General features: G+C 35.2%; 6 protein-coding genes and 1 long non-coding RNA gene across 20 annotated transcripts in view; 4 read left to right on the top strand and 3 right to left on the bottom strand.

Annotated features, from left to right (window-relative positions):
- Window positions 1-4,855, top strand: part of LOC126755003 (homeobox protein unplugged) — a 13,912-nt gene extending 9,057 nt beyond the window's left edge. The window contains exons 2-3 of the mRNA XM_050467258.1: window positions 3,787-4,025; window positions 4,260-4,855. Of these exons, the coding sequence (XP_050323215.1) occupies window positions 3,787-4,025; window positions 4,260-4,658 (638 nt within the window). The 3' untranslated portion in view covers window positions 4,659-4,855. The remainder of the gene's footprint in view (window positions 1-3,786; window positions 4,026-4,259) is intronic.
- A 27,741-nt stretch (window positions 4,856-32,596) lies between these two features.
- On the top strand, window positions 32,597-40,903 carry LOC126755000 (polypeptide N-acetylgalactosaminyltransferase 1). Its single transcript, XM_050467253.1, has 4 exons — window positions 32,597-34,291; window positions 36,149-36,548; window positions 36,717-36,838; window positions 39,303-40,903. Exons 1-4 carry the CDS (start codon window positions 33,579-33,581, stop codon window positions 39,934-39,936), a joined length of 1,869 nt encoding a protein of 622 aa, XP_050323210.1. The 5' UTR covers window positions 32,597-33,578; the 3' UTR covers window positions 39,937-40,903.
- Window positions 40,904-45,451: 4,548 nt separating this feature from the next.
- Window positions 45,452-53,287, bottom strand: LOC126755016 (uncharacterized). Its single transcript, XR_007666443.1, has 2 exons — window positions 53,204-53,287; window positions 45,452-52,955 (listed from the first exon to the last, which is right to left on the bottom strand). It is a non-coding gene; the product is annotated as an uncharacterized LOC126755016 (long non-coding RNA).
- Window positions 53,288-62,824: 9,537 nt separating this feature from the next.
- LOC126754992 (kinesin-like protein KIF13B) lies at window positions 62,825-133,841 on the bottom strand. 9 transcript variants are annotated; one of them, XM_050467234.1, is made up of 23 exons: window positions 133,667-133,841; window positions 131,008-131,829; window positions 94,079-94,166; window positions 91,645-91,808; window positions 91,032-91,548; window positions 90,320-90,911; window positions 88,997-89,419; window positions 88,783-88,929; window positions 88,497-88,664; window positions 86,674-86,820; window positions 86,434-86,475; window positions 84,629-86,291; window positions 84,422-84,567; window positions 83,738-83,764; window positions 79,948-80,047; window positions 79,768-79,863; window positions 76,228-76,242; window positions 68,822-68,881; window positions 68,327-68,667; window positions 68,178-68,250; window positions 65,118-65,987; window positions 63,622-63,912; window positions 62,825-63,542 (listed from the first exon to the last, which is right to left on the bottom strand). In XM_050467234.1, exons 2-23 carry the CDS (start codon window positions 131,060-131,062, stop codon window positions 63,463-63,465), a joined length of 6,105 nt encoding a protein of 2,034 aa, XP_050323191.1. In that variant the 5' UTR covers window positions 131,063-131,829; window positions 133,667-133,841; the 3' UTR covers window positions 62,825-63,462. The 9 variants fall into 9 exon arrangements, with proteins under 9 accessions (XP_050323191.1, XP_050323189.1, XP_050323192.1 ...); XM_050467232.1 differs by having other exon boundaries at window positions 133,686-133,841; XM_050467235.1 differs by lacking the exon at window positions 133,667-133,841 and adding an exon at window positions 131,900-132,218.
- Window positions 133,842-141,858: 8,017 nt separating this feature from the next.
- LOC126754998 (nose resistant to fluoxetine protein 6-like) lies at window positions 141,859-190,583 on the top strand. The gene is made up of 7 exons (XM_050467250.1): window positions 141,859-143,092; window positions 182,639-183,122; window positions 184,286-185,186; window positions 185,249-185,368; window positions 187,248-187,493; window positions 187,561-188,104; window positions 189,759-190,583. Exons 2-7 carry the CDS (start codon window positions 182,675-182,677, stop codon window positions 189,891-189,893), a joined length of 2,394 nt encoding a protein of 797 aa, XP_050323207.1. The 5' UTR covers window positions 141,859-143,092; window positions 182,639-182,674; the 3' UTR covers window positions 189,894-190,583.
- A 368-nt stretch (window positions 190,584-190,951) lies between these two features.
- On the top strand, window positions 190,952-191,380 carry LOC126754741 (protein GVQW3-like). Its single transcript, XM_050466819.1, has one exon. The coding sequence runs from the start codon at window positions 190,952-190,954 to the stop codon at window positions 191,378-191,380; it is 429 nt and encodes a 142-aa protein (XP_050322776.1).
- Window positions 191,381-196,148: 4,768 nt separating this feature from the next.
- LOC126755009 (aquaporin AQPAn.G-like) lies at window positions 196,149-265,555 on the bottom strand. Of its 6 annotated transcripts, none has more exons than XM_050467266.1 (3): window positions 265,494-265,555; window positions 196,843-197,398; window positions 196,149-196,784 (listed from the first exon to the last, which is right to left on the bottom strand). In XM_050467266.1, the coding sequence occupies exons 1-3, from the start codon at window positions 265,538-265,540 to the stop codon at window positions 196,572-196,574; spliced, it is 816 nt and encodes a 271-aa protein (XP_050323223.1). In that variant the 5' UTR covers window positions 265,541-265,555; the 3' UTR covers window positions 196,149-196,571. The 6 variants fall into 6 exon arrangements, with proteins under 6 accessions (XP_050323223.1, XP_050323224.1, XP_050323225.1 ...); XM_050467267.1 differs by lacking the exon at window positions 265,494-265,555 and adding an exon at window positions 260,599-260,651; XM_050467268.1 differs by lacking the exon at window positions 265,494-265,555 and adding an exon at window positions 249,074-249,779.
- Window positions 265,556-270,286: the final 4,731 nt, after the last annotated feature.

Raw genomic sequence — 270,286 nt, 5'->3', positions numbered from 1 at the left:
AAACTTTGAATTAATTAAGTAAAGTTAATAATTGAGTTATTCTAAGGTTTTTAAAATTATTTCGGGTTTAAATATCAGAAAAATAGTAAGTTTACTGAAGCTTTTAAGCTTTCTCGGTAAAGATAACCTCAAAACAGATATATGTACATATACTTCTACTTACTTATGTGCATATACAGATGCCAATCTCTTAACAAATTGTGTACACAATTATTGAGCGGTTGAGCTCAAATATTGCACAGTTATTTTGCTTTCTTGAACTTTGTTGCTTTGACTTTGTGGTCCCCGAACCACAGCTCGCTCGCTTCATAAATCAAAGTGCTGAGCAATTGTCTGCAGATACGCCGTCGCCACTCAAGCATACAAGTGTTAAGAAATATGATAAACTCGTGTTTGGAACGATTCAGTTGGAGAGCAGAGAATCACTACAATAACAAAAACAATAACTGCGCACTCGTGTCAGCCGATTATGACTTCATTTGCGGTGATTCTTAACGTTCAATTTGTTAAACTCATTTAAGCCTTGAAAAAATACAACAACAACAAGCGATTTGTTGACAATTTCGTAGAAGCAAATATTTTGCGCATTGTTTGCTGGGATTTCACGCTTAAGTGCCAGTGATTGTCGCCGAGCGTTTGCCTTTGGGGAGGTGCAGGGTGTGGGGGCTGACTGTAGTTGTTGTGTTGTTGGTTGTCGGCAAGTGGGTGTCATATTTCAAACAGTCGCAGCGAATTCAACCGAAATTGATGCGGCGATCGCCACAAAGCAGTCACACACACATACGCATGCATACAAATGAGTACAGCTGCTGGCATTCGCGTTGATGTTGTCTTTATTGCTGTCATAACGCTTGCCACAAGCTTTGACACACCCCATTAACCTCTCGCAAGCAAGATGTTGCCTTTGCCGTTATGTTATGCGGGTGTTTGTGTGACTTTGTCCATAATTTTATTTAACAGGATATTATGGGCGGTGCAATCGTCCGGCTGTTTGTGCGCACACATACATATATCCATATATATGTACATATGTATGTAAATATATGTGCGTAAGTGTCTTCGTGTGCGCTCTCGACAAGCTTCAATTGCAATTCTCTGTAGTAAAAGTCATTCATTTCTTTGTGACAGCACAGATTACTTAACTGCGCTTAATTTAATTCATATAAATATTTTCGAAATTATTTCGAGCTTGTAGAGTGGGTACTTAAGAGCATTTCTAAGTTCATAGCAAGTTGTGGGGTGGAGGGTTTTGAAGTATTTCCGTTTTGAAAATTTGCATATTTACGCTTGCGGTTGACAATATGTGCTGTGCAGAGATAATTGAGAGACTCAATGGAAGATAATAAGAAAGTTTGGAAGACGGCTTGTTATTATTAGAATATACATACATACATATGTATGTGGGAGGGCGGTCCGATACATTTTACCCAGCGATAGTGCAACTTATTTAAACCATTCAAAAAATCATGCTCTGGCGGTCTGAAAATGGATCTCATGCTCTGGATCAATGTACCTCCGCTTAGCAGGCGCTGCTCGAGGACTAGCACCTTTGCTACTGCGAGACTAGAATAGAATGCAAGAGATCTACTGCACAACATAGCCTTAGCAAAGTTCATCATCGCAATTTTACTGGACTCCATTAAATATCCCTGTGGTAAGGCTAAAAATCTTGTCGGATGCTAGTTGTCAGAGTTTAATGGCGGAGGGTGAGGAGGAAACATTCAGGTACTTTCTTTTGCATCGTTCAGCCTTGCAAAACTGAGGCTGAAACTTCTCAGTAACCTTATCTCTTATCTTCGGCGAATCAGAAGACATAGCTGAAACTGACTTTAGCTGTCTCAACAAATTTGTGATAGGCTCAAAGCGCTTTGCCGATTTGTGAGGGTCTTAAGATCTATTTTAACATATAGGAGGTTTAGGTACACCAACGGACCGTGGTTCTGTCCATACTGTCCAAGTGAGATCCCTGTTAGGATTGACAACTTTACCTAACCTAGTTCCAGGCGAACCTTTAAGCTGCTGGAAAACTGCAGTATCTTCCAGGCAGAAGGCCAAGCAAAGCTGCTGAAATAGGCAATTACATGAGAAACAACATAAAGAACCACAATATGTATATATGGATAGTGGCTGCATATATATACTGTGTTCCAGGCCACAGGGGCGTTCCGTAAAAGGTAATAGTTAGATGAGACACATGTAGAAACTGCAGATGTGCTGCTCCTATTCAGCCTTCTAGGTGAAGTATTCGAATTAGATATAAAATATCTATTAAACTGCGCTAAAAGATCGAACACATGTTGTAAACTTCAGCTCATATTAAAATAAACCTGCATATGAGATTACATCCTATAGGTCTATGTATGGCATTACAGCCAGTAAAGATAACCTAACCTAGCCTTATTACCATTAACCCATTTGGTCGTAGACGGAGGCGTGAAATGATAAATGATTCAATCGTGGAGGAATACTTCTTCACCCAATGCAATGAATTTTGCAATTCGACGTCATAATTCGGAACGGTAGAGCCCTGTGACGTTTTGCCTTTCTCCAATTAGTTGGTTTGGGTATACCAGAAAATGTTGGTCATCAGCTTTCTGGTCAGGACAATCTTCTTTATCAACGGAGCAGGTCCGTCAAGTGAAGTCCTTTAATCACGAAGCGATGCAGATACGCAGATCCGGAAGCGCTTAAATCGCTTAACCTACAGAGTTGTCGTGGTGTTCGTAGTAAGCGCGGTCAAGTTTCTCATATCCAATATTTCATACAGTAAATTAAACCCTGCTGGCGTACGCCGATGATATTGATATCATTGGCTCAACGTCCGCGCCGTTAGTTCTGCTTTTCTCCATACTGGATAAGGAAGCGAAGCAAATGGGTTTGGTATTGAACGAGGGCAAGATGAAATATCTCCTGTCTTCAACCAAACAGTCATGGCACTCGCGACTTGGCTCCCACGTCAGTGTTGATAGTCATAACTTTGAAGTCGTAGATAATTTCATCTATCATGGAACCAGCATTAACACCAACACCAACGTAAACCTCGAAATCCGACGCAGAATAACTCTTGCCAACAGGTGCTACTTCGGCCTGAGGAGGCAATTGAGAAGTAGTCCTCTCTCTCGCTCACTCATTATTCTCGTCCTTCTATGTGGTGCAGAGGCATGGGCGATGACAACATCTGATGAGTCGGCGTTACGGATTTTCGGGAGAAAGGTTTTGCGGAAGATTTATGGTCCTTTGCGCATTGACAACGGCGAATATCGCATTCGATGGAACGATGAGCTGTAAGAGTTCTATGACGCCACTGACATAGTTCAGCGAATTAAGAGGCAGCGGCTATGCTGGCTAGGTCATGTCGTTCGAAAGGATAAAAATACTCAAGCTTTGCAGAGGAAGAGTAAGATCTCCAGAAGCAAATTCTGAGATTTCAGCTGTTTCAGCATTTCTCTGCCAATACGAGATCGTGGACATATCCTAAAAACTGATACTTGGTTGAAGCTGCGTAACCTTATTTTTGACCTTGTTGGATTGCCGATCAATGTTGTCGAATTTCCATTATTTTAAAATCCGTGGACACGTCCACTGAAACGTGTCACCTTCTATAGATAATTAATAGGGGAAAAATGGGGGATTCCGATCATTATTTTTATAGTCTCGGACGAAACTTAAGTTTTCAGTTTCCCTAATTGTAATTAATCTTTCAGTTGCTAATTTCCACAGAATTTTATTTAAATCTCCCTTTTACTGACAGGGATTTCGAATTATACGATTTTTTTTTAATTTCAGGCTATACACACTCTGATAGTGAAGACTGTTCTGATGATGAAGCGACGAGCGGACCAAATGACTCAAATAAGGATTCCTCCAGTAATTGCGGAGGAAGTAGCTCGAAATCGCGGCGTAGACGTACAGCTTTCACCTCCGAGCAACTATTGGAACTGGAGAGAGAGTTTCATGCGAAGAAATATCTCAGTTTAACGGAGCGGAGCCAAATAGCGACGACCCTTAAACTCAGTGAAGTGCAGGTGAGAACTTTTTTGTTAAAAAAAAATGTGATATTAGAAATATAATCGAAAAACAGTAAATTTAAAATAGCAATAAAAAAAATTATAAATATAGGTTAGGTTATATATTATATTTCTTTATATTTTCAACTCCTTCATATATTATTAAATAAAATATATAACATCCATCTTTAGTTAAAGCTTTTATAATAAACTATTTATCCCCTCTCTTCCTCTCTCCCCCCACATTGGCAGGTGAAAATCTGGTTTCAAAATCGTCGCGCCAAATGGAAGCGCGTCAAAGCCGGTCTCACATCGCATGGCCTCGGTCGCGGTGCTGGCGGCGGCACCAAAATAGTCGTGCCCATACCGGTGCATGTGAATCGCTTTGCGGTGCGTTCGCAACACCAACAACTGGAGAAAATGTGCCTGAGTGGTCCAAAACCTGATCTGCGCAAGAAAATGCCCACCGAACTGAGCGGCTTCGAGAAATTCAATGCCGCCAATGGCGTGGTCGCGGGCCTGAGCAATGGCAGCGCTGCCGGTGTGCTCAGCGCGGCGGCGACGCCGGCAGCATTAATGGCGGCAGCGAATATGGCGGCGGCGACGAACACGGTGACGGGCACTTTGGCCTTGGCGAGGAGTATTTATTGATTGGTCGCCGTATTTATTCGCTCGTCATTTAAGACTTAAGTTTCATGTTTGTTTTGAGATTATAATCGAATTAAGTGACTAATTTAATATTAATTTATTTGTTTTTTATTTTTCAATTAAAGTCAGTTTTACTTGAAATTTTAATTTCTTTTGAAAAGTAAGTGAATGTAAATGAAAATTTAAATAATAAGATAAGTTTAAAAAATTTAAAATATTTTTTTTATTCATTTCGGTTTGTATACTTGTCAAAAAGGAGGGCGACGTTGGCTATGAACTAAGGGTTAGAATTTTTACATGGCTTCTTTTGTATAGTATTGAAAATATTATATAATTAGAATAAACTTCTTAGATAAACCACCAGTAAGGAATCGTTAGTTCGGTGTTGAAGTTTTCAGTGGCACGACCAATTAATCCGTAAACCCAAGTAAATCTAGACAGTGGTCTGGATAAGATTTATTTTATATCGAACAATTCCTGGAAATACAGTATATATTTTAAGTTTATGTAAATTCTTCAGGGTGATCCTGCTTACCCTTACTTTAAAATCGTTCAAATATCTACAAAAATCAAACATCCTCACAGTTCTTTCTTCTACTAACATCTGCAAGTAAATTCGTGTGGTGGATGCCTCCAGCTTATTTTTAGAATACTAGTGAATCCTATTGGTGTTGTAATCTCAGGGCAGGCCCGAGACAATTTACCGCTCTAGGTCAAGTTCTCCACCCTTTCAAAAGCTATTTGCCAAACAGCCTGTTCAGGGTATTAATACAATGTGTACAGAAAATTAGGCAAAATGTTGCCATGAAAGTCTTGCGCCCTCGTGATTCGCTCTTCTCTACATAACGGAAGCGCTAAGAAGCACTGCAATGGCTGCACTAGAAAGGTTACTCAACCGAACACCAATAGACATTGTAGTGGAAAGCTCTGCAGCAAAATCAGTTGTAAGATTGGCCGCGTTAGGTGAATTCTTCACGAGGACCTTCGGGCATAGCTCAATAAGTGGATATAATAGACCACATAACCTCGCACTTTATTTGGTAGAGAAGGTTTCAAGTCACACTAAAAGAGAACGGATGGCACAGAAGCATGCGGATCGTCAACGGAACTTACAACATCTATACAGACGGATCAAAAATGGTTAATGGATGGATACCGGATTATATTCCTCGATCTCAGGCGGCTTTCAGGCAGGCGGAAACAACTTTGTGGTTACAGCGGGCGGAAATTAATAATCTCACATCGCATTACGTCAAAGAATGCCCCAGGAGGGTAGTAGGTATAGAGGTTGTCGAAAAACGACTGCATAAATACTGGGTTCCAGGTTTTTTAGATATTCCGGGAAATGAAATAGCTGATGAGATTGCCTTAAGCGCCATCCAACTGGCTACCGAAGAAGTATGGAAAATACGAAAGTCTCTAAAAACAATATAGAATGAAGTTTCTGAAAGGACTGTCAGACGGATCAGAGCGAGATGGAATGCCTTAAGGACATCTAGGATCCCCAAGATATACCGAAAGAAAACTCTCATGCTTTTTACTCAGCAGGTCTCGAAAGCACTGCAGAATGGTTTGGACGTTTTTTTTCCAAGCCATAGATCACAACCCCTTCTGGCATTACATGCGAGCTGGATGGGTTTAAGTAACGACGATACATGTAGAAAGTGCAGAAAAGCGGGTATGAGAGACGCTGGGACATTGAGCGAAACGCGGTGAGTCGGCGGAATCGGTGGCTAAGCTAATATTGAAGGTCCAGAAGAGTTTGCTATTTACTACGAACTGCTCCTCTACAGCTAAACTCTAAATTTGGATAGTAACATTCTATTGAACCGTTATTCGAAGTAAATATTCTTCCAGAAGTGACTACCTTTAGCTAATAAGAGAGGAATTATGTTCCATCAAGATAACGCTAGACCACACACATCTATAGAGACTCGGCAGAAGCTTCGAGAGTTGGGTTAGGATGTGCGTATATACCCCCCTTATAGACCGAACTTGGCACCAAGTGATAACTACATGTTCCTGTCTTTTGATGAATAATTTTGCTAATAAAGAATTTGCCTGGAGAGAAGCTTGTGAATATCGACTGTTCCAGGGACAAGGGCTCCTATCAGAAAACGCATTATGAAATTACCTTCAAAATGGTAACAAGTAATCAAACAAAATGGCGTAAATTTGGTTATCATTGTACTAGACCTTATATAAAAACTTTTTGATATTCTCCGGAAGCAAGGTTCAATTCCATGAGCTGTATCTAGAACGAAAATGAGGCCACGGCTGTAGGTGCTCGTTAGATAGGGTTTAAGGACCTCGATATACAATATTATAGTGAATTAGGGCAAGACGAAATATCTCTTTTCATCAAACAAACAGTCGTCGCACTCGCGACTTGGCTCCCACGTCACTGTTAATAGTCATAATTTCGAAGTCATAGATAATTTCGTCTATCATGGAACCAGTATTAATACCAACAACAACGTCAGCATCGAAATCCAACGCAGAATAACTCTTGCCAACAGGTGCTACTTCGGACTGAGTTAGTATTTGACAAGTAAAGTCCTCTCTCGACGAACAAAGACCAAACTCTACAAGTCACTCATCGTCCCCGTTCTGCTATATGGTGCAATGGCATGTACTATGACAATAGCTGATGAGTCGATGGACGAGCTGAACGAGATATACGACGACATTGACATACAAGTTGCAGCGAATTAAGAGACGGCGCGGATGGAAACACTTCAACTCTGAAAGTGTTCGACGCAGTACCCGCTGAGCGAAGCAGAGGAAGAGGAAGACCTCCACTCCGTTGGAGAGATCAGGTGGAGAAGAACCTGGCTGCAATTGGTATCTCGAATTGATGCCAAATAGCGACAAGAAGAAGCGACTGGCGCGTTGTTGTTAACTCGGCTATAACCCCGTAAACGGTGTCTACAATAGTAAAAAAGACGAGGATTAAACAATGTTTTATTCCATACATTATTGATATAACCGACGGTGTCGCTAAGTGACGATGAAGAAGCTCCGTATTGGCAGCTTTTTTATGAAAATGATGCTCTAAAGGTGACATTTTCTAAGTCATTTCTATAATTGACCCAAACGCTAACATCAATTAATAAGCCACTTTATCAAATTTATCACGCATAACAATTCAGCCCAACTGGCTGATAATCGGTGATTTCAAGTGTTAGAACAACATAACCTAAAACCGAATCCGGCAGTTGGTGCGTGTGAATAACTGAACGTCGAAAGGAAAGGTGGAAAGTGAGAGCAGAAAAGTCAACTGTCAATTTCACACATCGCAAGTCCATGACGAATAATGCAATTTAACGCACCAAATTGTAACAATTCACGATTTCAAGAGCCTGAAGAGCCGAGAAACAACAAAAACGCAACGCTGCTAATGGACGAGAGGCAGCCGAAGTGCTTGGCAAGTATGGATGTGTGCGCATATGAGGATAACGCTGGCACGCAGCAAAGTTTGACTTAATCGAAGGCAATTTGTGTGATATTTTGTGTTTATATACATACATATATACACACACACACAGTTATGTCGTATGTGGCATATGATTTAGGCGCTCATTTACAGCATCAGCGTGAGCAGCGGCAAACAATCACTCCAGGTGTCTCACGTGTCACGCCCCAAAACGGCACTAACTGCCAGGCGGCGGCGCAGCCAGTTGCCAGCCGATTAATAGGGTGCGCTGCAGCATTGACGACGAAAAGGGGGCGATTTCCTGTACACGCACACACACATATGTACATACATGCACTTAGAGTGATTTGTAAGGAACAACTACAGCAGCTAACGGTGGCTTATAAGCGATTGAGGTTGACTTATTAGCTGCGTAATGAATTGTGTTTTGAGCGAGTTGGGCACACACGCACACAAACATACACAAATCTACACACATACACATACTTCCATATGATGTCACACACACACATTTGCTTTGAAACATTCTATTGTACTGCATACCATGTGATTAAAGGACTATGCGTTGGCTGCTCTGCCGACTGCGCTGCCGCTATCGCTGCGCTTTGTTGTTGTTTCGAAAATTATAAGTAAAGTGTCGTTTAAATGCGTCAAATTGCCATTGTTAGGCGAGATTTTTTTTCTGGCTTTCAAACCGCTTTTCATTTAAGCATACAATTTTGTAATTGTTTTTTTTTTTTTTGTTGTTGTCGCTGACTGCAAAGTGAACAGCATTTTTGCCATGTCGTTTGTGTTGGTCTGCCGACAAATTTGGCGTCAATCGTCAAACAACCCCCGACAGCTATTGCTACTGCTATTTGTAGCTGCAGTGTTGTTGTTGTTCGCTGCGTGTCACGCACTGCGCGTTTTATGTTGTGACACGCCTCCGAAAGCGCGCACATTTGCACTACATTTAAACATATTCGTACACACACATACAAAGCAAATTGTATAGAATTGCATAAATTGCTTTGCTGTGTTGTTGTTGCTGCATATTTGCCTGTTTATGCGGCAATCCAGTTGCTCTTTGCCAGCAGCAGCTTAATGCAACACTTTGTCAATTTGTTTCATTTAATGATTTTCTTTATGTTTTTCGGATTTTTTACTATTTGTGGCTTTAAATGTTGCACAGTGTGCGAAAAAATGTATTTCAGTGCACAAATTTGTTAGAACAGTTTATTCTGTAGCTTTGTGCAACATGTTGCAAATATATTGTGACTGCGGGTAATTTTGTTAGTAACATAAGAGCTCGGCTTCAGTGCGCCAAACACAATCGGATATTATTATTTTTCTATAAATTTATCGAATTTGACCTTCATATATCCTTGGGAGCATCCAACGTGCTTCGTTTTAGCCTTTACCCGAAGAACTACTAGAAGATAGTATGATAGATAGTATTTCATATTCCACGAAAAGACATGAAAGTGAAAATCAACTGATGGAACTTCGTGCTAACCCGTAAAATATATAAATAATAATAAAATGTCCAGCTTGGGCTGTTAAACCAACTTCAAAAGAACTTTTAACATTTTTTGGTCCTCTCTTAACCAGATCAAATTTGAGTCGGACTGGTTCATTTAACCTGCGCGCGCAAGCCGTATCGATAATGAAAATTTCCTAGATAAGTACAACCATTAGATATTATCATTTTCATGTTCGCCTGAAGTTTGATCTCCGTATGTCCATTAGTGTCTATTGTAAGCAAAGAACTGGGCTTACGACGGGAATAATTCAACGATTTTTACCACAGAAAAAAATTTAACAACGCATTTGCTTGAAGTATTGTGTTTCATATGGAATCACGGCTACGGATACGGAAACACTAAAAGTTTTGTAAAAGTGTTTTGGGGAGTCTAATTCACACAAAATATTCAGTGAGTCGTCATCGAAAATTTTCCTCTTTCTAGTCGTCCATCCATGACATCGCAAAAGTTAAGGAAACCCTGCATGAAGAGTGATAGCAGAAGATCTCAACATCTCTTGTGGATCGACTGAACACCTTTTGGTTAATGTTGTGGGTATGAATCGTTTTCAAAATAATGTCGAGTAGAGATCCGAAAATGGGATGAAAATTTTAAATAATAAAATGCGCTGAAAACACTTAAAGTCAAACCAGCTGCGGCTTCTTATAAGAATAATATGAAAAATTGGATTAGCATTAGATTAAGTTTTGTATTAAAATATGTGAAAATGTCAGTCCGGGTCAAATTTGATCAAATGGTATAAGACATGCTCAGGAGCCAGTTTTGAGGGCAATTGTAAGGATTTGAATTAAAATACGTGAAAATGTAGTTTTTTGTCAGTCCGGGTCAAATTTGATCAAATGGTATTACACAAGTAGTCTATAAAGCTAGTAATTTCACTTCTGGTCTTAAAAAACGTTTATCTTTGATTTCAGTGTTACCAAAATTATTAAAAAATACAAAAAAAACATCAATCTCGGTTGCAGCGAAGTTATAACACCCTTCACAAATAAAACCGCCTTACAATAACTTGATTTTGATCGCTCAGTTTGTATGACAGCTATATGGATCCGATCAGAACAACTTCTTCGGAGATTCCAATATTGCCTTTGACAATAACCCATGCCAAATTTTGTGAATGCATCTTGTCAAATATAAAAGTTTCTACACAAGCACTTGATTCCGATTGTTTAGTTTGTATCGCAACTATATGCTATAGCAGTCGGATATCGGTGGTTCCGACAAAAAAGCAGTTTCTTCTGAAGAAAAGGACGTGAGCGAAATTTTAAATCGATATCTCAAAAACTGAAGGATTAGTTCGCATATATACAGACAGACCGACAGACGTACGGGACAAAAACGACTCAGTTCCTCATGCTGGGTCTCCGCAGTTGTTTCAAGCTTCGTGGGAAACTTAATATAGGGGTATAAAAATTGCATATCTGATCTATTGGATTTTCAAAAATCCGTTTCCAGCTGAGAAAGACAGTCAAGACTATGGCTTAAGCATTAACGACTTCTACTTCTATAAAAGAGGGAGCTGCAGTAACATTGTAAAGCCCATCATTGGGCACTCATTCGTGAGATCTCACATCTAATACTAGGTAAGAAATAGAGTAATCTTATAGATCAGCAGTTTTCTCTGTGGAATCAAACGCAATATTTCATTATTCATCAATATTTTTCAGTCCTACGATTCTACGAGTCTTCGAATCACTTTTTATAAGAACTTTTTGGGATGACCTTCAGCTCCTTCAGAGAAACTTGTTTTATCTCTTCGATCGATTAAAACTGGGTTGCACGGAACGGCAATTTCAGTTTGGGGAACAAAAAAATCACACGAAGCCAAATCTGGTGAATACGATGGTTGATCGATGGTATTCATTGCGTTTCGTTTTTGACTTTAAATTCGGTCACAATGGTGGCTCGACGCCATGTTACATTATAAAATCCATGAATTGTTCTTCCACCATTACGGCCAATTTCGACGGATGTTCTCACGCAAACGCCACAATACGGCCAAATCGGACTCCTTATTGACCGCCTGTCCCTCCGGAACAAATTCATTATGCCTTCAAAGCACGAATATCGAAAAAACCAACGAGCAATACCCTGAATTTTGAACGGCTTTGGCGTGGTCTTTTTAATTTCGGCTCGTTTTTTCCTCCATACCGATGATTGTTGACTTTTTTCTATTCAAACTCATAAGCCCATGTCTCATCGGCAGTTATAATGTTCTCCATGAATGTGGTATCGGAATTCGCACGATCAAGCATGTCCAAAGAGACATGTTTACGGTACTCTTTTTGAAAAAAGTTCAGCTTTATCGGAACGAATCGAGTAAGAACGCGTTTCATACCCAAAATATCATTCGAACGGAGACGCGAGAGATGCCGATCTGTCTGACGATTTTCAAATACCATATTCTTCACTTTTTTTTATATATATAAAATACCTTTTTTTGAAATATCATTTATCCGGGGAATTTAATTTCAATTTGAGGGTGCTTTCTTGTTACAATTTATATGAAAATCATTCATAGTTTCAGGAATTATGAGCACAAATAAATCCAAAATTGATATTATATGCAGGGCAACAAAACCACTGTAGAGCAGTGTAATCAGCCTTTTGAGTTTTATAGGGCCTCATATTTTTACGATGAGTGACATAATTTAACAAAGAAGTTCCAATAAATTTTATGAACGGAATCAAATTTCGGATGCCGAAACATTCAAAATGTTGGAAAAGGCCTGCGGTTATAATTGTTTGTCGCGAGAAAGTACTTTTGATTAGTACAAATTATTCAAATAGGGTCGAGAACACATTGACGACGAACCAAGTCCACGACGGCCATCAACATTGACTGAGGATCAACATGTCAATAAAATAAAGGAATTGGTGCTTGAGAATATCGGAAGAATGAGTGAAGCCCATTTTGAAAGATTCTTTGAGCTTAAAAAAGTTGACAGCACTATTGGTTCCGATATCTCTAAATTTTTTCGAAAAACAGAGTTGCGTTAACGGCTGTGAAACAACGCTTTTCAACTACCGGAATGTCATGAAACGTATTATTAATTGCGGTGAGTCTTGGATCTATGCTTACGACCTGGAAACAGAAATCAATCGGGCGAATATCGTGCAAAGATAAGCCGAAGCCGAAAAAAACACCTGAAAGCAGGTAAAAAATCAAGGTTATGTTAACAGTTTTCTCGATTACCGAGGTGTGGTGCACTCCGAATTACATCCGACCGGCCAAACTGTCTACAAGAAATACTGCTTGCGTGTTATGCGTCCTTAGCGCGAAGCTATTCGTAAATTCATCGGGTTGCTATTCGGGTTTTTCACCACGATAATGTATCGTCGCATACTGCATTGATTCTTCGTGAGTTTTTCGCCAAATTTTCAAACAATATCGTGCCGCAATCACCGTATTCACCTGATTTAGCTCCGTGTAACTACTGGTTATTCAGCAAACTCAAATGATCACTCCGGGAAACCGTTTTGAGCCTATTGAAGACATTAAACATGAATCGCTACGCGATTTGAAGGCTATTCCGGAAATTGACTTTTACAACTGTTTCGAAGGCAATTGTAGGCAATTGAGGAGTAAAATCCTCTCTCCAGGAACAAAGATCAAACTCTACAAGTCAATCATCATCCCTGTCCTGCTATGTATGTATGGTGCAGAGGCGTGCTACACTTGGAATCTCCAATTGGCGCCAAACAACGAAAAGGATGAACGACTGACGCATAAGCGATGTCTACGGCAATAAAGAAGAAGAAGACAAGTGTATTTTGGCCAATGGGGATTACTTTGAGGGGGACGACATACATAGATGTTTAAGGATAAGTTAATAATTTTAAAATTATTAACAAAGTCTTACTATTTGTTACTCACAGAGGACAAGACAATTTAGCCAAGTTTCTCCTACACCTGCGATTAAATTTTCTTTCGGCTATCTCAAAAACTGACAAAAAATGTTAATGATCCTAAAATACTTCGCCATAACAATTGCTATCTCGACACCGGATTTAACTTACAGTCTCCTAGGCAAAGTTGTTCAGAATAAACCGTAGAACATTTCCCGCATATTTATTATTCATATCATTTTTTATAGGAGATTGGACCTTATGAAGTTAGGTGGTTTTTTGGCAAACACCTCATCCACTAAACCGAATTTTATTCAAGAACAATGAAAGTATTTATTCGTTAGGAAATTTCAATAAAATTACTATGAATATTTGTCGTGATAATTGACCAAATGATGCCACTGTGCAGTAGATTTATGAACAGCTTTATTGCAGATTTGCTACTCCCCTTAAACTATTAGCATTTGTCTGTGATTCCTGCTAATGTATCACCTTGCTGCTGGTGGTAGGTATAACTCTACATATATGTGTGCGTGTGTGTGTGCGTGGATCAATGTAAAAGTGAATTATTTGAAGAATTATTTGTTCTTGTGGGAAATTAAAATGCGTTTATTCTTTAAAATGCAAATATGGCACATTTTCAATTGTTCAACTTATTGCCCTCGTTAACCGCCACCGTCGTGTGTACTCGTAAGTTTATCGTTTTACATTATTTTGCCATTAATTATGGCAACGTACGAGGCGATGTGGCAGCACTACTACCTACGGCGTGAGGAGTGCTCGTTAATGCCACATTATGTTGCACTTTTAATTTTGTGCGACACATTAACACTACGCCAACAACAACAACACACAAGAAAGTTTCGAAGGGAAGGCGGAAGGCTGATCAAATACATATGTGAATATGGAAGCGGTTAAAAAGCGTCACAGCGACGATTAACACGCTCCAGTCGACGGCGTCGGCACTCAACCGCGCTTCGGAGGCACTCACTCGCCCATTTTGGCTCGTTAAAAAACAGTTTCCGAATGAACTAGCACACACCGGAGGTGCCATATGTGTGTGTGCTGCTGTGCGCGTCACTGGCCATATGCCCAAAATGTTGCAGCAAAGCAACGCCTCTCATCGCTCCTCTCTCTTTCCTGTGTCAGTTGCGCGTTTTTAAAGATTTTATTTTGATTTCAATTTTATTTTAATTTTTTTTTCATTCACTTTGCAGCTTTTCCTATCGTGCCGCACCACCCAAAGCAATCGCTGCCAGCGACAATAACAACAAAATTAACAGCAACAACAACAACAACAAGCAATTTAGCAACAACAGCATTAGTACCCGCAGCAGTGGCAATGGCAACAAAGTCAAGTCAAATCGGTCGTCAGTGTTGACAGCGACCGCAGCATCGACGCATCGCAACGGTGGCATCGGCAACGTAATAAATCACAACAAATGCGTGCTGTCATAATTTGTCATTGAGGCGTGGTAACGCCTTCCTTTTTGCTGCTGTTCCGTTCACTATATTCTCTACTTTACTGTTTTCAAAAAGACGAAACATCGATTACTCGTGCGAGCAACTTGACGCAGAAGGGTGTGCGGCAGGCAAATGTTGCAAGATTTGTGCTTATGTTGCAAATAACAGAATACTTCCATATGCGAATGATTGAATGCGTAAAGGGGTTTAGGTAAGAGCAGGGCCGCAGAGAGAAAATCAGGGCTCGAGGAAGATTGTAGTCACTTCTTTGAGAAACAAATCTACTTACTAAACATTGCTGCAGAACACCGGTTCCCCCCTGAGAACTCTATTCTCGGAAGAATCAAAATTGTCCCTGGTCTCCTCGTTCTTCTGATCGATGATCGCACGTAGACTGGTATATGTAGTCCTTTGTGAAGCCATAGAAAATAAGAACTTCTGTGTTCAAACTTATAGACTTATAGAAAACACTTAGAAGCAATACAAATTTTCATAGGTGCTTAATTTCAACTTCCGCCAGTTCGGTGGGATGTCTGAAGGTATACGCTCCCAAGTGTTTAAGTCTTGACTTCGCAAACGAGAGACAGTCAAGAAGGAAGGGTTGAGTTGTTTCCACCTCATCTTTTTCCAAACAGCGGCTGGTAAGATTCCCAACCTTACTGCATGGACTCCAATAAGGCGATGGCATATTGAAACTCCCACAACTAGGAGAGGCAAGAACTGAGGGCAAAGAGATCACTAGATCTTCTGCGATCAATCTTATGCTAAAAGGCATTTGTGACAGCGCTAGTACCGATGGTGGGCCAGCGTTGACCAAGCTTCGAAGTTCAGCTATCTAGTAGTAGAACACAAGAGGATTACTAGCTAGTCAATACAAATTTTCATAGGTACTAGCCTTTCCTTACCAGCTGATCAGCTTTCCAATTTCCAAGTCTACATAAGCACACAAATAAGTGAGGATCCAAGTGATTGAATATCTATACAGCTAGAGCTACACTCGAGTAGCTCTATGATCGACTACGCCATCTTCGAAAGTTAAAGAAAAAGACTGATATCAATTTTATTTGGAGGAACTTTAAATAGATTTTGTAAAACTAAAAATTTCGACAGATTCCTTGTAAAATATCTCAAAGGAAGCGAAATATACAAGTTTCTGAAAAACTAACGTCGGTCTGGAATTCCGCGATCAACACCAGCATCCGCTCCGTTTTATGTTTGGCTTTACCGAAAATCTGATTGACGTGGTCGAAGAAGGTGGATTTCATCCAGAAATAGCGAAAAACTGGAACTTTAAAGTAACACAACATGTCAAGGGTAATTTTTTTCTGTAACCTAGTTATCGGTCGGATGAGCAGTTGGAGTTAGCCATTTCGTTAGTTATTTGAAAAAGTTATAGGAGGGATTCTTCCGAGGAGAATGGACCCTTATAATTAAATATATTTACTTCGTATTGTAAATAGATTCCTACGATAATCCTATCTTAAAAGAATCGTCGAAGTAAAGATAGGTTGGGCTCTTGAGCTCAAAGATAGTCAATGAGTGTCTATCCTCACTAGAAGCAGCATCAAGCTACTTCATCTACAGTCACGTTTGGGTGCCTGGTCACAGCGGAATCGCTGGCAACTGCAAAGCCCTGCTCATATCGGAATGGGACCGAGTTGGATCTCAATCACTGACCAACGGAAGACCAACGAACCTCGAGTGCGCTTAGCGGTCGCTGGCTTCTGTGCAACTACGAGAAACTTTTGGTCTAGCAGAACGCAGGATATCTACTAGTTCTGGACACTGTCCAATACGTATTCATGCGGTATGGCTAAAAATCTTGTCGGACGCTAGTTGTCAAAGTTGTCTGGAGGAGCGTAAAGTGCCAAGATCTAGGCACTTCTCTTCCATTGTCCAGCCTTTACACGACTGAGGCTAAAAAAACTCGGCAGTCTTACCTTCGGCGAACCAGAAGTCAAAGACGCAACTGACGTAAGCCGTCTCATTACCGGTGTTCTAAGCTGTCTAAGTTAGATTTTTGTTAGGATCGTCCTCTTAACATAACCTAACCTAAGGACGGTTATGTTATATTTCTAAATATTTCTAAAAATATCCTGTGAAATTGGCAAGGTAGTATAATGAATAGTTTTTGAATGGCAGCGTTCTAAAGAGCGACCGCTTTTCTGCGGAAGATTTATGGTCCTTTGAGAATATGAATACAGCAGTCGATGGAACGATGAGCTGTACGAGATATACGACGACATTGTCATACTTGTAGTTAAGCGAATTTAAGAGACAGCGGCTACGCTGGCGAGATCATGCCGTCCGAATGTGTAAAAACACAACAGCTCTGAGAGTATTGGACTCAGTATTCCCCGTGGGAAGCAGAAGAAGAGAAAGACCTCCACTCCGTTGAAAAAACCAGGTGGAGAAGGACCTGGCTACACTTGGAATCTCCAATTGGTGCCAAACAGCGAAAAGGAAGAATGACTGGTGCGTTGTTATAAACTCAGCTATATGAACTAATACATTTTCTATGGCAAACCAGTCCCTATAAATATCCGAACTCGAAGATCCGGTGCCACAATCTCAGCTGCTAACGCACCGATGATATGAAATAACTATAATCGCTGCAATGGAAGAATTTTGTGTTACTTATTAGATCTTTGAATGGAATATATTATTAGAACGAACAATAAGCTTGCTGTTCGTGTCAATGGTAATATTTATATTTAAGAAAAAACGAAGAACGACAGCTTGGATCCAAAAGATTATCAGTCCAACAACTCTTTGGTTTTTTGTTCAACAACCACGGTAGTTATTTTATGGATATCCGTCCTCAACATTAATTCTCTGTGTAATGACTTCATTACAAGCCACCGCATCATAATTGAGGAAACACCTGCTGGCTGAGCATCGGATGCACTTGTCATCATTAAAACGTAAATAATAAAAATAATGACAACGACAAATTTCTCAAGTATATCACCGATTCCACCTAGCTTCAAAAGTTATACCGACCTATTTGCATTTCGTAGGGAAAACTTTGTTTGTCGGCGTCGTCAAGGAAAATCATTTCACTTTTCTTCCAATGCACCGCAAACATGCATACAAAACCTCTTATGTATACTTATACACGATCTTGCGTCGTGTCCATACATTTCACATTCAACAATGGAACGGTTCGCCAGACATCCGGACACCCGCTTTTAATTCCTGCAAACACATGACTCGCAGCTAGGTGAGCATTGTTTTCCAAATAATTAATAAAAATTATAACCATTACATTTAATTGGCTTTCATAAACTAATGTGACGTATTTTGACAAATGGCTTCCGCGTCAAAATGGCAGACGAGAGTTGAAGAACCGACTATTGGCACTTCAATTTACTCGTGCAGAGGGTAAAATCAAATCAAATATTCACCGGCCATGCTTCGGCGATGGTGCCGATTCTGAGTAAGAAAATTTACGTGAAAATAGAAAATATATAATTCGCTTGCATACATACATATGTATATATGTATATGTACACATATTAAAATGCAATAAAATATACAGGAGCAATAATACGAGGGCAGTTCGATAAGTCTGTGTTACAGCTGCTACCTTTTTTCAGAAATGGTGACGAGAACTATAAAGGTCCTCTTGGCTTGATAGAACATTGTACCAAGAAAGAGGGAGATAAAAACAGGGTTGCACTGCCAGTAGCTCCAGAGCTCTTTTTAGCTCTCAATAGGATATATTGGCTCAGTATCACTGAATATGTTGCCTCACTTACATTCGCGAAAAGTCTTATAAAGAAAAGTATCTTAAGGCTCCTTAAATTGTGATTACCTGTTGGTCGATAGGCTTTGTGAGTTAGATTTTATAGAGATCCTTTCCGCTGAAGAACCTTTCATCTATCTATATCGTAGTTCTAAGTCATGGATATAAGTGAAGACAGTTCTCTAATGAAAAAGTGAGTTTAATTATTAGCTAGTTCCTAATTACTAATGAATTGACTAGCACTACAGGATTTGTAAAATGGTCCTCATAACAGAATCAAGACTTAGCTTCAAAAGATCATTTCAACAGCTTTAAAATAGGAATAGATGACGGAAGATCTCCTGAATATCTTGAAGACACTCAGTCTTAAACCTCTCAAAACCTCAAATCTTTCTAACAGAGACTTTATTGATCTAAATATGCCATTGTTTTTAGTGATCATGAAAGTTCCCAGCCTTGAACCGCTTAAAAAAACTCAACTCTTTCCTTTGGTTTCTCTCAGAGATTTAATTGATCTGAATAAGCCATTGTTTTCAGTTTCCTTAAAAATTCCAGTTTCGAATCTATTAAAAAACCCAACTCCTTCGCTTCGTTTCTCCCGTAGATTTTATTGATCTACATAAATATGCCATTGTTTTTAGTGATCCTGAAGATTACCAATTTTAAACCTCTCAAAAAAAACTTAACCCTTTGGTTTCTTCCGTAGATTTTGTTGATATGAATATGTTATTGTTGTTAGTGAATTCACACGGTTCATCTTCTATCAAGAAACTCGTAGATACTTGGACAATAATACAAAGTATCCAAACACACTGCTATAATGAGGGTGAAAATTCATGAGGCATATTGTTCTGAGGACACTGACACAATTCCCAAGATAGCGGGTTCAACCTTACCTGAATTGACCGGATTTTATCCGACCAATGGCTGTTATTTCGTCGATCTAACTCTGTTTGAATTCCGTCCGTCTCCGTCCAGTCCGATGGAAAGACCAGGTGGAGTAGGACGTGGCTACATTTGGAATCTCCAATTGGGGTCAACCAACCATTAAAGGAAGAACGACTGGTACGTTGTTGTAAACTCGGCTATAACCGCATAATAAAGAGGAAGAAAAACACTGTTTAGATCGGTGAGTTTTGTTTAAGATCAGAGGACGTTCTCAGTTTCTTCCAAAGATGTCAATTTCTATTCCTCTTAGTCCTTCCAACAAAACGTTTCACTAAGTACATTTTAAGAATGATACTTAGATTGTATTCTTTGGTAGGCTATAAATCAGCTTAATTTTCCCTTACGTAAACCTAACTGCCTTGAGGAGGTACAATAATGGTGTCGTCTGATAAATTCATTGTGGACAATTCTAGAACTTTTCGAACCGCCCTCGTCAGTTACGACATTGCGTTGCAGCTCGCTGACCACAACGGCCACACGTTGTTGTAAATGGCAGCCGAACGGTCGGCCGTTGTTAGAAGCCGACGAAAGGAACGTCGATCGACACAGCGCTGATGACGGTGATCACGTGGAATTATTATAAAGCAATAATTGAACGTTTCGGCAGTTCTAAAAGAATACTATTTGTCATAAAGCAAATCACATAGATGACAACAAATACGAGCAAGCCTACGACGAGTACGCTGCACGAACGTTAGACCGCAAACGGGTAGGCAGCAATCAACGTAGGAAATCAATGAGAACGACTTGAAGACGCTGAATTGAGACATTAAGTCGCTCATTGGGGCATGCAAGCCATTATAAGTATGAAAACAGCTAATATATAATATTATTGTATATGAAAAATGCATAACGGCAGGCGTGCGCATGCGTTCCTACCACGAGGGGACATACGAACGTATGTACGTGTCTATAAGCCATGGGAATGAGTGTCGCTTACAAGCAAGCTGAGCTCGGCGGAGCATTGTGATCAGCGTGCAAGTGGAGAAGCGGCAAGATTTTCGACAACAAAGGCATGCACGCACACACATACGCTCGTTGGAGGCAGGCGCGTCGCCGGCTGTAAGGAATTCGGCTTATGAACTGTAGCACAGCGCCGAAATTATGAATCGCTTGGGTTCCCATACTCATTTCGACTAATAAAACAATATAATGCCAGCAATAAAATTGTAATTAATTAATTCACAAAGTTATTTTGTGCGGCTCGTCGCCAGCCGACTGCCGATCAATGCAACAAGCGGCGCAGACAAAAACACAGGAGACACTGGCTAATTAGGGATTCAGGTGGGTGAGTGCATTTTTCGGATTTCAACAGAATACCCGAGCGGCGGGTGCATACGGCAGCACGTCTCGTAGGTGGGGGGAGGACGGTTGTGGCAGCGCGGCGACTATTCAAGCATGCACGCATCGATCGTTGATCGGAGATCGTTGATCGCGCTTTGGGCAATATTGTGCGCGCGAGCGTTTTTGGCGGCGTATCGCAGTGGCAGTGACAGCCGTCAGGCGCTGCTACTGTTCCCACCCCGCCGCTGACTCTTACGGATCCACTTGTCTCATTTGTGTGTGCGTGTGTGTTTGTGTTTGCAGTCAGATCAATCGGCCGATCGGCAATCAATGAACTGCAGCGTCGTGGGAGCACCACAGCGTCGTCGATCGCGCTTGTCATGTGCAATGTTTGGGCTCATCATTCAGCGCAGCTGTCAGTGGTTGCGCAGCGTTGCATTCGGGCTGCTTTCTTTACGCTGCGCTTATCGCCAAACATAATCGCAAACAGCTCGCAATACAAATTTATATATTTTTAGTATATAAAGACACAGTTACGTACTTATATATGTAATGGAGTATGTATTGAATATTTGTGAATATTCGCAAATTTGCATATGGCAATCGCCCAACCGCCCAACCGCCGTCTGACATTTCAACATTAATGAGTTGTAATAATGTCTTCATGCGGCTCGCGGCTCTCGGCTTTCAAGTCGTAAATGTTCGTTCTGTGTAAATGATAATCGATAGTTTATTGCTGTTTTAAATGCGCGACGAGTGCAATGACGACTCTTGGGAATGATGTCGCGAATTCTCTCAATCAATAAATGGCAATTAATGTAGCAATTTGTATTTTTTAATTGATTTGGTTAACTGGTAGTGAGCTTGTATGCGTGTATGTGCCTTGCAACAACAATTTCATTTGGTAGACGGTGCTTTATTGACTTGTTTTGCTGTCAAATTTGTGCGACAACTTTTTACTCAATTTCTTCACAATACCAACAATAAATTAAACATGTAAGGAAGGGCTAGGTTCGGGTATAACTGAACATTTCATACTCTTGTATCTAACCAGGATCAAAGCCAGCGAAATACCTTCAGGTGCAAAGGTTTGTAGGTTCTGGTATGAGGTCTAGGGCAAGTAAGGAAAATTTTGATACCGTTCATCCGCTCAGGCATACTGACGGGGAATTCAAGTAGTGGTACTTTTTTCAATAACCTTTTTTTTGAGTTATCACGTGTGTGTCTTGTCAAGCTGTCATGTTAATTTTGTTCAGTATTGTTTGGCATTTTATCAAAGAAAGAGACTTACGCCTGAACAACGTTTACAAATCGTTCAACTTCATTACGAAAATTCACGTTCTGTAAAGAATGAGTTTCGCGCGCTTCGCTCAACTTACGGTCAACATAATCGGCCTACTGAGCGTACTATTTGCAACACCATCAGCCACCTTGAGACCCAGCATTCATTATTGCATAATATTCGACTGAATAGACCACGTCCAGTATGCAGTGAAGAAAATATAGCAGGCGTAGCTGAGAGTGTACACGAAGACCTTGGAAAGCCGATGCGGCGCCGTTCGTAGCAACTCGGACTGACATATGGAACGAGAACATAAATTGAAAGCGTACAAAATACAGCTTGTGCAAGCCGCTCTACTTTCCCCTCCGCTCTATGGACTCTTGAAAAGTTTCAAGAAGAGCCGACATTTTTGAGCAAAAGTTTGTTTAGCGATGAGGCCCATTTCTAGCTCAATGGGTATGTAAGCAAGCAAAATTGCCGCATTTGAGACAAAGAACAACCTGAAGAGATTCATAAGCTGCCATTTCATCCAGAAAAAGAAAGGTTTGGTGTGGTTTGTGGGCCGGTGGAATCATCAATCCATATCTCTTCGAAAATGATACCGTTAAGAACATAACCGTCAATGGCGACCGTTATCGCGCCATGACAACCGACTATTTGATGTCTGAAATTGAACCTCGCGATCTCGGCGACATTTTGTTTTAACAAGACGATTGACCGTAAGACTTTTTCCTGTGGGGATATTTAAAGTCTAAAGTCTGTGCGGACAATCCCGCTTCGATTCAGGCCTTCGAGTAAAACATCAAGCGTGTCATTCGCCAGTTACTACTTGAAATGCTCGAACGAGTCATCGAAAATTGGACTCAACGGGTGGACCATCTGAGACGTAGCCGCGGGAAACATTTGAAAGAGATAATCTTCAAAAAATAAATACCAAGGAATGTTCTTTCGAATGATAATAAACATTTCCTATTAAATTTGAAGTTTTTTTTTTAAAGTAGGGAACCTCGAAATGGATCACCCTTTAAATGAACCTTATAAGGATCCACCATTAAAGATATTCCGGAATCATCTCACTTCGATTACGTCGCTGATAACTTTGACCACCACACGGCGGAGCCTACTCCTAGCGGCATCTTTTCTGTGCACATACCTGTGAGAGATATATCTCTCTGTCGATGAGGCGGATTAGCTGGAGAGGAGGCGCAGTGAGTTTTTTCATGAATGAATCGAAGCTCAAGCAGAAGGTTGGTGGGGAGTCTCTTGTTTCAGACAGCCAGACCATTGTTGTGTCTTTCAAGCAGGAGTAGCAGCCAACAAAGGAGCAGCAGATGGACTTGAACGAAGTGCAGCTTCTTTTTGGAAAGCAGAGCTGGTATACAGGCCTTGAGCTTATTGATAGTGAGCTCAAAGCTAATCAAGCAGTGCATAATTTCACTAGCAGTTGCCACATCGGAACCGTCAGAAATTTTAAAACCGAAAAACCCATACCTAAATTCCATCAGAATGGGAAATCGTAGGGGTTTCCCTTCATTCGAGCATTCGGTCACTGGAATCACAGGTCTCGCGCGTGCTCAGCAAGCTTTAGTCAACAACCAGTACTTATGAGGTTGCGAAAGCCTTCTGGCTGCTATAACTTAGCAAGGCTCTTAACACCGAAGTGATAGGCATCCTAACTGGGCACTGTCCCATTGGCACTCAGGTGTAAAGATTTTGAAGGATGCAACTTGTCAAAGTTGCATTGAGGAAGTTGAGGTGGAAACATTCTCCACTGTCCAGCTTTCGTCAGACTAAGGTTAAAGCATATCGGTTGCCATACTTTTTACGAGCTCGGCTGGAGATATTTGCCACCTCAATAAAGGCTCTAGGCGTTCTGTCAATATGTGACCGTCTTTTTAATCCATACTTAGGAGTTCTGTGCTTGATAACGGACAAGCATTTTTGGGATAATCGATTCTATGCGAGAAATCAGCGATTTAACGTCATCTAACTTAATCTAGAGAGTTTGTGTTTCCAGTAAATCAATCAAGTTTCCTGACCCAATCAAAGGGTTAGCGGTTATCTAGACCTTTTTTTTGGTGAGGTATTTCGATTGGGACGGGTCATTGGGAAAATAGTGTTAAGTAGATGAGTTGGTTTCATAAGTGGTTAAAGTCATAGTGTGTAGTATGTAGGACGTAGATTAGATGGACGGTAGTAGTTTAATCTTCTACAGTATCCAAACGAAGTTACATAAGCGCCAGTCTAGATTCGCGAGACAACACGATCTCTTCTTCAGCTATGGACGGTCATTTGACTCCAAGGACGTCGTTACGTGAGAGATAGTCAGTGAAGGTTATCTTAAAAAGAGCGAAACGATCAAAAGCGAGTCTCATTTCGGGGTATTGGACTTTTATCACATTAGTTGAATCAAGAATATTGTACTTGGCCGCGATCCAATGATAGGTCCTAGTGATCTATGAGTAGAATTTGGAAAAGATGCCGCCTTTCTGTCATAACATCGTATATTTGGTCGGAATTTCTCGTGTTGAACATGACCCCGGCTGTTTTCTTCTTTTCGTTAGGAGTGGGTAAGGATGTTCGCCTTCTCATTTTAGCTCGCCTTGTTTTTTGGCTACCCAGAGGATACTTGGTTTAAGAACGGAAATCGGAGGCTGCGTGCGCTATATGAAAAATAATCGTATCTTCCAAGTAAATGGCGCTCAGAGAACTTTCCTTACTTGTGTGAACTTCTACACATGGCTCCATCCACGACGCATTACCCTCCGGGGAAGCAGTCATTGGAAAGACTAGGTGGAAAAGGACTTGGCTACACTTGGATTCTCCAATTGGCGCCAAACAGCGAAAAGGAAGAACGACTGGCGCGCTGTTATGAATTCGGCTATAACCGCGTAAGCGGTGTCTGCGCCAATAAAGAAGAAGAAACACTTTAAAACTCATTTATTTAATCCAATTTAACCATTTCGTTAAGCTCGGTAACGTGTTTCCGATATGGCATTGCTCGAATTTGCTCGCAGCAAAAGTGAAAATTAAGGCATCAAACATATTTATGTTCGTAAGTGAGCTCCCCCTCGGCTGGCTGCGCTTTTTTATCCACACCCTCATCTCATTATGTTTTATTCATGGATTATTGTTGTTGATTTAGTTGTAGCTTACAAATTGTGCTCACAGCGAAGTGGGCGGTGCCAACAGCTTGGACGCCACACGAGCGTCATCACTTTTCCCGCTCCGCTTTTTTCCTTTTTTTTGGTTTTGTAGAGCAATATGGACTATGAGTGCTTTTGTTGGAATGGTGGAAGTGGCGTAGTATTGTTGTTGTAAGCGTGGCATTTGCTATGAGACTTAAGGTTAGCACTAGTGGGTGTCGCATTACCGCTAAAGATGAGTGGAAACACATTTATGAGTGTTGGTTTCTTCGTTTTTTCTCGTGTTGGCTTGGAGTGTGAAAATTAGACAAGTAAATAAAGTGTGGTTATGTTAATGTCTTTATTTTTAGATGGGTGAGGAATGGAAGCCATAGTAGATATTTTAGTTGGACAGTAAGCTTCCAGCTAAGTAACAGCAATGTTGTGAAACTGGCGATTCGTTTCATCATTTTTCGATACGGCCGATTGATCGTCTGTTTCCGGGTGGTAAACATAGATTCTAAAATTCTTCGCCAGTAACAACACGTTTCGTGACATCCTGGTAGTCGGGAAGCATTGTTTCACAGACGTTACCGCGACACTGATTTTCGAAAAAATTGGTGATTTTGGAACCAATCGTGCTTTCACTTTTCTTAGGCCCAAATGATCTTTCAAAATGGTTCTGCCTTCCAATATTCCAATGATTTCAGGAAGATCTCTGACGCGTTATTGAATAGTTTCACTTATCGTAAAAATCGCCAAATGCACTATACATATGTACTTCAGAAAGACGCCAACACACCAAACACCAACGATAATTTCATGTGACATTTGGCACAGATGTCAACCGCAACCATGCTTGGCACTCCTCAAGCGGATCGCATTCGCGCGACAACCAAGAGCTACCATCTCCTAATCCAGGGTGTTACACGACTTCCGTGCCCATTGGATGATTTGCAGTCAGGAGGTTTTTTCGGCGGAGCTTTTCGAAATCCGGGCCACATTGAGAAGTAACGGTGGTCTTTCCTCATCATTGAGCTGTAGCGCGGCAGCGTTCCTCTTTATAAATATTGACCCGACAACTAATCGTAATAATCCAGATGGACCACACTACAACAACAACAAAGCAACAACGACAATCAATCAATAGACAATAAGAACTTCCGTGCGGCTAACAGCGACCCAAGAACTAAACGAAACGAGCTTCCTCGATGTCTTTTCGCCAGAACATGCGTTGTTGAGGAACATTTGAGAACCGACGACGATCAGTGTGGGTACTTGAAGCGCATTCAGGAGGGAAGAATTCCCGAGGAAGCTCGCTCGAAACAGAGTTAGAGGCAGCTGTTTTTCCCCTGCCTCTGGAAGACAGAAATGTGGTGTGTCCGTTGCTAATCAAAGTAGCAGGACTATGAGGTGACATCCGGTTAAGGCAACCCTAACCGAAAGGCGGGGAAGAGAGGACTGCTATCCGGGCAAAGGAAATCGATCCAAATTTGAAAGGCTAGAGCAAAAGGGGGTATTGAATTTCGGTCTATACATAGTAAGATTAGACAAGCGAGTCCGCTTGCGGGAACTCGTTAGGAGCCCAAGGGCATTAATATCTGGGTCAGGTGGATTATTGACAGCAGCGTCGAGTTTGCCAGATGGAAACTCAACATCCGTAAGGCGGGGTTTAAGGGCACAATATACCTTAGGTCGGGATGCAAGCTTCAAAATAATTTCTAAGGAGGGTTCGCGCCTGAACTATGAAGTCCTTTACGTCTGATAATGGAAGTTGATGCAAATCATGGAGCTAGTGTTCTTATGATGACAGCATAAGCCACAAAGATTTTTGATTATCATAGGGAGTGCTAATATAGTAATTGGAATGAATCGTGCAGGCTTTTAGTTGACCATACCATTTATAGTCCTGCTTGCAGCCTGAGGCAGTCTTCCCAACCTCACTAAACTTAGTCAGCGGCACTAAGTGTGTTCTTATTATCGTTATTTATACCACTTTTCTCCCTCCACATTTCGATTTCTTCCATAACCCCGGGTAAAAAATAATCACATTACATAAATTCTATGCAAAATGGAGATGCAGCAAACCGCAAGTATATCGACAGACAGCAGCAAAATCACCGAGCGGAAATCCGTGGGTGTAACTGGAGCAAACAGCGGTCGCAAGTGGCAGCCGCAGCAATCAACACATCTGCAGCGACAGCACGGCGCATGGCAAGCTGTTAACGGTCTCCGTCGTTGCCGTCTGTCTAGTAGGAGGTTTTCCTTTTTGAAAGATAAAAAAACACCAGAACATCCACAACAACAATATGTGAGCACAGCAGCCGTTGGCCACATACATAACAACAAGAAGTTGGGTATTTTTTAAGTGCCACGGCTAACGGTACACTTTTTGGTGTCATACATTTTTGCGCAGTCACCAAATTGCGTGCAATAATGTCCAATCCAAACGAAAAAGTGAAAAAAATAAATAAATTTTGCTTGGTCGGGAAGTGTGCGTTGGTGGCATTTAATGCTGTTGTAATTGTGGGTGGACACCCACTGTGGCATAAATTGCGTCCGGTGCGCGCACAACACGCCACATCATCACTCTTGTTGTTGTTGTTTTTTGTCGCATAGCCGTTTTTTAGCCACAAACGAAGCACATGCACATACATGTCTGTATATACAGTTATGGACAAAACCATAGGGTCACCCAATTTGTACTTTGCACAGCTCTATAATAACAAAAAAAAAAACAATTATTAAAAGGAATTAATTCAAATATTATACGTGCGGGTCTTCTTTTTGCGTTTTCTGAGAAAATTTACTATTGCCACTAGAGAGAAGAGATTTCAGCAATCATAAGGTCTTCTTCTTTATTGGCGTAGACATCGCTTACGCGGTTATGACCGGGTTTACAACTGCACCCCAGTCGTTCTTCCTTTTTGCTTTTTGGCACAAATTGGAGATTTCAAGTGTAGCCAGGTCCTCCTCCACCTGGTCTTTCTAACGGAGAGGAGGTCTTCTTCTTCCTTTGCTTTCCCCGGCGAGTATTTCATCAAATACTCTCAGAGCTGGAGTATTTTAATTCATTTGGACGTTATGACCTAGCCAGCGTAGCGTCAATGTCGTCGTATATCTCGTACAGCTCATTGTTCCATCGACTGCAGTATTCGCCGTTGCCAATGCGCAAAGGACCATAAATCTTCCGCAAAACTTTTCTCTCGAAAACTCGTAACGCCGACTCATCAGATGTTGTCATCGTCCATGCCTCTGCACCATATAGCAGGGCGAGGATGATGACTGACTTGTAGAATTTCGTCTTTGTTCGTCGAGAGAGGACTTTACTTCTCAATTGTCTACCCAGTCCGAAGTAGCACCTGTTGGCAAGAGTTATTCTGCGTCGGATTTCGAGGCTGACGTTGTTGTTGGTGTTAATACTGGTTCCAAGATAGACGAAATTATCTACAGCTTCGAAGTTATGACTGTCAACGGTGACCTGGGAGCAAAATCGCGAATGCAACGACGGTTTTTTTTTTATGGCAGGAACTATTTCGGCTTGCCCTAGTTCAGTATCAGACTTATTTGCTTCGCTTCCAAACTGGAGAAGCATAACTAACGGCCCGGTTGGTATGGCTAAGGATATCGATGTCCTTATCAGTTCTTCGCCGCTGTATTTAAATATCTCGGCCGGCAATCCATCGGCCCCGTCTCTAGGTTTTGCTTCAGATGGATAATTGCTATTCGATTATCTTCATGGTCGGGCAATGGTACGTCTGATCCCGTCATAAAATAAAGAAAAATTTCCGGAAGTTTCTTAGTAATTGGAATAGAAATAATTTGATACATCCCCCGCGACCTAAGTGTCTAGGGTGCCCTCTTCTCTGTCACAACGAATCACATAGGCCCAACATGACTATAAATTACAGTATACTGCTGGGTCCTAGAGCTTTTATATAGCGTCTATAGACTGCTGTGCATGTTGTAGAACCTACAGTTTACGCAAGAAGCTTTACGCATGCTAAATAGGTGGTTTAAGAACCTACAGTGCCTAGAGTAAAACGTCAAAAGTAGCTGGCATTTGTGACTCAAGAGGTTGATTACAATTTAAACTTACTGAGGTTGTAACCATCCATGAGCAACGCTGCCTGGCGCATACCTGTGAATTTTTGCCATTATTTTTTCCTGCCCACTCTCTTCTCCTTACGGAACAACTCCTTCATGGCATGATGACTAACCGCAACTAAAACTAATAAATAATTGAACTAAATCTACATTTCCAAAAAGTGTCCCTATTATTTTGACCATAACTGTATGTGTTTATTTGTGCATTTTTGGTGACTATTCACTTTGTTGTTGCATTTGGCAATCGCAAATTGCGTATCATAAGCGCCGCGGGTGGCATCTTCGGCAAATTCTTGTCGCTCTAATAGTTTCCGTCTGCAACGCCTACGACATACTCGAACGGTAAATTGCTAGGATCGCTGTATTTGGCAATACTAAACCCATGAATGTGTCTGTGTGTGTGTTTACATTTCTCCCCCGCATATCGACTCTTCTCATCAATACTCATCTACTTGTAGTGACTTTTTTATTTCTTACAAGACTAAAAAAAATAAAATAAAAATAAATTTCATTGCGCAATGAATTCTTAATATGCTGCCCTTCTCCGTTTCTCCGAAACTCATTCCCCTTCGTGCCATTGTATCACCTGAACCTACTCTGGGTAATTTGTGTGTTGTAGCGGGTGGCTACCTTCATCATCGGGCAGCTCAGCGCTGTTCGTCATCGTCCTTGTATCGGCTAATCAGTGACGCGACCGTTCAACGGTGATTTATTCGTGGCATTTTTGACACTTTCCCTTTGTGGTCGAGAGATTAACTCGATGATACCTATTTACCTGCACCCCCGCGTGGCTGTGACCTCGTAAAGCAAAATACTACCACCACATGGTATAGCTCGTTTTGTACACGAATTGTCGGCGATATGTCATGCATGCCGCACACACCGTTTTTCGTACGTGCGATTCTAATCATTACAGTATTTAAAGTGCATTACTAAAAGGCAATTAATTTGTGACCAAAGTGTGTGAGCACTCAAAAGGATACAATACACAGGAGAGCTTGGAAGAACAGAAAAAGAGAGATACAAAAAAAAAATGTACTTTGATTGCAACAGGGTGGCGATGATGTTTTTTTATTGTATCGGCAGGGGAAAATCTCACGAATACTTCCGTTAATTCATCCTTCGCCGGATATAAATCCGGTCGCTTCGGTAACAGAAAGCCGTCTGTCTTGGGAGTGAGTAACACCTGCTGACTGGATTAATGCAAAATAAACTGAACAACTGTTGATTAATCACCAGTATGGGATGTAGGCCTACCTAGCATAGTCAAACATCTTAGCTTTAAAGTTTCATTGATTGCCAGGTAACCTTATAATACTTGAGTGGAAGTTTTTTTTAATCCAACAGAAGTATACGGTACGTACATAGAGATTGAAGCCCACTGGTCGTTGAAAAAATTCATAAAATATTATATTAAGATCGAAAACTCAAGGAAATGTCGGGCGTTGTTCACACTTCTACAATATTTGGTTCTGCGTAGCGGGAAGGGACCTATTTTTTCCGGTATTAACCAAGTTTCTGGCGGTGTTCCACTTTGGTCGCTTTAAGATTAAAACTAGGTAGATAAAGAAGAAGTTATTATATTCATCATATTAAGACGGATGGAACAAGTTTATAAAGGTTTGTGGTAAAAACAGGCCTAAAATGTCTTCTATAAGGACCAATGTAATATACTTTTAAAATCAACCAGTGAAACCGAGATCCATGTATTCGGTTCATGGAGGTTATAATTGAATGCACTGTTTTCCGTAATTTTAAAAGAGTTTTGCCATAAATATATCTACTTATGTATATAGTATAATATACAACATATTCGTGTTTGGAATCGCAATTTTTGTAATTAACAATTTAACATACTTACATAGGTAGTAGACAGAATAACATATGTATATACTTATGTAAGTATGTATGTAAGTTTACTTGACTTACCCTTATCCATGAGTTCGGAAAGTTCGTGTATGAATGTACGTGCGTACATATACTTCCAATACGCAGCATGCAATAGTAGGTAAATTCCAACCTTCTTTCATTATCCACTCGACGTTTTCTCTAACATTATGGTAAAACAGCTTTGACCCTAGGCACACACCTGATCAAGGATATATTTTTCAAGTATAAAGCCAACATTTAAGGCCAGTGCTAGCTGCTAGCCAACATTTAGTATGTCCTGCATTCTATTCTAATTTTCCGCAGACAATTTGTCATCTCAGTGTATGTATATCTCTTATGGTACTTCTCATAAAAATCCGTAGAAGATCGAATACGGCTTAAATGCTTGTATCATATTAAGATGCATACCATAGAAGAAGCTTGCATAAGTAAGTAACAATGGTCAAGCGTTGATCACTATTCACTTTAAAAATAACTATTTCCGGATTGAGAACATTCAAAATAATTTTCACTTTATTTCCTTCCGTCGCATACGTTTTAAGCTTTTAAAATTCAATTTTTGACATTTTATGTCTATTCACTTGTGTCATATAGCAGCTGAGAGTTATTGCGCAATAATACTGAACAATACATTTCCTTGAACTTGAGTTAAATTCAACGAAAATCGAATATTTTGTAGCCCACTATATAAAATAGATAGACTGTTGTTAAAACTATTAATTTTATTATTAAAAACTATAGCAATAATATTAAAATATAATTATTTTTTAAATTACATATTTGGTATCACTAAATGTATGTATTTAACTTGGCAGTACTGAAAATTTTAGAGAAAGAAGCAACATTGGAAAGGGCGCAAAAATATTGGAAACTGCGAACAAAACAAAATAACAAAACAAAACAAATTCTGAAGAGAGAGATTTCTTTCCTTCTTGACGCCGCATTCCGAATGGCAATAATTATTGCGAACTTTGTGTAAGTTTTATTGCCAGATAGAACTTAGTAGTTAGATATAAAAATAATTGGAAAGAAAAAAGGTTTATGAATTGGCCGCGCACGTTTTGGAATACAAGTTTTGAAAATTTGTTCAAAACGTGGACTGGCAGTTGGGAGATTTTAATAAATTTAACGAAATGCCAGTGATAAAATAAGAAGAAGATAAAATGAGAAATCTTTTATTGCCTATGGAGGCAGCAAGTAATAGAGTCCACTGAAGTACAGAATGCTTCCTCTGAGGAAACGTCAAACAGCTGCACAAAGCAACAGGAAACAATAACAACACAAATAACAACACGTTCAACAATTGTGGGTGCAGCTGCGGTTTCGGCCATAATATATTTTATATACACCTTCTTACCAATTAACGAAGAAACATATTTGTTTGCAATTTCTTATTAGTGTAAAAAGCCGAAAATCTGAATAAAATAATTTAATTTTGTAACTAGTATTAAGAAAAAGTGCTTAAAGAAAGAACAAGTTTGTAACATATTGAGTGTCGGAAGAACTTATTGAGTACGTCGAGAATTATGGTATAAGAAACAAGAGCTTAAGAAAAAAAGAGTATTAACAACAAAATATGAATACCTAGAGCGAAAGCATCAAAAGCTAGCGACTAGCGAGGCAGTGCTAGTGGTAGAAGCGTCTTCAACAGTAGGTTGGCAAAAAGACAAAAATAATACAAACCGTTAACGTTGTTGTGCTACGAAATGAGATGGTGACGGTGACGGTGACGGTGAATCGTCAGCTAGAAGTCATAATCTGTGAGTCTCAAACACTTGCGTTAGTACGTTTTGGCCACATCACGCAGACGGTCGGTTAACGACGGTTCAGCACGATCAATGCAAATACGCTAGGTAGTAGCGGTAAAACTGGATTTGGATTTCTACAAAATTGTGCCATAGCGAAAGAAGTACAAACTAAACGACGATTAAGCGCACTAGCCAAAAGCTAATGAATTAACATTAGCATAAAATTCCATTTTCGATTGGTGTAGAATCAAAGGCGAAAGTTGTAAGTTACGAGTGGAAGTGTTGCGCCGCAATATACTACATATAAGCAACATAAATGAGAGCAGTTTATTTACTATCGGATTAATTTGTGCCGTGGTTGTAGCCTACGGTAATGCGTATACCGTTGACTTCGGTCTTACATCCCTGCTCCTTTAAGTTTGAATACGGCAACAAAAGACCACCCACTCACCGTCATAATTGCACACTCAACCTCCCATCTACTGCACCTAGCTAGCCCTTAGCACGACACGATTAAACATGTTGCGTTCCTTGCGTCCCCTACGTTCCTGTTACGGCAAAACTATTATTTTCGCATTGGTTACGCTCTGCTTTATACTTTACATTAAAGTGCTGCAAGTTGAGGACACCATACGAGAAGCTCAAAGTCAAAATGCAAAACTAAAAAGCTTACAGGAGCAAAACGATGTACTACCTAAAGAAGAAACATACAAACACAGAGCGCGCATCAATCCACGACATCGTGCGATTGAACGTCCGCATAATGAATTGGAGCCTTCAACAGAATCAATATATGAGCTAAGCATACGTATGGATTTGCAGAAGCAAGATCCAGCACTAGGAGCACTTGGAACGTCTGCACATTTGAGTGGTGAAGCAGCACGGCGTGGCGAGGAAATTTACAAAAAGATTTCACTAAATCAAGAAATCAGCGAAAGATTATCTTATAATCGAACTTTAGTTGATTCGCGCCACCCAGCATGCTTGCAACAGACTTTTGATTTAAAAACGCTGCCCAGCACTAGTGTCATCGTAATTTTCTACAATGAACCCTACTCAGTGCTGGTCCGTACAGTGCATAGTACTTTGAATACGTGCAATGAAAAGGTGTTGAAGGAGATCATTTTGGTCGACGATGGTAGCACAAATGATGAGTTGCACGGTAAATTGGATTACTATATCAGTACTAGAATACCAAATGGAAAGGTGAAAGTGTTGCGTCTTAAAAATCGGTAAGTTTAAACATTTAAGTATTGTTGTTGCAAGCATTGTAGCTATACAGCCTAAATATTCTTGCTTATATACAAATGTTGTTTTTCTGTGCTTAGTGTAAATTTGTGTGTGTTTATGTGTTTTAGCGCAAATACTACACCATTGAATGTTTGCCAAATACACAATAATATTTCATAAGACGCTAAATTGTTGTGAAGATGTGTTGCTCTCAGCTAACGAAGCATGACCACAATCTGTTGACCGATTGGACTTAGCTTGCGCAGTCAATGACGAAAGCGAAGCATGCCGCTTAGAATGCGCAGCTAACGACTAGCTTGCTTAGAGCTGAACAGAAGCACAAATGATTACAAAATTGACTTACCACATAAAAAGATAATTAATTGTAATTGCAAACGGAAGTGATGCTGAAGAGATTTATAAAACAAACAAAAAATCAGATAAAATTATGTGAAAGTCGTTAGTCTGCTGACATTCAAATGTTCCTTTAATATATTTATACATAAATTTTCAGTAGTTTTTCAGAAAATTTTTATAATTAGTGGAAACATGGGCCATTTTTCAATTTCTGCTTAGCATCCATCTGTCAGTGAAGTTCTAGTTAAAACAATATGGTTCTTTATTGAAAGGAATTTTGGTTAAATAATTATTAATTAATTTTATTTAATTGCAAAGGTAATTTATATGTTTGTTGGAGTGATTTAACTGGAAAATCTTTGGTGAGCACATTAAGTCCGCAATAAAAAGTATATAAAACACAGAACTAAACACATACCACATTTAACCATATTTCTCAGTTGATTTTAAACACACAACAGTGTCAAGAATTCATAAAAGCCGTTATGTTAATCGTTTTCAACAATCATATAAGCAAGTTACATCTCATAGTTGCTGGCACAACATCTTATTGCATCTTCCAAGACTTCATGCCACATACATTTTTTGTTAGCTATGAAATAACGAAAAGTCATCTTGTTAAAGGTCAAAAAGCTGTTACCAGTCGTTCGTTTGGCCTAAATGCCACTTGTCAACTTTTGTGGTGTTTAAAATGTGTCCATACAAAGTTGAACGCTTTATGACCGAAACTGTCTCTGCTCGTAAACATACATTTTAATAGAGATTTTAGTTGTGTCTTCAGCCGAACTTAACCACTCATGAAATAGTAATCATTTTCACAATTCAAACTTCGATTGAGGTGCGCGGCATTCGTCTACACCGAGTTCGATAACACCAAAAGTCAAGCTTACTAGTTTTCTAAGCAGCTTTTCTATTAGCATCAACACAAACTACTTACATATATATGTATGTATATACAATATTTTTGTAACTTAGCATGGTTTCGTGGCTAACTTGTTGCTGAGGTGTTTTGCTTAAAACTTTTCTTTTTTTATTTTGTTTGTGCGCTTGCTTTAATTTAAATATTTGATGCTGCGGAGGCTGAAACAGAGTTGATGTTGTATCATTTGTTTTGCTTTCTAAACGTCAGTGCACGCAACAGTGACCGCTTTACGCACACTCACACTCATACACACAAACAGCGTAAAAGAACAGGAGATATTGTTAGCACAGCTGTTCGTTTTATTTTTAATTTTTCTAACATACATACATACATATGTAAATGTGTATCATATTCATGTACTGTGCATTTTTGCTAATGCTTTTAGGTTTAATAATGAAATATAATGCTTATAATATAATAAAGCAAAATATGATACTCTTGCTGGTAATAAGCTGTAGCCTGCCAGCTGCCCACTATCCACTGCTCATTTGCGTAGATTTTGTTATCTGATATTCTATTTTTTATAACTAACTAACTAAAAATAGCGCTCTCAACTATTTTTCTCTCATCCACTTTCTAGTCTCGGTTTGATACGAGCGCGCTTGGCCGGCGCCCGCATAGCCACCGGCGACGTGCTCATCTTTTTGGATGCACATTGTGAAGCGAATATTGGCTGGTGTGAGCCACTGCTGCAGCGCATCAAAGAGTCGCGTACCAGCGTGTTGGTGCCGATAATCGATGTGATCGATTCGAAAGATTTTCAATACAGCACAAATGGCTATAAGTCGTTCCAGGTTGGCGGTTTCGAGTGGTCGGGCCATTTCGATTGGATTGAGCTATCGGATCGTGAGAAGAAACGTCAATTGCGTGAATGCGATCAACCGCGTGAAATATGCCCAGCCTATAGTCCGACCATGGCGGGTGGTTTGTTTGCGATCGATCGACGCTACTTCTGGGATAGTGGTAGTTATGATGAGCAGGTAAGTGGGATTACAAGATTTTTGTAAACTTTTGGAAGTTTTTAATGTTTTTTTTTTCGAGGGCAGAAATCTGTTATTTTTAAGTGTATTCATGTTGGGAAATAATAGCTAATGTAAACAATAATTTTATGATAAACATATCATATTATTTTTTTTTTTTTGTTTCAGATGGATGGCTGGGGTGGTGAAAATCTTGAGATGTCCTTTAGAATTTGGCAATGCGGTGGCACAATTGAAACGATCCCATGTTCGCGCGTGGGGCACGTGTTTCGCGATTTCCATCCATACGAGTAAGTAAAAAAAATTACATTTGAACCGCAAATATGAAAATTTATATGAGTATACATATGTAGGCATATTTGAACGCCTTTGAAAACATTATAGTTATAGTAAAAAGTTAGTGTAGCTTTACACTTGTATAAACAGTGACTTCAAATGCTTACTCGTCTCATAAAATTAGGCCAACTTATATAACATCGTTTTTATTGTCAAGTGTGGCATCTAGTTTTAAGTCCAAATACGCATGAAAAATATAATACATAGTTCGAGAAATATTTGGAAACATTTTTGCCGATGTCACAAACGCTCATCCGTACATCTATTATTTTTGTATATTTCAATGTATTTTACATAATAGACCGTTGGGCTCATTATCGCCTGCTAAAAAGCTCACGTAGTCCCTTTTTGTAGACTTTTTTAGTTTTTTTTTTGAGTAGGAAAGGTTTTTAAGGTTAACAACACAGTAGCTATTAACGACTGTGCAAAGAAAATATTAATTTACAGTTAATTTTAACATATTTATTGTTTAATTTATTTTCATAGCTGTACTTGGTTGAAGAGACTTAAAGAAATTGTAAATATTTAAACAATTGTGCATTATTTTTGTGTGATGGGTTGTGTGTTCTGAAATGTTATTATTTCCTAAAGCAAATACAATAAGCTTAACAATAACAGTAAATGTGTATTTTTAATAAATAATAAAAAAAAAAACATTTTGGATAAGGCAATAAAAGATGACAGCTAAATGTTTGTCCAGCGGTTATGTTACATATATGTACATACATATTATATTTATAACACAATCTCATAGAATCTACATAGCCTACAGCTTTATAACCTAAATATTTTTTATTGCTTTTTAAGAAGTATATATTTAATTACAGTAACGTAAGTATATAGTTGAATAAGATAAAATTAACCTCTTACACTTGTTCTTTAATTCTTTATGTACTGTTATATACTTGATTTAACCATTTATTTACCAAGAAGTAATCAGTTTATACACTTAATTGTAATTAATAACGGCATAATTAGAAAAAATATTAACACCTCATGTCTCTATTGGTTTTATTATTGACAGAAAGAAAATATTTTTACATTCTTTATTTAAAAAAATATGTTTAGTTTTAAATTTATATTAGTAATCGATAGTCAAACTACATAATAACAAACTTTACAGCTACCAAACTACCAGGGTTGCAATTATTGCCTTAAATAACTAATTAAATATACATTGGATTTTGTTCTGTAGTTCCGAAATATTATTTTATATTTTTTTTTATATTATTTTTTATTTTATAACTTCTAATTCCAAAAATCGGATTAAAAATTTAATATTTAATAAAATATAATAAAATAAAATTTAATAAAAAAAATATAAAAAACGTTAATCTCAATTTTATAGTTTTTAAAAATTAAAAAAAAGTATTAAATTCCAATTTTGGAATTAAAAATGAAATTTACATTACCCAAAATTGAAATTAAAAATTGAGAATTAAATTTTATAAATCTTATTTATAAATTGTTTTAAAATTTCTATCGGATACAAATTTTTATTTTTATTTATTCAATATTTTATCTGAAATACCAGATTAAAAAAATACATAAAATATATTCTTATTTTGCTATTACCCCAAAGTAAAATTTTCATTACCCAAAATTGGAATTAAAAATTCAGAATTGAATTTTTTTCTCAACATTGGAATTAAAAATATTTTAATAAAAAAATTGCAACCCTGACAACTATATAAATAGTTCAATAATACCAAACTATTAGAAAATATTTAATTATTTACTATTGTATCTAATTTTTTAATTTTTTTTTTAATTTTTTTAAACTTTTATTTTAACCTCTTTTCCATAAACGTCAGATTCCTGACCCACAACCATATATGTACATACATATGTATGTAGCTAAAATTATTAAATATTAAAGTTTTTAAAAATATTTTTTAAATTTGTTTTGAAATAAGTTTTATTATTATTTTATTTAAATAATTTTTGAATTTTCTTTCTTACTTTTTTCTTTTTCATTTATTTTTTTCTTTAATTATTTATTTATTTTTTCATAATTTATTTACATATTTGAAGTTTTTTACATTTATTTTAATTAAAACCTTTTTAAAAATTAGTAAAAGCTCCGATATTATTATTTATTATTATTATGTTTGTATGTATGTATCTATGTATATTGAATTTCAAAATGTTTTATATAAGATTTTTTTAATTTATTTTATTTAAAATTTTTTAATTATTATTTATTTTTTTTAAGTTACTGTTATTTTTATTTTTTAATTTTTTATTAATTAATTTTTTTTTATTTTATTTTTTAATTAATTTCTTTTAAGTGAATATTCTTCATAAACACTAGACAAAACTCGATATTATTACTCAAAAAAATTACATAAATAATTCTTAATATTTATTTTTAATTATTTTTTTAACATAAATTTTTAACAATTTCCTGCCTTCCAGATTCCCCAACGATCGCGATACGCATGGCATCAACACCGCGCGCATGGCACTCGTCTGGATGGACAACTATGTAAATATCTTCTTCCTCCATCGTCCCGATCTGAAAAACCACCCGGACATCGGCGATTTGACACACCGCAAGCTGCTGCGTAAGAAGTTGCGTTGCAAGAGTTTCAATTGGTATTTGGAGAATATCTATCCGGAAAAATTCGTACCGACCAAGAACGTGTTGGCCTACGGACAAATACGTGCGCTCAGTAAAGAGCTATGCGCCGACGATTTGTCGCAAAACAATGAGAAACCCTACAATTTGGGTATATTTTGGTGTGCCAAAAAACTGACCAAATCACAATTCTTCACGCTGACCGACACGCAAGTGCTGCGCAACGAGCTCAGCTGCGCCACCGTGCCACACGGGCGCGGCGATGTGCGCATCGTCAAGATGGTGTCCTGCATGGACAACGACGACTACAACGAGCAGTGGAGCTACGAGAACGAACATCTGATACATCTGAATACGGGTCTGTGTTTGGATCATATGGGATTGCGCAGTTCCGATGAGTTACAAGTGACGCGCTGTGATAATGACAGTGAGACGCAACGCTGGACCATACAGCACGAGAAGTTGCTGTGAGGGCGTGTGGCGGCCAGGTAGAGTCGACAGGTCAACTAGTTAGTTCTAAGTCGAAAGTCAAAGCCATTGTGTAAATATTGAGTATAGCTCATATACATATTTATGTATACACATGTATGTATAGTGTGCACAAGTATACATATGTCTGTGTAGCGCACATATTTTTTTTATTTTTTGATATTTATTTTTGACAACTTGACACTTTGTAAAGCAGTTATTGTTAGCTAATAATTTTTTGGCACTTAAGTTTTTTTCTGTTTGGTAAAGTGCACATTTTAAGCACCTACACCGTTAGTTGCTGCTGAGGAAGCAGTTCTTGGTGTCGTGAAAATCTGTAATCATAATGTAAAAATAGCATTCCTAGCGGCACCGCTGATGTTGCAGCTCATCTAGCGGTGCTTATTCTGCATACACACTCGAATGTATGTATGTATGTGTACTCAGCGCATTGTAGTTAGCGAAAATATATTTTTATGTAATTTAAAGTAGTTAAAAATACCACAAAAATTACAAAAACTACAAAAACAATATTTTTTTTGTTTCGAAAATTCAACCACTACGCGAATTTTATAGTTACTATAACTCGATTTATTACATGACAATAAAACACTAATTTTTATGACAATTGAAATTCAAGCATATGTATGTAAGTAAGCACTATTATTGTGAATATGTCGTAAAAATTGTTTTTTTTTTTTTAATTTTTCATTTACCACTACCTTTACATACTAAGTAGAATGTTTATAAATATTTAGTTTTAATTATACAAAACTATAGCATAGAGTGTTTACTGTAAATTTAGCTATATATACACTGTAAGTATGTATACTGCGCTGTGCCCGTCCTCGAATATATTTTAGACCTTATTTTCACAATTTCAATGCAAATAAATATATTATTGTTTTATAATTAGTTTATATAGAAATTAATTTTTGATTTTTAATATAAGATAAATTAATTGTGAACTATAAAAATTATTTCTTTTGTGTTAACATTTTTTTTTATTAATTTATTTAACAAAAAAATTTGAATGTAAAGTATGAAAAATTCTATTTTTTTATTATATTTTCGGAAGTTTAAAAAAGTTATTTGATTAATTTATAAAACAAACATTAAATTTAAAGTATAAAAAATTGTTTTTGTGCGTTAAAATGTTTTTTTTTATTAATTTATAACAAAAAAATTTAATGTAAAGTATAAAAAATCTTTTTGGAAGTGTAAAAAATTCAGTTTTGTATTTATATAAAAGAAAAATTCAATGTAAAAATAAAAAAATATTTTCATGCTTCAAAATGTTTTTTTATCAATTTATACAACAAAAAAATGAAATGTAAAGTATAAAAAATATTTTCGGAAATGTGAACTATAAATAATAATGTTGAAATTTTTATGCGACACATAATTTAATATATTTTTTTAAGCAATCATTATTATTATTTTTTTTTAATATATATATTTTTTTTAATTTTTATAAAAGGTTAAAAAATAAATTTTGAATATATGTATGTATGTATATAAAATAAAAAATTAAATGTGAACTGTAAAAACTTATATTCGAAAGTGGAAAAACTTTATTAAACTATTTACATATATAACAGAAATACATGAAAACTATATAAAAATAATTTTTAAATTTTTAACCAATGCATAATTTAATATTATTATTTTTTTTGAGCAAAAAGTATACTTTTTTCTTATAAAGTGTTAAAAATTTTGTTATCGATTTATATAACAGAAAAATAATTGTTTAAATTTAATTTTTTATAAAAAGTGTTTTTATTTATACTATATTTTTTTAAGTTTGAAAATATTTTCATTAATTTATGTAACAGAAAAGCAATATTTCACACTTAATTTTTTTTTTAATATTTTCAGAAATTTTATGCAACACACATTTTTTTTTTATTTAATATTTTTAGATTTTTGTTATTTTAAGGGATATAATATTAAATAATATGGCACATGTATGATATACATTAACCCAGTGTTTGTTTTTAAGATTAATTTTGCTTCAAAACTTTAAAATTTTAGTTGTTTTACAAAAAAAAAAATATTAATTGTATTATTATTGTTTATTTGTCAAGAAAAAAATGTTTTATTTTTTATTTTTTAACATTATAAAGGAGATAATATTAAAAAATGTGACACATAAATGCTAAAACTGAATTCAGTGTTTGTTTTTAAGAAGAATATTTTTTCAACACTTTAAATTAATAACAAAAACTTGTTCGCATACATACATATATTTTTCATAAAAATATTTTTTTTTTTAAATCTAAAGTTCTATGTAACGCAAAATTTATTATTATAATTGTTATAATGTTAAAAAACTAAAAAATAATAAAAATTTTATATCAAAAAATAAGAATTTTTGTTTTTAACATTGTAAACTAAATAATATTAAATAACATGACGCATAAATGATAAAATTTAACCCAGTGTTTGTTTTTTAAGCATAATTTTGTTACGAAACTTAAAATTTCAATATTTTTTTGCGCATAACCTCAATTTTATTATAGACCTAAAGTAAAATTTTGTTATAGCAAATACTTTTTGTTTACTTTTTTATAAAAATACCATAAAAACATTTGTACACACGATTTCTTTATAAATACTCTTAAAGTGATTATATAACCTAAAAAAAAATAAACACATAAATGTATATGATAATATAATTAACAAATCATAAATATGGAAAAGTAAGTTATCTACGCGAAAAAACACTTAAGGCACTAAAAACTAAATAATTGCAACATTTATACAGGCAAACAAAATCTATAGCAAAAAGTAGAAGCAAAAATAAATATATTTTTTTATATACAAGTGCATAATAAGCTAGCTAGATATTAAAATAAAATAATAAAAAAATCAAATAAATAAATAAAAAAATATTTATAGAACTGTTTGGCACTGAAAAAAATTTATAAGAATTTATTTGTAAAATATGCTATAGAAATTAATAATCATTTTCCTCACAACAACAACAACTAAAGTATTTACTGAATACACACATAAAATATATATGTAGAATGTACATGCATATTTACTGTTGTAATATATACTAATACTGCTCTAAGTTCCTTTTGATACAATTCGCTATAATAAAAATTATAAACATTCGTAATTGTAAACATTAAAAAGAAATTAAAATATGCAATTGTGACAAAATTTAATGACAGTGACAGCTATAAATAAACCTAAATATATACACACATACAATATATGTATATATAAATATAGCCAAAATACTGACTTTTTTATATAAAATGAAATATAGAAAATTAAATTTTACTCACTCAAGCGTGTCCTATAAATATATCTATACATTGTACTTACGTATAAATGCAACACTGTGGTAAATTTTGTAAACTTGTCGAGCAAAACACTAAAAAAGTCAATTCATATGGCAAGGGGTCAGCGGTAGTAAATAAGCACGAATTATGATATATTAATAAAATATAAAATAAATATACATATATTTAAAAAAATTAAATCTGACAAAAATTAAAAATTTCGGTATTTAAAATATAAAAATTAGCAATAAATAAACAAATAATATAATATAATAATAATAAAAAAAAACTTAAATTAAAATAAAAAAACTAAAAATTAAAATAAAAAAATTCAAAATTAAAATTAAAAAATTAAAAAATTTTAAAATTAAAATTAAAATAATAAAAAAAATAAACGCTAAAATTAAAATAAATTAAAAATTAAAATTAAAAAAATTAAAAATTAATATTAAAAAAATTTAAAATTAAAATAAAAAAATTAGTATTTTTTTTGCGGGTAATTAAAAAAAAAATTGAAATTAAAATACAAAAATTGTAAATTAAAATAAAAAAATTTTTAAATTAAAATAATAAAAAAATTAAAAAAAAATTTTAAATTTAAATACAAAAAATTTTAAATTAAAATAATAAAAAAATTAAAAAAAAAAAATTAAAATAAAAAAAATTAAAATAAAAAAAAATTAAAATAAAAAAAAAAAAAATTAAAATAAAAAAAATTTAAAATTAAAATAAAAAAAATTAAAATTAAAATAAAAAAAAAAAAATAAAAAATTAAAGTAAAAAAATTAGGAATTTTTTTTGCGAGTGAAGGGGTGGAATATGACTTCCGCATCATCAGAACGTTGTTTGCATTACTTCAGGGTAGCGTTACATTTTTCTCATTGAGAGATTTACACCTGCTTTTTTCGCTGCGTATTTCTGGATAATTCCCCATTTTTTCGCTGATTAAATTGTCCACATTTTAAAGAATTCGCTTTCTTTCCTGTGGCGCGCTGAATTTATACCCAGAAGGTTATTCTGGGATTCAGTCTTACGCCTAGGTAATTCAGAGCTTTTTGTGCCCTTAAAATATCCATAGTCGTTGGTGTGCTTATTACGAGAGGTATGTGCTTGTTTGTCAGCAGCGGTATCTCTGTTTCTTCTGTAGCGAGCTGGAGATTATGTGAGTCATGCCATGCTTGCGTCCGATTTAGCTTTCTTTGGGATTCCTCTGTGCCTCTTAACTTCTATTTGTCATGATACCTTTCTAGTTTGGTACACCAGTTTTCAGGCCAGGAGTATATTGAAGAAGTCGCCTTGTCTGAAACCTTGTTTGTTATCGAACGGCTCGGAGATGTCCTTCCCGATTTTGATGAAGCTTTTGTATTGTTCAACGTCAGTTTACACAGCTTTATTAGCTTTGCGATGATAGCAAGTTTGGACATAACGGCATAGAGGCAGTTCCTTTTCGTGCTGTCGAAGGCGGCTTTAAAATTGATGAAAAGGTGGTGGTGGTGGATCCTTCTTTTAGGGGTCTTTTCCAAATTTGACGCATTGTGCAAATATGGTCGATTGTAGATTTTCCAGGTCTAAAGCCACACTGATAAGCTCCAATCAGTTTGTTGACGGTGGGCTTTAATCTTTCACACACTAATTTTAATAAAAAAAAAAATAAATAAAAATAAAAGCCTTTAATTACAATAATAAGACTTAAATCAGTGCAGCACAAAAAAATGATGCCAAAAGTGCCAAGATTTTTAGAAAAGCATACTATGAAACTAAAATTGAAAAAAAAGTTAAAATAAATAGTTAAATAAAAAAATAATTAAATAAAAATAATTAAATTAAAAATAGTTAAATGACATAAAAAAATAATTAAATTACCAAAAATATTTACATAAAAAAAACAATTTTTAGTATACCATATAAGCATAAATTTTAAAATTGAAAAAAAAAACATAATAAAAAAAATTTTAAAAAACAACAAATTTAATTTAAAAAAAAAAAAAATTGCAAAAATAAAAATAAAAAATATATATCACCAGCTGACCTCCGTGCCACTACTATTGTATGTATACGCACATAAATATGTATGTTAATTTATACTTGAAGAATATTTGCTGAAATGTCTACAAAAAGCACTTACTGTGTACTCACTCACCTAAAGAAATATTGAAATCGTAAGAAAGAAGAATATTTTCAATAAAATTCCATTTTTAGCAAGAAAAAAAAACGCGCGTGTGTTTTCATTTTTAATCACTGTATAATTTACTCTTTATTCTTCATATTTCATATTTTTTATGTTGTTTTTTTTTGTTTTTGGTTTTAATATATTTTTGTATTTATTTGTATGTATAATATTTGAGTTTGTTTTGCAATAGACTTTATTTTAAATATTAATATTTGACATTTTGTTTTTTTTTTGTGTTTTTTTGGGAGTTTTTTTTTTTGTTTTTGCTTTTGCTTCTCTTTAAGACATCAAAATTGGAGTTCAATATTTATTTAAATGTATAATTTATGTATAAGTTTTTTTTTTTTTATTTTTTGTTTAAATTTAATTTAATTATTTTGTTAACATGTTTTCAGATATTTTATTTGGGTTTGTATGTGTGTGTGTGTATTTATATGCTTTCAAATGCCAAATGTGCTGTCTTCATGTTTAGAATGATTGTGTGTGTGGTTTATATGCATGTATGTGTGTGTGTCTGTGCTCGCACTTTGCGCTGTTTTCTTTGTCTGTGCCTGCCTTTGCTTTTGTTGTTGTTTTTTGTCATATTTTTGTCATATTTTGCATAATAAATAAATAAAGTGTTGCTCATCGTTGAGTTTATCTGTATGTGTGTATAACAACGGTAGTCAGTATTTCATATTTTATAAATAAATATTTTTTACATTGTATTTTTTTAATAATCTTTTTTTAATAATTTTTATTTATTTTTTTTTGTTTTTTTCTGTACATATTTGCTTGGCTGTAGTTGCTGTTTGTTGTTGCTTTAGCTTTTTTCTTTATTTTTCTTTGCTTTGCCGCTGCGTTTTAACGCCTATTTATCATATGTTTGTATGTAATATATTGTTGTAGTAAAATATTTTTGTTTGTATGTGTGTATATCAGTTTTTTGCTGCGTTCTTCGTTATACTTTCGTAGTTCTTTGCTATAATTCCAATCATGAAATGCAGTTGTATTCAGTTTTTAAATTTCAAACAACTATTTTTAAATAAATTTTTATTTAATTAATTTTTGAAATTTTATTTTAATGTTTTTTTTTGCATATTTTTTATTTTAAATGTTTTTTGTATTTTAATTTTTAAAGTTATTTTAATTATTTTTTTATTTATTTTAATAAACAATTTATTTATTTTTTATTTTATTTATTTATTTTAGTTTTTATAATTTTATTTATTTATATATATATTTTACATTTATTTATTTATATATTTAAGCTGTAAATTAATGTTTTTATATTATGTTTTATTATATAATATATTTATTATATTTTTTGTTTTCACATTAATTAATTTTTTTATTTTGTTGTTTTTAGGATTTAATATTTATTTTTTATTTGCTTAATAAAATTAAATTTTTTCTGTTTTTTTTTAGGATTTTACATTAATATATACATACATATATATTCTTTTTAAGACTTAACGCAGTATTTTTATTATTTTCATTAATTTAATAAATATATTTTTTTTGTTTTTTTATATGTTTAATCTTTTAAATTTTTTATGAGTTAAAAAAATTATAAAAAAATAAAAGTTCAAAAATTAATAAAAAACATAATTAATTTGAATGTTTATTTTTAATTTTTTTATTATAAATTAATTTTAATATTTTAATACTTGAATTATTATAATTTTTCTTGTTATACCCTGAACAGGGTATATTAAGTTTGTCACGAAGTTTGTAACACCCAGAAGGAAGCGTCGGAGACCCTATAAAGTATATATAATATATAAATGATCAGTATGTTGAGCTGAGTCGATTTAGCCATGTCCGTCTGTCTGTCCGTCTGTCTGTATATATACGAACTAGTCCCTCAGTTTTTAAGATATCGTTTTCAAAATTTTGCAAACGTCATTTTCTCTTCAAGAAGCTGCTCATTTGTCGGAACTGCCAATATCGAACAACTATAACATATAGCTGCCATACAATCTGAACGATCGGAATCAAGTTCTTGTATAAAAAACTTTCACATTTCACAAGATATATTCACGAAATTTGGTATAGACTATTTTTTAAGGCTACAATGTAATTTCCGAAGAAATCGTTCAGTTCGGTTAACTATAGCATGTAGCTACCATACAAACCGAACGATCGGAATCAAATGCTTGCATGGGAAACTTCCTCATTTGACGATATATCTTCACGAAATTTGGTATGAGTTATTGTTCATAGAAATAATGTAATATAGGAAGAAATTGTTCAGATCGGCTCACTATAGCATATAGCTGTCATACAAACCGACCCTTAAAAGCAAGTTCTTGTATGAAAAACTTTCGCATTTGACGTGGTATCTTCACGAAATTTGACATGGATTACTGCTTAAGGTAACAATATAATCTCCAAAAAAATGGTTCAGATCGGCTAACTATAGCATATAGCTGCCATACAAACTGAACACATAGTTACTAAAAGAAATGCACCTGTGAAGGGTATATTAGCTTCGGTGCAGCCGAAGTTAACGTTTTTTCTTGTTTTTTTTTATAGTTTTAATTTTATCTTATTTTTTAATTGTTTGTTATACGTTTGTACCTTTTAATTTTTTTATAAGTTTTTAAGAAAATTATTATTTTTTATTTATTATAAAGTATTTTTATTAATTACAAAAAAATATAAGTTAAAAAATTAATAACAAAAACAGAGGTTATTTTTCATTAATTTTTTAACTTTTAATTTTGTCTTTTATAAATTTTTAATATTTAAAACACATTTTATTTTTTTCTATAATTTTTTGTTTGCATATTTGTTAGTATTAATAACATTTTAATTTATTATTATTTTTTGTTTTACTGCCATTTTTAGCTTTTACTTTTTTATAATTCTTTATTATTACAAATATATTTTATTTTAGTTTTTTATTTTTAATATTAATAATATTTTAATTTATTTATGTTTTATTTAATTTTTTTTTGTATTAATATAATTTTTTTTGTATACGTTTATACGTTCAGCTTTTATTAATTTTTTTCGTATATATTTTTTTATAATTTTTATAGTGTTTTAAACATATTTTTTTTTAATTGTTAGTCTTCATATTTTTAAATTTTAATATTTTAATTTATTTTTATTTTTTTTTTGGGTTTTTTTGTATTAATATTTTTTTAAGTTTATAATTTAAATAAAGTTTTTTTTATTAAATTGTTTTATCTTAATTTTAATTTTTTATTATACAATAATTTTTAATTATATATTATGTTAAAATTATTTTTTTTTGTGTCGCTAAAATAAATATTTATTTCACTCGTGACGCATTGTGTTCTCTGCTTTTCTCATTTCTGTCGTCACGTGAATATTTAATTATTTTTCTCTGCCATCTTGTTATTTTTATTTTTGTATTTTTCTTCTATTGCGTGCTGCATACTTTCGTATATCATATATTTATACTCATATATCATTATATTATATTTCGCAAGCTGGTTTACTCCAAGCCAAACAAACGAAAGACTTAAGCGACGAACTTGCTTTGCTCCTACAGCTTGGAAAGAAATTATTTACATTTAGCGCTTTTAGCCACTACATTTACACAACATAACGGTTAAATAAATTTGAATATTTGTATTTCTTTGTTCTTTTTTGCGCAAGCTTCCACTAAAAGCTCCAAGAAAAATGTATTTCTTATTTTTTAATTTGAAATTTACATAGAATTTGCTTTTCAACTCGCATTAATATTTATATTTGTTTGTATGTATGTGAATTTTGCTTTTTTCCAACTATATTTAATTTACTTATAATAAATTGCCAAATGCTTAAGCTTAAGTGCCAGTCTAATAAGGAGGAGAACGTTTCATGTGTGAGCGTTTGTGTGTGTGTGTGTGTCTACGTGCTTGTGCCAAGCTGCTGTCTATATAGAGACAATAATCTACATATATTTATTTATACATATATATTATGTGTGTCTGATTTCTAACCTTAGCTCGTGCAGAATTTGTTGTTGTTGTTTATTTTGTTTTTGGTTACTTTGTTAATTTCTTTATCTAAAATAGTTTTAAGCAATACATATATTTAGTTCTTTTGGTAATTTTTTTTCTTCTTCTTCTTTTTTTCTTTTTCATTTTCTTTTCTTTTTTGTTATATAAATGTATATATGTATGTATATATTTAGTTTGTATTTTGCACTAAAACATTTCCGTCATTTCTCATGCCCGCTAAAAGCTCGCAAAAACGCTTGCGTCCAACATTCACTGCTTGTTTGTGTAAACTTTTGTTGTTTTGCTTGTCTCCTATTCTGCTTCTTCTAACGCACTTTTAATCATTACTAGTTGCACACTGCTGCTAATCTATGCTAAATTCTAAGAAGAAGTTTACTATATAAGTTTGTTTGTTGTTGTGTTTTAGATTTATTATAGCAACTTTATTATTTCATGGTTTCCAACGTGTGAACTTCTTTTATTCTAATTTTTACTTTACGCTTGTTTGCTGTCCGCATTTAAGATAAGGTTGATGGCTTGTGTATGTGTGTATGTATGTATCTGTGAATGTATTTTCGTCTAATATCTGATTATTTGCTTTGTTGGTGCTTTATATGCTAGACTAATTTGCTTTAGTGGAAGAGACTAGAGCGCCTAAAAACCATTAATATTTTTTGTTGTTGTTGTAAAATAAACATAATAAAAATGTCTCTTGTCGCTTGGTTTTTGAGTTAGTAGAGCTTATACATAAAAAAGTGCAATACAAATTTATGAAATAAAAAAAAAATCCAGAAAGCTCATTCCTATTAGGTTCACATTCGTTTAGTTGGAGCATTAAGTTTTATATTAGAATTATTAAGAAGTTATTGTGCTTAGAACTCGCAATAAAATTATCAAATCGCAACACTATGAGCTTTGGAAAAACTTTCCATTAAGATAATGGAAACAAAAGCTTTGAAAACTGGAATGCTCATGATCCAGAAAAGTTTTTCTGAACTCACTGAAGTTTAAAGTTAGCTATGGACATATTATAATACGTTGTCGGCTCGTTTCAGAGTCGCATGTTGCAGAAAACTTTATCATTAAGAGAATGGAAGCAAAAGCTTTAAAATCGGAAAAGCTCGTAGTTCTGAAAAGCTCTTCTGATTTCACTGAAGTTAAAAGTTAGCTAAGGACACAGGTTGTAGGCTCGTTTAAGAGTCGTATGGTGCAGAAAAACTTTCCATTAAGGGAATGAAAGCAAAAGCTTTGAAATCTAAAAAGCTCGTGGTTCAGAATCAAAAATAATATATATGTATATATAGTATATATTTTAGAATATTTTAAATCACTCAGGAAGTAATGGAAAATTGATAATTCTAGAATGTTATATACATACAAATATTTAAAATTTAAACTTTGCTTTTTGTTCAAGAGTTTTAATATTATTTTTTGTTGTTTGAAGTAAATAATTCTGCTTTGTTTATTTATTGTTCGCTTACTGTTGGTTTTTGCTTGTTTTTTTGGATTCTTCAAGTGTTCATGTAAGTGTGTATAAAAAAATATCCATAAGTATATTATATACATACATATATATATACAATATATATGTACATATGTATATTTCTTCAGTAATTGTTACTTCACATTTTGTCGTCTTTGTTTTAGTTTTTACATTTGCTTTCGTAAATTTGGACGTTTTGTTTGCAGTTGTTTATGAGATTTGTAGTTTTAAGGTATATTTTTTGTTTTTATTTTTTACAATATTTGTAAATATTTTCATGACCTTTGGCGTAATAAATATTCTAATTATATTTTAGAAATAATTTTTGGCTTATTTTCATTTTTTACGTATTTAAATTTGTTAAATGATTTTTGAAAAACTGAAATTATTATTTTTTAATTAATTTGTATACAAATACCGTTATTATATTTTCTTTGTAGTGCGCTTTTCCATTAAAATATTTGCTTTTGTTTTGAGAATTTTTCCTGTATTTTTATTGTGAGCATTTTAATGAGATGAGATTTTAATATTTTTCAAAAATAATTAAACTTAAAAAATTCAAAATATTTTTGGCTTAAACATAAATATTTAATATAATAAGTAAACTAAATTAAAACGAGTTAATTTTCTAGTGAGACTGTGAAAACTTTAATACAATTTTATAAAAAGTTGTTTTAATTCAAATTTTGAAAAAGCTTTCAAGCTTTTAAGAAGAATTAAAGCTTTTAACACTTCCACATTTCAATACAAATGTTAGGTTTTATCAATGCACAAATTCTAAAAGAGCTGTCATCAAAAATAATTCTACCTTCAAAATAGACTAAAAAATATTTACAAAGTCTAAATAAATAAATAATTATAGATACCAAAAAAGTTTTCCATGAGTTAAAATTATTCATTTAAAATTACTAAAATGAAGGCAGAGAAATTACTTCATGTTCAGAGGCAATTGTAAAGCTGTTAAGCATTCATAATATGGGAGTACTAATATGTAAATATAAAAGCTTTCAAACTTTTTAAACGAAATAAATTCAAAGCAAAATTTTCTGGAAAGGCTCTTAAAAAGCTTTTCCGAAAAAAATAGCTAATCGCTATTTTTAAATGCATGTTTTAGAAATATGAAAGCTTTCGGAGCTTTCAAACGCATAAAAGTTCTAAGCTTTTTAGTACTATTAAGAATAAATGTTCCGAAAAACGGAATAGGTATTATTAGAAATATTTTTAAAATACATTTTTTGGAAATATGAAAGCTTTCGAAGCTTATAAATGCATAAAAGCTCAAAGAAAAATTGCCGTGAAAGCTTTTTAAAAAGCTTTTCAATACTATTAAGCAGAATTATTCCGAAAAGCGAAATAGGTTTTATTATAAATATTTTGAAAACATAATTTTGGGAAATATAAAAGCTTTGAAAATTTTTTAAAGCTAATATTCCAGTGATTGTCTCTAAACAAAAGCTTCTTAAAACAACAATGATTGGTTAAGGGTAATCAGAATTTTCAAAAAATTAGTATGTCTCAAAGTATATTTTCTAATTCGGCAAATACTTTCAATTTGTTCGATTCGAGTTAACAAAGGGTCTCTGGAACGCTCGTGTAAAACTTCAAAAATTCGTTTAAACTTTCTTAGTGGTAACATTGTCACTAAAAATTTTGCAACTATTTTGGTCTATACTCAGTTTCTGTTTAAAGCTCATGTAATTTATGAAGAAATACGAATCTTTATATTGCCAAGAATTTCGCTCAGCAAGCTTTCACTTCATTTACTGAAGCTTTCACTTGACTTTTTTAATTGAATATTTTGCTGAGAGCAAACCAATTAAATTACAAAAGAGGTTATATGAAACTTTTTCTTCGTCTAATGAAGTTTTCACCTTACCTAATGAAGCTTTCACTTGACTTAGTGAAGCGTTCATGCGCTTTAAATACTGAATATTTTATTTAAAGCAAACAAAACAATAAAAAAATCCTTAAAGCGATGAGAACAAAATACAAAAAGGTTTATTTAAAATTTTTACTTCACTTACTGAAGCTTGCACTAGGCTTAATGAAGCTTCATGCGCTTTTTAATATTTTATATATTTAATATTTCATCTAAAAATAATTGCATAGAAGCTTATTTCAAGCTTTCACTTTACCTAATGAAGCTTTTACTTGCCTTAATGAAGCTTTCAAGTGCTTTTTAAATTAAATATTTCGCTTAGAGCAAACAAAAAACAAGGGCGATCAAAACAAAAAACAAAGAGGTTTATTAAAAATTTTTACTTCACTTACTGAAGCTTTTACTTCGGCTAATGAAGCTTTCATGCGCTTTCTAAATTGAATATTTTATTTAGAGCGAACAAAAAATAATTGCAAAGAAGCTTATTTCAAGCTTTCACTTTACCTAATAAAGCTTTTACTTGGCTTAATGAAGCTAGGTAGAGCAAAAGAACAAAGAGGTTTATTTCAAACTACCACCTTACTTAATGAAGCTTTCACTTCGGCTAATGAAGCTTTCACTTGTCTTAGTGAAGCTTTCATACGTTTTTCAAATTGAATATTTTTTGCAGAGAAAAAAAGGAAATTCAAAGAAAATTATTTCAAATTTTCACTACGCCTAATAAAATTTTTCAAAATTATAAATTAATATTAATAGCGTTTTGTTTTTGTTTTTTTTTTTTGCATCTGCTTTCTTCAGTAGGAAAAATGTTCTTTCAACGCAACTTTCTTGGAGTATTACATTTGTATAGACTAGTTTAACAACCTTTAACATTTTTTACTTAACTTTCAGAATGTGCTTTTCATTTAATCGATTTACTATGAAGAGAGTAAAAGTAAGTTTTGAATTTTTGAATATTCTTTTATTTTTAAATTTTATTATTTACATGTATTTGAGTGTCTGTGAGCCTTTGAATACTAGTCAGTTGTGTTGAGTGTGTATTGAGTGGCATAATATTTATTTATTATTTTAAGTAAGTTACATGTCTTGTAAAGTTTTGACAACTATATGGTGTCGTTAAGATGGACAGCAAATGTATGTATCTATGTATAAAATATGTTAAATATTGGAAAAACTTTTCCACTGTTGACCTTTTGCAGCATAAGCATATGTATATACATATGTATGCAAATATACATACATATATATTTTAGTGTGTGTGTGTATGTGTCTTGCAAGTAGTTTAAGCCAAAAGAAGTACATATGTACATTCATATATGTATGTACATATGTTTATTCAACAATTAAATATTGTCTGTCGGTTGGTCATTTGTCAAAGGACTGGCAAGGATACAATATTCTTTGTGATATTTAATAAAATACTCACACATATATTTGTTGTAATTTATTGACATTTTGTTATTTTGTACGCGAACGTGTTACAACTGAGCTTTTGAGCTTTTTTTGTATACATATGTATATGTTTGTTCGATTTGTTCTTAAAAACATACTTCTTTTTTCGAAAGATCATAACTTTTTTATTCTCTTTTCTAGCAGGAAATGCTACATATTGTATGTGTGTGTAGGCATGCTTGTGACAATCGCTAATTCCAGGTCTATATTTCTAATTTTTATTCTGTAATCGTCTGATTTTCTAATTTTACTCGCTCTAGTTAGTCCGTTCGCTCAAATATTTTTTTTTTGTATTTTGTTAGATTTTCATGAGCTTTTATATTACTGCTACACATATCTGGAGTGATTTTTTAACTGTTTTGAAATATATATTCAAGCAAGCAGATACTTTCTAACCTGCGCTATTTTTTACACTAATCTTTCTAAGCACACTCTTCAAACTTTTAATGGTCTACGCATTATTTATAGCTATAGAGCTTTTGAAAAAAGTTCACTCAAGCTACCGCCTGAAGTATGTTTTCACACTAATCTCTCTAAGCCCGCTTTTCAAACTTCTGCTAGTCTACATAATATTTATTGCCATTGAGCTTTTGAAAAAGCTCTCCCAAGTCACTGCTTGAGATATGTTTTCACATCAATCTTTGTAAGCCCGCCTTTCAAACTTTTACTAGCCTACGTAATATTTATTGCCATTGAGCTTTTCAAAAAAAACTCTCTCAAGCCACTACTTGAGGTATGCTTTGACATGAATATTTCTAAGCCCGCCTTTCAAACTCTTACTTATTTGCGTAATATTTATTGCCATAGAGCTTTTTAAAAAGGTGTCTCAAGCCACTGCTTGATGTATATTTTTACACCAAACTTTTTAAGCTCGCCTTTTAAACTTTTACTAGTCTACATAATATTTCTCCCCGTTGAGCTTTTGAAAAAAAGCTCTCTCAAGCCACTTCTTACGGCACGTTTTCACACCAATCTTTCCGCCTTTTAAACTTTTACTAATCTACGTAATATTTATTACCATTGAGCTTTTGGAAAGACTCTCTCAAGCCACTGCCCGAGGTAATCAAATGACCCGTTAATTCTAAGTATGACATACAAGATTTCGAAATGATTTTAAATAATTTGTGGCAAAAGTCATTTAAAGCTTTTAAGCTCTATTGGAGCTTTGGCCAAACTTTGCCTAATTTTTCCATAGTTTTTAAACTTTCAATTAATTTGTGGGTAAAGCTCAATTACAACTTTTTATTTAATATTTACTGGAGGTTATCTGAAACTTTTAATTTTTACTGGAGCTTTAGCTAAAATTTGCCTAATTTTTCTGCAGTTTTTAAAAGGCTTCCTTACACTTTTGAGCTTTTCCGACTCTTTCATGCTTTTTGGTTGATTTTATCTTATTTCGTATTATTCTTTGTTCTTTAACCAAAGCAGTTTTTGTTATTCCACAGTCATTTCTGGACATCAAAATTTCTATTTGTTTCAAGTAGCTATATTTCAATGACTAGAAGTTAGTTTAAGCTTACATTTTTGGCTTTAAATATATTTACATTTACAAATGTATATGTACATATAATACATACAAAGCATAAATGCCAATGTATGTGTACATATGTACCTATAATACATACAAAGCATAAATGCCAAAGTCGAGTTAAGCTGTTTTAGGCTACTACCGTTACACATACATATGTACATATATTCCAAATTGGACATTTGTTTCAGTGTTGCTCTAATAGCTGAATTTTTAAGAGGGTTTCATCATTTCAAATCATAAAATTTGGCTACAGCCAACAAATGACAAGCTTTTAAGCGGTTTATTCAGTAGTTCTCTTAAAGAGGTTTCAGTGTTAATATTCATATGTGTATATAATGGACTTTCTTTTTTCATTTCAACGCTCATCTTACTTCTTACTTTTCTCTTAACTATTTTAGCTCATATTGCACAGTTTTATTTCCATTTATTTATTGCACGATAGTTTAATTAATATTAAATTAAAATAATATTTTAAACAAAATGACGCTTCTTAAAAAATAGGAAGAAAAAAATTCAGCCTAAAACTATGCTATGCTTTACTCAACCAATGAGCAACTTGCTTTGAAAAAATTATGAATTGCTTTGAATTCTATAGTGCAATGCTGAAATTAAATTAATTCAAAATAATTATTTAAATACATAGAAAATTTTTTGATGTGCCTAAAAGTATGCAACATTTCCGATATTTGTATATCAAGATAAATATATTATATATATACACATATATAAATTTTCCAGTAGCTTGCAGCATTTTCAGCTTCAAAAATTCAGCATCAGACAATATAATAATTTTAAATTGCGCCTAAAAATATGCACATTAATTTTCAAAAACTGCAAAACATCTTCTAAATGCTGTTCAAAAAATTTTATAAATTAAAAAAAATCTAAATTATAAAAAAATTTTTGAAAGAAAAAATTGTTTAACTATCGAAGACGCTTTGCGCTTCAGTAACACCCTTTAAAATTTGTTACGCTCAAAAATTCTCAGTAATACAAAACTTTACTCCGAGTACACACACTTTCAGCATAGAGTACAAAATCAACCTCAAATTTGGACGGATAAATTTATTTAAATTAATAAATTCTTCATTTAGTCGGTGTTTTGCGTTTCGTTAATGCCACAAAGTTGGCACTATGGACTTACAATTAGCGCTTGAGGCCACAAGTTGAGCAAAACTTGTACATTATTCTCTATTATTTTCAATTGCAGATATGTATGTTTGTGTGTGTGAGTGTGGAAGTGAAGATTCTTTTAGAAAATACATATAATATATAATATTATGATTTGAAATTTTTTTGTTTTTTCTTTATAAAATTTTTGAAAATTTTGGACGGGAATGCGAGAAAATAGATAAGTTGATACAAAATTTAAATACTGGAGTTTTCATATTTTATTTTTTGAGAAAATAATAACATTTAAAAATTATTTTTGAGACAAAAATATTCTGAATATATTTTTTTTAATTTAATTTAAAAAAATTACAATTTAATTAAGAAAATGTGCAATTTAATTGTTTTCATTGAATTTTAGGATAATGCAATTTTTTTTTAATATAATTATTTTTTTTTATTTAATATTGTTTTTTTTTTGTTTTTATATTGTGGTTGAACTACTTTAGTATGTACATATAAAAAAATTAGTAGTAAATTGAAGATTTTGTTCAGTAAAATATATAAAAAAACTAAATATGCTAAAACAAATGATATTTAAAGTTGATGGTAAAAAAGTGATTAAAAATAAAAATAAAAATTAAAAAAATAAAACAAACTTGAAAAAATAGCAAAAAATCAATAAAATATTTTTTTTTTTAATAAATAAAAAATTTATGAAAATTGTTAAATTTTTAACTTTTTCACTAAAAAATAAAAATAATATGATAAATTTTTTTCTTTAAGCTTAAAAAATATATTGTCACTATATAATATAAAAAATAAATAAATAAAACAAACAATCCAGAAAATTTGTTTTTATTTTGAGGTTATGTAAACATTTTCGTATCATATAAGACAAATTAATTTTTATCTGGTTACAATAACAAAAAATTTGATTTGTTACTTGTTTTTGCGTTCAGAATTGGCATTTAGCAATAAAACTAAATAAAATTCAAGTTTTTTTAAGCTTTTAAAATTGAGGTTATGAAAAAATTTCCATTGAAGAATAGACAAAACTTCAGACATTTATATTTTTTGAGTTTAAAATATATTTTCATTGAAAAATAAATATATACATATGTATATTTGCCACTTTTTAGTTACGTTTTGAGGTTATGTAAAAATTTTAGTAACATATAAAAAATTTTATTTTTTTTGGGATTTTCAGGTTATGAAAAATATATCAAATATATCACTAAAAATCAAAAGGAGGATTAAGATTTTTCCTTTTTCGAGTTTATGAAACGTATTTTCAGTGACAAATAATTTTAGGTTATTATTTCTATAATTTTTATTAAACAATTTTTATAAAAAAAAAACAAAACAAATTAAAAATACAAATTGTAAAAAAATTTAGATACAAAAATTAAGAAAATTTTTAATTATTTTCCATTTAGATTATAAAAGTAACAGCGCTGAAAAATTAATAATTTTCATTTTTTAATAAACAAATTTAATTTTTTTGAAGTTATAAAAATTGTTATTTAAATTAATTTAAAAATGAAAAAAATTTCAAGATTTTTGCTAAAAAATATAAATGAGAAAATTAATGTTTATGGTAAAAAACACTAAAATTTATTTGCATTGTCAAATAATTTCTAGTCTTTGTTTTGAGGTTATAATAATATAACGGAAATTTCCGGTGGAAAAATAACAAATTTTAAGTTTATAAAATATATTTTCACTGAAAAATAAATATATTTCTGGTTTTATAGTTTTTTTTTGAGGTTATGTCAACATTTTCGTATCATGTACTACATATGTATATAATCATTTGATTTTTATCGGGTTAATTATTATTGTTTTAATTTATGCAAAGTATTGAGCACTGAAAAAAATAAAGTTCAGATTTTTTTATAATTTAAATTTGAGGTTTAGAGGTAATGAAAAAATTTTACCAAAAAATAAAATAAAAGGAATTTTTATAAAGAGATCTTAGAGTTTATAAACGAAATAAATATCCATTTATAAAATATATTTAAAATATTTTTCCACTCACGAATAATTTGAGGTTATGAAAAATTTGAAATTACTTTTAAACATTTTAAAAAACATTTTTGTATATGTAAATAGGCTAAAAAACATTTTGAAATTTTCGGTAAATAATATTATTTTTTAGTTTTTGTTTTGAGGTTATGTACAAAATTTTTAAATAAAAAATAAAATAAATAAAATTAAATAAATACAATTTTTTTTTTAATAAAAAAATTAAGATTTTTAGAAAAATATTTTTATGGAAAAATATTAATTTTTTTTTGGTAAAAATCTTAAATGTTTTTCATTGTCAAATGATTTTTAGTTTCTGCTTTGAGGTTATGTAAAAAATCATTTGGTAAAAGATATAAATAAAAAATTAAGATTTTTAGTAAAATATTAATTTTTGGTAAAAATATTATTTTTTTTTCTTTGTCCAATAATTTTTAGTTTTTGTTTTCAGGTTATGTAAAAGTTTATAAAAATTATATGCAAATTGTATGCATTTTCACTAATTATTATTACATTAAAATTAATAAAACTAAAAAAAATATCAGTTCAATATTGAAAATAATACAATTGATTTATGAAATAAAAAACAACAAATGGAATTTTTTTTCAATTACTGTTTGTTTATTTTGCAAAAAAGGGCAAATTAAGAAATACATCACATTAAATTAGTTTGCTTTAAGTTTGATTATCGTCGGTTTTACGCTATATGCTTAAACATTTTGATTGTTGTTGTTCATAATTCTTTCTGCTAACATATTTAGGCTACACAACTTAGGCAAATTAAATATATATATGCTAAAAATTGATTTATTTTTAACAAAACTACATAAAATATTACACAGAGTTCAATGTACAGCGTATAACGGTATTAAATTTAATAATTACAATTAATTTAAGCTAGTAAAATAAGAATTACTGTAAAGTAGAACAAGCGCTAAACGTAAAAATCGTAAAATAGTTGGTAAATGTACAATTAAATTAAGTTAAATTTTAATTTATTTAAAATTAATGGAAAAATTTATTTACTTTAATTAAGCATAAGCACTTTCGATCTGTTTAAAACATAATGCTAGTGGAACTTGTTGTAATTTAAAGCGCTTGCACGGCGCTTGGCTAACTTTGTGGCATTACAAATACGGGAAATAAGTGCAAGAAGGCGCAAAATTGCAACAAGAAATTTACAATAAAAAGAAAACAATAAGAATTTGTATATATAAATAGGCTACATCAAAATATTTTTAATAAAAAATTATATATTTTGAAATATTTTTATTTCTGTTTTAATTTCAATTGCTGCAAAGAGAACTGCTCTCTCTCTCTCTCACACATTCTCTTTTGGGACAAATGTCTACAAATACTTGAGGGTACGACTGCAGCAAAAACAATTAGTTAGCTGTTGCTTGGTCATGTGTTGGCAGCGTTGCCATCGACAGCAACAACAATTGTGTAAATATACACAAGACATGTGACAGCAGAGCATAGCATAATATTGCATTAAATAAATCACACACTTAATTATTATTAATTTACTTAAATATGCGGCAACTAAACTAAGAAACATTTACAATACAATTATATAATGAAGTATATATGCATGTACATATATATGTATATAAAATAAACTTAATGTAAAAGAATTTAAATTTTTAAATTATTTTAATTATTCTTCTTTTATACAGTTTATAGGAATATTATAGTAACCTGAAAGCAACACTAAATACAGCGCACAGCAACAACTACAACTACACTGCCGGTTTAAATAAACTGTTATACATGTAAATATGTATAAATATCGTTTCAATACATACATAGCAACGTTACGCACTAAGCCAAGTTATGTAATAACTGTTTTGCACTACTTGCACACACACTTTTGATAGTTACAGTTATTATAATTTTACACTTAAACACTTTTTGCGGGGCGTAGGCGGTTGGTGGACACAAAATTTACATTAAATGGAATTAGAATTGAAATTTGTATTGCTTTTGCAAATATTGTTCGCCGGATATGTGTTTCGTATTGGACGTATTTTTGTTGTATATTCTTTTCAGTACAATGATTTTCAAAATTTGAGCAGTTTTACGTACACATACATATACGCACAAGTATATGTATGTATATGTATGTAAATATATATTATATCAGTATATCAAGCGCAGCGAGAAGAGCGATGTTTTTAAGGCGAGAGGGAAAAATATTGTAAATGAAAATAAAAAAAATTAAAATGAACAATTAAAAAAAAAAATTAAAAAAATATTAATTAATTAAAAAAAAACAAATATAAATTAAAATATATATAAATAAATATAAATTAAAAATAAAAATAGAATAAATAAAAAAATAAATAAAAATAAATACAATAAATTAATTAAAAATATATGTAGAAAATAATTGAAGAAAATAATAAAGGGGAAAAAATAAAAACATATCCAAATTAAAAATAATAAATTAAAAAATATTGTATAACTAAAAAAATTTAATTAAAAAAATAAATAAAAAAATTAAAAAAAAAAATAAATAAAAATTAAAAAAGGAAAAAAAAGTTAAAAAATAGCAGCAAATACAAAAAAAATTCGGATAAAATAATAACCCAAATTAATATTACTGAATGATTAAAATTAAAAAATAACAATAAAGTAAAGGTAATATAAGCAACATAATAATGAAAGATATAGTAAGAAAAAAATAAAAATAAATAATTTAAAAATTATTAAAATAAATAATAAAAATAATATTACATAATAACACGAAATATATATGTATATACAACTAAAAATAATTTAAAAAATGTAAAATATAAAAAAAAATAAATGAAAAAAGAACATAACCAATTTACGTAGAAATATGAAAAAAGATAATAAAGAATTTAAAAAATATTTTGTATTGCTTAATTTATTCAAATTACAGTTGTATTCTAGCTTTTTGACAGCTTTTGAGAAAAACTGCTGGGCAGTGAAGGAGAGACGGGCTGAGATCCGGGTGCCCAGTGCTCGGCAACAATTTTTTAAAGATTTTGCTCCAACAATCTACTACTATTACTTCAATCCACCCCAGTCCCAGGTTTTCTCTGTTGTTGTTGCTGTAGCGACAGAATTCTGCCGCCCGGTTTTCTCTCTACAGAAGTGCAGTGCAGGGATAAGAATTCGAGTTACATAGCACAGAATGCTGTGAGAAAGCAATAAGAAAAGCTCCGGTTCCCACGACAAACGATTTCCTCATAAAAACTAGAACAATTACTATTTAAATTAACTAATTTGTAGGTCTGTCATAGAGCTGTCGGATTTATAGCACTTGGCTGAATATAAATCCTGGCCGTTCCGGAATTTTACATCCTGCATAAGGTATATTAAGCTTGCCAAGATATTCGTTGTACGGAATCCTTTATGTTTGTGAAGAGTATTATATTTTCTTGTTTTATTATTTATTGTTCGGCCGGTCAAAGGATTGTCGTAAAGACATTAAATATAAAAAAACATAATTCTCGCTGAGGACAACTCAATAAGCAATACATCGGTCAATATTAAAAAAAAAAAAACAAAAATATTATATTTTCCCTCCGCGCCTCATAACTTCGCATACTTTTTTATCATTTTATCATTTACTTATGCACAAACGCACACACACACTATAAAAATTAAAAAGTAAGAAAAACAAATAGGAAAGAAATGCGCGTACTAGAAAGCGCAAAATCAATTTTACTTGTTCAAACTACAAAACGCACAAATGTTATTAAATTACGGTACTTTTCATAATTATTTGTTTTTGTTGTTTTTTTTTTTTTGACTGCCCAGGACAGCACTACTACGACGGCAAACACGTTCTAACGAAATGGGCGAATTTTGTTTGTAGTTGTTTTTGTTTTTTTGGATGGAATGGGGTTGGGCGGAGTTTGGGAATGTGTGTGGAACGTGTGTTAACTACAATAAATTACAATCAAGGGGTCACAACGTGGCTGTACAATGTGATTATTTTTAATTTATATGTAAGTATGTATGTATATGTATGTATGTATGTCATATTATATAATATAATACGTAATTATGTAATATGTATGCAATTGCAATTCGTTTGTTCGTTCTATGAAGCATACGTGTTTTTGTTGTTTTATCTTTTCGCACATAACTGTATATGCGTGCTGCATGACTTGACTGTTTGTGATTTCTATGCTTCTCTCTCTAGTTTTTTAACCTCAAAATGTTTACTCCGTTCGAGTGTTTGTGGCGCACGCTACGCGCGGCATTTTAGCAACGCAGCTGACATACAAACATACGCCTCGGTTGGTTGCTGCTGCTGCTGCTGCTGCGTTGCCACTTAAAATGCTGTTGAGCGTCGCTTGAAACGTCTCGTGTTCGCATCGACGGCGGTGACGTGTGCCGTGGCCGTGGCCGTCACCGTCGCGACATTTGCTGCGGCTGCTGTGCTGGTTGCACGCAATTTGGTGCATGTGCGCGTTGGTGCAGCAGCTCCTCTGCCGCCATGTGCTGCATTTGTTGGTGTCTTTGCTGCTGCTGCTGCGGCACCAGCTGTTGTTGTTGCGTTTGCAGTTGTTGTTGTTGCTTTGGCAGCAGTGGCTGCTGTCACCAATGTGGATTGCTTGCAATTAGCCCAGCGGTGCATTTGATGCGAACATTTTGGATATAATCATTTGCGTGACGACGCGGCGCCACCGACGCTGGCCAAGGATTCGCCGCGACTCTTTGAGCGTGTCATCATGCTTGTGTCTAGGGAGATTCAAGAGAAATATTGTGTGTAATAACTGTATTTTAGTTAGCGTGTGTGCGGTGGCGGTCCGCTGGTTACCTTTGCTGTTGCTTTTCTCCGCTTTGTAGGCGCGCATGGCCTTGCCACGTTTATCCAATATCAACTTGTCGTAGCGCACAAAGATGCCATGCTTCGGTTTGCATTGGAAATATTGTATGCCCTGCACGGTGCCGTCATTCTTGCCCGTCGGCGTGTCCAGCTCAACGCCGATCCAAGTGCCAGCTTGGAAGTGTGTGTTGCCGATGTAGCTGATGACGCCGCTCGTGTTGTAGGGACGTATTAGCACCGACTCGCCAACTAGCACCCAGTCGGGTAGAGATGCATCGGTTTCTGCGAGGAAACAAGAAAAAAATGTTTGGTTAGATAAATAAAAGTTTTCCATACGAGGACTTGAGTTCGATAGGCCAGTTTGTATGGGAGCCAAATGCTGTATTGGTTCCTTATCGGAACTCATTCCCATACCAACTAATGAACAGTTTTGTGAGAAAATGAGGGGTAGAAAATGTTTGATCCACATCTCAAAAACGGATAGAGTAGTTCGTGTATATACAGACAGAAGGAGCGACGGACGAAGGGACATGGCTAAATCAACTCAGTTTGAATCATTTATGTATGTATATATGTATACTTTAGGGTCCCTGACGTTCCCTTTTGGAGATTCATGAGATCTCGTGATCTCTGTTTGCTGAACCAAGGACAAATCGACTACTTCTCGACCGACGGTGACGTTCGCGATTACCAGTCGCCTGAAAAGTTACTCAGCCTTACAAAATATGGCGATCTTATCGAGATTCCAAGCATTCCACAACTAATTTGATTGACCAATCTATGGAGACCTGGAAACTGGTTAAGTTGGCATTTATACCGAAGACCGGAAAGAGCTCTCATATCGGTGCCAAGACTTTCAGACGTATTAACCGAACCTCGTTTCTGTTGAAAACTTTGGAGAGACTCATGGGTCTGTAGATTAGAAGCAGAAAGCTGAGGGGTTAACTGTTAAGGGCTCAACATGCTTACATCAAAGAGAGGTCGGTCGGTACTGTTTTGCACCAATTAGTATTATGGCTGCAAGTTTAAGTTGAAAGAACCTCAAGCACCCATCTATAGTGTTCGCTGTGACAGAATGGTCCTGGCGGAGTGGCGTAGTAGTACCGATAGGTCAAGAGGGGCAATCCGCAAAAGCAGGTACTCACAGCTTTGGCTCTGCGTGGTTAACTTTAAAGAACTCGAGAAACGAGGCTGTCCGGTGACAACCTACGCTGACGACGTTGTTCTTCCTGCCTTTCCCCTCATTCGGAGGCTCACACCTTCTACCTAAATATTGAGGCGGAAGTAAGGAAGGGATTGTTTGCTTTATACTGCCGAAGAGGAGCTATAGGAACTAAGGACTGTAGACAATGGAGCTATGTACCTATGACTCTCATCTTCTGAGGTGCAAATAGGCGAGAGCTTTCCTAATCGCACTAACTTCGGTAAATTAAACCAAAAAATATTAAAAAAAAAAAATAGGAAAACAAAAGCTCTCCACTTCATACCTGCATCGAGTTCCATGCTGCCGGTCATCGACACATTCAACCGATCATTGGACGCCGTCAATATGCCCTCCATTTGTGCCACGGAAGCACGTTGCAACTGCGCACGCGACGCACCGCCATTATTGTTGGTGCTTATGACGCTGCTGGACATGACGTTGCCACCACCTTGTGGTGGTGTCTTCTTGCGACGCACCACTTTGCCGGCTGGCAGTTGGCCGCGTACAATGCCATTACCTTCTAACGGTTGTTGTTGCTGCTGCTGTTGTTCAGCTTCGTTTGTTGTTGCTGTTGTTGTGTGATTTATCGTCTCATTGCCATTTTGATTGTCGGTAGCGATGTTGTTGCTAATTAATGTTGCTGTTGTATTTGTTGTATTCTTATTATTCTCACTATTGTTGTGATTGTTAATTAACTTGGCCGCTGTTGTTGTTGTTGTTTCGCAATTGTTGTTATTCTTTAGTTCAACAATATCATCATCGTTTATGGTGTTTGCCACATAATCACCGTTATCCGCCACAGCATCCATCTCCATATCCATCTGGGTATTGGCAGCGCTGTATTGTGCTTTTGTTGTTATGTTTGGCAGCTTTGCATTTGTGTTGTTGGCCTCATTGTCGTTGAGTGTGTTGAGTGTTGTTCTGATTTCGTTAGTCGTCTCGGCGTTTGTTGCGCTTTCCGGTGCTGATTTCTGTTGTATTTGTGTTGGATCGCTTTGGTCGTCGTTCATCGTCGTATGTGCTGTCGTTGTTTGCGCTGGCTGTTGTTGTTGCTGTTGATTCTGCTGTTTGTTATTGCCATTTGCCTTTGGCATGTCTTTTAGGAATGGATTGAAGCGTGTTTGCCGGTTGGGTGGTGAATTCGAATGATAGTCTGCAGGGAGAAAACATGATAAATATGGAATTTAGAGAAGTAACGGTATTCTTTAATCAACTCTTTTTATACATTACGGATAACTTATGAGTTATTAAGAACAAGTTATAATATCGAACAAAGAGGTTATGTTTTCAAGAGAAAAGTGAGGTTAGGAACAGGCCTTATTAAAAAAATTGTTGTTGTTGTTGTAGCGGCAAAAATCTGCCGAGTTGACAGTCTTTGGGTGGATAAAAGTCCGGATCCGTTCCGGTTATGTAGACCTGACTGTCGTGGGAAAAATTGTATACTATTTTTATGTTCTTGCAACATGTTGCTATAGAGTATAATAGTTTTGTTCACCGAACGGTTGTACGTAACACCTAAAGCTAATCGAGATAGATATAGGGTTATATATAAATTTCTAAATGATCAGGACGACGAGACGAGTTGAAATCCGGTCCGTGCAAGCTAAGTAACTTGAGCAAAAATGGAGATATCTTGATGAAACTTGGTAAGCAGGTTCCTTAGTACAAATTACGAGTTCGTAGATGGACGTAATCGGACCACTGTCACGACCACAAAAGATCATTAACCGAAAACCTATAAAGTGCCATAACTACGCACTAAAGTAAGATATAAAACCCTAATTTGGAGGATATCGCAGTAGCAAGGAGCACCTGTGGGCAAAAAATATTGAAAAAGTGGGCGTGGCCCAGCCCAAAATAAAGTTTGGTGTTATCTATAAAAGGAATCAATTTTTTTATTGAAGTCCTTTTTTTAACTACAAGTCGATGTAATAACTTATGATCATATACACGAAGTAAAAATTTTTCAGAAGAAATACTTCCTAAATTAATAATTTTTATACAGATACTTCTCGAATTGATGAACTTCATCAAGACGACAGGATGGTTCAGAGTTGACAGAGTTCACACTATCAAGGGATTTTAGTGACGGTGGGTTCACAATGGGTCTACTTAAAGCCTATGTACGTGCTCAGACATCGCCATGTTGTTCTTGTTATTTAAGTCATTGAAGTGGTAGGTTATCTAACGGTAGGTTCAGTAAATGGACTAATTCGAAAAGGTTTAAACTGCAATCTCTCGATATTCCGTTTTCGTAACCGGAAAGGATTCGGATTTTAAACTAGTCAGAAATTGTCGATTCGGCAGCGTAATCCAAGGTCTTGAAATTTTCTTTCAGAATCAAACTTGAATATATAGCCGTCGAGTCTCTATTGAACTCAACTCAATATACAACCACATCGAGAAGAAGAAACCATTAATGGACATGGTGTTTTTATTGTTGTAGCAGAATTAAGCAATTATCAGACAATTTCGGAGAATGTTATTATAAGAGCCAACGATTTAGTGTGTTTAGTGGGCCGGTGAAATCATCGGTTCATAGTTCTTCAAAAATGATGGGAAAGTAAAAATGATGAGAAAGAAAGAAAATGGTGAGAAAGTAACCGTCAATGATAACCGAATATGTGATGCCTGAAATTGAAGCTCATGATCTCGGCATTTGATTTGAACAAGACGGCGCCACTTCCCACACATTGCATCAATCAATGGATTTATTAAGAGAACACTTCGGTGAGCAGATAATTTCAAATTTTGGGCCGATCGATTATCCACCAAGAACGTGTGATATCACACCGTTAGACTTGTTCCTGTGGGATATGTAAAGTCTAAAGTCTATGCGGACAATCACGCTTCGCTTCAGGCCTTGGACCAAAACAGTTACCAGTCGAAATGCTCGAGCGAATCAACGAAAATTGGACTTAACGGATGGACCATCTGAGACGTAGCCGCTGTCAAAATTTGAAAGAGATCTTCAAAAAATAAATGCCAAAGAATGCTCTTTCGAATGCTAATTTCTTTTTAGAAAAGAAGGGAACCTCAAAATGGATCACCCTTTCGAATCAGAGATACACACATTTAAAAGTTTTTCATTGAAGAACTTGATTTAAAAAAATGCGAAAAGAGCAGCTTCTTGGGGAGAAAAAGACGTGTGTAATGGTTCAGCTCAATATTACAACAACTGAAGACTAGATCGCGTATATTCCTACAGACAGACGAAAATATAAACATAGGTAAGCACACGTTGTGTGTTACAAACTTCGTGACAAAGTTAATATAGCCTATTTAGGGTATAAAAACGGCGAGAGAGCGTTTTCATATTAACACAACCCCGCTGACGACTCACCTGGTGTCTCATCAATGCTCATTGAACGCATAGAAGCGATATCATCATTCGTCAAATTGCTGCACGAAACCGCCTAAAATAAAAAAAGTAGTTAGTAATTACCAGCTGGGCAGAATATAAAATAATATTTGGTGAAAAATTCAACTAACCTGCGAACCATAGCCGCTCGATGTGGACGAACTCATGCTGGGCGTGGCCAGTCCGGTTAAATGCTTCATATTCGCATTAGCGCTGGACGTATAACTTAAGTAGCTGTGATTGGAATGATTGCTGACATCCATGAATGAGTCCATGGTCTTCGAGGCGGTCAGGCGTGAACGTGTATGATAATTATTCTGTTGATTCTTCTCCTGCTCGTACTCGTTATTGGTGTATTCCGAGTCGCTGTAGCTGTCTTCGGGCTCCTCGGCGAGTGCACGATGCACGCCGAGCGGCTCTTCGTGTAGTGTGGTCATGCGCATGCCCAATAGCTTGCTGGTAGCCGGTGAAGCTGTGGGTTGAATGGGTGTAAATTAGCGGTATTTATTAACGGGTGTGTGATAATTTGGTGCAAAGTGGCAAGTGTGAAAATTTAATACGCTTTTTGACTTAAAAGTAAATATTTATTTAAAGTGATTTTTTTTTTGTTTTAGTTTGACACCTACGCTTGGTCGGCGGATTGCGTTGATTGAAATTCAAGTTCAAATTCAAGAAAGTTGGACGCGCTGCATTCCGAAATGAAAAATTGCATTTGTTATTAGTATTTGCTTAATATATGCATGCATACATATGTACATACATATCACATATGTATATACATATATACCACATATATATGTATTGTTGTTGGGGTTATGGCGATTATTCTTCATATGTGTGGCAGAAACACAAAAAACTAAACTAAAATCACTTTGCTTTTGTTGCGGTGAACTGCAGTGGCATCGACAACAACAACAATAACAAGAACAGTAACAAACTAAAGATAACACACAACAACAATTCAAGGCGAAATTGGTGCGTGCTGCAAACAAACGCTAGAAAATGTTGAATGTTACAAAGTGTTCAAATAAATTTCCACTAGAACTCAATGACGATAAATTAAAACTGAAAAATCTAGATTTTAATGCTGAGTAATAACTAGAAATGCTAGAAACGAAATGCTACAACAATTAAAAAATGTATGCGCATACTCAAAATGGTTAGGTCTTTGCTGAAAGACTAAAAAAAACTTGCTGAAATTGAATTACAACACTGAGGTGAATTCTAAATTTACACCGAGGTGACTTCTAAAATTGTGGTGAAATGATGCTCGATATGTTGTTTTGGAACAAGAAAATTTTTTTAATTCAAATCATAGTTTTGTTTATACACAAAATATAGTGCCAAAGAGTATTTGGCTGCTGACCTTGAGTCTTGACCTTTTTCCCAAAATAACGTTTAAAGAATTTTTCGAAATGTTATGCAAAATAACACAACTGAGTAAGATAAGATAAATATATGAGGATTGCACCGCGACCCTAGATCTATTGTGCCCTCTCCTAAGTCACAACGACCCACCTAGCCCCAGCATATTGATAAATTCCAATATACTGCCAGGTGCTAGTGAGGTGATGTGATCTCTATTTGGAAACATGGATCCAAAGGGCTTTATCCAGCGTCTGCAGACTGTGCTGTGCAATCAATTAGCAGGTACACTGTAGGTTCAGGCTCCCTGTCACATGTTATATAAGAGCTTCTTGAGCTAACAGTGGCCAGTGTAGAATGCGACAAGTAGCCCGAGTTTGTTCCTAGGGAGTTTGATTACATATTACGTGCTGCGGTCTTTCAGATCTATACAGATCTTTTCATGTTTCTCAAGCAGATTTTGGTCAAAAATATTATAAAAATTTTCGAAATCATTTTGGTTCACTCCCGAGATAATCATTTATTGCCCAGTTACTATTATATAGCTATATTGTAGTTCGGAGTTTCGAAGGCACAGTGATGTATTTTTACACCAATTTCTTCTAAAATTTGTTACTCAATACTCTTGCTTATTACGAGCGAAGACCATAAATAATTTAGATCTGCAAGTGATGGAAAAGAAATTATGGTGGACATATGTAAAACTAGTAGGAGCGATATTAACCCGTCCTTAGGTTAAGAGGTCGATCCCAACAGAAATCTAACTTTGACAGCTTCGAACGCCGGAGACCGCGTCTATGGCTTCTGGTTTGGCTGCTGAGATGTTTTAGCATCAGTCGTGGAAAGGATGAACAATGGAGGAAAAAGTGCCTAGATCTTGCCACTATACGCTCTTCCATACAACTTTGACAACTAGCGTCCGCCTATCGTACAGTGTCTAGTAAGAACCCAACGATTGCGGCAAAATAAACTTTGCTAAAGGTTTAGGTTTAGTATAGATATTTTGCCAAAAGGTTATCGCAGGTGCATAAGAGCCAGCGAATTTCCATATGAGCAAGGCTTTGCAGTTGCCAGTTATTCCGCTGTGACCAGACATTCAAACAAGTCTGTAGGTGAAGTAACTTGATGCTATTTCTAGGGAGAATAGACTCCTTGACTAGCTTTGAGCGCGCAGTTAGCAAGCTCAGCGTCAGTATTGATAGCCGTGTGCGGAAGGATGGAGCCATGTGTTGTAGTTCATGTAAGTGAGGAAGGTTTATAGACCGCCATTCACTTGAGAGTGAGTGAGGAGGGTGCCGCTGTCACCCCCGCCCAAGAGATGCGATGGACGGGATAAGGACTGAGGCGAGTAGGTTCTTATGACATTTACTGCAGTGGCCATATAAAGGAGCGCAAATTCAGTGTGAGATTTGTGCTGGATTAACGTTCAGCCACAATCCGCATCAAAGCGAAGTTTTTCAACTTATCTCTGATTTGTATCCACGCCTCGACGGAAGAGAAGGACGAAGTGACCATGATGAGCGCTTGGAGCGCACCTATGAGAGCTTTCCCCGCCACGATTTTAAAATCGTGTTTGGCGACTTTAACGCCAGGGTGGGCAAAGAAAGTACCTTTGACACAACAGTCAGTAAATTCAAAATTGGGTTGAGGCTGATCGACTTCGCCGAGGCCCGAAATATTGAAAAAGCCACCAACCATATCGATCATGTTGTGATAGACGGAAGACACGTCTCCAGTGTTTTAGACGTGCGTACGCTCCGAGCTCCTAGCATTGACTCGGGCCACTATCTTGGTGCAGCGAAGATACGTACCCGTCCCTGTGCAGCAAAAAACGCACGTCAACGAACGCAGGGAAGGTTCGACGTCTTGAAGCTGCAATCACAACCGACAGCTAAACGGTTTTCTACTTGCTTATAAGCGAACTGTGGGACGGCATTTCAAGCTTCTTACGTACTGCTGCAAACGAAACCATTGGTGCGTGAGTACGAAAAGCTTAACAAGCTGTCCGACAAGGATAATGCTCGAAAAAAGATGAGGTAACAGAAGGTTTCAAGACCGGAACATACCCTTGTATGTAATGATAACCCAGAGTTGATCTAGTGACTGATGTCCAGGGCATACTGAAATTATGGTTTGATCGAAACTATGAAATGACATAGCAAGATTATAAAGGTTCAACGATATTGAATCAAATCGCACATTAGAGCTAATTGAGGCCAAATCTAAATTACCTAACAAATTATAAACCTTGCCTGGGGACGTGAAATATTTTGACAAAATTATGCAGGTTTAAATGTTTTTTAAAAACCCGTCAAAATGAAATTTAAAATTTCAACCGTTTCAAATTTCCCGTTAAACCCCCAGGTTGATGATAAGGCCTCACAACACTGCCTACAAGTGTCATTTACAATGTCGACCTAACATTTATCGTCACATAAATCATAATCAATCAACATATGTAATAAATTAGAGATATGAGTAATTTAATACACATAACGGTATGTACTAATAGATGTAGTTCTCGCTTATTTACACCGATGTGTGATTTGACACTAATGGTGTAATGGTGAATGGAGCTAACAGCAAACTAAATTACCGCAAATCAATAACGTTAGAAGTCGGTAAATACGAAAAGAAGAGGAAAATAAATTTATTTGCATAAATATGTAAGTAAATTCGTTACAAAAAAATGTTTCTATTTTTAATGGTAATTTCTATGATTTATGAATATTACGAATTGAGCGGCAAAAACAAGTCGAACACGACGACTTTTGACTGCAATTTCATTAATAACGGTATTTGCAATGTTGATTGCTGAATGGACGCTGCAATGCAAGTTTTGTTATTGTTTTGTGTATAATGGTAGACTGAGCTGGCCTAAGTATCACCGAATCGATATTTGTTGTATGCTCAACGGCACAGGTAGACTGACAGGTATGGCTGTCGCTCGGGTATGTTTATAAGTTCGGAATTATTTATCAATTTGCAGGCAAGTAATTGTTCGTTTATGACACTGACAGTGACACCGCAACCCATTAACCGTTATAAAAATGGTTTTTCATTAATTAAAAGGCAATTAACGCCAGCTATAATTAATTTTATAGCAAAAGCGTACACATATGTTATTCCTTATGCGCTCGTTTTCGCCGTTACACACACATATGTATTACAAACAAACTTATATGGTGCTAAAGGATTTTGGGTTGCTCGTAAAAATTGTATAGCAATTGCTGAATGGAGCGGAGGGGGGTTTGGGGTTCTTGTAATTAATTGCTGACCCATAAGCGCACACACATTTACATTTAACAGGTGCGTGTGTGTGTATGTATGTGCATGTTTGTTTACAGTTATGACGGATTACAGTTTGCGCAACTTGATTGGCTGGATTGTCGTGTTGATTTACCTTTGTCCAGGTAAATAAAACTCCCTTGCACTCATTTCACAATGATTAATTGGCGCAAAGAACACAGAAGAATGTAAGGGCATAGTAATAATGGGGGTTCATATGCAAGTTTATATGTATTCGTGTATATAAAAGATGTCCTTCAGCTAATATAAACGTTGACCTTTAAAGAAATGCAGCGAATTCAAGTTGAATATGGTTATATTGGTTCTATAACTATATTTGTGCGATTTGCGAAGCCCGAACGCATTATATTGCCATTGCTCTAATATTCCAAAATTGCACTGAAGAACTACTTCCCTTCTATGTCTTTATCATTTTATTATCTCATATTCTTGTAGAACCCCCAGAGGTGATCTAGTGACTGTTGCCCAGAGCATATTAAATTGAATGAATGGAACTTCTGCAGCATGCCGAAGGGCAGTGAAAACATGACGCCAGGAGATGGTGAACCCGATTACCATGAAGAAGTTCGAAAAGCAATCATCCGTGTGAGGAACAACAAATCGGAGAGGGCCGATGGTTTGTCGACAAAGCTATTCAAATACAGCAGAGAGCTGATAAGGAGCATCCATCAGCTTCTTTGTAGAGTATGATCTCTGCTCAGTCCACAAAATGAGACATTCCATAAGCCGCGTCAATTACCGTGGAATAAGTCTTCTCCACATTGCATATAAGGTTCTATCGAGCATAGTATGTGAAAGACTGAAGCCCACAGTAAATGAACTAATTGAACTTTATCAGTGTGGCTTTGGGCCAGGAAAATCAACAATTGACCAGATATTCACAATGCGTCAAATCTTGAAAAAGACCTGTGAAAAGAGAATCGACACACACCACCTCTTCGTCTATTTCAAATCTGCTTTTGACAGCACGAAAAGGAGCTGCCTTTATGCCGCGGTGTCTGAATTTGGTATCCCCGCAAAACTAATACGTCTGTGCAAACTAACGTTGAGCAATACCAAAAGCTCCGTCAGAATCGTGAAGGACCTCTCCCAGCCGTTTGATACCAAACGAGGTTTCAGACAAGGCGACTTCCTATCGTGCGACTTCTTGAATCTAGGGCAGGGGAAAATAATTCGAACTGCAGAACTTAATCGGGCAGGTACAATCTTTTATAAGAGTGTATAGCTACTGACGTATGCCGATGATATTGATATCATTGGCCTCATCTACCAAGCCGTTAGTTCTGCTTTTTCCAGATTGGATAAGGAAGCGAAGCAAATGGGTCTGTACAAGGCGTCACTGTTGACAGTCATAACTTCGAAGTCGTAGATAGTTTCGTCTATCTTGGAACCAGTATTAGCACCAACAACAACGTCAGCCTTGTAATCCAACGCAGAATAACTCTTGCCAAAAGGTGCTATTTCGGACTGACTGGACCATTAGAAGTAAAGTCCTCTCTCGATGAATAAAGACCAAACTCTACAAGTCACTTATCATCATCGTCCTGCTAAATGGAGCAGGGGCAAGGACGATGACAACAGCTGATGAGTCGACGTTGCGAGTTTTCGAAAGAAAGAATTTGCGGAAGATCTATGGTCCTTTGCGCATTGGCAACGACGAATACCGCAGTCGATGGTACGATGAGCTATACGAGTTGTAAGACGCCATTGACATAGTTCAGCGAATTAAGAGACAGCGGCTACGCTGGCTAGGTAATGTCGTCCGAATGGATGAAAACACCGTACCCACGACAGTTGGGTCTCGGGTAACCGGAACGGATCCGTATTTTTATCTGGCCAAGGACTGTCAACCAGGCAGAATTCTGCCGCTACAACAACAACAACAACAACAATGAACGAAAACACTCCAGCTCTTAGAGTATTCGAAGTAGTATCCGCCACGATAAGCAGAGGAAGAGGAAGATCTCCACTCAGTTGGAAAGATCAGTTCGAGAAGGACCTAGCTACATACATACATACACTTGGAATCAGCGAAAAGGAAGAACGACTGGAGCGCTGTTGTAAACTCGGTTATAACCGTGTAAGCGTTATCTACGCCAATAAAGTAGAAGAAAGCGAATTTCTTCGGCATACAGAATTATTTTGATGCAAATTGACAATAAACTCCCATGGTAAATAAATAATTTTGATGTTAAAAATATATGTATGTATAAACGATTTTAAAAAATAAATTTTCAAGCAAAAAAAATTCAAAAACAAAAAAAAATATTTACAAAAAAAATATATAAAAAAAAAAAAATATTAAAAAAACAAAAATGAAGTAAACAAAAAACATTAGACTTTATTTAGTTAAAATGCAGCTATAAAACAGAGTTGCCAACTACAGTGTGCTACAATCAACTAACACTAATTCGGCTAAGTGCTCAAATAATCAATGCAACGACATTCATGAGATGAGATGATGGAGGCGAATAATGCATAGACACCAATGGGTGATGAAATGACTCGAATGCGGGTACGAACGAAAGGCGTACGAAATGAGCGGGAATTAGAGAACTCGTATGCTGGTTATGTAGACACTAGCTTGCAACTGCGATAACCTGCGCTTCTTGAGGTTAGTTTCAATTTAGATATTTATAGAATTTTTGTTTTTTTTTTGTAATTTTTACACTGACAGTACATACAAACGCTATGTAGACAAGTGAGCGCTAAAAGGTAAGTGTGAATGTATTAATTTTTTTTTTTTTAAATATGTTTTTACGAGTATGTCTGTGTGTACGAGCACGATGACGCGCACAACTCGGGAGGATAACTAGTTATGTACTAAGTATATAGCAACTGGAGTTATACACATACATATGTACATATTTATTATGTTCGTGGTGTGTATTTATATAAGTTTAAAGTTGTTTGTAAGAAAATAACGGTGCATTAGTAAGAAAGAAGAAAGAGATGGCACATCATACGAGTGTGTTTTTTGACAGTTACGACGCGTTTGATTTGAGTTGAGTTTGTTTTGTTGTTGTTGTTTTTCGTGTAATTGCTTACTAGTAAACAGTTAGTATGGCTTGTAATGTTTCAATTTGTTTTTGTTGCTTTTAATAATTTTCGTTTTCTTACGCAAAAGTTGAATATTTTGAAAAAGTAATGTATAAAAAATTAATAACTGTAAACCAACGTTACAACAAATTCAAATCAATTCAAATTAGTTAATACTGTAATTTTTGCATTGTGAACGAACGAACGAACGAGCGAGCGAACGAATGAACGTACGAACGATTGACGATTGTTGTTTTCGTAACTAATTGTTTGTTGCTTTTTTGCTAGCTGCACGCTAATAATTGCTTTTGTTGTTTACCTGACAGAATAGAGCCTGATGTTTTGGGTGAATTTATGCGTTTGATTAGTTGGTCGATTGGTTGGTCGGTTGTTTTGGTTGATTGGAAACAGAAACAACGTTGTATTAGAAGGAGGTTTCAGGTTTCGAATGAATTAAACGTACAAAAACAACCAAAAGTGCGTTAGAATAGCGAGTTGTAGTTACATAGTTGTTGTAGCAGTTGTTTTTTGATTATTTTAATTTTTTTGTTTTAAAAGTTGGAGCGGAGGAGCAGAAGTAGTAAGTACAATTGCAGAACGCGTTTAAAGAGAGCGATGTTAAGCGGTAACAAAGAGATAGAAAGTAATAATGATAAAAAATAAGTGTTAAAAAATTTCAAATTAATTATTTGAGCATTGAAATTTGCTTAGATTTTAAAATTAATGCAAAGAAAAGCGAGTTAATGGAAAAAAAGTTAAATGACATATAATTCTAGTTTAAGTTTGCTAGGTTTTACAATTTTTGAACAAAATTTTTTTAAACTAAATATTCTATGTACTTATAATGTTTCTGATTATAAAAAAAATATTTTTTAACTTTTTTTTATAAAATTTTATAATATAATGTCCTAATTATAAAAAAAAAAAATTTTTTTACCCTTTTTATAATTAGACTTATGACTATTTCTTATAAATAAAATAAAGCGCGAAACTAAAGCTACTAACTGATGTTTGGAATATGTGTTGAGAAAAAAGATTAACAATTAGATGGGAAAGTTTTTAAAGGGACTTCAAAAAAAATATAAAACAAGAAATGTTAGTTTCGACAGCAGCTAAGCAACTTAGAGCAAATATTTATAACTATGGATATTATACCGATAATCTCTGCCAAATTTTGCGTGGATATATTGTCAATTGAAAAAGTTTTCCTTGCAAGGACACTATTTTCATTATTAGATTTGTATGGCAGCTATATGCTATAGTAGTCCGATCCGAACAATTTATACGGAGATTATAACTTTAATCAAAATAATAATCTGTGCCAAATTTCGTGAAGAAATTGTGTCAAATAAAAAAGTTTTCCCTGCAAGGACATGACTATTTTTTATTACGCCGCCTAAATGTAGGCAACAAATTCTTGTAATTTTGCATTTTTATCAGTAAGATGCGACAAATAGATAAGGATTGCCACGCGATTATCAGACTATGAATTATTATTTTTTGCGTGGCTAATAAATTTTTTTGAACTATAAATAAAGCTTTATGGCTACATTCTGATTTATGTAGCTCCTAAATGTAGGCAACGACTTATTTTGGAAGTGTTCAAACATTTATTTAGAGCAATAATGTAGATTATATGGCCTTTTAAAACGAGAAAAATATATAAAAAAATTTGCTTTTAAAATAAAAAAGCGGTGGTCTCACATATTTATTGCGAAAAATTTTAAAATATTATTTCAGAAAAAATAATAACCTGCAAATAACTCGGTTATATATATTTTAGTCTATAAACCTTAGAAGACTTAAGAAGAGGCTTATTCATTACTTCTTACTTACGCCTAGATGTAGGCAGTACAATATAAAATAAAGCGAAATAGTAAATTACGGTTTCGTGTAATTTAAAAATTATTTGAAAAACTGTACTTTTATATAAAATAATTAAAACATTAACATTAAAAAATATATATATTGAATAACTAGCATTTTTTTTAACTAAAAAATCTTTTCTACAATATCTTATAAATATTTTGAAAGTAACTCGTTTCTTGAATACCCTTAAGCATTTAACATAAACTTTTTTTTTATAAAATTTCAAATATTTTATATACTTTAATTTTTTTTTAATTTTCAACTGCATCGTTATAAATGTTTTTGGAAATCTATATTTTTGCTAATTTTTCGATGAATGAAGTAAATGTTTTGAGATGTACGATTTTGATGGACTTGATACGTTAAAATAATTACTTTTAATTATAATTATTTATTTTAGTTTTTTTTTTGTTTTTATTTGCAGAACAAGAAAGCAATTCATCAAATGCTTTAGCGAAATTTGGAAAAGCTGCATAAAAAACGGGGAAGCGTGTACATAAAAAGTAATGATTTGCAAAAGCACGTTAGCTATATATGTATGCATATATTATAACGGTTATACGTATAAAATATGAAAAGTGAAAACGTACAACTCAATTACAGAGTGTTCTTACGGCAATCTTAAAAAGTGATTTTTTTTCAATACAAAATTTTTTACTTTGAAAACTGCTGTGGCAGGAAAAATGATGGGGGATAAGGTAATTGGTTGATAGAACTGTGTGTAGATTGGCTGGTAAACCGTTAGCAACTACAAATTGCATTTAAAATGTAGGATATATACAGAAATAGCGCAAGTAATGGATACTACAGAAGTTGGGTTGGGTTGGGTTGTTAATGAGCGCATATTACTAGTGTTGATAATCGAAAAGTGGGATTAGACATTATTTTGGCAGAGATTTCGACTTAATCTTGGGTTTATTAGAAGATCGAACTATGTTGTTGGGAGCAGGCAACACAGAAAAAGGCAATCTTTTTAAAAATTCAAACTACTGCAGCGACTCAAACTGCCATGAAAGTGTTGCCAGGTTAAATAACTCTACAATAAGAAAAGTACGAGCTGGTACGAGAAGCCAAAATCACACTAAGTAATTGAATTAAGAGTTATTTTTGGAATTTGTGACATATAATCAACTAACTTTCGAATAAGGAAACGATTTTTTCTCAACTTTAAGCATAATCCACGAAAAAAAAATATTTTGTAGAGTTACATTTACAAAAAAATTAATGGTAGTACTTAAAAGGGTGGTTTTGTGCTACTTTTCAAAGCTTTTTAATTTTTTCGAAGTGACAATAATTACTTCTCTACCATTGCCACTGACATTAATTCAACTTTATACAAAAAGTAGACTTTGAAAGTTAAACTCTCCAATATTGAACGGCCGTTACATATAAAAAATCTAAATGACGTTATAACCTGGTTGAAACCGACTAGAACACGCTAAGTTTTAATGAATACTAACATGATAAAAAGCAGTTTTACATAAAAAAAAAAATACTATGATTACTAGGTTGGGACCTAATATTTAAAAAGAGAAAATCTAAATTAAGAAATTGCCAGCAATTTTTTTTTTTTTTTTTGTCGAAAAATGCAGTTTAAATTTTGCGCACAAGCAAAATTTGTAGCTACAATTCTTACATGATAAAAGTGAAACCAGAAACTAATACGTTAAACTAAAAATTACGCAAGTGGCAAATTTTTGTAGAGTTGCTTGTCAAATTATGGGTGAAAAAATACAAATTATGCACGAATTTGCGTGTGAGCAAAAGGTGTAAGAAATTACAAAAGAAAATTTAAAAAAAATTAATAAATTAACAAAAAAAAAAATTTATAAAAAAATAATAATAAAAAAAAATTCTAAAATTATAAAAAATATTAAAATTTGATCAGCGCTTGCGTAAAGAAAAAAAAAACATAAATAACTCGACTACAGTTAAAATATTATAAATTGAAAATAGCGCTGTGCTTGAGCGCACATAAAGCCATTCTTACCAATGCCAAATGGTTTGCAAGGCGGCTCGTCATTGCTGCCCTTGCCGCCAAAGCTGTGGCGATTGCGTGTGCCAAAGTCGCGTATGGCTGGATGTGCTGAATGACAAAAAGTAAAAAAAAAAATAAATATAAAAAATATGTATAAATATATTCCAAAGCATTTCTATAGTTTTTAAGTACCTGGAAACTTGGAGTTCAATGTTTGATTGTTGAGATCGGCGAAGGACTCGGAGCGTCCCACATTCAGCAGCGACTCCATGGACGCATCAAAACGCATAAGCTGCACAAGAGATTTTCAAATGGAAACAATATTTAATTACATATTATTTATTATGTAATTTCCTTCAATAAAGTACGCTATTTATATGTGACTACATAATATAAATTGACTACTTGCTATAAATAATATTATCATATTGATAATGATAATAAAAAAAAAACTAGATACAACTAAAAAAGGAAACGGGTTTCTAAAAAGTTTGTGTACCAAAGTAATTAGTAATTAAATATAGTTAAAAAGAATGAAACAAACACATACATACATATAAAACACACACATTTAAAAGTGGCACATGAAAAGTGGATTCGAAAGTGCACCTTTTGGTAACACTGAAATTTTCGAAGTGTCGAATATCAGTATGCTGTTGTTTTTCACATTTTTTCCTTTTTTTTAATTGGTGATTAATGTGTCATTTGCATTTGTGCTGCTGTGGTGAACGCTTACGAGTAAAATTTGCAACTTATGCCGAGAGTAATTCAGTAAACTAAGTAATTAAGTAGATAAAGTAAATACTTACGGTTTTTAATAATTTTTAAAGCTATTTTTTCCAAATTATTATGTATATATCTTCTTCTTTATTGGCTTACGCGTTATAGCCGGTATATATCGATTAAGTAAACAAAAAAGAATTTAGCGAAGATTTTTTTTTTTTCAAAATAAGAAAGTAGTTTTTGGCTACCAAAAATTATAAAAAAAAATTGTTGTCTTCGGTAGCACCAAAGCTATAGTACCCTACAGAAATACAAAAGATTTCTTATAAGATCTTGATTCAGTTTGTACTGCAGCTATATGCTATAGTTATCCGATATGATAGTCCGATAGTCTGTGTCAAATTTTGTGAAGATATCTTGTCAAATAAAAAAGTTTAAAGACAGCTATATGTTATAGAAGTCCGATTTGAACGATTTGAATTTTTTGGGAGGTTGAACCGTTACCTCGGACAAAAATCCGTGCCAAATTTCGTGAAGATATCTTGTCAAATAAAAAAGTACTTTATTCTGATCATTCAGTTTCTATGGCAGCTATATGCTATAGCAGTCCGATATTAGTGGTTTCGACAAATGAGTAGCTTCTTGGAGAGAAAAGAACTTGAACACAATTTCAGATCGATAACTCAAAAACTGAGGGACAAATTCGCATATATACAGACAGACGGACATAGCTAAATCGGCTCAGCTGCTGATGCAATCAAGCTGGTCATTTACATATATATATGTACATATATACTTCTTGGCAAACTTAATATACCCTGTTGAGGGTAGACAAGTTATGTCGACTGACAATTTGCAAAACCGCAAAATCGCAAATTGTTGTTAACAGTCCATGGTCAGTTGAAACTCAGTGTCTGTTGGAGATTACTTTAACCTGAGTGTAGGGTAAGCGGTAGTTTAACTAAGCATGTACTAAGTCACCTGGTAATTTGTATATATTTTCGGCAAAATAATGTATAATAAATTTTTAATAATTTTTGTAAAAAAAATTGAAGAAATCTAAAAAAAATTAAAGCAATTTAAAAAAAAATATTAAAAGTCTTAAAAAAGAAAATTATAAAGAAATTTTATTAAAACAAAAATTATTTATAGAAAACAAAAACACTGTAAATAAAAAAATAATAGCAAATGCATATAAATTATTTTTAATAATTCATTATTAAAAAAAAATTATTCAATTCATTTAATAAAACAATATTTATAATAAAAAGTTGGTGATTACCTTGACCCAAATGTCACAATAACTTTATATTTTCAACTGTAAAAATTTTAGTTATAATTAAATTAAAAAAAAAAAAAACACAAATATTAAAAAAAAAATATTTAAAAAAAATTTAAAGAAATTTTATAAAAATAAATATAAAAATTATTACAAATATAAAATTTTTTAAGAAAAATAACAATAGATGTACAAAATTATTTATAAAAATTATTCAATTTATTTATAATAATAAAAAAAATATTTATAATAAAATAATAAAAATTTGATAAAAAAAATAATAATTAAAAATTTTATATTTTTTTAAATAAATATTAAAAAAATAGTTTATAAAAATATAATATTGTGAAAAATTGACTGAATTCATTTAATAAAAACAAAATTTATTCAATTTATTTAATAAAAAAAAATATTTGTAATAAAAATTATAAAAAAAATAACAGTTAAAAAAAGTATCGAGAAATTTTATAAAAATAGATAATAAAATTATTTAGAAAAAAAATAATAATAGATAAATAAAAATATTTATAAAAATTATTCAATTCATTCAATAAAAAAATATTTATAATAAAATTTAGAAAAAAAATTAAAAAATATAAAGAGATTTTTTAAAAATGAATGCAAAAATAGTTAATAAAAAATTGTATCAAACATTATTAAAAACTTTATACAAACTATTTAAAAAAATAATATTAAGAAATATTTATTCAATTTATTTAATAAAAAAATATTTATAATGAAATGAGTGTAAGTAATCGAAAAAATTATTTTTGAGTAGAAAAATTAAAAATTACAAATATAATTTTACTAAATTTAATATATAAATACTTTGGCAAGATTTTAAATTAATTTTTATTTAAATATTATAAGATCTCGGCACTTTTCAAACCTTTAAAAAATTATTAAAAAATAAAAAAATATTTTTGTTTAAGTAGCAGCGTCTTTATATTCTCAATAAAAAAAAATTGGCAAAATTTATTTTTAAGAAATTTTATAAAAGCAATAAAAAAATTAAAAATGTTTTAAAAATCAGAAGGAAATTTTATAAATATCTTAAAAAAAAAGTTATCAAGAAATTTTACAAATATAAATATAAAAAGTATAAAGAAAAACAATAAATATACAAAAATTTGTAATAAATATTTTTGAATTTATTTAATTAAAAAATATTTACAATAAACATTAAAAAATTTTGTAAAAAATATTGAAGACTTTTTTTAAATACATAAATCCAAAAATAGTTTGTAACAAAAATTACTAAAAAAAAATTTTAAGAAAAAATAATATTAGATGTACAAAATTATGTATAAAAATTATTCAATTCTTTTAATAAAAATAATATATTTTTAATAAAAATTATAAAAAGTTTTATAAAGAAATAATAATTAAAAATTTTATAATTTTTTTTTAATAAAATAGTTTATAACAAAAATTATTAATAAAAGTAAACAAATTATTTATAAAAAATATAATATCAAGAAAAATTTCTTCAATTTATTAAAAATAAATATTTATAAATAAAATAATAAAAAATATTTACAAAAAAAGGAGTGTAAGTATCGAGCATCTATAGATTATTGTCGTGTAGAAAAACTAAAAATTCCAGTTTACTAATTTTAATACAATTTGCAAGATTTTATATAAATTTTTATTCAATTTCTTTTTTTAATTTGGCAGTATTTAAGTCTCTCAAACCCTTAAGAATTCATTTAAAAATAAAAATGAATATATTTATGCTGCCGGTTTTGGGTTACAAAATCATGCGCCAAAAATTATATTTATTTTTAAAATTATTTTTATTTATTTTTTTCTTGGCATTAGAACACCACAGCGGCGCATAAAATGCCATGACAACACAGAAAAGCAAAAACAAAATATTACAAATTCTTATTGCTGCCTTCAAATCCACTTTTAATGCTTGACTTTGTTGTTTTTGTCAAAAATGTTTTCAATTTCGTTTTGCACACTTCGCATACTTACACTTGCAGTTGTTGTTTCTTTAACCGTCTGTTGGACAGACGGAGAGTTACAAATTAACGGTACATGTACGTTCAACGTATATCGAATGTGTTTATGTGCAGACGGCGGTTATTTCATAATTTTTACGCACCAATTAACATTGCAACAATAAATATTGTTTGTTTCAATAATTTTTTTGTTTTTTTTTTCAATTTTGTTGTTGGTGGTTAATAAGTTTGTTAATAATTGTAGTACATAGGTGAGGTGGTAGAATTCAAATTTTGTTCGACATTTGGTGAGGACAATACACACATATTGACATATTGAATCAAATTTGTTTGGTTAAGTTTTGGTTATTTGTTTTTGTAAATATTTTATTTTTTTTTGAGGTGAAAGCGCAAAAAAGTGAGAAAAAAGAAGAATTTTGTTTTAGAGCTTGGTAATATAGTTCAAAGTTACGAATTCAAATTAGTAATCGGTTAAATAATTCATATACACACGCATACACACATATATACAGTGTAGTACATACATATGTATGCGTAGGTAGTATAGTAGAAGCAGCTAAAATTGTGATACGAGAATTTGGCGGAAAATAATAAAGCTTTTGTGTCGAAAAACACAACTAACTACGATGTGTCTGGTAGTGACTGGTGGCGTAGCTACGAATAATTGTGAGCCGAAAGCTTGAGTGGCATACAGTACCTGTGAGAAATTGGGCACGCTGACCGTCTTGCGCATCGATAGCGGCTGACCATGCGCAGTCTCCAATTCTTTGACGGCGACGCTTTGGCGTAAGCGATCGAGCGTCAGTATGCTCTCCACGGCGGAAACGCCGCGCGTGTATTTTTCTAAGCATACAAAATTAAATTTAATTAATATATAACATAACAACAACAAACGACCACTCACCGATGTAGGTTTCGCCATCGCTTGCGGAGCAGTCATCGCCGCTGGCGGCCAGTTGAGCCAAGGATTCGCGATCCTCCAGCTCTTCGGATGCTTTTGGTATGTTGGAGACCACTTCGTAGGTGACGCCCGTCTGCAGTATGGCATTCTCGCCGCGCACCAAACGAAACTTTTTCAAGCGATCGGTAATGCTTGGACCTTTCTTTATGTTTATGCTAATGCGTTTGCGCAACACCAAATCCATGGGTGCTGGATGTGAGAGTCGCACAGTGGTGCGCAGGATCAGGTAGACGCGCTCGTTCGCTTCGGTGACACGATTCAAAGCCTGACTGTCGTGCATGGACGAGTCCCAACTGGCAATCGAGCAGACATCCTTTTCGAGGTGTTGTAGTATTTGTAGCGTGTAGAATTTGTGTCCATGCTCTTTGGAGAGTATCGAATTTTGACCGGCAACAGAGAATTCGTCATTGGTATTTTGCGCCGACATATCGTCGGCATTTAGATCGAGAAACAAGACGGGCACGTGCGGTTCCATGCCGGCTGGTGGTTCCCAAGAGGCTGGCGCGCCCGGTATGCCAGAACCGGGTGCGGGCACCAAAACGGCATTGCGTTCCTCGGTCAAGGAGACCCACTGGTGCACCAAGCTCAACTCACGTTCACGTTCCTCCTCGGTCTTTTCCTCCTTCTTGATTAGTTTCTGTATCTGTTGATCGAGGTAGGAGCGTCGGCGGCCGAGCGCTTCACTCCAACGCTCACGCAGCACGGTGAGATCTTCTTCTTGATACGAGTCGAGTGGTCGCTGTAGACGTGAACGCACACTTATGCTACCGATTGCAATATTTACTATGGACTGACAGATGATCGGTAAGGTGCCGGAATTTTGTACCGGCTTGACGCGCACATTTACGCGCCGCTGTTGGCCCTGACGCAACTGATAGATGCCACCGGTGAGCACTTCGGTGCGATTTGTCACCTCCACCGGCGAGTATTCACCGTTGTCATTCAGCTCATGTATTTCCACCCACAATTCGATCTTACGCGACAATTCCGCCCAGCGGTCGACTAGCGAACGCGCCTTAGCCTGCTGTTGCTCCACTTCCCAGCCTTTGGTCTTGGAGAAACCGGCGCTGCGGTGACCCCAAACCTCAACCGATAGCGCACCCTCAATACAGTGTTCTAGGAATTCCTCATTTATGGCGACGGTGAAGTCCTTGGTGTGCTCAAATTTAAATACTTTATTCTGATCGTGTGAGGGCGCTTCGGCATTGATTACTGGCACCACCGTCTCTTGGTGGCCCCAGAAGGTGTACTGGCAGAAAACGAAGTTGGATAGCGAGAGCGGCAAGCCGGTGGCGCTCTTGATTGAGACACGGCAAGTGATTTGATTGGACATTGGATCGACGGGATCATCGTATTCGTCGCGTGAATCGGTCGAAGACTCGGAAATCGATTCGCACATGCGATCCTGTGGCATTTGACCGGCAATGCGTTGTACCTCGACCTGAAGTCGACCAGCAACTTCACCTTGTTGACTTATAATGGGCGTATGATAGTCCAGCTTAACATCGTGGAAGAGTACCTCAAGGAATATGTTGGCGACACCGATCAGATTGTGATTCTCCTGCGACTCGTAGAACGGATCCAACGATTTGGAGTTTTCACTCTCCTGTAAATGCAGCAGAAGTTAGTAAAAGGCTTCAATAAATTTGTAGTTGTGTGTGTTGAAAGAAGTGGGGTATGCAAAGGAGAGAGAGAGAGTATTTGGTAGGCATATTCATGTGGAAGAGTATGTTGTAAGTAACAATTACCTCATCGCTATCTTCATCGTCGGAGTATGTTTCAACGACAGGCTTTATTATTTATTTAGTTAGTTTTTTCGAGCAGTGTGTTTTGAGCGAATGGCAATGGGTTAGTTAAAATGGAGAAATGCAGAAATGTTGAAATGGAATAGCATTGTTAGCATACATACATACAAACTGGCTTATTTATTTATACAAGCTTTGAGAGCGTATTGATGAAGAGAAATGCGTGGAGTGTGGCGAACTTACCAAGCCATTCAAAAGGCGCTCCTTGTGCTCCTGATACATTTCGCGCATGTCAATTAGCTTGTTCTCCAACTTCTCCATGGTCCAAATTTGACTGCCGGAATTCGTGCGTTTCACCAAAATGGCTGGTTCGCTGACGAAAGCGCCGCGCTGTAAAGCAAAAATAAATGAAAAGGAAACATTTAAATAGTTGTTGGAGAGAATTAAAGGAATATACATACAATATATATATATAAACTAATAATAAAACAACGTTAATATCCTTCCCAAATAAAAAAGTTTGCATACAAGAACTTTATCAGAACAATATGTTCGGAGATTGTAGACTTTCCTTGGACAATATACCATGTCAAATTTCGTGTAGACATCTCGTCAAATAAAAAACTTTTCCATATGAGAACTGGATTTTCATTCTTCTGTGTAAGCAGTTACAGTCGTAGGGCTATACTCAATTCCTACTCTGGAATTCCTACTGGAAACGTGAGTAACTCTTGTGTAAGATGCGGTAGCCAACCCATGTGGAACCTGGGGTCACGGCTAAAGGATATGACGTTTCAGAGGAGCCACTTCAACATATTCGGTTTAAGGGTTCGCTGAAATCTAATTGCAGCGTCTATTCACCAGAGGTGCATCTGCGAGCTGGCGTCGGTCTTAAAACAAGCGGCTAGCTATATAAACGTGTACAAAACTCTATACTACTCGCCGTCGAGGTTGTTCGCTGGCTTTGGGACCCGTCACGTAGAAACCACCCTAACTGAAAAGCAAACAACAGCTTCGGATGAGAGACTCCACTTTTGATAACGAGCACAGCAAACGTAATGTAGACTATGATTTAAGGGCATGCGCCTAGAATGACAGGTCTCTAAATTGGGAAGGTGCTGATGCCCAGCTGTTTGATGTCCTCATAAAAGAAAAGGCTGACATCACCGCCGTCAAAGAAATGCGTTGGACGGGACAAGGACGGAGACGAGTAGGTCCTTGTGACATTTACTACAACGGCCATATATAGGAGCAAAAATTCGGTGTGGGAGAAAGACTCATTCGTCGAATCCCAACAGTCAACTCCGGCGGATTAACGTCTAGCCACAATCCGTATCAGTGCTCAAACTAGTAATCGGGAAGGACCTCTCCGAGCCGTTTGATACCAAGCGAGGTTTCTGACAAGGGGACTCCCTATCGTAGAATCACTCTTGCCAACATGTGCTACTTTTGACTGAGTCGACCTTAAGAGTGTTAACTTCGAAGTCGTAGATAATTTCGTCTATCTTGGAACTAGCATTAACACAAACAAACCTTGAAATCCTACGCAGAATAACTCTTGCTAACAGGTGCTACTTCGGACTGAGTAGGCAATCGAGAAGTAAAGTGCTCCCTCGACGAACAAAGACCAAACTCTACAAGTTACTCTTCTTCCCGTCCTGCTTTATGGTGCAGAGGTACAGACGATGACAACATGTGATGAGTCGCCGTTACGAGTTTTCGAGAGATAGGTTCTACGGAAGATTTATGGTCCTTTGCGCATTGGCAACGGCGAGTACCGCTGTCGATGGAACGATGAGCTCCGCCAAATAGCAAAAAGAAGAAACGACTGACGAGCAGGGACCCTTGGAAAAATCTATGGGTACTTATAGATCCTACCTTACGATACCAAACAGGATATGTTCGGGAAATAATAATATACATATAGTATGTATACGAAAGCTCCTTGATACATTAAATATTTTTCGGCATATAATGTTTAATGGTGAAACAAATTTTTGTAAAAGCCCCTAACCTAATTAAATTTATGCATGTATTAAAATTTCAGCTAAAAGTTCTACACTTACCCGCCGATTTGGACTTAAGTTGGCTGGCGGTATTTGTAAAGTAACTGAGAATTTTGTCTTCTTCTCCATCTCCTCGGCGAGGAAGTTGGCCTCCTGCACCAAAGCATTGGCGCGCATAATGTCGTTTTTCAATTGGCCCAGCGAACGCCTGAACATCTCATCACGCTCCTAAAAATACAAATTAACATGTAAATATTTATGTATGTCTATACTTTTTGAAATTAATGTGTAATAAGCTAATAGCTGTTAATGAATCCAAAATAAATAACGGCATAACGGTACATACCTGTGCCCACTTCTCAACGCGCATTTGCGATGTGGGTGTGTTCGGTGTAATCTTACCCAAACGCAAGGGATCGTATGGTGTGTACGGGGCGTAGGGTGTGCTGGGCGATAGGGTGTTACGCAACTGCTGGAACTGGCGCTCATACTCCTACGAATGGGTGGTAAAAAAAATTAATAATAATAACGGCGCACACAAGTTTGTTGTTGGCTCTCACCTGTCGCTGCTTCTCCAGTGCCACTTGCTTGTCTTCCTCGTGTTGGCGCTCGAGTCGCGCGATGGCCGTTTGTATGGGATCATTGCTCAGTTCGTTTTGCATTATCTCATCGCGCGCAAAATTATAATCGATCAGCTGGGCCGGGGTTTGTGGTTCCGAGATCATGTTGGCATTGGCGCTCTTCGGACAATTAACACGGAAGAAATGATGATTACCCCAGAGTATGCGATCGCCATTGTGCAGTGGGATCTTCTCCAGCACTGCCGAACCATTGACGAAGCAACGGGCACCCTGTATGGGTTCCATAAAGAGGCCACCGTCTTCGATGACAATGACACAATGTTCAGGTTGTATACCAAGGCCGGATAGTTGTATGTCTGGTTGTTGGCCGGAAATGCTATGACCACCGATTAGGGTGCGTTCCTGGAAACAAAAGGAATAAGTTCAAAATTTGTAAAACTGGTAGAGACTATATCAAATATCCAAATATTTAAGTCGAGAATGTTGTTGGCAGCAATAACAACAGCACAACAAAAGTTAGAAGGTAAAATTATGAACAACGGTGTTTCTTTGGGCAGCGATCTCAAAGAATTGGAGGAATGTTGTTGTTGCAGCAGAAGAAAGCATAATTTTTCAAAAAAAAAAAAAAGATTCTCAATGAACTTGAAAAAAAAACCGGAATCTTTTAAAAATTTTTTGTGTTACTAATACAACAACAACGTTCGTAGTAATACATAGATGGAAAGAATAGCGGAGCAGTCGGTTCTAAGTAACCGGAACGGACCCGGTTTGTTATCCGACATATCAACTCGGCACCATTTTTCGAATTTCTACAGCTACAACAACAACAGGATTATTACACCGTCGTTCCCACAGTCAGGTCTAAGTAACCGGAACGGACCCGGATTTTTATCTGTCCAAGAATTGCCAACTCGACACCATTCCTCGAAATTTCTTTAGGAATGTTTTCAGCCGCTATAACAACATTAACAACCAACTGTACACTACATAAAAAAATGACTTGAACAATATAGAACCAAGATCTAATTGGATGACAGGTATCTCTGTTGTTGTTGTGGTTGTAGTTGCACAGTTAGAAAACATTCTCCGAATGTGTCTCGAGAATGCTGCGTAGATGGAAATCTACGAACGTAAGGAGCTCTGGGTACGTTTCGGTTATGCGAACCCGATTATCGCAAAAAAAAAAAGACATGAAGAATCCAAAAATAACTGTTCCGAATTATAATGCTCATATAACGTCATATCGCCGCAAACCCAAACTCGAACCCAAAAAAAAGCTACACCAACACCGCAAACACTCACCTTTAAATAGTAAACCAACAACTCATTCAGGGACGGATCAGCATTCAAATTGACTAAATAATATTTGTTCTTCTCCACTTTAATACCGCTCGCCTGCACGCTAATGCCCATCTTTTCGAGCGCCTGCTGACGTTCGTTTTGTATGCGTTCGGTTTTCACGAGCTTCTCCTCCCACGTTTGTGAGATTTGCTTCATCAGATTCTCACTTTCCGCGAGCTTGTCGTGAATATCGACGCGTTGTACATCGCCCACTGGCGAACCGGTTGCATGTTTGAGCATATTACGTAACGCCTCCACTTCCAGACGCAATTCGCGTATGATGCGTGCATTTGGATCCTCATTGACGACAGCATGATTGACAATACGCTTGGCACGATCGGCATAACGCAGCGTCGAGAGCGTTTCTTCGTAATTATCGGCCGATGGTGATATTGTGGCAACCATAACGGTTTTTGAATTACCACCCAAATTGTCCTTCAACAGCCATGTGAGCACGGAGTCGCGATAGGGTACGAATTTGTCGTTGCCACTCTTTTTGCCATTCGATTGATCGGCCAGCTTCGAAATGACCAAACCCAGGGTGGTGAGTGATCTGGAAAAATGTAAATAAAGTTGTGAAAAATGTAGAATATATACGCTTTTTAATAACTAAAATAAGCTTTCCAATACATAATGCCCCCCTACCCCAAAAAACCCAGAGACACAAACTCACTTATTAATGTTGGAGCCCTCCTTGAGTCGATCGCCAACAGCACCAGTCTTCACAGCGCGTTCGGAACCAGCCAAGTCCACCAACGACATACGTGACACCTTCTCACCGCTCACACCGGTCGCCTGATCGGTCAGTATTTGTGTGAGCACCACCGAGAAAACAGCATGCGAACGTGACGATTCCGCATTCATATTTGTTGCGGCGACAGTACGCGATTTATTGCCCTCGGTCATGAGATTGTCAATATCCTTGTATGAGGAGACCGCCAGCTGCGACAGACCATCCACATATGGACCCAACACATTGTGTTCACGCACCTTGAGTGATTGTTTATTTGGTTTCGGATCGAGCAGATCATGTACTTTTTCATTATAGATTTCCATGTAGGACACCTCCACCTTATACATGAGATCTTGTGTCGTTTTATTGGCTATGGCTGAGAAGAGCTCATCGCAGAGGCGTGGTATGATGCCTTTGGACTCAAGCGAACCCATCATTGTGTATGATTTGCCGGAGCCTATGATGAAGGGATGAAAAATAAAACAACAAATAAATAAAATGTTCCAACATTTTTGTAAGAAATAAGTATGTGTGTGTGTGTGTGTGTACTCACCTGTTTGGCCATAGGCGAATATGCAGGCATTGTAGCCTTGGAATGCATTATAGAGTATATCACGTCCCACACAATCGAAGACGGACTCCTGTGAGGCGAATTTCTGGTCTTCGGGATTTAACGAGTAGAAGCAGTGATCGAATGCAAATGTCTTGGGTGGTTTTCTGCAACAATAAAAAAATATATAAATATAATTTATCCGAAAAATGAAAGCGTGTACAAGCGCATAGCAAGCAGCGACAATTTTCGCAATAATTATGGTCAAATAGGCTTAGTTATGCAAGGGAGCACGTGCGCGAGCATTAAATCAGAAACAGACATTACAATTATGTGCTGCAAATGGTGTATGCCCTGCAGGAAAATTGTAAGCAGTTTCGAATATGATGCGTAAGTTTCTTGATATAGTAGCTCGGTCGAAATCATATGCAAATCGTGCTTGGAATTATAAAGATTACGAAACAAATTGATTCATCCGTATCTAACTGTCTTTGGAGACATGGCTTCTCTGAAAGGCGCAAACTAATTGTCATCGAAATCATCTAACCCAGGAAATGTGCTGTTTCGACAGGTTCGGACAACAACCAGTAAGTTTAATGCGGATACCTGCTAACGACAGCTTTACCCCAGGCGCACAAAAGACCTTTAAAATGCCAGGCATTTTTCAGTACCAATTAGTAGTGTGTAATGGACTCAATAACCACCTTGGTAGGGTTCGAGACCATCTAAAACCTCTGCCGGCACCGGGTTGCAATGCATTTGGATATTAATGGAAAACACTGCGATACTTCCCGAAGGGCTGTGCCGCATAAGCAGGTTGAAGCGAACTCCACAGACTTCCCGTGCTAGCAGAATTAAGTCTTCTGTCAGAACTCGCAGCCGGAACTACTACCAGTTGAGCTTCCATCCTGGTCTGGACTGGTGACCAGAAGCTTACAATCATTCTCAGTTAGAAGGTGTTAAAAGGTGAAAAAGGTGTCGTCTAAAAAATTACGCGCAAACATACCAAACGACCTTAACTGTTCGGCATTCCAACTAGTGGAGATCACACCGCTAACATCTAATAGTCCGTCAGTTCAGCTAATCTGCACACTCTGAAATTCCTAATGTCCGAGTACATCGGTTACTCCGCAATCACATTCACCCAATCCTCAACACGCGCCGAGGCATAACTCCGACCTATCACTATATATGTGCATCTAATGCAAAAATGCATTCAGAGGGCCATGCGCGGTAAGAAGGAAACCCAACCTAAGAAAGAATCTGAAGTCCGGGTTATCCTCAACAAACGAAATGTCCCGGAGGTACTCTTAATTTATCCGACCGTTAAGGTTATTGTCCAAATGGTCTTGCGACCTATTTCTAAACCTATCATCTAGAAGCCTCTTGCTCCCTAGATATGCCTCTCTCTCCACATCATCATTGGATCCAGCTGCTTTACATTAATTTTTGTTTTCTCCATGGATAAAATGGTGTAATGAACTAACAAAAACGGAACTTCGAATTTGATTTTTTGCAAGTTTCTCCAACGACGCCGTTAAGAACTCTAAAATTACAAAACCTCCCATAGAATCTCATACAAACATATAGCCGTTCCGACACCATTGTCAAGTCCTTTATGTGGTGGAGTGCTCAAAATGATACCACACTTGCAAAGAAACTCGAGAGCGTTCAACGGGCGGCGCTCATCAGCAAGTGATGAGAGTTAATAGTGCATTCACGGTTCGTCAAGGACTGCATAACCTCACTATCAATAGCATCGGATGTCTTTGTCATAAGCCTGGGTGCGAGGCACCCTAGAACTGCTATCAGTAGAATGGGAGCGTGTCGGTGCTCCCGTATATTTTTGTGTTCAACTACTAGATAGCTGGGCTTCGCGGGGGCATGGTTAGCGCTTTTCCACCATCGGTACATGTGATTTCGACCCCAGATCAATCGAAAGAGATCTAGTAAACGCTTTGCCCTCAGTAAGACTAGTCACTCCCTAGTTATGGGGCTTTGATCCAGATGCCATTTGCAGAAGCTGTTTGGAAAATATAAGGTGGAAACAACTCAACACTTCCTTCTGACTGTCCCACGTTTGGGAGGTCAAGACTTCAACTTGGACTTGAAAGCGCAGACCTTCAGACATCCCACCGAACTGGCGGGAAAGGAAATTAAATGCCTGTGTAAATTTGTATTGGCTACTAGGCGTTATGCTAATTTATAGGATCGAACTCAGGAGTTCTTCCTTTTTTACGGCTGCAAAGGACTACGTATAGCACGTCCACGTGCGATTTCTCTAGATCAGCCATAACCTAACCTAGTCTGTACAAAATCTACATATTTTCCTACGAGGTAGCTACTCAAATTTTCTACTAGTTATATACTACTAGACATTATATATATACAGATAGACATAAGAATATGCATATTACTGCAAAAAAGCCTCGCTTACCTCTCCAATTTGTCCAGCGATGGCGGATTTTGCAGAATTGTCTGCTGTTTTTCCATCTCCACGATGCATTTTGTGCCCAACTCGATTTCTGCAAATAAAAGAAGACAACATGAATTTCAATCATTATGCAGAATATTGAATATTATATGACATTTAGTGGACGCTTTAATGGTTGGCTCTTGGTTGGTGCGGAAATGAGAATGATTCATCGATAAGTATATAAAAATAAGTTATTTATGTTATCCTAGTCATCACCTAGTGCATGCGCCCGCATTATATATATACATATGTATGTATATAAAATAAAATATTGATCATAAACGGGCACTTGTGATAAAGAAGATTATGTAATAATAATAAGGAAAGGAAAATTGCTTAAATGAGCTCATTAATAATAAAAATTATGTAGCTGTAATTTAACTATTAAGTGAAATCGACGAATACCATATACCATGAGAGCACATTTTTAGTCGTTAAGCATAAGCATACATATATGTCTTTTATTGCATTAACTTGATGAGAATTTCAAGTGTCGCACGGGTCTGTAATTAAATAACTTTTTTACAAATGAATACGGTCGGAGCGAGAAAAAGAGTATCAAAGCATGAATTGCAATTTTTATTCGATAAAGTTTCGAAAGTTTATATGGTGCGAAGTGACAGCCATCTCGCTCCTGAATTTGAGTCACTTACTCTGTAAGGGAGCAATATTGTACCACACTATCAGTTTAAAATAAATTTCGATACCTTTGAGACCTTGCAAGGGCTGAACACAGATTCCTTAAATCTCTTACAGTATCCAAAGTCAATCATTGTCACTTCGAGTAATGGACGATAGTTCAACAGCAAAGCTTCTGAGGTATTTAAGTTAGGTTGTGATCCACGCTTAGACCAATTTTGATCTTTAGTAATGCCATCTGCAGGCATATGCCGCTACACCAGACTGTGAACAGTGTGTATTCAAATCATGTTCCTACAATTTCTTCTATCAATATTGAACCGGAACTTTGTGTATTTTTGATCTACCGCTTTGCATCCGACTTTTGCAGTTTTGTATACTGATAGGTCATTCCATCGGATTTTAACCTTTCTTGTCTCATGCTGCAGTCCAAATCGTCGTAAAGACGATGGGTTTACAAATATCAGTCTCGTTATCGAATGACAGACCACCACTCTTGGCAATCTCGTTTACTATCTCATTGCCATCGATGCTTTTGTGACCTGGCATCCAGTAGTTTGTTTCTAGCGACAATGTCATTGCTGTCCTGCATCTCAAGGGATTTCTGCCCGATATGCGTAATGAGTTTACCTTCTTGATCGCTGCTTGGCTGACTGAAGGTGCCTGGTGGTGCATTAGAGGCTACTTCCGCAGTTTTCCCCAATAGCAAAAACCTCTGCGTGAAATATACTGCAGTGGTCTGGAAGCAAAAACGCCTGACTTCTTCTTAACGCTGGACAGTATATCCATGCATTCTCCCGAGCCATTCTTTGTCTATGTTTTCTTCTTTTAGTAATTGAAAAGCTGGATGTTCAAAACCTTCCCAATGCTTATAGTGAAATTACGTAACGGCTATACCCGTAGGTTCTATATATAAATTCTCATGCAGCCAGTAGTCACCCCGCCGTTTTTAAGGAAGAGGTCTATTGGTGTCGGTTTAGCACTAGTTCAAGAGCCATCATTAGAGTGATCCATGGCGCTCCCGTTATACACAGCGCAGCGAACTTTTGAATCCTTTCCCTTGGCTTGGTGTAGATTTCCGTACGCATGTCTACCATATTACTGCACTGTAGAGAAGAATTGGTCTAACAATAGCTGTGTAGCACTAGTGAATGAGACATAGATAAAGTCCGTTCCCACGATAGTCGGTTCTACGTAACCGGAACGGACCCGGATTTTTTATCTTGTCAAGGACTGTCAACTCGGCAGAATTCTGTCGCTACAACAACAGAGGAAGAGAGTCTCCAGGTTGTGCCAATTATTTGTCTACATATTTATGGCGCATTGCTGGCCTTTCTTACTCTTTCTTCCACAGCAGTTACACCAAGGTACTTGATGCGGTCCATGAGCGAGAGTTGTGACTCATCTCCATCAGAGGTATTTACTATATATAGAAATTCTCTTCCGAAGAGCTTAATAAACATTTCTCTGGAAGAAATTATACCTCTAAAGCCTTTGCAGATGTGTTTTTTTATAAAATTAAAAACATTATATATTTAATTTTAGATTTTGTAAATTTAGCGCTAGAAAAGTTATCAATTGAACAACCTCCAACATTCGTCCTCTTAAATGTGTCAACATAAATAAAGCGAAAGCGTGACAAAGTTCCTAAAAGCTTTCCATTTCACCAGGCTAACGGAATGTGGTGCGCTCCTTTTGTGTCCACGCAAAAAAGTTTAGAACATTGAATAATAAATCCTACATAAATTATTCTGCAAAAGAAGCACAATCTTCTTATCACACGAACACACTGCGCTGCTGCATGTATGCTCGTTCCACGTCTCGTGCATACGAAATTCAGCATTCGCCTTCGCTCAATCTGCAGCAGAATGGTGACCCGTTAAAGTGGAGCAGCAGAATATTGATAAAGCAAAATGCATTTGAATTGCATAAGTGGCATCTTTTGCTGCGATTTCGAGAAATTTAATTGATAATTAGAAATCTAGCTTAGTTCAAGCAGAAAAACGTGCGATAAGCAGAAAGCGAATAATAGAAATTTTAATTGGAATTATGTGCATAGATAGTAAAATTGCATTAATTGATATGAATTGATTTCATATGGAATAGCTTTGTGAGCTGAAAATTCATACGGGAAGAAAGTAAGAGCCATTTAATTTAATTGATAATATTTGTGCGGGATTACTAGAATTTATAATATACAAATCGTGCCACTTTGAGCAATAATAGTAAGACTGTTCATAATTTCAAAATTCTTAATTTATTTTTCAACAACATACAAGGTGCGTTCCAAAGTAAACAGGACTTTTTGAATCTAACGCCCGCCGGTGGCGCCATCTATATGTCGACTGGTGCGTTAGAATCTGCAATCTTTATCGATTGTCCAGTGAGAATTTCATGACATTTCATTTATTGGAAGTGAAGTTATTGCGTTTTAAGTGTCACTATGTTTGTGTTATCGGTGCGAAACTGAGCTTCGAACAAAGAGCCAACAATAAATTTTGTTTTGAAAATGGTAAAACTTTTACCGAAACGTTTCAATTGATGAAACATTTATGGCGATGATTGCCTATCCCGTAGCAGAGTGCACGAGTGGTTTCAACGTTTTCAAAGTGATCGTGAGGACATAAATGACGATGAACATGTAGGCCAATCAAAATCCGTGATCACCGGAAATTCCATCGAAACTGTGCGTGAATTCATCAAAAATCAGCCGAAATCATCATTGAAACTCATGGAAATGGAATTGAACATCTCCAAAACATCGATTTATCGCATTTTGACCGAACATTTGGGCTTACGAAAGGTGTGTGCACGGTTTGTTCCGCACAAATTCACTGACGACCAAAAATTGCTCAGAATCCAACATTCGAAGGACGATTATTTGACCAAAAATCACATTTTAACCATTAACCTCTCCCCGTATTCACCTGATATGGCACCGTGCGACTTCTTCCTTTTCGGAAAAATGCATTTGTCCATGAAAGGAAAGCGTTATGCAGACGTAGAGGTCATTCAAAAAGCTTGCACCGGCATACTGGCGGCCATACCGGCCAACGAGCAAAACCCCCGTTTGACATGCTTTTGGACCGTGCCAAAACCGTGCGTATTGAAGCAGAAGGAGCCTGTTTTGAATGAAATAAATTGATTTTGCCGAAAATACCATTTACGTTTAATATCTTCAATTGACTGAAAAAAAGCTTTCCCCGAGCAATCGTTTGAGTTTGCTGTATGGTCAGAAATCACACGGAGCTAAATTAGACGAATACGGTGGTTGCGGCACGACAATGGTTTATTTGGCGAAAGGCTCACGAATAATCAATGCAGTATGCGACGGCGTATTATGGTGGTGCAAAAACCAAGAGTTCACGGCCCATAATTTCGGCCTCTTATTGCGAATAGCTTCGCACAAAAGACGCATAACGCGCAAGTAGTATTCCTTGACGACAGTTTGTCGGAAGGAATTCGGAGTGCAACACACTTTGGTAATCGAAGGAAACTGTCAACATAACCTTGTTTTTTGACTGTTTCCGGGTCGTAAGCATAGATCCAAAACTCATTGGCAGCAATAATACGTTTCAAGACATCCTGATAGTCGGAAAGTATTATTTCACAGACGTTAACGCGACGCTGTTTTTCCAAAAAACTGAGTGAGTTTGGAACCAATCACGCTTTCACTTTTCTTAGGCCCAAATTATCTTTCAAAACGGTTTTCACTGACTTCTTTATTTTATTGACGCGTTGATTATCAGTTGATGTTGATGGCCATCCTGGATGCGGTTCGTTATCAACGCGATCTCGAACCTCTTTGAATAATTTGTATCAATCGAAAACACAAAAACTCGCGCTTATTTTGACATACGAACGCTATTTGTGTTGGCCACAGTAACTTAAAATATTCATATCAGCAAAAAATGGAATAAAATCGCGAACATTTTCGCGCGATTTTTTTTACAACTTTCGACGTGAAATAATTCAGTAACACAGCATATGAGCTTAATTAAATTTTTACGATGAGGCTCCTTCCATAACTATTGTTTATGGAATTCGTGAAGGTCGTCCAAAATCTGTTAATTTTCCAGAAACTATTAGATGCTGTGCGCAAACTGATATTGCAAGATCGTCATGTGAACTATCAATAGATTGAAACATCTATAGGGATTAGTGGGACAAGCATACGTTCAACCTTTGATTTAAAAAAAAATGTTCGATTGGTCGAGTGAAATGTAAAAAAAAAAAAATACGAGAGCAATGTTTCGAAACACTTTTAAGGCATCGAAACAGGGGAGGAATCTTAGATTTACCATACCATCAGAACAACGCAGAACCCAGAGATTTACATAATCATTTGCAAGTTGTCTTTCAATAAATCAGGAAAACCAACCGCCGAAGGAGGATCACTTTTCACCACGACAATGCGACAAAACATCGATTTGATGAGTCATCGTATAGTCTTCACTTGGCACCGAATGACTTCTTTTTATTCTCCCTCATAAAAAATTAACAACAGGTCAACGTTTTTCGACACCTGAAGAGACTGAGTAAAAAGAGAGTAGTGGCACCGACTACTCTAAAAGTACAATACTACTGGATACGTAGATGATATCGCAGCCTTTTCCAGTCCAAAAAAGAAGCGAAAGAGGTTGGTCTTGTGATGAACGAAGGCAAGACAAATTTCTTGGAGAACACACACAAATTTCCTGTCTTGGGAACTATGCCAGTATAAATTTGAAAAGGTTACTCTCTCGGAACTAGCAAAATACCTCCACCAATCTAAGTTTGGTGATCAAGCGCAAAATATCTTTTGACAACAGGTGGTACTTTGGGATCAGTAGGCAATTGAGAAGCAGATTCCTCTTTCGATGAACTAAAATTGTGCTCAAAAAGTCTCTTATTATTTCAGTCCTATTATACGGCGCGAATCATGGACGAGACAAACCGAGATAAGAAAGCACTTGGACCATTCGAGAGAACTGTTCTCTGCAAAGGGTTTGGAGTCGTCGAGGGAATCACGAATTGTGTGAGCTCCACCGCGACATAGATATAGTTAATAGTCATGCCGTATGCATAGAAGATGACGCTTCAGCACAAACCGAAGTAAGGGCGCCCACGCATCCAATGGAAGAACCAAGTAGTGCATAGGGACCTGTCTATGTAATAAATCGCCGATCTCACAGTACGACTTAGAGAAGTGTGTTTGCAGTTTTTGTGAGTAATAATCTCCTTTGGTCGAATTATAGCTCACATTATTGTTGTCTTAGTACCAGCTTTGTTTTTTTAAGGAGCTAGGGACAGCTGGGATTTTGTTGAAAGGTCCAATGACCACTGCGATTTAGCTCCGAGTATTTTAATTATCTTCAAAACAAGAGACAGTAAAGCCGTATGTCACAATTTTGAACTCCATTACAGCCTCTGCATATAGCTTTAATTAATCATACGTTTTTTCCCAATATTAAGCTATTGCAGCGCGAGTTTTGAAACCTTCTAATTCGAATAATTAGTGTAAATGAAACTTGCCAAGGTTATGTATGCAACAACAACAAGCCAAGGAATGTGTTAATTAACTAGACTTCGTTCGAAAAAAAATTAAATATATAAATCTTATTTATTATTATTACGTACTTCCTTTTCGACGTATATACGTAAATATTTATGAAGGGCGAAAATTAACAAACGCTGAAAAATTCGATTTCTCTGGCGTTCAGTGTTGATTAATTTCGCATTACACGCTCGTTTAATCGCGTTTTATGCGAATTCGCATACAGTTCGGTAAATACAAACAATGCTTGAGATAATACATTATATTCGCATTAAATATATCAAAATATTTCAATACTAAAAGTAGAACAAAAGGAAGGAAAAAGCAACTGAAGTTCAATGTGCAGGCAAGATTGGGCCGAACTTAAATTTAGCCATGTGCTATCGCCGAAATGTAAATATGTATGTCTAAATGAGCTTATTTGGAACAAAATATGTGTGCTTTCGGACTAGGCCATGGCTTGCACTCACGAATTTATAATTTTTAATGTCACAAAATTTGTTGAAAATAGTAAGACTTTGTTCATAATTTTAAAATTCTTCATTTATTCTTCAAAATCTTTCAAATGCTCGAAATAGTTGTTAAGCTTGATTTCCGGCGAACCATCCCTACTCAGGGTTGTGCGCTGGGTTTGGGACCCGCCAAGTAAAAAACGCTTCCAATGAAAACTAAACAACAGCCTCGGACGAGAGACCCCCCTTTTGATGACGACCATGGCGAACGCATTAAGTATTACTATTTGAAAGCATGCACTTGGAATGTTCGGTCCCTTAATTGGGTAGGTGCCGCTGTCCAGCTGGTTGATGTCCTAGTTAGAGTAAAGGCTGACATCACCGCCGTCCAAGAAGGGCGATGGACGGGACAAGGACTGAGACGAGTAGGTACTTATGACATTTACTGCAGTGGCCATATAAAGAAGCGTAAATTCGGTGTGGGATTCGTGGTGGGAGAGAGACTCCGTCGCCCGAGCACTGGAATTCACCGCGGAGGATGAACGTCTAGCCACAACCCGCATTAAAACGAAGTTCCTCAACATATCGCTACGCCCACGCCCCAAAGGAAGAGAAGGACGATGTGACCAAAGATGCCTTTTATGTGCACTTGAAGCGCACTTATGAGAGCTGTCCCCGCCACGATGTCAAAATTGTGCTTAACGACTTTGGGTGCGCAAAGAAGGTATCTTTAGCACAACGGCCGGGAAATTCAGCCTCCATTATGAAACATCCCCAAATGGGTTGAGGCTGATCGACTTCGCCGGACCCCGAAATATGGTTATCTTTAGTACTAGATTGCAGCATAAGAAGATTCAATCAAGCTACTCGGCTGTCTCCGGATCGAAAAGCCACCAACCAGATTGATCATGTTGTGATAGACGGAAGACTCGTCTCCAATGTTTTAGACGTGCGTACGCTTCGAGGACCTAACACTAACTCGGACCACTATCTTGTCACACAAGAAAGATTTGACGTCGAGAAGCTGATATCACAAGACAGATAGCCGAACTATTTTCTACTCGACTTGCACGAGCTATTCAAATATGGCTGCGAAGAGCTGATAAGAAGCATGCATTCCGACGATTGGAATTTCGGTGTGCTCTGCGCAATTCAAAAAACGAGAGACCCCATAATCAGCGCCAACTACCCTGGGATAAGCCTCCTCAACATCGTATATAAGGTTCTATTGAGCGTATTGTGTGAAAGATAACCTTTATTTTTGACCTGCTTTGACGTGGTCTTTACGGCTTCGGCTCGCCTTGCCACGATATTTGGCCAATTGCTCGTCTGTTTGCGGGTAATAATACGTTTCATGACATCCTGGTAGTGGGAAAGCGTTGTTTCACAGACGTTAACGCTAAACGTTAAACAAATTTAGTGATTTTGGAATCAATCGTGCTTTCACTTTCCTTAAGCCCAAATAATCTTTTAAAATAGTTTTCACTGATCCTTCCGATATTCTAACGATACCAGTAAGGTAGCCAAAAAACCTTAAAAATCGCGTATACGTGAAATGTGGAACATTCTGAACAAGTTTTCACAAGAGACTATGGCTCAAAAACTGGTTTCGAGCTAACCATTTTTAAGGTGAAGGTTTTAAGGGATTATAAAAATGTGTTTTTGCCAGTTTTTGAGATATTGCAATGAAAGTTAATACGTATGTGCATTTTGATATTATATTGATCATCGTCGGAATCGGCAAGATCGGCCCACTATATCACATATCTCCCATAAAACCGACCATATCGGCGGTTCTGGCAAATGTGCAGCTTCTTCACCAAGAAAAGGTGAGTAAAAGTAAATAAAATATTCGTCAATTTAAAAAGATACATTTTATTTAAATTTACTTAAAAAATTGGTAAACAGTTGAATTATTGAATCCGTTAATTGTACTAAAGAAAATTGCTTTTTATTGCTCGCGTCATAAAATGCGAAAAATATTGGAATGCAGGCTAAACCACACATACATACATATGTAGATATAAAATTAACAATGCGTGTGTGTGTGTGTGTGTTGTGCGGCAATAAAGTTTATCAATAGTCAGTTTTTATGTCTGTCTACACACACTGTGAGTTCATCGCAATAGCTTTGTTGTGCTCGTTGTTGTTGCTGTTGTCAAGTTGAGCTGTTGCAATTGTTTCGTTTCATTTCGTTCGTTTAATATCCAAATATCATGCAGCGCACGCGGCATAAATTGACATTTGACCTTCTCTCAGTGTGTTGCTGCAACAATCAACCAAGCAACCAACCAGCCAAGCAACGCAAATAGCCAAACAACAACGTAATAAATAAGTACAATAAATCACCGTTATTTTTTCTTCAATATTTAGTTTACTGCAATCGAATTTCAGCACTAAGTTGCCGCAGTTTTTTACATTTACACTGCTGTCATATGCAATACATACACATACATATGTATGTATGTTTAGCATTATTATATTATTTCGAAAAAGTTGGGTCGTAATTGCCTACTGGGTATATTGAATATTGCGTAATTATTTTAAATACGATTCTTGGCTATAGAATAGTTGGAAATTGCACGGAGAATCGAGATGAGTTCCAAAGGCAGCACTCTCAAATTCATCGGATCAAAATTGACCGAGACTGGTTCATCTTAACTGACCGCGCCAACCAAATCGATAAACTGTCCAACAATCTAAGCGCATGATGCTCCAAAAATAAGGCAAAACCAAAATTCGCTGATGGCACTGGAGGCCATTCCTGGCTAGGCTTATAAGAAGTGTATGGAAAATTAGATGAAGCGTTGGCAGTATTGGCTCACGGCCTATTTTGAACTACTTTGAAGGCGATAGCCAAGATTTGTCTTGAAATTTAGTTTTTCTTTTGTCAGTCTAAGTTAAATTTGATAACATATGGTGGGAGCAGAGATGATTCCACTTGAGAAATAAGAACAAATTATAAGAAGCATAAAAGATAGGCAAAAAACAGTTCATTGCTCCAAGATCGCTAGATGAACATAGATATTAGATATTTCTTACTGAGGTATTGCACTGCGACCTAGGGTCTATTGTGCCCTCTCCTATATCACATATGTATGTTCACCAAGGTCCAGCAACCTTAATAATTTCAGGAGCCTGCTGGGCGCTACTGAGGTGATGTGATCCCTGTCTAGGTAGATGGAACCCAGATCCTTAAGCCTTCTTCTGCAAATTGCTGGACAATCCAGAATTAGGTGTGCTGGTGTTTCCTGGTCCAAGACGCAGAACCTGCAGTTTGCGCAAGAGACTATGCCCATGTTGGACATGTGCTTCCTGAGCCTGCAGTGCCCTGTGTAGAGCGCGACGAGGAGGCGGAATTTGTCGTGGGGGAGGTTAATTAGTTCCCTGGAACCTAGAGAGGTTGTACCCTCCTAGTAGCATGACGCACTTCTGCTGCCTGCTGCCAGTGCTGATCTCTCCCCACTCTCTCCTCCGTGCGGAACAGCTTCTTAAGAGTGTGGGATCATCTTGGACGCTGCCACAGAGCGCGCTAGTTCGTCGGCTAGCTCATTTCCTGCTACCCCTTTATGCCCCGGCACCCAGATTAGGTGTACCGGGTTGCACAAAGATAGGCGGTTCAGCCTTCCTATGCATTCCTCTACTAAAAGCGATTTAGTCTCATATGCTGAGATTGCTTTTAGTGCCGCTTTACTGTCGCTAAGAATGGCTAGTTGCGGTGGAGGTTGATTTCAACGCACTGACTTTTAGCAAAAACTTCTGCCTGAAAGATACATGGAAAGCGTCCCATTGGAATGTATAGCTTGGTATGCGGTCTTGCAATGCCTGCTCCAATGGCTTCCGGTGTTTTTGAGCCGTCAGTGCACCACTGGATAGTACTGTCTCTCAGCAGTATGTCAAGCGTGGAGTCATTCCACTCTGGCTTATTGTCTAGAGTAACTCTAAAGTTCTTTGTGAAATTAATCCACTTTGTAAAGACACTTTTCTCCTTGGGAGAAGGGCCAGTGGTGTGCTTTCCCCTAGTGCCTTCATTTGTTGAGACGACATTAGCTTCCCCTTGTCGAAACCCTCTGCTGACATTAGCAGCATGGTATGTTTCGCTACCTGTTTAGTCATCAGATTCAATGGTGTGAGCTCCAGTATGACTTCAAGCGCCGCAGTGTGCGCATTGCCCCTGAAGCACAGCTTCAAAAAACTTTTAAAGGAGTTGAATGGTCTGATGCAGCTTAGGGAAATTGTGTCTCCAGCTGTTCCTGAACGGGCTAGCTCAACTGTCTTTTAATTCCTTTTATTAATTAATTATCCCCACAAAAAGTCTAGTTATTGCCTGCTCGCCTAATCTAACGCATTGAGACTCAGTATTAGCGCTACGGATAGCCCCATTTATTAATAGAATCTGATTTAGTGGGCGTGGCTATTTCTGTTGTTTCAAACGTAAACTATTTTGTGAAGTATCGTCTCATTAACGGATGAAAATTTGGAGGGGTATCTACACGGATAGAGAGAGATCGCTTATTTAACCGCTTTTTAGATGAAATTATGTTTATATGACTTTCTCTCTCTCTCTCTCGCGCCGTTATACCAATAAAAACAACTTTTAGTGTCTTAAAGCTACAATCCCCATATATCAGCTATTGCGGTGGCTTATAGAAATACAATAAAATATTATCAGCTGTTGGTGTAATTGCCTTTTACAGTAAGCTCGTCGCTAAAAAGCTGTTGGGGGATGGCTACGATAGCGGAATATGTGCTACACGAGCATATCGTACAGCTACTTAATGCAGCCGACTGATTAGCGCTTTGTCTCTCAATGCATTTGTCTAACTGTCTGTCTGTTTCACTGCAGCACTAATGATCCGATCCGCCGGCTTGTCTATCAGCGTGGAAGTGCAAGCGCATGTCAACTCACGAAGTCAACTAGGCGTTCTAACTGTGTGCTTGGCGTTTGCTTTCGCACTCTATTTACGATGATATTTTTCACATGCACTTTTCACTATCTATCTATGTGTTTGTGTGTGTGTGAATATGCAGGAATATATGGCATATTGTCGCTGACACAATGGGGGAACCTTGAATTTGAAATATGAACATATGAAACAAAAACAAAACAAAGCAAAGCGAATACAAATGCATAAATATTACAAATACACATACATATCTATAAATATATGTATATATGTGTGTGTATATATAAATGCATAGAGGATAAGTAGAGTCAAAATGATGCATTGAAGGTTGGCATGGCAAAGCTGTGAATTTTAGAGCACGGACTACCGCATGGATGTATGTATGTATGTATCTAGTATATGTGCGTACGTGTGTGGGTGGGCCTGTGTGCTCGTGTTTTGATGAACGCTAGCGCTTAATCAAATAACAATGTCGCGATGCGACACTTGGCTCTGGAATGCTGATATTGATTTCAGCCGCCGATGCCGGAAGGCGGGGCGGTGTGTGTGGGCTCCCTTGCGAGTGTGATAATTGCCATATTAGCGGTCGCATAGTGTACATATATATGTATTATCAACAAATTTAAACATACACATACTTAGGTATGTATGTGTGTGTCGCCTCCATGGTGGCAAGTGCGAACGACTCCGCGCCGTACCGCGACTCCATGATAAAATCTACCAAAATTGCTGACACGCGCAAATAATAACGGAAAACCCGTAGAATTCTAGCACTAACTGTGAATTAGTATTTACAACAACTTTTCACTTTTTTGTTATGTAATCAAATATTTAATGTTGTTAACTCCGTTGCGGCAAACGGTATAAACAATGGTTTAGCTTAATACCATGCTGGGTTACTGCTTTCAAGACTATGTTGACCTAGTTATGAGTTTCTAGAAAATTTATGGTATGTGCCTGAACAGTTAGTTTAAATCTCACCGAGCGAGTGTCAGAAGATCGCCTACCAGAAGATATTTCCTAGCAGAAAGTGAGTGCCTGCTTGGCGGCATATTGCAAATCAAGAATCGCCACAAGAAACGAAGTGACCCTTGCGCAGTTTCGTTCTTGATAATGTAGCAGGTTAAACTCATACTAATCCAGAATACACTCTGACTTATTAGACATACTTATGTCCAGTGTGAAATGAGTCCAAGCGTGACACTAGCCACCTCTTTGCATGCCCTGCTAACCCTACACATCTGGCACCCTTCTCCCTGTGGTCCAAACCCATCGAAACAGCGCATTTCCTGGGCCTACCATTGGATGACGTCGATGGCAACTTATCTAACCATAATAATCCTAACGGCGATTAGATACCCGTTATAACAACAACAACTTTGTTAAAAACTTTAGTCCGTCCCGTTCGAAACAGTACGTCTCGAAACATCCGTTAGCTAATTTCGACGACATCACCTTAAGATCACTGAGAGTTTAACGAGCCGCCACAATAATACCGAATATCCTATGTCTCGTGGCAGGAAACTCGCTTCTTCTTCTTCTTCTTCTTTGGCACTACAACCGTGGGTCGAGGACACAAAGTTGCCAGTTGAATCTATTCTTTTCGAAGTCACGCCAGTTGTACATCTCAAGTGCAGACAGATCGCTATGCGCTTGGTCTTTCCATTCGATGGGTGGTCGCCCTTGTTTGCGTTGTCCACCCATGTTTCTCGAATCGAAGAAGCTAATCTAACGAACTAACCAGCGCATTCGTTGAATTTTTATGCGTTTAACCATATCCATGTCGCCGTAGCGCTAATCCAGCTCGTGGTTCCATCTTTTTTCATATTCATCGCTCATAAAGACGGCTTTTTCAATGTTACAAGTGCTTTCTCATCTCTGTTCGTCAGCATCCTTGCTTCTAATACGGCGGGACAACGAGAGACTTATAGAGCATAATTTTTTTCGTCGAGAGATGGGTATAGTTTTTAATTGCCTACCGATCCCAAAGTAGCCTTGTTGTCAAGTGTTATTCTTCGCTTAATTCCAAGCTTAGATTATTGGCGGAATTTATGCTGGTTGCGTGATATACATAGGTAGGTTGGCTTTTATATTTCTGGATTTGACAACACTAGTGTTGCAATCTGGCAACTAACAACTTTTTTGTAAAATTTGACATTTTTGAAGTCATATATTCTCATAACGTTTTGACATACGAGCACTGTTGTGTTGTTCTCTCGACCAAAAACTGGAATTAAATCGAGAACATTTTCGCCCGATTATTTTTTACAATTTTCGACGTGGATTAAAACATCAAGAGTCCATAGATGAATTTAATTAAATTTTTGACGATGAAACTCACTCAAGGACCCGTGGTTTATTGATGGTATGGTGAGTTCAATCGAGGCCGTAGAACACTCCAAGACGAATTTCGGGAAGATCGTCGTTGTTGTTCCGGAAACTATTGAATCGCAAATTGATATTGTAAGGTCGTCATGTGGCCTATCCTCAGTTGGGTTACCCACGTGGTTAATTTTTTGTCATGAAGGTCAACTATTAAAATCTGCTTCAGTAATTAACCGAATATCTTTATCCTTACAATCCAAAAGATCCCCATTTTTGATTAAATAAGCAACAGGATAAACATTTTGTATTACTTTCGAGTTCTGTAAAAGAAATTGTATCAGAGAATAGCTATTTTTCAAATGTGCAGCCTCGAAAACATTCAATTACTGTTCTTAGATTCAGGAGTTTGTGAAGCTCCCCTTACTTACTCTATGTGTCACTCAAATGAATCGAATTAAAAAGGAAAATAGGGACTTAGCTACGTCAATATAAGCTCATAAAATCTCAAAGACAAAGCAATGCCTAAAAAATCTTAACAAATCTAATTCTTGCTGGACTATTAGGGGTTTTTAGCTTCCTTAGGGTCGAAGTTTGTGGTTAAGAAAGTTCTAATCTAAATCTACATGACCTAAAGGTATCGAAATTCTGCGGACCTAGAGGGCTTCCATTAACATATCAACGTCCAGTACATAAAAAACAATTTCCGACAAAATTTCAATTATTTCCTTTGCCTTAAGACCGAAGAGACTAAGTAGACTTAGAAGAAGAATACATACCGAATAAAATTCCTAGAACTGTTTCAATACATATGCAGACGAGTGCTAGATTAGTAATTGAAAGCAAAGTCACGACACATGCAAACCCCATTGCGGATCCTCGCAACACGACATTGAGGACGAGCACAATCACGTTACAATAGCAAAATGATGACAAAAGCAAACACGTCAATGTGATTTGTGTCAACATGACTCGGCCCATGCCATATGCCTCTGTATGTATGCCATGTGTGCACATGCGTGTACTGAGCGAGCGCATTCAAGCGAGTTCCAACGAATTCAAATGGATCTAAAGGATAACTCACACCAACAAGGACAAATAATAAAAACTAAAACTGTAGCTAGGCACGTTCCAAATGTCGGCGTGGCATCGAGTCTATACGGGCATTGAAAATAAAATGGATTTGAGCACACACATACGAATATATACAAGGGATATCCTAAAATTTGGAACTAGTTTTAGTTACAGTTTTTAGGATATCCATTTGACATTTTGCACACGACTTTTTCCGCCCGAAAACCGAAACTCATTGTCGGAACCGGAAGCGATTTCTGGTTAATAGGTTCATCCAGAAAAAACTAAAATTAGACTCAACGAACGGAGGTCACAACTACAACTTGCCCAGTTTTGAGAGAACCAATTTTGGACACTAAAATACTGAGCTCTCTCTTTCGAAAAAAAATCTCTCGTAAACAAAACGTATTCATATTTGTATATCATCCAACCAACGACGGTTACTCAGTAAAAGTTACCGATTCAAGGATACTGTCCGAGACTTCGGACGCAACTAAATTCAGACATGCACTGACCGCCATTCACAGTGTCGTTTATGGCTAAACATCTTTACCGACTCCGACGACCGAATGGCGTACTTGCAGTCAAACTACCACACATTGCAGACGAGGAGCTGGAGTTGCCGCGAAAATCGATAGTGACGACATATCAAACATTTGCCAAATATAGCGTGCAACGAGTACCCGCATGACACTAACCACCTCTTTGCATGACCAGCTAACCCTACACATCTGACACCTCTCTCCTTATGGACCGACTCCGTCGAAACAGTCGAAACAACACGTTTTCTGGGCCTACCGTTGGACGACCTCGATGACAACTTATCTGAATCTTACCATCCTAACTGTGACTAGATAACCGTTACAACAACCCTTGTAAAAATACCCGGAATTTAGAAGACGATGACAGCTCAACCGTAGATGAACGATCAACAAAGAAACCGATCCCACGACAGTCGGCTTAACGTAACCGGAACGGATCCAGATTTTTTATCCGGTCAAGGACTGTAAACTACAACAGCAATAACAACAACAACGACAAAGAAAAAGCTGACAAACATTGTATACAGCCAGCAGGGATCACTTACACCAAACGGTCATCCCTATAAGTACCGTTTAGAGTTATGCTCAATATATTTTGAAGATTCTAGGGCTTGATAGTGAGAGTGCCGAGGGACATCCAAATTTAAAAAACATGATTTCAATAATATTCTTAAAATTCTAAGGAACCTTTACTTAACCTAACTATCCATTCTAGCTCAATCACTATAATTTTGTGGTTTTCTAAAGCAAGCAATTGCTTCGTTTGCCTCCTACACATTTTCCAACAAAATAAAAAAAGTTTTAGATATTTTGAAAAAACCCTAATTAATTTTGAAAATCAAAAGAAAATAAGAAAAAAATTAAAAAAAAAGTGGCACACCCCTTATATACGACACTACACCACCTCAACCAAACAGCCTTAAGCCAAAAGGGAGTTGGCCATGTGAAAAATGCATAAAAGTTATAAATAAGTCAAAACAAAAAAGCAGACCAAATGCAAAGTCAAAAGAAAAGCGTAGCGACATTGAAATGTTAGTCAATACGCACAAAAACAACAAAACACACATGTGTACATAACCACAAAAAACATTTAAGCTATGCAAGAATACATGTGTGTGTGAGTGTGTGTATTTGTCATACAAATGCTTGTGTCACCAGCCTAACGGGAAAATGCTACTAAAGCACGCTAGTAATTAATTGACCCCAACTTCAAGACATGACTAGGGGTCAGCGTTATGATACATAATATAAATGAGCTAGGCTAGTCGACTACAACAACAGCAACAACACATCAGCTGACCAGTTGGCCATCAGCGCAGCAGAAACTTTAGTCGCTGGCACGCTGAAGACGAACGCTTCCACTTGCTCGCGCATTAGCATATAAATTATATTACTGAAAATGTTGCAATGAGACGCCCCTCGCGCCCCCACCTCTGCCACGAAATTGTTGCGTGTGTCACAGTGCCTAATATATTTATAAGTACACTCATATTTTTTTGTATGTATGTATGTATGTAGCGGTGCATAAGTAAATAAGTGGATATAAAGTAGGCTTAACCAACAAGTTGGTGCGCCAACGCGTCGGTGAGTCAGAGTGCCAGTGCGTCGTTGAGCCACAAATGAATGTATTACACCTTGGAGCTCATTCATTACTCATACCAGGGATGTTTTTGAGTATATACTATGTATGTGTGTTTGTGCGCTTGTTACACAGGTAAGGCACATTTAACAAATTATGCTTTTATTCCTGTTCGATTTTTTACAGTTACTTTTGTGCGCCTCTGAAGGAATCATTCTCAGCCTATTCCTTAGTGGGCCGCACGAAATTCGCTCAACGTCGTGTGGTAGGGGAAAGTTCGTGCAAAGCAGCTATCTAGCGATAAACATACATACCTGCTTACATACATAATATATGTATATACATACGTATACAATTCTATATACCAGTGCGGTTTGATAAGCGCGAGACTTACCAAGAGGTAGAACAGATGTAGCATTCCCAAAACTTAGGTAAGAAAAGAGAACCATAAACGGCCAGGGTAAAGATTTTGTTGTTGCTTTTTGTAACGGTTATATGCGATCCTAATTGCGGACCTGTAACCCTAATTGTGGCCCCCTTAACAAGCAGATCGACACTCATTACAACTTTGTCGGTTCCAAAGCCGCTTTCGACAGCACTGGGAGGAGATGTCTATTCGACGTCTAAATTTGGTACCCCTGCGAAACTCATACGATTAGTAAAGCACAACCATTTGCTCCGTCAAAATCGGGAAAGACCTCTCCGAGCAGTCCGATACCAAACGAGGTTTTCCGCAAAACTAAACGGCTGTGTAAACTGACGTTGCACAATGCTAAAAACTCCGTCAGGATCGGAAAGGACCTCTCCAATCCATTCGATACCACCGAGCCGTTAGTTCTGCTTTCTCCAGGATGGACAAAGAAGCGAAGCAAATGGATCTGGTAGTGAGCTGGGGCAAGACGTCACTGTTGGCAGTCATAACTTCGACGTCGTAGACTATGTCGTCTATCTTGGAAGCAGCACTAACTCAACGCAGAATAATTCTCGCCAACAGGTGCTACTCCGAACAAAGACCAAATACTACACGTCACTCTTCATCCCTGTCCTGCTATATGGTGCAGAGTCGGCGTTACGAGTTTTCCAGAGAAAGGTTCTGCGGAAGATTTATGGTCGATGGAGCGATGAGCTGTACGAGTGGCTACGCAGGCTAGGTCGTGTCATCTGAATGGACGAGTTCTGAGTATTCTGAGTATCCGGCCTTAAAAGCAGGGCGCAGCGAACAAAAAAATAACCGAAAGAGGTTGGTTTGGTGTTGAACGAGGGCAAGACAAAGTACATGTAGACCACATACAAAGAAATTTGAAAAAGTGATTATATACATGGAACCAGCATAAATTCCAACAATAATCAAAACTGCATATTAAGCGCAGAGTAACTCACGCATCCAATGGAAGGACCAAGGGCATAGCAACCTGTCTAGACTTGGGATTTACAACTGGTGTGACCTCGTCAAGGAACAAGCAACTGACAAAGTTATTTGTCCTTGGCCCAGGCCGACACACGGTTGTATTGCCTAAGAAGAATTGTAAGCAAAGGTAAGTGTGTTGTCATCGCAGTCATCTAACGGTAGCTATAGAAAACTAACTGTCTCTACGGGGTGGTAAATGGAGGAAGAAGTTTAATGTGGACAGATTTCACTGATTACACATAGTGCTATTTTGTGGTGCCACGATTCATAACTCCACGACTGGTTCTACATTAATGGAACTGACCCTGATTTTAATCGGCTGAGAGGTTTCCATAACACTATTGGCATTTCTGCAATTTTGTATAGCGTTACAACAACAATACATCCAGTCAATATATGTTTTTCTCAAAGACCACTAAGTAATATCATCCGAATCTCTTACTAACGAGAGATTTCCACAGATTTGGTAACTAGATATAGTCGCTGGATGGTTCATATGTAAATATGCTGTCTCAAGGAACATGAAATTTATTCACTTTCGCCGTTAATTTTTGCTTTAAATTTATCCCGTTGAAATTAAACTATTCGATTACTATCTTATCATGGCAATAATTGTTCTTTCGAACCCCGAGAAATTTCTGTCATTTTTTTGGAGGATGGAGTCATGTGTAGAAGTTCACGCAAGTAAGGAAAGTTCTCTGAGCGCCATTCACTTGAGAGTGGCCAGAACAATTATTTAAAATATGGCTGAAGCAGCTCACGATTTCCGGTCTTAGATCATGTATTCTCTGGGTAGCCAAAGAACATACGTTTGAAGGTGAAGTGAGAAGGTGAACCATCTCTCCTCAGAGTTGTACGCTGGGTTTCGGACCCGGCAAGTAAAAAACGCCCCCAATGAAAAGAAAACAACAGCCTTCGCTGTTGTAAGCTCGGCTATAATCGCATAAGCGTAATAGCATTAATAAAATCGATTTCGTAGATTCTTACAGCGTTTTTTAAGCCTCAGCTTAATAAAAAATTTTCAAGACTGCATCTTTCTAATACCTAACAAGCTTAACCCAAATAATTCAGTTTACTAAAAATTTGACATCACTCGATTAACTGTTATATTTTTGACAGTAACAGAGTTGCATGCAAATTTATCGTGTAAGCAATGGAAAAAAGTCACTGTCCTCTCAAACTGCTTTCGTACTTTTATTCGTAAATCGTACAATTTGGTGTGGGAATATCATGACTAATTACAATATACATTTTCGTTGAGACTGTAATAAAAAGCGCAAATAACCTTTATGTATATTCATTGTTAGCGAGAAAAGAGGTTAAATTGCTTTGGCACACAAGCAGCGATGAAGAAGAGGATAATAAAGCACAGACTGGCACGATAGAAAGACGAGGAGGCGAAGGGAGTATGCCGGTTGTAGGCTTAGGGGATCTGAATTTTGATACGCATGCATACATATGTATATATATAGTCGTATGTATCGCATAAGAGCGCCGTAAACACCAAGGAATATAAGTTGTATTAAAAATAAACTTTCTCGAACCTGTTTCGCCGCACCGAAAGATCTTACGCTTTATAAGTTTTGATCGTTTTTTTTTTGCTTTTATTGTGATTTTTATAATTCGGCTTCTTTGTATGTCGTAATAGGTTTGGCCGAAGAAGGTAATTTCACATTATGTATAAGTCTTTCTGTAAAAAATTGTGTTGAATGAGTTCATCCGCTTTTCTATCCGAATCGCGAAAGAGCAATTGCGTCATGGCATAAATCGGCTTCAGCAATTTGATAAATGTAGCATAAATATACTCAAACACTGTTTGAGCACGATAATTGAACTGCGACCGATTTTAGAAATCACATCCGAAGTGACTATGCACGAAAAGACCCTTTATCGCATTCGCAGAGCTGATAATCAACAAGCCGTTGTTGAGACGCCTTTACATTGCCAAGAGGTTACTGTTTAGCAGGATTTATGGGGAGAGGGAATCAATGGTACGTATTTCTTGAAAAATTAACCCGGCCATAATGCCACAGTCCGTGAAGAACGCTATAGAGCCATGACTAATGAGATGCCTGAATTGAAGGATGTTGATGTGGACGACATTTGGTTCCAACAAGACGACGAAACAATCAATTTAATGAAGGAAACTTTTGATAAGATCGTACTATTTAACACCGCTGAACTATTTTGGTGGGGTTATGTGAAGTGGCCTGTCTAAGCAGATAAGCCCGACGCCTTGGAAAAGCACGTTATTCCCTGTACGACCCTAAATGTTGTCCTCTCGACTGGAATTAATTCGAAACAGCTATGGAGGTCACTCGCACGATGTAATCAGAATGGATCCGGATTTTTGTCCGGTCACAGATTGTCATCCCCGCAGCATCCCCACAAACTACCTCAGAGATTTTTTCATCTGCTACAACAACAACGATAAGTGATAATAATTGTGATCGTAAAATGGAATGGAAAAGGAAGTACTTTTTGTCATAACGGGTGATCCAAGTAGAGGTAAGACTGAGGATTCATTGTTGGATAATATTCGACTGAATAGATCACGAAATCTTAAATTGAAAGCGTACAAAATACATATTGTGCACGAACTGAAATCACTCGATCTTCGAAGCGACAACGCTTCGCTCTATGGGCTCTTGGAAAGTTCCAAGAAGATCCGACGTTTTCGAGTCAAATTTTGTTTTGCGATGAGGCCCATTTTCGGCTCATTTGGGACGAAGAGCAACCTGAAGATATTGAAGAGCTGCCATTTCATCCAGAAAAAACAACGTTTTTGGGCCGGTGGAATCATTGGTGCACATTTCTTCAAAAATGATGCCGTCATCGCGCTATGATAACCGACTATTTGATGCCTGAAATTGAAGTCCGTGATCTCGGCGACATTTGGTTTCAACAAGACGGCGCCACTTCCCATGCATCGCATTAATCAATGGATTTATTAAAATATCACTTCGTTGAGCAGATAATTTCACGTTTCGTCTAAAGTCTATACGGACAATCCAGCTTCGATTCAGGTCTTGGAGCAAAACATCGCGCGTGTTATTCGCCAGTTACTAGTCGTAATACTCGAATGAGTCATCGAAAATTGGATTCAACGGATTGACCGCCTGAGACGTAGCCACAGACATCATTTGAAAGAGATAATTTTCAGAAAAATAAATGACAAAGGATGTTCTTTCGAATGATATTAAACATTTCCTATTAAATTTGAAGTCTCTGGAATTTTTCTTTAAAAAAGTAGGAAACCTCGAAATGGATCAGCCTTTACTTATTCTTCATACATTCAGTACAGCTTATAGTGAATTAAGTATATAATGTATAGCTGGTAGGAACTTTAATTTTCTTCTATAGAGGTCATCTACTCTTCCTGGTATCACTCATTTACGCATAGGGTTTGGGTTGATTAACTAACTTTATTATAATTCTCTAGACAGTCGGTTCGGTAAGTTTTTATACAACTGTACTACAAAAGTTAAACATTTTGCCCTTGTTTAATTTTAAATAACTGTAATATTAAATATATTTATAAGGAATCCAAAATTCTTGTAACCTGTGTATATAATTTAATAATTTCCTGCTGAATCGCGCAATTGTTTCGCCAGTAATTTTCGTATAAGCCCTACAACATCTTATCACTGTTGACACTGATATGGGTTATCAGCGTAAAAAATGTCTGTTATTACTTGCTATATGTATATGATTAAGTAATAATACAGACTAACTGCATGCGTGGTTAGTCAAAGGTAACTGTTTATATTATATGCCCTGGTACACTCACTTCTCGCTACAATTGCCGACAACAAATTGGCTAAATTATTTTTCCCTGAAGCAAATATGCAGCATAATAGTAAAAATAAACAATACGTAGTAGTCATTAAGCGAACAGTTCCGCTCCAATACAGGCGCATATGTGTAATCAGCTGATGTGTCAACGATCGCATTAAATTATCTACCTATCTACTGACTTATGGCGAGGTATGTTTGCTTTTCGCGGTGACTGTGACTGTGAGTCGTCGCTAATTCTCTCTCTCTATCTTTACGCTCTCCTCCTCCCGCCCGCTCTTTGTGAACTCGACGCTACGGTCAATATTTTCTCGCCTTACCGGTTTTGTTTGGTGTGGAAAAAATGACATAAGATCCATTTTGAGCAAACGAAAATAAAAGCTAGCAAAAACGCCAAATTGGCTAAATGACGGTAGTGAAAACATATGATCGGCCATACCAAACGAATACGAACACGAACAAAACAAACAGCCGAAGCAACGAATGCGGCGGCGACGCTCACTCGTTAGTTACGTTGCTTCGTTTGTTTGCTGGCATATTGTTGGTGTTGTGCGTTAGAAGGTTAAGCAAATTGTATAAAATATGCGAGGTGATGATGAGAGGGGCGCGAGCGGTTGCAGCGAGGAAAAATACCAAATATAGCTGAAAAATAGATAAATGTGCCGCCGAGTGTGCAGGTTGGTGATTGAGAAACCACGAGGGGGCGGTAGAGTTGAAGCCAGTGGCGCGCACATACTGACTTACTTACCTACATATGTATATGTATGTAAGTATATACATACATATATAAATGCATGTCTGTCTGTTTGTCAGCGCTTATATTTGTGTGGCAACTGCAGTGCAGTCGGTGCTGAGTGGTGCGAGCCGATGGCAGCCAGTGACATTTAGCGAATTTGTAATCAATGACTCATAATAACTTTGCGACGAATAACCGTTAAGTGCTCTTTTCGCTGGCTTTTATAATCGTATACTGTATATACAGATATATGCAAGTGAAATCATGCCATTATGTATGAATAGTGGCAAGTCTCCCCCAAATTTGGCAGACTGGTTGACATATCGAATGTTTTTCGGTTCGCTTTTGCTGCAATAAATAATAATAAAAGAAATCGCTGCTTATTATGGCGTGATATTGAAAAGTGACAATAACGGTCTTAACCGCAAATGCAACTCTGCTGTTTTGCTTTTGTACGCTGGTGGTTGTAATTTATGCTCGACTATGACGACATTGGCTTTGGATCATGAAAAGGCGACCTTTATTTTTGCTACGGTTGAGATAATTATATTTTCACGTACAGTATGGTAAAAAAGTTAAGCAGCATTCGGCATAAAACTGTTAGCTTCGGATGCACCCAATAAAATGGCAGCTATACGCTATTGTGGTCCGATCTGAATAATTTACACGGAGATTTTAGCGATGCCTGAGAATAAGAATCAAGGCCAAATTTCATGAAGATATCTTGTCAAAATAAAAAGTTTATTTGGAAGAATAGGACGTGTGCAAAATTTCACAGCGATATCTCATAGAATAAGGGACCAGTTCGTATATATACAGACGAACAGCCGGACGGATAGAAAAATATTTCGACCGCCTGTGTTCCTTCACTCTTCACACGATCGCGATTATTGATTATTGATTACAGAGTTGCAAGAAAATTCTCAAGTCGCTGGCCGGCAGTGTATGGGGAAAAGACAAAGAAACGTTGTTGGCAACATGTCCAGTATGATACTAACCGACTCTTTGCATGCCCTGCTAACCCTACATATCTGACACCCTTCGCCCTATGGTTCAAGCTAGTCGAAACAGCTGGTTTCCTGGACCTACCGTTGGATGACGTCGATGACATCTTATCTAATCCTTACCATCCTAACGGGGATTAGGTCTAAAATACCTAAGTCGATTATTGTGTGTTTGCAAGCTATTTGTTTACGAAGGTAGAAGTTTTTCTGACGATTTGAAAATGGAAAAATAATTGAACAGGGAGTTGGCTTGAAATTTTGTATTTCCAATGGAATCACGGTCACGACATCGTTGAAAATGTTGTAGAAGTGTTTAAAGGAGTCTACTTTTTTGCGAACACAAGTACTTGAACGACAACTTGTCCCATTCGTGTTGTCCATAACGATAATATCAAAAAAGATAAAAAGCAGTGCCTGAAAATCGTCATGTTAGCATCAGAGAGATAACAGAGGAGCTCAACACCTCTTATGGAACGAGTTAACACACTTCGGTTAATGTTTTGGGTATTTAGCATGTCAATGCTAGACTCGTGCCAAAACAGGTGAATTTTTTGCGAAGGCGACGTTGTGTAAAGGTAGTAAAAGAGATGATTGACAACGTAGCTGCGGTATCCAGATTCATCAAACGTATAATTAGTAATTGTGAGGTAGAATTGCGCTACAAAAATGAGATGATATCGAAAAAATCAAAATTCATTGAAGGTACTGACGGTCAACCATGGCGAGAATGAAAAATTGTATGTCAACGTTGGCAGTATTGGCGCCGTGACCTATTCTGAAGGCGAAAATAAAGATTTTATTAAAATACACAAAAAGGCTGGATCAAATTTAATCAAATAATATTTTTGCCAACTTCAACAATCCAAGATAGTCTAGTAAAACTTTTTTATATAGGGAAAAGTTATGATATTTTTTCTTTCGTAGTCCCTTGAACAATGGATGAGATCTTTAAAAGAACTCGAACTTTATGTTTGATTCTTCCGATACATTAAAGGCCACCGTAAGTCTCTTAACTCCAAATTAAATTGTGTTCAACCTCTAAACGGTAGTGTTTCTTTTGCAGGCTGAGCTCTGAGAAGCTTTTACGAAGCTTTCGATATTATTTGGAACAAAAATTGTTCGAAATGCCACAGCTGCTTTAGCCCGCCATTCTAACTAATTAATATTACTAGTGTCTGATAATTTCTTTGCTGATTTGAGTTTGACGGGTCATTCACAATATTCTTGCTAGCCCAAAGATCCGTTTTAGCGACAACTTTGTCTAGATGATCTCACATTAATGATGAAAGAACAAAACCCGTACCCCTCACGATTCAACCCTGAATTTTCTCGCTTTGGCACAAACTGATCTTACTCGAGAAAGAATCAAATATAAATAAAACTGTTGTGATGATAGTCTTTAGAGGAATATATGTATATAAAAAGGTTCATTATAGTTCCTCAGAACTTACGAATGGAACGGCACTGGAAAGAGTGAAGTGCCATACAATTCGGAAAGATTAAATTAAGAAGTACTTGACTTCACCGCTTTTTCAGGAGGCTACTAACTGATGAAACTGGTTATTGGGACATTAAACTACAAGTATTTTATTGAGATTCATTTGGCATGAACCTTCGGTGGATCAGTGGTTTTAAAAACTAGTCGCGTCAATATTGGAAGCTATAAAAAAAAGTAGTTCACAGATGGACTCTTTTTGACTGAGAGTTTGCGAGCTTGTTTATACCCTGAACGGGGTATATTAAGTTTCAAGCAATGTTTGAAACACACCGAAGGAGCCTATAAAATCCATGAATTAAGAGCGTGACGAGCTCAGTCGATGTTCTTTTCACCCCAAGAAGCTGCTTATTTGACGAGATATCTTTAGAGTAGTTTTTTAGGTACGGATTATTGAATAAGGTAATGGTGAAATCTTCGAAGAATTGTTCAGATCGGATCACTAAAACATATAGCTTTCATTTAGACTGGACACTTGGAACCAATTACTTGTAGGGAACACTCTTTTATTTGACGAGATTTCTTCATGAAATTCGGCAAGGAGTATTGTAGAATGCAAGGCATAATCTCCGAAGAAATTGTTCAGATCGGAGCAGCATAGCATATACCATATACATATGTCAGAGCATTATAACAAAAATAATTATGTTTTCACTTTTTTCTTCTAAAAGAAACTGAAAATTATTAGTGTGAATGAGCTTAACTTTTGAGCAACACTGTAGCTATGCAAGAAGGCAACGAAGGCAAAATATGTAATTAAAATAAAGTGCACAGAAAGCTAAAAACAAAGAAACAATATACATTTAATAGTAAAGAGGTGCCACAAAATGTGTTGCAAGACGCTTAAGACGCTTGTGAAACTGCTTTGTTGTAAGACAGCGACGCCAACCGCCGCAACAAAGCATTTGAATAAAGCAGAGTAAGGAAAAGCGAAAAATGAAAAACAGAAAAATAAAAGTAAGCATAATTTAATATTTCATATAAACCGCTATGGATGGTAAGTAATAAAGGCAGGCAGGCAATAGACAAAGGTTGCAAGCAGCATTTTGATACTGTTATAGTTGAATATATACACACACATACATATATAGACGTAAATATATAGTACAAGCATATAGTCATAGGCTAAATAAGTGCGCGCTTTGGCCTATTGTCTTTGAGTAAGTAGACTATACTGTGCTATCATGCGCCTCGCATGCCCGCCCCCTGGCCCACCAATTATCCACTAGCGAGCCCTGCGAGGTCATCACCACATTCACACTCCATTTACGGGTAAGTCGTTTATTGTTTTCGACATTTTGCTGCAATATGAAGGTAAATTAAAATATTGCCGCCAGCAAGAAAAGTGATAAACAAAATAGAGAAGATGGAAAATAAAATATGATGGCCATGGCAAAGCCAGGCGGCACTTACGATGGGGCGCAACGCTTCAGCGGGCGAATTTTCGAAGCGTTGAAAGATGTCTTGGTAACCCTAGCAACAAAATTGATGGTCGTAACTTTCGTAGCAAATTTGTTATGACAGAGTTTTTGCTTAAATTAGTTATGGGAACCGAAAAACAACCGAATTATTTTGTAAATTTGTAAATTTCCTCGGAATAAGATGAGTTTTCGGTCTTAGCAATGAATGAAGATCGACGTTAGCTTTAGCGTTTGTAATTCAAAGGAAGAATATTATCGAAAAAATAGGTCAAATTTTGCTGAGTTTCGGTGTAGTCGAATTTAACGTGGAAAAAATTCGGCCGCACCGAAACTATATAAGGGATATAAAATATCATTATTTTGAGTTTGCTCGGTCAGCTTGGAACTTTTCACTTGTTATAGTGGTCCGATCTGAACAATTTCTTTGGAGATTACATTATTGTCTTAGATAATAGTCCATGCCAAATATCTTGAAGACATCTCGTCAAATGACTAAGCTTTCCACACAAGCACTTGATTCCGATTGTTCAGGTTATAGGGCAGCTATATGCTATTGGCGGTTTTGAGACGCTATTGGTTTCTGAAAAAATATTTGTGCAAAATTTTTGATCGTTATGTCCAAAACTAGCTTCGCATATATGTATATAGACCGACGAACAGGCGGACATTGCAAAATCGACTCAGTTCTTCACGATGATGAATCTTATACATACTTTGTATGGTCTCCGATGTTTCCTTTTGAGCGTTACAAACTTCGTGGTAAACTTACATAATACAAACAAAATTTTTTTGGGCCGTCATATAGCGCCTTTATGGATCTTCATCCATGCTAAGTTAGGTTAAGTTATGTTAATCTAGTAGGCCAATAAGTCACGCATAGAGCAGTTTTGGTGCTTTGCGATACCAGGTGGAGTTTTTTTCTGAAGTCCATGAGAAGTAATCATCCTTTAGGATGCCCGCACTTGACGCGAATTTCAACAGACTCTATAGTCTCACTAACCTCTTTCATTGTCTCATACCTTAGGAAACTCAAATGCTTAAAGCCAAAATGCATACGCGGGATAAGTGCACAAGAGATGCGCCCTTGTTACCCTCGTGCCTTGTTCTTGACATTTTTGGCAGTTTTCTCGATCTTTCAGCCCCATTCTGTAGGCGAGTGCCACCACCAGACACTAACCAGTTAGTATTCCAATCATATTCCTACAGTCTTTGATCCATTGCTATTAGAAACTTCATATAAGTATTTCCGAGCTACACATAACATGTACAGTCTTGAACTCAGATAGAACGTTCCATCGCGTCTTCATCCATGATAATATGGTTCAATGTAATCCCTTCCATTTTTGAAACAGAAGTGCGAATGTGTTTCCATAGAAGTCACTGAGAGATTGATTTGAAATCTATTGGGTATAGGTATACAACGACACAGGGATTCGAAAAAATCAATGAATACCTTTTTCAACATCTTTAGCATAACTACGAATGCTCGAAAATTTAAATATAAACTATAGACATAATTTTTATTAGTTGGATCGTTATAGGAAATCTGATATAATTTTCGAAACGACCATTAAATAACTTCCACATAAAACTTGAGAGCAATTAATTTCATATTTATACTACAAAAAAAAATTGTGAATAACTGAAGTGATATATACATATATAAGTATATATCTTATGGAATCGGAAGCCATTTCACAGATGGTATAAGCACATGACACAAAACTTGAAAAAGGTCCATCGGATTTCCGATTTTGAGAGGCGTAGTTGAGTTGCGAATCCGTGGTCTATAAATAAGTATATACTAAAAATGGTAACGTGCCAGTCTCGTCGACTAGACTTTCAAAGAGACGTGCTATTTATGGTAATTAGTGTGACTATCTATCGTAACATTGGCTTTAACAGGTTATATGGGTTTCACGCTTTCAAAACATCAATTTTTGATTGTCTTATTTAATTTTATAACATCTCCAAAATATTGCCCTAAATGCTTGAGTTGATTGGAGTAATAGTGAGGAGGTACACACTTGAAAAGTTACGCTTAACTTAGAACTTTAAACGAGTTTTTCTACAAACTATGTTTTCAAAGTCGGTTGTCACGATTACCCGCAATTTATGGCGGACCAAACAACCGATGTTAATAATCTTCGTTCAATATCTAGTTTATGGTCAGAGCGGATACACCTTTTGACCGAGGCAATGCCGGAAATGACGTCGTAATGGCCGAGTTTTGAATATTTTCCTTTGCAAATTCCATTAATTCTTTGTAAAATATGTGTCTTTGGAAAAACTTAACCTAAACTTTTTAAATAAAATATTTAATTTTTCATATCATTGATAAGAAGTTATTGAAAATACGTCGTTTTTTGCTCGAGAAAATCCACATAACGCCTTAGGAAAATGTTCGGCTGGAATAGCATTTCTTCTAGAAGCACGTCGTCAGTTTAAATTATGGTATACGGTGAGTTCTTCAGCGAATTTAATACACTTTTACATTCATCGGCGCTAAGAAGTTGGTTGGCGTATTGTTTAAACGATTTTCGCAGTGCTGCAAAATTTTGAGCAGAAGTCCACACAATTTTAAAGAGTAGATTCTTCCTTCATGCTTTATTTGGAAACTCCTTCAATGCAAATTACAATTTCCTTTGTCTGATTCACCTCAGAAATTGTTTCAGTAATTTGGATTTTGGAACGACCTCTCCTAGTCGTTTCGACAGCCAACGAGGTTTCGAACAAGGAGACTCCCTATCATGCGAATTCTTCAATCTACTCCTGGAGCAAATAATTCGAGCTGCAGAGCTGGATAGAGAAGGTACAATCTTCTAAAAGAGTGCACAGCTGCTGGCGTACGCCGATGATATTGGCTGCGCCGTTAGTTCTACTTTCTCCATGCTGGATAGCGAAGCAAATGGATTTGGTAGTGAACGAGGGTAAGACGAAATGTCTCCCGGCATCAAACAAACAGTGGTCGCACTCGCGTTTTGGCTCCCACGTCACTGTCGACAGTTATAACTACAAAGTCCGAACCGAAGACGCACTTTAATCAAGTACCACTCAATTCGATACACTTTTATCAATACTATTGTCTTTACACACACAAGGAAAAAGACAAAAAAAAGCAAACAATAAAGAAGACAAAAAGAAAATAAAAAAATTTGCAAGCTTTCATTTGTGGGAAATTATGGAAATTCAATGTAAACACTCTTGTAGATACTCACTTAAGAAGCCAACAAGAATGTAAATACAAAAGAGAAAATGTTGCTGAGAAGAAATAAATAAATTGAATAAATGAAAATAAAAATGAATATTCACAGAGGTGCAGCGTTTGTGCCTCCACAGCCAAGCCACCCAGCAGCAGAACCTGAAGAAAGAACGCTGAATTGACTGCTTGCCGACAAACGCTTTAGTTGTTGTTGGTGGGATACATTGTCGCTGTTTAGCATCTTATAGGATTTGTCGTTTAAATTCCCCCCTCGCTTCACTCATTGCTTCTCACTTCACTTATAATAAACTTTGTTTTCATTTGGGGTTCGCTTTGTTTGGCGAACGGGAACTTGAGTGGCGCATTCAAATAACAAAGTGTGTATGTATGTGTTACTGGAGGGGAGACGAGCGGTGCTGAAAGCTCAGGCTCCAGCCGCCACAGCTGCGATCTGCTTCTAAAGTCATTGTTGCGCTTATAGAGCGGCAAGGCAGTCAGTCAGTTCGTCGTCGACACAATAGCAGCTAGTTTACTAGGGATTACAATGCCAGCAGCTAGCACAACAGCAACAACATTTACAATGACAATAAGGCTAAAATACATACAAATAAAGTTAGAAAGCAATAGAGGTCACGATGCAATAGACAAGGCGCTTTGCATACCAGTCTACACTGTTGTGTGAAAATGTGGCACAATAATTCGAATCAGAGGTGTAATTCTGCATTCACAATAGTGTTACTTAAAAATTTATTTTTTGAATATTATTTGTAAGCAAAATTTATTTTAAAAAATTAATGAAAAATAATCCACAGTGAGATTTTTCCAATTTTACATGCCTGACTAGTCCCTCAGTTTTGGAGATATCAATCTGAAATTTTGTACACGTCCTTTTTTCCCCAAAAAGTAGCTCTTTACAGAAAACTCCTCTTCAATCTTCTCTCCTAGCTTCGACTCATCCATGAAAAAGCTGTCTGCGCCGTTTCTCTAGTGACTTCTCCCCATCCACAGAGCAGAGTAAAAGCCGCCACGAGTAGCCTCTGTGGCGCAGTGAACCAAGTTTTCAGGAATGCAGTTGAAGGAGAGAATTTCGGCGTGTCCTTGTTGTTGTTTTAACTGTTATCTAATCTCCGTTAGGGTGGTCAGGTTCAGATAAGCTGTCATCGAGGTAATTCAGACCCATAAAACGTGCTGTTTCGACGAGATCGGACCATAGGCAGACGGGTGTCAGATGTGTGGGTATGCAAAGAGGTGGTTATGATGGTCATGCGGGCGCTCGTTGTAAGCTGGACATATGTTTGATATGTCGGGATCGATTCTGGATAAGTAAGAGTTTAACCTGCTACAGTATCCAAAACGAAGATGCACAAGGGTCACTTTTGATTCGTGCCGCAACTCAAGCTCTTCGTCTGCAATGGTGGTGATTTGACTCCAAGTACGCTATTCACAAAGGGAGATTCGGTGAAGTTACATATTTATGCGGCCGAATTCTATTTGGCGTATTGTCTTATGTCGTCGATGTAGTTGAGGAAAGACCTCTTGATGCCCCTAGGAGGCGATTCCGCTTCAAGCAGATGATTGCAGGGATAATTTCTACGAAAACACCCCAGTAGCAACTGCTTGTAGAAGAGTTCATTATGCTCCTTAACTGTGAATGTGCGGGATTCACTGTGCAAATGGTCGATAGGAGACATCAAGTGACATACCGTAATAGTTTGGAGTGCAGTGTTCTGAAATGTCTGTAGCTTCCTCGTCTGCGTTTCACTGCATCCAGGCGACCAAATTGATTCGGCGTAGTTAAGGACCTGCCGTCCAATTCCCTTGTACGTTGCCAACAACGTTTATTTGTCTTTTTATCATGTGTTGCCGGCATTCGGACACCTTCATATGGTATGCCTAGCTTCGCACTTCGCAGTAATACACCTGCGGGCCACACGGGTGCTATGTGTAAAATAAAGGTAAGTATCATTGTTCATGTAGTTCGCCCTATACCAAAGATGTCAATGGAAACCGCTCTTTGGACACGTTCAAACTTCTTAGCAAATGTAGCCTTTTCGAGCACCAAGCAATCACCACAGGATGGTTTCGTAACGGCAAAACACCACCTTTGTTGAGAGTCTTCACCTTTTCCCTATAGCTGCTCTACAGCAATATAAAGCAACCGATGACTTCCTTACCCTCTCCGCAGTATTTGGTCTCCATGAAAGTTTTTTATCAATTTTTTTTTTCAATTCTAAGCGTCTTCTCTGCGTAAAAATTTTGCTCACAAGTGCAGTTTAATGTGCTGAAAGCAGATGCGCATAGATACCACCCGTGTACAGAGAATAGGAAATAGAAAACTAGAAAGTTGAAGAAAGGTGCGTACAAATAATGGAAGGGGATTGTAAATGGTGCCGCAGCTAAGGGGTGCCTGTGGGCACACGAAGGTAAGAAACTAATCAAAAACGGAACTATGATTATTTGTTGCTTTTGCTGGTATTTTTGATGTTGTTGGGGCGCTAGAGTTGATAGCCACAAAACCGGTGGAAAATGGAATCGTGTACGCGATTGTTGAGCCGGATTGATTAAATTTGCCAAAGACACGAGCGAGCCGAGAAATCCAAAGACACGAACACGCGCAACTAAATGCAGAAACATTTGCACATATACACGAATATTCATGAAAATATATAAAGGCCTTGACAGACTGACTGACAGCTGAACAGTCGCCGTTAAATACATATGTATGTATGTATGTATGTGGCAGCATTTAATTTGTTGACATTTAAAGCAGCGAATTTACACCTTCCATTTTCAGGCACGCTAATAAATACAAGTAAATATCACTCTTGCTGCCGTTGTTGTTGTTGCATTGTTGGCAAGTTTACATAGATAACTTTACTCGCATTAAATTTGCGTTTCTATTTTCTTTGCTGTGTCCAAATTTAATGGCAGACACAATAAAAGATAAAAAAAACGCACACAGCACGTAACTGCAGATAAGTATGTATGTGTGTGTGTGTACTGTTGCAGCGAAAACTCGCGCAAATGGCTGAGCGAAATGTCAAAATTTGAAACGTGAAATTTACAACTTGAAATTAAGCAAATTTTTGACGTGTGCATGCATACACACAACAACAAAAATAACAACAAACTGGAAGTAGTGCAATAAAACGGAATGAAATTCGGTCAAACCGCAAATGAGCGCTTGGGGGAAGAAGCCACAAAGCTTCTGCGAAATAACAAAGAAATGCAAAACATGTGAGAACACCAAAAGTGTGGAGTGCAAGTAAAGAACTTGAGCTACAAGAAAAAAACACAAAAAACAAATTGGCAAAATAACACGCGATGTGGGTAAATCGGAGGTGCTTCAGTCTATACATACATACATACGTATGTATATAAACGAGGGCCTTATAAAAAAAAATCAGTGGCTTTGCACGGAGGTGACTTTTTCGTATATAAAAAGCCGTCTAACATCACCATTCGGAATACACTGTAATAAATTAACCTAAACTTCGGTATTCGGCCCGAATCTTTTACCGAGCCGCTTTCTCAACTTTGTAGATATGAAAGTGTTGTAAGGAATTATTCAGAGTGATTTCCACGACACTCGCCTTCATGCAACAAGAAAAAATATTTAAGGAATATTTTCTACCGCAACCACAACAACAACAACGATGTTGGTTCAGCAATAGCGGTAGAATGGTTTTTTCTTCACCAAAGGGGATAACTTTGCTTGAAATCAATAGCTGACGAGTAATATAGAATATTATAGTAGTTGTTGTAGTGTTATATGATTTTTTTTAAATTTGAGTTTAAGCTGTAGATTTTCATTTCGTGCTAATTGAGAATGGAGCCATGTGTACAAGTTCACGCAAGTGAGGAGAGTTCTCTGAGCGCCATTCAATTGGGAGTGGGCAGAAATGATTATTTTACATATGGCTCAAGCAGCTAACGACTTCCAGCCTTAGACCAAGTATACGTTTAAAGGCGAAGAAGACATGGAGGCATTAGAAAATTTCCTAAAAGCAAGAGCACTGAGATAAGAGAAGACTATCTTGAGAAAAAAAATAGTTTAATCAATTTTTATTGCTTTTTTTTCAAAGCTCAGATTCCTCTGCAAGCTTATGTATGTATATAAAATCCACCTCTGTATATGGATAGAAATTTCAATAGTTCAAAGACGCCTTTAGCTACAAAACTATATATATTTTGCCGTAGTTTTATATATACAAAGAAAGAAAGAAGAACTGCTATTTGCCCCAGTATTTGTGTCGTCTTTTTAAATCGTACACCTACCTGCACTAGGAAAGCAAACAATATTTGTATTTATAAGCTTCTAATGTAAACCAGCAAAGGAAAAAGTTTCGAAAAAAATCGAAGCACTACTTTAGAGTGCGCCGAATTGACAGCTGAAAAAGTAAAGCAAATCTCAAGACACAAGTTGTTTGTGAAAGCTAAAAAGTAACAAAAATTCTGCGCCAACAAACTGCCGGAAATAAATGTCCGCTTTTCCCCCGACTGTCCGCTCACGCGTTGGCTCATTGGCTCCTTTGTATTTACCCTTTGGTAGTGCAAAATGAAGTGGGCATTGAACTCTCAAGTGTAATATATTACTTCGATGCCAATCGTGACACGTACAAAAAGTACATGTGTACCATTCAGGCAGCTTGCAGACAAACTCGTATGCGATGGGCGAGTTATCTAGCATTTCATATTTGGAGCAAAGCGCCACGATAAGCATAGAGAGTTGCCAAAAAGCTGGAGCAAGAAAAATAGACTTCTTTCTACTGCGTCATGGTACACACATGTGTTTTTTGGGGGAAAAGGAAGTGGAGAAAAATTGTGTTTGGTTTTCGGCTCATTGAGCAATTGGTGTGCATGAATAGAAGAAATCTGGAAGCAGCAGGACCATGGTAAACTACAGTGTTGTGAAGTATAGTTGCAGAGGTGGGAGGTGAAGTTTTTAAAATATAGGACTTGTAAACGTTAGCTTACGTATTTGAAATAGAATAAAATTAAGAAAAAAATAAATAATAGATATAAAAAAATTAAGAAGAAAAATAGAAAAAAACAGTAAACAATAAACAATAAGATAAAAAAATAAAAAAAAAATAAAAAAAAAATTAAAAAAAAATTATAAAAAAGAAATAAGAAATAAAAAAATTACGATAAAAAAATAAAAATTTAAAAAAAATATTTATTTTATTTAAATAAAAAAAATTGAAATAAATAGGAAATTGGTTACTTTTCTGTGCAATATTTTGTAAGAGAAAATAAAATAAAATAAATGAATAAACAACAATGAAAATATAAAAACAAATAAAAATTATGAAAAATGAAAAAAAAGTGAAAATCTATTAAAAAAAAGGCTTGTAAACGAGGGTTTACGCATTTGGAATGAAAAAATAATAAAAAAGATTAAGTTAAAACTAAAAAAAATAAAGTTAAATAATTAAAATATAACAAATAATTAAAAAAAAATAAAATATGAAGAAAATAAAGAAAAAAATTAAGAGATAGAAATAAAAATTAAGAGAAAAAATATTTAAAAATATAATAAAAAAATGTTCAACTAAACAATTTGTTTACTTTTCGATGGAACATTTCACAGTGTTGCCAGACGTCGCCTGATAAGAACATTTTTTAACAGAATTATAATTAGTAAATTATAAGTTTGTGATAATAAAAATTCAGCTATAATGAAGAAAGAAAACAAATCGAAATAGAAATAACGTTTCTTTTCGTTTTTACTTCCATTAATTCACTTGAATACTTAAAAAATTATTATAATTTCAGCGAATACTTAAATTTTTCACAAAACTGTAAACGGAAAAACACCAAGACAGTGCTTTGGCAAGACATGCATATTGGTTTATTGTTCAATTATAGTGTAATAAGAAATGTTGCCAAAAATTTATTGTCGTAACTGTAAAATAAACTGAAAAAATTGATATTATGTAGGAAGCACAACAGAAGAAATCACAAACGATTTTGAATGGATTATAGAGTCCGGTCGACCGTACACGCATTTTTGGATCGTTTGGATTTGTTTGAAGTTTCATGAAGATATCTCATCAAAAGAAAAAATTTTCCATACAAGGACTTAAGTTTAATCGGTCAGTTCTTATAGCAACCATATCCTATAGTGGTTCCATAAAGACGGCTATGACAAATTATTACCATATTGGGGACAAAATTCAAAATTTCAAATCGATATCTCAAAAACTGGAATACTATTTACAAAGGCACATACACATAAATTCTTTAAAAAGCAGCCTAACTTACAAAATTTCAGTATTTTATTACGCAAAATAACACACCACTCCCTTATCGATTGATTTTATGAGTTTACCGCTTTTTAATGACAATTTCAGCACTCATTATAATTATGTACACTTTTGGGATCCTCTGACCTTTATTTTTTATGACTTAATTATCTATGAACAGGTAAACATTTTTGTCCTCCCAACAAATTACAAGTGACATACGCAAATCAGCTTTAACTATGAATTCTAATTAAGCGTGACAAGGCTTTAACTTATTCATGGTGTAAATATTGCACAAACGAACAATAGACAATCGCCTGCAAGCCAGCACAAAAACATATTTACTCCCGTCTGCCTTTGGGGCATACATATATAAAGTATGTAAATACAATTTGTTAATGAATTCCTGTATGTAGTTGTGGGCATTATAATGCAATATATGTATATTGTACCTACATTATACAAATACAAAGCCCTATACATATGCCCACATAATGGATAATCTTTATGGTTTAGTAGTTTGGACTTACCGCGACGATTGAAGGGTCGCACCCTCACAGCAACTTTGATCTTATCAGTTGACATGGTGTATACTGGCGATTGTAAATATATTTCTTTATGTATATATTTCTCTTAGTACGTATGGCTATTTACAAGCGCTATCCCGATGTGTGGTTATCGTTGCTCGTCACTTACTATATGGGTATAAACGCACACCGTACCGAATTTGGGAACGAGGATCAAGTATGCGCGAAACGAATTTTTAAGTTTGTGAGTCGCGTTGCTTACTGGTGTCGCGTAAAACCACCTCGTCGTTCGACGAAGTATGCCTGTTTTAACGACGTTACACTGTGGGAGTGCGTTATCCTTTGGCCAAAGTTACACTTAAGCGAGTTTCAAAGTAGTGTGCCTTTTTCCAATGTGTCGTGTGTTGTCGACTTTGACGAGAACGGAAACAGCGACGTTGACGTTATGAATGACGGTCGCGATAAAAGTGTACATACACAACAGTTCGCACAACGTTGGTAACAAACAAAACAACAGTCACAATGACGGTGTTGGAGCCTTGTGACGCGTTCACAACTAGCAAGCGAATTTTTATTAACTTCTCCTTCGTGTGCGCCACAAAGCGCTCTCTAAGCACTACGCCGCACCTTCAGCCCTTTCCTATTTCGCACAACTCAAGTAGAACTTGAATGGCATACACTTTGTGTGGCTGGCTTTATTCACTCTTCACTCTATTTATTTTGTTTTGTTTCTTTTAGATTACTCTTTTTTATACGTGTGTGCTTTATTTGCTTATTTTTTATATTATACACATACACATTCACATGATTTACTTTGCTACCACTCTGTAAATTTGTAAGCAGTAAAATCTATTTAGAATTTTGTATAATGAATATTATATTAATAATTCCTAACAGTGTGTACCACAAGCCAAAGCAAGCGAGGATTGATTCATTGGCATTCAAGAGCATAGCACATCAGCGCTGCACAAACGAAAGCACACGAATATCAGGTGTATTAGCGCCTACTGTTGAATGGTGGGAACTGATGGTGATGGTTTGCGCGTAAAGCCGACCCAAATTGGATATCGTATATCGCGCTCTTTTATGATCTTAATGATGATGGACAAGCAAATAATCTGACAAATTTTGTTTTATAATATTTACATTGTTTGTTTTTACTTTATGAGTCAGCAGGACGGCTTTTCAATTAAATTAAAAGCGTTATTTCATCGAGTTAAGTGGTGCCAAACAGGGAGACAAAACATACTAAAATTGTGCGAATACTTAAATTATGCTAAATATAACTATATATAAAACTGTATAGAAGAGCAATAAAATTTCACATAAAATAATGTGAATTCAAATTCAACCAAATTTCAAAAAGTCTCCCCATTAATAATGAATGACTTGATTTACTAGTATAACGAGCACTGTTCTGCGGAGTTCAGTGGTCGACTGCAAATAAATATAATTGCCAAAAAAAAATTGCATCAATATTTTAACATGAAGGATTCTTTTTCATTAGAAAAAATGAATACGAAATTTAAACTTTGTTGGCGCAGCGCGTATTGAGTTTTTCACTAAGACCCTCGTTCTCGCAGCAAGGTGCGCAGTTTGCGTGTCAACACTAGCACCCAATTCGTTTTGTCTGCATATTTCCTTGATTTATTATAAATAGTTGCCGTAGTTCGTGCTAATATTTACTTGAAATTAGAGTGTTTTCCCATTCATTACCATGGCGCTAAAATATTTACAAGGTAAATTCTTTTAAGCAGGTTGATTGGAAGTAGACATTCGTCATACATGTATGATACTTTTCCTTGAGGTTATATGTATTATACATATGTATATGCATGTGCGATTCTCTACACATACATATTTACATATGTGGTTAAGAATAATGCGGTTTTCTGACTTAACAAAAATGTCAATATTTATAAATCCGCGAGTTTTTCATTCATTAATTATACTTTTTACTTTGTTTCAATTTAACTTATTTTTAATGCACACTTTTGCATATCTTTATAATTGCTCCATTAGTATCTAGAAATATCACAGAGTAGCTCAATCTTGGTGACAAATAAAATATGCATATCACGACTGCAGTGCCATCACCACCATCATCCATCCACTAAATAGTTGCAATATAAAATATTAGCGAATATAAGATTTTAAGCCTTAAAATATGGATGAGCGGGTGGAAGGAAAAGGCATAAACGGCAAAACAGCGCACAGAAATCGCAGTGGTCACTCGTGCAAATACACAATATGTACATATGTGCATACACATATACACAAAATCATTTTACTTTCTCCCCCTCTCTTTGCACGTTCTTTTATTATTGCTATATACTTTGCTTCTTTGTTGCTATCATTGATGTGTACTGCAGCTTGTTGCCCCTCACCTTTCGCATAAAATTAAACCAAACAACGATTCAAAAAAAATAATGAAAACCACATCCCCCAACACGTCCCATCAGTTCCAAACCAACAACTATCACTTTTCTGCTGTTTTGTGCGAACTTTTGCTCTTGCTTCTTCTTCTTTCACACAATTTTCTCATATTCCTCCATTGGCTTTATGAATCGATTTTATCGCTGCATTGGCAATTTTTTTCTTATTTGTTTCAACACCTATAATTTTTTAATTTTCACATTAATTTCACACATCAACACTTTACGCATAATCTCACAAAGTACCCGCTTATTTCGGCCGCGTTTTAAGTAGATTTTCACAAATTATTTTGTATATTGTATTGGACTTTTCACAAATTTTTAGCAGGTAAAATAGCGATGTATAAAAGAAAAACACTTGACACGAGCGCCATATTTGATGGACAAACTCATTCTGCTTTGGCTTACTGGCTGGAATTGCAGACGGAATTTAATGTAAAGTGTTGAGCGCGGCATCTGCTGGCGACACTTAAGGCACGAATTTGACGTAAAGAAGAATGACGAAGTGTGTTCAGTGATTATTGTAAATATTAACCGCAAGGTGTCGCTTTAGTCACAATTGCTTTCCAGTAGGGCATTCACTAATCAGCAAAATTTTTAAGAATATATACTTTTTATTATATTTGTAACCTAACTAGATATTAATAGATATCATAACCGTTATAAGTTTTAATAAGAAAATAATAAAAATTTATTATAATTAATTAAGGTAATCATTTCGAAAAGTTTTAATGTGCAGCTTCTGAGACATCGTCAAGAAACCTCCGTTCGATAGTTATGATTCTTCAAGTCGCTAGCTGGCAGCTCATGGGGAAACGGCAAAGAAACGGTGCTGGCAACATATAAGGAAATCGGCAGGCCGGTGCTTAACAACGACGCAACAATATGGTCGCCTGGATGCAGTGAAACGCAGACGATGAAGCTACAGACATGTCAGAACCTCTATACCATGGTCAGAACACTGCATTTCCGAGATGCACTGACCGCCATTCACAGTAGAGCCATAAACACCTTCACCGACTCTTTCTCAGTGAATGGCATACTTGCAGTCAAACCACCAACCATTGCAGACGACGAGTTCGAGTTGCCGAGATTAAACTCCTAATTATCCAAAATCGACCCCGACATTCAAATATATCAAATATATACTATATATGTATGTCCAGCGTGCAACGAGTCCCCGCTTGACACTAACCACCTCGTTGCATACCCATCTGACACCACTCTATGTATGGTCCGACCCCGTCGAAACAGCACATTTTCTGAGCCTACCGTTGGATGACCTTGACGACAGCTTCTTATGTCATTCTTCTTGGATTTCAATAGTCACTGTGTGCAGCCTGTTGCCTATTCCTTTTATGCCACGTTTGTGTGCTTGTTGAAAAAGTCAGGGACTGTTTCCAACGAAGCTTAGCTACACATATATCTTTATCTATAACATATTTGTCCATTAATTATCTAAAAGTAGTCGGGGTCTCGTTGTAAGGTGGTTCTATATTTAACTAAAAGGTTTATTTTCTTTCCGATTTTGGGAAGCTACTAGACTCATTAAAACTCGCGGCGAATGAGCATTTTAGAATGGTCTTCAATGACTTTTGCTTCCAATAGTACTAGAACTGAACTTCCGATTTTGGGAAGCTACTGGACTCATTAAAGCTCGCGGCGAATGAGCATTTTAGAATGGACTTCAATGACTTTCGCTTCCAATAGAACTAGAACTGAACTTCCGATTTTGGGAAGCTACTAGACTCATTGAAGCTCGCGGCGAATGAGCATTTTAGAATGGACTTCAATGACTTTCGCTTCCAATAGAACTAGAACTGAACTTCCGATCAAAGAAGGTGACAGAGTTAATGATCAGTTCAACTTCCTTTCGACTACGAACTGCTCCCGGTGTTCGAATTGGTATTAACCATGCAGCTAAACACATTCAAAGTCAGTAAATCTCTTATCCAAATATGGTACGAAGATACCAAATGCCGACTATTAGATATCATACCACTAATATGTATCAATTCTTATAATTACGAAGGTCCAAATACTCTAGTACATACATCGGAAGCTATCGGCGAATGTCCACACCTGTCCCACATACACATCCTGGCGCGTTCAAGTGGTGTCTCTAAGACTTAAGTGCAAGAATGCCTTGAGAAAAAATGCCGATAAGTAACATTTAACCCCAGAAGGATTCTCACAGATCACATTAAAATAGTAACTCCAATTAAAACTCTGCTGTCTGAATATATCCTTAAATACCTGTATATATCCGTAGCAATTAGTTTTTAGATGATTACATACGGACATATGAACATACAGAAACATATATTTTCGACCTGCCAATATGACATTGCGCCAGGGTCAATATGTCAATGCTCGCTGAATATGACAATGCCAATCGGTCTGCTAGCCTTCTGCCGACAGGCTTCGAGGCAATAATTTACTTTTATATAAATATTGACCATACTCGTACATACAGACAACTTTTCGTCTGAGAACAGAGCGAAGTCTTTAAAGCGCTTGTTGGAAAACTACCAGCGTACAACAAAAACAAAATGCAAGACGAGACAGCAAATTATGAAGACTTCATGCAAGGACTTGTGCGACCACAACACATTAATTGACCTACTGTTTATATTCATAAAAAAATATGTACATGTGTATGTGTGTGTGTGCACTTGTTGCTGTTACATAAATTATTGTAAGATGCAATCGTCCGGCTTGCGTAATTATTTCCGGATTTTAGTTGTTGTCTGACAATGATGCTAAAAATAAGGTGAGTGTATATGTATATGTATGTATATGCAACGCTCTTACTGTGTCGCACCGAAATTTGGTCCTTTAGATGCAATACTGGTTTTCACTACTGAATTATGGCCATCCACAAAGCATCTGTGGAATGAGCTTAAGGCTTGTCCACAGCTAAAAGAAGAAGTGTCCCTTTCTTCTCATTCTAAAAACATATTGTTTACTATATGCTTGGAGGGTGCTATATATTACCTCAATCCATCTTCTTACTTTTCAGAAGCTTTCACCCAACTTTTCAGAGAAACTGTACCTAAAAGCTCATGTGTACCATAACTTGGCGTCAACTGAAAAGGCTTAGTAATAATCAGACCATAGAATTGACCTCTGATAAGATTTGAGTAGAGCACAGCTTTCGGCTAGAAGACTTTCGAATCTATAAATAGGTAGAATAAAACATTTGGAATGTGAGACTCCGTCACCTCCATCAAAAGTAAGAAATTGACGATGGGTCACGCTATAATTAGATATAAGTTGAGCCGTTGAACGTGTTTGATGTAAGTAGTCTCTTAACCGTGGGATCAGAAATGCCCTCCATGGCTACAGTTGGATTGTTAAATATTCGGAAACGGTGATAATCTTCAAGAAACTGATTTTATTCATTAGGAATGCAAGTCCATACTAGGAGTTTTAGCTGCACCGACTATTGGCGCTTTATTAAGCTTTCTTACTATTAAACTCTAAAAGCTTAGTATGGACTTTACCTGTTTGGAATGGCATTGTGGTATTCGATGGATGGGAAATTGGTAAGGAACTTCTAGGAGAGACAGAAACAGACCCCTACATATGCTATTGTCAAACAAAAAGTAATTATACCGGACGACTTTGACCCAGAATTGACAGCATTCATCATCAAGCGCCGATAGTTTCTTAGATCTTATTTTTGGCAAAACTCTGCGATATGTAAATAAACGATATTTCTCAAGGACTACGTAGTTTAGAACCTTACGATGGAATACTGCTATTTTTTATACCTCCAGCCGAGTTTAGATCTCCTTAACTACGTTTCACTAATTGGTTGCCTGGATGATAATGAAACGCAAACGAGAAAGCTACAGACATGTCAGAACACTGCACTCCGGACTACAACGGGATGCCTCTTAATGTCTTCCATCGAACATCTGCATTTAAGTAACATAATTGCAGACGACGAGCTCGAGTTGCCGCGAGAAGCGGTAGTGATCCTGGCGCAGCTTCATTCTGGATACTGCCGAAGGTTAAACTTCTACTTATCCTGAGTCGACCTCGAAACATCAGATTAATAAGATATCCAGCGTGCAACGTGTCCCCGCATGGCACTAACCACCTCTTTGCATGCCCAGCTAACCCTACACATCTGATACCCCTCCTAACGAGACTAGATAACCGTTACAACAACAACCCTCCAGCAAAGACTTTGAGCATCAACAATGGAGTCCTTTTGAAGGAAAGCGGGTGCGACTAAATACTTCATGCAGCATCCCTATTCGAGACAATACAGATTTACTGAACCCACTAACTCTGAAAAAGTGGACCGACAGTGACACAACTGTGATAGAAAGAGAAGTGTTCGTCCGCGCGTGATTCGAACCAACTCAGCCATACAAATTTATTGCGAACGCATTGGCAGGAATTCCCTTAGCAAAACAGAAATTGATGTCAAGGGAAATGAATATATCAACCATATCAATGTCAAGACTTATTCGTAATTATCTCCAGATGAAAGCCTATCTTGAAAGCTGAAAAGGGTTGCAAACGGCTTTTTAAGTGATTTACGGTCAACGGCTAAGCAATTTTAACAAGCAAAACAACAAAATCTACGGAACTTGGTCACCATCCAGCTGTTGTAATGGTTTGATGTTGAGTCTTTAGTAAACAACAACTTTTGACTTCTATGAAAAGGGACAGCACAAGGGTTCATTTTAGACCTAGACCTGTGAAACATTAATTATGGCGACATACTAAAACGTAAAAAGCCAGACGAATCATATTTAATGGGCTACGCGGACGAGATATCAGCAGTTATTAAAGCCCAGGACACTGACTATGTATATTCTAATGACACAAAAAGCTGTGAATTCCCAGATTAACCTTCTGGGTACAAAGAGTCGCAAATTTTGAGCAGTCGACCTCTACACGACACTGTTGCTATCCGGACACTATCTTTCACAAAGTATCTTCATGGAATGGATAAAGTCGAAGAGATGTCGTGCCCATATAAGGACGCGACAGAAGACGACGCAGAACACACAATCTTTAACGGGAACGTACCTCCTGGTTTGCCCAATAAATATGGACAATTTCATTTTATTGCTGGGTGTTTTAGAAGGTGTGATAAAACCGTTAAACAGTACTGTATTCGATGGAGAGCATTGGATCTTCCAACAAGATTCTGCTTTAGCACACATGCATAAGACCACCCAGTCCCAATCCAGTGGCTTAGAAGCAATAAACCTGGTTTCATAGCGGAACCAGAGGGACAATCATCCTCTGGAAATCCAAATTTAAACCAATTGGACTACAGTTTGTGATCATAGTTGGAGAACACGGCCTGCATAATAGCCTACAGAAATTTGAAGAGTCTCAAAAAATCTTTGGTTCGAGCAGCGTCGTCGATATCAATGGAAACTCTGCGTACCGCTATTGATGTTTGAGCGAATCGTTTCAGGGAAAGGGGGTGAAAGCAAAAGGTTGCGAATATAATTTTGCTCATCGCTCATTTAATATATGCATTATTAAATAAAATAAATTTTATTAAAAAATGCACTATAGTTTAATTTTTCTAACGACTGAACTTGTAACAGAACTTATGGCAAGACTAAGCATTTAACTCATAAAGTCACAAACTTATCAAACTACTCTCGTATAATTGAGCTTAAAATTTATTTTAATTACAAATATGATTAATGAACAACTTACTGGCCTATAAATACTTGTACTTAATAAATTAAAGCTAAAACGATTAAATTTTAAAAATTTTCTGTTGTAAGAGCTGTAATAAAATCATATTAGAAATAATAACTGGTTCAAGAAAGTTACATTGATTACAATTATCACAGCGCTAAATGCTGCTATAAAAATTGAACGTGAAAAAATGAATAAATATTCATGGGTGTGTGCATTGAAATACAACAAGTCTAAGGCTAAGTCATTTAATACGACTACCAGATATCCTTCGCACGAGGCTTATTCGTATTTGTAGCATATTCAATGGTGACTAGTGAACTTAATCATAGCATTAAGTTTGCAACTCACTCAATGCAATCCGTATTTTATGCAATTTGTCAGTGATAAGCGGGTTTAGCGCTCAATTATAGTCAATAAAATCAAATAATAATCTTTAAGCGGCACTCTGGAACAGGATTTCCAAGACTTACATTTTATGGTGGATAATGTTCGTTTGTTGTCACAACAAATAATTGCTTACTGGTGAGTGAATGCCAATGAATCAAACTTCTTCGATACGTTTTAGTGATAAATGAGGTACTAAAGGGTGATCCCTTTCGAGGTTCCCTAGTTTTTTAAAGAAAAAAACACAGAAGCTTTAAGTGTAGTAGGGAAAGTTTATTGTCATTCGTAAGAACATCCTTTTCCAAGAACTCGTTCGAGCATTTCGATTGGTAACTGGCGAATGACACGCGAGATGTTTTGCTCTAAGACCTGAATCGAAGCGGAATTATCCGCATAGACTTTAGACTTTACATATTCCCACAGGAAAAAGTCTAACGGTGTGATGTCACACGATCTTGGTGTCCAATCGACCGGCCCAAAACGTGAAATTATCTGCTCACCGCAGTGTTTTCTCTATAAATCCATTGATTGCTGAAACCAAATGTCACCGAGATCACGAGCTTTAATTTCAGGCATCAAATAGTCGGATAACGGTCGCCATAGACGGTTAAGTTCTCTCCGGCATCATTTTTGAAGCAATATAGGCTGATGAATTCACCGGCCCACAAACCACAACACACCGTTGTTTTTTCTGAATGAAATGGTAGCTCTTGAATCTCTTCAGGTTGCTCTTCGTCCCAAATGTGAAAATTTTGCTTGTTTACATACCCATTGAGCCAGAAGTGGGCATCATCGATGAACAAAATTTGGCTTGTAAAAGTCGGATCTTCTTGGAACTTTTCAAGAACACATAGAGCAAAGCGATGTCGCTTGGGAAGGTCGAAGGGCTTCCATTCTTGCACAAGCTGTATTTTTTACACTTTCAATTTTAGATCTCGACGTGAAATGCGCCAAGTCGTTCCATACGTCAAGCCGAGTTGCTGTGAACGGCGCCGAATCGACTCTCCATGGTCTTTGTATACACTCTCAGTTACGGCTGCTATATTTCCTTAAGTGCCTGCTGGACATGGTCTATTAGGTCGAATATTATCTAATACCGAATCCTGGATCTCAAGATGGATGATGTATTCAACTGATCAGTGATCATGGACTAATCAACATAAACCACAGAACTGATAAACCTCCCCAACAAAAAAAGTTTAATTCCTTGACCTGTGTGACCATTCATTTATTTATAAAGAAAAGTTTATTTCAATAAAATGATAGTTTCACGATCTGGTCGCAGGCCAAGGATGTTTGCTTTTTCAAGCTTGCTGCAATTTTAAGCTGTGGACATAAAAACCGAAGTTCATAACTCTGTTTTCAGAATGTGGGGATTTGCGAGACGAAGAAATAGATGGCGCATTTAAAATTCCGGATGCTAGTGCGTCTACACTATTATCAGAATATATCCATAAAGCGTGTACCAAAAGATGGTAATCAATGCTCAGCGTCTTCGCCTACAGCTGCGTTAGCAACTCTGAGGCTTAGGGCGATCAATCGTTACCAGAAATAAATCACCCAAATGCGATGGAAACGCATGCGACGTAACTCTTCACTGACGCATGTTTAACACATATACATACATACATACATACTACCTATACGAGCAATTGTAATTATGCTGCCGACTGATGGTGCTGCTGCAGCTTGCTGCTCTTCTCCTGCTTAATGCCATTCCACGCTCGTGGGTAAACAAAAGGCCGAACGCGCTGCCGAAAATCAAGCGTTCGAAAACTACTAAATCGCTGCACACAAATCGGTGTTACACAAACAAAACAAACAAAACGAAAAACGCAAACGCCGTCCAGTTGAGAGCTCGAAATACGATGGAGCCCAGCTCCGGGTCAGCTGTGAGCAGCTACAATTGAAATGTGGTCAATCGGCGTATGATTGAATGCAGATCGAAATTTTCAGCTTTTTCAACGCATGAGCATGAGCTGTGTGATAGCTGCGACGACAAGTGCCCTACGATGGGTCAAAGCCGAGCAGAAGCTGTGCTGTGTGGAGCGGAGCGAAGCGAACAAACGAGCGCGCGAGCAAGCGAGGACGGTACCAGCGAGTCGGCAAGTGCTCCACACACATGTGTTTTGAGCGTGTTGTAGTATGTATTGATGCCAAAGTCTCGACACATGCAAAGTCGGAGTTGCGGATCTTGACGCGGAGACCTTTTTTAATTGCGCACGCAACGCCCTGCTTATTACTCCCTACGCGGCGACGCAGCGACACGGCGCCGATGGAAGACCGAAACTTTATAAAAGTTTGAGCGCAACGACAGTGCGCAGCATTTGCACGGAATAACTCACGGTACGCGGTACGCGCTCGAAATACCAGTCAATGAAGAAATAATAAAATCAAAAAGTGAAAAAAATTACAAAAAAAGTCGTTGGCTTTTTGTACGTGCGAAAAGAAAATAAAAGTGCTCGGAATTCAGTGTGGTTGTTGTAGAAAAGGTACAAAAAAAAATATTTCGGTATATTTTTGGGTAGTGAAAGAAGTCAAAATATGCAATGCATTAGTATGTCCAACGTTTGAAGGCCAAAGACAACAACTAAAAAGTTATACCTATGTAATAATTACAAAAACAACAAATAGCAATAACAAAAACAACAATAAGCCGACTCTGCTTAGTGACCAACTATTTCGTATGCGTTAATTTGTGGCAAAGTAAATGGTAATTGTCATAATAGTAACAACAACAACAACAACAACAACAGCGATAGTGACAATAACAGCAACTGTCAAAACGGCTTTAACGCAACACAAGCAAGCACATCAGCAATGATAAGTGAATAAATATTTATTTAAATGAGCGCACAATGAAATGCTGAAGCGCTGCATTGCTTAATCGATAACTACGGGGAAAAAAGTAGAAAAAAGTGCAAATAAATAAAAACTAAATAAATAAATTACGAACAGTGCAGGCGGACAGAGTGCCGCGGCGACGTATGTTTGGGAAAGACCAAAAAGACACCGGAATGTCTCATCAATTGCGCTAATATTCGGGAGTATTAAACACTTGTACGTATGCACAAGTATATAAGTGATATAAACGCAAGTATATAAGAGGTATATACCCTATATACATGCTATATATATATTTATGTGGTATATATAACAAAATGTACCGCTATTGACGAAGAACTTTTCGGCCAAACAGTCTTTCAGTGCGCAAAGCGAACGCCTGCTGCCTAGTTCTTGCCAAACGTTAAGCGGCAAACAGTTTGAGCGCCACTGTGCGAAGAAAGCGAAGGAAATTGAAATCCTTTTAACTACAGCGTGTTGTAAGAAAGTGATTTAGCAGCTATTTGTCATAATTTGAAACTTGATTGAAAATTTTCAAAACAAATTGAAAATTCTTAAATTACTTAAAAAATTTAAATTAATTAAAAAAATCCAAAAAAAATTGAAAATTAATTTATCAAGTGCTGGCACAGTTTTGTTTTAATTTAAATAGTTTTTGAAAAACAACTGCTGCCGAATTTGCTGCTTGGATGCATTTTAGCTAGCAGCAGTGGACGGACAACGTTTGTAAATATAAAGTAAGTTTCAAAATTTAAAACAAAAATATTATTTTAGTTTTATAATTAATATTTAAGAAATGTATAAAATACTGCTAATGATTGTTGCTAAATGTTTAATAATACTCGAGAAGTGTAAATTGAAGGACAAAATGAATTTAATCAAAATAGTAAATATTAAAAAATATGAATTTTAATAAAAATAATAAAAATTAATAAAATGTAAATATTAATACAAGTAATAAATATTAAACAATTTTTAAGTTTTAATAAATAATAAAATTTAATAGCTAAACAAAAAAATAGCAAATACAAATTAAACAATATTCATAAAAATTTATAAAAAAATATTTTTTAATTTTGGTTAAAAGAAAATTAATTTCCTAATGATTGTTGCTAAATTTATAATAATACTCGAGAAATATAAATTCAAGCACAGTGCAACTGAAGAAAAACAATTTTAATAAAATATAAATATTAATAAAGTATAAATTTTAATTAATAACGATCTTTTTTTATAAGTAATTATTTTTAATAAAGGAAAAAGAAACATATTAATAAAAAGGCTTCACAAAAAAATAAAAATGAAACAATTTTTATAAAAAAAAACATATTTTTTCATTTTTCATAAAATATAAATATTAATGAAATATACATTTTATTATATAATAAATTTTTATACATAATAAGTTTTAATAAAGAGATAAAATAAATATTTTATTAATACAAAATACAAATTAAAGAAATTTAAAAAAAAAAATTTATTTATTTAAAAAAAAATGTGTTTTATTTTTCAATACATTGAATTTTATATTATTTTATTTTTGCAACTTAATAAAATATTTTATATTTCATTGGACAATATTTATTATACTCACCAAATTGTTGAAAAATTTGTATTATAATTTTAAAATCTAATAAATTATTTACAATAAAACATTATAATGTATATATAATAAAATATTGAGCAACTGAAATAAAAAGTTAATGTGAAGAAAACTAAAGAGCAATAAAACTTATGAATAATACGCGACAATAAAAAAATATTTATAAATAATTTTTGATTATTCATAAAAATATTTGTTTTTTATTTTTTTTTTTATTGTAATATATGTATATTTTTAATTTGTATAAGCAGCAATAAAAAATGTATAATAATTATTTATAAATATTAAAAAAAATATTATGAATATTAAAAAAATACTTTTATAATAATAAATAAGATTAAAATATTCATAAAAGTATTTTTTAATAATAAATATTTTTTAAAATATTTATAAAAATATTTAATTTTAATATTTATAATCATAAATAATTTTGTTTTAACATTTGTAAATAATTATTCCTTTTTTTATTGTTGTTTTTAGATTATTATTAAGGAAATATTTAATAAAAATATATATTTAAAAATTACAAATATTGTATATGTATTTTTGCATATATTTATAATAATTCTAAAATAATAAAAGCGTTCGAAGAAAAACTAAATGTTTGGGAAAATATTAAGCAATAAAAGTAAAAAAAAAATTTACATATTTTTCAATATTTAAAAAAGTATTTTTTTAAATTTATTTTAATAATGAGTAATAAAAGTATTATACAAATATTTACCCAAAATTTCAATATTTTTAAAAATATTTTTATATTTTTTCTTTATTATTATTATATTTTATTTGGGAAAATAATAAGCAATAAAAGTTAAAACAAAAATATTTAAATAAAATTTCAATATTTAAATATATTTTCCTTAAATATTTTATTTAAAGTTAAAAAAAGTATTAAAATTTAGAAAATATTTTTTTCATTATAATTTAAAATTTTTTTTTTTGGTTGGGAAAATAATAAGCAGTATACTAAGAGAATATTTACATAAAATTTCAATATTTAACAGCATATGCATATAAATATATTTTTTTTTCATTTTATTATACTCTTGCAACATGTTGCTACAGAGTATAATAGTCTTATTGACCTAATGGTTGTTTGTATCACCTAAAACGAATCGAGGTAGATATAGGGTTATTTACTATCATATATTTAAATGAACAGGTTTACGAGACGAGTTTAAATCCGGATGTCTGTTCGTCCGTCTGTCCATATGTGCAAGCGGTAACTTGAGTAAAAATGAACATACAAGAAAACTTTATAAGAACCGGGGTCAAAATAGTACGATGATTCGGTCAAAACCTATAACTCAGTACATATTCAATCGATATCGACCATATTTGGTAGAAAGTGTTACCGCAAACCACAAAAAAATGCAAACAAAATGTAATCTTAAACTGACTTTGAACTGAGAATTTAGCAATAAACATTACATTGTATCTACTTTTTATATAATTTGGTCTAGCAGCGAAAATGCAAACAAATAATAAATATTAGCGAAACTAAATTAAAAACCAGTAAGAAAGGGCTAAGTTCGGGTGCAAGTGAATATTTTATACTCTTTCAACTTGCAGGAATCAAAACCAGGGAAATAGCTTTAAGATGTACCAGAGGATCGGAATCCAAGCAATTTTAGATATACATACTATATACTCTATAAAACTCATACACTGAGCGACATATTCGAAAAAGTTCGAAAATCTTTGTATTAGGCATATGGGAACTCAAGGCAGTATTGACCCGATTATGTCTGAATTTCAATTATATAACTCACACACTGACCGATATTTTCGGTCAAAAGTCAACTATGGATCCGGGGTCCATATATTTGGTAGCTACCGGGGCTTGAACAGCAATTTTTGAACATAGGATGGCATACAACAAACAATAATTCGTGCGAAATATTATCATGTTATATTAATTGCTACTTGATTGTGCTATTTGGGGAGGTAGGCGTGGTTGTAGTCCGATTTTCCTCATTTTTGCACTGTGACATAGGAGTATGAGAAGAATGCCACGTACTAAATTTAGTCGAATTCGGTCTGACAAGTCCCGCATTCGATTTCACCAAAACCTGGGCGGTGCCACGCCCATCGTCCAATTTTCATACCGGTTATCTTCTGATTACATCCATCGGACGGACATTCACTCAGATTTGAACTCGTCTTATCATTCTGATTATTTGTTTGTACATATGTATATGTACAGGTATAAGCCTCTATCTATCTCGATTAGTTTTAGGTGATTCGTACAATCGTTAGGTGAACAAAACAATAATATTCTGTAGCAACATGTTGCAAGGGTATAAAAATAAAATAAGAGAAAATAAAATTGCATTTAATTTCTGATTTTTGCTGACTACGTTCAATTAATGCAATAAAAAATATTAAATGATTAAATTCTAATTTGTTTTTATAAATCACCATTGATAACGGCCGCACGCGCTTCGTGTCACGATTGACGCAAATAAAATGGAAAATCTAAAGCAAAAAAAAAATACAAAGAAAATGTAATCTAAAATTGACTTTGAACTGAGAATATAGCAATAAACTTTACATTGTATCTACTTTTTATATAATTTGGTCTAGCAGCAAAAATACATTTCAATATTTTTTTTTATTTTGCAATCTCGAAAATCTTACTTAAAACAACTTACGAGTTTGAAATTTCACAAGCAGAAAAAGTTTATTTTTCAATATTAAGAAAAATAATTAATAGTATATTGAATAAATTTTAGTAACATTTTTTTAAACAATTAAAAAAATTTATATAAAATTTGCAACTAATTAAAAAAAAAAAATAATCAAAAAAATTTTATATAAAATTTAAAACGAAATTTTAAAAAAATTTATACAAATTTTTTCTTAGTTTTTTGAAAATATTTAATTTTGAAAATTTTTTTAAATATTTTATTGAAATTAAAAAAAAATTTTAATAAAATATTTAAAAAAAAATTAAAAAAAGATAATTAAATATTTCGAAATCAAATATTTTTAAAAAATTAAGAAAATTTTAATATAAATTTTTTAATCATTTCCTTTTTGAATTTTATGTAAAATTTTTATTTTATTTAAAAAATTTTTTAATAAAAATTAAAAAAAAAATTTTTAAAAAATGTTAATAAATTATTTGAAAATTAAATATTTTTGAAAAATTAAGAAAAATTTTATATACATTTTCTATAGTTTCTTTTTTAAATTTTAGAAAATTAAAATTTTTTTAATAAAATATTAAAAAAAAGTAAAAAAAAATGTTAATAAAATATGTAAAAAATTTTCAAAATTAAATATTTTTAAAAAATTAAGAAAATTTTAATATAAATTTTTTAATTATTTCCTTTTTGAATTTTATATAAAATTTTTATTTAATTTAAAAAAAAAATTTTAATAAAATATTAAAAAAAATTTTTTTTTAAATGTTAATAAAATATTTGAAAATTAAATATTTTTGAAAAATCAAGAAAAATTTTATATACATTTTCTATAATTTCCTTTTTAAATTTTATAAAATTAAAAATTTTTTAATAAAACATTAAAAAAAATTAAAAAAAAATGTTAATAAAATATTTTAAAAAATTTTCAAAATTAAATATTTTTAAAAAATTAAAAAAAATTATATAATTTTTTTAATTATTTCTTTTTTTAATTTTATATTTATACAAATTTTTTCTTAATTTTTTGAAAATATTTAATTTTGAAAATTTTTAAAAATATTTTACTAAAGTTTAAAAAAAATGTTAATAAAATATTCAAAAATTAAAAAAAAATGTTAATAAAATATTTAAAAAAAATTTCAAAGTGAAATATTTTTAAAAATTAAGAAAAAGTTTATATAAATTTCTTAACTATTTCTTTTTTGAAGTTTCTTTTTTTGAGTTTTATATAAAATTTTTTAATTATTATTATTTTTTAATTGTTTTCAATTTTATATAACATTATTTTATAATTTTATTTAATTTTAAATTAAATTTTTTTACCAATTTTTTTGTTTTGACCTTAATACTTTTCATTTTTTTTTTAATTTTATATACAACTTTTTAATTATTTTTTTTTTTAATTTTTAAAAAATATTTAATTTTGAAATATTTTTTAAACTTTCGGCTAAAATGTATATGCCGAAACCATTTTTAAAACATAATGGCAAACCCTTATCTTTATAATAAAGCTAAATTATTGGCCATAACATTAAGTTAAATGCCCTTTTCTTCTTGAAAACTGCATGTCTAAAAAACACTCTTTAGTATACATATGTACTTAAACTAATATGTATTCCCAAGCTTTAGCGCCGACTAATCGTTTCTAATTCACTTTTCCTGCGCTTCTTTAAACATTACCTAATTGCATTCCTTAAAGAAATGTGTAGGAAACACTTATTGGGTTTGCAATTAGTGAAAATAAATTTTTAATGTGTTTAACACTTATGCGCCCTTGGTGGTTACATTAGGGCGAGACTCTAATTAACAGTTTACAATAAGAAGGAAATCAAAGAATTTTTAGGCAAAAAAAATTTTTAAATTCACTAAAGTAAATATTTGATTGAAAATGAAGAGATACGAGTACAAGTGATAACATCGCATTTTATGATCATTTGTGCTTTAATATAAATTTTGAAAGATCTGTATACACACGTACATAGAAAATATTATATCGTCAACAATGTATCAGCGAAAAAATCGAAATTGGTTTTTATTGCTTACGATCTTAATATCGTAAAATTTCAAGCTTTCGCTCTCCGATATAACCAATATATAACCTTTTTATAATTAAAACCCAATTTTTTTTTCAATATGAGTGGTTTCTATTATATCGTTTTTCCTTCGCCTGTAAACTTATGAAGATTGATGTTACGTTATTTTGCATTTTAAAAGACGATATGTAATTTTTTCATGTTTTTCAAGGTCAAACTCAAAGTCTACTAACAATAACAACATACATTTGTGTAGATACCATCATAGCAAACATTTTTTTTGTATTTTTTTTTAATTTCTCATTTATTTTTATTTATTTAATATTTATCTATGCAAGTGGACCCTTCCTAATGCCTACGCCGTACTTTGCTATGCTTATCGGCGACAAATAGAAACCAATTTTTATTCCTTTATATTTAAAGCCACTTAGTATACTCAATATTTAACTTCTCAAACGGTATATGTACTCGTACATAATTGAAGTAAACAGTTCATTCTGAGTTCAACAGTCAGACGGTAATAACCGGAGTACTCAAAACCAGATTTGTGCATGCCCAGCGCGAACGATGTAGAGTGCTTAAGTAGCTGGTTAGAACTTCAATTTAATTGTAATAAAATAATTAACCTCAAATCTGGAATATGAAACTTAAAATTGAAAATTATAGACAATAACTTTATCTCCAAATGGGTTTAGAAGAATATATGAAACGATTTCAACCGATTTTGGTACGAAGTCATATTATCATAATGGAAGTATTTCCATCGAATTTCGTTGAGGTATATGGCTGTCTGATCCATATCTGTGTACATTTTAAAGCCAATCAGATGGAGCGCCGATATCTATAATATAAGGCATAAAGGCCTAGAGAAATATTTGAACCGATTTCTTCTATACCTGATATCGTAACAGATTATTCTTAGCAAACTTTTTGAGATATCTTCTATACTGCCACTATACTTCTATACTGAATTATAATAATGTAAAGTTATATGAAAAGAAATTATTTCATTTGGAGTACCGGTCCCTAAACGACCGACCATCAATTCGTTATATCATATTCCCGTTATTATTTTTAAACTTATCTACTAGAATATCTCGATGATCTTAATTATCTAAATTGGGCTCCGATAAAACCAATCCATATATGGGGTAGTCGAAAAAGTATTTTCGTAGTTTGTGAATCGATGTCTTTGCAGTCGTATATCTCCAGTGCTACCAATCACATTGTATCTTACCATATAGTGTTTGAAAGGTGAGATCTTAAGCTTTATTTAACTAAAAGAAAATTTAGGGGAATTTAAAAAAATTAGGGGAAGTTGAATAAAGTTACAGCTATTCAAAAATGAGTGAAAATAATGAAGAAATTCGCTATATTTTGAAATTGTTGTATAAAAAAGGAAGAATGCCACACAAGCCACCAATGAATTTTTTGAATTTTGCGGAGACGATGTTGTATCAGTTCGATGTGAAAGATGCAGCTCGCTCCGGTCGATCTATCGTTGAAAAAGTCGATTATATTATGGAAAACATTGACCAGGACCATCACATAAGCAGCCATGACATCGCTAAGTAATTTAATATTAATAATCAAACGGTTTTGAACAATTTAAAAAAGGCTGGCTACAAAAAGAAGCTCTATGTTTGGGTACCACATGAATTGTCTGTGAAAAATTTAATGGACCGAATTAACATCTGCGATTCTTTGCTGAAACGAAATGAAATCGAACCATTTCTGAAGCGAATGGTAACAGGAGACGAAAAGTGGATCAAATACGATAATAATGTGCGAAAAAGATCATGGTCCAAGCGTGGTGAAGCTCAACAAATGGTTGTAAAGCAAGATTGACACCTCGAAAGCTTATGCTGAGTGTTTGGTGGGATTGGAAAGGAATCATCCACTATAAGTTGCTCCAGCCTGATTGAACGATTGATTATGTATTTTATTGTCAACAACTGATAAGATTCAAGCAAGCAATCGAAAAAAACGGCCAGAACTAATTAACAGAAAGGGCTTCGTCCTCCATCAAGACAACGCTAGACCACACACATCTTTGGTGACTCGACAAAAACTGGGAGAGCTTGGCTGGGAAGTTTTGATGCATACACCATATAGCCCTGACCTTGCACCATCGGACTAACATTTGTTTCGGTCAATGCACATTTCCCTTAATGGAGTAAAGTTGGCTTTAAGTGAAGCTTGTGAAAATTGCTTGTCGCAGTTTTTCGCCGAGAAACCAGAAAAGTTTTACACAGATAACTGCTATATATGTCTTTTAAGTCATCCTTAACATTAAATTTCACTTTTCCTGTTTTTTCTATATAGAGTATGATATTCCCGGCCACAGAGTTCAAACATCATTTATATTTTCGAAGAATTAGTACGATGCGGACCATTTGAAATATAAACCAAAAGAATAAGGCGTTAGCAAAGTATCATATCGTCAAAGCTAAGTCTTACGACTATCATGTTCCGCTTTTTCGAAACTTATCTCGCTTAAAATGTGCCGACTATTGATTTCGAACTAAGCAGATGTAACTAGTTCATCCATAGATTTGACGTACTTGAACTACTGGTCATAATATTGTCAAATGCGCGTACTTACTTTGACAGTTGGTTTGACAGATGTCCTTCTAGGCAATTCCATACCTTCGAAATTCCACCTTACATAAGTCTATATGGTTTTATCAAGATATATCAATTTTAACTTACATTGTTGAGAATTTTGACATTTGACCAATACAACTGAGTCTTATTACTATCTTTTTCCACTTTTTCGCGTTGACGACCTTATGGTTTACGTCTAGTTATTGATACTTCTCACAAGGATTTGATGTACTCCCCTAAAAAGGTTGTGTTAAGAAGCGCTATGAGGTGGCAATTGACAGGCAAATTGCACATACGAGTAACTGTCAAATGTATGTGCCTACTTTGACAGCTGGTTTGACAGCTGTCCCTTTAACAAATTCCATACCTTTGAAAACCACCTTAGATAAGACATATGACTCCAAATCAATCTCTCACGGTTTATGCTTCTAGAAACTACCGCTAGCTGTACAATTCCATTATACTCTTGTATCTCAGCTTGTAGGGTATAGAAATTAGAGTGAATCTAATCTATATCCGTGATTTTTATACTATTTCAAATCAAAAATTCAAAGTGTCAACGGAGAGTTGTTTGACTTATTTGCTTTTTGGCGTATTGGATAGACAGTGTTCAGACATTCTTATGACGAAACCCGAGTAGACGTCACAGGTGCTTATAAGTGCTCGTATATCCATACATAGTTATCTAAATATACTATACATATTTCTACGTGCCCTGAAAGTATACTCGTATGTCGCGACGTAAGTGTGTTTGTGTGTCTTCTCACAATATGCTTTACATTTTAATTACTTCTTTTTTGGTCAGTCAGCGATTTTCGTAGACACTCTACATATTTTGTTTTTATTTTTGTATGGTTATGGAGACCAATGCACCTAAATTATGGATTTCGAAGTTTTCTTCCTATACCCTTTTGGGGCTTGTAAGTACAAAAATATAAATATCGAATTGGATGCTTTAAAAATTTTCACGAAGGCAAATATAAATATAAATAAATATATACATATGTACATAGGTGTGTGTGTATCTCACAGCACCTGCAAAACCACGTGTTAATTGAACGACCACGTTTTGGCCTGACTTGGTACAATGTAATCAAAAACGAAAACTTTACTGCTAATTGCTGTAATATTTTGTTGCAATACCGTTCTTCTTCTGTTCATTTGGTTATGTCATTGCAGCGAGTAAACACATGTTAAGTTGACTGAAAACTTTGGGCGTACTTTAGGGTGTCCCGCGCAAAGTACTTCTTCACTTTGACTTTCGAAAGCAAAGAAGATTGACAGAAAATGTTCTCCAAATAACTTTGAGGTATACTGCCGAGTGCACCATCTTTGGCCGTTTAAAAATCCAGATTCATTCTGGTTACATAGACCCGACTTTTGTGGGAATCAACGAATAGACAACCTGTACCTTCAGTGTCAAAAATCGTTCCAAGACTTGTACAAAACATTAATTCATCCTCAATCTAGTACCCTAATAGAAAGTTTAGTTTAGGTTAAGGGTTAACAAGGATCTGACTTCCACAGCTTGGAACGTCGATCCGTTGTAAGTTCGAAAATTTCTGTACATTTGCTCACAAGCCCTCACAAATTAACAAAGCGCCTTGAGCCTATCGCAAACTTGTTAAGACACCTCAGTTTTTGCTATTTATTCTGGTTCGCCGAAGGAAAGACTGTCGAGATGTTTCAACCTCGCTCTTGAAAAGACTGGACAATGAAGTAAAAAGTGTCTGGATGCCTCCATCTCATCCTCCTCTATACAACTTTGATAACTGACGTCCGACAAGATTTTTAGCCGTACCGCATGAATGACTATTGGACCGTGTTCAGTGAGAACTCATACGATTGCGGCAAAATTAACTTGTTACTCCTGTGTTTTACTCTGGGACTCTGATTGTCTGTGTGTGACTGCGAGACACAGACAATCAGAGTCTTTCTTTTATATAAATCTAGTCTTACAAAAAAGAGAACTAAATAAATTGCAGACTTCGGTGTTACATTTTCCCAATCGGCAGACGGTTCTACTCCAAAATTCCAAGTGTGTTTTCAATTTTATCCGATATGGAGATTCAGGTCACCCCTAGTACACAGATTTTTTGTTATTATTACCCAACTTCCTCTTCTTCTTTATTGGCGTAGACTCCGCTTGCGCGGTTTTAGCCGAATTTTCAACAGCACGTTCTTCCTATTCGCTGTTTGGTGCCAATTGAAGATTCCAAGTTTAGCCAGGTTCTTTTTCATCTGGTCTTTCCAACGCAGTGCAGGTCTTCCGCTGCTTCCCCCGGCGACTACTGCGTCTCGGATCTTGAGTGTTTTCATCCATTCGGTCGACAAGACCTAGCCAGGGTAGCCGATGTCTCTTAATTCACTGAACTATATCAAAGTCGTCGTATATTTCGTACAGATCATCGCTCCATCGACGACGGTATTCACTGTTGCCAATGCGCAAAGAACTATAAATCTTCCGCTGAGCTGTTTGATGAAATCATGTCTACAAGTTCAAGCAAATGTGGAAAGTTCTCTGATTGCCATTCACTTGGGAGTGGCCAGAAACGATTCTTTTACATACGTATCGCTCAAAGGGCTTACGACTTCCGATCTTAGACCAAGTATCCTCTGGGCAGCCAAAAAACATCCGTTTGAAGGGGAGCTAAAGTGAGAAGGCGAAACAGCCCTCCTCAGGGTTGTGCGCTGGGTTTGGGACCCGCCACGTATTTATTCCTGTCTCTCAACTTCTTGGACACCAGACAAGATCGCTTTTAGATGTGATCCACATCGTCCCGGTATTTGATTGCGGTAAAGTGGAAATTAAGCTCCGAAGAGCAATTCACTTTTAAAGAGTGCACTTGGAAGTAAAATTCTCATGTGTAATTATTCGAATGATCTTTTCTTTATAACTAAAATGGTTTTCTTTTGTTTTTCTTCCTGCATTTACTTAGGCTCTTATAGGCAATTAAGTTCTAAAGTATACTTTTACAATTTTTTCAAAAGCACTTCGTGTGCAAAGTGCTTGTAATTTTGTTGCTAAATGTTGTTCCGTTAATTAGCTGATCACGTGCGCTTGAGTCTATGTTGACACGCGGTTGAGTTTATGTTATTCCCTTTTTTGAAACGCTTTAGAAATTTCAAAAGTGAAAATAAGAACAGTGAGAAATGTTCAAATGGGAATTGAGCTCCCAGTGACGGCATTGATAGAAGTCGCCCGCCCAATGCAAGGGATTACAATATAGATATCGTCACTGAGACTTTGGGTACTGTTTCCGGAAATTCCAACTCACGTCTAAAGATAATTATAAGCAACTGGATTAAAATTGTAGACTTTCTATTTGGCACGAAAAAAGTTCCTGTCTCGGTTTGTGATTCTATTATTATATATTTTTTATGTATGTATGGCGTACGGATGATGGTTTCGAAGAGTTTCAATGGACTATTGACTTCATTGAGCCAAAATAAACATCAAGTGGTAATTGCGTTTAAAACTTCACCATAAACATATACTTTTCTATCAAAAAACGTTTCCAATACTTCAATGTACAGTGAGCGAGAAAACGGAGCTCAACTTTACAGGTCGTACCTCAAAGATGACGCGTGAGAAGTATCTTGATATACTTTTTTAAGACTCAAAGACCCACTGACGCGAGAAAACGGAGCTCAACTTTACAGGTCGTACCTCAAAGATGACGCGTGAGAAGTATCTTGATATACTTTTTTAAGACGTAGAGAGCGTCATCCTGCGTGTGTAGTGTACCCACTAAAACTCTTCTCCCTATATCATCGATTTTTATCTTACCACGGAACCGCTTTCGCATTACTATGGGGCAGGTCAGTTTCTAATCTCCCTGCGTCCAGGAAGGTCTATGATTTTGTAGCCAGCATTAAGCCATTTGGCCCAACTTCGATTGACTCGAATTCTCAGTGGTCGGAGATTTGTTTTGTTTAGTGCGTACTACATATTCCACATTCGCCAGAATTTTCCACCCGTTTTCATCCACTGTTTCAACCAGAATTTCCATATTGAGTTTTTAAACCTAGTTTTGTAATATTCTCTATGCTTCTTTCCATCGACAGCACTGAAAAAGGTATAGTTTGCGCCGTCTGGTAGTTCATCTCCATCCATACCTAGAGGGCTTTCGGTTTTCTCTATGTTGCACTGTTATTTTCGGAAATCTCCATTACCGAAGAGCATCTGCGTACTACTTCACCTTGCCGTGTTTTCTACTGTGCCACATCTCTATATACAGATGTCTTTGATTAGTTTGGCGGTCCATGTTTTTGTGCTCCATTGTCCACCAATCCTGCCAGAGTTCAAGTGTTTGCTGCTTCGCTGTTGTTTTTTGAACAAGTGTATTTCCATTCCTTTCTGCTTCTATAGCTAGAACTTTCTTCTCTCTTTTGGGAGTGGATCTTTTGCGGGTTTGGAAATATTGCGGTATGCCTAGACGACCCTCAGTGCTGCTCTTCTCTACCCCTTAACAACTACTTTCCGTCTATGCTTCACGTTTAATATATCGGCTCACATATCGCTTCCTAGACTGACTGTGTTGTGCCCGTGAGCAGGTTCCTTCGAGTACTTGCAAGCGAACCTCCGGTATCGTCATAAGTCTTGATGGCGACATGACTTTTTAGTAAAATGCTGAATTTGACCCCAGTACATCAGTCAGTTATTCATTCTTTTACCGAGATATTTTAGGGCTTTCGTCATTTCTATAGTTTCTTAATAAACTTGCTCGTTCACCTCCACCAAGATGTGTTTCCCAGCACGCAGGATGAGCTCAGTTTGTTCCTCGGCTATTCTAAAGCCTAACAGATCAATTGCAAAGTCCACGGCCTACCATAGTAAAACATATTTTTTGGCAAATTTCGTTTTTTTTATTCATCATAGTTCCTTTCAAGGGTGTTATGGTGACCCTTTAACTTTTCGATACTATTTTTTGTTATGCGATTTGTCCTTTGCTTCAAAATAGACCTCAGTTTCGGAGATCACCTCTTCATTCGACGAGAATTTCTTTCCAACCAGCATTCGTTTTGAGATTTGAGAACAGGAAATAGTCACTGGAGAGCAGATGTGGAAAATGCGGTAGATGCGGAAGCAATTCGAGGACCAATTCACGGATTTCTTCAATGATTTTTGACACGGTGCATTGTCTTGGTGAAACAGCAGTTTCTTTTTCTTCAATTTTGGTCGTTTTTGGCGATTTCATTCTACAAACAGTCCAATAACGCTTTGAAATAGAACGTTGCAATTGGATGGATGAATAAAAATATCGAATAAAGAATTTTTTTTTCAAATTTTGTATTTCTAACCAAATGTCGTGTGCGGAATCGTTGCGAATATTGGAAAAGGCTTACGGTGATTTAGTTTTATCAAAAACATAAGAGTGCTACAAAGCCTTCAATGACGGTCGAGAGACCTGCCTCGTTCTGGACGGCCTTCGACCTCTTCAACAGATGAAAATATTAAAAAAGTGAAGAATATGGTGCAGGAAAATCGTTAGAGAGATGGCGAGCGAGCTCGGATCTTTTGGACACGCTTCGCTTAACCATGCGCATTCCGATTCCACATACATGAAGAGTATTATAACTGCCAATGAGACATGGGTTCATGAGTTTGTCATGCAAAAAAGTCAGCAATCATCCTGATTGAGGCGAAAAAACCAGCCGAAACCAAAAAAACCACGTCAAAGCCATACAAAAATCAAGGTGATGCTCATTGGTTTTTTCGTTGTTTGTGATTTGGTGCATCATGAATTCGTTCGGAGGGACAGACGGTCAATAAGGAGTTCTATTTGGCCGTATTGAGGCGTTTACGTGAGAACATTCGTCGGAAAAGGTCGGTAATGTGGAAGAGAAATTCGTGGATTTTGCACAATGATAATGAACCATTGCATCGAGCCACGATTGCGACCGAATTCAAAGCCAAAAACGAAATGAATAGTATCGATCAACCATCGTATTCACCAGATTTGGATCCGTGTGATTTTTTCTTCTTAGTTTTCAGTCGTTCGAAGAGATAAAACAAAATTCGCTGTAGGAGCTGATGAATAATTAAATATTTTTTATTTACAATTTCCGGTTACTTTTTCGTCACAATGTATATACATATATGTCCCGACAAAGAAAATAGTTTAAATTACAAAAACAACAGTTAAAAGATGTTAAAATACTTAAAACTGCTCTACCTTGTTGCTGTAGAGAAAAAAACTCTGCCATAAAGTTGTGGATGCCACGACGTATACGTGATTTAATGTTTTTCTAAACAAGCCTCATCTACCACATTTCATCGTCAAATATTTAAGTATCTTTTTTGGACACAAATAAGAACTTTGTTTGAGTTATTAAATAAATGAAAAAAAAATTGAATGAATGGAAAAATAATTATGTTCAATCATCGAGCATCGAACTAAAGCGCGTCTGGAATTTTTTCGAATAAACTTGAGGAAATTTTTATGTAAAAATATTTATAGAAAATAAAATCTTTTATGATTTCGACATCATAAATAGCTTCATGCATTCATGTTGGCTAGCAAATGTTGAAGTTCAAACCATATTATGTAAGCCAAACAAGGTGATATAGAAAAACCAATCGGAATATTGATTTAAAAAATTAACCGTATTTGCATGAACCAATATGTTTGTATGTACATACATCCATATGTAAATATCCACATGTATTTGTACATATGCATGTTTATGTACAGATGTATGTATGTATATATGTTCATACATGCTTGCGTATTTGTGACCACCTAACATGCATGTTTTATGCTCACAATCACTCAGCCTCTCTTTCTTGACTCATCTCATATTTAGTTTTCTCAGCCAATGCTGAAAATGTATTGCCTTTGTTGTTGTTGTGCGAAATTGTACGCAAAAGAACTATTTTACTTTAATATTTAACACATTTCAGGTTAGTGAGGACAGAAATGGGGCGGTGTAAGTTACTTGATAATTAAGGTGAGAATTACAATTGCAGTGAATTTCGATTTGAAAAACGCTGTTCGGTGTTTATGACGGAACCGGTGATTGAACTCAAATCTTGAGCGCATATCATCAAAAAATTAAGTTGTTTTACACCCCGAACAAGCATATTAAATTTGACTTCCGAGACCCTATAAAATACATACATACATATGTATATCTCTAATTGCTTAGCGTGACGAGCTGAGTTGGTTGAGACATGCTCGTCTGTACTTTAGTTTCGATATATCGATCTGAAATTTTGCATACATAATTTTCTTCACAAGAAGCTGCTTATTTGTCAGAATCGCCGATATCGGACACTATAGCATATAGCGGCCTTACAAACTGTACAATAGGAATCAAGTGCTTGTATGGAAAACATTTTCTTTTGATGAGATATCTCTACGAAATTTGGTACAGATGATTTTCTAAGACAATGTCATAATATCTGAAGAAATTGTGCAGATCGGACCACTATAGCATATAGCGGCCATACTAAGTTACATATCAATATTAAGTTAAAGATCTTTTTATACTTTTTCATGCTTTAAGACCCTGTAAAGAACACCTTTGAAGGATATTATGACTTCGGTGCAGCCAAAGTTAACGTTTTTATATTTCATAATACCCTAAAAAAACTTAAAATTAGAGAAGTTTTTTTTGTTATTTTGGTATAATATATCTTCTTCTCTATTGTCGAAGACGCCGTTTTCGAGGATATAGCCGAGTTTACAACAGCGCGCCAGTCATTCTTCCTTTTCGCTGTTTGGCGCCAATTGGAGTTTTCAAATGTAGCCAGGTTCTTCTCCATCTGGTCTTTCCACTGGAGTGGAGGTCTTCCTCTTTCTCTGCTTCCCCCGGCGGATACTGCGTCGAATACTTTCAGAGCTGAAGTGTTTTCATCCATTCGAACGACATGACCTAGCCAGCGTAGCCGCTGTCTTTTAATTCGCTGAACTATGTCAATGTCGTCGTATATCTCATACAGCTCATCGTAACATCGACTGCAGTATTCACCGTTGCCACTGCGCGAAGGACAAAACCGCAGAACCTTTCTCTCGAAAACTCGTAAATTCCAATCAAGCGCACGCTTTCGTCCGACCATGTTGTATAAAGAACCCGATCCATGCTCCTTATCAGTTCTTCACCGCCGTATTTTAATAACTCAGCCGGCAATTCATCCACTTCTTTGATTTTCAGACGGGTAACTGGTATTCGAACTTCTTCATGGTCAGGCAATGGAACGTCTGTTCCTTCGTCATGGATTGGAGAATCGGTTTGACCATCTCCATATGTTATGTTTTCACTGCCATTCAGCAGGCTGGTGAAATGTTCCCTGCATAATTTTAGTATGTTCTGAGTATCAGTCACTAGATCACCTCTGGGGTTCTACAAGAGTATGTTCCGGTCTTGAAACCTTCTGTTAGTCGTCGCATCTTTTCGTAGAATTTTCGAGCATTACCCTTGTCGTCCAGCTTGTCAAGCTCTTCATACTCACGCGTTTCGGCCTCTCCAGCTCATTAAAGCAATTTATTTTACAAAAAAAAAAAATTTTTTAAATATAGATAAAAATAATTAAAAAAATAAAATAAAATAAAATAAAAATAATTAAAAAAATAACAAAAACAACTTATTTTACAAAAATAATAAAAAAATATGTTTCTTTAATTAAAGCACTCAAAATGCACATGCTTACTCTTAATGTTTATATGTATGTTTGTATGTACATGTAAACTTTTAAACTACCATTTGTGGCCAATTCAGTCATTAACATACACATACTCGTATACACACCGCTACTAACGAAAGCAAGTGCTAGTATGTGTTACAACATCAGCGCTTACATCTGGCTTTATGCAAATTTGTTTTAGGTATGGCATCGTTTAGACGACTCAAAGTTATGCGCAAACTAAGCAATAATTAATAAAATGTGCGTAGCCGGTTAGTTGAGAGAGTTTAACATCGAACATGCGATTGATATAGACTTTAACTGCCGACCTACTTTATGCTTAATATTTGCGCTATATTACACTTGCTAGTTTAAATGGTCTTTGGGGGGTGTTAAAAACATTAGGAGTATTGCATAGCTCCTTCAACTTAGTGTGCGTGCAAGAGAGCGTAATACGATATCACTATGCAACAGACCTCAAACCATATAGTGCAGTTCTTTGCCAAGATTTTTCCTGTGACTTATTCTATTCTATTATTCTGTGATTAGCTCGGAGGAAATTGTGTACGCTCTGTTTAGAAGAAATTTTAGCACGATTTGCTAAAGGTAGCAATTCAGTCCAGGCTACACTTGTTTCTTACACATTCGTCGACTATACGGTTTTGATTTGTAAGCAGCTACTTGTATCAGTTCCTATAACAGCATAAATCAGTGAAAACCAAATTTTCACGTATTTTAATGCAAATCTGTATTATCGCCTTCGGAATAGGATCGTGACCCAAAACTTCTTCTTTAATGGGGTAGAGACGTAGAGTGCTCAAGAGTGCAGGTCAAGTAAATACTTGTTCGGCTGTGTGTTATGACTGCAGCTTCCTGGCTTCGAACCTTCCTTGTGTTTATTAACGTGCGTATCTTGGCCGCAACAAGATAGTGGTCCGAGTCAATGCTACGACCTCGACCTAAAATAAGGGAGACGTGTCTTTCGTCTTTCACAACATGATCGATATGAGACGTGACTTTTCGATCCGGACACTATTTGGCTGTCTTAATGAATTTTCCTATGCTAGGATCTGGTACTACAGATAACCATATTTCGGGCTACGGACATTTGGGGATGTTTCCTCGTGGAGGCTGAATTTACTGACCGTTGTCCCACAGATGCCAACTTTGCTCACCCTGCGTTAAATTCGCCAAGTACGATTTTTATATCGCGGCGGCGGCAGCTCTCATAGGTGTGCTCCAAGCTCTCATATAATACAGTAGAGGCCCGCTAATCCGGATCAATTAAAACCGGCCCCTATCCGGAATATAAGGAAATCCGGATTACCAAAGACATATCAGAACTATGTATTATGAAAAAATATTTATAAATTTCTGTTTGTTTATTATAACAAATAATAAACATGATCCAAAAAAACAAAACAAAATTAAACCAATAAAGCATAAAAGTGAATGTAGTGAATAATAAACATGTGATCCGGATTAGAGAATACGGATAGAGAATGTCGGTCCGGATTACAAGGGACATAATAGAAATTTTGAGTTTTTTAACCCTGTCCGGATTACAGTGGAATCCGGATTAGGCCATGTCCGGATTAGCGGGCCTCTACTGTACATCTTTGGTCACATCGTTCTCTTCTGTCGGGGCGTGGCGATATGTTGAGGAACTTCACTTTGAAGTGGATTGCGGCTAGACGTTTAGCCACCGGGGTGAATGCCAGGACTCGGCGACGGAGAGTCTCTCCCATCACGAAACCCACACCGAATTTGAGCTCCTTTTATGGCCACCGTAGTAAATGTCACAAGGACCTACTCGTCTTAGTTCTTGTCCCGTCCATTGCACTCTTTGGACGGCGGTGATATCAGTGACACCTTCCAAATTAAGGAACGGAACATTCTAGGTACCTGTCTTTAGATCGTAGTCTCTCATCCGAGGCTGTTTTCTTCTTTGCATCAGGGATGTTTCTTACGTGGCGGGTGCCAAACCCAAAGCACAAACCTAGGGAGGGATGGTTGGCCTTCTCACTTTAGCTCGCCTTCAAACGGAGGTTTTTTAGCTACCCAGAGGATAATTGGTCTAAGATCGGAAGTCGTGAGCTGCTTGAGTTACACATATGTATGTAAAAGAATCGTTTCTGGCCCCTCCTAAGGGGATCAGAGAACTTTTCTTACTTGCGTGATCTACTAAAAATGGCTCCATCCTTTTTCATTCTCTTGAGCCAATACTACCATCGTTTAATATAATTTTACATTCGCCTTCAGCGAATTTTGGTATTTTTTCGGTATCGGCACATTTTGGAGCCCATTCGCTTGGAATGTATCAATGTCATATTCATGAATCTACGTCTCGTCACCAGTAATAATGCTTTCCTTAACTTTGCGATGTTATCGTCGTTAACAATGTTGAACGGACGCCTGTTAGGAGGTAAGTTTTCGATGACTTCACGATCTTCGCTGAATGCTTTGTGCTCGTGATAAAGTAGAGGTCCCAAAACACTTCAGCAACTTTATCAATGATTCCGTAGTCGTGACTTTATAAAGATTTAACCAATCTCGTGGTCTATTTTAGAACATGGTTACTCAAAGTAGGGTAATATAAATTGAAGATCGTCTGGCTGGACTTTACCATTATTTCAATCGAATACTGTAGTCGAATCAAATAAGCGAAAACCAATCGGTGAGCCATACTGCATTAAGATCTAAGAAAGAGTGTCATGAAAAGTTGGATATCTGGCATTTCCAACGAGATAAATAGATCTTCACCCTAGTCACGCCTACTTGGTGAGTCTTTAACTGATGCAGTGGTTTCTCCAAGAGGCCCGGACAACGTGGGAGCAACCACTTGATTGTGATAAATAGGCATTTAAGATTACATACATTTGATTGTGGACTTATTCTAGAAAAATTGAATGGCTTATCAACTCAGCTTGTACCAGTATCCAACAGCTGTCTAGTGGAATCCCGTTCCAAGATCTTTTTTTGTCGATTTAGACAGCAAGAAGAGATATTCAAAATATTCCCTGTATGCATTTCCAACAATAAAACAAGTCGAGCAGACACGCATTGTGAACTTACAAACAACCGTTATGTATGTATGTAAGTATATGAAACTGGATTACCCTTGTGCAGTTATGTTGGCGCATCGGAGAAAGCCTCTCATAAGCATCTTACATTCATATATTATGAAATCTTTATTTTTAACTCATCTTATACTTATGTATGTATATTGTTGTCGTTGTTGTTGGTTGCATGCTTGCATGCCCGAAAGTCATTGCGTGGCGTTGCTGTCCAAAAAAAGAACAATAAAGCAGAAAAAGGTGAAATGAAAGAGAAAAAATTGTGTGGTGCACTCATAACGACATGCATACATACATACATACATACATACAAACAAGAGTTGTCAAGTGACACGTTTTTGTTGTTTCAGGCGCAGCTTCTGTCAACTACCGTCAGCAGCTTTGACACTGTCTCAAAAAATAACGGTTAATAGTTGCATGCGTTTTTTTTTTTTGCTTTAAGCTGCTCATATTCAACACGGTTGCAGGCGTCTCGTGGCTTACTTGTCGTTGTTGTTGTTGTTGTTAAACTATTGTTTGGTTTTTATTGCAGTTTATTATTTGTTTGGATTTCTTGCTTTTTCAATACAGTTACATTCGATCACGCGATTTTGATGAGTTTGTCATGGCTCTCTTGCATGGCCACCCTACTGCCTTGCTCTCTTATTTTCACCTTACTGTAACTGTTTATTATTCCTGCTTCCTCTTTACAAAATTCTCTAAAATTATGCAAAAATTTTCCAAAAATTAAATAAATATTTTTTTTACTTTTTTAAGTAACCTTTTTTTACGTTTTTATGCATATTTTTAATTCATTTTTATTTCTTTTAACTATATTTAACTGTTTTAATTATTATTAAATTATTTTTTTTAATAATTTTAAAAATTTCTTTATTAAATTTATTAAATATTTTTTAAATATTTTTGTAATTTTTTAATTAACTTTTAACCTTCTTAAGCTTTTTTTAATGTATATTTTGTATTTTTTTTAATTTCGTGTTATATTTTTAATTATGTTTCAATCTTTTTCAACTATTTTTTTTAATTTTTTCTTTTAATATAATTTTTATTTTAATAATTGTTCTTCTAATCATTATTTTCTCTAATTTTTAATAAATATTTTCTTTTATCTTTTTCTTAAATACTTTTTTTAATTTTGTGTAAATTTTTAATTAATTTGTAAGTTTTTTAAACAATTTTTTTAATATAGTATTTTGGAGTTTTTTTCTTAATTTTTTAATATTTTTACAAAGTTTCCTATAATTTTTAGATTAATTTTGTATAATTTTTTAAAATTAATTTTATACTTTTTAAACTATTTTTTTAATATTTTCCTTCTAATGTAATTATTATTTTAATTATTTTTTTTTTTTTTTTTACTTTTTTTACTTTTTTTTAGTTTTTTTATATATAATTATTTTAAATTTTTCTTTTTCTTTTTCTAATATTTTTTGTGCAATTTTTTAAATTAATTTTTAACTTTTAAAATAGTTTTTTCTTTGAATGCAATTTTTAATATACATATGTATGTAATATGTTTTTAATATTTTTTTTCTATTGTTTGTTTTGTTTTCGTTTTTAATTTTTGTTTTCAATATATTGTTTCAGCACTGTGAAATTTTTTAAACAAATTTTTTAACGAAGTATGTTGTAATTTTTGTTAAATTGCTTAAATATTTTTTTTTTTTTTAAATTTTCCAACAGATTTAATTTTGTGTAATTTTTTTAATTAAATTAAACCTTTTTTAAATTAATTTTTAATTAATTTTCATTGAAATTAATTTTTTTTTCAATTTCTGTGTTTTGTTTTCTGATACTATATTTCTATAAATTTTTAATTAATTTTTAACTTTTTAAAAAAAATTTGTAAGTAGTATTTTGTGTATTTTCTTATTTTTTTAAATATTCTTTTTAATCATTTCCAATTCTTTATTATTTTGGGTTTAATTTTTTTTAATTCAATTTGAACATTTTGAAATGATTGCTTGAACTTATAGTTAATTTAAGTTTCATTGTAATTAATTTTTTTAATTATTTCTTTTAAAAATTAATTGTAATTAATTTTTTTTTAATTTCATTAATTAATTTCTTTTAAAAAGGCTTCTGATTTTTTATTTAATTTTGTGTAATTTTTTAATTTAAATGTTAACCATTTTAAATTATTGCTCAAATTTTTAAGTTAATTTATTTTTTGTTTTAATTACTTCTTTTTAATTTTTCTAATTAATTTTTTTTACAAAACTTGTAATTTTTTTATTTAGTTTGTGTATTTTTTTTAATTAATTTTTAACTTTTTAATTTTTTTCTTTAATTTCATTTTTGATTTTAATTAATTTTTTTTGTGTTTTTTTTTGATTTCTTTGTTTATAAAAAAATTATTAAAAAAACTATTTAAAATTAGAAAGATAAAATGCTTCATATGTTTCTTTTAATTATTTTTTTATTTTAATTTTTTTTCAAAAACATACCAACAACTACAACATGTTGCTTCAACTACCGTCATCTGTCTTGAATTTGCACAGTCATCGGCTTTATGGCGTCACTCAAATTAGGTTAAACACCAACACAATGCCACAATAAAAAGTGAATCTGATTTTCATTGCTCTCGAATGTGAAAAAAGTTATACGCACGTACACACACACATACGTATTACAGATTTTGATATATTAACGTGCAACTGCAATGCATTTTCTCTCGTCAACCTTTTTTATATTTTGTTTTTCTTCTTTCCTCGCCTTTTCACTCATTCACGCTCTTTCTCACTGTCGTTTTTCCACTTTTTGGCGGCTGGCGGTTAATGACGACAATGAAAACCGGCTTTGCCCCATGACAGCGCATCGATTGTCTGTGGTTATGGCCATTGGCCGCCAGCGCCCCCGACGCTCCCCCTCGGCTCCAACACACGTAAACTTTGGCGTTAATAGCGCTTGATTGCCTGCACAGCATTTAAGCTACATAAATATAAAAATATGTATAAATTCAAGTGCATTTCTGTGCGTGTGAGTGTGTGAGTGAGCGCCTGTGATTATTTTGTAATACTTACCTTTGACGTGTATGACGATGTTGTTGTTTTTGTTATTGCTGTTGTTATTGTTTTTATTGTTACTGCTGTTGTTATTATTGTTTTTGTTGTTGTTGCTTCGGTTTTTATTGTTGTTGTGTTTGTTGTTGCTGTTGTTGTTCAGTGAGTCAGTAGGCCAGGTTTGTTTATATCGTTCAAATGGCAGCCACTCGTGATGTGGATAGAGGGCGCTATATAGCAACGCATATGTGCATACATGTGTGTGTGTGTGTATGTATGCACGACCATTTATGTTACACCTATTGCAACGCATCCGATTGTTATTAATTTATTTTTGGCGTGTCAACTAGTTATTTACTTCTTGTTACGCGAACTGTTTGATAAGTCAGTGACTTTCCGATAAATAAGAAATGTGTATTTGAACTTAATTTTTTGACTCCCTGAAGTTTTCACTCAGTTTGTGTCACTCACTCAGCATTGTGTTTAATTTTCAGTTACATGAGCAGTTTTTCCACTGTTCGTTAAGATTTCAAATTAAATACAATGTCGATATTTTACCAGAATTTCAGTCAATATTATCCTTGTTGTTTTCTTGGAATTCTTAGAAGGAATCCCGGATGGTTTCCGCGTTCTTCACTATTCCTTAGTATTCCATGTATCTTGAAGGAAGGTCATAATAATAGTAAAACAATCCAAATTCCGACTGTCTTAGAAAAAAGAAGGTTAGGTTAGGCTAAACTGTCTGTCTTCTAGTCATACATAATCCTACAAGCCCATTGTAACGCCAAAGGGAGATTTATCATTAATATGACCTCAAATTTACGTTGTGCAGAACGTCAATCCTTTTTGTGAATTTAGTAGAGATTTGATATCTAATTCTGACACTTCCTCCAGTGCCTTAAACTGTGAAGCTCATAGACATCTAGCCGTGTTTTGGATAAGGCCGGATATAAGCAGAGGTGGTGTTCTCTGCTCTCATGCCTACTTCCCTGCATTTTCTACTTGTGTCATCGTTAAGAATGCACATACGGCTCGCATGTGCTGCAAGTAAGTTTTGAACTGTGACTGGGCCAACAACCGCCCGGCAGTCTCTTCGAGAAAACTTTCGTGTTTTCCTTCCGCTCCATTGCATATGATCTTGGCGATCCTGCATGTCTCTAAGCATACCATCTCACCCTGATCCGTCTATTAGTCCTTTTGGGAATTTTATTGTGCATCGTTTTTAACAGCTACTTCGTTTCTCGGAACGCCTATGTGGTCTTGAACGCAGTACATACGCAGCCGCTTTCCGGCAGTCAGAAAAAAGAAAAGTCGTCTTTAGTTTCCAAATATTTGCATGTATACACATAAATAAAGGGTGTTTTTTAGACAAGTTATTTTCAAGAATAAATAAAACAAAAATAATTTTATGTAATGAGCAAGAATTTAGCTGTATTACCCTACAAAAAGTAGTTCATCGATGTTAAATCACACAATTTTCAAAACCAAGTCACAGGCCCACAACGCGAGATAATACAATCAGCAACAGTTCGCTTCAATAAATTAATTGTTTCATTGGCTGTATGGCATGTAGCGCCGTCTTTTCGAAACCAAAGATCGTCCATATCAACATCCTTCAATTTAAGCAGGAAAAAGTCATTAATATATTGTGTACACAGTATATAGCTTTATAGCGGAATTGTAGATATTTTTTCCTGGTTCGTCGATATTTTTACTTTAGTGGCACTTATCGGTCTTTTGAGACGCCTGGTGCCTCAGAAACTTAGGGGAACTTCGTTCCACATCTTATTGGTGAAGTATTAATCCACTGAGGTACCAAATGATCCACTCAGTATTCCAAAAAACCACAAGAACAACTACAAAACATGTTTTATATTTAGTCCATAATTACATTATGAGCGGTTTTTGTTTTTAGAAATTTGAACGTTTATTTAGAAGAAACATATTGAATTATTCAAAGTATTGCCCATCCATTCCTATCTTTTTTCGCTATTTGTGAATACCATTACAAAAAAACTGAGCCGGTTTGGTGGCCAACAATGAACCAAGCCAATACCGTGTAGTCTTGTGAAACAAATTCCAGTGAGCGCGTTCTTCATCGACCGCAAAAAATGTTAGTCCACAGGGGCGTCATAAGGACTTTACGGCTGGTGAGGCAAAACTTTGCAGCCGGCTTTAGAAGCTCATGATAGAGCGCTCTCTTCTTTTCCCACCAAATACAGAGCATTACCTTACCGCCATGGATATTCCGCTTTGCCTTTGGTTTAGATAGTTGTCTAGATTTTACATCTGATATCTATGACTTTTTACAGTTAGGCTTGTCGTAATGGATTGAATTTTCGTCACCTGTCATATTCCGATATAAAAACGGTCTCTCTAAGTGACGTTCAAGCAGCATTTCTGCTATGCCAAAAACAACGTCTTTCAACGTCTCTTGGCTTCGATTCAAATGGCAACCGATTTCTTTGCCATTGAATGTACCCGTCTTCTTCTAAACGTTTTGAAATGACTGTTTCTGTAACTTCCCAATGATTCTGCGAGCTTCTTTTGTGTATAACAACAAACTTCATTGAATAATACTTCCAGTTCTTCAGCTTCAAACTCTTTTGGTCGCCCAACACGTTCTTCAACTGGCAGATGAACCCAGTCATTTTGTAAAATTATTGCTCTTAGCACACTCTTCCGTATATTCCGCCAAATTGATCGCCTGTCCTATAGAGTTCTATGCTTGGTCTAACAGAACTTGTACAAACCACAGCCGACAGTTCAGTCTTCGATGTTTTCTCTGATATCAGTTATGTATTGAAGAGTATAAAACTGTGTGGTGCACGAAAATTTCAAAATGCAACATTATTTAGATAATTAGAAATGATCTCAACTCAAACGGATCTGATAAATGTAATACCTACGACATCTACTCAAAATGACATTTGAAAGTAATGGCCAACTAAATTAAATTGCGAAAATGGAGATGGATCGCTCACATGAATATGATAAGACGCAAGTTCACAACCCTCAAACAAGTGCTAAGAGGGGCCACGCTAATATCAGGTGGAGGAAAACCTTAAAGAAAGAACAGAGCTAAATTGCTAGCAAACACGACCTGATTGAAATGCTTTATTGAGGTCCTAAACTCCAGTGGAAGATATAGAAAATGATGATGATTATGACAATGCTAAATGGACTGATTTGAATCTACTTTTCCAATTTTGCAAAGATTAGATCTTAAAGATAGGAACCCTGTAATGACCCATACAATGTTGCTAGTCTCCCTTTTGCCTGCAAGTAGGATCTGTTTACCATCAACACTACCCCAAAATAACTTTGTGATATGCCCTGTGTTGGATACAAGCAATACAGGTTCATTCCTTAAATCAACCATTGAAGGAGCTGAATGGTCCCGGGCAGCTTAGGAGAGTTGTAGTCATTAAGTTTGAAGCTATCTTTGGCGTTAGGGTTAATACATATTTTATATAGATATCCTGTTACTCTTTCACTTTTAGACTTCCCGCAGTGACTATGTATATATAGATTTCGGCGTTGGAGCTTTTGATCACGGAACCATTGTTCCATTCTTCTCTATTGAATCAGCTAATTATTACAATACTTTTATCATGCAGTCTGTTTGTTAAAGGATTGGAATATTTTGCAAATTTGGTCTGTTTGAACTTGAAAAAGTAGTTAATTCTTCAAATCTACGAAATTTCACTCAAACCAAGTCAAATCTTGGTATCAACAGTAAAATGTTAAAAAATACAGAAATGTTAAAAAATATAGAAAGTAAATACTGCATATTCTTACGGGGAACACACTCCGCTACAAATGTGAATGTATGAGAGCATAGAAAAAAAACGCTCTGTAGATCACCTCACTCACAGATTGACTGACGAAAAAATGCTCAAAATTTGCGAACTTATTGTTGTTTGTCAAATCAATTAGCGGTAAATGGGTTTTCTTCTATTTTGTTGTTATTAATGTTTTCAACGGCATTGGCAACAGCCGAATAACACACAGAAACCGCAGTTGACAGATCAATGTTGGGGATTTTAACCGAAAGCTTTCGGTTAAAATGCGAAAATAAATAAAAACATTCAACAATACAATAAGCACATATAGTACATACATAAATGCGTTTGGTGGCAACGCTTATGTCGAAAAACGTAACAAAACCAATAATGCATTACAATACCTTTTTTGTGTGTATGTTTGCATTTGGTAAAAAGCCGCTAGCTTAGAAGTGTCTGTAAAGAATACAGGGCTCTTCAATAGCAATGTGCCATGAGACTATGGCGGGCATTTTGTTTTGGCGACTTCAGTATGCAGAATACAAGAAAGTATTGAACATTCTTGAGAAATTAAAAGTAGAACCTCATAGATTTAATAGTTGACAAGCGCTGAAGAACGCTTCAATGTTGACTTCTTTCTTGGAATATCACATATGTAAAATTATCAGCTCTAACTCCCTGATATGTATAAGACACAGTGTGCAGAATCCCTCAACGCTGTTCTTCACGTTCTTCGCATGCGTAATTTATTGGACTATGCGTTAATTCAAATATACTATTAGTCTGGAGGCGTGATACTCGTATACAGGGTCTAAAGAAACATTCAAATCCGAGCTCTCCATATCTTGCGGGCAATTACTCCCAACTCAAATTATAATAACTCATTAGTTGTTGTTGTTGTAATAGCGACATTCCCCAAATAATTTTGAGAATGCGTCGGGTTGACAATTCTTCACCTTCTTCTTTACTGGTGTACACACCGCTTATGCGGTTTTAGCCGAGTTAACAACAACGCGTGGCTCTCTTTGCGGTATTTGGCGCCAATTCAAGATACCAAGTGCAGCCAGGTCCTTTTCCACTTCAACTCTCCTATGGAGTGGATGTCTTCCTCTTTCTCTCTTCCACAGCGGGTACTGAATTGCAAAACCTTCAAAGCTGGAGTGTTCTCTGCCACGCCTTTAAAATCGACGAAGAGGTGGTGTATGTCGGTTTTCCTTTACGGGTATTTTATAAGATATGGCGCATAGTGAATATCTGGTCGATAATAAAATTTAGAAAGCCATACTGAATCCAATCAGCTTGTTGACGGTAGACTTCAGCGAATCCTTAAACCGAATATGTCGTAGTGGATCCGCTGAAGCTTCCTCTCTTTTAGCCGTCACCCCAGTCTTCACACGAATTGGCTACCGCATCTTACAAAAGGGTTGGGAATTTGGCAAAGTCCTACAAATGTAACTGTTTACCCCAATACACCCCTTGACAATCCTCAGCCGGATGAAAACTCGGGTACTTTCCGGTTATGAAATGTCTCGTCCGCAACCGGAATGTCTCGTTGCAAAATATCTTTGCGGAAGAACTCGTCATGAACAGGCAGTGAGTATAGGCATATAGTTTCTAACTAGTTTTAAGGCCTATAGCCGTAGAAAAAAACATTTGGGTCGCGTTTAGACCTGTTTGAAACTGTACGTAAGGACTATAGTTCTGGCGTAGAACTTTATTTACTTGGAAGATATTTTGAATTGGTGGCTACATCAGTCATAATATCGGTACAAGAAGGAACGGCAGCTTGTAAGAGACTTTCAAAGCAGATTTCCTGCTGCTAAAAGATAATGTTTGACGTGAAGTTTGTTTCGAAGGCAACAAAATCTTAATTTTCGACGAAATATATTGATTAGGTCATGAATGGAAACTGAAAAGGGGTCAGGTTTTCGAAGATAACTAAACCTTTCGTTTGGACATTTTATGACAGTTGAATCATTTGGGCTTTAATTGTGTGTTACGAAATAAGCGAACGCATGGCAAAAGTCATACTAGCCACTTTTTTATCTGCTCAGAAAACTTTTTTATTGACTTAAAAGAAACCAGAGAAAGCAGAAGTCTCAGAATGTTTGTTACTCTTTCTAAATATAGACTTTTTCGCCATAAAACGGCATTCCACAAAGATCGAAGACCGAAACCCATAATCAAGTTGGAGTCAGAATTTTAAAGGTTCATAAAACTTTTTGTATTGTCAAACTATCCTCTTGTAACACCCTTTGCAGTCGACCGGCTGCCACGTGAATAATATGTCGGGTGATTTTTTAGATTTATGATACCAAAACCTACAAGCAAGCTGAAGGCAAAGCTCATGTTGAGCCACTTACATGTGTACACATTTCGGCGAGAAGACGTTTGAGCATTTAAGACATACTTCAACGCCTTTGCGGTGACCTTAGCCAAAAAGTAAATACAAAAACATGTGCATTGTAGGTCTGTGTCTTGTTTTTGCGGTCGTTTGACTAGTTTTCTTATTATTGGTGCAGGTCTTGTTGTTGCTGTTGTCTCGAATTAGATCGCTCCAACTCTGCGCATGCACCCAAGTAACAAGCGACAAGGTCGAGGTGCCGCTTGCCAGCGGCAAAGTGCGCGCTCAAAGACAACGGAAAATTAATGCCATAAAAAATATTAAAAAAATAATAATAAAATCTTTGAACAATGGATATGTATGCAAAGCTGGAATGAAGCAAATCTTCCTTTCGCCACTGATGCGTCACACCCACACGTTCGTATGTACATACGTGCATGTACATATGTATGTATGAGTGTTCGTGTTTGGTATATTATGTAATTGGTCAATCGCGCCGTTCGCGGCTTTCATTCATACAAAAGCTTTCTTTCCAAAAGCAAATACAACCGAATGTTGGCTCCAAATTCGACTTTTGAGATGATACTTGCGTAGAGATTAGCCTCTATGGCGCTCTTTTCCATTTTTAAGCATACAGGGTCTAATTGATCGCCATAGAAAGACAATTACAGTTGTTTGTGTTTTACAGATTGTGGCTGAGATTGCTGAGCAATATGTTGTTCGAGTTTCTCGGACAACTGATGGCTTTGGTTTATAAAAGAGCACTCGAGATCGTAAGGCCAGAAACTTCAAATTGAATGGGGAACGTTTATTATCATCCGAAAGAACTTTCGTTGGCATTTATTTCTTGAAGGTTATTTCTTTTAACTATTGGGCGCAGCTAAGTCTCAGATAGTCCATCCGCTGAGTCCAATTTTCGATGATTCATTCGAGCATCTCCATTGGTAACTGGCGAATAACACGCGTGATGTTTTGCTGCAAGGTCTGATTCGAAAAAGGATTGTCCGCATAAACTTTAGACTTTACATATCCCCACAGGAAAAAGTCTAACGGTGTGATATCACACGATCTTTGTGGACAATCGACCGGTACAAAACCTGAAATTATCTGCTCACCGAAGTGTTCTCTCAATAAATACATTGACTGATGCGTTGTGTGGGAAGTGGTGCCGTCTTGTTGAAACCAAATGTCGCCGAGATCGCGAGCTTCAATCATTGTCATGGCGCGATGACGGTCGCCATTGACGATTACGTTTCGACCGGCATCAATTTTGTAGAAATATGGATCGATGATTCCCTGCCTACAAACCATACCAAACCGTTGTTTTTTCTGAATGAAATTGCAGCTCTTGAATAGTTTCAAGTTGCACTTCAACCCAAATGAGGCAAATTTGTTTATTTACATGCCGATGGAGCCAGAAAGGGCTTCATAGCTGAACAAAATTTGGTTCGAAAAGGTCGGATCTTCTTGGAACTTTTCATAAGCCCATAGAGCGAAGTGATGTTTTTTGGGAAGATCTGGCGGCTTCAGTTCTTGCACAAACTATATTTTGTACGCTTTCAATTTAAGATCTCGAAGTAAAATGCTCCAAGTCGTTCCATACGTCATTCCAAGTTTGCGCCGAACCGACTCTCCACGGTTTTCGTGTACACTCTCTGCGACGGCTGCTATATTTTATTCATATTCGGTCGAATATTATCCAATAATGACCGCTGTGTCTCAAGATGGGTGATGTTGTTGCGAATAGTACGCTCAGTGGGACGATTATCTTGACCAAAAGTTGAGCGAAGCGCGCGTGAATTTTACGAAATTTCGAAACAAACTTGAACGATTTGTAAATTATGTTCAGACATACATAAGTCTGAAATGATGAAATACTGAACAATACTGAACAAAAATAACATGACAGCTTGACACGACTCTCGCGTGGTCTGTCGAAAAAAGGCTATTGAAAAAAGTACCTTTACTTGGATTACTCGTCACTATGCCCGTATGTCGAATATGGGTAGAATCGGATTAGCACTCGCTTTAGCCTGTCTTAGTGTTAATATTAAGTTTTGTCAACGAGTGAAAGTTTGTCCCCGGCTTTCAGCCTTGCAAGTGGCAAGCGTATAAAATATTCGGCTACACCCGAACTTAGCCCTTCCTTACTTGCTTCATTTCATTACGCTGCATTGGGGTTCATTGAGCCAATTTAAATATTTTGTCTTTTCGCTTTTAACGCGTTTTCAAATAAAATTTCCCATTAACACTTTTTTCGTTTTACATTTTCGCATATTAATTTGCATTTTGCAATTCATTGTCTGCGCATAGAAATTTGCTTACAAAAAAATATTACACATTTTTGAATAGAAAAAATGTAAAACAAGAAAAAAAGCTTCAACATTTCGCAAATTTAGTATCAAGGTCAATGAGGTTGGACCATTTGTTTGCTTGTTGGCCAACTTACTGGACTTAATTTTAGAGTCGCACACCAGACTTACTTATAGCGGTATGTATATATATATACATATTATATACATATATATACATTTGTGCATACATATTTAAGTATATACATATATGTATGTATAGACATACATTCATTCATATATACATATAGTACACATCTACATATCGCTCGAGCGTTCCAATCTTGCCTTATGGCCAATGCTATAGGGCTGGTCTCTTCCATCGAGCAGCAAATGACCAAATCAACTCAATCTGCATATTTTACAAGCCAATAACGCTTGCTAGTTTGTTCGAGCAAACATTTATGAATTTATTTTTTTTTTCTCTAAGTTTTTTTCGAACGCCTCGCCAGCATCGCTTGACATCATTAGCTTCACTGCACTCTTTCCAATTTTCAAGGGCAATCTGCGCTTTTGGTTGACTTTGGTTGGGCAAAAGGTGCAAACAGTGGTCTAAAAAAGTATATACACACCAAGGCTCAACTAGATAAACACGTTATACTCCATAATCGCGTGGTATTAGAGTTTTCAGTGATTTCCTTAGTCATTTGCAGTGCGCTGAATTTGGGCAGCTCTTCATGCAGCCAACAAAAACTAGAAATATATGCACAAACAAGCATAATTATTTACATATTTACATGGGTCTTCAATGTCGTGATTTACAAGATGCGCTTTTGTAGTATTTTATATCAACTTTATTGTTGTTGTTGAATATTAAATTAAATATTAATCAATTACGCTGCCTTCACGGCGAAGCGCTTGATTAGGCACAGAAGTGAACTGCAAAGAATTGCATTTGTTTTCATAAATATTCAATTAGCTTATGCCAATAAATATGTGGGTTCAAGTAAGTTGTCGAACTTTATAGAAAAGACAGTGATATAATTCGAAGCTGAGCTGGATAAGATGCGCTATTATACCACCATAGAAGATGAGTTGGTTAGATGATTAGGTCGATATTTCTAGATCTTTCGAAACAAAATATTATTTTCATTTGTTAATTTTAGATAGTTTAACAGTTGCTTAGATTTATAAAAAGTATGCTGACAGATATATTTATAGATATCTAGATATACTATACATTCAGATGCAAAAATAAAGTCAAGAGTTTATAAAACGCGTAGTTTTTGCAAAAAAAATTATCCAATGATTTCCTCTGCTAATTGACCACAGCAAATAGTGATTTTTTGTAAATGTAACATCGTCGTTAAGACGTGTGGATTATTATCACTCAAAATGCAACGTACACATTCAACCAAAAGTGGATTTCATTTCTGAAAAACATTTTCTTGTGGAAATCGGAATCGGTGGCCACACAGGTCCTTTTCCACCTGATCTCTCCACCAGAGTGAAGGTATTTCTCTTCCTCTTCTGCTTGCATCGACGGGTACTGAAACTAAAATTTCCAAAGCTGGAGTGTTTTCATCCATCCGGACAACATGGCCGTTGTCTACTGAATCGCTGAACTATGCAAATCTCACCGAATATCACGTACAACTTAACGTTCTATCGACTGCGGTATTTGCCGTTGCCAATGCGCAAATCTTCCGCAGAACTTTCTCTCGAAAACTTGCAACGCCGACTCATCAGATGTTGTCAACGTCCCTGCCTCTGTGACATATAGCAGGACGGAGATGATGAGTGACTTGCAGAGTTTGGCCTTTGTTCGTCGAGAGATGACTTTACTTCTCAATTGCCTAATCAGTCCGAAGTAGCACCTATTGGCAAGAGTTATTCTGCGTTGGATTTCGAGGCTGACATTGTTGTTGTGTTAATGCTGATTCCAAGATAGACGAAATTATTTACGCCTTCGAAGTTATGACTGCCAACAGGCTTTCAGCGTATTCTCATCTTGAACTGATATCATGGGCTTTGAATGAGTGAAAAAACATTTCAAGTTCAAGCGACGAATTCCACTAGTCATTGAGTTTGCTGGCTGCACAATTGATAGTAGCAGAATCTACTAAATAATTAAATGTGGTACCCCGAGAAGCAGTTCGCCCTTGGAGTTAGCTCCAATCTTCTCATTGGATTTGGTCCTTTCAAAATTCAGTTCAGTGTGGAATCGCACTGCGGCCGGCTGCCGAACCAACAGCACGGCAGAAGTTCTGGGTCGGCCTCGAACCCGACCAAGGTGGGAAAAATTTCCCTTCCACAAGACCAATTTTGATTCCAATACTTGATTAATATGGCATTTGCTATTTGAGGTGCTAATCAACGCTTTGTTTCAATTAACGTGCTTTAAACACAGGGGGTAAGACCGTCGTCGGACACAACGACTGCTGTTATCAACAGTGACATGTTAGCCAAGTCGTGACTGCGATGATTGTTTGTTTGACAACAAAAGATATTTCGCCTTGTCCTCTTTCACAGCCACGCTTCGCTTCCTTATCTAGTCTGGAAAAAGTAGAACTAATGGCGCCGTTGTTGAAGCCAATAATGACAATACGCCAGCAGCTGTACACTTTTAAAGAATATTGTACCTTTTCTATTCAGATCTGCAGCTCGAGTTACTTTCTCCAGGAGTAGATTGAAGAAGTCGCAGGAAAGGGGGTCTCCTTGTCTAAAACTTCGCTTGGTATCGAAAAGCTTGGAAAGGTCCATCTTTTTCCCTGACGGAGCTTTTGGTATTGCTCAACGTCAGTTTATATAGCTGATACCAAATTCAGACATATCAACGTAGAGGCAACTAATTTTCATACTGTCGAAGGCGGCTTTAAAACCGACAAAAAAGTGTTGTGTGTCGTTTTTCTTTTCACGGATATTTTCTAAGATTTGAAATTTGTTGAATATCTGTTCAATAGTAGAGTTTCCAGGTGTAATCAATTTGTTGGCGGTGAGCTTTAGTCTTTTACACAAAAATTAAGCCGGCTGTAATGTTACAGTCAATGGGAAATGCTTTGGACTCACAATTAATGACTTTTTTGTTCCAAAATTGGCGAATGTTGATATGGACGGCCTTTGGTTCCCACAAGACGGCGCTACATGCCATACAGTGAACGAAGGAATCAATTTATTGAAAGGAAGTCATAGTAGTGACCGCATTATTTCGCATCGTAGGCTTATGTCGTGGAAAGACTGGTTCAAGATGTGTTATGAGTTTCCAACTCACTATCGTGCCAATTAAATGTTTTTGCTACGAAGAAAGCTGAACCAAAGTTATTGAACTTTGAAACAAATCAACTTAGAGCTGATTTTCCATAATAAAAAACCATCTCTCTTTAATGCTAAATGTCATTATTATAGAAAAAATTAAAATTACATTTCAAACACACAAATCTTTTTATCTTCTTCAACATTGTTACCAGAGTTTGCTACCTTAACATTATTGATGGCGTCTGCGACAAACAGGGCCGAGCGCCTGCGCAATGCACCATTGAAAAGCGATTGAGTGCGAAAAAGCATTAATAAAATACTTTGATGTTGCTTTTTAGACGAAATCACACACGTGTATACATCAACAATGAACAAGTGCGTGTAAACATTAATTGCATAAGGCAAATGGCAAATGGCAAAAAAGTTAACTCGCCTTTGGGAGGTTATTAAGCTTTTTTGCATCAATCACCAAAGTCAATACACAAGGTTTTCCTTTCATGCAAGATTACTTTACAGTTTCATATACATACAAACATACACACATTAGTATATGTATATTTGGCGAATTGTTTTGTTGTTGTTGCTGTCATAAAAAATAATTTTGCTTTGTTTAATCGATGCGCAGAATTGTGCAATGCTGTGTGGTTAATTTTGCCAAAAGCACAACCAAATTGTGGACAACCAAATTGTTACGTTTAAAGAACAATAAAACTCTTTTTATATGCTTATATAACTAGTACATAAATATGTATATGTATATATATAATATATGTACATGTTTTTTACCTGCACTCTCGTTTGTGTGTCAATTTGCGGTAAAGCCATTTGTGCGGTTTTCATTGTCAATGTCAATGCAAGAATGACTGACAAACAAGGTCTAACAACTGTAAATAAGTATGAACGGGTATATATGTATGAAAGGTTATATGCATGTAACGGTTAAATTTGACATTTTGCTATGAGATTTAATAACTTACATACACACATAATTATACTGGAGGAGGATGTCGAAGCTTAGCCATTTGGAGGTTCCCTACTTTTTTAAAGAAAAACACAGAAACTTCAAATTTATTGGGGGAATATTTATCACTCGAAATATCATGCTTCGGCACTTATTTTTTTAAGATTATCTCTTTCAAATATTGAGTCCAAATTTCGATGACTCGTTCGAGCATTTCGACTGGTAACAGGCGAATGACACACGTGATGTTTTGTTCCAAAGCCTGAATCGAAGCGGCATGGTCTACATAGACTTTAGACTTTACATATCCTCACAGAAAAGTTCTAACGGTGTGATATCACACGATCTTGGGAACAAATCGACCGGCCCAAAATGTAAAATTACCTGCTCACCGAAGTGTTCTCTCAATAAATCCATCGATTGTTGCGATGTGTGGGAAATGGCGCCGTTTTGTTGAAACCAAATGTCGCCGAGATAACGAGCTTCAATTTTGGGCATCAAATAGTCGGTTATCATTGCGTGATAACGATCGCCATTGACGGTTACGTTCTCACCAGCATTATTTTTAAAGAAATATGGACCGATGATTCCACCAGCCCACACATTACACCAAACCCATGTTTTTCTGGATGTAATGACAGCTCTTCAATCTTTTCAGGTAGCTCTTCGTTCCATATATGGCAATTTTGATTTTTATATACCCATTGAACCAGAAATGGACCTCATCGCTGAACAAAATTTGGTTCGAAAACGTTAGATCTTCTTGGAACATTTCAAGAGCTTACATAGCGAAGCGATGTCACTTGGGAAGGTCGACCGGCTTCAGTTCTTGCACAAGCCCTTTTTTGTACGCTTTTTATTTAAGATCTCGACATAAAATGGCCCAAGTCGTTTCATACGTCATTCCGAGTTTGCTGCGGAAGGCGTCGAGTCGACTCTTCACGGTCTTCGTGTACACTCTCAGCAACGGCCGCTATATTAGCCTCACTGCGTGCTGGAAGTGGTCTATTCGGTTGAATATTATACAATAATAAATAATGGGACAGCAGGCCGATTATGTTCACCATAAGTTCAGCGAAGCGGCCGAAACACATTCTTTACGGAACGTGAATTTTCGTAATAATTCAGGCGTAAGTCTTCCCATGATGAAATGCCAAACAATACTGAACAAAAATAACATGACAGCTTGATACGACTCACTCGTCAAAAAGAGCTATTTTAAAAAGTACCCTCTGGTTCAGTCTTTATATAATATGTATGAACATACTTTTCGTGTAAACCATACCGATTACACTACCGACTACATTAGTCTACATTTTCGTAGGAAAATAATCGAAAATTGGACCTTTGTGTTGTTCTCCGTACTTTAAGCATTAGTTTCATATTGCAAACTCCAAGCTTAGTCAACCAAAGTGACTGTTTTAGTATATTTGGCTTGAAGAATGCAAGGTATCGATTCTTAAAAAAATTTTCAAAAAGCTCTTAATAGATCTCATTAAGGTCGTACGAGTTGGGTCATGATGAAAGACAAGGATCTCATTTACTTCGAACATATTTCGCCGGTAACATCGACACTGTGACTATTCTTCATTCCTATGGTATATTCTAAAGAATATATATTTGTTAGAAGATGAATAAGTTCTTCCGCATTGCGCTTTGGCGTTACTAAACTTTGTTTGGATCGTCGAATATTTACATGAGATGTGTGAGAGTCTCTCTTAGCTCTTCTACTTTCATGCTTCTTCTGGTTCCATATTTGACTCAGACTCAGACTATAAAAAATAAACGAAACGGATTCGTTAATTTTTCTGTTCTTGATCGTAGTGTAACTCTTGTAGTATATTATAATGCTAATACAGTAAGAGAAGATAGAAGACAGAACGAGTTTTCCGACATCGGAGGAGATAAGAGTGTATTTTTCCATCAAAGAAGTTAGATGCCTTAAAGTAAATTACATAATTATGCGAAAAACTATTTTTTTAAGTTTGAACAAATTTTTAAACGTTTAATTTCTAATCTGTATATAAATACATATGTACATATTTCAAAAAATCTGAAAATAACTGTATTAGGTAATGAAAATTTTACAATCCCGAAATTTCGGCAATATTAATTTAGTTGTGTTATATAATAATGTTTTAATCACATTATAGCTGAAAAAAAATTCTGAAAAAATTCGGGATCGAAAATTCAAGTTTTACAATCCCGAAATTTCGGGACTATTAATTTGTTAAATTGGTTAAAAAAATAAAATTTGCATTATATTTTATTTTTTCAATTACATTATAACAAATTAAACTCGAAAAAATTCGGGATCCCGAAATTTCGGGAGCTTTGTAGGAATGAGTCGTATACTGTAAAGTTGACTTACAGTTTGTATATGAAATATAGTTCACAGCAATTCATTTACTTTAAGTACGTGCATATATAGTATGTAGGTTTATTTATAATTTTGACACCCTTCATAAAGATTTATGCGTTGGTTTTGACGCCTTCTTCACACTTCGCGTAATTCTATTCTACTAAGTTCTACCATGCATTGTGTCAACAATAATTGCTTGATATTTGACAATTACCCAACAATGGATACAAGCCCCCAAAAGATGATTAGTTCATGTGACTTGTCACAGAGTTGAAGAAAGAATATGCATTATGGTAAAAAAGTACCCGGAAATTGTAAATAAAACGCAAAATATTATATATTTATCAATATTTATTTTGCCGCTTTCAAAGTCCCCAACCAGATGTAATATACATATGCCAACGATTTTCCTAGTCCTCGAAACACTTTTCATAAGCACTTTTTGGGATTTTTAGCCTTCAGCCCCTTCAGCGAATTTCGTTTTATTTCTTCGATCGACGTAAAACGGGTACCACGGAGCGGCAATTTCAGTTTGAGGAACAAGAAAAAATCAGACGGAGCCAAATCTGGTGAATACGGTGGTTGATCGATGGTATTCATTGCGTTTTTGGCTTTAAATTCGTTCACAATCTTGGCTCGATGTGATGGTGCATTATCATCGTGTAAAATCCATGAATTGTTTTTCCACAATACCGCACCTTTTCGATGGATGTTCTTACGCAAACGCTTCAATACGGTCAAATAGAACACCTTATTGATCGGCTGTGCCTCAGGAACAAATTCATGATGCACCAAACCACGAAAAAACAACGAGCATCACCTTAATTTTTGTGGCTTTGGAGTGATTTTTTTGGTTTCGGTTCGTTTTTTCCATCCACCCCGATTATTGTTCACTTGTTTGCATGTCAAACTCATATATCCATATCTCATAGGCAGTTATAATGGTCTTCATGAATGTGGGATCGGAATTCGCACGATCAAGCATGTCCAAAGAGAACTTTACGGTATTCTTTTTGAAAAAAATTCAGCTTTATCGAGACCAGTCGATCAAGAACGCGTTTCATGCTCAAAATATTTACCAAAATCATTCGAACGGACTCGCGAGAGATGTCGAGCTCGTTTGCCATTTCGCTAACATTTGCCATACGATTTTCAAGCATCACTGTTTTAATATTTTCATCAGTTGAAGAGGTCGAAAGTCGTCCAGAACGAGGCATGTCTTCAACGATCTCTCGATCACTTTTGAAGTCTTTGTACCATTCGTATTTTGAATTTAATTACGATTCCCGGATGCTTTTTTGTCACAATGTATGCAGTTGTAAAACTTAATATAGTACGCCATACAAACATAAATTTCTTTTGCAATCGACCGATTTATCAATGACTGTAAGCTGTCACGAGAACTTGTGACAGATACGAGTCACTAATGATGCTCAGTAGAATGACTTTATTATTGTTCTTTTTCTACTTTGTGTGGGAAGGGGAGCTTAAGCTTCTTTCTTACAAATAAAAGGCAGTGAAATGCAAGCGTAAGAACATTTCTATTTTGGATCTTCAACCGTTTAGATAGCGAACTCTAGAAGAGGTTGTGTTTTCAGGCATAATTATCATATAAAATAACTTAAATTAATTTTTTTTTAACATTGCAAAACAGTAAGACAATTTTTTTTATTATCCTTACAGAATTATTAACCTCCTGGACAGTGTACACTCTCAAAGATGGCTGTCAACGCGCCGAGCTCGAAGCGCAGCGCAATGCAACAAATCTTTCTAATCTTTACTTGTTGCATTTTTGTCTGCTTGCCACTTGTTGTTGTTGCACAACATAATAATTCCGTTTACTATGCCAACGTGAACAGTACCAGAAATCCAACAACACCACACATCTACAACAACAATATAAATGCCAGTGATAAAGCATTTCCAGAGGATATAGAGTTAACTCGAACTTCGAACTCTAGTACTTACCGTTACGATGAGTATGAAGACGAATTGGATATGAACTTTCGAGATAAGGATTACGAGTTGTACGAATATCTGCGACGCACTTCGGTTATTTTCGGCTTGGCGAGCATGGCGAATGGCAGTAATGTGAATACAGTTTGCAGTCGACAAATGAGACATATCCAACAGGGGATACTGCGCAAGGAGCCGTGGGCCATGAAAGGTGAGTCCCGAATGGGTTGCTATTGAGTGATCGTTGATTCAGTTTTCAGTTGTCAAACAAATACAGAAAGGTCGTTTGGAAACTCAAAGTGTAAATTACAAAAATCTCGTACTAAAAGTCTTGAGGATAGGTTGTGATGACTACTCCTTCATTATATACGTATAGTGCATTAGCTATAAATGCTAACAATGAGGCACAAAAAACATCTATTTCAGAGAAAATTAGCTAACCAGCCTTTTCCTAATATTTATACAATGATCTGGCGCACCTTGACATTATCAGACTAATGAAAGTGCCTGAAGATGTCGGAGTTGAACGACTGACAGATTTTATATGTTTCTTTATGTAAGAAATATCTTAGGAGGTATGGCCGAATGGCGAGATCCTTTCAGTACGGAGGATAGCTGAGATTCTTTTTCGAATCCGGTTAAAGCCAATTTCCACCTAAATTCCGATAGTTGCTATAAGCTTTTATAAAGAAAGCAAATTTTGGTCAAGGAAGGTGTAATCTCAGTTCTCACAAACCTCAGTGCCATGTATTAATTTTTACGAATAATCCGGAGACCTTTTGATTTGAGGAGTTCAGACTCAAGTCCTTACCTTATTGATCTACAGAAATTAAAAAGCCATTAATTCATGTCCTTGACAGATTCCATGAGTTGGATTAATTCTTTGTCAATTGAAGCTATTTATAACTCATTCCGTAAGTCTATGCTAAAGGCTCTTCGATACAAATGACCTTCCGAAAGAATTTTAAGCATTTGCTTAGATGTTCTTTATTACTAAAAGCTCCTTATCATTGTCCACTACTGAAGGGAGAATCCTATTGACATTTCTGTCTAAAAAGCCGATACCGGAAGTTCTGAGTTCATAGATACTATTTTTCTGTAATAAGACTCAAACCAGATTTTGTGTCCGCGGTGGATACTTGAGTCTTACGTTTACCATCAATGACCTTTCTCAAGTTTGTGGAAGAGCTCTTTTATATATTACGATCGCTACATTTGATTAGTTCGAGAAGGAAGCCTATTGATTTCTAAGCACGGTTTTGATCACTTTTCCTAGTATTCTGTTGCGATATAATTAAAGTAAGCCTTATGCTATATCACGTAATAATGATTCTTCAATTTTACCCTCTACAATCATCTCTTACTATTTTCTAGTGCTCGACGCTTCGGCAACCAAACCTTCAGGCTTTGTATTTGGTCAGAACTTCTGGCTGGGCAGCCGTGAAGCTTGTGGCGCCGTCAAGAACCCCGTCGCCATTACACTCTCAAAGAACTATCAACGTATTATGCATTATGCCATCATCACCGAACGTGCACCCTTCGATGTGGACTATCGTGTAGTCTATTTGCGTCATAATTCACCCTGGCAGGTGGAGATCAAAATGATGTCGGAGGAAATTATTCACGTCGGACTCTGTTTGCCCAGCGTTTGTGCATCACATGAAATCGAAGAGTTGACGCGCTCGTATTTGGAACGAGGACTTTTCATTGAGAATGACATATACGATATACGACCACAGTTGGTTTATGTGAAAGATCTCAAGTTGAATAAGAGTTTCTTCGAGAAACGCACTTTCAAAATGATGTCCGTATTTCTGGCATTCACGAGCTTAATGCTCTTAGTTGCGGCATTTCTGCGCGTGAAACCTGTTGTGGAGGCGAAGAGAGAGCAGAACTCGTCGAAGGTTACGCAAGAGAGTTCGGTTGATGTTGCACAGCAGCTGCTACCCACCAAAGACAGCAAGGAACCGCCGAACTCAGCTGCAGCTCCTTCTGATTGCAGCGCGCATTCGAATTTACGTGACTATGTGAAGTGCTTTGACGTCTTGGACAATTACGATAAAATGTTTACGGTGAGGGAAAATGGTAAGCGTGAGATTCCCGTTATAAATGGCTTGCGTTCGGTTTGTGCGATGTGGCTCGCGGCTTTCCATGTATTCTGGTACATGTACTTCACGGTGAACAATAAGGCCTTCTTGATTTCATATGCGGAACGGATTTTCTTTCAATATGTCAGTTCGGCACCGCTCTTGGTGGATGTCTTCTTCACTATAAGGTCAGTGCAAATTGTGGTTCTAAAGGATTTTATAAATAAATAAAATATTTCATCTATTTTAGTGGTTTCCTGCAGGCCTACAACTTTATACGAAACACCAAACAGATGGAAACGATCCGTGCCAATAGTCTTCTGCAAAATGTGAAATACTTCTTCAAGTTGCTCTTCCATCGCTATCTGAGGTAGGTATAACCTATGTGCTCAAAATTAATTTGAAAAAAATACACTATATTTAAATATCCGGATCTAATCAAAATAAAAATTTGGAGACAGTTAGATACATCCTAAGAGCTTTGTTGGGTCGTTCGGAGTGAAATTTAAATCTCCCGTATAATTTCACACTGGGAGGATTAAGATAGTTCATAGACTAGTTTATAGACTAGATTTTCGGTTAAATCTAAAATCGGTTACTCTGCTAGGCATACCTATATGTAACGGGGTTTTCCATAAGAGCGCTACAAAAGTTTTTTTTTTAAATAAAAGGGTTTAGGATATCAAAGAAATTCTTTTTTCCTGATGATATGAAATGATATGAACTCGATTTCTTATGCATGGCCACCATGGGCACGCTTGCAGAAGTCCACCGGCTGAGCCCAATTTTCACGTTCGATATTCGTACGAAATTCATCAATCGTTACTGGCTTGTTGGCATAGACCATAGACTTGACGTAGCCGCACTGAAAATAGTTTAACGGCGTCAAATCGCACGACCGAGGCGGCCAATTGATTGGGCCATTTCGTGAGATAACACGTTCACCAAATTTGGTTTTCAATAATTCGATTGTGACATTCGCTGTGTGACTTATGACGCCGTCCTGTTGGAACCACATACTGTCCAAGTTCATATCATCCAATTTGGGGCAAAAATATTAGGTTATCATTGAGCGGTAGCGATTCTCATTCATAGTAACGGAAGAAGTACCGCCCAATGACGCCGCCGACCCATAAACCGCACCAAACCGTAATTTTCTCGGAATGCAAAGGTGACTCATGGAGTACGCTTGGATTGCTGCCTCACCAATAACGCATATTTTGCTTATTGACGTAGCCATTCAGTCGGTAATGAGCCTCATCCCTGATTTTGATTTTTCGATGAAAATCCTTATTGTTTTCAAGTTGTTGCTCAGCCCAATTCACGAACATACGACGATTCTGGTGGTCAAGCTGCTTCAGATCTTGCGTCAATTTGATCTTGAAAGCATGTAAGCTAAGATCTTTTCGCAAAATTCTCCACAACGACGTCACAGATTTGACCAATGCTTGAGAACGACGTGTCAGAAACTGACTGGGGTCTGATCTGATAGGACGATTATGACGACCATAAATTGGACGTAGCGCTGTTAAAGTGGAGGCCACTGACTTCGAATTTCTGTAGTAAATTTTAATAATTTCGACTCGTTGTTGTATCGTATATCTTTCCATGATGAAATGGCAAACCTTATTGAAGAGAAATGTCAAAAGTGCGGGAAAAAATATGGCGTCGTTTACTTTCTCCATCGGTCCACTTATGTAGCGTCCCTATGAAAATTATATAGGTCAAATACTCGTATCTATAGTGGTACACTCTAGTACACTCTATTTAGAAACAAGTTGCATCAGAGAGGGGCAAACTACATATTTCACTGTATCTCTGTAGTAATAAAATAATAAATCCTCAAGGTAAAATCAGTTTCCATCTTATGAAGTCCAAACACTGCTAGTCAATTCGAAAGCCTTTTAATGAGATCAATTTCAGGCATAATAAACATAAGCTTAGGTTTGTTAAGCAATTTATAGGACCGAAACATAGCGTGTGTTATAAAAAGACGAAGTAGAAGTGGGAATGGATACGCACAATCTTTACCACACTTAAATTTTACTTCAAAATTAACCGATTGGTGAATGCATGGCTCATCAGCCTACCGAACTAAACTAACCTAACCAATTAGTATATTGGGAAGAGCCATACCCTTTCTGAAGATACATGACTCAATTTCTAGGGGTATATTGTGTAGATTTCAAAGTTATTAACGTCTTTTTTATTGTATTGAGAAATTAATTTGTATTTGCTACTTTTTTCAGACTCGGCCCGCTATACCTAGTGATGATGGGCACAGTGGACTTATTTTTCGCCTACATCGCCGACGTTTCAGTTTACCATATTAGCGAGCGTTTCGATGAGAAATGCACGCAATATTGGTGGCGCAATTTGATCTTCATACAGAATCTGTTCGATCACAATGACATGTGCCTTAATTGGACCTGGTCATTGGCATGTGAGATGCAATATTATGTGCTAGCGACCATACTACTCTTCACCTATGCCAAGTGAGTTATTGTTTTGTTGGTAATTTTCTTTACATTCGGAAGCTAATGTAGTGTTTATTTTTTACAGAAACCCACGCTTGGTCAAGGGTTTTACGGCGGCCATTTTAGTTGGCACCATTGCTTGGAGTTACTCAATTGGTTTGGATACAAAATTTCAACTATCCTTCGACTCTGTGCTTGCCACTGGCACGGATATCTACATCAGTCCCTTCGTACGCATTTTGCCATATGTACTAGGCGCCGTTACCGCCTGGTATCTGCTGCAGCGACAGTCCCAGATCGACATCAGCGAGTTGAAGGAGAAATGCTTTTGGAATTTAGCCATTTTCATATTCTTCACCTGCATCTATTCGACAATCAAACGTGATATGTCCGTATTTTCGGCGATTACTCTCTTCATTGTCGGACGGTTGCTTTTCTCGCTGAGCGTTTGTTGGATGATTGTGGGCAGCGCGACCGGACGTGGCGTTTGGTGGTCGCGCATTTTGGAAGCCAAGGTGTTTCAGCACATCAATCGGGTCACGTATGGCATTTATTTGTTGAATCCCTTCGTCATAGCTTTCTTCTTCAGCTTGACGAATGCGAGTACTAATGCGGATCCGCTGATGATGGTGAGTAAATAAGTTTAATGTCTAGCATAAATACGGAGTTAGTTTCATAATTTGGCGTCACTTTGTGCCTAGTCGCATTAAATGGAAATTTAATGATAGAAAGTACTTGAAATACTATCCAGTCAAAATTGACCCGGACTGTAAAATACACCATAAATATTTTTCCTTAGATTGGTACAACTTTTTTATGTTAAGGAAATTTAATAACAGAAAGTAGGTACTTAAAATTCAATTCAGTCAAAATTGACCCGGACTGTAAAATACTACATAAATATTTTTTCCTAAAATGTTAAAACCTTTTTTATGTTCGTGTGAAGTTTGATCTCCATACCTACATATATCAATTACTGTCTGTTTGGCAACTATTAGTTTAACACGTGCAGTTTATGTGAACCAGTCCGGGTCAAATTTGATCTTGAGTGTTTATATTGTCGAAGTGAATTAGGTCTCTTAAGGAGTTAGGGGTAGTCAGAGGCACGAAAAAATTAGAATTTTGACTATTTTTTATTGCTATTAAATCGTGTTATTTTACAAAAGTAGTTATATGGCATTATTACAGAATGTGTTGACTTGAAGTCACGAAAATTTCAAAAAAAAATTTAATTTCCAAAATTATAGTCGTTTGTGTTGACCCAGTTCCAAAAAAAAGCTACTTGCGGTGACAACCATAAGTCCTTGGAGATTCATCTAAAATCAATCGGACAAAAAAAATAGTTTTATAAATAGATAATCCTGGGCCTGATCGAAGGATTTTTTTTTTGGTTTGGTCGGAACCATCATACTCCGAAAATTAGGAATTCAACCCTTCCTGAGTATCACTGACATCCCGAGTATGAAAGGAAGACGTGTGAGAGTTTAAGATTTGTAGTTGGAAGCATTCTGCGCCGTACGGCATAGAAACATGGAAGTTAACGATCTGAGGTGAAATAGCAATTGGAGTATTCTAAAGAATTTTTCCTCGCTGTATCTTTCGAGTCGGCCGCGTGAGCAATGGATTTGGATGATAATGGAACCATGAACTGTATGATCTCTACGGCGACATGGATATAGTTAAGCGCCTAAAAGCTCAACGAATGCGATGGTTAGGTTGTGCCGTTCACATGGAAGATGGACGGAACTAGGGCGCCCACGTATCTAATGGAACGACAAAGTGCATAGCGAACTGTCTGCACGTGGAACCATGCAAGTTTCGTGTACTCGGCTACCCAGGGTTGTAGTCCCAAGAAAAACAAGTTCGAAGCATCAAAAAATTAAAGCTAGATTGCCTAGAAATAAAATCCTCAAGTCTAAAAATATTCAATGAGCTTTAAGTTAATTATAGGTAATAGGGATAATGGTGGTCTTCAATAGGAAAGTTGTCAAAATTGACTGAGTATTTGAGTTGAGGAGTTATGAAATACATAAAACGGGATGGAGGGAAAAATATATAAGTTTAAATATGAGAGCTCACTTCTACTAAAAGCAATTAGTTACAAAATTTGCCTCGGTAAAGCTCAAAAAATCTCTAAAAAATACTAACTAATACCTTTACAGTTATCCTTAGCATTCATCTCTTATCTTACATTATTGGCATTGCTTTTAATTCTTTTTCTCTCTTTATTTTATTCTTATTTTTTTCTGTTATTATAATCCTCTTTCTCTCTTTGTTTTGCAGTGCGTAGTGACATCTGGATTTGTTGTTATCATTTACTTAGCTTCGGTGGTGTTCTCGCTAGCTTTCGAAATGCCCTACTGCAATTGGTCCAGCTTGATGCTTAAAAGTGGCCGCAGCAAGTCGAAACGCCTATAACTGTGCTATTAATTGCTGAGCTTCAGTTTTAAATAGTGGATTTTGTATATATGTTTTTGGCTATTAGATAGACGGTGTTATTGTGGATGCGGCATATACAGGAAGAGTGTTAGAGCGTTGTATATGCTTATGATTTTTTTCGAATACCCTGTCTCCTTGTAACCTTGTAATGCCTTGGGCCAATTAATTTAGTGTCGTTTTTAATTTCATATTTAATTCATTGTGATCATAATCCATCCAATTGGGTAGTTATATAAGATATTGATGTTGTACATATTATACTATATATATATATACATATATATGTACATTGGTATATATGTGCCAGTATATGTATATAAGCTTAATTTACATGGAATAGTTTTAGAATGACGACTTAAAATTTGCTCTTTTCATTAAGTGCTGCAAATGACATACATACATATTATTGTAGGTAAACCTGTATATACTTCTTATATTCTTATAAAATTTGGAGCAAAAAACGCAGTTGTAAATTTTTTGCGATTTTTCTAAAATATTTGTTTTGCCAAAACTTTATCTCATAACCGAAAATAGGCTTATGTTAAGTTAACTCCATAGAAGGAGTAGAATATTTGTGGTATGTAAGCAATAAAAGGCAAATATATGTACATATATGAATATATTGCAAAATGGTGATTTAAATATATAATAAATATAAATTTGTATATACGTTGTAAGTTTTTTAATTAGTCTCTTATACGAGTATAGAAATTTATTTCATGGGTTCTTTAAGGTTGGAAAAATTTCGGTAGATTATCATATAGACCAAATGTTTGTTGTTTTTGCTGAATAAAATGGCAGTTCTTGAATCTCTTCAGGTTGCTCTTCGTTCCAAATGCGGCAAATTTTTTTTTATTTAACACGTGGATCAATAAGTCCCGGGACTGACGCTTAGATGGCGTTGCCAACAAAATTTCCGTATGTTTTTCATAAGTACCAACCTTCAAAAGATACCTGTCAAAATTTCATGTCATTCCGCTGTTTGGTTCACGAGTTACAGTGATTTAAGTAATGCTTGCCTTGATATTCTCAAAACAATGGATTCGAAACAGTTTCATGTGTTGATTTATCATTGCTTTTTTATGAAGAAAAACACAGTGCAAGCTCAGCAATGGCTTGAAAAGTGCTACGGGAAATCTGCTCCATCAAAAACAACCATTTGTCGGTGGTATGCTGACTTTAAACGTGGTCGTACAGACACTGAAAATGCTGAACGCTCTGGCCGGCCAAATGAGGCAATCACACCGGAAACCATCAAAAAAGTCCACCAAATCGTTTTTGAAAACCGTAAATTGAAATTGCGTGAAATAACTGACACCTTAAACATATCATACGGCAGTGTGTACACTATTTTGCATGAACATTTGTCTATGAGGAAGCTGTTGTCAAAGTGGGTGCCGCGTTTGCTCACGGTGGATCAATGCGCCGTGTCACAAGTCGCTCGCTACAATGGCGAAATTGCATGAATTCGGCTTCGAATTGCTTCCGCACCCACCATATTCACCGGATCTGGCCCCCAGCGACCACTATCTGTTTGCAGACCTAAAAAAAAATGCTCCAAGGAAAGAGATTCTACTCCAACGAGGAAGTCATCGCCGAAACGAACGCTTATTTCGAGGCCAAAGATAAATCGTTCTATAAGAAAGGTATTGAAATGTTAGAGAAGCGCTGTACTGATTGTGTTGCTCTTGAAGGAGACTATGGTGATGAATAAAGTCGAGTTTTGCCAAAAAAAAAGTGTTGTTCTTATTTAGTCCCGGGACTTATTGATCGAAGTGTTACATACCCACTTACTCAAAAATGGATATCATCGCTGAACAAAATTTGGCTCGAAAATGTGGGATCTTCTTGGCACTTGTCAAAAGCCCATAGAGCAAAGCGATGTATGAATTTTCAAAATAAAGTGGAACGATTTGTAAACGTTGTTCAGGCGTAAGTCTTTCCAGGATGAAATGCCAAACCATATCGAATAAAAATGCCTTGACAGCTTGACACGACCCAAACGTGATAAAAGTAACTCTACTTGGATCATCCGTTTTGTAGCATATAGAAGTTGGGGTAGTATCGATCCGATTTTATCTACAATATTAACCATTATCTTGCCACATATTAAAAAAGTGTTTCCTGGGTTTCATTAAGGTACCTCAGATACAATCACCGATCATATGGAGTAAAGCCGGCCGGATGTTCGAAAATCTTTATACAGGGTGGCGCAAAAGTAATCCTCCTATCATATGATGCTATAAATTTTGCAATTGACCTCTGTCAGTTCTGTTTTGACATTTGTGTAGTAAACACATGCGAAATACACGTAAATAAACAATGGTACGCTACACTGCTCCAGAACGCGGGTTATTGGTGACTATATATTTGACCAATAATCGGTCGGTGACTTTGGCACAACGTGAATTTCGTCGCAGATTTCCTGGCCGGACGACGCCTACTGGTGAAACGCTGCGATGTTTAGCCGCTCGCCTCGAAGAGACTGGCACAACACGAGATGCTGCCAGGCGTGGCAGACCCCGGAGTAGCCGTTCTGCAGAGAATATTGCTGCTGTTGCCGAGGATGTCATGGAAGCGCTGTCGACATCGACCAGACGACGTGCCACGCAAATGGGTATCAGTCGACAGTGTTTTGGTACAAGATTTGAAAATGTTTTCGTACAAAGTCCAGACGGTGCATCAGCTGTTAGCTGCTTACCGCCAATCGCGTCTAACATACGCTCAAGCCATCCTTAATCACCACCAAGAGGAAGATGATTTTTCATCAAAAATAATCATGAGTGATGAGGCCCATTTCCATCTTAGCGGGTACGTAAATAAGCAAAATTTACGCTTCTGGGGCACTGAAAATCCGCGTGTAACCCACGAAGAGCCATTACACCCACTCGAAGTTACTGTATGGTATGCTGTTTTCGCTGGAAGAGTCATCGGACCTTTTTTCTTCGAAGACGTCGCGGGCCAAACGATTACCATGAGTGGTGAGCGCTACAGAGCAATGATCAACGAGTTTTTTTTTCGCCGCAACTTGATGAATTGGGATTGGAAAACACGTGGTTCCAACAGGACAGTGCAACGGCACACACTGCACGTGCCACAACCGATATGCTGAAGGATGCATTTCATCGGAAGGTTATTTTTGCGCCGCTTGTTATAAGTTATATGGTGGCTAGATCAAGCTATCTGAAACTGATTACTCTCCACTCTCCTGATTACTATTCCAAGAGATCTAAATCGGGGTTCTTATAGAGCTGGCATTCGCAGAGGAAGTTCATAACTGCGTTATTACTCTTAGCCGCTGTTGCAAATATTGTTATGGGTCATTCCCATTTTTAAAACATGTTTTCCAAATGGTCAATAAACCGTTATGGTGGCCTATATATACCTTTCTTGGATCTATTTAATAAAACCTTAGCTCTTGTGCTATTATATTATGTCCATATCTTGCATTTAATTGTTTATTTCTATCTGTTTCTGAGTTCAAATTGCGTTGGACTCCTTCTTGATCGTTCCTTGCAGGCACAGTTTTGTCTCCGCCTTAGGCTTCTCTAGAGAGACTTGGGCAATTCGTGGGAACCCAAATTATGGACAAGTGGAGTTGACCTGCTCGGCTATTACAGCGCAAACAGTGTCTACGCCAATAAAGAAGAAGAAAGAGTTAACCTACCAGTGATCTTAAAGCCCTCCTTCATTTGATTTTATCTTTAGCCACGATAAGGCTAGCATATAAGTATATATTTTCATATTCCAATTTTCTATCTCCTTAATTTTTATAGCAGAAAATGTTGTTCCGCGTGAAAAGGTCTATGGGTAGTTTATATAGGAGCATATTAAACCGTTATCTTAGACAATAATTTGTGCGAAGTTTCTTGAAGATTTATTGTCAAATAAAAAAGTTTTCCATACAAGGACTTTGTTTTGATCGATCAGTTTGTATGTCGGCTAATATATCATATTGTGGCCCGAAATCGGTGATTTGGACAAAGGAACTAGTTCTTGAGGGACTAATACCCGGATGTACAAAGAGAGGAACAGACAACTCTGCTCTAAATGTTGCAACTGCGATTAAACCATTCACAAAATAGTATATGGGTGAACTATTACGAAACAACTCGCCCACTAAAAATGGAATCGACCGTTAAACTCTGTTGTGGTTATTCAAAAATTTAAAAAAATATATTTTATGAACTGTAAAATAATAAAATTATTTTATATATTTGTAAAGGCTTAGAAACCCTGATGCGATCGTCGGTTCACGAACTTGATCGAGTGCATACGGCGCCATCTGTGTGTGAAATTCTTTAGCAATGTCTTCAGTACTGCGCTACCACATTATTTAAATAATTATTTCTGCGCTAACGGGAGTTTTCTATTTTATTTTTTCTATTCAGGCATGGTGGAGATTGTTCCAGAGTGAAAAGTTTGGTTTACAAATAGTATACAATCCAAATATCTTTGATTAGTACTAAATGTAGCAAAACTTTTTCTTCGTTCGTCCGTCAGAGAATTGATTTGACGAAATGCGAGAAGAACATTCTCTTGTCATCACCTCGAGATCTTCCCAATCATCCTATTTATGTTATTTGGGATTTTTGTCGCTACCAGAACAGTGACAGAAACATTCGATAAAACGACTAATTTTGCTTTCGACAGAAAGATTCTGCGAACCAATTAATTGAGCAAATGAGAGTAAGTGAAATATTTTACACATGTGAAATAGGTTTCAGACAAGGAGACTCCCTATCGTGTGACTTCATCAATCTATTACTGGAGAAATACTGGAAATAGATAAATAGAGAAAGTACAATCTACTATAAGGGTGTACAGATGCTGGCTTCCGCCGATCATATTGATATCATTGGCCTCAACAAACGCGCCGTTGGTTCTGCTTTCTTTGTCATCAAACAAATAGTCGTCACATATGCGACTTGGCTCCCACGTCACTGTTGACAGACATTTTTTTTTTTTTTTTTTTTTTGCAATATCTTTTTTATTTATTGAATCTGCTTTTTTTTTAATCTTTAATCTTTTTAAAAACTGAACAAGCTCAAGCAAGTGATTGAGCTGTTTTGGTAATACATTGCTCCTTGGTACGCAGGCATATCTCTTCTTTTAAGGCGTGTTTGATCGCAGGAATGTACCAAAGCATTAGCCAAAGGGTTTGGGTGATCTCGTAGTTCAGATATATATTTAATTCTGCTGTCTTCTACTTCTTTCTTTAGCATAAAAATACCAAGGTCAAAGACATAACTTCAAAGGCGAGGATAATTTCATCTATCCTGGAAGCAGCATTAACAATAACAACAACGTCAGCCTCGAAATCCAACGCAAAATAACTCTTGTCAACAGATGCTATTTCGGACTGAAAAGGCAATTGAGTAGTTAAGTCCACTCTCAACGAACAAAGACCAAACTCTACAAGTCCTTCATCATTCCCTAACTGCTATTTGGTGCGGAGGCATGGACAATGACATCATCTGATGCGTCGGTCTTAGGAGTGTTTAAGAGAAAAATTTTGCAGAAGATTTAAGGTTCTTAAATGATAAGCTGTACTAGATATATAGTTCAGCGAATGAAGAGACAGCGGCTACACTAGCTAGCTGTCGTTCGAATGGATGAAAACACTCCAGCTCCGAAAGTATTCAACGCAGGAACCGCCGGGGAAAGCAAAGGAAGAGGAAAGCTTCCAATCCGTTGGAAAGACCAGGTAGAGAAGGACTTGGCTACACTTGGAATATCCAATTGGCGCAAACAGCGAAAAGAAAGAAGGGCTGGCGCGCTGTTGTAAACTCGGCTATTACCGCGTAAGCATTGTCTACGCCAATAAAGCAGAAGAAGTATTAGAAAAATGTCGCGTTTGGCATAGAAAACAACATTTCAGTACTGGATATATTGTTTAAGGCTACGAATTACTTTCTCTTTTAGAACGTTATTTGCATTAATATTATATCTGAAGCTATAAAAACTGCTTTTTTTCAGAAAAGAAGTTGTTCATCAACAAATAAACTGTCAAATTTATTTCAAACCTGAAAAAACTTCTTCTAAAAGCGAGTTCTACGGGACCCGCTTAAGTTTTGAACCCTTTTCGATCGCACAGCATGATGAGGCGCATCTCAAATATGCGAAGAAGCTCAGCTTGGTTGGATGGATGCAGAGGTCATCAGTGGATCGTTAGAACAAATGCCGAACTTGCGACCTTCAATAAAGTAAATAATGAACTAAAAAATATTTCAATAAGTTTTGATCGTATTAGTTTATTTATTTAGTAATTTTATAACTTTCCATATATACATATATATTTACAACAATTTTTCTAACAAACGGCATAATATATAAATCGTACTGTCTTGAACCTTTTCGACTCAGCTCTTGAAAATTTCGACCACTGGTGGCAAATGCATAGCTTACAAATATGTTTCGAATTGGTTTTGTAGGCATTTACAAAAACTAAAATATATAAAATTCATCTGCTTTGCAGACTTACTAAATGCACTTCTTAAGTAGATAAATATTCTAAAACAAAAAATTAAAACATTTCCAACTCAGGAAGTTCGTATTGTTCTGCAACATCCGCGAGGATGTCGATTTGCTTCTTTTGAATCGCTCTTTGGTATTTCGAGTGATAAATTTCGTACGCTAAGTGAGGGAGGGTGTGGCTTATGAGAGTGGCACCTCCTCCATGGCGCGCAATTTGTTGTTGACCTTCTCCTCAGCAACTTCGCGTCTGAAGATCACCTTATAGACGATAGCACACACCGCTGAGCCGGCCAGTGGACCAACCCAGTATATCCAGTGATCCTGAAAGTCTGAGTTCCACAAAGCAGGAGCGAAAGATCTAGCTGGATTCATGCTGGCGCCAGTGAATTGACCCTAAAGCAATAGGAAAATATTAATTTTGGTATAAATAAAGAGAATATTAATCTATTACCGCTGTGATGGCAAGACAAGCGATGGCCATACCGAAACGTATTGGCACTGAGTCATGGAATTTGGCGTTACGTGGATCCCAGACACCGCAACAAGTGAAAATCAGCACACCGGTAATGATAAACTCAATAGCACAGCCCTGCCAGGCGTCAATGTCGCCATGCACAGTGGTCACGCAGAGATTGTGTGGCCCCTCCAATTCGACGGCATTCCGGGGTATGAGCGCCTTCAGCAGACCGTAACCAATGAAACCGCCCAACATTTGTCCGACAAAATAGATAGCAGCCATTGGCAAGGAAACCAAATTGTAAATGTAGGCAGCCAATGTTACGGCCGGATTCAGATGTGCACCGGAGACACAGCCGAAACATTGGATTATCACCAAGACGACCAAACCGAAGTTAAAAGTCATTTGGTAGTGATTATTTTCGTAGGCAGCATTCTTTACGCAACCCATACAGCCGAGAAAGACCAGCAGTCCAGTGCCGATGAGCTCGCCGAGGAAGCTACAGATTTTATCCAACGTACTGTTCTTCATTTTCAATTTGTCAAGGCAACTGAAAGACGGAGAAGAAAAGTGGGTTATTAAAATGTCGAACCGGTTATACAGTTTACTTTGGTATGATTTAAAGAGAAATTTTAATTTATTGGAACTTGAAATAAAAAATCGTATCATTAATATATGAGAAGTGCCCATTCCAGAAAAGTATTGAAGTTAGAAGTATCATCTTCCCAAATGTTGTCTAAGAACTTCAACACTTAAGATTTTTTAGAAAAGAATTTGTTTCAGCGAATAAGATTGCGGTATTTTTTCGCACCTTATTAGGCAAGACAAGCGATGGCCGTCCCGCGCAGTCGAGTTCGCGTTGATACTTTGAATGTACTTAAGGTCACGGTAGCAAAGGTATGCCATGTCCCCTTCACTTGCCAGTAACCGAACCTCTTGATTTTCTAACATTTAGTGAGACGAGGTTGGTCCCTCAATCTTTGAGGAAGCATTTGTAGGTCTTTTTCTTAACAAATAGACGCTTGTGGACTTCCAAATCGACACGGATCCATGTGATCTATTTATTTTCCGAACCAATTAGACTTAAAGACAATTGTTGGCCTTCAAACAAAACATATTTTTCCGATTTGGAAGTCGCTTAGTCGCGGTGACTACTTTCCAACCAATTATTTATGACCCTAGCAAGAAAGGGACTACATTTTGAAATGTCTTCCTAGAAAAAACCGCTCAGATGTTCCTATATAAAGAAAATATTTTTATTTTTCTGCAAAAAACACTCGAGAAGAAAGTTTCTTTATATTATTTATCGGAATCAGCTTTTCACAAAATTCATATTGGTGTGTTCTCCTTTAACACATTAAACTTTCCAAAAAGATCCGATTAAAGCAACATGAGGCAGTTAGACTATTATTGAGCTCTAGTAGCTCCTGGTAAATAGCTGGTCCGACTTTCCAATAAAATACTGTTCTGAACTTGCCAGAACTCTTTTTGCGGGGATTTCTGTGAAGACATCTCAGATATTTGAGATTTCGTCGACGAATAATTCTATAAATCACCGGAACATTATATGTATATCAGATAAATTCTCAACTTTCAAACACCAAAAACCCTTTCCGAGTTCAGTGGCACACCAAAAGCCCACAACACACCTTTTGGAAGACTGATTTGATATCGGCACAGTTGTCGGATCAGGCGCGGATTCAACAGTCATATTAATTTACTCCAGTTCCACTGTAAACGCGCACGTCCTTATCGAACGGAATCAAACCACATACTGCACAATAAGGTTCTAGAATATACTAATTTTATTTAACTCCACTTAGCATAAACCCGGAATAAAAAAAAATATGTATATATATATATACATATTTCTGAAGTACTTCAAATATTAACTAATGCGTCTTGTTCTTTTTCAATTTCCATACTTAAGTAGATATAATCTCTCCATTGTCGTTAGAAGTGTCAAAGTGAAGTGCGCCCACTTATGGGCGGATACCTTCATAATTCCCTAACTAAACTGCGTTTCAAAAAGTATATAAATAAAAAGTCTTGAACTGAAAAAATTAAGATTATATTCATAAACAAAGTGTGTCTACGTAGGTTCCTGCTCTACGCCACTGATCTTGGGAATTCTAAGAGTTGGCATTTGGGTTGTCCACACTTCAAAATTTCGATCAGCGACCCACGTGATAGATAACTATGAATATTCTATATATATACATATATGTACATATATATGTTACATACGTTCATGGAAGGAAACGACCAACTCAGAGCGGTTGTAGACATCGAGGTTATGCAGTAATGAAGAGAGTTAGAAAGTAAAAGTAGATCTGTTGAGCATGATGGAGCCATGTGTAGAAATACACGCAAGTGAGGAAAGTTCTCTGAGCGTCTTTTGCTTGGGAGTGGCCAGAAACGATTATTTTACATGTCACTCAAGCAGCTTACGACTTCCGGTCTTAGACCAAGTATTCTCTGCGTAGCAAAAAAAAACATTCGTTTGAAGGCGAGCTAAAGTGAGAAGGCGAAACATCGCTTCACAGGGTTGTGCGCTGGCTTTAGGACTACACTAATAAAGAAGAAGGCCCAACATTATTGAATCATCCGACCTGTTGAATGGAGTAGAGTGTAGTGGAGTAATGGAGATATAGTAAGTATATATAGTCTAGCCTGACAGTTTTGTCTCTATCGGACCAAATTCTACACATGCATCAACTCTACTCCGTAGTCCTTGAAAAGTTTGGACGAAAATCCTTCAGCATTATAGTTCTTTAGATATTGCTACACCAAATTTCTTCTCAAGTTCAGCATTATTATTGTTTCCAAATTCACATTTCGTCCATGTATGATCGTTTTTGATCCATACTTTCAGGATTTGGCAGTAACGAACAAAAGACTGCTGTTCCTATGGTCCAAGTGAGTTCTCCGATGTGGGGATCAGCCCGAAAACTTAGCTTAACGTTAGCAAATGTTTATTTCGATTGCTTATGAGTGTGATCTCTGTTTCCAAAGAACCTCCCATACAATACGTATTCTACTTGAGGGTTTTATCGCATGATTTATGTATATACCTTGCTTATTTTAATAAAATGCCATTTTTTGTCTAAAAAAGGTCATACATTGTTGACTGAAAGAGAGTTTTCGAGATAATTTACAGGAATATTCAGATTATTCGGGCCCCTTTGTAAGCTTTGTCCGCATTTGTGTCAATCTTAGAGGGTGCGTCCAATATTAGCAAAAGGTCTCCTAAATATAACGCAGGTTTTTGCCTTGTAGCACCTATTTTGAGTTACGTAAAAATGTCCCCTGCTTCAACCCTAAAGTAACTTTGCAAAGTTCATATCCAATTTTTCAATTCAAACAAAATCTGTTTTACTAAGTCTGGGTCTGTGTGAGTCTTGGGCCTGTGGGTCTGTATGAAGTCACAACCTCCCTTAAGCGATAATATTAACAGAAAATTTCATAAAATAAAATCTTTAGTCAATTAAAATTACTTTCTGATAGAATTCATCGTATCTTTCAAGTCCCCTGAAGCTAATTTACAAACTTGTTAAAGGAAATTGTTGTCTTGTTAATATGGAGATTGCGGGATCAACTCTAGCTCAAATTAGAGGGATAGCCTCACGACAGTACATGGCTGGGTATATCATAAGCCCGGATTCGTTACTTGACTCTGGTAAAGAACGCTTGATTAAACCTTTTCCAAAATCTTATTTAAGTATTTGTCATCGGGACATGCGGTGTCGCAAAAGCCTTTAAGCCCAAGATCGATCGCAAGAGATCTAGTGATAACTTTCCTATCAGTAACGCTAGCCTCTCCCTAGTTTTGGGGCTTCTAACAGGCCATTGCCCTATTGGCGTCCACGCAGTAAGGCTGGAAATCCAACCAAACGCCATTTGCAGAAGCTGTATGGAAGAAGATGAGGTGGAAACAACTCAACACTTGTCAAGACTTGAGCATTTGGGAGCGCATACTTTCAGACATCCCATCAAACTGGCAGGAGTGAAAATTAAACGCCTGTGGAAATTTGTATTGACTACTAAGCGCTAATTTGTAAGTTTGAACACAAGAGTTCTTCTTTTCTATGGTTTCACAAAGGACTACATATAGCAGTCTACGTGCGATCTTTGATCAGTCATTTAACCTAACCTAACCTAACCTACTTGTATTTGCCAACGAACGTCTTACCAGAAGTCACCTGTCCAACATTAACGACTAGTGTGGAATTTGGCTAAGTGTTCACAAAATTAGTTATTATAGCTTATCTTTAGCGATATCAGATACTGCAAGTCATTAAAAATAAACAAAGAACTTCCATATTAGTGGATTTGCTTTTAAGATTAAACTTTAGGCAAGTCATTGTATTATGTGATTGTGGCCATTGCCTACACCAAATAATGGACCTTGCATCGAACTCAATTTCGGTGCAAAATAGACTGGAATTTATGGCAAACTTATCAACGCTACCGGGTCGATTCACAGAAACACACATATGTAGACCGTCTGTCAATAGGGGTGACGTGATTTTGACAGCTGGTGGCGGTCATGTTTGTTTACGTATTTGCATCAAATTTGGTTATTGTGTTCAGTAAGATTTGCTTGGGAATTGTACAAGATTATTACGCAAATTGAAGATATGCGGAAAATCTGGAAATCCAAAAAATCATCACCTCAGATCATGCGATTTAACGCCTCTAGGACTGAAAGCCCAGCCAAATGCCGAAATGCTGCACCGGGTAATCGGAAATTGGCAGAAATGTGTGGAAATATACAAATAGAGCCGTAGTGGCCATTTGGCCGACATTTTGTTCTAAGTTGCATTGCAAATAACTGTTTTATTTGATTTGAACAAGACCTGGATACCCTGAAGAGGATGTATTAAGTTTGGTATGAATTTTATAATACCCAGAAGGATATGTCGAAGACCATTTAAAGCATATAAATATATGTGTATAAATGCTCAGTGTGACGAGCTGTGACGATTAAGCCATGTCCGTCTATTTGTCTGTCAGTCTGTCTGCCTGTCCGTCTGCCTATAAATATGCGAACAAGTCCTTCAGTTCTTGAGATATTGATCTGAAATTGTCCAAATATCCTTGCCTCTTAATCGAGCTACTCGTTTGTTGGAACCGACGAAATCGGAGCACTATAAGATATAGTTGTCATAGAAAATGAACGATCGGAGTCAACTGCTTGTATGGATAACTTTTTTATTTCACAAAATATTTTCACAAAATATCTCATAGATTATTATTGAGGGTAACGCTACAATCTCCGAAGAAATTGTGCAGATCGGACCACCGTGGCATACAGCTGCCATACTAACCGATCGATCAAAATCAAGTGCTTGCATGGAAAACTTTTTTGTTTCATAAAATATTTTAATAAAATTTGATACAGATGATTTTCTAAGCCAACACCACAATATCTGAAGAAATTGTGCAGATCGGAGCACTATAGCATATAGTAGCTGCCATACAAACTGAACGATAAGAATCAAGTTCTTGTATGGAAAACTTTTTTATTTGTTAAGGTATCTTAATGAAATTTGGCACACATTATTATCGGAGGCACCGCTACAACCTTGGAAGAAATTGCTTCGATCGCGCCACTATAACATATAGCTGCAATGAAAAGTAATCGAAAAAATATAATTTTATGCCCCCTTAGCTATAAGAAATGCACCTGTGAATGTTATTATAGCTTCGGTGCAACCGAAGTCGAAGTTTTTTTTGTTTACTTGCAGTTGCTTTACTAAATAGTTCTCCACCCCCCATATGCCCACTAACACGCACCTTTGTGTCTGCACTGACGCCAGCTCATCCTCAATTTTGATGGTCTGCGCTGCGTTGTTTTTGCCGCTCATTATTTACAATTATTTATACGCAGTTTACAAACACATACACACGTATACACCTGCAGTAATTAATTTTTTTTTCGCTTTCGGCTTTATGACCCTTGGGTGCACATGCACGTCTGGCCTAGTTAGCAGCGCTTAGAAGACTACTTAAGCTGCTTTCGAGATGCAACACGCCCAGTTAGCGGTATAAATATATATACTACCGTTATAATCAAATAATTTCAGTATTTATGGTTGTGTGCATATACCATAATACATACATATGTGCATGTGTATGCTCGAGCTTCCCTTCAGAATTTTTCGCAAAAAAAATTGGTAAAAATCCAGATCTTACATCAGTCTGCCAGAAATGCTTTGTTTACCTGCACACAAACGCACGTGCTTGTTAGCCTAGATGTATGTGTGTGTGTGTTTAATGAAAGCAAATGTTTGTATGCATGTGTGTGGTATTTATCAATCGCGCGATTTGCAATCTTTCATAAATTCCACGTCGTTGTGGTCGATTTCGGCAGCATGTCCGTCAATTGGGCGCTAGTTTTTGTTGTGAATTCAATGTTTTAGTTATTGTTGTTGCGTTGATGGTATCTTATCGACAGCCGCGGTGGTCAGGCGATACCTAATTGACTATTAAAAGGTCGATAATGGTTGATTTACAGGCGCAGATGTGTCTTTGTGTGTGTGTGTTGTATGCGAATACCGTTATATTTGTTTTTATTAGTTTGTGTGTGTGTATTTGTTAGATTTTTGCTGAATTAATTGTGTTCGAAAAATCCGTTTTGAAGCACTTTCTTTATAATTTCCAACAATACTTTTGAATTTATAGTTATATATGCCTTCACTTCCTTTCTAAGTGCCTTTCACCGCCAACTTCGCGAGTTTTCGTGTCGTTTACTTGCGCCTAACGGTATTGAATGAGATTCGACAGTGCTGCTGTCAGCCGTCAAAGTGTAAAAATAGCGTCGCTACACCAACGCAGCATCCACAAATCACTGTTGAGCAGCAGCAACAACAAAAATAGAACTAACAAGTAAGGAAGAGCTAAGTTCGGGTGCAACCGAACATTTCATGCTACTGGCAAAAGTCAAAGCCGCGGAAACTTTCTTTCAGATTTCAATAATGTAAGTACACCTGAAAAGTTTACCAATATTTTCGGTAAAGAGTTCGCATTATAAATGGCGTTCCACATATACGGTATCGGGGGCTTGAAAAATTTCATTCCTATTTGAACAAATTTTGGTCATTGGTCAGACTACATTGATTCCTGGATGGTAAATTTAATGTCTCTGACGCATTTACGGTTATTGATTTATATATCGCTTTTAGTAGTTTTTCAAAAAACCGTTATACGGGGAGTGGGCGTAGTTAGCAAACGATCTCACTTGTTTTAATGCTGTCGCAAGAAATGTTAAGTCTTCTGTAAATTTGGGTAATATAACTCGAAAATTAGGGAGATATCTACATTAAAACTATTAGGAGGCGGGCCACGCCCACTTTTTAAAATGTATTACAATCTTTTCTTCAAATTAGAATTTCATATCTTGATTTAGTGCTTAGTTATGGCACTTTCTAAGTTTCCGGTTAATGGCGCTTTGTGGGCGTGGCAGTGGTCCGATTACGCCCAACTACTAGCTTTTTTGCCAAGGAGCACGCTCACCAAAATTTATCAAGATATCTCAATTTTTACTCAAGTTGCAACTTGCATGGACGGACGGACAGACAGACAGATAGTTGCCCGGACTTCTACTCGTCTCGTCTCCTGATCATTTATATATGTATATGTATATAACCCCATATACAACTCGATTAGTTTAATATGATACAAACAACCGTTAGGTGAACAAAACTATTATACTCAGTGACAACAGGTTGCAAGAGTAAAAAAATGTTGTTGTTGTGTCTTTCTAAGTTTATATGCCTAAGCATGCTTCTAATAAATTATGACTAAGTTCCACAATTATTTCATAAAAGTGTCCGAAAAATTTATAAGCAGATTTGTAGTGTACTTGGTGGCACTTTGGTTTATCAAGTACTAGCTCTTATTATTGTTGTTGTTTTAAATTGTCTGAATGCTAAAGGTGTGACAGACCAACGTGATTTGGTCTGTTGTACTTATAATATATTTATATAATTTTATCTTTTTGGTAAACACTTGTCGCGCATGCCGTTATATTTTTGACGTCTGCGGAAAAACACACAAAAAATAATACGAGTAAATATACATATATATAATATACATATATATATATTTATATAAATTTCGACATTTTATTTTATTTGTTTTTATACTATTTTATTAATAAGCCACTTCAATTAAGCGCTTACACATATTTCTGTGTGTTATATAACAAATTAAATAGATAACTGTAATCCATATAGACGTAAATATTTATAAAAATATCTATTTAAATCCTCAACTTTGTTGAAAGCTTTGACAAATAGGATTAAAATGCTTTGAGTACTGAGTTGCGCCTTCAAGTGGTAGGTATTGTGCTTTGAAGGTGTCAATTCCACTCAATTAAAGAACCCAATCTACTCATTACTTAGTATAACGATGTACATACATACATACGTCTGTCAGTTTTGCAAACACTTACGATTTCGTGAAGTGGCATTTAAAACTTTTAAAACAAAACTAAGAACTATTTAACACAATAATTGTTACGGTTTGGAAAAATTTGAACAGTGGCGTATCGAACAAGCAACTGGTATATGGGTAATACTTGAAAGTGAATATTTTTCAAAATATATTACAGTCCTATTCCTAAAACAAAAACTATTTTTTTTTATTTAAAAGTTTTATAAATTTTTCAAAAATTTTATTTCCAGAAATTTAAAATATTATTCAGTTTTTCAAAAAATGTTTGAAAAAAAGGAAAATTTAAAAAACAATTTTAATATTATTTTTTATCCTTCTCTAAATTTTAAGCCATATTTAGTATTTTTTTCGATATTTTATAAATTTTAATAAATCTATTTTTTTAGAATTTTTGAGAAAACAATTTCATAAAAAATTATTTTTAATTTGTAAAAAAATAACTGGACTTTAGAAGACTGAAGAAAATTTTAAAAAATTTTGAAATTATTACAATTGTTTGTTCAAAAATTTTTTTTTATAAAATTATAGTCTTCTAAAGTCCAGTTATTTTTTTATAAAATTTTTGAACAAACAATTATAAAAATTTTAAAATTTTTTAAAATTTTCTTTAAAAGTTTTTTTAAATTTAACAAAAATTTTATTTCAAAAATTTATCTGTAGTATTATTCAGTTTTTCAAAAAATGTTTGAAAAAAGAAAAATTTAAAAAACATTTATTATTATTTTAATATTTTTCCACAAAGTTAAAAACATTTTTTGTATACATACATACATACATACATATGTATATAGCAATGTCTTTTTAATAAATCTATTTTTTCGAATTTTTGAGAAAACAATTTCATAAAAAATTATTTTTAATTTGTGAAAAAATAACTGGACTTTAGAAGAGTGAAGAAAATTTTAAAAAATTTTGAAATTATTACAATTGTTTGTTCAAAAAATTTTTTTTTATAAAATTATAGTCTTCTAAGTCCAGTTATTTTTTTTTATAAAATTTTTGAACAAACAATTATAAAAATTTGAAAAAAAATTTCTTTAAAAGTTTTTTTTAAATAAAACAAAAATTTTTTTCAAAAAACGTGTAGTGTTATTCAGTTTTTCAAAAAATGTTTGAAAAAAGAAAAATTTAAAAAACAACATTTATTATCATTTTTATATTTTTCCTCAAATTTTAAAACAATTTTTTTATAAATTTATAGTCTTCTAAAGTCCAGTTATTTTTTTTATAAAATTTTTGAACAAACAATTATACAAATTTCAAAATTTTTTAAAATTTTCTTTAAAAGTTTTTTAAATTTAACAAAAAGTTTATTTCAAAAAACCTGTAGTACTATTCAGTTTTTCAAAAAATGTTTAAAAATTTAAAAAACAGCATTTATTATTATTTTTATATTTTTCCACAAATTTTGTATACATTGCAATTTTATAAATTTTTTTTTAATTATTTTTAACTTGTAAAAGATTTACTGGACTTGTTTATTTTCGAAGCTTTTTAAATAACTTTTAAAAATACTTTTTTTTAATAAAATTGTAAAAAAAATAATTATAACACTTTCAAAAATTTTATTAAAAAAAGATTAATTTGATAAATTATTTTAAAAAAACTTCGAAAATTAAATAAGTCCAGCTTTTTTTATAAATTAAAATAAAGTTATTTTTATTAAAATATTTATTTTTTTCAAAAAAATATGTATGTATATTGACACAATTGAAAGAAAATATTTTTGTGGTATATATGTATGTAAAGAAAATTTATATTTTTTTTATTTTGCACAAATTGTGTTTCAAAACTCTATACTTTTGTTAAACTTAAAAAAAAAATACAAAAAAAATAATATTTAAAAAACAACAATTTTATTTTTTACAAAAATTTTAAAAACAAAAATTTTATATTTTTTCACAAAAAAAATTTATAATGTTCATTTTTCCAAAAAATAATTAAAAAAAGGAAAGCTTAAAATACATATAAAATTTTATAATTTTCGCAAGTTTTATTGTTTTTGTTTTTATATTTTAATATATATTTTTTTAGTTAAAATTGTTGTATTAGTTTTTAATTTTTCGAAAACTTCATTAAAAAAAGTAATATTCTATTTTTCAAAACTTTTATTTAAAAATATTTTAATTTAATCTAAACAAAAATCAACATTTTTTCAAGAAACTCCGAAAATTAAATATCTGGTTATTTTTTTCAAAAATTAAAAATAATTTTTTTTATTGAAAAAAATCGAAAATAGTATAGCAGTTAGATTCGATTTCTACGCTTTAAATGTTTTGCGATTCGCAGTAGATAATCATTTAAATTTTTCGAAAACAAGTATGTTGGTTCAATTGAAACAGTTTTGTGAAATATTTTTTAAAATAAATAAAATATATTTTTTTTAATTTCGCAAAGATTTTGTTTAAATCTGTAATGGTGTTCAATATTAAGATTTAAAAAATAAAGATTTTATAATTTATTTTTTTCACAAATTTTATTGTTATTTATTTAATATTTTTAAAAATTGTATTTCGTTTATTTTATTTGAAAGATTTGTTAAATGTTTTCAATTTGTAATTTTTTTTCGATAAAAAACTAGATATCTAAAAAACAACAATGTTATGCTACTGAAAATTCAAAAGACAAAAATTATTTTTTCACACATTTTTAGCAAATTTTATTGAAATATTTTTTTATTTTTATATTGAAATCTTTTTTTTTTTATATTTTAATAAATTTATTTGGTTAAAAAATTTTTTAAATTGTTTTTCATTTTGTAAAAAATTTATTAAAAATTTTGTTATAGTATTAAAGTTTAGAATAATTTTATTTAAAATTTTTTTTTCATACAAAAAAACATAAAAATTATTAAAAAAAACTCCGAAAATTAAAATAAAACCTGAAGTTCTTCACAAATTCAAAATACTTTTTTTTTAATATTTTAATAAATGTGAAAAATATAGATTTTCTGTATATCAGTTAGAATCGATTTCTAAATATTTAGCGAGTCGCAAGAGATTGTAATTAAAAGTTCTGCAAAACAAAATAAGTTGACATAGTTTTGTACGCGGTGTTGATCGTTCCCCTCCAATTAAAAAGGAAAAAAAGTTGCCTACCAAAAAAGGAACACATTGATACAAATAGTTTTCTAAAATACATCTAGCATATATGTATGTATGTATTAGCCTTCAGTTTTTGTATTAAAATCACTAAAATAAATATGTATTATTTTTAATGTAGTATATTCCTTAATTAAGTGAGGTTAGTTCAAAAAATAGCAGTATTTTCTTGTTTAATTTTATTTTGTATATTTTAATCAACATATTTGTGCTACCATTTTTGTGACCTATGTATTTATTGCATTTTTTATTTGTAATTTTAAACTTTATTTAAAATTTCAACTAAAATGTAGACAAAGATTTTCTTTCCACCATCAGGCATGACCGCGTGACAGCTTGCCGTCTGCGCAAGATAACTCTATGTCAATTGTTTACTGTCAGATGTTGTTTGACAGTTTGTTTGCTGTCATAAGTCAGCTGCTATTTGACAGTTTACCTCCAATGTTGTGGCACAGCGCCACTTATCTGACACGCGGCTACTCCAAATGACTTTTGGAAATTTTCACACAAACTTTGCATACTTTCCAGATAAGCTCAAGTATTTGACGGCAGAGATTAAAAATACACATATGCATATGCATATACAAATATACATGCTGTTTATAATTTACATATGTGTGTGTGCACTTAGGATCAAGATTAAAGAAAGCTAATAGCTCGCATTTAACGAGCGATTTAGGGCAATTCAAAACAATAAATCTTTGATAAACATCAATAGTAGGAAATCACGCCATAAAATGCCAATTCTAACCGTAATCCTAAACAATAAACACAAATCTATACATATACACTCATGCATATATACACCCTGAAGTGCTTGCTTTCAAGTGCTTGATCCCCTTGACTTTACGGCGCTTTCCTATTCCTCAACTGATCAAAGCTTATCTATCAGATTGTAAGCGCGTATATACATATGTATTTTTCTGTGATTATATATGTGTATGTAGTAAATTATGCAGGCCGTATCAAGTAGCTACACTTGCCAATTGCTTGCGCATGCAAATCCACACACAAACACCTTTGAATTTATGTACATATATACATATATAGTACCTGTGTACTTATGCAATTAGAAGCGTTCATTATTGACGCCACGCGCATTCCACAGCTGAATTGACAGTTACACACAAATAAATATATATGTACATATTCATATGCGTGTGTGCACGTGTGACAACAATTCCCGTTGACATTTGAAAAATGCTTAACTAGAAGTATACAACCAATATTTATTATGGCAAAATTTATCGAAAGAGGGAGTGCTTCACAAAATAAGGTTGAGCACATAGTGAATTGGAAAGCAACACTTTTTTCTTAGTTAAATTGAAGTAAATTAAGAAAAAACGTTCGCTACGGCTATACCGTAGCTATAATACGTTTCACACGTGTATTTTTCATAGCATAAAAGGGTATAAAAAATATTTTTCTTCATTTTGTTCGGTCAGTTTGTATACAAAATAGTGGTCCGATTTGAACAATTTCTTGGGAGTTTACACAGTTGACTTCAGATAATAATCTGTGCCAAATTGCGTGAAGATTGCTGGTTAAATGAAAAAGTTTTCCATACAAGGACAGCGGTTGAATCGGCAAGTGTGTATGGGAGCTATATGATATAGTGGTCCGATTTGAACAATTTCTTCGGAGATTGTAGTGGTGCCTCAGATAATAATCTATGCCAAATTGCGTGAAGATTGCTTGTTAAATGAAAAAGTTTTCCATACGAAGACTGCAGTTGAATCGGCAAGTTTGTATGACAGCTATATGCTATAGTGGTTCGATTTGAACAATTTCTTCGGAGATTATAATGGTACCACAGATAATAATCTGTACCAAATTTCGTAAAAATTGGTTGACAAATGAAAAAGTTTTCCATACAAGGAGAGCGGTTGAATCGGCAAGTTTGTATGGGAGCTATATGCTATAGTGGTCCGATTTGAATAACTTCTTCGGAGATTGAAGTGGTGCTTTAGATAATAATCTATGCCAAATTTCGTGAAAATTGCTTGTCAAATGAAAAAGCTTTCCATACGAGGGCTGTAGTTGGATCGACCAGTTTGTATGGCAGCTATATGATATAGTGATCCGATTTGAACAATTTCTTCCTAGACTGTAGTGGTGCCTTGCTTAATAATATATGCCAAATTTGAAAATATACACATACTACATTATAACTGTATGTTTGTGTGTGCGCATGCGCCTAGTAGATAGTGCAAATTAAATCGTTTGACATTGTTGATTGACTCAATCAGTGACACAAATTGCAGTTTAAACGCAATTCGCACTCATTGCCCGGCTATCGATCAATTGATCTCACGCATTTTCTGTTGTAATGCGATGTTACTGTACTCTAGTGTTATGCTACGCGTTGTGGACGGCGTTGCGCTTTATTTTTGCGCTTTCTGCAATTTAATTTGTTTTGCCTTGCATTAAATTGCCTATGATGCGGGCAATTATAAAGTGATTGCGTAAAACTTTCCATCAACTTGACGCTGAATGCCGTCAAGTGCGTGTAAATTGGATTTTATAGCGCGAAAATATTTTTGTTGTTGTTGAGGAGGATGAAGAATAAATAAAATGCGATCATATTTGCACGAAAGTATAGACAATTGCACATAATCACAAAAGGCAAGTTTAGTTCACGCGCTAAGTGCAAGCATATCTTTGCAGATGAAGTCGAAATGGTAAAATTTATTTGAAGAAAGTTCTTTTGATTTTTTTTAATTACTTTTAGACATAAACAAGTATTTTAGCGGTTGTTAACGGCCACCACTGCGCCACCATCTAATCACTTTTAGCTGGTCATCAGGCAGTTCTCATAAAACATGTTGCCTACATTTTGGCGCCATGACATGCTCATGAGAAAAAACGCACACAACTAACGTTTTTGTTGTCTTATGAACCATCTTCAAAGGTTTTAAGACCTTGATAATGATCACATTATGTCTCCAATAGACTACACTGCAGACTAGACTAATAGACCGTCGCTTCCAACCAACAGCATGATAGCTCTCTGAAGTATTTTCTCTTTAAACTTTCGATGCCGGAACGATTCGTAAATAACTCTTGATATAATGCAAGCTCTCTAATCATAAGTTGACATAAATACCAAAAATATATAAGGCGAAATAACAATAGTGTTACATATGGAACCACAACCGATCTAGTTTGACGATTTTCCTGCTGGGTATATAGCAAAGAAAAAAATCAAAAAAGTATCAAAAAATGTCTCTTCTTTAAGTTCACATTACTTGATGTACAATAAAAATGCGAGCAATAGTAATGCCCAAGCTACACGTTGGACACGTGTACTTGATACAAAGCAAACAAATCACGCAGCGACAACAACAAAAACTGTAAATAAACAGCTGAGTGGTGTATAGGCAGCTATTGTATGTGTATATGATACAAAGTTTAAGTAAGAAACTTAAGGGCAACAACAACAAAAATAACTTGACAATCAAACAACAAAAAGGTGACAACACAAGTCTGCACGCGCAAGTTTGCCAACGCTGACGTGAAGCCTGAAAGTTCGTGGCGATTTCAATATCAGTGTGATAATGCATTCCTATATAAACAGACATACATATATGAATGCATACATACATAAATATAAATATGCGTGTACATATATATATGCATATTCCCGTGCCTGTACACAGTTATGAAAATACACATCACACACGATGTTAAGAATGCCTTTAACTCGGCCTCTTGGCCCCTTATAATAAGAGTTCTTCAGCTAAAGAAAACACAGCTATATTTGCTGAACATCATCTCCAACTTAACGGCGCAGATCCACAAGGAACAGACTTGGGCCTACTTTTGTGGAACAACTTATATGATGGAGCATTGAGCCTCCCATTACCCAAGGAGGTACAGATCATTGGATATACAAGTATGTACCATTACGACACAGCAGTCCTTGAAATGTGTAGGAGTGATGATACACTCGGTTAAGCTATAAGACGCATCTAGACAGAGTCTGCGAAAAAGCATCAAGGGTGAGAGCGATGCTAACGAGAATAATGTATAACATTGGTCGACCAAGGCAGAGTAGATGAGCCCTTTTGGCAAAGTAAGTCACATCCATACTTATTGCTGCACGCGGAGGACATTGCAGTGACCGTGGTAGTCAATAATCACTTTAAGAAATTAGTCTAATCACAGACTCTGTGCAATCATGCGACGACAAAGCTTCAACTAGCTGGCCAAAAGACGGAAGCAGTATTAATTGCAAGCAGGAAGAATCTAGAGGTCGCCACGTATAAAACGTTTTGCCATATCTTCTTGTCCCATCAAAAAGTCCCTGAAAAAGAGAGTTTTGAAGATTTCTTCAGAGAATGGATAAACGATCGATTATGACGCTGCGGAGAATATAGTGCCTTACATGATCCCCAGCAGTCGAAAAATTGGTCTGGGACAGTGGTGATGTGACAGCTGATAAAGGGCAGCTATAGCTATGCAAGAACTAGGAGGAAAAAGTGGCAACGCAGCGAAAACAGAAGGATTAACCAGACTACATATAATGCCTGACTGAAGAGCCGAATGACTAAGCTTGGCCCCACGATGTAATGACTAACGGCAGTCCCGTGGGCCGAATACAAGCCATGACGACGGAGTTTAGGGTTTAGTACGTAGGCGTACTGTAGCGCAATTCCTACGAATAGTACATATAAGTAGTTCGGAACAATGGCGGTATCTTTGAAGATGCTCCCTACGAAAAAACGGGCATAAAAAGCGTGTGTATAGTTGCCATACAAACTGTCCCATCAAACTCAAGTCCTTGTATGGAAAGCTCTTTCATTTTAGCAGATTTCTTCACGAAATTTGGCATGGGTTATTTATTATCTAAGACACCACTACAATCTTGGTAGAAATTGTTCAGATCGGACCACTATAGCATTAAGCTGCCATACAAACTGACCCATCAAAATCAAGCTAAAGATATTTTTATACCCTTTTATGATATAAAAAATGCACCTGAGAGGAGTATTATAACTTATTTTGTTTTTGCTATTTGCAACCATCCACATATACATACATATGTACATATTCATAATAGAATAATCAAGTTAGCATTTTATATGGTTATATGGTAATACAGCAAAAAATTGCTGAGCGTAAATAAGTGTCATTTTATTATTCAATTTATAGATTGATAGCTCTCATTAATTAATGGGCGAATGTAGCAGCGCCAATAATTTGATTTATATTGAATCGTGATAGAAGGGAAATGATATGGCGCATAAATTCTTACATTAAATGGTATAACAATTAAAAACAAATAAAATTAATTAGAGCAAGCTGAATATGAAGCTTATAATAATAAATTTGTTATAATAAATAGCTCAATAAATTTATAAAGGATATAAAAATAATTTTTATAAATTTATTTTTATATTTTATATATAACTTATCGCTTTATTGCTTATGAATATTCACTGAAGCAAATTTTTTTGCTATAAAAAAGAGAGAAATTCACAGTATGTGGATTAAAGTACATTGGAAACAAAAGATAAATTTAACATTAAGGGAAAGAAAGAAGAATTTCCCCCTTTTCTTCTTTCTTTCCCTTTCCCATTAATTTACAAGCGATTTGAGTTCGGGAAAAGGAAAGAGAGAAGCGTGGTTGTATTTTTAAGGGTTACGAATGGTTTATCTCGATTCCCGGCAAAACTGCGGGTGCTATAGAAAAATGTTATAAGGCAATGTTGTAGCTAATGAAAAGAACTATAACTTTTACGTAAAGGGTTTTTTCAAATAACCTCAAAATGTTTGTGAAAAATTCATTTAGCCAAGTTTTTGAGTTTTTTGTTTAATTTTTCTGAGAAGAACTTCGCTAAAACGGCGGAATAGATCAATGTGAAAATTGTACATGACCTTCTAAGCTATACTTGTCGAGTAATGATGGATAATTAACACCAAACAAGAAGAAGAATGATCGCTTGAATACCATTTTAGATAATAATTTCGATTTTTTAAGCCACTCTGGAGCGTAAATTTTTTCACCATTTTTTCTTTTTTTTTGGCCTGACACCATTTTGTTTCAAATCTCAATAGTTCCTCTTTGATTACCTGCATTCAGCTATTATAATTATATTTTTTTTTTTCGTTTTTAGATTTTAAAGTAATTTAAAGCAGAAAAATCTTAGTCACCGCTGGGCACCTTTTTTCGTAGGTCCTACTGAAGATCGGCTACAGGAGCATGAGAAATAAAAAAATTTCAAAATGAATCGAAATGAATAACAGTCAGTGATAGTAAATTAAAACATACCTTTAAATTTTGTGTTACATGTACATTATTTTTTACTTTATTTTAATAAATAAAAGCCCTCTTAAAAAAATTACAAAAAATGCGTTTTTTCTGGCTTACAAGTGGATAGGCCAAGCTGTGCCTAATGTGAAATTACGAAAAAATACATTTTTTTAATTTTTTGCATAAATTGATAGTAAATTTCTTAAAAAATAACAAAATTCTAATTGAATACTTCAAATAATTTTTGAGTTTTAGCTTTTTAAAGTTCACCAATTAATAGTCAAGGTAGGCAAACAGTTTATCTCTAAACGCGTTTTTCTCGAAACATTTCTTTAGTTTATTTAATTTGATAACTTGAAGACAAATGATACGATCACTAACAAATTTTTTTTCATGTTCTGTATACACATATGTATGTATTTAGTTCTCCATACAATGACCTGCCAGTTTTTGATCTGACTAAAAATCGTTTTTTTTACATTTTGACTTTTATTTTAAAGACCACCATTTTGTAAATGCTTGCATTTGTTAAGACTGTAGAACATTGTATGGACAATATCTTTTTTGGTTTCATTTAAGCAACTTTTTTTATATCGCCATCAAACATCGTATATAACTCGAAAAATATTTACTTTTTCAGCAATTTTACTGAATATTCTGAAAATTTGAATGAATATATTCTCAAAATTTTTAAACAATTAATATAGACTTTGTTTTTTGTTTTTTTGCTGCCCCAAAATCGTCTTTTTTTGGCTGCCATAAAAACTACCTGAATGCTTTAAAATGTTCAGCATTTACATAGGTTACTTATACGCCCTGTTAAACCCGTAACACAAAAGCAAAGCACTTACAGAGAAATGTGTACAGTTAATCTATATAAAAAGGCTACAGCAGCAAAAACAAACAACAATTTTAGAACATAACTGCGTTCAAAGAATTATAACAATTACACCGGTCAACAAAAAAAATATTTTTTTGGGGTTTCTGTTCTCATGCTTGAATTCTGATTCTAGACATTGAAAAACACTTAAATATTAATCTTTAGTTCTTTAAGTTTGCTTTGGGCTGATCTACATCGATAAGTATATTTGGGGTTTAATACGAGAGAGCTCATATGAGCATAAAAGAAATACAAAAAATATTCACTTTTAGACAGTAATTTCTTGTTATTTTACATTTAAATATTATTGTTTATCACATATCTTGAATAAAAACGACTCCTATATCTAAAAAAAGTTTTCTAATTATAATCTATAGTGAAATTGTAGAAAAAATATAAAAATCATCGAAAAATTGCTCTAATTTCTACGAAAGCAAACTTTAACCGGAAAAAATTTTTTCCTTATTTTTGTCAGAGGAGAAACTAAAATTTAACATGTAGATGTCAGACCCAAAAATCGTGTTGACCGGTGTTATACGCACAAACAAACTGCAGCACCGAAGGACTACAAAGTCCACTGCAAAGGACTACAAAGCAAGTTAGATGCGATGGTTGACCAAAAACCGAAGGGAACCCTAAGTAAATAAGTTTGGATCTCATTAACTGATACAATTTCGACATTATATCTATATTAAAGAAACCATGATTACTGCTACTCTTAGTCTTTGCTATGTCGCAAGTTCCTTTAGCTCAAAGAGCCTGTGTGAGCTCTTCGCTCTCAATAAGGTTTAATATTTCTTAGCTGTATGGGTTCTACACCAGAGATCTCACGCTTTCAAACATCCCAGTGAGCTGGTGGCAAATAATTAAAAGACAGGTATTGTCCAAAAAACTATGTCGACTTATGACATCTGATCAACCATTGAACCTAACATAACCTTATCTATGGGTATTGGTGCTAATATTCCATACCAGGTCAGATTCACAGAATTTACTGAAAGCGCCTTCATCTCATCCCCATTTCTATGAATGGGACAGGAACGACCTCACCAGTCCAAATTTGAAGCGATAGCGACAGTTTTACCAAATAAATGCGACGACTTGTGTCTGTTGGATCACAGATACCAGTACATAGTTTCGTACAAGAGAGTTAAACTCGAAAATTCGACGACTAATAAATTGTCGAAAGTGAACCGAAATGATAAAAAATAATGCCACTTGGAATACCAAGATTTAAAAATCATATTGGATAATAAATTTATAGAACGATTTCAATACCGGCTAATTTCTAAAGTAAGAATACTCCAGAAAAGCGGTTCAAAATGACGTAAAGAAGGCAAAAACGCTATGACTCAAAAGGAGTAGAGCATCACTGCCAAGCGTCTCTAGCTGTCCACTTGGGATTATTCGAGACCTCACGACAAATCAGTCTTTTACCTAATCTAGTCTAAGCTAACTCTCTAATCTAGAGTTATCATGCTTTTAGAATACTTAGAAAGTGCATAATGGGATGTTTGAAATCACAATTAATACCTTTTGTGGGCTCTCCCGGCAAAACAGCGAAATTTTGTGATCTAACAGGTCCTAAGACTGCTGATACTGTGAAATACTTAATCACCACAGCTACTTCTTTGAAACAGAAATAATAAACGATCAAGGGTGACATACTTTAGTATAGTGAATCAACACGCTTTTCTATTCACCACAATTTGAGCCCAATCAAAAATCAATAATCTGTATATGCACCGTTTCTCTCCAAGCAAATAAAGTGATGGACCTCCACAAGTCACTAACAAACAAACCTATTTTATATTTTTTTTTTATTGATCAGACCCTTAAATCATAGGCATTTATTTAACGAGCGGCTAAAGCAGCGATAACTAGAAGAAACAGGTTCATATCTTCGCTAATCTGCACTCGGAAAAGTGTCGTATAAATAATGTGAGCCTTCACCTGGCACTCAATCAGTGTCACGTGGCGTATGATTAAAACTTGATTGTATGATTATTACTTCATATGCATATGTATATATAAATATATGCATATATACATACATATAAGGCTTATGCGTAAGTACACATGTCACATGACGTGCTCAAATTTCATACTAATTAACACAATTATGTAAACTATAAAATGTGTATGTATGTATGTATGTAAGTGTAAATATCTAAGATTTAAAGTCCGAAAATCTCTTAATAATCCCGTCTGCAAGCCTCAACAATCTAGTGTCTAAAAATATCATTGTTATTTTATCTATTTATTTGCTCAGCCATAAACGTGCCAACCAGTTACCGTTTATCAAAGCAGTTAGAACTAATTCACACAAATCTAAATAATTGTGCCTCCTATCTTATTTGACTACTAGAAAAGTGCAACAATACATGTAGGCATATAAACCGTTCAAACCAACACCCAGTGATATATTGGACTAACTCGGTACTAGTCTGATTTGGACCAGTAGTGGTCTAAATATAATGTGTCTCAGTTTTTTAGTTTTTACTGGCTTTTGACACTTTATTGGCAGACAGGTTTTAAAAACATATAACAAATGCTATAGTGTTGCAGACGATGCTGACAATCTACGGCAAATTTCGTGAAGATACCTCCACAAATGAAAATGTTTTCCATATAAGACCTTTAGTTAGATCGGTTAGTTGTAGGGCAGCTATGTGCTATAAAGATTCGATCTGAACAACTTCTTCTGAGATTTTAGCGATACCTTGTATAATAATCTGTGCCAAATTTCTTGAAGATAGCTCGTCCAACGAAAAAGTTTTCCATACAAAGACTTGTTGCCGGTCATTTTGTTTGTAAGGCAGCTATATGCTATAGTAAACCGATATCGTGAGCAGCTTCTTGGTGAAAAAAGGACGTGTGCAAAATTTCGGAGCGATATCTCAAAAACTGAGAGAGTCATGGTTATATCGACTCAGATCGTCACGTTGATCCACCGTTTTAGCGACATTGAGCCAGAATCTTTTGAAAACCTGATTCAAGACCGCACACAGTAATCTGTAGAAGCAGTTTTAAGGTCATTGGTTTTATATATCCAAATAGGGATCATATCGCCTCAATAGCGTTCAGCATGTTATTGGTTAGGTTAGGTTAGGTTAGGTTAATCTAGTAGACTAATAAGTCACGCATAGACCAGTTTCGGTCTTTTGCGATACCAGATGGAGTTCAGTTCGTAGATCCATGGGGAGTAGTCATCCTTTAGGATGCATGCGCTCTGCGGCCTCACTATCGATAACTTTTTCAGTGTATCATACCGTGGGGACTCCAGATGCTCACAGCGTAGTCTTGCCAATGGGGGACAAGTGCAAAAGAGATGACTCCTTGCTCTAGACATTTCCTACAGTCTTCACGAACTGTCAGCCCAATGTTGTTCTTGTTTTCGGACGTTAGCCGTACACCATTCTTGGCAATCTTGTCCACTATTTCATTGTCCTCGAAGCCTTTGTCGCCTAGCACCCATTAGAAGTGAAGTTGCCAGCTTCTGGCAACACTTACCACTGCTACCCTGCTTTCCAAGAAACTTCTGGCAGATACTCGATACTGCCTTGATTGCTGCTTGGCTGTCTGCGTAGATGTTGACTCTGGAATTGCCTGCCGGAGCATTAGAGGGCAGCACGGCGGCTATCGCAATAGCAAAGATCTCAGCTTGAAATATACTGAAGTGGTCCTGCAACTTAAAAAGCTGCCTTATGCCTAAGTCTGCACAGTATATTCCCGCACCAACTCCATCGTTCATTTTCGAGCCATCGGTATAAATATTTAGAGTGTTGCGCGTAGCTAACATACTTTTACCATCTTTTTCTGTGTTTTCCTTGAACCTTCTTACGCAGTTGAAAAGTGGGTTCATGTCGGTGTTTGCCTAACCAACATTACCCAACGAGCTATGCCCGAAAATTCTATATGTAAAGCATGCTTATTGAAATTCATCATAGTACTGGGAGCAAGAGTGAAAGATAGGAGGGCTCTCGTTCTCTATTTTCAGGAGATTTCAAATCAAATTTCGCCAACGTCGAGTACAAAATTTGAAAATTTACTCAACAGTGCTCAAAACCATTACAGATCACACACTAAATGTACGCATTTGCACTAGTTCCACAGCAAGCCGAAACAGATTCTTTATTCATGGTGAACCAGGCGCTCCTAAGCAGCACTAACTTTACCACCGGAAGTTAGAGCTTTTATTATTTTATTGGCTAAAAGTGACAACCGCAGAAGGCATGCAATTAGCACCTAAATAGACAGTAATAGCTGGCTTGATAAAGAAAATATGTTAATGTGTTCATAAGTGTATAATAATGAGTTGGTTCAGGTCATAAAAAATAACCAAACCAAATTTACTGATTTCACAGTGAAATAATGATAATTGTATGCCCTCGGCGAGTGAAATTGCTCAGGCAATAAATTCGCTAAATTATTATTAGATTAACATTAGAGCGGAAATGGAATTTTAGCAATTTTAGTGCGATAAGTTTAGTTGAAACCGTGCAAATCAGAAATTTCTCAACCCAACTGCCTTGCATACTTTTAGGGTTAAACAAATACACTTACGTTTTTTTTGAAGATGATTTGGGAGAAGAAAAAAAGGAACCATAGAGCCGCTAGCATAGAATTGTGCACTCAGCCTCAAACACGAATTCAAATTGTTATACATTTGAAGCGAGGCAAAAGCAGAAAGCATTACAATTTCATGCAGTGAGCATGGAGAGACATTTTGCATGTGGAGATTAGGTTCTTAGAATGACTAGAGCTGTGACCATAAGATCTAATCATACTAAGAAGCTAACCTCTATATTTTACTTTCACTTCTTACAAAATTTAATGCACTGACGCTCATATATAAATAACTGTATGGCAACGCTGTTAGTTATAAAATTCAATGCCATCGCACTTTTCACTTACACTTAAAATGAAAAGTAAGGTCACTGCTATCAATTGAGCAAATATTATGCTAAGTTACAGTAAATATACAAAAATCACTCCGCAAGTCTGTAATTATCTTTAACTACGCTACATTTATCTTATCAACCAAAATAGTTTATATAAGGAAGCTATTATTAAACATTAAGAAAGCGTATTAGGGTGGTAGTAATCGAACGAAATTACACTTTTATTTCGTTAATATAAAGTGGGCAATAAATGTATGCCGTCCGTTATCGTAACGCAGTGGGCAATAAAGTTATTTCAAAGTTTTAGTCACAAAAGGTAAGATTTAGGCCTATTAACTGCTGATAAGCGAACGAAGTCAGACTGTTGGAATCATAAAACGTGTGCCTAATCGATTCACAGATTGCATAATATCGACTATTTTATGGACGTTATTGTAGTGTTGTATTTATAGAGGATAGCCACTTGAAAGTTGTTTCTTTTGAGAGGGCACTGAGTGAGATCTACACTGAAAAGTATGCAGCAAATTCGATGAAATATGATGATTGGGTTAAGAAGACTTCTAAGGAGCTAGAAGCCGTTTAAAAGAAGTAAAAATATATACTTGTAGTGCGATCCTAGCAGGTCACGTTAGGTTCGGTCGTAGGGTTGATCCCAAATCGATGGATCTTACTTGGACAGATATTCGCCCTTTTCGTTGCTCATAAACTCCTAAAGGTGGAGCGCCAGATACTCATAGATTGACGAAGCTTCTTGAGTTTATCACAAACTTATTAAGGCGGTTAATATCAATCTCAGCAATTCTGCTAATTTCGCCAAAGATGTGTCTATGAGATATTCGAATGGACAGTATTCAGTCAAAAAACCTACAATTGCTACGACATTGGCTTTGCTAAATGCCAGTAGTTCGAAGGATCGATGATGATTCAAAAAACTGGTTATTGACCAGCACTTGCTGAGCTTTACTGGAAGTCCAAACGATCAACGCCAGAACACAAGAAAACATCGAAAAACCGTCGAGCTTCCAATCGGATGAAATTGAGAAAAGTGTGCCCTCCTTAGCAAGCTAAATGGCCTTGGGTGTTTCCGGCGATTACGATGTGACCGGACATCCATGCAAGTATAACATGGAAGAAGCTTAAGCCTTGACTATTTTTGAATGCACAGTCAGCGAGTTAAAACCCATAAAGCTCTCGGCTATTGGAATACATGCACACCGCTATAAAGTAAGCTGCACTTCAGAGCAGTACATTTACTATTACCTTAACGGCTGCAACATCGGCTTGGAAGACACTGCAATAGTCAGGAAATCTGAAGCTGGAGTTGATAGAGAGCTCCTGACAGTAAACCCTTCCACCCATTTTCCTCCCAAGCTATGACCTATTCGTAAAGAAGCTTACCTCCCCTCTCCTCCAACGGCTTCTTCCCACCCACAACTTCCTCGTCAGTATATGAGCAGAGAAGGAGAGGCCAGAGTTCGGTTTGGCTAGGATATCCAAGTATTGAGATACAAGAACTCAGTTTCTCTGAGTCTAATGGCAACTTTCGAGTCTAATAGCACCTTCCGACGATGTCTACGGGCACTATGTGCAAGATGGTGTTAAGTGCCATGGTTGCAAGTGTGTTCTTTTCTAGAGCTCTCCAGCAGATAAAGACTCCATAGAACATAATGTGCTTGACAAAATGGTGTTTGAGTTTTACGGATCACTCACGGTGAGAGTTCCCACCTTTTGTCAATGGATGTTCAATACAAAGTTTTGGTCAAAGACCGATGTCAGAAATGCTATCATTTAAAAGAATCGTTTCTGGCCAATGTTATAAAATTTGGGAACTAATAATGCCTAAGTACCAAACATTTCATTTATTTTTGTGTGCTTTATATAAAATAAAAGTGCTAAGCGGCGAAAAAAGCACCCTTTACTAATAAACTACTAGCAATAATTTTTCCTGCAATAAAAATATAAATCGAAAATTAAATCAAATTCATAATATGCACCCACTCGTGCAATAAAAATCACTTCAAAAAGAGTATAAATGTTTGATTATCACGGCTGTTAATTGATTACAGTGCCAGTACAATTATGTAATCACAATGCAGGCAACGTTACACGTACATTGAGTACTAAACTGAATTACGAAAGCAAACCAAATTACAAAATGAAAATCTTGTAGTGCTTACAATCGAAGGCGAACGCACTTCAAGTCCGTCCACTTCATGCAAAGGTTTCGATTATTAACTACAAAGTATTAAAACATTAAAGATGAAGGCAAATAGACGCAAACAATTAGACATGTATAAGAAATATGCACCATAAATAAAACAGTCAAGTGTAACCACTCGTTGACAGCTAAAGTGTGATATTTTATGCACATACTGTATCGATAATCAGTTGATAGTGTGAGCGCTCACAACAATAAGTGGCTGCCAGGCAAATAGGACAAAATTTGCAAAATAAGCAAATAAATAACGAATTAAATGTATTTATTTTATTGGCAGAAATCTTGACAACAACAGTTATTAAACTAAATTAAATCAATTACATACAATCACCATGATTAAGAAACGCTGAGTATGGCCGCGGAAATTATTTAAAACGTGAAAATTGGCTTTGTGCCTTTTACAGCGAGCTTTAAGCGAAAGGCTTGAGTATATAATTTTTTTGTTTTGTTTTTATAGAGAGGCGCTTATTTAGATTTTTCAGCGTAGTCTGTAATCAAAATGCAAATGCCGAGTTTAAGTTAGTCGAGTACCCACAAAAGCGCCGATATGTATATATAAGTACCCTGTTATGTACTTATTAATACTTATGCAAGTGATTTAGGTGCAATTAATGCGGAATTACGAATGGGAACTTACTTTCCAATGCATAAATTATACTAAATGTGCTGCAGAAGCTATTCATTGTGCTAGTATAGAGTACTTTTAAATATTAATTAGTTTGCTATTCAACAGAGACTAACTGTATGAAGTGTCTAATAGATCAACAAGTGACTAATTTATTCAATAAAATATCAAATGGCTTTAGGCACTAAATACAGTGATCTGAGCTGCATCAATTACAGTTTGACAAATAAGACCGCATAATTAAGTATTAAAAAAATACAATTTCATGCATTAGCAATTAAATTTTTATGAAAGGTATTCTAGCTGCGGTGCAAGCGAAGTTAACGTTTTCTTTTTCACAAAAATTTTTTTTAAACTTTTCTAAGTTTTATAAATATAAATGCTTATATGCCAAGCAAAGTACTAATCAAAACACTTTTCGTAACTAATTTTAAATATAAACGCAAACAATAAAATTTAATCGATAAATATATCGATATTTTTCCATTTTATTTAATCGATAATTTTCTATCGATATTTTTCAAATGCAATTTAAAGCTAGAAAATACTTTCCTTCTCATATACATTTGAACATTATTTCAAACTTTTTTTAAGATCAAGCATTTTGCTGAAAAACAAACGACATCGTTATCGACATTTCAATACACATTTAATAGATTTCTAATTTTTTTTTTAGTTAAAATGTAAGATAAACAATACTACTAGCATATTTGTTGTTAATATAAAAAAAAACATTTAAAGATTAAGTACATTTTAAAACGATTCGATATTTTTGGCGATATTTTTTATTATTATGTGAACATAAGGTTTTGCTCGTATTTGAATAAAAAAAACTTGTTCTTTATAGCCCATAACATTTTAAGTTTGGAATTTCGTTTATCTTAAAATAATCGATAAAAAACATTATTTATCGATAATAAAAATTGTTATCGATAAATTTAAATCGATATCTGGCAATTTTAAATTGTGAACAAGAAATTTTACTTTTATAACATGCTCCAAACTAGTTGAAATGAATCACTAATATCGATCATTTTCTATATCAATAGCACATTTAATTCTAATTCATATTTACCGGTTTGAGTTTTCAAATCCATATCTGCCAATTTAAATTGTGTATAAGAAATTTAACTTTTATAATATTCTCCAAATTATTTCAAACAAAAGATGCTTAATATTATCGATTCACATCAATGATTAATATCGATAATTCTCCATTTCATTAGAGCATTTATTGCTTATCCCCATTTACCAGTTCGAATTTTCAAATTGATATTCGCCAATTTAAAATTGGGAACAAGAAATTTTACTTTTATAACATTCTCGAAATTAGTTCAAATGAATGACTAATGTCGATAGTTTTCTTAAAACTAAAAAACTAATACGGTCAATAACTCATTATATTTGTCATAAAAATGTTTTACATAAATTTAGTTCAAATTAGAAATCTCGATAATTTTTTTTTTTTTTTTTTGATAAATTTGGACGATCTTAATTTATCAGCTTGAGTTTGCGGTTAAAAACTTTTTTGTAATCATATTTGAACAAAAATTCGAACTAAATTAAAATGGCTCTTATTTCAATTGAGCCTAAAATATGAATTTTATATTTTTTATCGATAATTGAAAATCGACAAACGATTATTTGCGAAACAGTTTCTTTAAAAATATTTTAGATAATTTTAGTCCAAATCAAAAATATTTTTATCGATAACTTCTTCGTTTTCTATAAATCTTGGTAATTTTTAAATGAATGAAAGATTAATTTTAACTATTTTATCGATAAATGAATATCGATATCAGATTATTTTTGCATAAAAAGCTTATTTAAGAATATTTTACATAAATTTATTTCAAACTAAAAACATTTTTATCGATAATTTTCTTCTTTTTCAAAAAATTGTGTACGATTTTATTTATGAGCTTGAATTTTCGGATAATAACTTTTTTTAATCATATTTAAAAAAAAAATTATAAAACATTTACAATATCATTATTTCGATTGAACTTAAAAGTTAAATTTTATTTTTTTTATCGATAAAGGAATATCGATAATCGATTATTTTTTGCACAGAAATAGTCTTTAAGAATGTTTTCAATAATTTAGTTCAAATTAAAAACATTTATATCGATAATTTTCTTTTTTTCGATAAATTTTATCGGTTACTGCCGGGAAATCCGTTAAGCTGCCGGCAACATCTAAAGCAGACTACTTTACGAAGAATGCGTAGAAAGGTAAAGATAGAGGTAAAAACTCGAAAAGATGCATAACACCTATGGCATTAGATATTAAAATCCAATATTAGCCAGATAAGTGTCCTCAACTCCTACTTAGCAACAGCATTATAATGACAGGCGCTGCAGTCATCCAGGAAACAACAGTTTAACGGAAAACGCAAGTGCATGCTTGCCAATTATCTTTTTATATATAATCTACTAATATTTTGCACATCATCGAGCTCCAAAAGTACATCCCCTTCGACAGATAATTCACTTTAGGCGCTGATAAGCAAGCAAATACTCATATTATAAAAAAATAAAATAAAAAAATAAATACATATATGAAATATACGATCTTATTAACCTATATTGCTGTTATCACCAACAAGTGGCCCAAGAAGCTATTTTAATCGATGCACTATATAATAAGCCAGATAATTAGCTGTGATTTAGATATAAAAATACACTTGGGGATTGTGCCGCGTACTAACTTTACTTGTGGTAAAGTTATGGCTTAACGGTAGATATACTAAATATATAATTTGGTGCGATTATATACACTTTATAACGTATAACGGTTAAACGTGATGTTTTCCAGTTTTTATTGTTTGCTTATGCCAAATTTAGAGCAATCTGAAGTCATTTGTTCCATGGCAAGAGGCCATAAAATATACAACCGTTGTGCGTATGGAGAAATGTCATAAAAATATACATTTTGACAGCGATTTGTTTTCACACACGACTATATGATGTCAAAAGATTAAAAGAGACAATTTTTTTTAGCAAACAATGTCATACATATTTATGTACATATTGCATATGTATGTATATGGACTTAGACTGCACCTAATTAGCTACTTATCAAATATAATAATAAAAGCAGAGCAAACACTGTAAACATATTTTTACAGCTATTTACAGAACAGCCAAAGTAAGCCGTTCATTTTTTGAATATACGATTATATGTAGGAGTACACACATAAGCATATAAAAATTGTAATAAATTTTTATGGCTCAATAAGCATTATCCAGCGCGAAAAGTGTGTATAAATAGAGGAATTTGCTGGCCAAATTTTATAACAAAATATTACAAATACACCAAAAAATTAAAATAAAAAATTTATCTTTATAAAATTTTAATTAAAAATTTTTAAACTAAATTTTTTTGATAAAATTAAACAAAAATTACCTAAAAAGATAGTATAAAAAATAACTGCAAAAAATTTAATTAAAATTAAGAAATATATATATTTGATAAAAAAAAAATTAAATAAAAAAAATTTCTAAAATTATTAATTGCATTACTTTTTATTAATTTTCTGTTAATTTTATCTAAATTATTAATTTAGTTTAAAAATTTATTCAACTTATAATACTGCAATTAAATTTTTTATTAAATACATTACCTTTTATTAATTACAATAAATTTAATTAACTTTTTGTTTCAAGCTCTCCAATTTATTTTTATATTTTATAAATTTATTAAATTGTCAAACTATAATTTAATTTTTTCTTTCAATCGCAATATGTGTTTTTAAGTATTTTATTTTTATATTTTTTATAATTAAACAAATTTAACGACATATTTTAAAAGGCCATTAAAACTGTTTCTTGATTAAATTTTTTAATTAAATTAATTAAGAGAAATTAAAAAGAAATTTATGTTATTAACAACAAACTTGTAAGGAACTGTTATTTTAATTTACCCATTAATTAAATAATTAATTTATAAATTTATTAAATTCATAAAACTTTAATTAGTTTTTTTTTTAATAATGACAATATTATTTAACAAAAAAATTAATGAAATATTTAAAGACAGTTACTTCAAATTATCACTTAATTACATTAAAGCTTAATTTAATTTTTTTATCAATCACAATATGTGTTTTTAAGTATTTTTCTTTTAATTTTTTTATAATTAAAAAAATTTAACGACATATTTTAAAAGAGCATTAAAACTATTTCTGCAATAAATTTTTAAATTAAATTAATTAAGAGAAATTAAAAGGAAATTTATGTTATTAATAACTAACTTGTAAGAAACTGTTATTTTAATTTACACAATGTATTTATTTTATTTATAAATTTACCAAATTCATAAAACTTTAATTATTTTTTTTTTTGTAATTAATGACAATATTATTTAATAAAAAAATAATTAACGAAATACTGAAAAATAAAATAAAAAATAATAATTAATTAAAAATTAATTAATTAATTAATATCATTTTTTTGTTCTTTTTTATTTTTTTTTAATTTTTATATATAAAAAGTGTAATGAAACATTTAAAAAGGGTTGTATAAAAAAAGATTATTTTTTGATTAAAACCAATTTTATTTTTAATTTTGTTGAAATTTATTATAAGTTTAAATTATTTACTTGCGTAATTTATGTTTTTTAATTATTTTATTTATAGCTTTGAGTTAAGTAGTAATTTTAATTAAATAATTTTTTTAATTTTCTGATTAAATATTTTTTAATTAAAAACCTTAGCAACAAATGCTGTAGTTAATAAATGGTATATTGTATGTAATAAAATTTATTTTTACTTAAAATTATTTTTTAATATAATAAATAAATACTTAAAATTATATATGAATTTGAATTGATATTAATTTTAGAGTATTTAGAGTATTTTTAGTTTATAATTAAATATTTTTTGTTACTATATATTAATTTTTTTATTAATAAAATTCAATTAAAAAATAATTTTAAAAATATATTTAAAATTATTTTATAATTTAGTTTAATTGCTATAAATTACAAAACAAATTCAAATTATTTTTAATTTATTATTTCATTTAAATGTGTTTACTTTCATAGTTTCGTTATATAATTAATTTAATTTTTTCAACTAATTAGTAAATTCAATTAAATAAATTTTTAATTAAACATTTTTTATTTCTTAAAAACTAATAATTTGTTAATAACTAAAAATGTGTTATTATTTCATTTAAATGTAAATTATATAATTAATTTAATTTTTTCAATTAAATAGTAAATTTAATTAAATATTATGTATTTGTTTAAAAATATTAATTTGTTAATTATTAAAAACTAAAAAACCATAAGAAACATACCATATTTATGTATATACATATGTACAGATAATATAAACAATTCAATAAAAATATACATAACTGCATCTTAAACCTGTAAAAAGCCATAAATTTCAATACAGCACAACTTTTCCACAGCTGTCCAAAATCAGCACCAAAATTCTAATATTATAATCATGCAATAAAAAAAACAAAAAACATAAAAGAATAACAAAAAAACAAGTTTATAAAAAAAAACAACAACTAAATCACTTCTAGTTGATTCCTGAGTTTTGTTGATTACTTTGTCACTAAAAAAATGCTGACAATATTTATATATAGCACAGTTGATAACGACTGCACACGTTTAGTGACCTGATTGCCACTAATATAATGGAAAAATCTAAAGTCGAAACAAAAAATAGGAAAATAACATAATCTGACAATGACTTTGAACTGAGAATATAGAAATAAACATTCGATAGTGCTCAGCTTCGTTTCCAGCTTAAAAAAAGGCGAGACAAATGTAATCTACCCGAGTTGGTTCCTTGTTTTTCGATCCTGTAGCAACAAACGAGTCCGTGCGAAATCGCGCAGTCCACATTCCCAAAGTGAAATCTATGCACACACCACAAATATATGTATATATCTTTAGCTTTTTATTTTATCCACACATTTATTTTAAACAAATGTACATATTTATTTTTAAATCAAACAATCTCTTTGTTTTCATTAGAAAAAATGTGTCAACCAACAAATGTGATTCCGAAAACGTGAAAAATTTTTGTCGTGTGCGTTTTCAGAAGCCAATCGAACTTTGGTCATTCTTTTTGTCGGCAAGTAATTATTGCTTTTGTTTTATATTTTCTTTATTTCAAATAATAAATGTTTCACTCGTGTATTAGCTATGGTATATATTATATATTTATGTGTGCGAATAGTTGTCGAATTCTGAAGTATATTGACCTTTGTTCGTTTTGAAGATCATGTGAGAATTAGATAAATTGTTTGAAATCCATAAACATCACAATAAACTTGTATAGTATATAAATATTTTGTGTTAGTAAAATAGCTTGGCTAACACGGGAGTTTAAGTTACTGCTGCAAATTAATAGCCAAATAATTATTTCATATATATTAAACTCGATGGTTTTTCTACACGGGTGTGATGAGCGATAAACCTCCACTGCAAGACCCATAAAATATACATAAAGCCAATATCACTAAGTAATTTCATTTGTTGACAACATCTGACCTTATTGAGTATTTCCGTAGCTAACTTCATACTGTTTACCGTATAAGTGATCCAAATAGAGATACTTTTTCCAATAACCCTTTTTTGACAGATCACGCGAGAGTCGTGTCAAGTTGTCATTATTATTTTTGTTCGGTATTGTTTGGCATTTCATCAACAACGTTTACATGTCGTTCAACTTTACTACGAAAATTCACGTTCTGTGGAGAATATGTTGTGGCGGTCGACCCTCCCAAGCGACATCGCTTCGCTCTATGAGCTCTTAAAAAGTTCCAAAAAAGTTCCGATGTTTTCGAACCAAATTTTGTCAGCGATGAGGACCATTTCTGGCTCAATGGCTATGTAAACAAGCAAAATTGCCACGTTTGGGACGAAGAGTAACCTGAAGAGATTCAAAAACTGCCATTTCATCCAGAAAAAACAAGGGTATGGTTTGGTTTGTGGGCCGGGGGAATCATCGGTCCATATATCTTCAAATATTATGCCGGTGGGAACGTAACCGTCAATGGGGACCGTTATCGCGCCATGATAACTGACTATTTGATGCCTGAAATAGAAGCGACTCGGCGACATTTGGTTTCACCAAGCGGCGCTACTTTCCACACATCGCATCAATCAATGGATTTGTTGAGAAACTTCGGTGAAAAAAATATGTGCGTCAAAATTTCGTATCGGCAATTTCGATCTTGATAGAAGAACTCTTGAAGCCGATGTGGATAAAATAAATCCATGAGTCTATGCAAAACGCTCGAGAGATTGCTGAAAGACTAAATTTGTTTAACACGAATATTCCTAAGCACATGAAACGTTTAGGATTAATTTCATATGTAGCTTGAGATATGGTTTCCTCATATTCGTACAGAACAAAATTTGCTTCGTCGCATTAACGGCTGTGATTTGCTTATCAAACGTGAAAGAAATGATTCGTGCCTAAAGCTAATTGTTACTGGCGACAAAAATTGGTTGTGTATAAAAATATAAAGCACAGGAGATAATGGTCTAAAAAAGATAAATGAGCTCAAACCACTTCGAAGGCCGTTAATCAGTAAAAAAAGGCTATGTTATAAGATTTTTAACAACAATACCACGATCAAGTCTTAAATGTATTGTAATCAGCTGGAAAATTGATTGATGTACTATATTCGTGTTATTGATCAGTAAAAAGGGTATAGTATTCCACAAGGATAATGCCAGACCTCATATAAGTTTGACCAGTCGCCAAAAACTTTTGTAGCCTAAATAGGATGTGCTACCATAACCATATTGTCTAGATTTGACACCTTGCAACTATTACTTGTTATGGTCCCTGGAACCTTTTTTGGATAAGCAAACCTTCAGCGCAAATCAGGATGTCAACAACCACTTACACCAGTGGGTTCAAAAATGCCTTGAGGGATCAAAAATTTTATGAGCGTGGAATATATCTCCTGCGCGAAAGATGACAAAACCTTTGAATCAAAATGGAGAATATATAATTTCACAAAATGTTTTACAGCATAAAAAAATTGTGTTTAAATTACACTAAAAAAACGAAATGACTTAGTGAACAACCCAATATAAGCTTCAAAACACAATAAAATTTCCTGCTGGACGGTTAATAAACTTCAATTAGAATTACTAATACATTTTTTAAACTGAACTTTAGTCTACTGTTTATAGTACCTTTCTAGGGATTCGGGATTGTGTCAAGAGATTTTTAAAAAATTTTTAAACAACACTTCAGTCTACAGTTTGATAGAAAGGTACCAGGATTCTTTAAAAATCCCTTGATACCATCCTGAGTCGGTTAGATTCAATTCGACCGGGTCTACATATTACCAAAATAAGAATTGTTATAAGATACTATGCTTTTATGGGTTTGAAATTCTACCGAAGGATTGTGGTAAGTGCATTCTACCAGGCTTTCTAAATTAGCATTAATTTTGGATTTACATACATTGACCGTTCTTCAAACATTGCGAAATCAAAGTCAAATATATAATACTCGTAGCATAATACTACTCGAAAAAGATTTGTCATTTGGTTAGCAGAATTTTTCAGAATCAGAACACAAATCCGTGAAAAATATAAATTTATGAACAATTTTTTTTCTTATTAATTACCAAGTTATTGGTCACATTCAGAAAAAAATATCAAATTCAATGAAAATTATTTTCATCGTTGCATTTATACTTTCATATTTCTTTCTTACTTCGGCGTCATACTCAGTATTTGGGTGCGTAATAGGTATCCTCAGTGGCTATACGTGAATTACATATGTATTTATTATTATATTTTATTTATAAAGAATTAAGATAAGTTGCTCATAAATACCATAAAATTAAGCAGAATTAAGAACAACAGAACAAAAATAATTTCTTAACCACATTTATATACGAAAAAAGTTCAAACAAAGAGCCACGAAAATGAATTGGTGTATTTCTGAAAATATCATTCGGTTATACTATATGAAATTAATTAAAAATTAAATGGAGCATTTTTATAATAAACGGAATTTTAAATTTATGGTCTTAATAAAAGAAAAAAATATTTACAGAAATCTATGAATTTGTAGGTCAATGGAGCAATTAAAGTGTGGGATTCTTTTCACACACACGCAACTGTATTTTGTAAATTTTTTCGTATAAAATACACTGTAGATATTTAACAACACCTGCAAATTCGTGTTGTAAATCATATAATTGATATTTTGGCGGCAGAACACATGCTCCAAATAAAGTATATACTACCGAGTTGACAGATCTTTACTGGATGTAAATCCGGGTCAAAATTGCTACGTATGCCCAAATGTCATAATTACGAGCAAATATATATATGTACATTGTGACAAACAAATACCGGAAATTGTAATTAAATTCCCCAGATAAATGATATTTCAAAAAAAAATTTACTAAGTTGGTAAGTAGAACTGTCCTTAATTGCTATGTCAAATATGATCGCGATCTCTAAACCAGTTTATTTACAGCAGCTGCTTAAGACGGTACACCTCAGTAGAGCTTTGTGATTTTTACAACGAATAAAGAATTTGACTCAGATTTTGTATTTCTAACCAAATTTCGTATGCGGAATCGTTACAAATATTGAAAGAGGCTTACGGAGATTCAGTTGTATCAAAAACACAAGCCAACGAGTGGTACAAAGTCTTCAAAAACGGTCTCTCGATCGAAAAAGACATGCCTCGTTTGAGATGGCAAGAGAGCAAGACATCTCTCGTTACTCTGTTCGAATGATTTTGGTGGATATTTTGGGTATGAAACGCGTTCTTGCTCGACTCGTCCCGATAAAGCTGAATTTTTTCAAAAAGAGTACCGCAAACAGGTCTCTTTGGACATGCTTGATCGTGCGAATTCCGATTCCACATTCATGGAGAGCATTATAATTGCCGATGAGACATGGGTTTATGAGTTTGAAATGCAAACCAGTCAGCAATCATCCGCATGGAGGAAAAAAAAAACTACCCGAAATAAAAGAAAACACGCCAAAGCCGCTCAAAAATTAAGATGATGCTCATTGGTTTTTTCGATATTTGTGATTTGGTGCATCAAAAATTTATTCTGTAGGGACAGACGGTCAATAAGGAGTTCTATTTGGCCGTATTGAGGCGTTTGCGTGAGATCATCCTCCGAAAACGTCCGCAATTATGGAAGTACAATTCATGGATTTTACAAGATGGCAATGAACCATCGCATCGATTACGATTGTGACCGAATTTAAAGCCAAAAACGCAAAGAATACCATCGATCAACCACCGTATTCACCGTGTGATTTTTTCTTGTTCCCCAAACTGAAATTGCCGCTGCGTCGAACCCGTTTCCAGTTGATCGAGGAGATAAAACAAAATTCGCTGAAGGAGCTGAAGGCCATCCCAAGAAGTGCTTATGAAAAGGGTTTCGAGGACTGAAACAATCGTTGGCATAGGTGTATTTATTACATCTGGTTGGGGCTTTGAAAGCGGCAAAATAAATATTGATGAATAATTAAATATTTTGCGTTTTATTTACAATTTCCGAATACCTTTTTGTCACAATCTAATATCAATTTTTTGGTGTGTTGCGAGCTTACGACTGAAAATCTCTAACCCTTTGTTATTATAATGTTTTTTATTTCATAGTCTCATGGAAGCTCCTTAATTTTTCAACAACTTCATTGAACTCGTAAAAATGGTCGAGTTTATAAGTATGTTCTCAGCTCTAAAAGTATTTTAGCGAGCATACTTTTGTCGCTGGAATACGAGAGAAGAAGAACACTTCAACTCTGAAAGTATTCGACGCAGTACTCGCCGATAGAAGCAGAGGAAGAGGAAGACCTCCACTCGATTGGAAAGATCAGGTGGAGAAGGACCTGACTACACTTGGTATCTCGAATTTGCGCCAAATTGCGAAAAGGAGCAACGACTGGCGCGCTGTTGTTAACTCGGCTATAACCGCGTAAGTAGTGTCTACGATAGTAAAGAAGAAGAGTACGTTAGAAGGTGGCTTGTTGTACGAGTGGATGTATGTACATATATTTAATATACCCCTATACTTTCGCTCATGAATGATGGCTAACCAATCAGTAAGGCATCTACATAGAACAAATTCGAAGTTAAGTCACCTACTAAATGAACACACAAATATACATATGTATATACGGTACACACCCTCACTATATTGTAAAGATTAGATATCTGCAAGCGGAAAACTACTTCTGTGCATTTGTGTGCCCCTAAGTGGCTCGTATATTTATTGGACAAGGTCAGGTTTTCGACACCTTGCGTTTGGAAAAACTAGCGTTACTTACTTTTATAAAAAAAGAAAAACAAGAAAAAAAAAAAAGAAACAAGAAAAAAATTTAAAGAAAAACAAAAATGTATCGAAATAAAAGCGAAAAATATGAAGAAAAATAGTTCGGAGGTAGAGTGCGGCGTCTGTGCGTGTTAAGTGTGGAAGTTTCGTAAGTTTTCGGTTGTTGAAATATTTGCTTGACATTGTGCTCTCTGTCGCGATAAGAGAATCACAAATATTTTATTAGTGGACACACACATATGTACATATGTAAATATTGTATAACAGTTGCTTAGGCGTTTTTGTGTGCGAAAGAAAAAAAATTCTGTCGAACTAATTCTGGAAATTAAGAGTAATAAGGCAGCATATATGTAAATAAGTATATATGTGCATATATACATGAGTACATATAATATGGTGATTTTTTTTAGAAAGTACTGGAATAATATACATACATATTCATATATATTCATCATATTAAATGGAAGAAATTATGTGGATTTCTTTTATTGCACAAAACCATTATCTAATAAAATTGCGGTGAAATTTAAACATGAGTATGGCAAGCAACCCAAAAGTGGTTGCTAAACTGATTTGAATTGCCACTAATTTAACCAAAAAAAAAGGAAAATGGTTGCCAGCAGTTTAAAAATTAAAATAAATTTATAAAGTAAAAACCTTAACTTATGAGTATCAAAGAAATTGTTTGAAGAAGCTTGCTGTGGAAAATATATTTTACGGAGGGCTGCCAACTGTTTAAAAATTTCGATACAATAAAATTAATTTAAAAAAATTAATTATTGCATTATGGACCACGAACTAAACTAGTTTAAAAAAGCTTAAAATTAATCATTTTTTATATGGAGTGTTGCCACTTAATTTAAAATATTGTGATCACTTAAATTTATAAAAATAAGGCCTATATGTAATATTTCGTAAAGCAGGTTCACGAAACGATAGAGTTGCAAATATTTTTTGGCCAGAGTTGCCACCTGCACCAAAAAATTAACTTAATAAAATCGCTAGAATTAGTTTAAAAAAGTTTAAAAAGATTAATATTTCGTGAGTAGTGTTGCCACTTAATTTAAAATATTGTGATCTCTTAATTTTATAAAAAATAAGGCATATATGCAATATGGCTATCAAATTTAACAGGTTCACGAAACGAAAGAATTGCAAACATTATTTGACCAGAGTTGCCACCTGTACCAAAAAATTAACCTGAATAAAATTGATAAATTGTAAATATTACAATATTTTGAGAAAGTTAAAAATATTTTTTACGTGTGTTGCCACTTATTATTTTCGTAATTCACCAAAAAATCAATGCTTTAATATTAATATCAAATATAAATATTATTTTTAAAAGGATCACCAATCATATTATCCTCAGCATATACACACTTTCTTATTTATTTATTATTTATTCTTAATATTGAAAATTAAAATAGCCATCAAGTGTAGCTTGCCCAAAAGAAAGAAAAGTACCAGTACAAAATTAAAAAAGTAATGTTTTTTGCGAAAACTACCTATTCTATAGGAGTTTCAGGACCGGCGTTCCAAGCTATCCAAGTGAGATCACTGTTAGGGACTGTCTCATTACCTAGTTAGGTTAGGCTCTTCACGTAAATAATAATAAGTATATCATCCTGAAATAAATGTATTATATTATTTTTTGTTATATTTATACCCTCAACAAGATATATTAACTTTGACGTTTGCCATGATGTTTGTAACACCCAAAAAGAAACATCGGAGACCCTATAAAGTATATACAATGTCTACTAATAGAGATGATTAGGTTTTGACTGCTCATTGCGTCCATGTTTGTTTACGGATTTGTGTTAAATTTTGTCAGTATGTTCAGTAAGGTGTGCCATTCCATCTTGTCATCTTTCATTTTGGTACAACGCTTGGAAATTGTTCAAGATGATTACGCAAATTCACGTTCTTCGAAAACAATAAACAAAATTGTCGCTATTTGGGTGAGTGAAATCCTAGAGTGGTTCCGAAAACGCAATTGCATCTCCGAAAATTGACCGTTTGGTGCGGATTATAGTATTAGATTATTTCAAAATGAGGCAGGAAATGCCGTTACCGTCAATAGTGAGCATTCTGAGACGATGTTGAACGGCTGTTTTTCCCGAAATTTGTTAAAATCAGATCGGACCACTATAGCATATAGCCGACTTTGAAACTGGCCTAACAAAATCGAGATATAGAGATCTTTTTATTCTCTTTTATGTTATCAAAAAATACACATGTATTATTTATTTGGTATTATTTTAATATACATATAACATATTTTTTACATTATCCAGGCAAAAAGGCGATCCCAACTTGCCATCAGCATACCGTCCACTATACATGCTTGACACAGCGGGAAAGCTCTATGAAAGGTTACCGAAACCCAAACTCGAAACGGTTATCAACAATGCTAGAAGACTTCCTCCTAAACAAAACGGTTTTAGACCCGGCAAATGAACTCTAGAAGCTATAAAATGTGTAAAATGTCCGGAACGAATTGAAAAGCGCTAAGTGGGAGGATATGATCGACGCTCTCGAAAAAAGCTTTAAAATCCCTGACTACCTCAGAGATGTGGTGCGGAGCTACCTTAACAACAGATAGAGGTCACGTCAGAAGCAGCACAAGAATCCATTTTATGCCAAGAATATCAACCAAGATGCTATATGTACTGAAACTTGAAATGCCAGACGAATCTTACTTAATTGGTTACGCGAACGACATTGCAGCAGTAATTACAGCAAGAGATACAGAAGTAGACGTAGAAGACCTGGTTGGCCCAATAAACGCGGACAATTTAATCCGCGTCATGAGGGGGGATTATTCATAAGCTCGCAGCAATTTTGCTAAGCAGCAAAAAGTGGGATCTGGACGCTGGTGAGCAGATGTAAATCTAGCAATGAGAAACATAGAACGCCACCGCGAAGTAATGCATATGTGGTCCCAAGATCACAGCATGGCGACGGTTCCTTAGAGGAGGATTTTTAGTGACCTGCAAGTTGCAGCACTGATGATGCGACAGGCATTTGCCACCGCTCACCCGTAAGCAAAAAGAAATATATTCATTTTACTTTATTTTATTTTATTTTACTTTTTTATTTGTTTTTTATTTTACTTTATTATGTTTTATTTTATTTTATTATTTAATTTTATAGAAATAGTATAAATTATGGGTTTTCATTATTTTTTTATTTTTTTCTTTCTGTTTTAGAAAAAATATATAGAGAAGTCAATATATATTGAAGTCTTCAACCAAACAAAATACTCCAAAGAGTCATAAAATCCTCCTACAGATCACCCAAACTGTCCTATATTTAAGGGACATAAACATTTCGTGAAATGCACAGAATAGGTTTACATTATTTTTATACAAAACCAAAGAAAATATGCCCCTTATTTAATAATAAATAACACACCAGCATGACCCAACTTTTTTTTGTTTTTCTTTTTGTTGTAATAAATAAAGAGGGGACAATTTGTGAGTATAAAATAAAATATTAAAAATAAAGACAAAAAGCCAAAATTTTGGCAGGCAACACAAAACACTGCCAAATGTGTCTAATTTTAAAATTGTATGAGAAAAAAACAGCAATCATAACAAATGTCTGTATGTGTATGAACATGTACATATGTTTTACATTGCCGAGCACTGCATGCGCGCGGAATATCAAAGTGGCATTGCACATTGCCACACTTTTGATTCCAACACTTGTCCGCTCAGCGCTCAGCGAGTAAACTCATACGCAATGCCAGACGTCGAAAGCGCCAGAGCACAAGCGCGTCAAAATAGTTTGTTTATATGTATGTAGCACTTGCACTAACTATGGATATCAATAAATTTGTAATTAAGTGTGTGTGTAAGTACATATGTATGTACATATGTAGGTGCAAGAGCATGCAGAAATGCACACCCACCTTTTAAGCAGAAATTTGCGTTGATAAGAAACACAGTGAACGCCACGGTTTAAGGACAGTGAGAACTAGTTGTCATGAACGATTGCACGTGATACAAAAAAGTGGTATTTTTTCATTTAATTGTATTAACATTGAAATATTTGAATGCAAGTAAAAGATGGTGCAAAGAATTTAAAATAAAATTTCAAAAAAAATTTAAAAAATTTAGAAAATTTTTATTTTTATTTCGAAAAAAATTAGAAATCTTCTTTTTTAATTTTATGAAAAATAAATAATTTTTAAAAATTGTGATGAAATATTGTTACAAAAAAACAATTTAAAAACAAATAAATTCAAAATAGAAAATTTGGAAAACAACGTTTAATCAAAATTCACTAAAAAAATATATTTTTCGTGTTAAATTTAAAAAAAAAAATTTGGAAAACAACGTTTAAGCACAAGTCATAAAAAAATATATTTTTCATGTTAAATTTTAGAAAAAAAAAATTTTGAAGAAATGTTGTTCAATAAAAATAAATTTGGAAATTTTTTATTGGTATTTCGAAAAATTTGTTTTTTTTTTTAATTTAAGGAAAACATTTTTCTTTTAATTGTTATGATATGTATATTGAAATGAGATAGAAAAAAAAATAATTTCAAAACAGAAAATTTGGAAAACAACGTTTAATCAAAATTCATAAAAAAAATATATTTTTTCATGTTCAATTGTAGAAAAAAAAACTTTTTTTTATTTTTTTGCAAATAAAACTTCAAAAAGTATGAAAAAAATTATTTTTTTTTTTTAAATTGTATATTTAGAAAAAATAATTTTTAAAACAGAATATTCGAAAAATAACGTTTTATCAAAATTTATAACAAAAATATATTTTTTCACGTGCAATTTTAGAAAAAAAATTTTGAAGAAATATTGTTCAATAAAAATATTTAAGAAAAAATTTCGGAAAGAAATATTTCTTCATGCACAATTGTAGGAAAAAATTGTTTGTAAAAAATGTTTCAATACAAATATTTAGAGAAAAAATTGTAAAAAAAATATTATAAAAGTTCATAAAAAAATATTTATTTATTTTAAAAACCATTTTTTATTTATTTATTTTAATAAATATTTTTTTCATCAGCAAATATTAAAAAAAATGTTTTTCTTTTATTTTTTAAATTTATTTCTCAGTTCGAAACCACAAACTGCAACACCAGTTCAATTTTAGAAAAAAAAATTTGAAGAAATATTGTTCAATAAAAATATTTAAGAAAAAATTTCGGAAAGAAATATTTCTTCATGCACAATTGTAGGAAAAAATTGTTTGTAAAAAAATGTTTCAATAAAAATATTTAGAGAAAAAATTGTAAACAAATATTATAAAAGTTCATAAAAATATATTTATTTATTTTAAAAGCCATTTTTTATTTATTTATTTTAATAAATATTTTTTTTTTCATCAGCAAATGTTAAAAAAATGTTTTTTTTTATTTTTTAAATTTATTTCTCAGTTCGAAAGCACAAACTGCAACACCAGCCATGCACATACATATGTACATATGTATATAAGTCTGTTTGTAATAAATGCACCGCCAAATTCCTGCCGTGCAACAAATGGCCTGCGCAACCCAGCAAAACATGAGCCCCTTTCAATGCAACAAAGGGAAAATAATTTACAGCACAAAACTCACCGAAAACCGCACAGAAAATTTGGCGCACTGAGCACTGTATGTACTGAATCGAATTCGAACCAAACCGATACTGTGGCGGTTGATAGCATTAAGAAGCATTTTTGATTTACTTTTCGAAAAAAAAACGCAAAATAAAAGCAGAAAACAACAACCAAAGCACAAACAAAAAAATGCAAAAAATACTACAAAAGCAACGGTAAGGCAGCACTTCTGCAAGCAATATGCAAATGTATGTGTATGTTTTTGTGTGTGTGTGTGTGCAAGCACGTGTGTGCGTTTGTTTAACAAATCATGCCAACCAGCCCGCTGCTTGTCCACCTAAAGCGTATTTACATACATATGTACATACATATGTACTTAAAAACATATAAAAAATCGTATGTACTGTATACTTATATACGTTTGTATGCCTATGTGTGTGTGTGTGTATATAATAAATTTTCGTCTTGTGCTTTTGCTCTTCGTGCACTGATATGATCGCGCACAATAGTAAATACATACATACATACATATGTATGTATAGTGTATGCGTCCTCTTACCAAAAAACAACAACAACAACAGCAACAACATGGCAAAATGTAGCGCAAAAGCGGTGTGTGGTGGGCGGTGGCAGGTTGTACTCCGAGTGTTGAATGGGCTGGTGTTTTAGTAGCAGCAACTAAAGCAACAACAACAAGAAGCATAACAACGACAACAAATTAAACAGTTCTAATCAGTATAAAGCCAAACATATATAAATATGTATAGATATATACATATATACATATATGTATGTATGTACATATGTCTGCACTCGAACTCTGCTGATTTAGAACTCATAGTTGATAAGAACTGCTCTATATACATATGTACAACGATTGCGCTCTTTCCTAATTAGCTCTGAATATTTGGTCATACTACTCTAGTAAACGGTACTCACAAATACAAATACTATAAATTAGCCCAACATGTTTGTATGTATGTACTTGTAGTATAATGAAATAAATTAAAGCGATAAGCAGAGGGAGAGCGCATGTTTAATGCAGCGGTTCAGACGATGTCGCCAGTATGCAGATTAAGAGCCTTCATATTATAAACGTAAATATTTATACGTATACACATACATATGTACATATGTATATCTGTATGTCGGTTTCACACCGGGTGCGAAGTTCTTAACATCTTATGTTTTTGTGGATTTTGTTGTTTCGTGTGCCTTCGAGAGTGTGATAAAAATGACGCCAGAGACACGTCAAAACTTATCTTGGACTTATCGTTAACATCAAGTAGATAGCACGCTGTAACTCTTAGTTTTGAAATACATATGTACTTATTTAAATTAAATTTCAAAAGCTAACTGTGTGTGGAAGGGAAGGAGCCAGTAAAGTGTCCAGTTTTCGATGATTCCTTCGAGCATTTCGACTAGTAACTGGCATACCTGATGTTTTGCTACAAGGTCTGAATCGAAGCGCGATTAACCGCATAGACTTTAGACTTTACTTATCTCCAGATGAAAAAGTCTAACGATGTGATACCACACGATCTTGGTGGCTAATCGACCTGCTCAAAACATGAAATTATCTGCTCACCGATGTGTTCTCTCAATACATCTATTTATTGATGCGATATGTGGGAAGTTTTTGAAGAAATATGAACCGATTATTCCACCGGCTCACAAACCACACCAAACCGTAATTTTTCTGGATGAAGTGGCAGCTTTTGAATCTCTTCAGGTTGCTCTTCGTCCCAAATGCCGCAATTTTGCTGTTTTACATACTCATTAAGCCAGAAATGGGCATCATCACTGAACAAAATTTGGCTTCAGTTCTAGCACAAGCTGGGTTTTGTACGCTTTCAAGTTAAGATCTCTTGGCGTAACGAAATGCGCCAAGTCGTTCCATAGGTCAGTCCGTATTGCTGCCAACGGCGCCTAATCGACTCTATAACTATCGCTATAGTTATCCGAGCAATTTAATTTCAGATGTTGGTGATACTTTGGATAATAAACTTCAAATTTCTTGAAGATACCTCCTTAAATGAAAAAAGTTTTATATAAAAGCACTTGATTCCGATCGTTCAGTTTGTATTCGCAGGCATATAATAGAGGGTTTGTCCGGAAAGTAATAGGACTGATTTTCATCCGCCGCGCCTGTACTTCGGAGTGTGTGCGCACCGACTGGCTTTAGCAAGAAGTGGTGTGTTTCGGTGGCATCAGGCCTTTTTGGAGGGCCGGGAAAAGATCGCTGATGAAGACTGGAAGAATGAGCAAATCCAAAGTGAAAACGATGCTCATTGTCTTTTTTGACATCAAAGGCATCATCCACCATGAATTTTTTCCTCCTGGGCAAACCGTAAACGCCAAGTTTTACGTGGAAGTCCTATAGAGACTCAAACGAAAGGTCAATCGGATCCGACAAGACATCGCAGCCGATTGGAAGTTGCACCACGACAACGCTCCGGCACACACCTCATTTCTTGTGAATAGCTACCTAACCAAGGGCTGCATCCCAACGCTTCCGCAGCTGCCCTACAACCCAGATGTGGCCCAGCCGGACTTTTTTTTTGTTTCTTTGCCTAAAAAGACCGATGAAAGGCAAACATTTTGAGACGACAGAAAGGATCCAAACAGCATGCACCTCGGCTCTCAAGGCTATTCCGGATAATGCCTTCTATGCTGCCTTCAATGCCTGGAAATCGCGCTGGCAGCTCTGCATCGACGCAGAAGGAGTCTATTTTGAAAGTTTTTAAAGAATTGTAACGATTTTTTCAATAAATTTTTTTTAATCGACTCAGTCCTATTACTTTCCGGACAAAAAACTTTTATTGTCATATTCAATTCTATAACCTCACAAGTTGATCCAAGTAATAGTTTTGGACATCCCATTATGATAGAACTGGATAGCTCCAAGTTTCTTTCTCAATCACAGTCAATGACCTTTTAGTTAGGTAGACTCTACCGTGCTGAGAACGAAGTTTTTTTAGTTTGTTTGTGGTGATTCTCATTAAAAATATGGCAGGTCCACAAAACTTCAAAGCACAGCAGAACCCTAAATATAGATTTATCACTACCACTGTTATTGGAGACTTTATATTAAGGAGTCAGCAAAGCGGGTTTATTGACAAAAAGGGTAAAATTGGATTATCAACGAGAAGCGACAAAATAAAGATGCCCGGAAAGAGCATTTCGGCTAAAGCCTGTAGAGTTCTTAAATAATTTTGTGTAAAACAATGAAACATTGAACTACTTCTTCGCTTAGTCAGAGTTTAAGAAGCTGACCGAAGCAAAAAATTGCGTCGCTTTATGAAATTTCAAATGCCGTTCGCTATTATATTTTTTATCTTTTATAGCAAAGGCACATGCTTTATCAGAAGTCCATATCAGGCTATACAAATTATAAATTAAAATTTTATGCGCAGGGGATCAATCAATTTTTGCTATCAATCAAATTTTAAATTAGAACAAGTAAGGAAAGGCTAAGTTCGAGTGCAACCGAACATTTGAAACTTTTGCAACTTGCAAGGCTCAAAACGGAAAACATTCTTTTCGATTTTCACATGCATATCTGAAAGTATGACTGACATTTTCGGTAAAAAATTTAGAAAGGTAATGAGGTCCAACTATCTAAGAGCTTAATAGTTTTTGTCCGACTTGGTCAATTTTGGCTCATAAGGTGGCTCCAAGGCTCGATTGTTGTAGTGCGAATTTCATTTCCACACTGTAATGTAGGAATGCCAGAATAATATTGCCTATCTGCTGCCCTATCGATAGAAGAGACTATAGGAACGTTATGGGAATACTAACTGGTACTTGGCTGGTGGCGAGACATGCCCACAGGATGTAGCTAACAGATCGAGAAGGCTGCAGGAAATATCTAAAGCAGGGCAACAGGGAAACAATGGAACTTCTCTTGTGCATTTGTCCCGCATTGGCAAGACTGCACTTTAAGCATTTGGGTTCGCCACAATATGATACACTGGAGGAGGTATCGATAGTGAGGCCCCAGAGTCTGTTAAAATTCGCGTCAAGCGCAGTCATCCTAACGATGACTAATCCTCTTGGGCTTAGTAAGTGAACTCCATCTGGTATCGAAAAGGACCAAACTAGTCTATGCGTGGCTTATTAGCCCACCAGATTAACCTAACTTAACCCAATATTACCTACCGAATTTGTTCGAAATCAGTTCCCGAGTAGATCCCGAGATATGGGTTTTCACCTAAATGTAGGCGGTGCCAAATCTGACAACGATTCCTCTAAAGCTCTTTCATGCCAACTTTGGTGAACAATTTTATATCTCCGTACTCGTTCTTCTTTTTTATGAAGTTTCATCAAGATATCTCAATTTTTACTCAAGTTACTGCTTTCACGGACGTTCGGACGGACGAATAGACAGACAGCCATTTGGAACTCAACCCGTCTCGTCAACCTGAATATTTATAAACAAGTATATGTATATAACTACATATCTATCTCGCTTAGGTTTATTAGGTGATACAAACAACCGTTGGGTGAGGAACACTATTATACTCAGTACCAACGTGCTGCAAGAGTATAAAAATTAGAATTATTAGTCAGACTTGGACTACGATAAGGATAGCAACGGGTAAATTTAGCACAGAGAAGTAAGAGATAAATATGAGTGTATAAAATAACTATACAAGTATATTGTATTACTAGTTTGAGAGATTGAACTTTGTGAGGAAGTGATCTCATTTGAAGAAGTGCTTTTTTTAGCAGATAACGGTATTAATATTGTAGAAAATTCAAAATAGAAAAAAAATTTACAAATTAAAATTCGATGAAGTTTTTGTTAAAGTTTATCTAAAAGTGTAAATACTTCAATTGTTTATTTCAGAATGAATTTGATTATAAAGACATCTTCTCTTGAAGAACCTTAAGTATATTATTAAAAACAAAGTCATAACAATAAATAAATAAATGTAACGGGTGATCCCAGTAGAGATACTTTTTTTGACAGATCACGCGTGAGTCGTGTCAAGTTATCATGTTATTTTTGTTTGGTATTTCACCATGGAAAGACTTACGTCTAAGCAACAGTTACAAATCGTTCAACTTTATTACGAAAACTCACGTTCTGTAATGAATGTGTTTCGCGAGCTTTGCTCAAATTATGGTGAACATAATCGGCCTACCGAGTATACTATTCGCCACACCATCACCCATCTTGAGACCCAGCATTTATAACTGGATAATATTCGACTAAATAGACTACGTCAGCAAGCATTGAAGAAAATATGGCAGCCGTAGCTGGGAGTGTTCACGAAGATCGTGGAGAGTCGATTCGGCGCCTTCGTTTGAAGTCGCTCAATCTTCCCAAGTTATAGCTTCGAGCCAAATTTTCTTAAAGAGTTCCCATTTCATCCAGAAAAAACAACGGTTTGGTGTGATTTGTGGGCCGGTGGAACCATCGGTCCATATTTCTGCAATGACGCCGGTGAGATCGTAACCGTCAATGGTGATCGTTATCGCGCTATGACAACCGACTATTTGATGTCTAAGATTGAAGCTCGTGATCTCAGTGACATTTGGTTTCAACAAAGCGGCTCCATTTCACACACATCACATCAATCATTGGATTTGTTGAGAGAACACTTCGGTTAGCAGATAATTTCACGTTTTGGGCCGGTCGGTTGGTTAGATCGTTAAACTTTTTCCTGTGGGGATATGTAAAGTCTAAAGTCTATGCGGACAATCCCGCTTCGATTCAGGCCTTGGAGCAAAACATCAAGCGCGGAAACTTCGAACGGCGGTTGCTTTTTGGCTCGCACACCTGACAGGGATTTCTGGATGGGACGAAGCCCTTGGAAAAGATGTGCATTAAGTTAAGTTACTAAGTTAAAAGGGAGTCAAAGAGTTGGAGTCTTCTATCGGGAGCTCTTCATCAACTTTAGTTTCAGACTGTCAGACCACTGTAGCGTCTTTCAAGCGAAGGTGGCTGCCATCAAGGTAGCAGTAGATGTACTGCACTCTGATTGCCGAGCGGGCTATATTGGCGTTGAGCTCAAAATTTGTGAATGAGTGCGTGTGCTTCTGGCCCAAAGTGAACCGTAAGAGCTCCTCCGAACTACTTGCACTTAGCAAAGTCAATCTCGCAGCAATTGTAAGGGTTCTGACTAGACACTGTCCAATACCGACTAAATATTTTGTCAAAACTGTATGGAGGAAGTCGTGGTGGAATCATCTTGTCACTTTTTGGTCTATTACCTGACTTTTGCCAGACTGAAATTGAAACATATCGGTAGACATAACGTTTGAGAGCCTAAAAATGTGACTGAGATTGATATTAACTAATTTAATAAATTTGTGATAAACCCGAAACGATTAATTGATCTACGAGTTGATGCACTTTAAGGAAATCGTGGATAACATAAAAGACAAATATTTGTCTAAGTGAGGTCCATTGAGTTTGGACGAACGTTTTTTTTCGTATGAGACTTCTACGGGTACCCAGTGACAGCGGAATCGCCGAGTGGAGTTCAATTTCATCCGATTGAAAGCAAGTCGGTTGTCCGATGTTCTCTTGAGCTCTAACATTAAACCTATGAAATGCCAGTGGGCTTGGCAAGTGCTAAAACGATTCATTGGCTACGAGTTGAAGCACTTTAAGGAGTTTTTGACAAATATTTGTGATATACCAAGTGAGCTGCATTGATTTTGGATGAAATCAATGACCTAACCAAACCTATCATACTATACAAAGCAACGCTATATTCTTCGAAGAAATTATTCAGATCGCTGCCTTTCAAACTGATCGATCAAAATCAAGTTAAAAATTCTAAAGATATTTCTACACCCTTTATCATATGCTACTAAAAATGCACCTGGTTTTATAACTTCGAAGCAGCCGACGTTAGCGATTTATCTTGTTTTTTACATTTTTATTGGCTCCGAATTAATTAGAATTCAAATGTGTGAGCATAACTGAATATCTGAATTAATTAATTCAAATTAAGTAATAAAGTATTTCAGTATTTGATAGTCTGTAATAGCATTACAGCGAAATAAGTGACTTTTAGATTTAATTTTTTATTTCCATTGTTTTTAATATAATTTTTTATGTAATCTTTTTATTGTCTAATATATCTTAAATCATCTTTTGCCTTCCTTAAATGAACAAATAAAGTATTGATATCGAATAATGCTACTTTTTAGTTTTTTATAATTTTTAATTGTTATTATCACTGATGACAACAACACTGTAACTAAAATAGTTGGCTGAATCAGTAATTTAAAGCTTTGAAAGTGTATATATTAATTAATTTATTCATACATACATATATTTCTCACGATTAATGACAATTATATGCTCGCCTATAAACATACATATACAGACTTATTTTAGGGTAGAACGAATATATTTTTTTTGCGCCTCCACTTCCAACTACTTAAAAAATATATATTCATAGATTTTGTAGGAAGTTGAATGCTCTACAAAAAACGCATTTTGAAATTTTTTCGTAAGTCTAAACGTTTAAAAGTTAAGCGAATGTTGGAAAAGGCTTACGATGATTCAATTTTATCAAAACCACAAGCCGACGAGTGGTACAAAACCTTCAAAGATGGTCGAGAGACGACCTCTTCAACCGATGATGCTTGCAAATCGTCAGGCAAGTGTTAGAGAGATGGCAAGAGAGCTCGACATCTCTCGCGAGTCCGTTCTTGCTCGACACATCCTGATAAAGCTGAATTTTTTTCAAAAAGAGTACCGTAAACAGGTCTCTTTGGAAGGATTCCGATCCCATATTCATGGAGAGCATTATTACTGCTCATGAGATATGGGTTTGTGAGTTTGACATGCAAAATCATCGGAATGGAGGGAAAAAAACGTGCCAAAACCAAAAAACCACGCCAAAGCCGCTCAGGTTATGCTGACTGTTTTTTCGATATTCGTGGTTTAGTGCTTCATGAATTTATTCTGGAGGGACAGGCGTTCAACAAGGAGTTATATTTGGCCGTTTTGAGGCGTTTACGTGAGAACGTCCGTCGAAAACGGCCGGAATTGTGAAATTTTGTCGTGAATCGCGCCACGATTGTGAACGAATTCAAAGCCAAAAACGCTATGAATAGTATCGATCAATCACCGTATTCACCAGATTTGGCTCCGTGTGATTTTTCCGTTGCAATTGCCGCTTCGTGAAACCCGTTTTCAGTGGATCGAAGAGAATAAAATTCGCTGCAGGAGCTGAAAGCCATCCAAACAAGTGCTTATGAAAAGTGTTTCGATGGCTGGAACAATAGTTGACATACATACATAGGTGTATTACATCTGGTTGGTGACTTTGAAAGCGGCAAAATAAATATTGATGAATAATTAAATATTTTGCGTTTTATTACAATTTCCTTTTTTTGGCTTTTTTATCACAATATATAATTCAATTAAAAAATCATTATAAATCGGAAAACTTATAGTTTTGTACGAAATTTATAAAAACTACTTTTATTTTTTTAAGTAGTTGAAGAGGCTTCCTTAAAGGTGTCTAGGTATCCTCTTTTCAGGGTACCAGAAAAATTTCTACTTTTTGACACACCCTAAAGACTAAATAACACGTGAAGTCTTTCTAAGAGATTTTTCGGAATCTATTTTTCAGTGCAAAAGTCGAAAAAAATTCATTCCTTTCGCCACACCCTAATGTCTATATTACTACTCTACAAAAATTATTTTTTATGTTTTCAAGTAGTTGGAAAGACCTTCTTAGAGGTGTCTAGGAAACCATTTTTCAGAGTACCGAGCGAAAAAAAACTATTTTTTTAGGAGGCGTCTAGGAACCCATTTTTCGGAATACCAAAAACAACCCTTTTTGACACACCCTAATGTCTATATCAAGTGAAGAAAAAAAAACAATTCTTTTTGGCACACCCTAATGTCCATATCAGAGTATGTAGGGCTCAACTTACATTGTGTCAGTAAAAAATTTATCCGTGGTTTCGAAGTTCCGGCTGCCTTTGACTTGTCGTTATATTCGATTTATTTATTTATTTTTTTTGATATTTTTTCGATTTCCGGTTCACACTGCCCTTTGATTCGTTTAAAAATTTAATAATAATTTAATGAGAACACGTTAATTTTTACGTTAAATTATACTTTCAAATAGACCTGGCGGGAAAAAAGTACACGACAAATTTATACCAAATAACTTTGTTGTGGCGAGTTCGCACACTACTCAACTGTCAATTTTTTTTTGTAACTGCACAGTTATTAGATAAAATTATGAACCTATTTTGGTACAATCAAAGTCATTAAACATAAATCGGCTATTCTTTGTGCGATATTTTCGATATGAGTGTTATTTTTGGGCGCATTTACACTTGTGACATTCGTTTTGTTTGTTATTGTTGTTATTTTTTTTATGATGTGTCGTTGTGCACTTTACTTTTGATAAAATAAGCGGGAAACACTCTTGAGAGCAGATGAAACACAACTCGTATACAAAAAATTGTGATACAAATTTATATATGGCTAAATGCATACGATTATTTAGAGATAAATATCTGCGTAGGTAAAAATAATTAATAATTTCGTATTTATCGATTCTCAATTCGATCTGCGGTCGCACTGTGCTGACTTGTTGCACTTCATTCGCTTGTTTGCTTTGTATTGACTACAAAAATCTTCAACAACTTGTTTATCACAGCACTGCTATACTAGAGGACACAGCGCTGCTCAGCAGCAGTAGCAGCAAATAGCGACAGCTGCCGGGAGCACAGCTGCTAATGTACAGCATTGCGCTCCATTAACAGACTGCAAATGAAAAGCATGTAAGTGAACAGTATGTGATCGAACAGTATGTAAGAGAACAGCACGTAAGCGCACAGCATCACTGTTACGGAAAGCCAACTGCTTTAGAATAATGCATACCGTTTAACAACGAGGCTTGTACTAGTGAAAATTGTAACTAGTTGTAAGTTAAGCAGTACATTAACACAAATTTCTGAATTGAACTGAATTTTTAGTCGATTTGTATTAAATTCATTAAATACTTGCCTACGAACACTGCACAAAAAGAGCGTTTTCCTCGACCGATAAGGACAAGCAACTTCTTTTGATATCTTAACGAAGGCTATATTCTTGATTTTTTACGCACAAAAAGACACAATTATTCAATGGTATTAGTACAACAGAAAAAACAAAAATTAAACATTTGTATAGGCAGAAATTAACACTATCATCTCAACCTAGAGATTGTTATACCAAATATAATCAATTTAGTTCATAAAATAAGTCCTTGAAAACTACGTGAAATTTATTGAAGGCTTGAGAGAAAGAGAAAATATATACATACGTCTGTTCGTCTCTCTGTATATACGCAAACTAATCCCTCAGTTTTTGAGATATCGATCTGAAACCGCCAATATCGGACCACTGTGTATACAGCAGCCATATAAAGTGAAGGATCGTCATGAATGATTTGAAGAGGTATATCAACAACACCTGGCGTGGATAATTGTCCAAAGCAGCGTTTAAGTCTCCGAAAATTTTCGGATCGGACTACTATAGCATCTGCGGTATACCAACTTTATGATCGAAATCAATTTCTTCTTCTTTTTTATGAAGGGTATTCTAAATTCGATCACAAGAAGTTAAGAGGCACCTTTGGCCAAAAGCTTTGAGAAAGTGGGCATGGCCCCACCCTCCAATGGGTTTAATGTACATATCTCCCAAACTATTTAAGCTAAAATAGCCAGGCTCAGGTCAGGTGCGTAACCCCTAGTGGCACTAACGGTGCTGTTACAGACAACTAAAGGCGCGATAAATCAATAACTAAATCGCCAGAGAAATTAAATTTTACCTCAGAGATCATATGAGAGGACTTTAAAGGACCCGGTGTCAAAATTGGACAATGAACGTGGCACTGCCCTTCTTTAGGTGAAATCACAAATCTTGGGGCTTCCTCGACCGATTTCAACCAAATTCAGTACATAACATTCTGCTAACAATCCAAGAATTCGAAGCACCTACATACATATGTATGTACCGAATATTTGTACCCCCGTACCTATGTATAGTTGACTTTTTACCGCAAATATCGTTCCATATGTGACATAGATAATTGAAATTTAGTTATAATCCTTTTCGGATAACGTTATATTTGTATGTTGAATAATAGGTTGAGTCGGGTCAAAACTTCCCTTATGCCTAATACACTGATTTTCGAACATTCGAGAGACTTTATACCGCATATGTATATCGGCCAATGTGTGAGTTATTTTAATGAAATTGAGAAAAAGGTATAACTTTGTACCTAAAATAGATAAAATCGGGAGAAAACTTGCCTTGCTTGGATTCTTGCAAATTGCAAGAAGAATGATGCGGGCTATCGAGGTCATCTGATTAGACGCCGAATCCAAAAAATGATACATTTGCACTCCAAACCAATTTTAATTTTTGATTTATTATATTTTATTTTTTAATTAACCTGAATCTCCGCGGCTACTCGAATTCGATAGTGCACGTCATCCAGGTCATCTGGTTAGAATACAAACTGGTCTCTCCCTCCAATACTTATTTTATTTATACAAGGTGCGTTCAAAAGTAAACAGGTCCTTTAAAAAAAAAAAACAGAACAAATGATTTTTTCGGCAAAATCAATTTATTTTATTCAAAATAGTTTCCTTCTGCTTCAATACAGCTTTTTGGACGTTCCAGAAGCATGTCGAACGAGTGCTTTAGCTCGTTAGCCGATATGGCCGCCAGTATGCCGATGCAAGCCTTTTGAATGGCCTCTACGTCTGCATAACGCTTTCTTTTCATAGGCAAATGCATTTTTCCGAAAAGGAAGAAGTCGCACGGTGCCATATCAGGTGAATACGGGGAGTGGTTAATGGTTAAAATGTGATTTTTGGTCAAATAATCCTCCTTGGAATGTTGGATTCTGAGCAATTCTGAGCCGTCACTCAATTTGTGCGAAACAAACCGTGCACACACCTTTCGTAAGCCCAAATGTTCGGTCAAAATGCGATAAATCGATGTTTTGGAGTTGGTCAATTTCATTTCCATGAATTTCAATGATGATTTCGGCTGATTTTTGATGAATTCAGGCACAGTTTCGATGGAATTTCCGTTGATCACGGATTTTTATTGGCCCACATGTTGGTCGTCATTTATGTCCTCACGTCCACTTTGAAAACGTTGAAACCACTCGTGCACTCTGCTACGGGATAGGCAATCATCGCCATAAACTTGTTTCATCAATTGAAACGTTTCGGTAAAAGTTTTACCAATTTTAAAACAAAATTTAATGTTGGCTCTTTGTTCGAAGCTCATTTTCGCACCGATAACACAAACATACTGACACTTAAAATGCAATAACTTCACTTTCAATTGATGAAATGTCATGAAATTCAAAAAGTCCTGTTTACTTTGGAACACACCTTGTACAAGTTTTATTATAATATTTTATAATTTTCTACTTCCTTCTCATTTGTTATGATTTTTTAATAATATCTCACTTTAATTTAAATTTTTTGTTCATATTACAATTTAAACGTCATGTTAGTTTCTTCCATAATTGAATTTCTTTTTATTTTTATATTGATTGAATATTAAATTAATATTTTGATTAAATTAAGAAAAGCAAATTTTTTTAAAATTAAGAAAAACAAATTTTATTTTATTTTTAATTTTAAATAATTTTTTTCAAATAGTTTTAATAAATGTAATTTTTTTTTAAATTTTCAATTATTATTTTTAAATTATAAAAAATTATATTTTTGTAATAAAATACATATTTTTTTTATTAATATACCAACGATAATATTGAAACATTTTGTAGTAATTTTTAAACTAGTCGACTTCACCGCATTTTTCCTAGAAAATATCGCTATATACATATGTACATATGTATGCAAAGTATGTACAATGTAACAGAGTTAAGTGTTACATTCGAGTAGTGACTGAGTAAACGTATAAATTAATAAGTTGCTACTACTTTGTACTTAAACACAATTAATTTCAAGTTTTCTTTGTTTACCACAAGCATATTTACTCGCTCAGCTGCTAAATGCTACTCTTAGCTCCAGTGTTATTTGCATTTTAACTAGATAGTCTTAACAATCCGTTATTTAACATACGCTCATTTAACATTATCCCGCAATAAGCGATGCTGTTCTTTAACAGAAAAGTGATTGCAGTGGCTGTTAAAAGAGCAACATTTTCTTAGCACTTTGAACGTTATTTAACATAACTGGCTTGTATCAATTAACAATAACATTTGATAGAAATTTTTAAGTTCACTCACTCAGAAAATATATTTCTTTAACCCCTGAGTCCACTAGCATAGCAGTAAAACATTAGAATAGTTATTTTTTCATATTTTTTCCGTTATGGAATGCCATGTATTTATGCGATTTAGGCCCATGAAATTCATTTGAGCGCAAAACCGCAAGTATATGACCCAATTAAATTAGGTTGTTTTACCAGTTTCGTTTGTTTTTTTATTGTCGATGTCTCGTTTTCAAATCATTGACTTCGCATCCCAGCAAACACAACGATTGCATTTTATCCAATAATATAATTTTACGCTTTTAACGGTTTATGGTTTAGTCAATCGGCACGTTATTTAACATACGCTTATTTAAGATTTTCATGGCAGACATACGCAACAAGCGATGTCTTTTTTAACAGAAAATTGGGTCGAAAAGAGCCATTGTTATGATAAAAAACGAGTGTTACAAAACAAAAATGAAACAATCGGAACACGTAACTACTATTTTGATACTACATAGCCTCTGTTCTTAGAATATAGAATAGTATAGATAGTGTCTTTATAAAACGGAGCATTCGAGAAGTCTGTAGACACTTTGTGGCATAGAAGGCTATAAATAAGAATCGAGATTTATTTTCAACATTCTCTCTTCGATTGCATCACTGATAACTTAGAAACTGCGCCAAGGATTTATGCGGGATCTTTTTCGGTCACTTATGAAGATACATTGTATGAGCGCAAAACCGTCAAATATATGACCCAATTAAATGGTTCGAAGCTTTTTGAAAATTTGTGATTTTGCTTATCACGGAATGTATTCTACATATGTATATTTAAGTAATTAGATACCCAAACCTTTAAGCGGAAAACCACAAGCTAGAACACTAGAAGCTAACGATCTCACAATTATTAATGAGCGGAAGTAGCGCGTTCAAATAGCGAAGCAAAATGCAAGCCGAATACAGTTTTTTCAAATCTATACAGACGTTAGATCCCGATAAGTATAAATAGGTCGTGTCGAAACACCCTTTAATCATCGTTCCCCAGATAGTTGGGACTACGAAATCGAAATGGAACCAGATCGCCAAAGCTATTTGGGGAATGTTAGGTTAGGTTAATCTGGTAGTCCAATATGCCACGCATAGACCTGTTTGAACATTTGCAATAACAGATGAAGTTCACTTGCTTAGTCCTAGAGGAGTAGTCATCGTTTAGGATGCCTGATCTTGATGCGATTGTTAACAGACTCTACGGCTTCACTGTCGATACCTCCTCCAGAGTATCATACTGTGGGAACCCCAGTTACTTACAGCGTAGTCTTGGCAGTGCAGGACAAGTGCACAAGAGATGCTCCATTGTTTACCTGGTGCCCTGCTCTAGGCATTTCCTGCAGTCTTCTCGTCAGCCCCATCTAAGGAATGTAATTTTGGAAATTTTCGGTTGATATTAGGGCTGATAACTTCCATATAAATTTTAAAATTTTAGGCTCGGGAGCTCTTTGTTCGAACAATTTTATCCCCACGGCACAATATATCAATTGCCCAAGTTATACCTCATATTAATGTCATCTATTTACCAAACTTCATTAAAGAGACTCTCTTTTTCGTCTAATGATATTTAAGTTCCTGCGATTGCTCAGAAGGAAATCACTATACGTACGAGTTGAAAGCATTACCATCCGAGGAAAGTCTGTCGAAACCAGAAAAGGAGTTACGACGTGGGAAGAGTTGTACTGCTTTTGAAAAACATCCATACCCTCGAATACCAGGTTTCACTGTATGACAATTATGGGTTAGATTCCAAAGATTCAATACAATTAAGATTGTTTTTTTTATAGACATTCGAGGGAGTTCCCATAACGACTTAGCCTCAGCAAGATAAATTTGCAATGATGTGGTACAATTTCATAGACGATTACTGACAAAATTTTCCGAATAGGACGCGTAATTTGGTTTTAACCGCGAGTGGCAGAGATTGTCTCCTTGGATTTTAGCAAATTGGAAAAAGAGCAACATTGGTCATTTCGATTCTCAGCTTTGGAAAGGAATTCGCGGTATGGAATTAAAGAGTGCTTAGCGACCGTCGCAATTTGATTTAGGGTTTGAGTTTCAACGTCGGTTTTTGATGACCCATACTCATAATACTACATAACTGATAAAAGTTCTCGATCTCGTTTTGGTAGATCGCCATTTGAAGGTAGCTGAGATAGTAGAGAGATCTAAAATGACTGCGTGGGTTATATCCCGCATGAAATATTGGACATAAGAAAGCTGTCAGCGAGATAGTTTTATGGTGGTGCTGATTCGACTGACACTAAATTTTGAAAAAAAACGGCCCATTTGGCAAAGAAAAAGTACGCTCCCCCCATGACTACACACTGGTTCAAACCACCATTGTAACCAGGGCCACATCAGTCGAATCAGGCTACGAACTAATCCACCGTATTCTTCATATTTGACTTTGAGCTACGTTTTTGTTTGCAAAACATTGCCGAAGATATAATTTAAAGGCCTCCAAAAACGTACTTTTACTCAGACGGGTTAAAGAAGTTGGAGCACCGCTTGGTCAAGTATGTTGAGCTAAAAGGAGACTATGTTGTGAAATATGTAAATACTGATTTTTCGAAACTCTTCGTTTTTCTTTTGTGGGCTAAATATCAATCGACCACAACACCTCTGGGAGTCTAAATAGTGAACGAAGGGGACAAACAGTCGTCGCACTCGTGACTTGGCTCAGCCTTGAAATACAACGCGGAAGGAAGAGGAAGACCTTCACTTCGTTGGAAAAACCAGGTGGAGAAGGATCTGGCTACACTTGAAGTTTCCAATTGGCGGCAAACAACGAAAAGGAAGAACGCGCTGCTGTAAACTCGGCTATAACCGCGTAAGCGGTGTCTACGCCAATAAAGAAAAAGAAGAAGGCTAAATAATTATTGGAACCTCCTCGTATATGCGAATCAAATGTATCTACATTTAGTTGAAAAAGCTCTTCATTTTTTATGTGAAACCGGCTCTTCATTTCCAAGCACGATTTGCATAATTTAGCTGTTTATTTATTTACTCACTCATTGAGGTTTTGTTTACATACATACATACACCTTCGCTGCACACTTAAATATTCATGAGGTTGATGGAAAATTTGCAGACATGTCTGTTGACTTCGGCCAATGAGTTAAATATCAAGTGTTGTGTGAGTATGAGGGTACGAGTATGTTTTGCGAATCGTACAAACACTGCAACAGCAATTTGAAGATGAGCAGCTTAATTGAGCAATAGTGAGAAACAAAACCAAAATAAATACATAAATATGTTTGAACTAAAGAAAAATGATTATCTTAGTATTAGACATGTTTTACTAGATCTTCGTTTGTTGTTTTTTTATTGTCGATGTCTCGTTTTCAAATCATGTGACTTCGGAAGTGGCATCCCAGCAAACACAACGATTGCATTTTATCAAATAATATAATTTTACGCTTTTAACGGTTTACTGGTTTAGTCAACTCGGCACGATTAAGGATTCTTACTCGTATAAGAGGTACGCTCGGAAACTACCGACCTTTGTCTTTTTTAATGTATAAATTGGGGTCGAACCCATATGTTATGATAAAAAACGAGTGTCACAAAACAAAAATGAAACAATCGGAACACGTACCTACTATTTTGATACTACATAGCCTCTGTTCTCAGAATATAGAGATAGTATAGATAGTGTCTTTATAAAACGGAGCATTCGAGATGAACTCTGTGACACTTTGTGGCATAGAAGGCTATAAATAAGCAATACGAGATTTATAACCAAATCAACACAGATCTCTCTCTTCGATTGCATCCCTGATAACTTAGACAACTGCGCCAAGGATTAGAGCGGGATCTTTTTCGGTCACATACTTCGAGAGATACATATGTATGTGGGTGGGACAGAGTCGCTGGAGAAGTGGCGTAGTAGGTGAGATTCACAGATGGTTCGAAGCTTAAGGGAAGATTGTAGGGGATTGTAGATTGTTCAGACTGCCAGACCACTGTAATATCTTTCGAGTAGAACTGATAGTCACCAAGGCAAAGAAGGATGTATTTCTCCGAAGTGCTGCCTCTTTTAGGGTGGTATGCATCCATTCCGAAAGCAAAGCTGCTACATAGGCCTTAAAATCGCTGACTGTGAACTCAAAGCTAGTCAAGGAATGCATGACCACACTAACAGTAACATTAAGCTGCATCATTATTATACTTTTCTGGCTGCCAGGACACTGTGAAATCGTTGGAAATCGTAAAGACGATGAGCTTGCAAGAAAATGCACACATAAACAATTTCCAACAGGATGGGAACGAGGAGGCGTTCTCCAGTCTTCTTGCATTCTCGCGAGCTCAGTAACCACCACTCGTGGGGCCTTCTGAAAATTATAGCATAAGTTCTTGGCTTCATAAGGTGGGATCTATAGATATCCGCAAACTACTGCAGACACTACTTGAAAACTTAGAGGACCAAAGTAGTTTTCAAAACACTGACCATTCTCAATCTTTACTGGGTACACTTAATTTTATACCGGCATACTTACATGTCACTGTGCCCTTTAACTTGACACATTATAACGTTAAGCTTTGAAAGCTCTTGGCTTGCGCTTGAATTTAAGTACACAGCGCTTTTGTTTGTTCAACAGGTGCGATCGTGAACAGTGGGCTGTTTTATTACGAAAATGAAACAATAATTACCTGGTAATTTGTGCAACTGAACCAAACAGTAAATATTTGTTTTGGAATGAAACGCAAATATAGGTTTCCATTCATAATTGCAAGTTGTTCGGTAGTTATTGTGAGTGGCTGATTACGAGCATTGTAGGCGGCAAAGTTCGACAAGTGCTTCGTTTTTATTTTTCCGACGTAATTAGTTACAAAGATACGTTAACTAATGACAATTGAGTTTAAATTTCAATTTGTTGTTTTTGCCACTCGAGTAATATGAAAGCGGTTGAGTTAGGCAGGAACCACTGCCACTTCCACAAAACGACAGTGTAAAAATGGATGAAATCGGATGATAACCCCGCTGAATCCCCATATAACGGTGCTGTTAAAAATCGCAATTAATCAATAACTAAATATGTCAGAGACATTCAATTTTACCCGCGAGATGGTATGAGAGGGCTTTAATGGAGCCGGAATATGTTGACCCCAGTATGTATAGTTAACTTTTGATCGAAAATATCGGTCAATGTGTGAGATATATAATTGAAATGCAGAGAAAATGCTTTCCTGACACTGGTAGGTCAGTGTGTTACAAGTGGGTTGAATGGGGTCAATACTTCCTTTAGCCCCCATATACCTAAATAAAGATTTTCGAACTTTATACCGCTTTTATCGGTCAATATGTGCGTTATATTAACAAAATTGCATTTTTTTCTTATAACGGTGCATATTTGTGCTTAGAATGAATAAAATTGGGTGAAAACTCGCCTTAGACCTAGTATACGAGTTTTCGAGAGAAAGGTTCTGCGAAATATTTATGGTCCTTTGCGCATTGGCCGCGGTAAATATCGCATTCGATGGAACGATGAGCTGTACGAGATATACGAAGACATTGACATAGCGAAAAGAAGAAATGACTGGCGCGCTGTTGTTAGCTCGACTATAATCGCGTAAGCGGTGTCTACGCCAATTAAGAAGGAGAAGAAAAATTAGGTTATGTTAAGAGAAGAAAAGAATTTTCACTAAAAATCTCTAAGTGGAGAACTCACTGGCAATTAGTAGAGATAATGGTTTAGTTAGGTTAAGAGGTCGATACTGGCAGGGCATCACTTGGATAGCTGATGAATTCCTTTATAAAAGATCTAAGACCCATACGAATCGACGAAGCGCTTTGAGCCATCTTTTAGGCAGCCAATGTCAGTTCTTTGTTCGCCGAAGGTAAGCCTGCCGAGATAAAAAAAACTAACAAATGCTGATCAAAGGAGAAGAAAGTGTCTGGATGTTACCAACTCATCCTTCTCCATACAACTTTGACAACTTGCGTCTGTCAAGATTTTTAGCCTTGCGACATGAATGCCTATTGGGCAATGTCCAGTAAGTATCCCTACGCTTGTGGCAAAATGGACTTTGCTAAAGGCTAAGGGCTAGTAATTCAGAAAACCTCTTGCATTCAACTCTAGCCCGAAAGGTTTTTGCAGTCGCAGGAGGAGATCATCAACCAGCGCCTGCCATGCGAGGTCCATTGGTAGAATACAAGATGCCAGTGGAGATCCAACCCGGTCCAATACCGATGTAAGCAGGGCCCCTCTGGCTAGCTAGTGAACTTTGAAATAGCCAGTGATTCCGAGGACCTTAAACCAATCTGATTATGAAGGCATGAAGACAGTCCTTTACTAGCTTTGAGCCCACAGTTAGCTAGCTCAGCGCCGGTATTGTCACTCTGCCGCCGGTGTGAATGTTCACCTCTCTAAAAAAAGGCTGTACTTGGTAGCAGTATATTTATCGCCAAGTTAATGGTAGCCACTTTCGTTTGAAAAACACTACAGTGTAGTAGCCCGATAGCCTAAAGTTCAGATTGACGGAGTGCTCCTTACAGAAAACTCCACCTCCAACCTTCCCTCCACATATCTCTCATCGGCTAAAGAACCACCCCGAGTGGACTCTGCGAGGCAAGTTATACAAGTTTTCTAGAATGCAGTTGGAGCAGCAGAGAATTTCGGTGTATCATTTTTCGGATCCCTTTATATACCCAGCTTCCCTGAGCCTTAGAGCACACTTCGTAGCAATGCACCTGCCGCCATACGGATGCTTTGTGTGAATGAGATTAAGGGATATAGTTAGTGTAGTCCGAATAGAACATATTGGCTTGACTACTGTTTCATAGAGCCAAATCACCACCTTTGGTGAGAGTTCCCACCTTTTCTCTATAGCTCCTCTACAAGAATATAAGGCAGCCGATGCCTTACTTACTCTCTCATCAATGTTTGGCCACCATGAAAGCTTTCTATCAAGGATGAGCTCTAGGTATTTCACCATAACTAGAGGTTGAAGATGCGAGCCTCCAAATGAAGAGTGTGATAATGGAAGTATCTATAAATATGTGTGATATTTTTTTTTATACAAATCACTTTGTAAGCAAACTTTTCTATAACTTTCTATTTTGTATTGACTTGACCTTTCCATCCATCAATTAATAGCCACGGCAATTAAACGACCAAATTTGCTACACCCGTATATAACTAGTAAATGTTTATATATTCACCTGATTTCTGACATATCCGAAACATTGTCATCCGTCATTTTTAAAAAGTTTTGAAAGCACTGGCTATTAATTGAATAGCTTTTTCCCACAGTTAACACCAAACAGTTTGAAACTGAAAACACAACTTACAACTATTGCAATAATTGACAACCTATTTATTTTGAGCAAAACCCATAACGTCTGACGCTATTAATATACGAAGTGTATATGTGTATTCGTAGAGTACGCACAAGTAGGGTGCAATTAGTGAAGAAGCTAACGAAGCTGCTATTAATTCTGTACAGACATACATATGCAAATATTTACCAAATTTTATAAATCAATTAAGCTTTTTTGATTACGCCGCCAGCAATTAAAATGACACATAAAAGTTAAGCATATGTAATTTATTGTGGGAAACCTATACGAGAGACTCTTCCGGTTTGTCGAGTTTAATCTAAAAAAACAACGATTAGTAAAAGTAATTATTTATTTTCTCACATTGTAGATAAATTAAATTTTTATTGAAAACAGCTCATAAATCAACGCCTCTTAATTAATCAGACCAAAAGCATGTTCTATAAAATTAAATGCTTTTCAATTCTCACGAAAAACAAATTTGTAAATAACAGGAATGATTTCATGTGCGGTTCGGGTTTATTGGAAGCATTTGGGAGTGTTTAGCCAAATTATCTAAATATTTATAAATATATAATATTAATAAAATATTGTTAAACTAGATTTCCTAATATAAAAATTTGGAAAATACAAGTAGTACATTATTATTCCACAAACTCGAGTTTAAGGCCTTGTGTTGATGAATAAAAGCCCAGTTTCATTTACGTTAGGTTTAAGTTAGAAAATCTAACCTCTTTTTAAAAGGTGATCAATTTCGAGGTTCCTTACTTTTTAAAGAAAAAACACAGAAACTTCGAATTTAATGGGGAATGTTTATAATCATTCGAAAGAACATTCTTTGGCATTTATTTTTTGAAGATTATCTCTTTCAAATGTTGGCCGCGGCTACGTCTCAGATGGTCCATCCGTTGAGTCCAATTTTCGATGACTCGTTCGAGCATTTCGACTGGTAACTGGCGAATGTCAGGCGTACACTGGACTTTTGCTCCAAGCCCAGAATCGAAGCAGTATTGTCCACATAGACTTTACATATCCCCACAGTATAAAGTCTAATGGTGTAATATCACATGATCTTGGTGACCAATTGGCCGGCCCAAAACGTGAAATTAACTGCTCACCGAAGTGTTCTCTCAATAAATCCATTGTTTGATGTGATGTGTGGGAAATGGCGCCGTTTTGTTGAAACCAAATGTCGCTTCATTTTCAGGCAACAAATTGTCAGTTATCACGGCGCGATAACTGTCGCCATTGAATGTTACGTTCTCAACGGCATCATTTTTAAGAAATATGGACCGATGATTCCACCGGCATTATTTCTAAGAATCGATGATTCCACTGGCATTATTTTTAAGAAATATGGACCCATGATTCCACCGGCCCACAAACCACACCAAACCGTTGTTTTTTCTGGACGAAAAGTAGCCTTGAATCGCTACAGGTTGGGAAGGTAGAGCGGCTTCAGTTCTTGCACAAGCTAAGTATATTTCGTATGTTTTCAATTTAAGATCTCGACGTAAAATGCGTCGTTCCATACGTCATTCCGAGTTGCTACGAACCGCGCTGAATCGACTCTCTACGGTCTTCGTGTACACTCTCTACTACAGCTGCTATATTTTCTTCACTGCGTGCTGGACGTGGTCTATTCGGTCGAATATAATCCAATAATGAATGCTGGGTCTCAAGATGGGTGATGGTGTTGCGAATAGTACGCTCAGTAGGCCATGTTGACCATAAGTTGAGCGAAACGTGCGAAACACCTTTTTTTACAGAAGAATAAATTTCATAATAAAGTTGAACGATTTGTGAACGTTGTTGTGTGGGGCAAGTCTTTCCATGATGAAATTCCAAACAATACTGAAAAAAATAACATGACAGCTTGACACGACTCACGCGTGATCTGTCAAAAAAAGACTATTAAATAAAGTATCTCTACTTGGAGCACCCGTTATCATTTTGAGTGAAGAAGAAGAAAAAAATGGATAAAAAGGGATTTCTGGTCGTGATAAAATATATATTTTTTGAAGGGAAAAAATATTGTTGAAGCAGAAACTTGACTTAATGACGAGTTTTGGGACACAAAAGATGCTGTTACCGACGAAAACATCAGAAAAGTTCACAGAATCGTTTTAGATAAACGTATAGTGAAATTGTTCGATATAACAAGCTCTCTAAAGATATCTACCGGAAAAAAGCAACAGTCGGCTGGCAAGGTTATGGCTTCTGTATGCGCTTGGAATAGTTTTTATTCACTACGTTGAAAGAGAAAGGACCATCGACAGCGGATAGTACATTACATAGTCTTATTACATCGTTTGAAAGAAGTGATGCTTCACGAAGACAATGCATGATCTCTTATACACTAATCAAGCATACTGTTCAGTAATAAAAATACAGTAAATCTCCCGTAGGATTGCCACCTTTAAAGACTAAAAAACATCAAAATGTAAATTAACCTTCTTTAGTGGCACTTTCGAACGGAAATGTTTTCCAATAGAGTTACCATATTTTTTTATATTTACTTGGATTTATATATGTTTATATAAGATCGAGTAAACAGAAGAATACTGAGGAATAAAAAATATCTCTCATACTCTATGCAAATAATAATTTATGCGCAACAGAATTACTTTTCTGCGCATCCCATTAACACACCCATTTTACACATTCCATACACGACCCGAGCACATTTAGGAGGAACTAATATATAATTTATAGCATTAAACTTAATAGCAGTAATTATTTTTAATTTTGACATAATGACAGAGTATTTTTTAATGAAAACTTGTTTAACCTTTCAAAATGTCGATAATTACATTTCCACTGGTTTTTGTTGGTTTAATCACAACAAAGTACAGGAACTTTTCGTGATTGAGCAATTAAAGCAGCATTCTTTCAAACCCAAACATATTTTCTCGCAGTGTACTATATGCAAATAAGTCGCAAATATTTGCATATGTTCTTTGAACAAATGACTTCTGTTCTATTAGCAAACAATTACAAGTTAAACACGACTAGCAGAGCGTTCCGATAAGATGATATATTACAAATATATCAATTACACCTGTGTGTACATATGTACATATGGAAAGACCAGCATTGCAAAGCTATTAAGTTCGATTTACAATTAAATATTTCAATATTCAGGAATAAATTTTTATTTGAATAAAGAAAAATATATAATTTGTAGATTTTGTACCAATTATGTACACTAAGGGTTAATTTAGAAGTTCTGTCTTTCGAAAAGCTTCCAAAGCTTGCTATAAAGCTCGATTTATAAATAAAATCATCGATGTTGAAGGGTTTAAATTTAATTGCAATAAAGATAAAATATATATTGTCTTCATTTTGTATAAATTAAGCATAACAATTATTAATTTAAAATGGCTGTATTTCGAAAAGCTTCCAAGGCTTGCTATAAAGCTTGATTTATAAACAATACTCGTACTGAAGAGTTTAAGTTTAAGTTTAATTTGTATTTATAATACCAACTCAATACAACAAGGGTTAATTGAAAGCAATTATGAATACGAGAAGCCTCCAAAGCTTGCCATAAAGCTGGTTTTATAAACAACATTATCGACGTTGAGGAGTTTGAATATAATTCGAATAAAGAGAAAAGATATATTGTCCTCATTTTGTATCAATTAAGCATGTCAACGGTTATTTTAAGATTTTTTACTTTCAGAAGCTTCGAAAGCTTGGTGTAAAATTCGATTTGTAAATAAAATCATCGATATTAAGAACTTTAAGTTTAACTTGCATAAAGGGGAAAAAAGCTTTACAGATTTTATACCAGTTTAATATAACTAGGGTTCATTAGGAGCTTTTTCATCCGAAGATGCTATTAAGCTCCATTTAAAAAAAATATGCAGATATTTAGGGGTTTAAGTTTAATTTCAATAAATTTTAGAAATTAAACATAAAAAGCGTTAATTTAAAATGTTTAATTCAAATAACTACTAAAGCTCGATTTATTATCGATACTGAGGAATTAAAGTTTAATTTTCATAAAGAGGAAAAGAAAGCTTTATCGATTTTATACCAGTTCGACATACTTAGGGTTAATTAAAAGCTTTTTTCATTCGAAAAGCTTTCTAAGCTTGCTAATAAGCTCAATTCGAAATAAAATATATCGATATTTACGGGTTTAAGTTTAATTTCAATAAAGAGAAAATGTAAACTTTATAGATTTTGTGTCATTTTTTAATTTAGAAACTAAATATAATAAAGGTTAATTTAGAATTTTTAATTCGAAAAATTCGAAAAGCTTTAAAGCTTGCTATAAAACTCAACTTGCAAATAAACTAATCAATATTTAGGGGTTTAAGTTTAATTCGAATAAAGACAAAACATATATCTATTGATTTTGGATCAATTAGGCATACCAAGGGTTAATTTGAAACTTTGAAAATTATAAAAACTGCCAAAATTTACTAAATATTCTCGATATGTTTACAAATCACACAAGAATGCAGATGCTCTTAAATTCCAGAAAAAAACAAACATAATGAACCGTTAACACAAAAAATATTTTTGCAACTCTTGTTACACCCTGTAATATTACTCCCTTATATTAAAAACAAAACAAAAACTATTAAAAAATGCTTGTACTTGGAATGCCCCCTGTGTACACTTTAAATAAGTGTCTTAATTTGTTGTAAAGCAACCACAGTGCCATTAACGTTTTTTTTTTGTCGTTTGAGCAATGCATAAATAAATCATAAAATATTCAGAATATTCCGTATGCAAACAAAGTGAGAAAAAAGCCATAAACTTACCTGTCAAACGCCGTGCGGCACCGGTTCAACGTGTTTTCAAACATCATTTCTGAAATTGCAGCGCTTTTCCAGGTACTGGTACTAGTGTGTGCATGTAGTGTGCTCGTGTTGGGTGCGAGTACCAGTACTTACATATGTGTGTCTTATGTTTTGCGGTGTTGATGATTGCAGGTCGCTTATATTAGATGGCTGTATCGATGTTTGCGAATTTTCAAATTGCTGTCGAATTTTGTTGTTGTTGTTGTTTTTTTGTTTAATGTAATTAAATAATTTTAAGTTTATATTTTCATTGAGTGAAAATGAGTTCACTGCAAAAAAATTCAATTTTAGATTAAACAAAAATATTCAAAATTTTTACTGTGGTAACTTTATTTTTATTTATATTTTTATTTATCAATTGTTTAAGTAGTTTTATTTTGAATGTTAATTTATGTTTTATTTATTTTTTTATTTTGAATTTGTATTTACTTTTATTTTTTATTGTACACATAGATTTATAGTTTTATAGGCTCTATTTTCATATATTTTATTTTTAAAAAAATTATATGCTTTCTATTTCACGGAATAAATAAAAAGAATCTATTAAAATTTTAAATTAATAAATTAAAAAATATCTTTTAAAAATTAGAATGTGATAATCAGAAATATACAGCATCTACCAACAGGGTTAACGTGATTTTGAAAGCTCGTGGCGGCCACATATGTTTACGGATTTATGTCAAATTTTGTCAGTGTATTCATTAAGACTTGTCATTTCATCATGTACTGTTTTACTTTGGCGCAACGCTTGGAAATTGTCAAAAATTATTACGCAAATTCACGTTCTTCGAAAAATTCAAAAATTCACGCTCAAGGAAAAATAATTTTCTCATATGAGACCCATTTCTGTTTTAAACAAACAACAACAAACATAATTGTCTCTGTAGGGTTGAGCCATATCCACGTGTGGTTACATACCCAGAAACTGACCGTTTGATGTGGATAGCGGTATAGCGCCATCATAGTACCTTATTTCTTTCGAAATGAAGCAGTAACTGCCTTTTCCATCAATAGCGAGCCTTAAAGCACGTCAACATCGACTGTTTTTTCCGGAATTTGACGAAATCGACGCAGATGATCTCTATTTCCAACAAGACGGTGCGCCACCTCATGTTTCACGTTTAAACATGCACACAATGCGTTCAAAGTTTGGCGCCCATTAATTTGGAGAAATGACCCAGTCCAATGGCCGCCAACATCAAGCGATTTAACGCCTCTACGTTATTTTTTCTGAGTGTATGTTAAAACAAAGGTTTACGCCAATCTACCAGCAACGCTCGAGGAGCTCGAAGACAACATTCAGCGCGCTATAGTCGAAGTGCTGCACTGGGTCATGGCAAATTGACATAAACGGGTGGAGACACGCATACGAGGCCGCGTGGTCCAGTGCCTTAAAATCATTTGCATAACAAAGAAAACAGGACACATTTTGACCAAATTTGAGCCTTTTATTTCATTTTAACATCACGTGGTCTTATTAGTAGACCCTTTATATAAGAGATTAGTGTGAATTATTGCCCAAGGGATCAATGCAATCTACGAAGAAATTGTTCTGATCGGCCCACTACACAGCTATATGCTTGTCACACAAACAGACCGATCAAATTAAGGTTTTTTGTATGGAGTGTTTTGTAACGGGTGTTTTAATATACATGTGGTTTTCAATGAGGCAATATTTTTCCGATGTTAGCCTTTTTGACAGCTGTCATTTGATTTATACTCTTTTTTTGCCATTTCAGAATGAACAGACTTACACCGGAACATATGCTGACTTGTTCGGTGAATGGGGCCAAAACGAGATGGCCACCGATTCTAATTTTCACAAGAATATTTTGGTCAGCAATGAAACTTGCTTTTAGTTAAATAGGTACGTTAGTTAACGAAATTGTCGCATATGGAGTGATGATTATTCACAAGACAAAAAAGTCACTGTTTGGGATGCTTTATGCTCAGAGAGAATCATTGGTAAATATTTCTACCAAATTGAAGCCGTCCATAATGAAAAACTTTAGAGCAATGTTTAATAAATTTTTTTCGTGTCTGAATTGGAGGATGTTAATGCGGACGAACTTTGGTTCCATCTAAAAGGCACTACATGCTGTACATCCAACGGAAGAATCAATTTATTAAAGGAAATTTTTGGTGAGCACATTATATCGTTGTGGGAAGGCGATTAATTATACCCTGAACAGGGTAGTCATGAAGTTTGTCACGGAGTTTGTAACATCTAGACGAAAACTTCGGAGATTCTCCAAAATAAATGATAAGGGCGATGAGCCGAGTCGATTTAACCATGTCCGTCTGTCTGTATGTATATACGCGAACTAGTCCCTCAGTTTTCGAGATATCTCTCGGAAATTTTGCACACGTCCTTTTTTCCCCAAAAAGCTGTTCATTTGTCGGAACCGCCGATATCGGACCACTGTAGCATATCGCTGCCATACAAACTGAACGTTGGGAATCAAGTTCTTATATGGAAAACTTTTTTATTTGACGAGATATTTACTCTAAATTTGGCATGACTAATTTTCCAAGGCTTCGCTACAATATCCGAAGAAATTGTGCAGATCGGACGTACATAGCATACAGCTGCCATACAAACTGAACGATCCGAATCAAATCCTTGTATAGGAAACTTTTTTATTTTCCAAAGGTAGCGTGACAAAATTTAGCACAGATTATTACCACAATGTAATGCAATAATATCTCAAGGAAATTTTCACATCCGACCGAACAAAATCGAATTTCTTGTACAGAAACTCCTTTGTGAAGGGTATTCTAGCTGCGGGGCAGCCGAAGTTAACGTTTTTTTGTTTTTTTTTTTATTTTATACTGTTTTAACTTAAACAAAATATTTTTTTATTTTTTTTTACTTTTTTCATTATTATTATTATTTTAATTTAATTTAATTTAAATAATAATTGATTTTTTTGTAATATTTGTTATTTAATTTAATTTAAATAATAATTGATTTTTTTTAATATTTGTTATTTATTTATTTTTTTCAAGCTTAAATATTTTATTTTTCACCATTATTGTTTTTTACCGCTAATAAATAATTATAGTTTGTTTTATTTCTTTTTTTTGTAATTTTTTTGTAATTATTTATGTAATTATATTTTTTTTATTTTTTAGGATTTTTTTAAATTAATTTTTATTGATTTTTTTTTTATTTCTTTTTTTTTTAATTTTTATTCACTCCTAACCTCTAATCCTATTTTTACACTTCACTCGTTTGTTGTTTTTACGCCAGCATCAACAAATCACAGACCGATTCGTTCACAGCACAACCGTTAGTTCTGAATGCATATTCATTTCTGCAAAAATGGAGGTAAATAAATGAAAAGCGCGCGCCCAGCGGCCGATTAAGGCGTACATATCGACAAACATAAATATATACATACATACATATATACATACATATATGCATATATGTGGATATGAAGCGCCGTATTCGCGCAGTTGACATTAGATGCCATATCTGGCTGAAATATAATAATAAAAACAACAACAAAGCAACAATAATAGTTAAGTAGATAGACTAAGCTATAAATAACAGCAACATGACCATCATAATGTCTAATAAAATTGCTATATTAATTCCCACAGCCAATCCTCGCTTCAAAGTCGAACATCGTGCATACACATATAAATTTCTTCGATTCCGATATACATACATACATATGTATGTATGTGCATATGTGCCGCTTTATTTGTATGCCAGCAGTATTTTATTAGAGACTAGAGTTGTTCAAGCAACATTTTTTTTATTTTTATTTATACTTATGTATATTTAAGCGACACAATGAACACACGACACAAATTTTATTGATTTAATTTTGTTATTTTTTTTTTGATCTTTTTTATAATTTAGTTTTTCTTTTTATATACTTTTTATTTTTAAATTTTTTTTTTATTCTTTTTTATATTTTATTTTTATTTTTTATTTCACTGTTTTGTTTAACTTCAATTGTTTTTATTATTTCCTTCTCGTATTTGGTTTTATTTTTTTGATTGAAACTTCATTTTTGACTCTTGAGACACAACTAGTACGTAGCTCTCTCGCTCTCTTAAGCACTCCAGTCGCATTTTTTGCATTGTCTACTCACTCAAGCCGGTCTTTCAGCCGCGCATGTTTATATTTGTTATTGTTATCTTTTTTACGCCACTTTTATCAATTATTTTTGTTTTTATTTTGGTTTGCTTAAGACGCTCCGCATTCAAGCCACTGCTGCGGACTCGCATCAACAACTGCCAAGTCGTCTCACTGATTTGACTCACTTTTGGCAAATGCTGTTAAGAAAAGTACATACAACTCTACATACGTATATGCAATACATACATATATAAAGGGTGATCCATTTCGATGTTCCCTATAATTTAAAAAAAACACTGAGAAACTTCAAATTTAATAAGAGATGTTCATTATCATTCGAAAGATCATTCTCAGATGGTCCATCCGTTGAGTCCAATTTTCGATGACTCGTTCGAGCATTTCGTCTGTTAACTGACGCGTGATGTTTTGCTCCAAGGCCTGAATCGAAGCGGAATTGTCCGCATAGACTTTAGACTTTACATAACCCCACAGGAAGAAGTCTAACGATGCGGTAACACACGATCTTGGTGGCTAATCGACCGGCCCAAAACGTCAAATAATCTGCTCACCGAAGTGTTCTGTCAATAAATCCATTGATTGATGCGATGTGTGGGAAGTGGCGTCGTCTTGTTGAAACCAATCGCCGAGATCACGAGCT

Source organism: Bactrocera neohumeralis, chromosome 4, assembly GCF_024586455.1.
Source record: "Bactrocera neohumeralis isolate Rockhampton chromosome 4, APGP_CSIRO_Bneo_wtdbg2-racon-allhic-juicebox.fasta_v2, whole genome shotgun sequence".
Lineage (NCBI taxonomy): Eukaryota > Metazoa > Arthropoda > Insecta > Diptera > Tephritidae > Bactrocera > Bactrocera neohumeralis.
This window is presented reverse-complemented; position numbering and strand designations above follow the sequence as displayed.

What these genes read in the sequence shown, in the direction of transcription:
- LOC126755000 (XM_050467253.1), top strand. Translation starts at nt 33,579, where the DNA reads ATGTTGCGTTCCTTGCGTCCCCTACGTTCCTGTTACGGCAAAACTATT. An exon ending in GTGGTAGTTATGATGAGCAG is followed by an intron (nt 36,549 to 36,716) that starts GTAAGTGGGATT and finishes TTTTTGTTTCAG; the next exon opens with ATGGATGGCTGGGGTGGTGA. An exon ending in CGCGATTTCCATCCATACGA is followed by an intron (nt 36,839 to 39,302) that starts GTAAGTAAAAAA and finishes CCTGCCTTCCAG; the next exon opens with ATTCCCCAACGATCGCGATA.
- LOC126754992 (XM_050467234.1), bottom strand. Translation starts at nt 131,062, where the DNA reads ATGTCAACTGATAAGATCAAAGTTGCTGTGAGGGTGCGACCCTTCAAT. An exon ending in TGTTGGTTTACTATTTAAAG is followed by an intron (nt 89,420 to 90,319) that starts GTGAGTGTTTGC and finishes TTTTGTTTCCAG; the next exon opens with GAACGCACCCTAATCGGTGG. An exon ending in CGATGGCGAAACCTACATCG is followed by an intron (nt 84,568 to 84,628) that starts GTGAGTGGTCGT and finishes TTGTATGCTTAG; the next exon opens with AAAAATACACGCGCGGCGTT.
- LOC126754998 (XM_050467250.1), top strand. Translation starts at nt 182,675, where the DNA reads ATGGCTGTCAACGCGCCGAGCTCGAAGCGCAGCGCAATGCAACAAATC. An exon ending in GGAGCCGTGGGCCATGAAAG is followed by an intron (nt 183,123 to 184,285) that starts GTGAGTCCCGAA and finishes ACTATTTTCTAG; the next exon opens with TGCTCGACGCTTCGGCAACC. An exon ending in GATGTCTTCTTCACTATAAG is followed by an intron (nt 185,187 to 185,248) that starts GTCAGTGCAAAT and finishes CATCTATTTTAG; the next exon opens with TGGTTTCCTGCAGGCCTACA.
- LOC126754741 (XM_050466819.1), top strand. Translation starts at nt 190,952, where the DNA reads ATGGATTCGAAACAGTTTCATGTGTTGATTTATCATTGCTTTTTTATG.
- LOC126755009 (XM_050467264.1), bottom strand. Translation starts at nt 202,718, where the DNA reads ATGAGCGGCAAAAACAACGCAGCGCAGACCATCAAAATTGAGGATGAG. An exon ending in GCGTCAGTGCAGACACAAAG is followed by an intron (nt 197,399 to 202,647) that starts GTGCGTGTTAGT and finishes TCCGTCTTTCAG; the next exon opens with TTGCCTTGACAAATTGAAAA. An exon ending in CTTGTCTTGCCATCACAGCG is followed by an intron (nt 196,785 to 196,842) that starts GTAATAGATTAA and finishes CTATTGCTTTAG; the next exon opens with GGTCAATTCACTGGCGCCAG.